Source organism: Eubalaena glacialis, chromosome 10 (genome assembly GCF_028564815.1).
Source record: "Eubalaena glacialis isolate mEubGla1 chromosome 10, mEubGla1.1.hap2.+ XY, whole genome shotgun sequence".
Taxonomy (NCBI): Eukaryota; Metazoa; Chordata; class Mammalia; order Artiodactyla; family Balaenidae; genus Eubalaena; species Eubalaena glacialis.
The window spans coordinates 73,121,646-73,360,780 of record NC_083725.1 but is presented as its reverse complement, the minus strand read 5'-3'; the positions used below and the strand labels follow the sequence as shown (position 1 = coordinate 73,360,780).

At 42.0% G+C, this 239,135-nt stretch overlaps 1 protein-coding gene across 3 annotated transcripts; it reads right to left on the bottom strand.

The window, feature by feature from the left end:
• Positions 1-3,095: 3,095 nt before the first annotated feature.
• SYT9 (synaptotagmin 9) lies at positions 3,096-210,824 on the bottom strand. Of its 3 annotated transcripts, none has more exons than XM_061202940.1 (7): positions 210,426-210,824; positions 152,932-153,283; positions 144,977-145,523; positions 73,733-73,853; positions 72,096-72,267; positions 69,838-69,967; positions 3,096-3,146 (listed from the first exon to the last, which is right to left on the bottom strand). In XM_061202940.1, exons 1-7 carry the CDS (start codon positions 210,568-210,570, stop codon positions 3,132-3,134), a joined length of 1,482 nt encoding a protein of 493 aa, XP_061058923.1. In that variant the 5' UTR covers positions 210,571-210,824; the 3' UTR covers positions 3,096-3,131. The 3 variants fall into 3 exon arrangements, with proteins under 3 accessions (XP_061058923.1, XP_061058924.1, XP_061058922.1); XM_061202941.1 differs by lacking the exon at positions 3,096-3,146 and adding an exon at positions 19,857-22,083; XM_061202939.1 differs by lacking the exon at positions 3,096-3,146 and adding an exon at positions 61,532-61,647.
• Positions 210,825-239,135: the final 28,311 nt, after the last annotated feature.

The following is a 239,135-nucleotide window of genomic DNA, read 5'->3' as shown; positions in this document are numbered from 1 at the left end:
CCTTCCATGGTTGGGTCTGGGATACTCACGGTTCTTTCTCAATCACCTACCAAAGTGGAGAAGGTTGGGGCATCTACGAGAAGTGGAAAGATCTCTGACCAGGAGTCAGAAGACCTGAGTTTGTATTTGGTCCCCGCAAGAGACACTAAAAGAACTTTCCAGTGTGGCCCTTGCCTGTCCTTGTCCCCATTAGCTGTTCCTCTCTACCTCTCTTCCAAGTGACGTTAGCCCCTAACTGTTCCTTCCCACCCTCTTGGTATCATCACAGACAATGGCTCCTCATCCTTAAGAACAGTTCCTCCTATTTCCAAGAACTATCTTTGATGACACTCAGCCCTCTGTATCTGCGGATGTGGAGGGCTAAGTGTACTAAGCCATTTTATATAAGGAGGGTGAGCATCGCAGGATTTTGGTATCTTTGGGATGAGGGGATGGGGGATGGGGCAGTGCTGGACCGAATTCCCTGCGGATATCAAGGGGCAACGGTATTCCCCAATCTAGGTGAACTTCTGCTGAGCCCTCCTCTTAAATTCTCATGAAAAATACTGCCCCACTCAGCCTCCTTCCCTGAGTGAGAATGCTCTTTTGGAAACTTTTCATGCCTGGCATTTTGGAATAAAGTGTTATGCTACAGGTGCTCTGGTTGATATATATTTTTTTCTTTTTAAATTTTATTTATTTATTTATTTGGCTGCATTGGGTCTTCGCTTCGTTGCTGCGCGCGGGCTTTCTCTAGTTGCGGCGAGCGGGGGCTACTCTTCCTTGCGGTGCGTGGACTTCTCACTGTGGTGGCTTCTCTTGTTGCGGAGCACGGGCTCTAGGCATGCAGGCTTCAGTAGTTGTGGCACACGGGCTGAGTAGTTGTGGCGCACGGGCTTAGTTGCTCCGCGGCATGTGGGATCTTCCCGGACCAGGGATACAAACCCGCGTCCCCTCCATTGGCAGGTGGATTCTTAACCACTGCGCTGCCAGGGAAGTCCTGGTTGATTTTCTTGATGAACTCCTTAAGTCCTAACTTTGAGACGGTGAACTAAGATGGATAAGATCCAGTGGAAGTGAAACTCACAATTAACTTTTAGGAGGCAGTGTTTTCTTGGGGTAATCTTTTTCTCGGTTTTCTATAGCAGGTTTACATTATTTTTACAATGAAATATACATTCAATACTAATGGCGTCTAAAGAATTATTGGAGACTCTGCAAGAACAAAGTGGGACGCCTCATTGTAGCACATGTCCTTGGGCTGTTTCCAAGGCTGCTGTTGCCCCCGTGTCTCTGGAAGGGGCTGCAGAGAGCTTGGCCTCAGAGCCCTTCAGTTCAATCCTGGCAGACGCTCCCTCTCTGCCCCACACACTCTCTTCAGTTACCTGGTTCACAGGCACAAGCCTGGTCTCTCCGCTCCAACTGCCCACACCTGCTCTTGGTTGGCAAGCTTTTACTCTTGTGACCCCAGAGGCGGCAAAGCCCGCAGCTGGTTCCCCTAACCCATTAGGATTGATGAGCCATGGGGCAGAACAGAGTGGAAACCCTCATGTTCTTGTGACCAGAAGTTTCAAAAAGGAAAGTTAAACTCATTTCGGAGATAGTCACAGCTTTGACTGACATACAGTGGCCAACGGTGGCCATCTTTATTCAGAGCAGGCTTTACGCGATGGAAAGAAAAAGATGGCTTGGTGCCCCTTAGCCTGCTGTTGGGATAAAATCATTCGCTTGGCTCTTTTGCCTTCCTTACATTTAACCTCTGGCCTTGATCACTGCTATAAGCTGGCTCATTAAGGAGGACAGTCACCAAGCCCAGTGACCCCTTTTCTCCTTTGCAAGTGCCTGACCCACCTGCTTCCCTGTCCCGGTATCCTGAGAGAGGAAACTTAAGCCCTTTGACAGCTACCACTATGTCCTCAATGTGGTTGCACCTAAGTCACTAGTCATTGATCTGTAAGCCCAGCCCCGAGTTGGTGTTTTTCCCTAAATGACCAGTCAGAACTGGACATATGAATGTCCAGCCTAATCAGCCCACCGAGGCTGATCTCATCCAGTTTTCCAGGTCCTCTTGGAATTCACTATCTTCATTACTGGTGGTCCTTTTGCTGCTGTGCCTCCATATTAACTGACCCCCTGATTTCTAGAGCCTTCTCTGCTCCCTGCACCCTCCACTTTACTGAGGGGTGCTGGCTAACTCCAGGAAAGTCTGTGAGGAGGAGACCTTGTCTTCTTAAGGAGGCAGAGGCCAACTCAACAGAATTCCATCCGGGATACTAGAATTCATCATTTGGATCTGAACAGGATGTCTGTTTTTTTCTTCTCTTCTCTTTTTTCTCCAGATTCTTCCCTTTATCTTTTATTCACCACTCCTGCCCCCAACCCCACCGCCAATAGCTCTTTGCCTTAACGTCATCCTCCAATCTTCCAACCTTTTACAACTAATTGCATTGTTTCCTGCTTGAGTGATTGGAGCGGCCTCTAATTCCCTGTCTCTTTAGATAAAACATTGGCTGCTTTTATGCCAAAAGGAAAGCGCTTTAAAATGTGACCTCAGCCAACCCCTTGTGGGGAGGAAAACATTTTTCTCTATCCTTCTAGGTTCTTCTGGCTGGTCTAAGAATTAAATCAACATGAGGCAGATTAACAAGAGAAAATCAAACAAAAATTTAAAAACACGTGTGCATGGGAGAGACCCAGGAAAACAGAGTAACTCGCCAGAATGGCTGAAGCCCTCACCTTAAATACCATCCTCAGCTAAAGACAAAAGAAGCTGTTGGGGTAGCGATTTGGGACTTCAAAGGGGAGGAAGGCAATTTACATGGAGATGGACAAGCAAGTGTTTTGTAAACAAATGTTTGCTGGGCTTTGTAGGGACACTGGGGCGCAGAGAGGGATTTTAATAAGCAGACTTTGCTAGATTCCTTTCTGTCTACACACCTAGTTCATACTTAGTTATCTATGGCCATAGCTCCCTTCCTGGAAGAGGTCCTCTATCTACATGCTTTTAGGCAATTAGGGAAAGGTTAAAGTGTCTTCCTGAGTCTTTCTGGGCCTTAAAAGCAAGCAGCCTAATGGGACTGCCCTGGTGGTCCAGTGGTCAAGACTCTGCCCTTCCACTGCAGGGGTCGCAAGTTCCATCCCTGGTTGGGGAACTAAGATCCCACAAGCTGCGCGGCATGGCCAAAAAAAAAAAAAAAAGAAATTAGCCTAAATTAATACTTATGCCAAAGAGGCAGAATCTGGGGTGGCAAATTCTGCTCCCCTACACCCTCTTAACTTAGCTCTTATCATCCCCCACGTTCATCCTCCACAAGAGCCACATCTGATTTTCCCCATACTCTCCATGAAATTTAAGACTTCAAGTCTTCCTACCACCTCCTCACCCCCACCCCGGGCACAATAACCCCCTCATTTATCTGTTTCCATGACGTGTTGAAGTCTGAATCTTGGCAGTCTGAGGGAAGGCTCATCTGGCCATGGGTGCCCTGGTGGGGAAGTGTGGGCTGCCTGCCCCTGGGGCGTCAGGGTGGAAGGAGGAGGAGAAGAAACGTAGGCCTGTCATGGGCTGAGTTGTGTCCCCCTGCAACATTCAGATGTTGAAGTCCGAGCCCATTAGTGCCTCAGATTGTGACTGTATTTGGAGATAGGGCCTTTAAAAGGGTAATGAAGTTGAACCGAAGTCATCAGTGTGGGCCCTAATCTAATCTGACCGGTGCCCTTATAAAAAGAGGAAATTTGGACCCACAAAGGGACACCAGGGGAAACACCACATGAAGACACAGTAAGAAGAAGGCCATCTGCAAGCCAAGGAGAGACTCCTAGGAAGGAAACAAACCTGTTGGCACCTTGATCTTGGACCTCTGGTCCCGGAACTGTGAGAAATAAATTCCTGTTTTTTAAGCCACCTGTCCATGGTATTTTTGTTATGGCAGCCCCAGCAAATTAATATGAGTACACACTGAGTTGCGGAAGGAAGCAATATGAGGACAGAATGGAGAGAGATTCCAATGGGGGTCTGCAGGATGCTCTCGACAAGAAGTAAATTGATAAGGGAATTTCTTGGGTGACACACTCATGATTTCCAAGTCCAGGCCTAAGTCTTGAGCTCCAAATCCTATTTCCACCTGCCAACTGGACATTTGCACTTGGATATAGAATAGACATCTCAAACTTGGGCTGTTTCTATTTATCTTTCCTACTCAAATGTAAACAAAGCAAATAGCTTTGTTATCTCAGCAAATAGCATCATTTTCTACCTACTTATAAATACAGAAACAAAGGAGTTATTCTAGACTCTTTCTCCCTCTTACCCTTATGTTTAATCAGTCAATTAATCAGTCACTAAGACCTATTAATTTTACCACCTAAATGTACATCAAGCATATATTTGATCTTCTCTTTTATCTTTTTACTGCTACTTCCTTATTTATGGCTTATTTCCCACTTTTTATTCATTTATTTAACAAGTATTTTAGGTTCCCATTGTGTTCCAATATGGACTACGCACTAGGGATACAATGATAGATAGGGTAGATATATTCCTTGCTCTACAGAGGATGTAGTCTAATAGGGAAGACAATCACATGGATTTATAATTGTAATGAATTACAATTATTTTAATCATGCAGTGATAGAAGGTAGTACTGAATGTCATGACAGCACAGAGGTGGAGTACCCTGAGCTCCATGAATCAGGGAAGACTTCCCAAAGGAGGTGACATCTTAGCTGAGACTTGGAGGATGAATAGGAATTAGCTGTATAAAATGGATAGCAGGTAGGAGAGGTGTGCAAGGCTCTAGGCAGAAGAAATAGCAAATGCAAAGACACATGAATGAGAACTTAGGGACTTGAGGAAATGATACAAGTTCTGTATGAACTTTTAGCGACTGAGTGATGGGGCTCGGAGAGTACTGTAGGTCAGGCTTCCCAGGAAACAGACTCTGAGAGCAATTTGCGTGTGTCAGGGAGAAGAAATTTCCCTCTAGGTCCTTCTGGCTGTCTTAAGAATTAAATTGACATGTGACAGATTAACAGGAGAAAATCAAACAAAAGTTTAATAACATGTATACATGGGAGAGACCCAGGAGAACAGAGTAACTCACCAAAATGACCAAAACCCTCACCTTAAATATCATTTCAGCAAAAGACAAAAGAGGATATTGGGGGTAGTGATTCTGAAACCATGCACCTCAGATTGGGACTTGAACCCACGTCTTTTAATTGAGATCGCACACCTGGTCTCAGGACTTAATGAAGCTCAGGTTCTTGATGTCTTGTCGCAGAAAGAATTCATTGAGAGACAAAGTGATAGGTAAGGAGTGGATTTATTTATTTATTTAAAGATGGCCCACACTCTGTCCACAGACAGAGTGTGGGCCATCTTAGAAGGCGAGAGGCCTCAAAATATGGGATGGTTAGTTTTTATGGGCTGGGTAATTTCATAGGCTAATGAGTGGGAGGATTATTCCAACTATTTCAGGGAAGGGGTGGAGATTTCCAGGAATTGATCCACTGTCCACTTTTTGACCTTTTACGGTTGGCCCCTCAGACCTGTCATGGCGCTGGTGGGTGTGTCATTTAGCATGCTAATGTATTACAATGAGCATATAATGAGGCTCAAGGTCCACTGGAAGTTGAATCTTCCACCATCTTGGACCTAGTTGGTCCTAACCAGTCTTTGTCATGTCCTATGGCTATGTCATTCTTTTAAAGGTGGTGCCCTGCCCCCTTCCCTCCTGTTTCAGCTTGGGACTTCAAAGGGGAGGAAGGCAATTCACATGGAGATGGAAAAGCAAATGTTTGGTAAACAAATATTTGCTGATTCATATAGAGACAGAGGGACACAGAGAGAAATTTTAACAGACTTTGCTAGGTTCCTTTCTGTCTGTCACAGCTGGTTCATACTTTGTTATCTATAGTGATGGCTCCCTTCCCGAAGGGAAGAGGTCCTCTATCTACATTCTTTTAGGCAGCTAGGGGGATGGTCAAAGTTTCTTCCTGAGTCTTGGGCCTTGATTGTTTTCAGCTCGAAATAATCCAAATGCCCAAGAGATTTTGGGGTGGGAAATTTTGCTCCCCTACAAAAGCAAGACATTTCTGGGGGTATACTCTCTGGAACAATACCTGTTGGGGGATGAATGGAGCATGAGTGAGCAAAGAGAGAAGTTCAACTGCAATGCAGTTGCAACAAAGGCCTCAACCAATCCCACAAGGAGCTCTGGAACTAGGCGGGACCTTCAGACGTGTCCAGAATGGAGGCAAAGGGACGATGCCTCGGCAGCCCTGCCTCAAGCACTCTTTGGTGGGGGCTGTTCCTGGGAAGGGAGCGTATATAACCTTGAGTGGGGCAGCTTCCTCTGGCTGAGGACATGGCCTGGAGAAGGACTCAGCTCTGAGCTGTTAGCGGCAACACCCACACAAATGAGGGAATGAGTGTCCTTATCCTGAAGGGTAGATCTGGCCAGCATGCCGCAGCACCACTTCAGTAGGATAAGCAGAGGCCAGACTTTGCCAAGTTTGCAGAACACAACAAATATTTTAGATGTTATGGTAAGAAGAATGAGAGACAATTAGAGTTTCAAGTAAATGAGTTACAGAAATAGGTCTGTGTTTCAGAGAGACGTCTCTGGAGGCCAGGTGAAGGCAACAAGACTAAATTCAAGGTGGGAGATGAGGATGCTGTTATGGTGATTCATGGAGAGATGATGAGGGCCAGAACGAAAGTAGTGTCAGCAGAGAGAGAGATAAATGGATGTCATGGTATTGTGATTGATAATAAGAAACATATATTTGGTCTTCCACCACTGTTCCTGGAGTTTTCTTTGATGAGAGCCATTAAAGTGTCTTTTGTTTTGTTAATGAGGTGCCTTTGGAAATCACCTAAGGATGGGGGCTGGTTGCCAGTGGAGCCAACCTTATGATTAAGGGGTTGAAGCTTTCGTTTCCACCCCCTGACCTGGGGGAGGGAAGAGGGGCTGGAAGTTGAGGTTAGTCACCAGTGGCCAATGGTTTAATCAATCATGCCTCTCTAATGAAGCCTCCAGAAAAACCCACAAGGAGAAAGAGTTCAGAGAGCTTCCTGGTTGATGAACACATGGAGATTCAGGAGAGGCTGCTCCCAGAGAGTATGGAAGCTCCACGCCCTTTCCCTACACCTTGCCCTATGTATCTCTTCCATCTGACTGCTCCTGAGTTATATCCTTTTACAATATACCAGTAATCTAGTAAGTAAAATGTTTCTCTGAGTTCTGTGAGCTGCTCCAGCAAGTTAATCAAACTCAAGAAGGGGACTGTGGGAACCACGGACTTATAGCCAGATGGTCAGAAGCATAGGTGACATGACAACGGGGACTGGTGATGTGGAGGCAGTCCTGTGGGACTGAGCCCCGAACCTGTGGGATCTGGTGCTACCTCCAGGTAGACAGTGTCAGAACTGAGTTAAATTGTAGGACACCCAGCTGGTAAAGGAGAATGGTGGTGTGGGGGAAAAAACATACATTGTAATTGGTGATCAGCATTGCAGACATCTTTGAGAAATATTTAGAATGTAAAATTGACAGAACTTGTTTACTGACCAAATGAGAGGTAGAGAGAGGGAGGAGTCGCGTTCATGGCCAGATTCTGCATTGTTTTCAACAGCCTCCATTCTGACCCCTTCTAGTTTTAACATTCAGACTGCAGCCAGGGGGATGGAGCCAGTTTGCAAAGCTCATTATGTAATTCCCCTGTTTCGAAGCCTTGACTGTCTGCCAATTCCTCCCCAATAAATTCCTCAGGCTCAGGGAAGGCTTTGCAAGTAAGTTAAATCTGAATGAAAATCTATAGGTGGAGTGAAAGGTAGGCCAAGGCCTAGGGGGCGAGTGAGGTACCCTCCTGATGGCCAGCAAGGCCACCTCTCAGAATTGAGCATGCCTCTTCGGGACCCAGTTTCTGCTACTCTGCTGATGTTTGCCATATGTCTCCCACTCAGCTCTTAGAGTTTAGACACACATCCTTGCTTAGGCCAACTCCTGAAAGAAAGGCTGGGCTTTCCTCTTGGGCTGGGCTCACAACTGACTCCAGAACTGGTCCCTTGTCTAAATCATGCTCACTCCCACCTGGCAGCCAGGACATACCACCTAACCGGCTCTCTGAAAGACATGTGGAAATTCACATGGATGATGTACAGACCTCAGCTCCATTACAGAGGCCCACTTAATGGGTTTTAGCATTGACCACAAATCTTATATTATTTTGAAGCGCTCAGTGCCTTCCATCTCCTAGAAAGCTGGACAAATGTGAGATAATTTCACTGTGGGTCACCATAGCCCACGTGCCTGTGAAGACTGAGTGCTTGGATACATCAGTTTTACAAGCCATGCAGTGCTGAGGACATGACCCCTCACTTCTCTATCCTTGCTGGAGAATGAGACTTTCTTCATAAACCAATTTTCAGAAAGCACAAATTTTCTTTTCACCCAGATAATTTCAAAACATTTTTTAACCTTATGTTCATGGAAATCTTCCCAACTACCTTTCAAATCTATTTACAGCCATTTATTATTTTCTTAATGACATAAGATGACATTATGAAGATTAGCTATAATGGATCTCTCAGAGATTATTAAGGTATGTTGAGGCATTTGCCTTAGTACTTAGTAGGGAAGGACAACTAGGGATTTTTAGTTCCTGGATCTGCTTTTTATATTCTCTCTCTTTCCCTTCCCCTCTTTGTCTCTGCCCAATCCTTTTTTTATTTATTTTTATTTATTTACTTTATTTTTGGCTGCATTGGGTCTTCGTTGCTGCACGCAGGCTTTCTCTAGTTGCGGCGAGCGGGGGCTACTCTTCATTGTGGTGCGCGGGCTGCTCATTGCGGTGGCTTCTCTTGTTGCAGAGCATGGGCTCTAGGCACACGGGCTTCAGTAGTTGTGGCTCGCAGGCTCTAGAGCGCAGGCTCAGTAGTTGTGGTGCACGGGCTTAGTTGCTCTGCGGCATGTGGGATCTTCCCAGACCAGGGCTCGAACCCGTGTCCCCCCAATTGGCAGGCGGATTCCCAACAACTGTGCCACCAGGGAAGTCCTCCAATCCTTTTTTTAAAAAAATGGGCTCATTCTCATGCCGGTACCCTCAAAGCATGTGAAACAGTCTGGGATTATTTAAACTCAGGCTCCCGAAATCATTTGAGGCTGCCTCCTAATCATACTCCTCAGCTGCTTTGTGTCTCCCCATCTCCTGGGCTCATGATCTGTTTCAATAACTCACCCTGCTTCTGCTCTGTAACAGCATCTAGAACTGGACTGGGGCTCATTATTTTGACCTCAATCTTCAGCACCCTTCCAGACCTCGGCTGCTGGAATCTGTCCTCCAGGTTCATGGGACTTAGCAATGGGTAAGGGGCACCCCACCCTGTGACCTCAGTAAAGTCCTTTGGGACCTGCTCAGATAGGCTAATCTTGGAAATCTCACTCTGTTCTCTCCATCTCTGAATGCAGCCCCAATATCATCTGCACCCCCCTCCAGTCTCTGCCACAAAGTTGCCCCAAGGAAACTCTGCCAGTTTTGACAGGCAGAGAAGATCAGGTAGGACTTTTCAGGGTCTGAAGCTTGTCTTGTTTCCTTAGGCTGTAAAGAACTCCCTGAATAGTGAGCATAAAATCCCAGAGGTTCTTCCACATTTCAAGGAGGAAAACATCTTCCTTTCCACCTCTGTTCCACCCCAGAGAGACAGCAAAAGATAAATCTGAACGCTTCAGCCTCCATGGTGGCTGTCCCAGGAGGACATTGCCACGATGGTCAAACCTTGAAAATTCAGACCACTTGGGGTAGGGGAGGGGCACTGAATGAAGAAGAGGCACCTGAAATACCAAATTAATTGTTAAAAAAGTCAGGGTTAGTACCTTTCAGTATGTAAGAAAACCAGAGCTAGAATCCTTAGGAGACTGGTTTTAATGCCAAAAAAGAATGGTAAGAATAGTTTATAATAAGAGTGCCAAGTGATGGCTACGTGTGTTTATTGAAGCCAATGTGCTGTGAAAATAAGAGGACATGGTCCTGCCCTCAAGGAGCTTATAATTTACAAGTCACACAGACACACATACACAATTAGAGAGCAGTATAAGAGAATCCAGTTGTGAGGATGGGGGTTGTTTGTATGTAAACGTGAGGTGCCTAGGTGACTTGAAACAGCTTCTTCCTTTCTTAAGTTCTGTCATTTTCCCCTCCATATATTAATTTTCTTGTTGATTTGCTACTCTCATCTTTTCAAATTTTTGGATTATATGGAAAGGAAGGAGGTGGAAGTGAAGCCACAGGGAGTGGCCACAGGGACTGTCATTTCAGGATGTAATAAAAAGGAACAGGCATCTTGCAGAAGGGGTTTAAATTAGATATTAAGAAGAGTGTTCTGAGACTTTTGGGGTAAGAGGTTATTGAAGAAAGTCGATATTTTTCTAGTGGATAATGAGATATTTGGGGGATCCCTTCAAACTCCTTAGAGATTTGTGTGAGACTATGGGAAGTCGGGAGAGAACCCCCGAGAAGGCCCCGTAAAGGTAACAAAAAATGACAGTCATCTGTAAATGCTTGTGATACGCCCAACCATTGCCAGCTACACCTTTAGTTACCCTCTAGCCCACACACCCTCTGCTGAGTCACCAACCTCTCCATTTATCAGTAACTTCACAGTTTGACAGGAGTGAGAAGTTCCCAAGATGCTCCCTTGACCCCATTCACCTCTTCCTACCTTCCCCCCTCACTCCTGGCCTGAGTCCGCTCAGAGCACAGGCTTCTCAGCTCTGGGCATGCTCCGCCCACCCCCCATGCTTCACTCGAAATGCCTTCCAGCCGGATTCCTCTCCAGTCTCGGGCAGTGCTGTTGTTCCCTGCCTGTCACCGGAAGCCTGGCCCCAGGGCGGACAGCTACCGACCCGGCGTCGCGTGGTGGACAGTCACAGCCTCTCTCTGCTCTTTGACATAAAAACTATGCGCACCAGAGTCCCCGGAACTCTCAAAAGCTCTCATTGTGATCACTTTGGTTTGGCTCTTGAAACCCACATGGCAGTTTCCTATGAACTGATTCTCCCTGGAGGCCAGTGTCCGGTCCTAACTGGCACCAGTCAAACGCTGGACATGGCAGGTGTGGCTGGTTGGGCTCAGGTGGCCTATTCGGAGTCTCTGTTCCTGCAGCACCTCATAACTTCATTTCTTTTTTTTTTTTTTTAATAAATTTATTTATTTATTTATATTTTTGGCTGCGTTGGGTCTTTGTTGCTGTGCGCGGGCTCTTCTCTAGTTGCGGTGAGCGGGGGCTACTCCTCACTGCGGTGTGCAGGCTTCTCCTTGCGGTGGCTTCTCTTGTTGTGGAGCACGGACTCTAGGCGCACGGGCTCAGTAGTTGTGGCACGCGGGCTCAGTAGTTGTGGCACACAGGCTTAGTTGCTCCGCGGCACGTGGGATCTTCCCAGACTGGGGCTCGAACCTGTGTCCCCCTGCATTGGCGGGCGGATTCTTAACCACTGAGCCAACAGGGAAGCCCCTGGTAACTTCATTTCTGCCAGAAGTTTCTAAAGTCTTGCTGATGTTCACTCACCTTGGGGAGGTTTGGGAGTGGAGGGTGGAGAGCTGGGGGGAGGGGACTGATTAATGGGCACCACAGATGGGATGGGATGAGTGATTTCAGGTGGTGTAAGAGAAGTGGCTGCAGCTGGAGAAGACATGCTGGCCGGGAGACGACGTCACCTGCACAGGCTCCCTCCTGAGTGGACCCCAGGGCCAGGGGCTGTCAGCATATGTGGGAAAGCTGGGTCTCACCTAGGTTCTGTGTCTTCCCCAGTGACCCTACTCTTGGTCTCTCTGCTGAGCAGGTTCCAAAGTAAGTGAGGCCTCTGGGACCTATGAACATTTAACCCTCTGGGAACAGAGCCCCAGGAAGTAAAACCAAGGGGTTACCTGCTGTCCCCAGAGAGCGCCTGCTTGGGTGGTACCAGTTCAGTGTTCCAGGTGGAAACATTGAATCAAATATTCAATGCAAATATTTGTTTGAGCCTTTTGCCACTAGAGGGCAGAGGCTTTTCCGACTGTGGGAGGGTCCTAGTCCTTTTCCTTTTTAGAGTTGAACGGGAATCTACAAAAAATATTTGAGTGGGCATCTACAAAAAGTGTCCACAGACCTCTGGCTTTTCTCCCTCCTCCTCCAATCAATTGATATTCTCAACCAGATTGACTAAACAGATAGAATGGACAGTGGTTTTGTTTTCAAAAACGTTCTTGCAGTCAGCAGAGCATCAGGCACTAGAAATCCACATCCCGAGCCAGTGCACACATGGGCCTGGTGGGTGGGCAGCGCTGGCCTGCGTGTGCTAACGCAGTTTGGAGAAGGAAGAAGAAGGAAGATATGTACCCCCAGACACCTCTGACTTGATGTTATCAGGAGCACAGGGCTGAGCCACTGGAGCTGTGGACAAATCCATGAACTTCCTGGGATCAAGATTTCTATCACAGCCTGAGGCAAGGGATTATAGGCTGTTACTTGAAGAAGTAAGCCCAGGAAGGAGCCTCTCAACATCCTGCCCCTTTCCTGCCCCTGACTATAAACAGAGCACAGACTGTCTTTTCCCCTTTTGTTCATCTCACACCTACTTCATCCAGAAGCCCTTCTTGCAGGGAGCTCTCTGCTGCTGCCCTCTTCCCTCCCTCCAGCTAAGCAGCAGGACTCTGATGAGCTCTTGGGGGTGAACTGAGAGGGTCTGGACTGGTATTTAATTCAAAATGGAATTTCCTCTACTTCGAGGGCGCCAGTTCTGGTTTTATGATGTACAGGAGACATCACCGATCATTAAAAGATTTTTCAGGAAACTCTCAAAATCAAATTCCTTTCAGATCGTTTGTTAAAAATGAAAATCCATAGAAAAAGGAACTCAGAAACAGTGAAAGGAGTGGAGAGAGAGACAATGTCCTCTGGAAACCATAAAAAAAAAGTCCTCCAGACTTAGTCTGCACTTGGGTTTCTGGGCAATAGGGGTCTGGGACTGCATGGGCCCCACCCGGGCTACATCGCTTTCCCAGTGACAGGCACATCAGTTCCTTAGACCCAGGGACACGCAGACCCCAGAGGTGGAAGGAGTACAGAATGCACGGGCCAACACTCTTCATGTGAGAAGCAGCTGGGAGCAGCTTCAGAGGCAGGAGCGGGGTCTTGGGCCCCAGCCCAGCCTGTGACTCTCTCCGCTGCGTCCTGCTGCATCTTCTTTGCTCAGCCTTCCTCAGGTTAGCAATCCAGTTAAAAACCCTACATGTGAGTGGCAGCCTTTCACCAGAAATGGCAGCCCTGACAAACCCTCCACATGATGCTGTCGTCTCTGACTTGATCCTTTCTTGAAGCTACATATCATGGCCCTGGAGAGGTGGGTGTCACCCCTAGTGACACCTTTCCTGGCTGCAGCGAAAGGCAGAATCTTACCTTATGGATGTAGAATCTTGCATAAAATGAGAGGGGAGAGCTGCCATGACTGAGGGTCACAGGAAGACCCAGAGAGCTCCTTGTTGCAAAGAAATGCACAAGCTTAGGTCTCCCAGCTCTGCATGGGCTCTGCATGGGCCCAGCTCTCCTCAGTCATTTCCCCCTGCCTAGGAGGGACACGAAGCCCCACACCAGCCTCTTCTGAGCTGCGCCTGTACAATAATTGCATTTGTGCTTGTGTGTGCCTCTGTACAGTGGCCTGGGGATACCAAGCACCATGAAGTAAAGATCAGCGAGAGGCTGGGGCAGGGCAGGAAATTCAAGGCAGAGGCTTCTTGTGGCCATGTTTCTGTTGTGGGCTTGAGCCCTTTGGGGATTGCTTCTTCCAGGAAGTCCTCTGAATCCCAGAAGAGTGGGAACCAAGTACAACCACAGGTGCACTGCTGTTCTCCCTCGGGTATGTCTGCGGTCTGTTTGTACCAGGGACTGACAAGGTCTGGGCAGGGCCCCTGAGGGCTGGAGGTTACAGGGTTGGTCAGTGGCAGAGCAGATGCTCAGCCCCACCGCAGGCAGGGCTGTCTCCAACCAGCACTTGGACTGGTTTGAGTTCCTTCTGCATCTTCTGGGGCCAGCTGGTCTCTGCCACTGCTTCTGTCTACCAGAACGAGGCAGATGTTTTATGATTAGAACCTAAAGCAGTGAGATCATGCACTAGAATAGTTTCAAGTGGTGGGTAAATTTTAGTTAATCTTCCTTCCCAGTCCTTAACCCCTGTATAATTACAGCTTCAAGCCTGAAATCTGCCTTTTCCAAACTAGTGATTTTACCTTGTCCGCTGGAGTCAAAGGTCATGAGTTCTTCCCTCATGAAGAAAAGTTTAAAAAGTTTTTAACTTTAAAAAAAAAAAGATTTATTTATTTATTTAGCTGCATCGGGTCTTAGTTGCTGCACACGGGATCTTCATTGTGGCATGCGGGATCTATTGTTGCGGCGCACGGGGCTTCTCTCTAGCTGTGGCGGATGGGCTCAGTAGTTGCAGCACATGGGTTCTCTAGTTGTGGCCCACGGGCTCCAGAGCGCGCAGGCTTAGTTGCCCCACAGCGTGTGGGATCTTATTTCCCTGACCAGGGATCGAACCCACGTCCCCTGCATTGGAAGACGGATACTTAACCACTGGACCACCAGGGAAGTCCCCTTCCTTCATTTACATAAATGCCTTTCTCCACAAGGACTTGCCCTCCATATGGAAGCATCAGAAGACCTGAAGACTGCACTGGTGTTTCCTGAGTCTGCTCTTCCAAGCCAGAAAGGGCCCCTCTGAGGGATAGTAGGTCCCACTGAGGCTTCACACATAGGAACAGTCCTTTAAGTAGGCACCTGCCAACAGCTACTTTTACATGGGCTGGGAACATTGACATAATGGAGCCATTCAACCAAATGTCAATATTTGGTCTACCAAACAGAGTAAGTGTTTGAGTAATTTACTAAACTTTTCTGGTTTTATGGGACTCTTTCAAGTCATGGATATACCCCCTTGGATTTCCTTTGAGTCCATTGTTTATGTTTTTTGAAATTCCACCTTTATGTCCCCTAAAAGTTCAAGATGAATAAACTTTAAAACGTAGGGAAAAAATGAAGCATCCGGCATTTGGGCTGGCTCTAGAGTTTCCCCCCACGCCCCTGCACGCACACACTGCGGCTGTCCTTGTTCTTATTCTGTTTGGTGACATGGATTCATTCTCCTTTGCTCTGAATTTTTTGGGAAAAAAAGAACCACCTTTCAGAGTGGGGAGAATCAAAACCAAGTGGCAGTTGCTGCCAAAGTGGCCATTCTTTCGACCCAGAAGCCCCAGAGGGTTTGTCGAAGCTGCTAAGTGGACTGTTAAGGAGAGTGTCAGCAGGCCAGGGAGTAGCTGTGAAAGGGCCAGCAGGGGTTAACAGCGCTGGTTAGGGCCGGGATCAGGCAAGCAGCTTCCTGTGGATCTCAAGTGTGGAAAACACCCGGAGGCAAAGTTTAAATGTCCTCTTGTTAATTTTCCTCAAACAAATCCAATTATTGCAAAACCTGTTAGTGCTGTTCAAGATAGTGTGATACAACTTTGCAGAGAACAAAATAAAATCGATATATATATATATATATATATATGAGAAAAATATTTACTTTGGTTGAAGTATTTTCAACCCCAGGAGTTCTGATTTGGAAAATAGCATTTAGTGTTCCTCTTTCATTTTATATGGTAAGCCGAGACACCTTATTCTCTCCAGGGAGCTTACTTAGCTCAGGACTGCCTGGGTCTTATTCTCAATGAAACATTCATATATTCACTCTTTCTATGCAGAAAACACAATTTTAAAATACTGACCATAATGTTGGGACACAATGCTGCTTGTGTAAGAAAGTCTGTAAGCCTTTCTGGATCCACCAGGCCCAATGAGCCCTCAGCAGGGTTCCCATCTGAGTTTGTAGACACACAGGCAGGGACAGCACATTTGTTTGCCTTTAAGAAAGGTACAGTTTATGGCAATGCTTTTCTTTATTGAGTCCTTATCTTGTTTGTACTTTCTAGTGCACTTTTAAGGTAAGGATCGTTGGAAAACTCTATTTTAGACTTAAAAAAATTTAATTAGTTACAAAATTTCTTGAGGAAAAATATATATTTAAAAAATCATTACTGTTTTGAGATGAAGGTAAAACTTGTTTCTGGAAGATTTATTCACCAGTTTATGTAGTCCATAAGTTCATCTCTGAGGCCGTGAATACAAATATCTTTAGGTATTTGAAGAAATGATTTTATTATTACCTGAAAGCTTTGAGTTTGGTGAATTAGAGAAATTGTCTTTACTTGAAAATTCAAATCTGGATACTGCTGCCATGCAAAAAGAATTTTATCTAAATTGTGAAAAAGTCAGTGTCTTGAAGATGATGTTTACTTGATAGGAAAAATCATCAATATTACTATGCCAAATGCTGGTTTGGAAATAGCTTTAATGCAATGGATAGTTATTGGAATAATAACTACAATAAATTTAGTATCGAGCCAAGAAGATATTAACTTGTTTTTTTTTTTTAAACTACCTTTACCACTTGGAATTACAAGTTGAATTTTCAAAAAATAAAGAAAATGGATAAAAAAATGATACCATGCATCGTAAACTATAAGATGTGGTGTTATCATCAATAATCTTCATATTGATAAATATACTTTAAAAAAAAACTGTCTGGCAATGCTCATCCATTTCCCAGGGAAATCTACCTTATGATGGAGTTTGGAGAGGCAGTAGCAATGAGTTAAGGGGACAGCCTCTGCGGCCCAGGTCCCTTTGGCCTGTTCTCCTCTTCCCTACCAGGAGGAGGTACGTGAGAATCATCAGCTGGCCTGTGGATGAGATGGGGGACCCTGATGCCACTGAGACTTAGCCAAAGTACGGGACTTCAGGGCTGGCTCTTGATCCTCTGGGGCCTTGGGGGCCATCTTCAATCTTGATTCTTAGTCCTTCCCATGCCCAGAGCTCCTGGACACAGTGAGAAGACACCAGGGAGCGAGGGGACAGAAGTGATCATACTACTGGTTTAACTTTGCAGCCCATATGCCCAGGGAGCCTAGGCAGCAAGTGACATGTAAGCCTCTTGAGTGGAAGAAGGAGGAAGTGGGTTCTGCCATAGTCATTGGAGAGCCTTGATCTGTTCTCTTGGGAGACTGAGCAAAGGGAGCTTTATATCTGACATCATCAACACTGGAGGCAGGTCCGTGACACTGACCAGAGCTTCCTTTACCTCACATCTGGGCTTAGCGGTGAGGACCAGGGCTTGTCTTCTGCAGCTCCCAGAATAACAGCCAACCCTCTTTTTTCCTATTTTTCTCAGAGTTCTCCTACAGGTCTTCTCCGGGATATTTCCTCAACTGCTGGGGCAATTTTTCTGATTATTATCTTTTCCTGAGCTTTACTATTTCACTTCTTCCATGAAGGTCAGCCTATTTGATATGAAGTTGGAGAGAAGGTAGAATAGCTTGTGCTACAATGGAAGGGCTCCACTCATATGGAACGGGCATCTCGGAGACACACTAGATTTCTCTGAACACTGCCTATGACTTTTCTCTGGCTGAGAAGGTAAGGCACCAAGCAGCGCCTTTGTGGCAGGTGTCACTGGGTCTGTGGTTAGGAAAGTGCCCACAGGTGGTTGTTAAAGGACATTGAAGGGTTATGGCCTCTTTCTGGCCCTGAGAGAGGATTGGAGGGGGAAGAGTCAGAAGACCCCATCGGTGAGAAAACCCGAGCCTCAGAGAGGTCTCACTGGCCACTGTTAGCCTCTGGCTGTGCTCCATGTAAGCAAGCAGCTCAGGGATCCTATGTGTGAGAGAGATTCTTCACAGGGATCTAGAACAGAACAGTAAAGAAACAGGTGAGGCCATCCTCTCTGGCCATTCCAAGGCCCTCCCAGGCTGGACACTCTCAATACCCCTCAGTGGCCATCAGTGAAATGGGTGGCCATGGGCAGCCACATGGCCTGCAGAATTCTCAGGATCCACATACAGCCTGCAGACACTGTTTTTGGCCATATGCACATCCATGGTTATGTCCTTTTCTCAGTTCATTAAATCACTTTCTATAACTTTGCTCTGAAAGTTCTAGCAAGGTGGCTGAGTTTGGAGGAGGCCAGGGTGGAGGGAAGAGCAGTGGACCGACCCTGACTATTCCATATGGCGGGACTGCTGCAAGAGAGGGAGGGGCAGACTGGAGAAAGCACCACGGCAACCCTAGCCATGCCAGGACCTCATGCCAGGGGACAACTGGCAGAGCTATGCTTAAACTATAGATTTGATAAAATCTCTCCCTTTTAATTAACTACAGTAATTCTCTCTGAAGCGAAGTCTTCAGAAAAGGGACAAACAACCTCTGCTTACTTACTTAGCATTTTCATTTCTAAGTATGTCCCCAAGCATGGGAATGTTTTGTTTGCACTTTTACTTTGGCAGTAAAGATTAGGGGGATAAAAAGCACTCAACTCAAGCTTTTGAGCAGTCACTAGAATGACAATTTTCCTCCAGGGTTTCTTGTGACACTGTAAGTTCTGTTTTGATCATAACTATTCACTTTTCTTCAGCTTATGCTCTATTTAAGTGTTCATGAATAACTCTTCCCCTTCTCCTCTGCCCCTTATTATTCCCCCTCACTCCACCCTCACCTGCATGTTAAGTATTGCATGTGATTTTAAAGTGACAGCTATCCAGGAAGCCTTCTGATTCAGTGACACCTCCCCCTCCACTCCCATCCCCACTATCTCCAAAGTGGCCCCGATGAGATGAGCGACACTTTCTGGTATTCCATTCTTGTGTAATACCTTCCCCTTGAATCTAGGCTGGCCCTATGACTTGCTTTTGACCAACAGTCTGTGGTGGGAATGACTCTGTGTTACTTCTGAGGTTACTTAGAAGAGCCTTGCAGCATCTACTGGGACCTCTTGCAACGTTAGCTCTGGGGGAAGCCAGCCGCTATGAAAGCAGTCTGACTGCCTTGAGACCTCCATGTTGTGAGGAAGCACAAGCTAACCACGTGGAGAGACTATGTGTAGAGAGATGCCCAATCAGCCTCCAGCTGTTCTGGTCATCCCAACAGAGGAGCCAGATGTATATTCAAAGAGTCCATCATGGATATCCTGCCCAGTTCTGTATTCAGATGATACCAGCTTCAGCTGCCATCTGATAGCAACCGTAAGACTCCAAGAGAGACCAATCACCTAAACACCGCCAACCCACAGAATCATGAGAGATAACTTGCCATTTAAACCACTAAGTTTTGTAGTGCTTTGTTATGCAGCAATAGATAATTGGAACACCCACCAGGACAGGATGGCCATGAAGATAGCAAGACATTTTCCATATCTATCTTTTGTCAGTCTTGTTGGCTTGAGAGTATGCCTTTCTTCTCTTCTATGAAATGTAGTTCTACTGATGGCCATAAGGACAAAATCATTCCATTTAGAGTCACGCTTGTTTGGGCATTTTGAAAACATCCACACTGTAGAAACCATTCATTTCCCTCCCCTACCCTATTCCTCCTCAGGTCATGCACCAGTGTACTTCCTAGGTATCACATCGCCTGCAAAATGTGCCCAGTTCACTGGCTGGGAAGATGCTTTTGCAGCAACACGCAACCAGGGCAGATCTCCTTGAAGACAAAGGCAGCAAGAGGAATGGGCTGAGAATCAGTGCCAGGTGATTGAGGGAGACAGTTGGTTTCTCCCCATCTCTTGGAACCAGTTTTCCCCAAGGTCTCTTCCAAAGATCTAACCAGGTTATATCCCTTTTCACTGCCATTTCCATTTTTTCAAGGTACTTTAATTTCCTTCTCTATCCTGGAAAAGACAATGGAGAATTATCTTCCCCCCAAGTTCAATGAAACAAGGTTGGAATTTTTCAAAAGGAACATTTACTAGGAAACTAAAGGGAAACCAAACAGAAGGCAAGAGAACAGAGGCAGAGTTACAGATGGGCTCAGGGAGTTCAAATTTATAACCAGCCTCTGGCCACGGCTGGACTGTTAGGCAAAGCTTTCCAGCACAAGCCACCTGCCTGCCTCTTTGCCTGCTGGCCCCTACAAAGCCACCTTCTGTTTCATACCAACAAGCCAGTAGCATACTCATAAGTACCCCAGGGCTGCTAGTTCTTTAGGCAGGAAGATCTTAGCCTGGGGAACAATAGGCACAGCTGCCCCAGGATCTCCTACCCAGGCTCCCAGTGCCAAGGACAAGTCAAAGTTTATTGGGATGGCTGCCGGATATCTATTGGGGCCAGTCTGATTTCTCTGGGACCATCCTCTGGGCTCATCTGCCTGCATCTAGATATAATATTTCTGCTGACTATCCTGCTGGCACTAGTCCTTCATGCTTTGGTTCTAAACACTGGTATGATGGAAGATGTCTGAATGCAGAGGAATAGGCAGAGGGACCCTTGGGCAAAGAAAGTTGAATTCTTCTCATGTCAACAGACATAGGCAGAACCTTGGGTTCCCTTTGGATCCTGGAGGTTGAAAGCCAATCAGACATGGACATGGATTAGGCAGGCTGGGGAACACATGAAGCTGGAATATTGTAACACTGCCTCATACAACCAAAGGTCTCCATCCTTTTAAGATCTGACATTAGGGTAGTTTCTTGTACTGGGTAGCTGTGGCAATAAGAACTTTCTGAAGACCTGCAATGATTGTGCTTCCACCCAGTTAGTCCCACATGGAAGTGTTAATTCAAAAGAAGATAAATGAGCTTCCCAGGAAGGTAAACTACAGTCCAACTCTGGATTCTGCTGCAAAGAGACTGTATGAAAGGGAAATGCTGTCTTGGAGAAATGGTGCAAATGTATGGATGGGACAACTTACACCTATAATGGGAGAGAGAGGGCCATTAGGTAACAACACCACCCCCAGGGCATGCTGAGGCCTTTAGTTTCATTTGTATGGAGGCAGAAGCAATGAGGATGAAGAACACAGTTGGCAGGGGGTTGGCTGATGTGGTCACAAAGGAAGCTGAGTAATGAATGTGATACCCGGGGAGAGCCCTTGACCTTCACTCCTGCAGGTATTTCCATTCCCCAAGTGCTGTGAAAGTGATGCATGTGTCCGGAAGTGAAAGGAAACCTGTCGGTGGCTGCCCAAGGCTATGCCTCTGGGCTGTTGCATATGGAAATACCCCAGAAGGCACTCAGGCCAAGAAGGCCCAAAAGTTGTGCCTTCAATCAGGGGCCAGCCGTATCATCTCTCCAAGAACTCAGCTCACTCCATGGTACTTCTGTTTCTGAGGCTGTTCCCTCAGTGGACAAATGTACCTGGGAAAGGGTATTCCAGAATGCCTATGCCATTGAGATGTATGCCTCTCTAACAGGGATGACAATGAACTTTCATTCTCATTGCCAACACCAGTTGAAAGGAAGTGGCTACTGGCTATCTTGAAAACAGTGTTGGAGATTCTGACTCCTCACATCTGGGTTTAGCAGAAGAGAGGGCCATGATCAACTGGTACTCACTGCCATGTACATGGGAGTAGGCAGTGAATTTGATGTGAACTAGACCTCTTTGTACTCGATTTTCTCCGGGGTAACAGCCTGCTTATCCTATTAGTCTCCTGGGGCTATTCCTTGCAAAGCTGGAGTACTTCTTGGGTGAAATTATTTTCTGGAGACAACTATTAGCTCAGTGGTAGTCCAGTGTGAATTAGATCTGCTGCCTATTTAGCACCTGGATAGATTTTAAAATATTCTGTCCTTCCAGGGCCTTCAAGCAAATAACATCATGTCAGAGTGACATTGCCAGGGCAGCTGCTACGACCCCATCACCAAGGGCCTTATGTTAATCATTAAGAGTCCTTTAGGTACTCTGAGTACTCTCACTGTATCAGGTGGTTTCTTCCATAGTCCAATCTCAATTCTTGGCCAGAAGAGATGTGCTTCCCCTACAGCATACCACCTTAGGCCACCTGAAGATGGCTGGACTGTTCACGTTCAGCAAACCCAATCTGGAAAGAGGGCCAGTTATTGCTGTGGTTACAGCTGAATATTTGGTCACTGGCGTCGTCTGGATGTTGTTGGATGGGAGAAGTTACTGAAGATCTTTGTAAGATGGTTGTCCTACTGTGTTCTTGGCATAAGTGGTCCTCTTACCCACAGTCATCGTTTCTGTAGGAAGAAGAAACAAAAAGAATGCTTTGGTTTTCATCCATATATATATATTTTTTCAGTTATTTTCTTTTTTTAATTGAAGTACAGTTGACTTACAATGTTGTGTTAATTTTGCTATAAAGCAAAGTGATCCAGTTATACATATATATGTATGTATGTATGTGTGTATATATATATACACATTTGTTTTTAAGTATTCTTTTCCATTATGGTTTATCATAGGATATTGAATATAGTTCTCTCTGCTGTACAGTAGTACTTTGTTGTTTATCCATTCTATACATAAAAGCTTACATCTGCTAACCTCAACCTCCCACTCCATCCTTCTCCCATCCGCCTCCCCCTTGGCAACCACCAGTCTATTCTCTATGTCCGTGATTCTGTTTCTGTTTCATAGATAGGTTCATTTGTGTCATATTTTAGATTCCACATATAAGTGATATCATATGGTATTTGTCTTTCTCTTTCTGACTTACTTCACTTAGTATGATAATCTCTAGTTGCATCCATGTTGCTGCAAATGGCATTATTTTGTTCTTTTTTATGGCTGAGTAGTATTCCGTTGTATATATGTACCACATCTTCTTTATCCATTCATCTGTTGATGGACATTTAGGTTGCTTCCATGTCGTGGCTACTGTGAATAGCACTACTATGAACATAGGGGTGCATGTATCTTTTTAAATTACAGTTTTGTCTGGATATATGCCCAGAAGTGGGATTGCTGGATCATATGGTAATTCTATTTTTAGTTCTCTGAGGAACCTCCATACTGTTTTCCACAGTGGCTGTACCAACTTACACTCCCACCAACAGTGTAGGAGGGTTCCCTTCTCTTCACACCCTCTCCAGCATCTGTCATTTGTAGACTTTTCTTTTTAAACTTTTTTAAAAAATTAATTTATTTATATTTTTAATTTTTGGCTGTGTTGGGTCTTCGTTGCTGCGCATGGGCTTTCTCTAGTTGAGGCGAGTGGGGGCTACTCTTCATTGCGGTGCGTGGCCTTCTCATTGCGGTAGCTTCTCTTGTTGCGGAGCACAGGCTCTAGGCACATGGGCTTCAGTAGTTGTGGCACGTGGGCTCAGTAGTTGTGGCTCACAGGCTCTAGAGCGCAGGCTCAGTAGTTGTGGCACACGGGCTTAGTTGCTCCGTGGCATGTGGGATCTTCCCAGACCAGGGCTCGAACCTGTGTCCCCTGCACTGGGGACACGGGTGAACCCGAATCCACCCTGCCGGTGGGTTCTTAATGACTTCGCCACCAGGGAAGTCCCATTTGTAGACTTTTTAATGATGGCCATTCTGACGGGTGTGAGGTGGTACCTCATTGTAGTTTTCATTTGCATTTCTCTAATAATTAGCAATGTTGAGCATCTTTTCATATACCTATTGGCCATCTGTATTTCTCCTTTGGAGAAATATCTATTTAGGTCTTCGGCCCATTTTTCGATTGGGTTGTTTTTGTTGTTGTTGTTGAGTTGTATAAGCTGTTTGTATATTTTGGAAATTAAGCCCTTGTCGGTTGCATCATTTGCAAATATTTTCTCCCAGCCCATAGGTTGTCTTTTTGTTTGTTGACGGTTTCCTTTGCTATGCAAAAGCTTGTAAGTTTGATTAGATCCCATTTGTTTATTTTTGTTTTTATTTCTATTGCCTTGGGAGACTGACCTAAAAAAACATTGGTATGATTTATGTTAGAGAATGTTTTGTGTATGATCTCTTCTAGGAGTTTTATGGTGTCATGTCTTATGTTTAAGTCTTCAAGCCATTTTGAGTTCAGACAATACTACAAAGCTACAGTAATCAAAACATCACAGTATTGGCACAAAAACAGACATAATGGATCAATGGAACAGAATAGAGAGCCCAGAAATAAACACACACACCTATGGTCAATTAATCATTGACAAAGGAAGCAAGAATATACAATGGGAAAAAGACAGTCTCTTCAGCAAGTGGTGGTGGGAAAGTTGGACAGCTGCATGTAAATCAATGAAGTTAGAACACACCCTCTCACCATACACAAAAATATTTCCTTTTTTTAACACTGAAGTATAGTTGATTTACAATGTTTCAAGTATATAGCAAAGTGACTCAGTTTTATATATATATATATATATATATATATATATATATATACACACACACATACACATATGTTCTTTTTCAGATTTTTTTCCATTAGAGGTTATTACAAATGAATATAGTTGAATATAGTTCCCTGTGCTAACAGTAGGTCCTTGATGTTTATTTTATATACAATAGTGTATATCTGTTAATCCCAATTTCCCAGTTTATCCCCCTACCCTTCTCCTTTGGTAACCATAAGTTTATTTTCTATGTCTGTCATCCATATATTTTTAATGGGTATCAGACAAATGCCAGGCACTGCGATAGATGCTGGGGATACAGATACCATGAGGAAGACACACATCCTGCTTTCAAAGAGCTCACAGAGGGAGAGATTACAACGTGAGAAGCTAAACAACAGAGACGTGTGTAAAATGCGTAGGAGCAAAGAGCGGGGAAGGACAAACTTCAAGGGGATTGAGGTCTACAGGGAGGATTCTGAAGATGTCTTGAGCTGGGCCATTTAGGCTGAAGGGGAGGCCATCAGGAGAGAAGGAGGGAAGGCCACTGTGGGCAGAGGAAGGAGCCTGTGCAGAGGCAGGAAAGGGTGTTGGAGGGACTGTCAGAATTTGGTGTGAGAAGTGGAGCAGGAGGAAGTAAGGCTGGGGAGGGGAGAGTGGTTCTGCGTGGTGTGACACCCCTTCCGTGCTCTCAAGCTGTGAGGGATGGGCTTTTTCACTGGAGCCCCAGACTTAGAGTAGCAGGATATCTTGTGATTCACACTCAGCCCAGCATTCAAGTTAATTAAAACTCAGGGCATCTTCCAATACAGACTAAGAGTATTAATGCTGCAGTCACAGAGAGAAAGAAAACTGGAGTCACTTCTATGGACATAGCAATAACAAAAAGCAAACATGTAAACCATGGGAGAGCTGCAAACGTTCTCAAACTGGAATGTTTGGACTGCATTTCAAAGATCAAATGTTCATGTGTGAGGCTATTAGAGAAAGTAATACAAGCCAGAGCATAATTGGTGAAGGAAAAGCCAAGTCTGACTGTGACCCTGGGCTCTGAAGTGTGTGCATGGGTGTGGGTACACCCATACCCCTGGGAGAAGAATATTCTTTTCTGGATCTAGGAGGAAAATGTGAATGGATATTTCCCTTATATTGTGATTCAAATACAACTTTCCCAGATGCTCTGGAGCACCCTCCAGCTGGCTCTGCTTCCCAACCCACCACCCACATCAGGTACTGGTTCCCAGAGCCCCTTCTGCCAGCTGTGAGACTCATACTGCAGGCCAGCTTGCCAGTCCCTGAATCCTTTCTTATCAGGAAGGCAAACCATCAACAGGCTCAGCCCCACCAATGAATGCCATGTGGTCTGGAATTAGCTGTGCTGCTACTAGCCAGTGAGGCCACATGCCACACGCCTTCAGTTTTTGATTATCTATAGTGATATGAACTTTACAAATCCTTAAAAGAACCTCTGAAGTTCTTTACTGAAGGATACAGAGATGTTAGAGAGATTAGTTTGCCCAAAGCCATGCTAAGTGTCAGAGTTGGAATTTGAACCCAAGACTTCTAACTACAAAGTTTAAGCTTCACAGTATTTACAATAGCCAAGACATGGAAGCAACCTAAATGTCCATCGACAGACGAATGGATAAAGAAGGTGTGATACACACACACACAAACACATACACACACACTGGAATACTACTCAGCCATAAAAAAGAATGAAATAATGTCATTTTCAGCACCATGGATGGACTTAGAGATTATCATACGAAGTGAATTAAGTCAGAAAGAGAAAGACAAATACCACATAATATCACTTATATGTGGAATCTAAAATATGACACAAACGAACTTATCTACGAAACAGAAGTGGACTCACAGACATAGAAAACAAAGGAAAGGGGGTGGGGGAGGGATAAACTAGGAGTTTGAGATTAGCAGATACAAACTACTTTTATAAAATAGATAACAATAAAGTCCTACTATATAGCACAGGGAACTACAGTATATTCAATATCCTGTAATAAACCATAATGGAAAAGAATATGAAAAAGAATATATATATATGTATAACTGAATCACTTTGTTGTATACCAGAAACTAGCACAACATTGTAAATCAACTATACTTAAATTTAAAAAAATTTAAAAATAAAATGAAATAAAAAGTTTAAGCTTTAGCAATTACATCATTCCTAAATGCACTGTGTAAGTTCAGTCTATATATCTGAGCTTCTGCCCTGGTTTTCTAGCCAGATGAGGTAACTTTAAGAAACCCTAGTCCAAGCTAGCAGCATGCAGCAGGTGCCATATCCCACCTACAGCTTCCTACCTTTTTATTCCATTTCTCTGGATTCCCCTGGCCAGTGGCCTGCATGTGTATCTCACTTGCCCCCTCAGCTCTATACCCCATTCTTCCCTGTTATGACCTTAGTTTCACCTCTACATTTGCATAGTCCCTCCAGACTGCTTTGGGTAGAGCTCTCCCAAAACGTCCAGCCTTAGGGACTACCTCTGTACCTGGTTTGTTATGGCCTTACCTAAGGCCTGCTTAGAGGCTGGGCTATGACCTCAGCCCATCTTTTAACAGTCCCCATACCCAGGAATACCATCTGCAGAGGCCATGCTGACAGTGGCCAAATCACAGTACAGCTCCAAACTGACCTCTATAACTGTGCTTTGCTCACTTGGTGAAGTCTCCTTACGTGCTCTTAGCTGGAATCAAGCTCAGTCCCTGGGAATACTGTGGAGCAGCCTCCTGGTCTACCCCTTCTTCACCTGGGTGAGTTTTCTGGGCCCTGATCCTGCCTGGTCCCAGCATCCTCGTTTTCCTACTCTAGACAGTGCCACTAAGGCCCCAGAATGCTTTTGGTCTGCCAGCCCACAAGATGAAGGGATTAAAGAAGTTTCAACACTTTTGGCAGAGTGGTAAGGTCACTTCTACCAGGAATCTTACAAAAAAAGCTTTTGTAAACAAATTTTCCCAGGGAAAGTCAGGTATACAAGTCAGGCATGAGAAAAGTAGTTGAGTTTTTCCAGGAGAAGGACAATTTTGAGTATGCCATGGGTGTATTGTGCTGTGGCTCAGTCCTTTTTGCCTCTCTTGTGGGAGGAAGACTTGAAAAACTCAACCAACCCCAAACAAACAAACAAAAAAATAAGCAAATTACAATCTTTCTAAATTCTTGTAACCTAATAAGCTGTTTCTCAGCCAAGATTTCTGTTAAATGAGGTATAAGGAAAGATTTTTCTGTAGTTCAGAAGAGCACTGACCCAGTAGGAGTGGTGGTGGGATGGGGTGGTGGAGACTGTGGCATCAAGGCCAGAGACAGCAGTGGTGGTTCAAGTACTGGTGGCTGTAAGGCTGCCTCGCCGGTTCCAGTGCTGGTACCTGGCCCATTTCAGGGGGCAGAAGCAGCAGCGTCCTTGTTATCAGGAAGCGCCAGGGGTTTAGATGGTATCAGGAACTTCAGTGGCATCAACAGGATGTACTGGTTACAATCTTATCTGAACAGAGGGGATTTTAAGCAAATTCAATTGTTCTGAGACATATGGATTTGATTTGAATTAAATTGAATTGAAACTAAAGATGAGAACTGTCCCAATGAAAACTGTAATGTGAAGTGACATTTCTATCACGAAAATGACAGCTGATGTGAGACAGGCCATTGAGACTGACCCCAAATTAAGAACATGAAAAGATTAAGTAGATCATTAGATAACATCTGCCTGTGAATTGGAAAATGGGTTTTGATTACAGGAAGTATCTAAGGGCTTTGAAATCAGAAGCTTGTCAAAAATTGAAGTGACTCATTACATGATTCAATCTTATTATACTTAATACTGTTAAACTTGTATTTTAAAATTTTATTTTTTAAATAAACATAAAAATCTTGGGATTCCGTTGACTGTTTATTACTTAACACAGCTCTGCAAATATATGAAGAAACATCATGCCTGGCCCGCTTAGAATCTGATTCTTCCCTTCCCAATTTCCCCAAGGAGGGCATTCTTTAGTCTTCACTTCCCCTCGCATCTTGAAGAATCAGTATGTTAAAGAAAGAAAGCAGTGTGAATGTAACTGCATTTCCAGCCAGGAGATTGGGGCAAAAGACAGAAAATGGAAGCGTCCATTTGGGTAATAACTACTATTTATTGAGCACTCAAGCACCCTGCTTTATCCTAAGAGCTTTGCAAACCTTCTCTCATTCAATACTTGCCTTGACCCTCTGTGACAGATGTTCCAATTACTTTTTTTACAGAGGTAACTGAGTCTGAGAAAGGCCAAACAACAAAGGTTGTAAATGGCAGAGCCAGGGTCTGCCATCATGCATTTATGGATCCAAATGTGTGCTCTTAGGTACTCTGCCCAGGATGGCAAATTATGGCACCTTGAATACCGATTCCATTACGGCGCCTTTCTAAGAAGGATTCTCAGTTCAGAAAAGAACTCTGAACAGTTCAGACTTCATAGGAAAGCATGTTAAGATCCATTGTCAGGTCAACCTTGAGGGGAAGGTGGTGAATGGTGACATGTGTGACATGCAGGCTGTTACTGAGAGGGGTTCATCAGAAACAAGCAAGAAGCAGGGCTATAAGTGAGGCACCGTTCATAAGATAAGAAGAGTGTTGTCATGGTTTTTCAGATGAAGGGGCAAGTTAGGGAATTGCTGAAAGGAAAAACTTATTCTACCTGATGAAGTTAAGTAGAGGATTTTTGGGTTGGTTACTCCAAGTTTACATTCAGTACATTTATTCATTAATTGGTTCAACAAGCATTTATTGAGCACCAGGCAAATGTGCTGACCACTAGAAACAAGAAGATAACCAACGCACACCCTGCTCTTGAAGAGCTCAGTTGTCAATAGATGACTAGAGAACCGAGGATAATGAGCAAGAAGAAAGAGTAAATGAGGTCTTATCAGGAAGTTTGATTGTAACTGTTAAGCAGTGTGCACATATGCATATGTGTGTGTGTGTGTGTGTGTGCACGCACAAGCACAGGCGCACATAGCTCCATCTACTCAAATCAGGGAAGGAAGAAAAAAGTTATGATAAAAAAATTGGGTAAGGGTGAAAGTTGAAAGGGTCCTAGGATATATGTGATGCACTGGATTGAGGGAAAAAAATCCCATTTTAAAAGCCTGAGGATGTCTCCCACTGACAATGCAGCTAGCAGAAGCCAACCATAAGAAGAGACTTCCTTTGTTAATGCATAGCTTTGGTGAAATCTCCCTGGGAGGCAGCCCATGCCCGGTCCCAGGTCTGTGCACAGGTATCCTACCTTTGTAATTTGGGACTCAGATCTCTCCTAATCTCAGTCACTATAGAGGACTTGAACACATAATTCTATTCGTGTTATTTGGAAAAGTAACTTTGTAATGCCAGAAAGGTATAACATACAAGAATAACAAATGAGGAAGTAATGATGCTTTTGTGTAAGTCATATTTATTTAAGTGTAATAACACAATTTTGCTTTGTTTATGCTTTGTTCATGTTTTTAAGGTAAATGCTTAATGAAATGATATAGTAGAAATTTATCAGATTTATGATTTTAGTGCATATATTTAGGAGAACTTAACTTGTTAAATTTATAGTCAATATTCAAATGCTTAGGAAAATCTAATATACTAAATTTATGAATTTGATTTTTTAGATGTTGAAATGCTCAAGGCAATTTAATCTAAATGTATAAGATTTTATTTATTACCATTATAAGAGTTAACAGTCCTTGAGAACAATTTTGTTTAACATCTACTGTGTTAGATATTTGAAGTGTTTGATATAATCACATTTTAAATTTGTGACCTTAGTTTGAAATGTTTAAGGGAAAATAGTCAATCAATTGCTTAAACCGTGCTTAAATATTAGAAGAATTTTTTGCTAGATTTATAAGGTTTTTTTCCCTTTATTTTGAAATATTTAAGAGAATTTGATTAAGTGTGAAATTAGCTTTAGAACTCTAGGGAAATTTAATCTGTCAAATTAATGAGCTAATTGAGAATTAAGCAAAGAAGTAAAAATGATCATTTAAATTTCAAAACAAAATGATTAGATTTATAATCATTATAATAGTTAACACTATGTAGGATTTAGTATGTACTGTTTTAAGCATATTACATATATTAATCTATTTACTCCTCACCACAATTCTTTGAGGTGGGTTCCATTATTATCCCCACTTTATCAATGAGGAAATTGAGGTACATAGATGTTAAATGACTGCTTTACCAAGTGCTACGGACTGAATTGTGTACCCTCCAAAATTTATCTTTGCAGATGGGGTCAGAGCAGGTAATCAGGGTTAGATGAGGTCATGAGGGTGGGGCCTTCATGATGTGATTAGTGCCCTTATAAGTTGAGACACCAGAGAGCTCTCTCTTCTTCTCTTTCTTTCTCTCTACCTACCATGTGAGGACACAGTGAGAAAGCTGCCACCTGCAATCCAGGAAGAGAGCTTTCACCAGAACCCAATCATGCTGGCACTCTGACCTCTAACTTCCAGCCTCCAGAACTGTGAGAAAATTAATTTCTGTCGTTTTAGGCCCCCAGTCTGTGGTATTTTGTTATGGCAGTCTGAGCTAAGACACCAAGTATATTAGTTTCCTAGGGCTGCCATAACAAAATACCACAAACTGGGTGGCTTAAGTCAACAGAGATTTGTTCTCTCACAGTTCTGGAAGCTAGAAGTCTGAAATCAACATTTGAGTGGGGCCATGCTCCCTCTGAAGGCTGTAAGTAAGAACTTCCCCTTGCTTCTTCCTAGCTTCTGGTGGTTACCGGCAATCCTTGGCTCCTTGGCTTATAGCTGCATCACTCCAATTCCTGTCTATTATCATGCTGCATTCTCCCTGTGTGTCCCTCTGCGTCTTCACATGGTCTTCTTATAAGGACACTAGCCATTGGATTTCAGTCCTATCATTTGGGGCCCAGTTTTTAACTTAACTACATATATCTACAAAAACTATTTCCAAATAAGGTCACATTCTGAGGTTCTAGGTAGATAGGAATTTGGGGAGGAACACTATTTAACCCAGTATCCCATGTCACCATATTCAGCACATTGATAAACCCAATGTCAGTTCTCAGTCCTCATTTTACTTGACCTATTGGCAACATCTGACAGATCTGATCATCCCTTTCTCCTGGAAACAATTGTTTTTCTCTTGTCTTTGGATAGTCTAAGTCTCTTACTACTACAATGACTTTCTCTTTCCTAGTCTCTGTTGGTTTCTCTTCTTTCCCCTACTTTTAAGTGTTGGAATGTCCCAATTTTTAGTCCTTGGGCCTCTTCTCTTCTCCATTTACATCTCAACCACATCTTTACAACTACAGTTTGACCTACCTCTGGAAATCTAGATTTCTGTATCTAACTGCCACTGATGTCTCCCTGTAGATGCATCCAACAGATGCTTCAAATGTAGTAGGTCCAACTCCTGACTGCCCCGCACAGGGGCTCCACTTGCAGTCTTCCTCAGCTCACTTCATGGCAACTCCATCTTTCCAGTTGCTCAGGCCCCAAACATCGGAACCATCCCTTCGCTTCTCTCTGTCACACCCTACATCAGGAAATCCTAATAGGTCTCCTTCCAAAATATATCCAGAATGTAACCACTTCTCGCCTCTACTGTTTCCATCTAGGTAACAGTGGCAGACTCCTAAAGGTCTCCCCACTTTCACCCTTGCCCTGATATAGTCTATTCCCAGCACAGAACCAGAGGGAACAATTGTAAGCCCAGATCATGTCATATCTCTCTTCAAAATGCTGCAATGACTTTCCTGTTCATCTCAGAGTGTGAACCAAAGTCCTTATGAAGATCTACTTGGTTCTTTGTAATTGGGCCCTGCCCACCCTGTGTACCGTCCTGATCTCACTCCTATTACTCTCCCTCTCACTCCCTCTGCAACTCCCACACTGCTCTCCTCACTGTTCCTTGTACAAACTTCCTTAAGGCCTCAGTGCTGGCTGTTCCCTCAGCTTGCATTTCCACATGGCTTGCTCACTCATCTCCTTCAAGTGTTTGCTCAAATGTTCGAATTCTCCTTGAGGCCTACCATTACCTCTATTAAAATTAACCTCCCTTTAAAAAACAACCAACCAACAAAAAAAAAACCACTACCACATTTCTGATTCTCCTTACTTTCTTGTATTTTTCGTAGTACTTATCATCTTCAATATTACATACTGTGTTCACTTACAATGTTTACTTTCTGTTTCTTTCACTAGAATATAAGCTTTACGAGGGCAAAAGTTTTTGTCTATTTCTTTCTCACAGATGTATACCCAGAGTAGTGTGGTACTCAATCAATATTTATGGGACTGATCATTACTTGGATAGAAAGGCACAATACAACAAATTATGCAGGAATGCAAAGAGGAATCTTGAAAGATTGCTGAGATAAGCAACCAGCATGGTGATTACAACCATGAATGAATTCTGAGCTTCCTGTAGGAAATAGTCATGGATCTCCCAACGTGCTTTTAAACTAAGGTGATTCTTTTGCAGAGACTTTTATGAGAACTGTCTGCACTTTTGTGTTGCCACAAATATCACCTGTGACAATGACTGGGAACTTGACTGCATTGATTTAACTCTCATGGGCGTCATCTTGCAGTTGGAGAACTGAGTGCTGGAAGGAAGGTAGAGCTCATTTAGTCCTCAAGAAAAGGGAGCTTCTTTGGCTTTCAGAGCTAGCCCCGGGTTACTTTTATATATTAATAGAACCATATGCCTGTATGTTTGAAAATATGACATGCAGAGTCTTTCTAACAAATCAGCAATCACGTTCCAAGTTGTAAGATAGAAGAAATTGGAATTCTATCCAACAAGAAATTATTCGACACTGACTTTGTGCCAGGCATTTTGCCAGGTACTGGTTATACAATGATGAATAACAGTCTCTATCCTCAAGGAGCAGTTGGATGTGCTGCAGGTGACTCATACACAGATAATATCAAGTGGCACCAAATGTTAAGTTAGGGGTGGGCACAGGGTACTAGGAGAAGAGAACTCAGACAAGAGACATTTAACTCACAGTGGGACGATCTTCAGAATGCTTCCTGAAGAAGATGACTTCAGGAATGCTTAAAAGATGAGCTGGGGGCTTCCCTGGTGGTGCAGTGGTTAAGAATCCGCCTGCCAATGCAGGGGACACGGGTTTGAGCCCTGGTCTGGGAAGATCCCACATGCCGTGGAGCGGCTAGGCCCGTGAGCCACAACTACTGAGCTTGCGCGTCTGGAGCCTGTGCTCCGCAATGGGAGAGGCCGCGACAGTGAGAGGCCCGCGCACCGCGATGAAGAGTGGCCCCCGCTCGCCGCAACCGGAGAAAGCCCTCGCACAGAAACGAAGACCCAACACAGCCATAAATAAATAAATTTAAAGTAATATGTTGATATGATGGTTGTTAAGAGTGTGGTAAAAATATTAAAAAAAAAAAAAAAAAAAAAGATGAGCTGGATCTAGCCAGGCAAGGAGGGGTGGAAAGGACAGCACACACACAAAAAGAAGTGAAAGCAGGAGTAGGAGCCATGGGGTGAATAAAAAGCATGGTGTGGATCACCAATAATTGGGCATGGCCTCAACATAATGCAAGGGAGAGATGAGGGAGGAGTCACAGAGGATTTTGAATGCCAAAATAAAGAATTTGATCTTGTTCTGGACAAAGGGCAGTTACTGAAGGATTTCAAGTACAGGAGGAACATGGTCAGATTTGTGTTTTAGGACTTGGACCCCAGAAGCAGTGTGGAGATTGGATTGGAGAGCACACAAGAGAGCAGGGAAACCAGAGCAAGTGAGCATGTGGGAGCAGCTGAAGCACCCCTCGTGCCTTGGTAGTCCCCATCACCCTGGTAGTGAAGATGGGAAGGAGATAGTGGGCTTCGGCTCCTAGGAGCTCTATTTGGCTGGTCCCCAAATAGGACTAGAGTCTTTAAGTTCAGCATTTCCTGAAAAGGGACAAATGGAGCTCTGAAAAAGAACAAAGAGCCACAAATGCCAAAGAGATCATGAATGAAGAGCCATATATATACCCCCAACTGCCAACTGACCCTAAACATTAGCACACAGTAAATGGATGCTAGATCTGTTCACCTGTGAACTTGACTTCACGATATTACCTTTATGGATGGCGGGCATTTTCTGGCTAAAGAACAAGATCCCAATGTCCTCAGGCTCTCATTTGCCTGACATTGGAGGAAGGTGCACCCAGCCTGCTGCAGGTGTGGGTACCTCGCATTTCTCCTCGGGATGCTTCCACCCACTGTAAGTAGCTGTGTGCAGGCTGCATCTGTCTTAATCCTCCCCCAGGCACGCTCACACTGACCAGTCCCCTCCTGTCTTCTGATCACCACATACTGGAGACTTATCTGTGGACCACAGAGGAAAGCCTCAATCACCACTGTAGCAAAGGTCAACAATGAGCCCAAATCAGTTAAATACAGTGAACTTAACTGATTCAGACCTCAAGGCGTTCACAGTCAAGAGAGAAGACAGATGTATTTAACAAACTATAAAGCTAGAGGCGGTAAGTGGTCAATGTGAGTCACAATCAAAGTATTAAGGGAACACTTTGTGCTAAGTGGGGTGCAGTTCACAGAAGAGGTGGCACTTAGATTGAACCCTGAGGATTATGTAGGATTTATATGGTGAGAGTGTAGAGGAACAGTATTCTAGGGCAAGGAAGCATCAGGAGAAAAGGTACAAAATAGAAAATTAATTTAGAAAACATAAATAGGTACGACTATTTACCTAAAAGCTTCCATGTAAGCTTTTGAAGGAGAAAGACTTGGTCAAACCTGGGTTCTCCTTCCTAAGATGAATGGCTTAGAATGAGAAGGAAACGACTGAGGGGCTGCTGAAATCGCTTCCACAGACCACCTGAGGGAGAGGTGACAGGCACTGGGCGACCTCCTTCTCAGGCACCTGCTGGGGCCAGTCTCACCTGACTGGGTGGTGATGCCAGGATGTGCCTGCCCTGAACCAACTCCTGATTGTGCCGGTTGGACATAGCCTCGGGGCACACAGAGCACTGAAGCCAAGGGTGTGGCCAGGTCTACCTAAACCACATGGACACAGAGGGAAGCCAGTGGATCCTCAAGGAGAATGGGGTTCTTTTACCAGAAGAGGAGAGAAGAAACACTGCGTATGAAAAACCCTAAGTGTCCACTTCAGAGCTTTTCCCGTTAAGATAACCAGGGAAAATCATGTTCCAATCTGAAGGAATCAAATCTTTGCAGCTACAAAGTTTAGCCTTATCAGAATACAACATTGAAAAACACATTTGTGGGAAAAACTCCACAGAATATAACATGACTTCTAAAATGAAAAAGAGTATTCCATTAGCTTTTAGGATTTTTTTTTAATGGGGCTTTCAGTTAATCAATTTTACTGTATACTGTTCACTGCACATCCTACTGGTTTTGAAAATTATGATTATATTGAAGCAGATGATTTAGGTGGGGGGAAGAAACAGTAGAAGCAAAACAACTGAAAGTAAATTAGCAAAAAACTTACATGACAAATCATTTGGGAATGTGAAGTTAAGGAACACTGAATTAGTGCCAGCAGGATGAAAACAAAAGAAATTTCCGGAAAGTTCTTAGGCGTTGTTTTAGTTTTGTAGTCTTCATTGAGCTGAATAATAACAGCACAGAGGGGAAAAATCTTTTAGAACCAGCAGAGCTGACCAAGCATGTGACAACCTGGTTGTGTCTGACTGATAGAGCTGTGTCTTCTTCCAAGCTGAAGATTTGCTGGGATGTGTAGGTTCCTGCAATTTTTCTTCTAGGAAGAGGGCAGGGGAAGAAAAAGAAGAGTGCACCTGGAACAGCTACAGGTTGCCCACTTCAACTTGATGATGAAGTGGTGAAGAGACAGCCTTTCCTAAGGGGGTGGAGAGAGGTCCCCATCTGGATCTAGCCCAAATAGCCTTGATTTCTATGCCCAAGAAGCAATGGCATAGAAGAACACTGTGATGTTAAAAGCTCTGTATGGAATCAGAAACATCTTAGTTTAAATCTGGATTAGTCAGCTTTTGCTGCAATAACAAACAACCCCCAAATCTTAGTTGTTTTCAAAAATAAATCTGTGGGTTGGCTACAGCTCTGCTGGGCTCAGCTGGACCTGGCTCTGGACAGGTAGAGGTCTGCTTCTGTGTCTTACTGTTCCAGGACCCAGGGAATTCCCATGACAGAGGCCAAAAGCTCAAGGGGTCAAATAAAAATATGTGATGCCTATTAAAGCCCTCACTTGGAACTGTCACCCCCACCCATAGTCTACTGGATAAAGCAAGTCACAGGGCCAAGTCCAAGTCATTGGAGTATAAGGCCCTCAGAGAGTGTGGAGAGGGCATATGACAATGGGCAGATAATGCCATCTACTTCATTATGCTAGCTCTACCACTTATTTGTCTCTCGATGTTTGATAAGTTAGTTCAGCCTCAACTTTTTTCATCTGGGGAGATAATACTGTTTACCTCACAGGGTGAGGGTTAAATTAGATGATGCATGTACAGCACTTAGCACAGTGCCCTGGATGGAGGAGATGTCACATGTAGGAAAGTTAATGTTGTCTTATTATTATTAATCTGAGGCATCAGATTATAGGTAAGGTGTGCCTGCTTGTCAGGAGCCCAGTGACCAGCACTGGGGAGAAGGTGGGACACAGGATTGGCAGGTTAGATGGGCACAGACCAGGGTAGCAGAAGAGGAGGGTGATCAGGCAGGCACGTAAGAGTTGAAGGTGGTGGGAAGGCCAGGGGCACATGAGACCCAAGGCTCATGAACATGGGGTGATGAACGCGTGGACGCACGGGTGAGAGATGGCTCAGGTCCCCTCTCAAAGAACTCTGGGAGAGCAGCTGGGTTGGGAGAGCTTGTGGCTTTATCTTCCCACCCCCGGGGCAGCCTGGTCACCCTACTTCCTCCAGGTAAGGCAGACTTGGCCCCTGAGACCAAACCTGCCCGGCCTCACTCCCTCACCTTCCACCCACACTGTCCAGTAGCCTCTCCTCTCCCTACTGCCCCCCACATCCTGTCCTGTACTTCCTCTGCCACGAATGAATCCCCCCTTTTCACCATCCCCAGTCCTCCTCTGGGGCTTTCCATCTGCTGTCCATCCTTGACCTTTATCAAAGACTCCATCCCTCTCCTCCCCTTAAGTCAATCCTGCTTCTCTCTGAAGTCACGACTCTGCCACCCTCTCCTTCGATCCCTTGAACTCCCCCTACCTCAGGGCGGGGTGGTGGCATCGTCTCTTTTGCTCCTTGATGCCTTTGCTCCTACACCTTCTTGTAATACCGCCCATCTACCCTCGACCTCTCCTCCTGCTACCACCAGGAGGAGAGGTAGCAGGAGGAGGGGTCGAGGGTAGATGGCCTCTTGGCCGCCCCCTTCATCTGTGCTGCTCCGGTTTTCCCTTCCACCCCCCAGCCCCACACTAATAACCAGGCCAGGGAGGTGTCCCACTTGGGTGCCAACACATCCCACTGTGACACCAGAGCTGGGCATATGGTGGCAGTGGCGGGTGAGGAGAGTAACGCAGATCTCTGGAAAAGCTTTAGAGATGCAGCCTCTGACTTAGTGTGCCTACTGCAGAATTATCTCGGAGGTGAGTTATTTATATAAAAGGTGAGTTATTTTGAGAGAATTCTTTGTGCTCTAAAGCAGAGGGGATTTTGCCACTTTAACAAACGATTTCAGTGAAGTCTGGAAAACGAAATCCATGCGCTACATAACATTGGAGACGGTGGGTACAGTTGGTATTTTCAGCATAGATTGAAGTGGGATGATCACAGCGTGAAACTGCAATAAGTAAAGCACAGTCGTTTCGCTGCAGCCGGCACAAGCACATGCATGGGATGCTTTCCTCTTTGGAGCGGGAGGTGTGTGCTGCTACCCTGGTCTCCACTGTGTGGCCAGTGCGGCTGGGACTAGAGCTGTGAGTGGAGAAGATAAGACCCCGTGAGGGGTCTGTGTACACACCGCTTGTCTCACAGGAGCCTTCAAAGGCAATAATGTTTCCCGCAAGCCTCGGGCTAGACCTCCACACCTGAGCACGGCTTCCTCGCACGGTAAAGGCTGTTTGCAGAAGAGATTTGAGACAGAAGCAGGTGGTTCTGAAGTTCTTTTGGAGACCATGGCCTCCTCTGCCCACTGTCCTCCCTCCCTGTTGCCTCGCCATCTCGTGCCTTCTCAGGTTGACAAGCAAAGTTACAAAATCATCTCGGAATGCGAAATATCCCAAAGTCTGCAGGACCCTGAAGCCCAGCTGTATTTCTCTCTTTGTGGACTGTTCAGACTTTTCCTAAAAGCCCTTCCAGAGCAGGAGATCCCATACTGTCGGTCAAAGCACGGGATGCTGTCTGTGAGTGTTTCCATTCACCTTTCAGTTGGGTAGAAGTTGAAACGCGTAAACTTCCAGAATCGTGCACTGAGTGTCAGTGAAGGACCCCCGGTCTGGGAGTCAGGAAAGGGGCTTGCGCACCTCATGCTGAGCACGTGGGAAGCTAGGCCCTGCCTTCTTGCCTCCCTCCTTCCCTTCATCTGTCTTTCTCTCCTTCAGCCAATTCCGAGCACCTCCTCATGAGGTGGGATCTACCCAAGGCTGTAGGGACTCAGAGACACATGAGATTCCATCCCTGCTCCCAGGGAACTCATCATCTAATCAGGAAAACAAACACAAAGTTACAACGCAGCCTTATGCGAGCTATCACGTAGGTATTTACACAGAGAGGAGGCTATGCTTGGGCTGTATCCTAAAGAAGTCTGCACCGCCGTTCTGGGGAGGTGTCCCAGGCAGATGGAACGGCACATGCAAAAGCAAAGCGACACCACAGCGCGGCGTCTCTGCATCCTAGAAGTAGCTGCGGTGGTGTGGCTGGGGCATAATATGTCGAGGGGCGGGGTGGAATCTGACTCCAGAGAGAGAGAGAGAGAGAGAGAGAGAGGAGCCCGGCTGTGAAGGGCTCTGTGTGCCCTCTAAGGAACCTGGGTTCTACCCTGCGAAAGGAAGCCAGGGAGAGTGAGAGGGAAAGACAGAATTGGGGCGGGGTGCCTGGGAGACATGAAGCTGGCAGGCAATTCCCAGATGCACTCCCCAGGGCACAGGGGAGCCGGCTGCATGTCTCCTGCTCAAAGGGGCTCTGATACTAAGTCGAGACAGGTCAGACCCCAAAATGTACCATGGTACCGCAGCGGAAAGCCTCAGCATCCGCCAGCCAGTGCTCTCGCCAGCCCTGCAGACACACATACTTCCAAGTCACCAATCCCCGCAGGCCAAAGCAAAAGGACAGCAGGATGTGTGAGCCCTTGGGCCCCAGGAGTACAGGTGATGTCACGGTCATGGCCAGGTTCTGCTGGGACCCAGGGTGGACACCGCAGGTGGTGCTGGTATGGGTGTGCCCTGTGCGTCCTTCCCTAGCTCCTCTCAAGGACTGAGCCTTTACTGCTCCCTGGATGGGCATCATTCTGTTACTCTGGAGTCATTGCAAGAGGCCCAGGGGGCTGACCAGGACCAAGGCGGCTCACAGACAGAAAGGCAGGGCAGTGACCACCTGCCCCCATGATCCAGGAAGAAGGGAGGAGAAGCCTCGTGCCTCCCACAGGGAGCTCGGGGTATCCACCCCCCACTTCTCCTTGGGGGAGTTGAGGGCCATATGGCTGGTAGGTGTCGAGGGGGAATGCCAGGGAGGGCTTTTCCTTCCCTTGTTCTGGGAATGCCAGAGTCCAGGTTCTTAAGGGACCACCCTGTGGTACCAAATGCTGAGTTTAGGAGTCAGGAAGCTGCCATGATGTCACTGGGCCTGGAGACACTGGATGGGAGGACAAGCCCCACAGCAGGCCCTTCCGGGAGGTCCCAAAGCAGGAGAATCAGGGTCTGCCTAGTGTTTCTGGCCAGCAATCCAACAGCCCTGTGGGCCTGGTTCCTACTTTAATAATAATGACAATAATAATAGTTAATATCTCTTAAGCTTACACTAGGTACTAGGCACTCTTTTAATTGCTTTACATTTACTAATTCACTTAATTCGTACAACTCTAGAAGGTAGTTGAAAAACAAGCTTCACTTTACAATCCTTCCAACAATAACGATGATCATCCATGAACATCTGGCTCTGTCACGTCACTGGCTGGGAGCCTCTCATCCTCTCATTTCCTCTGCAGCCCTGGCTCAGGGCCGGGCATGGCTGTAAGATGAGATGGGTGCCCTCCAGGCCAGTCTGGCACCTGGATGGTGCTGTGCTGGGGGCTGGTTCCCAGTCTGGGGCTGCCACATAGTTGCTGCTCGCGCAGGGGCAGAAGCCAGCCCCGGGGGCCAGTTCCATGCTGGCCGCAAGAGTTGGGCTTTTTAGCAAGCTCAGCGGCAAGAGCCCCATGCTATGGACAGGAGGGCAGGATGGCCTAAGCCCAGACACTGGCCAGGGGGCTGCTGCAGCAGTCTGGAAGAGTCGGCTCCCAAACAGGGGACTTCCCCAGCACCCTCCGGTGTAGACAGTGTCTCTGGGATCCCAGATTTAGGCACAGAGTCAGAAGAGTCAGATTTGGCCCAAGAGCCCTGCCTATTAGAGAAGTTGTCTCTCTGGTATCACGAGGCAGGGAAGCAACTGAATCCTGTGGGTCAGCAGCCCCCTGGCCCCCAACTGATGTAGAAGAACAGAAAGCAGCTTAAGACAGAAACTTGGGGCATAACTGTATCCAACTGTGAGCCCACGAAAACATCTGAGAGAGACAGAAAAGGGCCGTCAGAGGTTTGGGAGGGAAGAAGGCTTGTTCGGGGAGCTGGCAGAGCGGCGAGGTCAGGTTCCTGGAGAAGCACGGGGGCAGCAGCTGAGGGAGGGCAGGCTCAGAAAGGATAGGGTCGCAGAGCAAGGGACTCCTGAGTGGGTCACCACCGAGGTCGGTCAGGGTCGGAGGGGCAGCAGCTGTGAAGCCCAAGGCTGGCGCCACATGCTCTCAGAAGCCGCTGGGCCTCGCAGCGGCACATTTTTGGGCACTCTGGTTCTCCCTCTGCTTCTCTCCTTCCCTGGTACCCACTTGTATGCTGACTAACACCCATGATTCCAATTTCCCTAGCACCCATTAAGTGCCAGACACTGTGTTGAACACGTTACATTATTTTCTCATGTTTAAGCCTCACAACAGCTCTACTAGGCAGGGCCTAGTATTGTACCATCACAATGTTGAATAATCTGAGGCTTGGAGAGGTTCAAAGACTGGCTCAAGGACACACAGCTGGGAAGTGGGAGAGCAGAAATGTGAGCCCAGGGATCTGACTCCAGAGCCCCTGCTTCTAAATATCACAAGCTTCCAGTTCCCACAGTGAAAAGACCTCATGCCTGCCTTTGAGCTAGTGGGTGGTGGCCCAGGGCCCCTGCAAAAGTCCAGCAGGGGGGACCCTCCTGGAGGCTCTTGGCAACCAAACCAAACCAAACCAAACCCCCCTCCCTTCTGCCCCCAGGTTCCTCTAGGTCCCAGTGGTAATCCTGCTGTGCAAAATCACAGGGAGATGAAAGGCAAAAGCCTGCGGACCTCCTGCCCTCCTGCAGCAGGGCCCGGGGAGACGGCCACCAGGAGACCCGGACCTTCCCTTGGCTCTGCCTCCACGGGAGAGCATACACGTGGGCTCTGGAAATGGGGCAAGTTTTCACTTAAAACCATCTGCAAACAAACTTCAGTGCCTTCAAAATTATACATTCACAGACCATTTCTAGACTCTGGAATAGGATTAGACGGTAATGATTTAATTGATGGTTAAGTGTGTAGATAAAATGAATGTGCTGAATCCTTTCCGTAATTCTCTCTCCAAGGAGCCCCAGCAGCTGTAATTACTGTCTGAGGCTGAAATTACAAACCAGCTGTAGTTTTAAGCAAAATGTGCTGCAGCCCCTGCTGGATCTTTGAGTAAAAGTTGGTCGCTCCCAGCCCAGGGCTCACTAGGCCCTCTCAGTGAAGCACCGCCCTGGCAAAGGCTCCTCTCCCAAACCTCGGGAGCTTGTTCTCACGGTTGCTCTGTACCCCTGGCCCTCACTGCACACTGCTCTCTCTCCCCTGCTGCGGGTGATCCTTCCTCCTGCCCCTTCTTTACCGGGAAGATTCCTCAGACCAGCCAGCTCACACAGATCTACCCCTGTGGGCTGAGAGCAGGCTGAACAAAGGGGTGCCCTTAAATCTCAGCTCGGGGATGATGGCGGAGCTCTCCTTGCTCTGGAGGTTGACCCATGGGGTCACTACAACTCAGGGTCTACATCCTTTTTGCGGCCAATACACCAAATTAGATTATAAATCCACTTCTGGCTACAGTGAACCAGGAGAGCTGTCTCTATTGATCAAATGAGCCCAATCACAATTAAGTTCCTTGCAGAAGCTAAGCTCTTGTCTGGATAATTATGCAGAATTCATGTGTTCATTCAACAACCACCACAGAACTACCAGGTACGACCTATGTGCCGGGTGCTGTGCGGAGGACTGGGGACACCTTGGTGAACCCAGCAGACACAGTCCCTGCAATAATGGACTGTGGCTCTTGAACTGTCCTCGACTTGACCAGGAACCTGGCAAAGGTCCTGGCCAGCAGTTTCATACATCTGGACCTGCATCTGGAGAGGAGGTAGGTGGATAGAAGAGGCTGGGGTGGGCATGCTGCAGGTGAGGGGTGAACACAGGAGCTGCTGATTTCAGCAGAGCTCATGGGAAACAATGGGCTTGGTTCTCTGTAGCCGCGTTCATGCATTCAGCACTTTCTGAGACGCCTACTGCGTGCACAGGCTGTGCTCCTCTGTGGTTCATCTCTTCTACCCCAAGCCAGGGACCCCATACCGTATTCTTGCAGGGCTCTTACTGGGTGTGAACAAGACAGAACACAGCACCAGGTAACACTTATCAAAGCTGTCATCAAACAATCTGTCTCATGATGTACTTATGTAGACATCCTTAGCTGGACTGTAAATTCCATGGGGGATGGGATTAGCATTTTCCCTCTGTATCTCCAGTGCCTGGCAGAATGCTCACCACCTGCTCAGAAATATTTGGTTTATGAATGAAAACAAACCATCAAATGCTAGGGAGGAAGAAGACAGATGTGACCAACACATTCCACTACTTGGAGCAGGGCGGGTGTCAAAGGTCCCCATTTCCACCCCTAAAGGGGAAGCGGTGCTCAACTCCAAGGACTTTGTCAGGCGAAGGTGCAAGGCAGGGGACTTTGTGGAATGATGAGTAAATCCAGGCTTCACAGGGGTACCCTGGAATTCATTCATTCTACTCCCATTCATTCATATTCATTCATTCCCTCTCTCTCTCTCTCTCTTTCTCTCTCTGTTCATTTTTCCTCAGTAGACTGTGTGCTTGTGCAAGGCAAGCTCCACATACTTTTATTGCCAAATCCTTTGTCTACACATTGGATACTACAGAGGGGCCCTAAATAAATGCTTCAGAATGAGCACACCAGGGCTTCCCTGGTGGTGCAGTGGTTAAGAATCCACCTGCCAATGCAGGGGACACGGGTTCGAGCCCTGCTCTGGGAAGATCCCACATGCCGTGGAGCAACTAAGCCCGTGCGCCACAACTACTGAGCCTGCGCTCTAGAGCCTGCGAGCCACAACTACTGAGCCCACGTGCCACAACTACTGAAGCCCCCGCGCCTAGAGCCCTTGCTCCGCAACAAGAGAAGCCACCGCAATGAGAAGCCCGCGCGCCGCAATGAAGAGTAGCCCCAACTCGCCGCAACTAGAGAAAGCCCGCGCGCAGCAACAAAAGACCCAACTCAGCCAAAAATAAATAAATAGATAAATAGATTAAAAAAAAAAAAAAAGAAAGAATGAGCACACCAATGAAGCCATCAGAGCACTGAAGGGTCACCTGCAGTGACACAGATGGCCAGGGGAGGGCAGCAAAGGGTAGCAGAGCTGATGGCAGAGGCCCCAGGACGGGGCTATTTGCTCTTAGGAGATCACTTAGGCCCTATCACCCATGTGACTACTAGGCGAGAGCACTACGACTGGAGAAAACTGCTGACAGAAGTCCAGTAAAGTCCAGAATCATAAAGGAGGGAGGTCAGTTTGAGTGGGGAGCTACAGAGGCTGGTGGCCAGTGCTGGGGTTTGTGTGGAGATGAGCTGAGGCCAGGATCACAGGTGAAGAGTATGTGGTGTAGAGCCACAGTGTTGGCAGCACAAGCCCGTGCTGAGCATCCCTGGGAGCCTCAAACTTACCCCCGGTGTTGACTCTGGTCCTTAAGGTGACAAATGTTCTGAAAGTCAGACCTGATACCATGTTCCATCCTGGTTTGGGCTCAGGAACAGTGGGACGGAGGGCCAAGACCAGACGAGGGCTGGTTTTGTAAAGGATGCTCTCAAGGTTCCCCCGTCCCGCCGCCAGGTGTGGGAATTGGCAGAGCCCTGGGGCTTTAGAAGAAGAGCTCCTCCTCTCAGTGGATTTCCCCTGTAGCGCAGAGTGCTGATGGCGTGTGCAGAGATGTGACAGGAGGCAGGTGGAGGGCAGGCCAGTCTCCTGCCGGCCAGGATCAGCCCTCACCTGGAGAGGTTCTCAGCCGGGGCTACCGGTCTGGTAAACTCTGGTCCAGACTTGACTTGCTGCCCTGCCTATGTTGGCTTGAGCCTTTTGGAACTGGCTAGAAAATGGTTTCTTTCCAGGAGGACAGATGATGGAGTCCAGAGTTGCAGACATTGGGGGAGTGGTGGGGAGTCACAGCAGGAAGGTTAGACGGACAAGGGGATGGTCAGTCTGAAGAAGGGATTCTGTCCAGGCTGGAAAACAATGTCCTCCGAATCAGGGGAAGCCTTTGGGGCTTGGTGGATGTGACGTGGCCAGCTAACGCAGACGGTAGGACACACATCCCTTTGGGATGCTATGAATAGCAGTAGCTTTGGGAGTCCTTAGCCCAGGAGAATATGAAGAAGCACATCCTGTCCAGTATTTTTAACCAAAGCAGTTTCCTGCATGAAGCTCACAGTGTCCTAGCTGTGAAAAACCTGTGGCCTTGTATCGAGTACGCTGGTTCTTTGAAGAAGCGCAGCTTCCTAGTACAGAGAGATGAGCAGATTTCTAGGTTCAGGAGTGGGCCCCTTTAGGGAAGTGGATAAACAGGCAAATTTCACATTTCTAGAAAGTGGAAGTGCTGCAGAGGGGCAGAAGTGGTGCTGAGAGAGACCAATTAGTAAGAAAAAGGCAAGAGTGCATTTTCCTTACTGTTTCTTTTCATCTTTTGTACATGTCCATGTAAAATATCAGTAATTGTGTGTTTCTCATATTTATGGAATCTAAAAAAAAATGGTTCTAATGAACCTAGGGGCAGGACAGGAATAAAGACGCAGACGTAGAGAATGGACTTGAGGACACGGGGAGGGGGAAGGGGAAGCTGGGACAACGTGAGAGAGTGGCATGGACATATATACACTACCAAATGTAAAATAGCTAGTGGGAAGCAGCTGCATAGCACAGGGAGATCGGCTCGGTGCTTTGTGACCACCTAGAGGGGTGGGATAGGGAGGGTGGGAGGGAGACGCAAGAGGGAAGAGATATGGGGATATAGGTATACGTATAGCTGATTCACTTTGTCATACAGCAGAAACTAACACAACAATGTAAAGCGATCATACTCCAATAAAGATGTTAAAAAAAAAAATTGTGTGTTTCTGTGAGCACCTCCCTTACTGTCACCTCTGATTGCACAGTCAGAATAGCACTCTAAAGAGCTTTTCAAATATTTCAAGTCTCTCCATCAAGGCTTCCAGCAACAGAAGCCTTTATTTTTTCTTCTGAGGTTTTGAAAATCTTTATTCTAAAGCTGATGGGAGAATCTAACCATATCCAAACACCCCTTCACTGCCTCAGTCTCTCTGATGATAGAGCAGTTCTCCTAAGGGTCTCATTACTTCTACTTAGCCAAAGAGTTCTCATTTTTCTACACATTTTCTTTCTTCTTCTCCTTCACATTTTAATATACACTTTTCCTTACTGTCTACATTTATCAGAAGATGCCTGGTGAAGTACACTGTTAATGACCTACCCAGCACCCATCCCCCCTATTTCCTTCTTCCTAAGTGAACCCTGAATTCATCCAGGTTCCCACCTCTTGCCATGCACCTACCTAGGCACCTCATGAGAAGGGGATCCATCTCCAGGGCTGGACCTGTTTGGCCCACATAATCCCATTCCTTTTGCCAGTGACTGAGTTAAACTTGGCATACTTTTGACCATGACATACAAGGGGAAAGTTGGGGACTTGAGAAATTTATTCTTTGCTCCATAGCTTCAGGAAGTACATTTTCCTCTGGTTATTTTCACGTCTGGACACAATGCCTGGAAGTGCGTCCATCTTGCTGCCAACCTGAAGACGGCAGCCTGGAAAGATCCAGTGTTCCTGACCCCATGATTAGCTCCTGAATCTACCATCCCTGATCCCTATCTTACCTCTAATTCCTTAGCCAGATGATACATTTCTCATTGCTTAACCCAGTTTGTGTCAGGATTTCTGTTCTTTTAAAAAAAAAATGAAGAATAGTTGATTTACAACATTACATTAGTTTCAGGTGTACAGCATAGTAATTCAGCATTTTTACAGATTATACTCCATTAAAAGTTATTATAACAGCTGCAATTGCCTGTGCTATACAATATATCTTTGTTGTTTACCTATTTTATACACAGTAGTTTGTATTTCTGAATCCCATACCCCTAATTTACCCCTCCCCCCTTCCCTCTGCTTTTTACATCGAAAGTATTCTGATTTATCCTGCCAGCAAAGCAACTCATGAACTTGTCAGATCCTCTGTTTTCAACCAACAAAGACTTCCAGGAAATGTCTTTTCAGTGAGCTTCTCCCTCAAGATGAGATTTTATCTCTGCACTAGTGCTAGGATTTGTTTCAGGAGAAACAAATCTCTACCTGTGATACTCCCATAGTGCGGTCATTTCTGGTAAGACCCACGCATCTGTTTCTCAATGAGTCTTCTGCCTCAGATGCACAGCTTTCCAGGCAGGCACAGCACATTAGTCTGCCCATTTCTAAGTGGTCTGTTGACATGCTTGGGTGCCTGCAGACCTTGCTCTGGGTTAGTGTTTGTTCTCTGTGAGGGATGCATTGGGATACCTAAGGCCACTTACAGCTAGGCTTTTGGTCTTCCTTCCTGGGCACTGCCTGTCTTGAAACTCTTTTTTCCACATCCCATTTAATATCATTCATAGCAACTGGTCTAATGGGTTATCTGTTTTGTTGTGTTGTTTCCCTTTTCCTCCTGGTATTCATTTTTAAATCCTCCTGATGAGACTAACTCATCAATCACCAGTCCCCCGTCTGTATAAGATCTTCTGCACTCTTGGCTAAGAATGGTGTCTTCTAGTATGTTAAGCCAGGGTTCATAGCCTCAGCTAAATATCAACCTGATCTTTTTAGGTAACTGTTGATCTTCTTTGAGATGTTCCTAGGTCTTCCAGAGTCCCAAAGGGCGATGGGAAGAAGTGATGAAAATAGCCCCTGTGTTCTCAAGTCCTTCATTTTCCACCCCAAAATCATCGTGTCTGAAGATGCAACTGTTTGCTCCTAGTGGGTTGTCTCTGGCCAGGAGAAGCAGTCAGTTCGCCCAATTTCGGCTAACTCTTTGTTACACCTTATTCACCATCAGGAAGGCATCTTGCCATCAGATCTTTGGGGCCCATGCACAGCTGCTCTATGCCCCCCAACAGGGAGTCACCAACCAGGGTCTTTTAAGCTTCCCACCAAGCAGCATTCTTCACACCCACATTCTTAGGGCTTCTTCTTCATCTATGTTTCTCTTCCAGAAACTCTGGACTCCTCTCTGTGGGATAAACCTCATTTCTACTTGTGTTGTTCTGCTCATTCTAGCTTCTTTTCTATTCAGAGACATTCCCACCATTTTAAGGTTTCATCTTAAGCACAGCTAGACTGTGACAAACTAAGTGAAAACAAATAGAGTGGCCCAAATCCAACACCCACCAAATGTACTTCTGGGCAGGACAAGTCCACACGTGTCCTGGTCAGTCTTTGGGTTGCAAAAAACAGAGACTCACTCAAGGTAGCTCAATAAAAGGTTAGCTGGAGTGGTGGTGGTGATTTATTGTAAAAGCACTCACGGGGCAACAACGGAAATGGATTCTCATAGAAGTTCAAGAGCAGAAACCATGGTAAGAGAGGCCCTGTGAAGAACTGAGCAGGAGTTTTGTTCTGGGTCCAAGGGAACCCCTGGAACATCAGCATCTGAACTTCTAGATGTTGTCTCTGGTCTGCTATTAATGAGACTTCTCTGTCCTCTCCTCATTTCACCAACTGGCTTCTTAATCCTCTACTGAGTATATATTTCCATTCACTACAATTTCAGCGTACTTATAATGTAATTTTTTTCATGGCTTACCAAGACCTCTAAAGCCTCCCTTCATCTCATGGTTCCGCTGATGCCTCATTTTCTTCACATCTACCAAGTGCAGGGGTAGGATCTAATTGACCCAACCCACCTTGGGGTATCAGGCCATGTCACGTGTCACTGGACAGCCCACAGACTGGCTGCTGGGAGCACGTGCCCCGTGGCTCTTATATCACCTGTGACCAGGGTTACACTGTACAAACCACGGCGGTCAGGACGGCCTCTTCTACAGACATGGGAGTGGAGCTGTGTGTGCATGTAGGGGGGCTGAGATGGGGCAGCGCTGTGCATGGGGGTCAGATGCTTCCACAGCAGCCTTGGCAGGCAGAACCCAGCATTCTCAAGGCTACTGGAGATCAGACAGGCCCCTCTTTCTATCAGCCCGCCTTTGGCTCCATCACGGATCCCCCATCACCTCCTTTTTTCCTAGAACAGAGAAAGCTTCCCAGAAGGTTTAGGTTCATGTTCTAGGTGGAGGTCTCACACCATCATGAAACCGCAGTGACAGAGTGACCTTTCCTCCTCTTCTGTGTTGTGTGAATGTCCAGGCCTCCACTGGTCTGTATAATCTCTTCCATTCTCTCCCAGAGCTTTGTCCTCTCTATTAAGCTGGGTTTTTCGGCTGCTTCATCCCTCCAAATGTCCTGCAGTTTGTCTGATCGAAGCCAGAAGGGCACAGTGAGTGTTTGCATCCTGAGTGGTGAGGGGTGGCCTCTCGCATCAATGTTGGGCCCTTTAGGACTTCAGAATAAATGCTCAAAAACTGTCCACAGCTGGACGTGCTGGAAGTGAATGGAGGTGGGGGCTATGAATTAGAGCGGGGAGGAGACGATTTAACAGGAAGAAGCTTCTGCATCAAGGGCTGACGCTGAAATCAGAGGTGAGGTCCAAGCAGAGGTGTGGCATGTCATTCAGGCGTCAGCGGTGAGGCATGGAGGTGCACGGGATGACAAGGAGTGGGGCTCTGATCCGAGGGGTGCGGTGGCAAACTGCAGAGTACTGGGAGGAGGGGGGTTGCTGCGGACAACCTGATCAAAGTTGATAACAGAATAAGAGCAGCCTCTGGAGGCTGCAAAAAGCCCAGCAGGATCCAGGTGGAGAAAGAGGCCCTTTCAAGGCTGAGCGAGGTTGGAAGAGGGCTGAGCTGCTTCCAGGACACCGGAGAGTGCGGTACGTCTGCAGAGGAAACCTGGGGACTTAGAGATGCAGGAAGAGAGGAGGCAGGAGATCGTCTGGGCCTCGTTCTGGCCGCTGTGGGAGGTGGTAAGGGGCGCTGCATAGATGCCGGGTGTCCTGCCTCGTACGGAGAGCAGCCTCAGGCCACTCCTAACCCCACCTGGGGAGTAACATCTGCTTCCACAGGCTACAGAGGTGAGATGGAGCCAGGCTGTGCCTGAAACGGGGAGGAACATCCTGTGTGCTCGGCGAGAAAAGCTGGGAGTAGACCAGGGCCACGCATCTCCAGGTTAAAGCCCACACATCAGTCACCCCCTCTCTCTCCCCTCTCTTCCGTCTTGCCTTCCCTCTCGACCTCTACCTCAGCCTATAAAAATGCTCACATTTCTTGCTTCCGAAAAAGAAAATCCTGCTCTCAAAATCCTTCACCCTGCCAATATCACTGATGAACATAGATGCAAAAATCCTCAACAAAATACTAGCAAACAGAATCCAACAGCACATTAAAAGGATCATACACCATGATCAAGTGGGGTTTATTCCAGGAATGCAAGGATTCTTCAATATACGCAAATCAATCAACGTGATACATCATATTAACAAATTGAAGGAGAAAAACCATATGATCATCTCAATAGATGCAGAGAAAGCTTTCGACAAAATTCAACACCCATTTATGATAAAAGTCCTGCAGAAAGTAGGCATAGAGGGAACTTTCCTCAACATAATAAAGGCCGTATATGACAAACCCACAGCCAACATTGTCCTCAATGGTGAAAAACTGAAACCATTTCCACTAAGATCAGGAACAAGACAAGGTTGCCCACTCTCACCACTATTATTCAACATAGTTTTGGAAGTGTTAGCCACAGCAATCAGAGACGAAAAAGAAATAAAAGGAATCCAAATCGGAAAAGAAGAAGTAAAGCTGTCACTGTTTGGGGGTGACATGATACTATACATAGAGAATCCAAAAGATGCTACCAGAAAACTACTAGAGCTAATCAATGAATTTGGTAAAGTAGCAGGATACAAAATTAATGCACAGAAATCTCTTGCATTCCTGTATACTAATGATGAAAAATCTGAAAGTGAAATTAAGAAAACACTCCCGTTTACCATTGCAACAAAAAGAATAAAATACCTAGGAATAAACCTACCTAAGGAGACAAAAGACCTGTATGCAGAAAATTATAGGACACTGATGAAAGAAATTAAAGATGATACAAATAGATGGAGAGATCTACCATGTTCTTGGATTGGAAGAATCAACATTGTGAAAATGACTCTGCTACCCAAAGCAATCTACAGATTCAATGCAATCCCTATCAAACTACCACTGGCATTTTTCACAGAACTAGAACAAAAAATTTCACAATTTGTATGGAAACACAAAAGACCCCGAATAGCCAAAGCAATCTTGAGAACGAAAAATGGAGCTGGAGGAATCAGGCTCCCTGACTTCAGACTATATTACAAAGCTACAGTAATCAAGACAGTTTGGTACTGGCACAAAAACAGAAATATAGATCAATGGAACAGGATAGAAAGCCCAGAGATAAGCCCACGCACATATGGTCACCTTATCTTTGATAAAGGAGGCAAGCATATACAGTGGAGAAAAGACAGCCTCTTCAATAAGTGGTGCTGGGAAAATTGGACAGGTACATGTAAAAGTATGAAATTAGAACACTCCCTAACACCATACACAAAAATAAACTCAAAATGGATTAAAGACCTAAGTGTAAGGCCAGACACTATCAAACTCTTAGAGGAAAACATAGGCAGAACACTGTATGACATAAGTCACAGCAAGATCCTTTTTGACCCAGGTCCTAGAGAAATGGAAATAAAAACACAAATAAACAAATGGGACCTAATGAAACTTAAAAGCTTTTGCACAGCAAAGGAAACCATAAACGAGACCAAAAGACAACCCTCAGAATGGGAGAAAATATTTGCAAATGAAGCAACGGACAAAGGATTAATCTCCAAGATTTACAAGCAGCTCATGCAGCTCAATAACAAAAAAACAAACAACCCAATCCAAAAATGGGCAGAAGACCTAAATAGACATTTCTCCAAAGAAGAGATACAGATTGCCAACAGACACATGAAAGAATGCTCAACATCATTAATCATTAGAGAAATGCAAATCAAAACTACAATGAGGTATCATCTCACACCGGTCAGAATGGCCATCATCAAAAAATCTAGAAACAATAAATGCTGGAGAGGATGTGGAGAAAAGGGAACACTCTTGCACTGTTGGTGGGAATGTAAATTGATACAGCCACTATGGAGAACAGTATGGAGGTTCCTTAAAAAACTAAAAATAGAACTACCATATGACCCAGCAATCCCACTACTGGGCATATACCCTGAGAAAACCATAATTCAGAAAGAGTCATGTACCAAAATATTCATTGCAGCTCTGTTTACAATAGCCAGGACATGGAAGCAACCTAGGTGTCCATCATCGGATGAATGGATAAAGAAGATGTGGCACATATATACAATGGAATATTACTCAGCCATAAAAAGAAATGAAATGGAGGTGTTTGTAATGAGGTGGATGGAGTTAGAGTCTGTCATACAGAGTGAAGTAAGTCAGAAAGAGAAAAACAAATACAGTATGCTAACACATATATATGGAATCTAAGGGAAAAAAAAAAAAAAAAAAAAAAAGAGGTCATGAAGAACCTAGTGGCAAGATGGGAATAAAGACACAGACCTACTAGAGAATGGACTTGAGGATATGGGGAGGGGGAGGGGTGAGATGTGACAGGGTGAGAGAGTGTCATGGACATATATACACTACCAAATGTAAAATAGATAACTAGTGGGAAGCAGCCGCATAGCACAGGGAGATCAGCTCGGTGCTTTGTGACCACCTAGAGGGGTGGGATAGGGAGGGTGGGAGGGAGGGAGATGCAAGAGGGAAGAGATATGGCAACATATGTATATGTGTAACTGATTCACTTTGTTGTAAAGCAGAAGCTAGCACACCATTGTAAAGCAATTATACTTCAATAAAGATGTTTAAAAAAAAAAAAAAAAAAAAAAAAAATCCTTCACCCTTTTCTAGCAACGGGCCTGACCTGCCTTCCCCTTTCGGCCAGGACACTGGAAGGAGTTGTCCATATTCATTAACTCTAATTCCTCGGGCCTTGTCTGTCTCCAGTCTGGACGCCCCGCGCCCCGCCCGGCGACACCACAGCTCTGCTGAGGCTGCTGTGCTCAGGGGAAGGACACACACACAGACGGACACCCAGGGGAGCCGGCCGCGCCCGTGCGCACAGCAGGCCTGGGGGGCTCTCTCTCCTTCTCTAGAGAGCTGAGGGATCTGAAGGGGGCAGAGGAGCGGCGTCTAGTGCTCAGGAATGATTTCAAGATAGCACACAGTTTAATTTGCGGTTGATTTGAACAGATTTTGTCCCAGGCTGCTCGGTGACCTGACGTGGACCGTCTCCAGGTGACCCTGTCTCCCGTGTCTCTCTCCGGTCCTCGTTTCCCCCCACTCCTTGTTCAGAGGACACCCATCTGTCTGAGTGCGCTTTAGGACTGCTGCTCCAGAATTTTCTTTTTTCGGTCCTCACTCTCGGCCTCAGCAGGGAGAGGGCTGTAATAGGAAAAGCCCGCCCGTCTGAATCCAGGTCCCCTCTCCCCCCAGTGGGATCACAGTGGAGTCTGAGACGCGGGCCAGCAGACAAAACCTGCAACCTCCCTTAATTCAGGGAAAGCTATGCTCTGTAAAGCTTGGCACTTCCTGACATGCTCTTCCCCGAGGGATCTGGGACTTAAAATTCAGGCTAATTAGCCTTTTGTCAGCAGATTATGGGCATCGGCATTTTCATTTAAAGACCGGGTGAACCAATCTGTCTTCTTCACGTGGCCATGGGCCCAGAACAGAATTGGACTGGCTGTCAGCTCAGAGAAGGGTAGGAGCTAGGAGCAGCGTGTGCATGCGTGTGTGCACGTCTGGGGTTAAAATCACAATATATCTTCCAGAAGAGCATCTTTTGGAAGGTAATATGTGAACGGTTTGATTTGTCAAATTCTACTGTTTTTGGCACATAGTGAACCTCCTTAATCTCCCCTCTCTCCTGTCAGCTCCTTCTTCCCTGACCCTTACCCCAAACATCCTGTCCCTTCTCTGCTGTTCTGCAGCTCAGTGGATGCCAGGACCCTCCATCTGGCCAACAGAGAGGCCTGGTCATCGTCCTGAGCTCTTCCCTCCCCTGACCTCTCAGAACCCTTTGCAGAGGCATCCTTTCCCACCCGTCCCCCCTACTTCTTCCCTCTTCAGGCCTGAGCATAGCTCATCTTGACCACTCCAGCCCGTGCTCCTCCAGACGGTCAGTGTGATCCTTTTAAAATACACATTTGAGCATGCTCAGCTCTTCTCAAAAATTACCCCAAAGCTCCGTTACTGCCCCAGCAGAAAGTTCAAATTCCTTATCGTTTCCTTCCCTCTCTGGCCTCATTTCCGTCCCCTGCGTACCCTGTGTTTTGGTCATCCTGAACTCCTTGGTGTCCCAGGCACCAGCCCTTCTTTTCCACCATGCCTTTGAAGTGTTCACCTTTCTCCTTGAGGTTCCTTTTCCTCTTTGCTCAACGGGAGGATTCCTACTCATTTTCTAGAGCCTGCCCTAGTGGGTCATCATGTCTCTCTGGTCACCACCCTTCCCCAACGAGTGGTTGGGAACTTTCTTGCCTGTGCTCCCGTACAAATCCCCCACTGTCTCCCTGGAGGTGGGCCCTGCGTCCTCAGGACTTTGGACAGTACCCGGGACCCGGCAGGAGGGGGGGAGTCGATGTGGAGCCAGGTACCTCGGGGAACTCTTTCACAGCAGCGACACACACATCCAACAAGAGTCGCCATTCCTTCCTTTTGTGGCTTTACCCAACATTCTTCTTCAATTATAAACACACAGTTGGTGTCTCTGTGCCGTTTAAGCATTGTAGGCAAAGCACAGCTCCAAACCAGAAGGTTAAAATATTTGTGATAGGGCTTCCCCGGTGGCGCATTGGTTAAGAATCCGCCTGCCAATGAAGGGGACATGGGTTCGAGCCCTGGTCCGGGAAGATCCCAGATGCTGCGGAGCAACTAAGCCCGTGCGCCACAACTACTGAGCCTGCGCTCTAGAGCCCGCAAGCCACAACTACTGAGCCCGTGTGCCACAACTGCTGAAGCCCACGCGCCTAGAGCCTGTGCTCCACCATAAGAGAAGCTATCGCAGTGAGAAGCCCGCGCACCGCAACAGAGTAGCCCCCGCTCACCGCAAATAGAGAAAGCCCACGCGCAGCAACGAAGACCCAATGCAGCCAAAAATAAATTAAAAAAAAAGCAAAATATATATATATACATATTTGTGATAAAAATAATCTATTTGTGCTCATGCAAATGTGGCAACACAAACTCAGGCATGCAGCAACCTACACAGAGAAGCTCAAACCAAGGGATGGGGTTGTTTCCTGACAAAGAGATGTGATGAAAAATCTAGAATTCTGGTCTTTTGGAGAAAACGCATTCTGGATGGCCCTAAAAATGCATGCAGCTGGTTATGATTCCATATTTCCCTCTTAATACTCCCACATGGCATCAAAATTCCAGTGGCCTTTCTAAAAGTACATATCCTTTATTTCATTTTTGCAGAATGTAGATCGTGACCCATCATAGGTTTGTGAAATCAATTTAATGGTTGTGACCAGTATTCTTTTTTCTTAATGAAATACGTTTTTTTTTCTCCAAAATGCATCACATGGATGTGTATTATTTCATGAAACTTTTGTCGCAGTTTTATATGTGTGTGTGTTGTGATGTAAAATGTCCTTCTTACTGTAAATCATAGCCAAGAGCATTCGAGTCACACTGCTCTATTCCATGTATAATCAAGAACTTAATGAAATATTGTGCTACACCCTACATTCTAAGTCTCTGTGAAGCACTGGAAATCCCCAAACCCAGAGAAATGACAAACTTGGAATACCTCCCAAAAGTTATCTTTATTTGAGCATGGAAATAGCATCATCAAAAATGAGTGACTGAGGGACTTCCCTGGTGGCACAGTGGTTAAGAATCCGCCTGCCAGTGCAGGGGACACGGGTTCGAGCCCTGGTCCGGGAAGATCCCACATGCCGCGGAGCAACTAAGCCCGTACGCCACAACTACTGAGCCTGTGCTCTAGAGCCCGTGAGCCACAACTACTGAGCCCGTGTGCCACAACTACTGAAGCCCGCGAGCCTAGAGCCCATGCTCCGCAGCAGGAGAAGCCACCGCAATGAGAAGCCCTCGCACTGCAACGAAGAGCAGCCCCCGCTCACCACAACTAGAGAAAGCCCGTGCACAGCAACGAAGACCCAACGCAGCCAAAAATAAATTAATTAATTAATTAAAAAAAAAAAATGAGTGACTGAAAAGTTGGGTGGAGTTATATTTTCCCACTTATTCAATGAACACTCAGGGAGCATCCTTCATTGCCAGATATTATGCTAGGAGCTTTCATACATGTTCTATCATTTAATCACCACACCAGGTATTTAAAAGCAGATACTAGCAGCCCCATTTTATGGAGGAGGAAACTGATCCTCAGAGAGATTAGGTAATTTGCTCAAGCACAGCAGCTCTAGGAGCCAGAGCCGGCTGTCGGTTCCCCTGTCTTTAGACACTAATGCAGCACAACTGGGCTGGTCCACCAGGACGTTTAACTGGGTCACACCTTCCTCTTTAAATGAATTTGTGCTCCTCAGTTTTTGTCTGCTTCGAACACAGTAGCTCTTGCATTTATCTGTTTTATACATTCAGTTTCCAAATTAGATTTCGCTTCAGGAAAGAATTCAGGAAAAAAAAACCCAAACTCCAAAAACTGCCCAGAGCTGTGTTAAGCAATTAATTTAAGGCTTTAGGTATGCTTCAAGTTGCTAAGAACTGCCTTAAATTTGTACATCTATAGATGCATGTGAACAGCAGATTACAAATAATCTTGAACCCTGTAGGACCTTCATGGACCCTCTAGTCTGGGAGTCAGACTCAGCAAGTTCTCCTATTACAATCCAAATGCAAATCCATGTCAATCCTACTGAAGATTTCCTGGAGCTGTGAAGGTGAACTTGTCTCCTGTCAGCAAAATGGACTCTAAATCTATTTAAATGTCTTCTATTTCCCTGCTGCCCTCATTCCTCTTCTCCCCCAACACCAAACTCCTTTCCCTATGGCTGGCTGCCCTCCACCACCTCTCTCTCTCCCCCAAATCTACTCTTCCTTCAGCTTCTTCAACCACACGGAGGGCCCCTTATACAACCTCCCACCCCATCCCACTCAGCAAGCGCACCTCACTCAGAAAAACAGAGCCTTATAGACACACAGGCCACCTAATGGTCTCTGAGCATGGAGAGGTGGTGATGGTGGAGGGGGCCCAGGCGTAACTTCTAAGCCCTCCTCTCTGGATGGAAATGGGTGAAGCTCTGAGTCTGGCTCAGATATGCTTTTTCCTTCATAGCCCTGGTTCCCCATCATGCCCTGGCTCATGGAGTCCCCTTCTGGTCTTGACAGCTGACCCACTGATCTGCAATTGCTTAAGGACGCTCCTAAAGTTCAGAGCCATCCACCTCAACTACAACGCAGGGCTCAGTGCTACTGCTATCATTAATTCTGTCCCTAGTTCCTACTACCAAGGAAGTCCAAACCCAGCAGAGCGGCCCCCTGGGCTCCCATGAACTCAAACACAACCTGTAAAGACAGTGAAGGAAGCTACACTGGGCCGGGGGGCTTTAGAGAATTATTGGCTTGAAATGGTAAGAGGAACATCTGCTGGGCTGCGGAGTCCTCAAAGACTTCCACGTGATTCAAAAGTCCTTTTCTTTCCTATTATTTCCGTTCTTGCTTTCAAGCATCTCATCTGGCGGCAGCAGCTGGATCTAAAAGCTATTCCCCTTAACAAAGTGCAGATTTCTCAAGGCCTTTGCTATTAACTCTTTGGTGCCTACTGACGTGCGAGAGAAGCAGGACAAGAGGTGGAGAGGATGGTGCACTATGTGTGATAGCTTAGACTGCCGGACGCATCAGTGCGACCCATGGCGCTATCCCTGACTTCCCCTTGTTATCCTGAGAGTGTAGCATTTCTCTTACTACTTCTTTCTCGACAAGGACCCCTGGATCCTTATTCCTGATATAAGATTTAGTTCTGACAGGGTGAGAGAGTGTCATGGACATATATACACTACCAAATGTAAAATAGATAACTAGTGGGAAGCAGCTGCATAGCACAGGGAGATCAGCTCGGTGCTTTGTGACCACCTAGAGGGGTGGGATAGGGAGGGTGGGAGGGAGGGAGATGCAAGAGGGAAGAGATATGGCAACATATGTATATGTGTAACTGATTCACTTTGTTGTAAAGCAGAAGCTAGCACACCATTGTAAAGCAATTATACTTCAATAAAGATGTTTAAAAAAAAAATAAAATAAAAGTAAGATTATACTGAAAAAAAAAAAAAAAAAAAAAGATTTAGTTCTAGGTGAGCCCACATTCACATGGTACTCTGGTTCCATACTTGAAGAGCAACGGAAGGGTCACATTATTTTTAAGCAGTAGGATAAGAGCCATTAGTGCTCATACTGGGAATGGACGCTCTGCAACTTTAAATAATGTAAAATTTTTAATGCAAGATCAGATTGTCTCACCCCCAGCTACTCACCTCTGAAGACAATGTTGACTAGACCCTGCAGGCTGGAGAGGCGGAACTGCAGGCATGTGGCTGCCCTGCCAGCCTTCAGGGTCCTGTGATAACAACCTTCCACAGCCAAGGGGCCTGGGTTCTCAACGCATTCCTGGACCTTCTGTGCCAAAGTAAGTCCAATGCCCACACCCTCACCTTTCCACCAGGCTGACCCCCAGCCTGCCAACCTGAGATCCTGCTTGGATCCCACCTCAATCCTGAAAGCTTGCCATGAGGAGCTCTGCCATCGCCCTCTGGAACACAGAAGCCCACCCTGATCCCTGCCTGGCTCTTGGTTCGTTAGTTAGAGGCTGGATCTGCAGCCACAGTCATTGTCACTGGGGGGCTCCACTCACTATCTTTGGATGGAAGCTTCCAGAACTAGGATGCAAGCACCAGATGCTCAGCCTCAGTATCTTGATGACGGACTGTGTAGACCCCTCTGCAGCCAGGCCAATTCCTCCATGCCCATCTCCCCCTCATGAATAGGTGCTGCCTGTTCCCGTTCAGCTCTGCTCCCCGGTGTGGGCCCGTCTCCAGTCAACAAGGAGGGAGATGCAGATGAGCCCAAGAAAAAGCATTCTGCTTGGATCCACACCTCCATGTCCCCTTCAGAGACTTCATTAAGCATTCGTAACAGGAAGACCTGGAATGTTTACGTTATTTAATTGTCATCAATCTTAATCCCGTCGGATGGCATTTGCTGTCTTGATTGGTTTTATGACCTTTCTCTAGTAAACTTTTTCAACCTGGACACTTACTGTCAGTATGTACACTATGTAAGTAGCTCCACTCAGATCCTCAGCTACGGAGGGAAAAAAATATCGCACCTTTGTTTTCCTGCTCCTCATTCCCAACTGCTTCTCTTTCTGACAATCTGAGCACAACTCACATAGTCAGTTGATTACATTATGTAATTGCTCAATGATTTGCAAAGTTCCCCTTGCTTTTTTCAGAAAACCCCCTTTCCTTATTTTTAAGCATTACAATGATCAATGTCATCACATTTCATTCTGATTTTTATTTAAAATGGGGGTGGGATATGTAATTCTACCACTACGGATCACAGACTTTAAACATACAATTGAGCTTTAGCTTGTAAATAAAAATAAAATAAACAAGCAGAGAATTAAAGTTAATGTTAGAGGGCTTCCCTGGTGGCGCAGTGGTTGAGAATCTGCCTGCCAATGCAGGGGACACGGGTTTGAGCCCTGGTCTGGGAGGATCCCACGTGCCGCGGAGCAACGGGGCCCGTGAGCCACAACTACCGAGCCTGCGCGTCTGGAGCCTGTGCTCTGCAACAAAAGAGGCCGCGACGGTGGGAGGCCCGCGCACCGCGATGAGGAGAGGCCCCCACTCGCTGCAACTGGAGAAGGCCCACGCACAGAAACGAAGACCCAACACAGCCAAAATAAATAAATAAATAAATAAAGTGTAAAAAGTAAAAAAAAAAAAAAAAAAATAGTGCAACACTTTAAAAAAAAAAGAGTAACAAAACTCAAGTTTAAAAAAAAATTAAAAAAAAGTTAATGTTAGAGCTGCTATAATACTATTATTAAAAGACCATAGATTTTCATTTTCATTCTAAACAAATGAAATGCAGTACATGGTAGGAGAAAATCGTGTGACTGATCTTCACTCTTAAGGAAACTGTGCCTTTTTCAACCCAAGGGAGCCATCATAGATGGAGAGCTGTCCATGGGTCCTTCAAATCCACACAGGATTTGATTTTTCCTTTGGAAAAATAAGACATAAATGCAAAAGGAAAGCGGCTTTCCCCCTCACTTTATACAGTATTTGTGTCATTAAGAGCAGAGAGTCTCTCTTTTGGCCACAACTGTTTCAACACACAAGCTAATTAACCAAACACTGACAATTTGTTTCATTAGGAAAATTTTATTGAATGTCTGTCATGTGCCACTTACTTTGGTAGACATTGGACATATCACAGTGAGCAAGATGGATGAGCTGATATCATGACATCTTTGGGAATGGTTCTCTTCACTGCAAGGGAACACCAGTTGGGACAGGGGTGGGTGTTCGCCTATGTCCCGGATATTTTCTGTTTCAAGTAACAGAAATCCTACCTCGTAGTGCTTACATAACAAAGGAAATTTATATGCTTACATATTCATAAAGGCCAGAGGTAACATTATGTTCAGGAGAGGCTTGATCCAGCAACTCAACCATATGATCGAGGGTCTGAATTCTTTTTATCTCTCTATTCTGCCACCTATGGGGTTGGCCTCACCCTAACCCTGCTTCCTCTAGAGGTCCAGAAGGGCTCCAGCTGTTCCTGGCGTGTATGCTTCTTTAGTTACATCCAACAAGAAAGAGAGAGCGTCTTTGTCCAAGCATTCACACCAAACACTCTATAATACTCTCTGACTGAATCAGCTTAGATAGTACTAATCCCCATGGTTGGCTTGACTGGTTTAGCCCGGGACTAGGTCTTAGTTCCATTACTGGAGCCAAGGATGGAGCCAGGCTCCTTAGAATCCCCAAGAAGAAGTCATGGTCATCAGAAAGACATCCTGCTGTCTGTGTCGGTACCCACAGAACTAGGCAGGCTCCTTGTCAGCCCTCGTTCTGCTTTTCGTTCTTGGGGTGTGCGAACTAAAGCCATCTACCCCAACACAGCCAGCTGTCTACAGAATGCACTCCACATTAACTTGCCTTTACTATTCTATTGCCTTCATTAACATTAACTTTACTATTCCCAGAGACTCTGGCCAAGAGAGATGAAAGTTGCAGACAACATTATTGCTCATTACTGGGACTTTCCAAAAAACCATCAACTCTTCCTTAGAAAGTATCAACAGACGGTTTATACCCCAAAACTCTTTGAATCCTGGTCTCAAAATCCTCACATTGCTGTGTCCACCTAAACTATTACATCATGATCTTTACCCAACCCTAACCAAGCTTCCCCATCCCCTGAATCATCCCCCTTGCCATACTGAAAGGCCCACCTTAAACCATACTTGAAAATATCGATCAGACCCTGCCCTTCCCCTTCAATTACCAGGTAAGCAGTAAACTCAGCTTTGTCTTTTTAACAGGTTGTTCTGCTGACATTTGGCAGACAGCGTTCAACAGGCACATCTTCTGAAAGACTCATTTCCAGGAGCAGCGGCCTTCTAGACATTCTGTCCTTTGCCATTATCGGTGGAAAAATGTTGCCTGCCACATCGATAAACAAAGGATGTTGGGGAATTCCCTGGCAGTCCAGTGGTTAGGTCTCCCTTTCACTGCAGTGGCCTGGGTTCAATCCCTGGTCGGGGAACTGAGATTCTGCAAGCCACGTGGTGTGGTCAAAAAACCAAAAAACCAAAACCAACCCCCCCTGCAAAAAAAACACAAAGGATGTTGCAGCCATCAAGCCTTCCCATTACAGCCTCCCCAACACAGGATGCCCCCCATCAAACCATCCCCGACAGTGCACCATGAGGAGACTCAGGATGAGAAAGCACAGGATACTGGCCCCAGAGAGCTGAGGTGCAGATCAAAGGAACGATTTCAGTGAGCCCAGACTCTTGCATCTTCCCTTACACAGAAAAGCGCTAAATTCCTTAATTTGAGAGATGTTTGGTTTTCTTTAATTAACAGTAATCTTGATGTTCCGACTACCTGGTCTTTGTTGCAAAAACTCCTATGTATCCTGGTTCCTCCCCTGTCTCTTTGGAGCAGTCCCTCAGAGCTATCAGAGAGGCTGCGTCCCGGGCTGAAGTTCTCAGTTTTGTGAGCCCAGTAAAACATAATTCTCAACTTCTAGGTTGTGCATTTTTTTTCAGTTGACACCAGGATGCTCCACCCTTGCCTTGGACCCCTAACCCAGGAAGTACTCTCCTCCCCACAGATAATCACGAGGGAGTGTGGTTCTTTCAGAGGTTGGCATAAGCCATTCTAGTTCATTTCATCTATGGGGGAGGAACTGGCCCATCAGCCCACAGTATTAGTAGTCACATCAGAACGCCATTCTTGGAGATGAGACTGCTGAAGGCCCAAGCCCATTGTTAACCACTTTCTTATTTAATTACCATTCAAGTGTGCTGCAGGAACGCTCCAGGGCAGTGACTGCTGGGGCAGGGTCATTTGTAAGAGAGGAGAGTCAAGATGCAGTTGACTTTCTGTTTGGGCAGCAATGTTATTTTCCAACACATTGTTATTATCTTTTATACCTCTAGTGTTTACCTTAATGCTTCCGCAGTTTGTATGATTGCTATTTCTACAGACTCCTGGAAGAGTCACCGGTTTTGTACCCCAGTTGAAGATGAGAAAATGCTTAGCATCCTTTTTTTTTTTTTTTTTTCCCTAAACCAGATAATTCTACACAAGAAGGAGGACTTGTTTGGGAAATACTGAATGCTCTTGGCTTTGTTTGCTGACCATTCCCTCCACCAGCTGGAAACACAACGCCCCATTAACACTAACCATGCCTACTGGTCCAAACTGCATTCTGGCCACTTACATCAATTGGCACAGATTCTAACAAGTTTGTTACATGTTTTTCAGATCTGCAACATGTAGCACATTTCTTTGTTCTTTGCAATCAGTTTTGCTTCAGTGGCCCTGCTGGTATTTATGGATATTGGCATACTAAATCCCCCAATAAAAATAGTTTATTTTTTGAAAAAATATAATCTCAATGATAAGTCCTTTATTTTGTCCAAAAGATGCATTCCCTCTATTTTTCTCTTTTTTATCTTCACAGGTAGGCGGAGTGAATCATTACCTGATGTAAAATTGCTGCTAAAATGTTTCCCTGGTGAGAAAAGCCAACTTGTGGGCTAATGTTCTTGTCACCCCTCCTGATCAGTTCTCATTCAGGGTACAGCAGTCTGCCATTCACCGTAGGGATGTCTGTGGTTTCTGCTTCCTCTGTCTCTTATGAAAGAAGATACTGAAGCACTCTAGAACCTGGACACGCATATCATCAGCATGAGGGGGACCTTCATGATTTACTAAGGTGCCTAAGTTATTGTTCTGAATATTTCTCAAGTGCACTCGAAATGCAAAGCCACTACCATCAGCGGGCAGTTCATGAGAACCAAGGGGGAAATGGTCTCTTCTCATGTCCTTCTCCTAAATGGAGAAAAGGTGATCAAAGCTTGGAGCTTAATAAGGACCATCTCCATTTGAAGAGCCCACTGTAAATTCAGTCTTGATACCTTTTACAACTTGCTCCGAACTGACTTCTCCTTTGGACTCCTTTGAGGGGGAAATTGTGGGACTTTAGAACTAGAGGAACCCAACTGCTTTCCTTATATGTCTCCTTCATTCATTCTTTCATTCATTCCTCAAATACTAATTTAATACCTATGTAACAGGGACAGTATTTCCATTCTCTGTAAATCATGCTGTTCCATGCAAAGGAATCAATGCTATATGTTCCTACAAACTGAGGGCAAATAACACGATGATCAGATAGGTCAATGACCAGATAGTCCCTACAAAAACAAAAGTCTCCAAAGCCAGGCCTTGTCAAGAGAAAAGAGACACATCGAAATCCCAAATGTTCCCTCTACACATTGAGAGGAAACCTTGGAGATCTGAACCTAAGTCATAGTATAAAGGAAATCATGCTCTGATATAAAGTAAGGTTCCACCAGCCGGAAAGAGGAAGTAGAGAGCCTTTGGTAGGAGAGATGGGGGGCGGGGCTTGATGTGAGGTCCTGGCTTCACCCCTCAGGCTTGAAGTCTCGAGTTTCAGGTGGGTTGAGGAGGAAGCTGAAGGCAGAAATGGCCCCTGTGCCAACACGGGGCTAGAGGAACAGGTAGAAATGGCCACGTAACTTTATGGGCATGAAGAGGGTGCCTGTAATGGCACTGAGTCTCCTGCAGCTCCTGTGTGCCCCTGAATGCTTGGAAGATGTGGAAAGGAGGTGACAATATTGGCCGACAAGGTTTTGGGGGGGGGGGTCCAGTAAGTGGGGAAGTGACCTGTACCAAGGGCTGCAAAGAAAACCTCTCAGCCGAGAGGTGCTGCCAGGCCTCAGAGATCTGCAGGGCAGTCAAGAGGCGCAGCGTGGCCTGGTCAGCCTCGAGGGGGTCCCAGCAGCACACGTAGTGACGACATCATCTGATGGCCAAAGACAAGCTGGACAACACGCCCAGTCAGATGCAAGCGCACAGATCTCCCCTTGTCACCAGGGCCTTTGCGCTTCTCTCGCCTAGGCGCCAGCTTGGGAAGGAGGAAGGAGACAGAAGGCAGGTTGCAACTCCCTTGGGCTTTCCCACCCTGTGCCTAGTGCCTGCTTTTTTTTTTTCTGGTTTCAGTTTCCTTCTCTGCTGGTCTAGTCCTCACCAGGACCCAAGGCCTACACACACTCAGACTCCCTGAGGGGAACCTGATCTCCCACTTGGCTTCTTCCAGTCAACCCCTCCTCTTTCTGGGGAATCACTCCTCTTTCCTAAATCTGTTGTGAATAGCAGTTGGCCCAGAGTAAAGCCTTTGACTCCCTCACTTCAAAATCTTCTGGGAAGGGGCTTCCCTGGTGGCACAGTGGTTGAGAGTCTGCCTGCCGATGCAGGGGACACGAGTTCGAGCCCTGGTCTGGGAAGATCCCACATGCCGCGGAGCAACTAGGCCCGTGAGCCACAACTACTGAGCCTGCGCATCTGGAGCCTGTGCTCCGCAACAGGAGAGGCCGTGATAGTGAGAGGCCCGTGCACCGCGATGAAGAGTGGCCCCCGCTTGCCGCAACTGGAGAAAGCCCTCGCATAGAAACGAAGACCCAGCACAGCCATAAATAAATAAATAAATAAATAAATAAATAAATAAAAATTAAAAAAAAAAATATTCTGGGAAGCAGAAGATTGGGGTCATTTGTGTCCATTTCCCTGTCCTGCCAGGGGGACACTTCTCAGCAAGTCTACTCTCAACGCTCCTGCTGGAGTGGGACCAGGTCACATTTCCATGACCCCTGACCTCCAGCAAACTGGACCAGGGGTGGACACTTAACCCAACCTGGGTAATCTTGGGAATGTGTGGACTTTGAAGACTCCAGGTAGGCCCTGGTGGGCCCTTGATGGATAATATCTAGAGCTTGTTTAAAGGGCCTGCTAGAGTAACTCCCAGTCGAGTCTGGGTGATGACATTTGCCTTAGCTATACAGCTCTAAATCTACACCCGTAGGGCGGCAGAGGCTGGAGGATGGGGACTCTGTCTCTGCAAGGGTGTACTGTGCCACACCTGCCCCTAGTTACGCTGGGAACTGCGTAACCCGGAGTTGCAGGGGGCTTCCAGCTCTTTGAGGTGGTCCTGCAGACTGTCAGACTCACCAGGGGCACAGAGAAAATGCTGAGCTTGGAGACAGGAAGATTTGTTCACACCTGAGCACCCTTGAGCAGGACTTCGGGGTTTAGGATCTTACACCTCTGTCAATCAGGGGAATGCTGCTGACCTTCACTGTGTATTCTGATTGGAGTCTATCCCTTTTAGAAAAGTAAAAACTGACTTAACCCAATGGTGTCTGTGGTCTGCTCTTCCCATCAAACCAAGTTTACTACGTGTTAATCCAGAGGTCAGGCAGCACTTCACACGGAAGTGATGAAAACCTGGAACTATTTCTATTATTCTCCCCGGAGCTGCATGGTGGGGGCCAGCTCCACGTGCAGGGGTGGGAAAGGTGCCGGGATGTGGCCAGGCCAGCACCATCTTCTCTTGGATATATGGAGGAGAGGGCGGTGGGAGCTCTGTCAGAGCTCTGTCATCCCCTGAGGCTCCGTGGAGGGGACGCTCCTGTCCCCCGGGCCCAGGCAGCCCACTGAGGGAGTTTACACAGCTTCCCAAGCCTCTGACATCATGGAGAGAAAAGGGAGCGGCACTGGCTGACCTTTGAGTGTGCAGTGAAGCCATCCAGATTCTCTGAGAGAGAAACGGATTTCTGAACTCATTGGCTTTGAAGACTCCATCTGCCACCTGCTCTGGCAAGGTCAGGGTGTGTTGGATGCAGCCCCAAGCAGGCTGCCAGATCTCTGCAGGGCTCAGGGTTCAGTCCTAACCTGGTCCCTCAGCCCCCAGCAGCGAAGAGCTTCTGCCAGGCCAGCCTCCCTTCGTACTAAATCCTAACTACCCCATATCTTCTCTCTTCTTTCTCTCTCTCATTCATTCTTACACAAATGCTTATGTACACACACACACATCCAGAGAACTGCAACTTAATTGCTGTTTTTGTTTTACAGCAGAAAATTTAACGGTTCTTAGTGTAACAGCAACTTATCTTTAAGGCCAAGGAAGACAGGAGAAAGAACAGAACTGAAATACGTGTGTCTATATCCAGCCAAGTCACAAATGACCCCTTCTCCCAGTGGGAGGTGATGGCTCAGCAGCATGTGGGGTGTGGGATACGCCCAACCTTCCTTTTTCCCTCCGTGACCAACATTATGATGTTTCTTTGTGCGACAGTCCCATGAGGACACACAGCAATCCCTCAGAATGTGGGACATACATAGTAATGGTCATAACTGGGAATTTTACTGAGCATTTACTGGGTGCCAGCCATGGTGCTTCACATACATTAGATTGGTTAATCCTCACAATCACCCCTGTGGGATAGGCACTATTACAGCCACTTTACAGAGGAGAAAACTGAGATCCAGCAAGGGAAGAACAAGCAACTGAGTGGCAGCATGGGGACTTGAATCTAGGTCCATCCATGTCAAAACCGCTCTGCCCGCGGCCTCCTCCATCCTGACAGCTGTCAGCAAAGCACGGGCACCCCTCTGACCCTGCTTTTCATCTCATCCAGTACCACTGCCCCAATTCCGCTCATAACATGTTTATTCTTAAAAGGGAAAGTATTGCTTCTCCTCTCAGGATGGATCCGAAGTCCCAGGCATGTACTTCAAAGACACATGAAGCAACAGGGCAGGAAAAGCCTCCCTTGGTTTGCCTTCCATATAAGGGACATTTCATTTCCTTAGTTCTGCTGCAACCATTGAGAAAAGACCACTGAATTCGCCAAAGTAATTCTAGCTGCTGTAACAAATGACCCCCAAGTTTCAGTGGTTTAACTCTAAAAACATGTATCTCTCACAAAACTGTCCAACACAGATTTGCAGCAAGCCAAGTGCTCCGGGTTTAAGGCATGGCTCCCGGGCAGCCAGTCATAGGGTGGTTCCTCCTGGGCAGTGAGGGCAGCCTCACAGGCCCGCTTTCCACACGTTTCCTCCTGTAAGGTGCACGCGCCGTGCTCGGGGCCCCATGTTCACAGCCCCATCCACAGTCGCTCCCTGGCAAGGTCACTGAGACAGAAGTGCTTGTGCACACAATCAGGGCTCCCGTCTCAGCCCCACGCCACACCCCTGATCCTCACTCCTTTCCCATTTCCTGTGTCCCGAGAGGCATAGAGCCCTGACAGTCTTTGACACTTCAGGTTACAAATAAGAATGAAAGTCGGCAGTGACTTTGTAAGGGCGCAAAAAGCCTATCACAAGTGCTCTAACTCCCCCTGCTAGTGACAGGCTCTGGCAGTCCACAGAGAGACTCCTCTGAGAATTCCACCAGGAACTGAAGAAGTGATGTGCAGTGTAGCTAGCACCAGTCCCCCCCACTGTGAAGTGGTTCACAGGTTCTATGGTCTCCCATAGGGATTAATTTTGAGCCCAGGAAACAGTCTTCACTTCTACGGCCCAAGGACAGAGGTGTCCTCAAGGACCTGCAAATCAGGAGGGCCCTAGGCTCTCCTTGAGTATACCACCCAGAGGCCCTGAAGCTTAGAATCAGTCCACAGACCCTGTCCTGTTCTTCCCCTCCGGCAGGATCTCCAACAAAGAAAGACTGTCCCTTCATCCCCTGGGGCCCTCCTGCCTCTCCATGGCTGCCCTGCATGTTTACTTAGACTCTCCTGACTGTCCAGGGCAGCAGAATCCACACTGGGTGAGACTCTGGTCTTGGCCTCTCAGGATGGCTTTGCAGGGAACAGAGCTACCTGCCCTGGGAGAGTAAGAGGAAGCTCTCTGCCTGGAACCCACGCTCTCTGGTGTCCCTATTCCCAGGGGCTCAGTTCTCTTCGCTTCCCAAGAGCAGGAGGGACTAATCCTTCATGGACAAGCTCATCCAAGCGTGACACTTGCTTCCTTGGTGCCCCTGTAGCACTTGATGTAGATGATAATGCTTACGATTGTGCACTTCAGTGATTAACTTACACGCCATCCTCTCTCTTATGGTCTATAAGCTCTTCAAGGGAAGGAAAGGTTTCTTACATCTATATTTTCTCTAATACGGCATTTGACCCACAGAAATGTCACTTAGTGAATGCGATTTATTTCTGAGAGAATGAGTTAGTAAATAAAAAAGAGGGTGAGTCACTGAGTAAAGATGAATGGGGGAAGAATAAATGAAAAGGAAAGGATGGGGGGAGTGAGTGAATGAATGAGGGTGGGAGGCAGAACCATGGTCCACTGCCTCCAAGTATCCACTCTCTTCTTCTACCTTGCAACGAGAATCCTGCTTTTTCAGTTGGGCACATTGCCACCGACAAAAAGAATACACTTCCTACCCTCCCTTGCAACCATACATGTCTGTATGACTAAGTTCTGTGACTAATTTAAATGGAAGTAGCAGTGTTGCATAAGACATCAAGGAAAATCCTTTAAAAAGGAATGTGTGTGCTTTTGGCTCTTGTCTTCACCTTTCTTGGCCTGGAAGATATGTGATGGTTGGAGCTTAGCAGCCATGTTGCTCAATGAGGTGACCTCAAAACAAACAAACAAACAAACAAATACCTCACACCGGGACAAGGAAGCAGAAAGACAGAAGTCTAGATCTCTGTCAACCACAGAGCCACTTTAACAGCCTAGACAACCTTCCTAGACAACCTTCCTCTGGACCTTTTTTATGTAAGAGAGAAATAAATTTCCATTTCACTTGTTATTTTGTGGTTTGTTGACTTGGAGGTTTTTATCATATACAGTTGATACTAACCAGTTTGCCCAGAATCACAGGTTCATGCTACAGCCAGTCTCAGAATCCATGCTTCCTCTCTCCCAGTCTCAAGTTTTTTCTGATGCTAGCTGTAAGTCACTCTATGATGGCCTGGACCTCCACACTCACTCAGATCCTGCAGATGTCCTCCAAATGTCAACCCAAAGCCATAACATGAAATAAGAGAATCTTGATCTTTTTTGAAAACAATCAAAGTAACAGATGATCCCTGATCAATGTTCAAAACCTACCAGACTGGCAGGGAGCACAGACTCAATCTCAGATCGAATGCAATTCCCAACAAGCGGTCCCAGGAAATGCAACCAGGGAAACACATTGATGACCATAGACCCTGGTACACTCATATTTTTGGTGGCTCCTGCATTTCAACAGTAAAGCATTTATTCTTCTGCAAAGAGGAGCACATGGGAGTAGGGTCTTACCTCCACCAGGGAATGCCAGTGTGCAATGGGCTTGCGCGGATATGACAACATTTCACTCCAGTGGTCTCTGCCCAGCCTCTCAGCTTCATTGCCTACTTGACACACGCCGATGATCTCATTGTGACCTACACTGTGAAAATGGTGCACAATAGTTTTTTCCTTAAATTTTGGTATGTAAGAGCAGCAACTACTCAGTTAAACTGATAGAGGAATTAAGGAAGGGGTGGTCCTTTTCATTCCCTAATTTAAAACTACAGGCCAAGCTTAATAGCCACTAGGACTCGGGTTCCAATATTTCACTCGGGGCACACAGAGGAAGACCAGAATCTGGCCCTCACACAGCTCAGCTGTCGGAACACTGGCATGGCTTAGCTTGTTCGCAAGAACCTGTGTTGGAAGAACCCCCTGCTGCATGCAAAGGACGCCCCTTCTGGTTCTGGAACAAGGTTGACCTCAGGCCTCCAAATCCATGTAATGAGAAGGGGGCCATCTGAAACGAGTTTCTTGCACTAATGGCTGCTTCATTCCTGCAAGAGGGAACCAAGTACAGGTAAGGGAGAAGCTCTGAGTCTGTCAGCTGTAGCCTTGAGCTCACAAAGGGGGCAGAGTGGAGGAGGCTCCTGGGTCATCTTGCAACCCCTCTCTTTAGAGAACATGTTGTCTTTTTGTGCTCTTCCCTCCTTCCTTGCAAGCCCAGCTTTGCTTCTTTGACCCAACTTGAGTTCCCTACTGCAGAAATACTCAGCTCCTTTAATACTTAGCTAGTATTTCTGAAACATCCCTGGGTAGATCTCTGCCTTGGACCATTTCTTTTTTCCTTAACGGTTTTTGGTTAGAAGTCCTTTGCATATATCCAGAATGACATGGCCCATCCTTTAACTCTCTGGGATCCAAATTCACAGACTTCTTCTCTTTCTTTTTCCTTCCTACAAGGATGAGGGATTTTTCTCCTATTTGTGTCTAGGGAGCAAGGGGGAGACAAGGGTGGGGAAGCAGTGTGAAGGATATTGGATTCTATGCTCATTAAAATCAGTTGCATGCAGAAGCCCCATGAATTCTGCCGTGGATTTTTCCAGGCCAGATTCATGAGTTTACTGAGAATTAAATTGAAGCAGAGCTCACATAATCAGATTTGTCGATGCGGGAAACTTGGCAATAGCTTGAAAAATACTGGCCCAGCCTTCCACGGCTGGTGGGCAATGTCCCCTCCTGTGGCCCGACACTATTTGTGTTGTGTGTCATCCAGAGGAGACAAAATGAGGTCTACTGCCCAGCATGGGCTATCACACCCATGGGCAGCTGAGCCAACCCACGTGCTCCCTGGGTTGCAAGATGATTATGCTTCACCCAGGCATCTCTGGAAAGAGTGTTCAGGGCATTCAGGCTGCCTTACTGACATTTCAGGGGTCTGTGGGAAAATTTTCAGCTGCAAATAATATTGTAAGATATTAGAAGTCAGATTTTTTTTTTCTTTTTATAATTGTGCCCAGACCATGTGGGAGGTTTCCAATTAAAAACAGACTTTGCATTTCAGTCTAATGACTGGTTTAACATGTATAATTCCCTGTTGGTACTTCCTTTGCATATTAAAATGACTGTTTTTCAAATCTGTCCTTTAAATACACAATTGGCTACAATGCAGGCTATAAATATCTCTTCTGTGCTGTATTAATTAGAAAGTCGAGCATCTTATACATTTTAATGTACCCTGTCATCCATCCTGATTCTAGCATTTTCAAGGGAACATTTCTGTGTTTGCTTTCAGACTTAAGTGGATAGAAACGATCTTTATTAAACACATTGGTAGAAGAAAAAAAAAAAAAGAACGAAATTATGTATTTAGAAATGTTGATGGTCTGGCTAAAGTAATCATTCTGCTGTTTTGAGTGGAATCTTTCTGATAAAGGCCAGGTAGGATGGCCTGAGAGAAGATTAAGATCTGTGGGGTCACAGTTCTCTAAGCTGAGATTCTGGGGGATGTACAGGGATGGAGAGGGGAAGAAGTAGAGGAGGGAGGAGAATGGAGGAGGAGAAAGACAGAAGAAATGGGAGAGCTTAGAGGCACTTTGGTAATCTGACTCTACCGCATTGCTTGTAAAATGGTGACGCCTTGTCAATCAGCTCTCAGTGTGCTGCTCACCCGACTCTTCTCCTGTGGCTGCACTAAGACGCCAGCTAAGAATCCACGGCTGGCACCCCCCGTCCCCCAACCCTGGGCACAGTGGACTTGCAAGGAGAAACAGCTCTAGGCCTCTCACCGGTCATAATCCATGACCGCTACGGACAAGTAGATTTGGTCAATATTCTCGGGAGGGACGTCAAAGACTATGGCTTCGTTGTAAACAGGATTCAGAGTGTTCCTCTTGGTGGACGTTTTCCTCTTCTTCAATCGTCTGCCATCACACATCAATGAGACTTTCACGTAGGGATCTGTACAGGCCATGAGAAGCAGGGATACTGTGAGGATACATGCAGATTTAGGCCAGCAGTTTCGTCACGGCAGAGTTTCAAGGACCATGGTAGGCAGAACCCCTTTACCTGCCTGTGGACTGGAGTTGGAAGATTTTAATTAACACGATGTCTGGGCAGGGACTGGAGTTGGGATAATTAAGTCATTCATTCAGGAAAAAGCACAGGACTCTCTCCCCTCAAAATGAGTGGAATTTAAAAATAGTGTGAAAACATGTTACCGAATTAGATTAGGATTCAGGACCTGCTTGGCTGTCACAGGAAGGGAAATGCAAAGCCATTTCCAAAGCATGGGGAAACAGGCTGCAGGACCTGACTTGGAGCCACCTCGGGGAATCTTTTTCTAAAAACCAGGTCTTTAGGAAAGGGAGAAGCTAAATTCCTAGAGGACTGGGAAAACTTGGGGGGGGGGTTTCCTTCAGTGCAGGGGCCTCAAGCCCTAGAGTTGCCTGCAGTCGGGTTGCAAAGGGAGAAGCAGTTCAGCAGGGAGAGAAAGGACACAGGCTTGCTTGTGGTGCCATGCTGGGAAGGGGTGACCGGTGGCAAGGCTGGTCTCTGCTTCAGGTGGAGCTTTCCTGGTTTCACCTCACTATTCTGCTCAGTGGGGAGTCCTTCTTGCTTCACCTGCCTAACCATGTGTTGCTCTGACACCCATACACTGTCTGGGGGGACTTAGAGGGTCAGAAGGGGCCATATCTTTTTTTCTGCTTGAATAAAACACTGGCATCCAGGAAGCAAAATATATTGCATCTTTTGATTTCAGTGACCAAAAGCCAGTGAACTGGGGATTTTGCGACCGCATTTTGGGAGCCCCTGAAGAAGTGGCTTGTGAACTTGTATAAAAGGAACTGCATATCAGGGTATTTTCTGTTAGGGTTTAGAATTTAAGGCTACATGCTTGATTCACTGGAAAAACCAAACTGCATAGTTCACTGATGGACCTTTTATATAAGGATATTGGATATCAATCTTCTAAAAGCCTGAGTTGGTGATGATTGCTTGTATGTGAGGAAAGACCCAATTAGATAAGCTATATCAGCATGTGCAAACTGTAGGTCCAGTCCACAATTATGTGAAGGAGAAGACCTAAGAGAGAATAATGGTAATAATAATGAGAGCTAACACCGAGGAGCATTTAGTGTGTGCCAGGCACCGTTCTTAGGTGTCATATGTATTAACTCACTTAATCCTGTAACAACCGAAAGAGCCAGATACTATTATTGTCCTCATTTTTACAGATGGGGAATCTAAAGCCCAGAGAGATTAAGTGACTTGCCCAAGGTCACACAGCTATTAGATCTAGGACTAGGATTAAATTTAGGCAGTTTGGTTCCAAAGTCCACGCACTTTATTATTACTCTATTGGAAGCTTCATAACGTGCTACATAAGAACGTAGGAAGAAATCTGCATTTGAGATGGTCCCACCTGATGCTCCTGTTATGTCCATTGCCTTTAAATTCCTTGCTTTTATAATGGTAATGGTCAGCCTGCCAGCCGTGGGAAGATAGCAGAGGGAAAACATCAGCTCTCCAAGATCCACGTTGTCCTGTTGAGAGAGCACAAACTGAAGCATTAGAAAGTGCCTTCAGCCTGGTGCACACAGAAGCAGGGGCAGGGCAGCATTGCAAGGGACCGCACTGCTCCTTCGGCTCATCTCCCGGATGCCTGGTGCCCTTCCCCTTCACGTAATCAAGCAGATGAAGGAGAATAAATGCCTGCACCTCGGGAGCACCCTCCCTAAGGAAGCACACTCGTCTTTAAATGGCAGAGCTGTGGAGACCATCCAGGGTTCTGCCCCTCTATCCAGCTACCTGCAGCCCTGCACAGCATCACACAGGTCCCGCGGCCCCCAGCAGCCCCCAGAGCAGAAGCCCCCATAGCCTTAACTATCCCCTGCGGAGCCCGCCGTGTGGCTCCATTCATATCCCCATCACAACCACACAGAGCCCCCAGGACAAAGCTACACAAAGAGGTGCCCCACAGTGCTGGGCTGCCCCACTGGCAGCCCTAGACAGGCTCTGCACACAGCCCACCCATAGCCTTGTGCACTCTCAGACAGGTCTCCGTACAGCCCCTTGGAGACTCCCAACCCCCAGTTCCTACACAGCTTCCGCCACAGTTTTACCCACAGGCCTCACATAGCCCGCAAAGTCCTCCAGACAGTCACCGTCTATATGCATTCTTCCCCTATAGCTCCACACACCTCCCTACAGAGACGCCCCCCCACCCCAAGTTTGCTGCAATACCTCCGTACACTCCTGCAAACACTCCCCATCCCAGCACGCGCACGCGCACGAGCGCGCACACGCCCCTCCACCCACCAGAGCACCGCACGCAACCTGGTTACATGCAGCCTGTGCAGACCAGCACGTGGCTCCACTGGACCCTGCAAACACCTAGTTCCTACAGGGCTCTCGACGAAGACCCTGCAGCAGCTTGAGAGTGGCAGCCCGTGACAGCCCTGGACACCTGCCCAGCCCCTGCGCAGTCTCCAGGCAGGAAGAGATAGGTGGGGACCCAGACCCCGCAGGCCCCCGACGGCTGACCCCCCTGGCTCCCACTTTGCTGCAGCTCTTGCCTTCTCTCGATGTGTCTCTAAGAAGCCCCATTTCCTTCTGCTGGGGAAAACATCTCCTGGGGCAGTGTGCAGTCATTCAAGTAGGTCAGAAGACACAATTCTCTTTCTCCTTTTTAGCCCAGGGAAAGTATACCCAGAAAGGAAAAAAAAAAAAGCCAGTTCATTTAGTTTCAATTTCTGTGATACCTGAGGTTATCGAGCTGGGTGTGTGTGTCTAATTAATACAGTTTCATACTGACAATGCTCTGGGGAGTCCGGTTTTTGCCCTCAACATCCACAGCCTCCCCTCCCCTCCTTGATTCTCCAAGGATGCTACTATTTTTAGAAGCACCGATTCTGCTCTGTAAGGTCACCTCGCCCAACCTCCCTCCTTGACCGCTTCTGCAGGAGGATGAGGCGAAGGGAGTCTGTTTAGTCGCTAAGGCAGATGGATTGCTCTGTATCCTCGAGCTCTCCCTGCTTCATGTAAATAAATGACCTCTCCTCGCAAGCATGCCAGGCTCTTCTGGTTCCTGGAGCCCTAATATCAAGAGACCCAGGTAGCTGGGCCTTTCCCCCTGGGGTGAAGGTGTCACACGGGGCAGGTGCTGGACTGCTTTGTCCTCCCGGGTTCCCAACGGCAGGAGTAGGGTCTGCTGTTACTGAAGGATCTGACCCAGCTTCCTGCTGGTGGCGGAGGAGAAAGAGGAGCAACAGCTGTCCCCATAAGTTACCTTTTCCCCTCTATACTCCCTGGCCTATTCCTTTGCCCTTGGACCTTTCCTGTCTGCCTTAAGCAGAAAGGCCCAGACACATGTTCTTCTCAGAGGACGTTTCACTGCCCCTGGCTCAAGCCCCGTCTCCTCTCATCCTGCCCCAATAATCTTGGTTTTACAAAGTAAAACAGGAGCAACCAAAACCATGCCTAAGAAGTTTCATCATCATTTTTTCGGCATACAATTTCTGAGGGCCCACACTGCACAAGCTCTGTAGGGCTCAAGATGTGACGATGCAGTCCCTGCCCTCAAGACCAAGGCACATAACTGAATGTAATGTGTCAAGCTACTTTTGTCCTAAGTACATTTTTCCCCAACGTAAACCTCATTCATAAATATTTATATTATATTGCTGTTTGCTCACGAGTTAAAAGGGAAAAAAATTGCGCTTCAGATTTGGTTATATATTCAGAATATGAACTAGGGCAAAAGTCCACTTTCGTACTTAAAAAAAAAAACCCTGAGCAAATTAAAGAAAGGTTTATTAAGGGGAAAATGCTTGGTTTGATTTCCAAGTGTTTTAAAAATAAATCATTTAAAATTATCTAAATTATGAAAGTAAAAATGATAAAATTCAAATACAAAAGTTTTTAAGTATAATCGTAAAATATGTCCTTTTCTTATGTACATACCACCTAAGTCACTCCTTTCCCCAGAGTAACACTGTGGATAATCATGCACATTTTTCTTTTCATCCATCATCCATCCATCCATTCATTTATTCACTTATTCTTCTAACATTTGTTGTGGTTGTGGTTGCTGAACATTGCTCTCGTCCAGGTGCTGAGAGCTGTTTTTGCTGTGGTGAACAACAGGTGTGGTCCCCTGAGAAGTGATGGGCTTGCTGGGATACGGAACAGAAGTTGATGGCACCTAATGCTAACTCTGCTTTCTCCCCATCAGCTGATGCTGATTTGGGGTTAAGAATCTGTAGATCTTGATGTTTATAAACATTCCTTAATTCAGTGGTTCTCAACCAGGAGCAATTTTGCTCCCCTAGGGCACATTTGGCATTATTTTTAATTGTCACAACTGGGGAGGCAGTTGTGTTACTGACATCTAGTAGGTAGAGTCCAGGGATGCTGCTAAACATCTTACAATGCACAGGGAAGCCCCTCACTACAATGAATTATCTGGTCCAAAATGTCAATAGTGCCAAGGTTGAGAAACTGTCTTATACAGAAGTGCTTATATTGTTAGCAAAAATTTTTCCAGAATGCTGATAAAAGTCAAATATGAAAGAGTCGTGGAGTGTTTGGCTTCTTTTCCAGCTTGACAGAAATCAGATATGCAGAGGTGCCCTGGGGGGTACAAGGGGAAAGAAAATGTCATACAGAGAAATGCTTCATTTGCTCCTGCTTTGCGTGGCCAAGTTCCGTATTGTTGGCAAGATATATATGTAGGGAATTTATAGCAAGTGTGTGTGTGTGAATTCTCTACCTGCCAATCTGTAAACTCTTTCTGTGGTATGTTTGCCTGTAGTGGTCTATGATAGCTCTAGTTTTTGTGTAACTAGCGCACTTTTGCATTCCTGTTCTTGGGTTCTTCTGGTGAAGTCCTTACTAATTCCATGAAGTTCTAGAAGGGCTGCTGCAGGAATTCAGACTGACCAAAATATTCATGCCCCTGTCCATTATTGTCTGTTCAGGGATGAGTATGTAACCCAAGCAGGGAGTTTTAGAGTCTTCCCTGGGACTGAAAAAATCAATATTGAGAAAGAGAAATTTTCATTTTATTGGGGTTATTCACTGGAAAGATATGAAACTAGAATTGTTGTAAGGTTCTTGTACTGTATATACTATAAGTAGTATAATATCACTTTAAGTTAGGCTGTGTATATTAAAGACGTATACTATAAACCCAAAAGAAATGACTAAAATAATACAAGGATTTATAGTTAATAAGCCAACAAAAGAGATAAGATACATGCTTTAAAAATATTACGTTAATCCAAAAGAAGGCAGAAAAAATTGAAAAGGGAATAAGACCAGAAGAGACAAATATGATAGAAATAGAAAACAAATAGTAAGCTGGTAAATTTAAACTCAACTATTCCAATAATTACATTAAATATAAAAGATCTAAGCATCAAAATAAAAGCAAAGATTATCTAATTCAGTAAAATAGCAAGACCCAATATTATGCTCTCTACAAGACATTTAATTTAAATATAAAGATATAAGTATATGAAAAGTAAAAGAATAAAAAAAGATATGCTACACTAACACTAATAAAAAGAAATCTGCAGTGGTTAAAATAATATCACACAAAGTATAGGTAAGAGCAATGAATATTACCAGGGACAAAAAGGGTCATTTCACTATGATAAAGGGGTCAATTCATCAAAAGTACATAACAATTCTAAATATTTGTGCACTTTATAGCATACTGACAGAATACATGAAGCAAAAACTGATAGAATTGTGAGGATAAACAAGTTGTAGTCAGAGACTTGAATACTTGAACAATACTATTAACTAACTTGGCCTAAGGGCATTAAAGAAACACCCTACCACACAGCAATAGAATACACATTCTTTTCAAGTGTACCCAGAACACTGAACAAGATAGACCATATTATGGGCCACAAAACAAGTCTCGGGGCTTCCGTGGTGGCGCAGTGGTTGAGAATCTGCCTGCCAATGCAGGGGACACGGGTTCGAGCCCTGGTTTGGGAAGATCCCACATGCCGCGGAGCAACTAGGCCCGTGAGCCACAACTGCTGAGCCTGCGCGTCTGGAGCCTGTGCTCCGCAACAAGAGAGGCCGTGACAGTGAGAGGTCCGCGCACCACGATGAAGAGTGGCCCCCGCTTGCCGCAACTAGAGAAAGCCCTCGCACAGAAACGAAGACCCAACACAGCCAAAAATAAATAAATTAATTAAAAAAAAAACAAAAAAAAAACAAGTCTCAATTAAATATGAGAAGATTCAAAGTATATTTTCTGGTTGCAATGGAAATGAATTAGAAATCAATAACAAAAAGATATCTGCAAAATCTCTAAATATTTGGGAACTAAGTAACTTCTAAATAACCCATGGATCAAAAGGGAAATCAAAAGAGAAATTAGAAAGTATTTCGAACTAAACTGAAATGAAAAAACAACAAAAATTTGTGGATACAGCTAAAGCAGTACTCAGAGGGAAATTTATACCACTAAAGTGCTTATATTACACAAGGAGAAAAGTGTCAATTCACTGACCACCGCTTCCACTTCAAGAACCCAGCAAATAAAAACAAATTAAAAGCAAAATAAGCAGAAGAAAGGAAATAATAAATATTAGATAGAATAATGTAAAGATGTATATTTTAAATCATAGAGTAGCCACCTAAAGAACCAATAAGTACATGTAATCAGCCATTACTAGAGATAAACTGTAACCATAAAAATACTCAATTCAAAAAAAGGCAGGAAATAAAGAAGAAAAAAAGAAAGAAAGTACAGGTGGAACAAATAGAAAAGACATTTAAACACTACCATATTGATAATTACTTTAAATGTATATACCTGATAACTTCAATTGAAAGGACATAAATTTTCTGATAGGATCATAAAGCAAGACCCAACTACATATGCTGTCAACAGGAAATCCACTTAAAATATCATGACAGGGGACTTCCCTGGTGGTGCAGTGGTTAAGACTCCACGCTCCCAGTGCAGGGGGCCCAGGTTCAATCCTTGGTCCAGGAACTAGAGCCCACATGCATGCCACAACTAAGAGCTTGCACACCACAACTAAGGAGCCCGGGAACTGCAACTAAGGAGCCCGTCGGCCGCAACTAAGGAGCCCATGTGCCCAACTAAGGAGCTGGTGAGCTGCGACTAAGGAGCCTGCCTGCCTCAACTAAGACCCGGTGCAACCAAATAAATAAATTAACTAAAAAAAAAATCACGACAAAGATAGGTTTAAAGGAGGAAAAAATTAGGCCATGTAAACAAAGCTGGAGTGGATATATTAATATCAAGAAGATTTCAGAGCAAGGAATATTACCAGGGAGGAAGGGAATATTTCATTGACAAAGGCTAAAATCATCAAGAGGGCATAATCTTAAATGCATATGTTTCTAATAACAGAACTTCAAAATATATTAAACAAATCTGATGGAATTAAGAGGAGAAATAGGCAAACCCACAAGTGGAGTTAAGAGATTCCAACACTGCTCTATCGGTAATTCATTGAACAAGGAAGCAGAAAAGAAGTAAGGATATAAAAGACTTGAACAGTATTATTGACCAACCTGACGTAATTGATATTTACTCTACCTATTAATACTCCGTCAAACAACAGCAAAATGCACATTCTTTTCAAATATACACTAAACATTCAGCAAGATAAATCATATTCTGGGTCATTAAAAAATTCTCATTAAATCCAAAATGAATGAAACCATACAAAGCATGTTCTTTAACGATAATAAAATTAAAGTAGAATTCAGTCATAGATATCTGGAAAATCTCCAAATATTTGAAAATTAAACAATACTTTTCTAAATTACCTATAGATCAAAGAAAAAAACATAAGGGATATTAAAGATTATTTTGAACTGAATGGTAGTGGTTACATGACTATATACATGTGACAAAACTTGTACACTTAAAATTTGTTAATTTTATTGTATGTAAATTAATGGGGATTAAAAAATTCTGAAAAGACATTTTACAGAGGACTGTATTTTTGTCTTCTAGTTTTACTGTCCTGAATTCAGAGAATATGTCTTGATGGTTTTAACCACTGAAAAAATTATCCTATCCTATCCCATTCATTTGTGCTCAAATATGTCTGAAAATAATGCCTATGCTCTATTTGTAGGGGACATATTTCTATATGTCTATTAAATCAAGCTTGTTAATTTTGTATCCAAATCTTCTTCCTCTTGGCATTTATTATGATTTTGTCCTTTAAAATATGGTTTCTTCCCATTCTACTGTTTCACAGCCAAATTATTAGCAAACATTTAAACTATGGTTAAAATATTTATTTCTCTGCTCACTGCAGTTTCATAAAACCCATATCATCCCCAACTCTTAGATACATTTTTCATTTTCCTTGTGTATGTCCTTGAGTACTGTTTTTCCAGTGAGGGTTCACAGGTAGTTAAAGTAATCTTTATTATGCTCTAATTCTTTTTTTCTTTTTAAATAAATTTGTTTATTTATTTATTTATGGCTGCGTTGGGTCTTTGTTGCTATGCGCAGGCTTCCTCTAGTTGTGGCGAGCGGGGGCTACTCTTCGTTGTGGTGCGCAGGCTTCTCATTGCGGTGGCTTCTCTTGCTGCAGAGCACGGGCTCTAGGCACGTGGGTTTCAGTAGTTGTGGCACGTGGGCTCAGTAGTTGTGGCTCACAGGCTCTAGAGCGCAGGCTCAGTAGCTGTGGTGCACGGGCTTAGTTGCTCCGTGGCATGTGGTATCTTCCTGGACCAGGGCTCGAACCCATGTCCTCTGCATTGGCAGGCAGATTCTTGCCACCAGGGAAGTCCCTGTGCTCTAATTCTTAAAAGAAAGTTAGCTGGGCACAGAATTTAGGTTAAAATTACTTTACCTTAGAATCTTTTATTTTGTCAAAATATATTCTAGTACTTCATGTTCCAGCTAGGGTGTCTGATGCCATTCTTTTGTAGATTTTTTTCCCTCAAGGAGGTTTTAAGATTGTCTCTTTGTACTTTTACTTTGTACTTGTACCTTCTGAAATTTCCCCGAAAGGTACTGATATCTTGTTTTCACTGATTTTGCTTGGTCCTCAGTGATTGATGTTAATTGGAATTTTTTCTCTCTTGCTTTAATCTCTTTTTCTCCAGTGATCAGTTGATCTGTTTGTTTACTTTGGACCTTCTCTTTCATGATGTTGGTTTTCTAGGACATCCCTAATTGTCTTTATTTATAACTGAAGGGTCAAAGCAAGTCTTTTACAGCTCATCATTTTGTGAGGAGCCTCATGAGGGAGTGGAGGCAATCTCATATTTTAATCTGATATATATAACTGGACATTCTGAAGAATTATTCTTTAATACTACTTGCATGATAGTAACATCGCCAAAATTATTGAACTTTGGTTTTATAGTAGGTTACAAAAGTTAGGCAAAGAGAATCATTATCAACAGACTTTTGATACCCCAGTCTCCTCAATATTTTCTGAGTACCACTGTACTGGGGGGTCCTCAAGACCACCCTTAGGTCTGATGATTCATGAGAAGGATGCACAGGACCCAAAAAGCTGTTCTACTCATAGTTACGGTTTATTACAACAAAAGGACACAGATTTAAATCAGCAAAGAAAAAAAATTACATAGGGTGGAGTCCAGGAGAAACCAGGCATGAGTTTCCAATTGCCCTTTTCCAGTGGAGTCACACAGATAGCACTTAGTTCTCCCAGCAGTGATGTGTGACAACATATACAAAGTATCACCAACCAGGGAAGCTCACCTAAACCTTGATGCCCAAGGTTCTTACTGTGCGTGGTACGGAGTACCCACATGACTAACCTTAGCTGGTCAGTCTTTACTCCCTTCATCAGAGGGGGATCAGCATAGCCCAGAGCCCTAGGTGAACAAAAACAAGTGTCCATCATAAATCACATCATTAGCAAAAAATATTTGGTGTGGTCCAAGGTCTGTTATATAAAGAACTCCTATCAGTCAGGATATTCTAAGGGCTTAGAGGTTATCTTTCAGTCAAGGACTAGTCCTTTCTTTGGAATGTGAAGGGTTTAGGCACCCCAAGCTTGCTAAGTCAATCCTTTACTATACATACACCATGCCCTTATTTCAGCTTGCCTTTTCACACACATTTTCCTGTACTGAAAAGGGGAGAAGTGGTTGTGGTCCATACACTTGTGTACCTAACCATCACACATTCTCACACAGAGGTAAACAGCTGATGTCATAGAAGACATCCGGAAGGAGGTTAGTTAACTGCAGGGCGTGGCAGAGATGTTAGATAGGATGAGAGCTGACCATAATGCAATTAAGCTAGAACTCTGTAATAAAAAGATAATTAGAGGGTTTCTATATGTTTGGAAACTAAGAAATACACTTCCAAATAAACCATGGTTCCAAATAAAAATCACAATGAAAATTAGAAATATATTGAACTGGATGATAATAAAAATTATACATTTCAAAATATGTGGAATGCTGTGATATTGTGATTTATAATAAGAAATATATATATTTGGTTTTCTTCCCTTTTCCTGACACAGGGTTCCTGACACCCTTGTAAATTCCTAAGTGATAAGAGTACTAGGAGCATCTTTTGTTCCAGTGAGGCAACTGACGGGGTGCTCCTTGATGGCTTCTGGATGGGAACTGGTCACCAAAAAGACCAAGCCATGATTAGAAGCTTGAAATTTTCAGCACCAGCCTCCATTCTCCAGAGATGGGAGAGGGCTGGAAATGAAGTTAATAATTGACCATGCCTACATGAGAAAGCCCCCATAAAATATCAAAAGTATTTGTTCCAAAGAGCTTCCAGGTTGGTGAACACATCCATATACCAGGAAGGTGACACACCCGCAACTCCATGGAGACAGAAGCTCCTGTGCTCAGGACCCTCCCAGACCTCACCCTACGCATCTCTGTTCATCTGTATCCTTTATCACATCTTTTAATGGACTGGTAAAGCAAGTAAATGTTTCCCTGAGTTCTGTGAGCTGTTCTGGCAAATAATCGAATCCAAGGAGGAGGTCATGGGAACCTCTGATCTGTAGCCAAGTTGGACAGAAATTGTGGGTAACCTGGGGACCTGCTACTTGTGACTGGCATCTGAAGCAAGGGGCAGTGTCATGGGACTGAGTCCTTAATAAGGTAGATAGTGTCAGAATTGCAGGACACCCAGCTGGTCTCGCAGAATTGCTTGGTATAGGAATAACCCCAACATGTTTGGTGTCAGAAGTGCTGTGAGTGTGGTAGGAGTATGAGAGTAAAAGAGAAACACACAGGACCCACACAAATGCTTAAAAATCGGATTAAGGGAAAAACTTTTTAGCTTTAAACACATAACATGGAACAAAATAAGGCTGATTAACAGTGATCAAAGCATCTATCTAAAGAACTTGGAAAAAGAACAACAAATTAAACCCAAAGTAAGTAGAAGGAAGGAAATAATAAATTTAAGAGCAGAAATTAATGAAATAGAAAACAAATATATTAAAGAAAATCAACGAAGCCAAAAGTTAGCTTTGGAAAGGCTAATAAAAACTGCTAACCTTTGTTAAAACAGATAAAAAAGAGGGGGCAAGAGAGAAAAGGCAAAAATAACCATGTCATTGTTGAAATGCAACACAACTATGGATCTTTACTAAAAGCATTAAAAAGAGAATAAAAAGATTTTATAAACAACTTTACGCCCACAGATGTTAAAAATTAGACACAATGTACACGTTTTTCAAAACACAAAACATAAACTCTATATAAGAAGAATTAAAGACTCCAAATTTCTATGGCTCATTAAAAAAATTGAATCTGTAATTAAACACCTCACCATAAAGAAAATTTCTGGCTCAGTTGGGTTCACTGGTGAATTCTATTAAAGTTTTATGGAACAAATACAGCCAATATTATGCAAACACTTTTAGAGAAGAGAAAAAACACCCCAATTTATTTTTTGAAGATATATTTTGGGTACCAAAATTGGAGGCAGCCATTACAAGAAAGGCAAAATTATAGACCAATTTCACCTATGAAGTGAGATTTTTTAAAAACTGAACAAAATATTAGAAAACTGAATGCAGAAAAACATGAAAATGATAATATATTACTCGCATATGTTTTATCTCAAGTTCATAAGGTTAATTTAACATATGAAGTTTTAAAAATATAATTGCCCATAGTAACATAATAAAGAGGAAAAGTCATATAATTATCTAAGTGAATGTAGAAAAATATGATAAAAATCAAGCATCTATTTATGATAAGAGTTTTTAACAAACCAGATATGGAAGAGGAATTGGCTTATCTGATGGAGGGCCTCTAAAAACAAGGCTGCAGCATTGGTGTACGTACTGGTGAAATGTGAAAAGCTTCCCAATTAACATAAGAAATAAGACACATTACTATTTCTATTCTACACTGTACTTGAGGTCCTAGCTAGGGAAAGAAGGTATGAAAAAGAAATAAAAGGTATAAAGTTTTGACATGAAGAATTCATTCTGTCATTTATTGTTATATGATGCTCTGTGTAAAGAAATTTTAAAAAACCTGGGGAATTCCCTGGAGGTCCAGTGGTTAGGACTCTGCACTTTCACTGCCAAGGGCCTGGGTTCGATCCCTGGCTGGGGAACTAAGATCCCACAAGCCGTGCGGCGTGGCAAAAAAAAAAAAAAAGAAAAGAAAATTTTAAAACCTACAGATAAATTATTACAATTAATAAGCATGTTTCTTGATGACTGGTAGATTGATGGATATGAGATAAGTAAAAAAAATAGATTTCATTTTTATATACCAGAAAAAACAGGTTAAAAAAAAAATAGAAAAAAACCCTCACTTAAAACAGCATCAGAAAACATCAAAACCTTGGAATAAATTTACCCCAAAATGTCCACTATTTCTTTATGGAAAAAAGATAAAGCATTATTGAGTAAAGTTAAGGAAGGTCTAAATAAATGAAGAGATATACCATGTTCACAGATTGGAAGAACTCAATATTATACAGATATTCTCCAAACTGATCTACAGGCTAAATGTAATTCCAATCAGATTACAATTTGACAAACTGATTTTAAATTTAATTTGGACATGCAAAGTGCCTAGAGCAGTCAAGATTCTCTTGAAGAAGAACAAATTGGGAGATCTTACTCTACTGGATAGGAAAACTTAACTAGAATGCTACTGGACTAGTGTAGTATTTGTGCAGGGCAAATAAACCCATGGAGTTGTATAGAGAGCTCAGAAACTGACTCATGCACGTATGGACATTTGTCTTATGTACCGATTCTCTTCATTTGCCTCTCCACCCACTCCCTGCTCTATGCCCTTAAAGGCTGTCCTCTACAGAAAGAAATAAAATCTGATGTATTTATTAAGAGACTTAAACATCTGACAGAGTTTGGGACAAGTTACTGATAGGCACATGAACATACACACCCACACACAGCAAATAAAACCAAGATAATTCATCTGTTGGTTATTCATTCAACAAACATTGATGGAATGCAATTATTTGCCAGGTACTCTTCGGGGTGCTGGGAATCCATCAGCAAAACACAGGCAAAAGTCGTTTGCCATCCTAAGTGTCCATCAACAGATGAATGGATAAAGAAGATGTGGCACATATATACAATGGAATACTACTCAGCCATAAAAAGAAACGAAATTGAGTTATTTGTAGTGAGGTGGATGGACCTAGAGTCTGTCATACACAGTGAAGTAAGTCAGAAAGAGAAAAACAAATACAGTATGCTAACACATATATATGGAATCTAAGGAAAAAAAAAAAAAAAAAAAGGTCATGAAGAACCTAGGGGTAAGATGGGAATAAAGACACAGACCTACTAGAGAATGGACTTGAGGATATGGGGAGGGGGAAGGGTAAGATGTGACAAAGAGAGAGAGTGGCATGGACATATATACACCACCAAACGTAAAATAGATAGCTAGTGGGAAGCAGCTGCATAGCACAGGGAGATCAGCTCGGTGGTTTGTGACCACCTAGAGGGGTGGGATAGGGAGGGTGGGAGGGAGGGAGACGCAAGAGGGAAGAGATATGGGAACATATGTATATGTATAACTGACTCACTTTGTTACAAAGCAGAAACTAACACACCATTGTAAAGCAATTATACTACAATAAAGATGTTAAAAATAATAATAATAAGAAAAATACAGTGGTGGAGGGATGCTCTTAGCAAAAAAAAAAAAAAAAAAGTAGTTTGCCATCATGAGTCATATTTCTTATGTGTGAAGCTTGATAATGAGCAACATAAATTATATACAGATACACACACGTATATATACACATATATACATACACATAAATACACATATAATAACACATGTATAATAAAATACAGAGAAGAAAAAAGTCGAGAAAAGGGATTAAGTAGTGTTGAGGAGTTAAATAAAATGTTAAGTGGGAAGACGTCACAAGAGAGTGCCTTTTTGAGTGAGGACCTGGAGAAACAAGGTGAGAAAGCCAGTGATGCGGCTAACTGGAGGAGATTCCACGCAGACCAAGGAGCAAGTGCAGATGCCCTGAGGTGGGAGTGTACCTGCTATGTCTGCGGAAGGGCAAGGAGATAGTGAGAAAGGCAGAGAGTAACAGTGGTCAGGTCATAGAGGTTGTGAGGGACCAGATCATTCAGGTTACCAAAAGAATTGTGGCTTATGCTCTGAGTGGGAATGGAAGTCATTAAAAGGATTGAAGCAGTAAAGTAGCACAATGTGACTAACAGGATCACTCAGGCTCCTGTGTTGAGAATAGTCTGAGGGGACAAGGGCAGCAGCAGGGCCATCAGTTAGGAGATTACTGCAACGAACCTTGTGAGAGGTGATGTGGCTTGGTCCAGAGAATGCAGTGGTGAGAGGTCATCAAGTTTTGAAGATGAAACAACAGGATTTTCTAATAGATTAAATGATAGAAAGAGAGTAGTCAAGGATGATTCCAGTATATTTGGCCTGAGTTAATGAAAAGGTGGAACTGCCATTAACCCTCATTTCCAAATGGTGAGGGAGAAGGCACTGGGCTATGGGAGAGACCAAGAACTCAGTTCTGCATGCGTTTTATGTACAATCCAAATGGGGATGTCAGGTAGCCAATTAGATATGAGTATGGAGATCAGGGGGAAGAGCCAGGCTAGAGATACAAATGACCAACTCCTGGGGGAACAAAGAATGTAATCACACTACACCGTTCAGCTATAAGCTAAGTTTATGCAATAATGATATAGATATGAATAACTATCTCTACAAATTTATGATATCACTATTTTGAGAAGATGGAGGAGGATAGTGTGTGTTTGTGCAGTGCATTTATGAGCTAAATCTTCAACTTCCACAATAAAATTAAATAGAAATCTAAAACTAAAAATAAATAAAATAGATCATTGAAAAAATATAGAGGTATACTTTGAAATAAACAGTTGAAAGTATGTGCTTGGAAGAGTGGGAATTGAGGCTGGGGGTATAAAACATAAAGAGGACTTGTTATTTAAAAGCCCTGAAACCTGGACATATAGTACAACAGAGTGAAGCTGAGTTCAAGTCTTAGTGCCTCCCTGTTATTAATGCAACCTTAGATAAGCTACATAATTTCTCAGTTTCTCAGTTCTCTGCTCTCAGTTTCCTCATTTGGAAACTAGAATTAATATCTAAAGCTTAGGGCTGTTAAAAAGATTAAATGAGAAAACCTGCATCTGCAGTAAATATGAGGTGGCTATTATTACTACAATTGATTACATGTTTCTCACTCTCACTGGCCTCTGTACTCTTCCAGGGGAAGTCCCATTTATCCATCTCTCCTAGTGGCTGACACTTAGGGGTAGCTTAGTCAGTATTTCTTGAATTGATGCACAAATGAAGAGGAGGTGCAAGGGCTCTTGGACATCTGCTGGAGCCCCAGTAGCCTAGCTTCCTCGAGACTTTGGGTCAAATTTCCAGGAAGCCACCAAGCTATGGGACATTTGGTCACCACCCACCCTGATATTCCCCAGCACTACTGACTCACTGAGAAATCCTGTTCTCACAGAGACTCTTACAAAAACAAAATCCCTTGCAAGATAAAGCAGCAAGAAATCATTATTTATCAAGCGGAGAGGAAATCCCAGTTGCAGCATTTCCCTTTAGTGTCATTAATTCTCACTGTAACAATGACACTGATGGCCCAAACCTGGCCCACCTGTAACATGGGAGCTGGTAACGATTTGGTCGTTCAGTTTTCCCAGAAACTCCAACTGTATTCCTGATGCTTGCCCCAGACATGACAAAATTGGCAAAAACACCTCTTTTCAGTGACAGATCCTACCAATAATTAGCATGCACTGTTAAAGTAACTGTTGATTGCACTTTATTTATAGATATTAACATGATTAATTGCACTGGAAGTGTTCCTGGAGGATGACGCTCTCTGAGCCGGTGCTGGGGCACGAGTGAACCCCTCAGCCCTCACAGGGGACTGGGAGAGGATTGCCATCAGCTCACTCCTTTTCCTTTTCTGAATCACTCCCTCAAATGATTCTAGATCTAATTCCATAGGACTGGCCCTACATTAGAAAGTATTACTCTGACTAATGATATGCTCAGCTAGGAATGGACAGGAGAATAACATCCCATACATGTAAAGCACTTTACGGCTGACCAAAAAGATAGTGATTCACATCACTATCTTATCTGATCTTACCCAGTTCCCTGGCTTAAAATGCCACTTACGTATGGACAACTCTAACATTTATATCTTCATCCCAGCCTCTTCCCTGCATTATAAACTCATATACCCAAGTGCTTTCTTTAGATGTCTAGTTAATTGTCTAATAGGCATCTCAATCTTAGTATTTCAAAAATGGAGCTGATTTCCTTCTCCTGCCCCCAGACTTCCTACCCGTCTTTTTCATCTCAGTTTGGTAAACACATCTTCCCAGAAGCTCCCCAAATCTGGCAGTCATCAAATTTACACTCCTCTTCTCTTACCCTCCCACATCTGCAAGTCATGTTATTTTTCCCTTCAAAAATATCTAGAGTCTGTCCAATTTTCTCCATCTCTATGCTGCTACCCTATTCCAAAACACCATCACCCCTCTCATGTAACTCCTGCAGAACCATGAAGACAAAAGGAGAAGTGAGTCCATGAGTCAGGATGGCTGCTATGATATGCTCATATCATATGATGCTATATGGCTCACAGCTGCTCAAGCTGGAAGGAAGCCTCCCTGCTTGCTCACATATCTTCATGCTTCATGCCCTGCAACATGACTGAGTCTGGGATTCCCAGTCTGGACTGGTGCACTGGTGAGGACTCAGAGGACTGGTTCCACCTGTGGAGGGGACATCGTGCACGGTTCCTGACCTCCCCACATGATTGGGGCTTCCCCTCAGAGGCTTCTAAGAGTATGACCTATGGGCTGGAGAGCTCCCACACAACTCTACTACACAAGAAGCCAGCGGCTGTGTCCTAGAATGGCAAACGCAGATAGCATTGATGATAATAATAACAGAAAGAAGAGGAAATTTCCTGGCGGTCCAATGGTTAGGGCTCCGTGCTCTCACTGCTGAGGGCCCGGGTTCAATCCCTGGTCGGGGAACTAAGATGCCACAAACCGTGCAGTGCAGCAAAAACAAACAAACAACAACAACAACAACGAAAACTACAAAGAAGAACTTAATGGTAATAAGAATGATAACAGCGCAATCTGAGCAACTTCTTTGCCTTCCTGTAAAAAAGAAGTGGCTTTGGCTGGTCTGGAATGACAGGACGGCTGGTTTTACCCTGCTGAGATTTGAGCATTTCATATTTCAAAACACTACCCAACACAGCCAGGGAAGAAGTGGTGCCCTTGGCAGACACGCTCTTCTGTGACATACTCAGCCAACCATGTCTCACCGAGGGCTTTCTCGGTGCTCAGCTTTTCTTAGCGCTAGACGGTAAAGGGAAAGCTTGGCGACTGGCTTGTGCCCCATAGGAACTGACCGCCTAGGATGACAGGCAGCGCTTCACCACAGGCTGTGGCCAGGGCCTTACCAGGCAAAGAGGAAGAACACAGACCCAAGAGTAGAGGGCTGTGCCCTTTTCCTGGGAAAGTAAGTTTGCTGCTCATCTCAGAAATGGTATCAGGATTAATTATTTTAAAAGTATTGTTCCGAAGGCCCTAAAAACATCCTTGAGTCTTCATGGGTTCATTAAAAGCAGGTGATAATAGACTAACATCACTTCCTTTTTTGATTTGGGTTATTTGACTCACGTATCATGGCACTCTTGTAGGTGCAGTAAATGTGGACCTCGGCCCAGCATCTGGTAAGCTCTCTCCTCATCTCCTCATGGATGATCTGGATGAATTTAGGCTAGATGACAGTAAAACATGGCAAATTCATATCCAGTTGGACAACCATACGTAAAGGTGCTGACTATGATTCAACAACTTGGGTATTATCCAGTTCTGTGACTTTATCAATAACTTAGAAGAAGACAGAATTTGAGCATGACACAGTAGGTAGGCATAATGAGTACACTGGACTCCAGAATCAAGATCCATAAAAATCCTGACAGGTAGGTGAGATGGCTAAAGCCTAACAATATGTATTTATCAAGATCAATTATTTCAGTGCCTAAAAAGTCAATAGTGCAACCTCTGAAGTAGATGCAACCTAACACATGTGAAAGCAAAAGGCTTTATGGTTTAATCTTGTTTTGAATCAAAATGTGATATAGCTACCAGAAACTAATTTTGCTTTAGGCTGCATCAATAGAGATACAGTCTAGGGAGGGAGGTTATACACCAGCCACAGCACACCCGAAACCTGAATTCTGTTCTGGGCATCTCCATTTTAGAGATATGTTATCACCTGGAAGATGGTGAGAAGGGCGACCACCATGGGAGGGGGTCAGGATGACATGAGGAACGATGAGGAACTGTTAAGCTTTCAGGAAAAGATTCAAGAAAGATGAGATTCTTGTTAGCACATATTTGAAGTGGGGTCACATAGAAGAGGGACTAAACTTGTTCTTAATGCTTCCAAGGTTTAGAACCAGGGCCAACAAGGGGAAGACACAGGAAGACTTAGAATATTCTCCTCTATCACAGTCCACAGTCTGTTTGTCTCTGAAGGAGGCAAATTCCCTGTCTGTTCAGCTGGTGTCTCTGCTTTAGAGAGGAACGGAGTGGTTGGAAAATGTAAAGCCTTTCCCGGCCCTGACATGCTGCAGTTCCCTGATCTCAGACATCAGCTGGTAGGCAAGAGGAGACAATCAAGTTCTGGAGCAAGGCAACTGTGTTGTCAGAAGTGTGATGAAGGAGATAGGATTTGGTGGCGTGTGCAATTGTGTTTGAGGGGAAGATGTGGAGAGACTAGGAGGTCAGAAATGGTGAGGGCTGTTGACTAAAAATGCTTAATTCAGCACCTTAGGAACATGTATACTTTAAAAGGAGACACGGGAAACAGGAGGTGAATTCCAAATCTTGGTGCAACAAGCACAAGAATTTTGCGTATCAGAGTCTTGATGAGACTTCTTCTTTCTCAACACGCTGCCCTAATAAATTCTTCTAGATTCACACATGATTTTTTTCATACTCCTATTTTCCCAGGGAGCATGTCTTGTCAAAGACTGTCCTCAGTGAAAACAAAGACAGCAAATTTCAAAAGTTAAAGGGCTACAGAAAAGGCTTTAGTATTTAATTTGAAGGTAAAATAACCTACTCTGAAAAGACATTTTATAGATCCATCAATCCTTAATAGAGAAAAAAAGGAACTGGAGATTAAAATTTGTTCTTCTCTTAAGAAAAAATACCATTTGGGAATATGAGAGCACCCTTAGAAACTTGGGCATTGTGTGGTAGCTCTGGCTGCTACAATGTGTTTCACTGGCTTTCGAAGAAAAAAAACCATTAAGATGTGTTGGAAATAATTATGAATTCACCGGGGATTCTAAGCATCTTTGTCATCCTGAACATCTCCATCAAAACTAAGAATAGTTTAGGGGAGACAGGAGGATGAGATTTTCTAGGAAAGATGCCCTCTAAAGAGAAGTATAACAGTCAGTGAATTAAACCAACAAGCTCAGTGGAATGAACAATCATAAAGAAAAACACATTAATTTTATTCTACCATGGATGGAGACCTGTTCCACAGATAATCCCAGGACACAGGGCGTTTTTAACCTTATATTGGAGACAAGTGCTAGGATTCCACTTCTCTTCTGTCCACATGAACTGTTCCTCCATCCCTATTACCACTCTTAGAGCTTAGTACATGGGTCACCAAGCCATTTCATTTGACCTCCAAAATGTGTCTTGATTACAACTCTTCCTATCTGCCTTGGTCTCTGAAAGATTACTCGGGGGTAATTCTACCTCTTCCAATCCATCCTTCACATAAACACAGATCTGACCATTTTGTTTCCTTGCTTAAATCCTTTAATAGATCCCAGATGCTTTTAGGTTCAAATGTGAATCTCTTAGCATATCCTATGAAAGACAACTTCTCCAGCCGCCGTCCTGTTATTTCTCCTACCTAACATGTCCAATTCTCCAATCAGTCTGAACTAGTCTTTACTCCCTACACATACCTTACCCTTTCATTCCTTTGTGTGCTCTTTCTTCTTCCTGAGCAACTCTGCTCACTTCTCTGCTGGAAAAATGGTTTTTTTGAGTCTTTGGAGACCCAGCTTACAAGTTATCCCTTCTGTGCAGCCTTCATGTCTCTCCAACCCTGTGCTCTCTGCTCTGGCAGCCCTTTGTCCACATTTCTATTACTACATGAAATTAGAGATATTTGTTTTAGACGATGAGGTGCTGAAGGCAGGAGCTATATTTTCTTCCTTTTGGCACTTTTATCTGGGGCCCTGGCCATTTCACAGAAGAGAACCCTGGGTCAGAAAGGTTAAGTAACCTTCCCAAGGTCACACAGCTAGCTAGTGCTGGAGCCACACCCCAGGCAGGCAGCTTGACTGCAGAGCCTACAGCACTCCCAAGTGGGGAGCCCTTGCATAGCTCAAGAGAATCTTAGGGGATGGGGAAGGGGATGGTGGCCAAATTCTCTTTTTTGTGTGTGGTGGAGACTTGAGGAAGCTTGGAGTTGCTGAGCTGGGAACTACAAGCCTCCAGATCCTTCCCTTGGCCACACATTTCCACCCTCAGGGCTGACCTTCTCACACCTTTCATCAGCAGGAACTTGCTTTTGCCTTTGCAGCTAGAGGGGAAAAGAGAAAAAAAAGGAAGAGAGAAGCTACCTTGACTGAATCCTATTTAAGAACTAGGTCAAATGGAGCTTTAGCAAAAGAGGGTCTGCCTTTCTTTCACACATAAGCATTAGACCGTTTCCCTCCATGTCCACTAAAATTTTCTAATACTCTTTAGAGAAATAAGAGATTTTGTTACAATAAAGGGTAGTGTAGGTGTAATCAGGGGGCATCTCAGATGCACTTCCAATAAAAACAATAGTAATAGTCTCCCTCTCTCTCTTTCTCTAAATATTAAACGAACTAAAAATACATGTAAAGACAGAGAACAGACTTGTGGTTGCCAAGGAGGAGGGAGGGCAGGGAGAGGGATGGACGGGGAGTTTGGGGTTATTAGATGCAAACTATTACACTTAGGATGGATAAACAACAAGGTCCTACTGTATAGCAAAGGGAACTATATCCAATCTCCTGGGATAAACCATAATGGAAAAGAATATAAAAAAAGAATGTATATATGTGTATAACTGAGTCACTTTGCTGTACAGCATAAATTAGCACAACATTGTAAATCAACTATACTTCATAAAAAAAGAGTAAAAATAAATAAATAAAAATACATGGAAAACATTTAGCACAGTGTCCGAAATCTATGTGTTAACTCCTTATCTGTGTTGCTCCCATGCTTCTTAGAGCAGTGCCTGGCACGGGGTAGGTCTATAAATATTAAATGCAATGCATCAATGAATGAATAGCAGTAGTCTCTACAGGAAGGGAAAGATAGACTGATCAGGGAGAACACAGAGCAAGGACTCCTCTCCATCATCTCGACCCACACCTGAAGACGCTCTTACATCCTGATCTACAAGCTGGATGGATACAGGGCCCACACAGATACTAAAAGAATTTCTTACACATATACAATGGAATATTACTCAGCCATTAAAAAGAATGAAATAATGCCATTTGCAGCAACATGGATGGACCTAGAGATTATCATACTAAGTGAAGTAAGTCAGACAGAGAAAGACAAATATCGTATGATATCACTTACATGTGGAATCTAAAAAAAAATGATACAAATGAAATCATTTACAAAACAGAAGCAGACTCACAGACTTCGAAAACAAACTTATGGTTACCAAAGGGGAAATGTGGAGGGGAGGTGTAAATTAGGAGTTTGGGATTAACATATACACATTACTATATATAAAATCGATAATCAACAAGGACCTACTGTACAGCACAGGGAACTCTATTCAATATTCTATAATAAGCTGTACGGGAAAAGAATCTGAAAAAAGAATGGATATATATAACTGAATCACTTTGCTGTACACCTGAAACTAACACATTATAAATCAACTATACTCCAATGTAAGACAAAAAATTAAATTTAATAAAAAAGGAATTTCCTAGGCTATGGAAAGAATTACAGAGAAAAAAAGACAAATAAGATGTCCTTTTGAAAAGGTATAGCCCTTGTTGCTACAGAAAATGATCAGACACCAGCAGAGAGGTTGAACAACTTGTCCATGGTCACAAAGTTCACCAGTGTCAAGAATGGGTCTTTCCACCTCTATGTGCTTTCTCTGGCCCTAAGTCTTCATTCAAAGGTGGCAGTTTTTAGAATGTGTCAAACAATCCTATTAGAATGTCAGAACAAACCTCCCACTCCAACTCCCAGGATTCATCAGAGGGTCTGCAGCTTTCTCCTCCCAATGCTCCTTTTGAGACTCATAGGAATTTCTGGGAAGGCTAAGTCAACTGCTACAGAGAGTCTACTTCCTGGCAATGGCCCAAAGCCATTCCATGTGTTGGGATGATTTAGGTGACAAACCTGGGCACCAAGGCTGCCCTGATCATGTGAAGAATTCCCTGACTCCCTAGCGTCATGACTTACTCTATGTTGTGTAGGAATTCTCTCTTCTCTCAAAAGGCACAGTTCTCATTCACCTAGGATGAGAGCAAAGTCAGGGGAGAACCTGGGAATGTTTAAAAGAAGTCTTCCCTTTAAATTTATTCATTCACTTATTCAGTATTTGTTGAACATCTACCATGTAACAGGCACTACACTAGGTGCTCGGCATATAAGGAGGCAAAAAGGATAAGAACACTTGCGATAACAGAGTTTCCATTGTAGTTAACATTCTAGAACTCAGACAATAAACAAATTAAACAAGTAAACTATTTGGATGTTAAACAGTAAAAAGTGTCGCCAAAAAATTACAGGGAGATAGAAGGTTGTGGAAGGAAATGCAATTGTAAATAGGATGGTCAGGGAAGACCTCAGAGATGACGACATTTAAAAGAAGACCTAAAGGAAGTGAGGCAGCAGGCATAGGGGTAGCCAGGGGAAGAGGTTCCGGCAGAGAAAATGGTGCTGAGGCGGGAGGGTGTCTGAACATCAGAAAGGAGGCTCCAGTGTAGCCGGAATGGAGAAAATGTTTGGGACAGTAGTGGGAGATGAGGTCAGAGATAATGGAGGGAAGGGGTCCAAATCCTGGAGGACTCTGGCTTTTATTGTGATGACACGGGGTGTTATCAGAGGATTTGGGGCAAAAATAATAAGAATCAACCTAAAAGTCAAAGGGGTTAGTCTAGCTTTTGTGTAGAGAACTTGCTGAGGGCAAAGTAGGATCAGGATAACCAAGAAGAAGGCCATTGCAATAAACTTGCAACCTACGCCATTCAAGCTTCTGTTGTTTTCAGTTAATTTCTTAAGATTGTCTTGGATTTTTTTTTTTTTTAAAGCACTTTTATTTATTTATTTATTTATTTTTGGCTGTGTTGGGTCTTCGTTTCTGTGCGAGGGCTTTCTCTAGTTGCGGCAAGTGGGGGCCACTCTTCATCGTGGTGCGCGGGCCTCTCACTATCGTGGCCTCTGTTGTTGCGGAGCACAGGCTCCAGACGCGCAGGCTCAGTAGTTGTGGCTCACGGGCCTAGTTGCTCCGCGGCATGTGGGATCTTCCCAGACCAGGGCTCGAACCCGTGTCCCCTGCATTGGCAGGCAGATTCTCAACCACTGCGCCACCAGGGAAGCCCTGTCTTGGATTTTATAAGGTCTCCTTAATCATTAAGTATTTCGGGCGATTGGGATTGACATGTATACACTGATGTGTATAAAATTGATGACTAATAAGAACCTGCTATATAAAAAAATAAATAAAATTAAATTAAAAAATTTAAAAAAAAAAGTATTTCAATTGGTTATTGCATTAGCCACTGCTTCCACTGTAGACCTGCTTTTGCTATTCATCTAGTCAGATCCTATAACGTATGTAGGATGTTCCTTTTGTTTAGGGAGGTTCACAATAGGGGCCTAACTGAATATTCTCCCCAGAAACTCTGGGATATCAAAGCAAAAGCCTCTAGGACAATCTAGAAAAATATAAATAGAACGTTAAAAATGTTCATCAGGTAGTTGTTCCCTGAGGCCATGGGCCCCAATCACACCTGAACATAAGTATCTCCCTCCAGGGTCTCCAAAAGAGAAAAAGTGAAGGCTTCCCTAGCCTCCAGCTGCTTCCAGACATCTGGGAGACAGTCCAAGTATAAGGCTGAATTATGGGAAACTTCCCCTTCTGTAGGTCAAAAATGGAGCACTACCAGTGATTTCATGGCACAGGGTCCATGTGGGCTGAGCTTGCGGCTGCCCTAGATGCTCTCATTAAATGCCCTCCAATTTAGTACATGAGAACTCATTCCAAAATAAAATGCAAACCTCAAAACTCAGGACAGCCAAGGATGCCAACAAAGCCTATACTTGCAGCAGTGGGACTGAGAGCAGGTAAGCAGGGGGCTTGGGATCCTCTGGATCTCAGCCCTAGCCTGTGACAATAAGGGAAGGGGAGGTATGGGATGAAGGAAATTACTCAAGGGTAAAATGGATAGGGGAATGGGAATGAAAAGGTGACATATGTAAACTGATTTACTGAAAAATATACTCCAGAGGAGAAAATAATGTTAACTCTTATATTGAGTTTAGTATAATCCTGAAACCAGTATCTGGCAAAGATGCGCAAAAGAAGCAAGCACCTCCACCAAAACAGTAAAAAACAAGCGAAACTATAGGCCAGTTCTTATAAGAATATAGTTGAAAGTTTCCTGTATGATATATTGACAAATAAAATCTATCAGTATTAATAAAACACCTTTACCAAGTAGGGTTTATTCCAAGATGCATGGATGTTTCAAAATTAGTAAATCACATGAGTGGATTAAGGACGAAAAATCATGCAAACATCCCAGCAGAAAAGATATCAGATAAAATTCAACATCCATTCCTAATAAAACAATAATGTAACACTAAGAGCAGTATCATTAAATTCAAGACCAGGACAAGAATTCCTGCTGTCACTCCTATTATTCAACAGTTTGGGAAGTTCTAGCCAATGCCATAAAATAAGGAGATACATAAAAGGTAAAGTTATTACAAAAAAGGAGCAAAAATATGATTCTCCATAGAAGATATAATTGCTTAGTTGGAAATCAAAGATAACCAAGTGAATAACTACTGAAACTAATGAAACAGTTGTCTAATAAGAATGTACAAATAAAGAACTCCCACAAATCACAAATCAGGAGATAACCCAATAAAAAATGGGCAAAAAGCTGAAACAAATTTTATAGAAGAAGATATATGAAAAGCAAGAAAAGGTGCTTGGCATCTCTAGTCAAAAAGGAAAATCACAATGAAATGCCGTCCTTAGAACAGCTAAAATTAAAAGATGACAAGACTAAACACTGGCACTGGATATAAAGCAACTGGAACTCACAGGCAGTGCTAGCGGGAAGGTAAAAAATAGTACAACCACTTTGAAAAACTATTTGCATTTCTTATAAACACATATCTACCCTATGACCAAGAATTTTACTCGTAGGTATTTACCCAAAAGAAATAAAAACATATGTCCACACATAAACTTGTATAAGAATCTTCATAACAGCTATATTCATATTTGCCAAAACCAAAAGCAAACAAAGAAACACTTCCCTCCAAAACTAGAAACAACCCAAATGTCCAAAAGCAGGAAAATGGATAAATTCTGATATACTAATACAGTGTAATATTACTCAGCTACTTATATACTCCACAACATTGTTGAATATCAAAAACATTATGCTGAGCAAAAGAACCACCCCCTCCCCCCACCGCTCAACCACCACACACAAAAGTATGAACTACAAGAACAGGAAATCATGGTGATAGAAGTCAGAAATTGGCTGCTGTTAGCGGGGTGGAGGGATTGACTGGAATAGGGCATGATGGAACTTTCTGGGATGATGGAAATGTTCTATACCTTGTTTTGGATGGTGATTACATGGGTGAACACAAATTTCAAAACTCGTCAAACTGAGCACTTAAGATCTATGCATTTTATCAAATGTAAATTATATTTCAGTTTTAAAAGGCTTTTCTATATATACCAGTGAATAAAACAGATTTTAAAAATTAAAAAAAATCCCATTCTCAATGGCAGCAAAAATATAAGTACACAGGAAAAATCTTAGAAATATAATGAATCCAGATAAAGAAATTTTACAAAATTTTATTAAATGACTTTTTTTTTTTAAAGGCTGGAGTAAATGGAGTTATTCTATGTTCCCAGATGGGGATATTTAATACTGTAAAGGTGTTCATTCACACCAAAATTGTATATAAATATAAGTAAATCCCAGAGCAACATCACAATTCATTTTAAACATCATCCTTAAATGATATCAAGGTTTACTTGCAAGATTAAAATGAACGAAACAGGTACTTCCCTGGTGGCGCAGTGGTTAAGAATCCACCTGCCAATGCAGGGGACATGGGCTTGAGCCCTGGTCCAGGAAGATTCCACATGCCGTGGAGCAACTAAGCCTGTGCGCCGCAACTACTGAGCCTGCGCTCTACAGCCCACAAGCCACAACTACTGAGCCCGTGTGCCACAACTACTGAAGCCCGTGTGCCTAGAGCCCGTGCTCTGCAACAAAGAGAAGCCACCGCAATAAGAAGCCCGTGCACCGCAACGAAGAGTAGCCGCCACTTGCCGCAACTAGAGAAAGCCCACGTGCAGCAAGGAAGACCCGATGCAGCCAAAAATAAATTAATTTGAAAAAAAATGAACAAAAAACCCGATCTTTTTATCACTTATAAGAATGAGATGGGAGATTTATCTTACTAGAGGGTAAAATGTATTATTATTTTTATTTATTTATTTTTGGCTGCGTTGGGTCTTCGTTGCTGTGCACAGACTTTCTCTAGTTGCGGTGAGCAGGGGCTACTCTTGGTTGCAGTGTGTGGACCTCTTGTTGAGGTGGCTTCTCTTGTTGCGGAGAATGGGCTCTAGGTGCGCGGGCTTCAGTAGTTGTGTCACGTGGGCTCAGTAGTTGTGGCTCGCAGGCTCTAGAGCGCAGGCTCAGTAGTTGTGGTGTACGGGCTTACCTGCTCTGCGGCATGTGGGATCTTCCCGGACCGGGGCTCGAACATTGGCAGGCAGGTTCTTAACCACTGCGCCACCAGGAAAGCCCATAAAATGTATTATTAAGAGGCTGTAGTTATAATATCAGAATACTGCTACCAGAAAAGTGAAGAAGATGAATGAAAAAAAACCTACAAAAACAGGCACTTCCCTACTTTGGTACATAATTATCTCATAAAAACATACAGAATACAAATGCACAAAACTGAAAAACACACTTAGATATTATAAAGTGTTTCTATTTTCTAAGAACTAAAGATTCTATTAAAACCCCAATCACACATTACTTTAGTAGCACAATTTTAAACAGTGTGTTCCCAGCATTATCTTCCATTCACAGTAGATCCAGAATCAACAGGCTAAGTGCAAGAGAGCATCTGTTTGAGGATAACAGTGAACTGCTTTCAAGTTCTAATTATTTCCATATTCATCCCAACTTTACTACATTTTTGAGGCTTATACTTTGATTAATATCAGCACTTTTGAATTTCCCGTCTTTTGTGTGTGTGTGTGTGTATGTGTGTATGTTTGAGCAGGGTATAGGTTTTTGCTTTTTAAAAATAATTGCCTTTTTGAGACATAATTCACATCCCATAAAATTCACCTGTTTTAAGTGTGAAATTCAATGAATTTTAGTATATTTGCAGGATTTTGTAACCAGCACCAAATCTAATTTTAGGGCATCTCCATCACCCTAAAAAGAAACCTCATGCCTATTTACAATCACTCACCATTCACACCTCCAGTCCTAAAGAAGCACTCATCTACTTTGAACCTCTTTAGATTTGCCTTTTCTGGACATTCCATATTAATAGAATCATACAATACGTGCTCTTGTGTTTGGCTTCAAATTAAGGGCAAGATGAGATACAATTTCTAAACAACTATATAAATACCACTAATCAAACAAAGGTGAAAATACTACTGAAACTGACCTGTTTCACCAATGCCGCTTAAAAATAGTTTTCAAGGAGCTTCCCTGGTGGTGCAGTGGTTAAGAACCCGCCTGCCAGTGCAGGTGACATGGGTTCGAGCCCTGGTCCAGGAAGATCTCACATGCCGTGGAGTAACTAAGCCCGTGCGCCACAACTACTGAGCCTGCGCTCTAGAGCCTGTGAGCCACAGCTACTGAAGCTTGCACACCTAGAGCCCATGCTCCACAGCAAAAGAAGCCACTGCAATGAGAAGCCCACGAACCGCAACGAAGAGTAGCCCCCGCTCGCCGCAACTAGAGAAAGTCCACACACAGCAACGAAGACCCAATGCAGCCAAAAATAAATAAGTAAAATAAATTTTTTTAAACACTAAAGAAAAAAATAGTTTTCAAGTTTTATCAGCTGATGCATCAAATGTCAAATTTGGGTTGTAAAAGGTGGTTTAGTGATGTCAATGTATAAGGCTCAAATGTGCAGACAACATAAATGTTAAAAATATGAGCATTTGTTATATGACCATATTGGTAGTTTAGGAAGCGCTGGTTTATTCAGATGGGGTTGAGATAACTGAGTATTTGGGGAAAATTAGTTAAGATCACTGTCATATATGTGCATCAAATTCATTCCAAACGGATTCAAGTTTTAAAGTAGAGATTACAGTTTAGATTGTGGTCTCTGAGGTCAGATTATCTGGATTGGATTCCAGTCTCTGCTATTCACCACATGACTTTGAATACCTACTTGTGTCTCAGTTTCTTCATTTGTAAAATGAGTTACAACATCAAATGTCTCACAGGGTTTTTGTGGTGGATTAAGATAGCATATACAAAGTTCTTGGAACAGGGTCTGGCAAATGGTTAAGTACTCAGTAAATGTTAGTCTCTGACGTTGCTGTTGTTAATATAGGAGATTTTTGTAATCTCAGGAGTGAGGGTGGAGGTGGGAGGGACTTTCCAAGCATAACTCCAAAGGCAAAACCTCCAATGGAAAAACATTACATATGTGAAGACACAAACATTTAATGAGGTCGAAAAGCAAAGAAAGGCTGACACTTTTAATCTCAAACAGATCTTAAACATTACTAAGAAAAAACAAAAGTAAACTCCCATATAAAAACCAGTAAACAGAGAAACAGACAAGTCACAAAAGAAAAACAAATGGTCAATACATGCACAAAAAGATGTTTATCTTCACCAGTATCATAGGAAACACAAATCATTATGCCATAATTTGCCTATTAGATTAGAGAATGATAAAATCAAGATAACAGAAAAAATCTGTGGTATCTACATTAACTAAAACAGTAACTACAACAACTACAAAAAGCAAAAATTAATACAGGTAAGAGATCCCCTGAAAATGTCGGTAAAGAGAAAGCAATCAGAACCAGAAGGCAATGAATACTGGTGAGAATACTCTGCAAAGAAAGTTCAATGAGCTCATTCATTCATCTTTTTTTTAAAAAGTTGTTACCTACAAGATGGTAGGCATGGTACAGGGTGCTAGAGTTTGGGGTGAGCAGAGGTGAGCGAGAGCCCCCAACCCTAAAGAGTTCCAATCCACTTTGCTCAGAAGTGCGAATAAAATACAACCTACAGTTAAACATCATGCAAACATTACCAGAACACAGCATACTAGAAAGTCTTGAACATATTTTTAGGCTTGCAAACATGGAAAAAGAGAAATGTAAAAAAAATTTTTTTCATTCTTGGGTGAGAAAAATATATGAAACGTGCTTTTCTGAATAAATTAGGAGGAGAATAAAAGAGGCACTTTTTAGGCTGGAGTGTCTATTTTCCTGGCAAGTCATCTGTTCCCGTTCTCCCATCTCATCTTGAGGGTTTCTAAGGTATTTCTTTAGGTTTTTTCCTCTTCACAATTATAAAGACAAAAGCACTTATACTCCATTATCATAGCTTTCCATTTCCTTGGAAACTGAAAGGTTATTGGAGGGTAAGGGTGCCGAGAGTCCTGAGAGGAGGGAGCCTGAAGGGCGTACTCACTCGGACACCCCAGGAAGTCTTCACTGGACAGAAGGTTCAGTTTAGGACAGATTCTTTTTTCTTTCCTTTCTCCCTCTAGCATTTGCTCCCTCATCCATCTGTCACCGCTGCAGAGCTCCACAGCCATGAAGGAATCTGACCCCAAATTCTATTTTAGTCTTAGTGATGCCTTACATTTAACAGAAATAAACGTAACCACTGAAGACGACTCACCCTGCTCACGCAGGTTAGAGTTTTCAACTGGGTCACAGAGGATCTTAACTCTCTGATGAACTGTAGGAAAGCCAGTGAAAAACTGGAGGAGATAATTTTTGTCTTTACCACACTCTCCTAGCATTTCAAATTAAAGTGTCAGTGTAAACCCAAACAGATCTGTGGTTCAGTCCCAACTCTGCCATTCACTAGCTGTATGAATGTGGGCAAATTGTGTAACATTTGTTTCTACTCTGTAGACTGAGGATAACAGGATTTACTAGGTTTTTGTGACTATTAGAAATAATATATGTCCCTGACACTAGAAATTCAACAAAATGTAGCTATTATATACTAAGCATTCAGGCTACCTATTCTTTCTCAAACCTCTGACCTTTATCTTCACCTCAGTATCAGCAAATAACTTTGCTTCTTACTTCATGGAGAAAACAGGAGCTCCTACAACTTGCTAGCTGGACATCCTTACAAAGACTCCTGTATCTTTGCCCTTCTCCCACCCTGTGCTTCTCATCCTAGCAAGTGGGATGGATACTCCACCCCATTAAGGCCTCTCAGAAACGTAATGGAGGGACTTCCCTGGTGGCGCAGTGGTTAACAATCCACCTGCCAATGTAGGGGACATGGGTTTGAGCCCTGGTCCAGGAAGATCCCACATGCCACAGAGCAACTAAGCCCATGCGCCACAACTACTGAGCCTGTGCTCTAGAGCCCACGAGCCACAACTACTGAGCCCGCGTGCCACAACTACTGAAGCCCGTGTGCCTAGAGCCCGTGCTCTGCAACAAGAGAAGCCACCACAATGAGAAGCCTGTGCACGGCAACAAAGTGTAGCCCCTGCTTGCTGCAACTAGAGAAAGCCCGCGCACAGCAACAAAGACCCAACGCAGCCAAAAATAAATTAATTAATTAAAAAAAGAAACATAATGGATTATCCTCTCCAATGGATTCTACTTATCAGTGTTTAAACATTTTCTCTGAATTTTTAAATAAACATCTCCCTTGAAAACATGGTCTTTTCCCAACTACTTTCTTGTCTGGCCAAATTTTCCTGAAGGGTTGTTTAGGCAACGTGGCTCCAATTCCTAATGTCCCATTCACTCCTCAACCTGCTTCTTCCGGGCTTACACACCAGGGCTCCACCCAAACTGCTCTCAGGAGGTGCCCTCAATGTTACTAAAGACAGTGGACATTTCTCCATCTTCATCTCGACCTCTCAGAGGTGCTTGTCATAATTGACCACTCCCTCCTTGTGAAATCACTCGCTTCCCCTGGATTCCACAACGTTAGATTTTCATGCTTTTCTTCCTACTTTTTACTAGCTTTTCAGTTTCCTTCGGGAAAGCTTCTACTCCACTGGACCTTTAAATGTAAAATGTTTCCATGGTTTGGTACTAGGCATTGCTTTCTTTTCACTCTAGATCATCTAAGGTGATCCGTTCCCATGGCTCCAATATGCTTGGGCTAGCCCCACCTTTAAGTGTTTTTTATCTCTGGAATTTCTTTTTGGTTCTTTCTTAGGATTTCCATCTTTCTGCTTATACTGCCCATCTGTTCTTGCATACTATTTTATCCAGTAGAGCCTTTAGCATATTAATCACAGTTGTTTTAAATTTCTGATCTGATAATTCCAACATCCCTGCCATGTCTGGGTCTGAGGCTTGCTCTGTCTCCTCAAATTGTGTTTTTTTTTGCCTTTGGTATGCCTAATTATTCTTCTTGATAGCTGGACATGATGTACTGGGTAAAAGGAACTGCTATAAATAGACTTTTAGTAATGTGGTGCTGAGCTGTGGGGGGAGGGGAAGTGTCTCAGCCTTGTAGGGAGCTTGTGCCTCTGGACTGTGAACTTCACAAGTGTTTTTAAGTTTTTTCTCCCCTCTTTAGGTGGGAGAAGATAGCCAAAACTAATTGGAGTTGCAACAGTTAGGCTCTGATAATACCCCAGCAGGTTAGGCTCTGGTTAAATAGTTTCTCCCATCGGCAGTCCTTGTTAAGAAGAATACAGTACTCTGGTGCATTTTTTTTGTTGTTGTTTTAATTTATTTATTTTTGGCTGCATTGGGTCTTCGTTGTTGCGCGTGGGCTTTCTCTAGTTGCGGCGAGCAGGGGCTACTCTTTGTTGCGGTGCGCGGGCTTCTCACTGCGGTGGCTTCTATTGCTGTGGAGCATGGGCTCTAGGCATGTGGGCTTCAATAGTTCTGGCTCGTGGGCTCAGTAGTTGTGGCTCACAGGCTCTAGAGCGCAGGCTCAGTAGTTGTGGCGCACAGGCTTAGTTGCTCCGCAGCATGTGGGATCTTCCCGGACCAGGGCTCGAACCTGTGTCCCCTGCATTGGCAGGTGGATTCTTAACCACTGTGCCACCAGGGAAGTCCCTGGTGCATTTCAAAATGGTTCTTTTTCCCCCCTCTGCCTGCCAGAAGGAGGAAAGGATTTTTTCTCTGACATTTACTGTGTAAACCTGACTGAACTCCTCAGGTAAATCTCACAAAATTGTGGGGCTCCACTATGATTGGGTTTCCCTAGAGTTTTTAATGCTCAGAGCTGTCTACACTGAGCCTCCACCAATTCATCAGGTTTTCCTACCCTGGCACTGGTTCTAGTGATGGTTTTCACTCATAAGTCTCTACTCCAGGGAGCTGTTATTCTCTGTATTCACCTGTAGGTCTCTCCACTCTTGGGGGTTTGCCCTGTGTCCTCACGTCTCTTTCAGATTCTAAAAGAGTTGGTGATTTTTCAGTCTGTTCAGCTTTTTACTTGTTGTTAGGATGGAGTGGCAGGTTCCAAGCTCCTCACATGAAGAACCAGAAACCAGAAGTTGAAAACACGTTCTTACTAAGGAACCATGGAACAGTTATAAAAGCTGGCCACATTTAAGGTTGCAAAGGAAGTCTCAGTAAATCCAAAACAATGATATTCTTCAGATCATGTTCTCTGAGCAAAATGCAATAAGATTATAAATCAATGATAAAAAGCCAAACAAGCTCACAAATTTGGAAATTAAAAAGCATACTTCTAAATAATTCACCAGTCAAAACAGGGATAATAATGGGAACTAGAAGCTACTTAGAACTGAATGACTCATAGAATGCAACAAAAAACTACATCAAAAAGTTAGAAAAAACGTAACAGGCTAATCACACCAAAAAAGAAACACAAAACAAAAAAAAAAAGAAGAGGAAAAGGGGGAAACATCAGAAATAAAGACAAAAGAATTAACAATACAGAAGCTGATTCTTTGAAAGGCTCTGACAAATTAATTAAATCCTTGACAAAGCTGATCAAGAAAAAGGAGATAAAGAACAAATAAACAATGTTATAAATGACAAACAAGTCATAACTATTCCTATATTAAAAACTTTTAGAAATGTTAGAGAATACCAATGACCAATACCAAGAAATTTGAAAACTTAATGAAATAGAAAATTATCTAGAAAAATATAATTACCAATGTTCACATCAAGAATGCATACCTTGAAAATTATAACCATTATGTCAATCAGATCAATTATTTAACAAATAATTTTTTTAAATTAATTAATTTATTTTTATTTTTGGCTGCCTTGGGTCTTTGTTGCTGTGTGCGGGCTTTTCTCTAGTTGTGGCGAACGGGGGCTACTCTTCGCTGTGGTTCGCGGGCTTCTTATTGGGTGGCTTCTCTTGTTGCAGAGCACGGGCTCTAGGAGCGTGGGCTTCAGGAGTTGTGGCACTCGGGCTCAGTAGTTGTGGCGCATGGGCTTAGCTGCTCCGCAGCATGTGGGATCTTCCCGGACCAGGGCTCGAACCCATGTCCCCTGCACTGGCAGGCGGATTCTTAACCACTGCGCCACCAGGGAAGTCCAAATCAATTATTTAAAACCCACCTCAAGAGCCCTCTAAAACAGATAATTTGACAGGTAAATTCTACCAAATCTTCAAAGAACCAATATTCTCTATTTTATACAAATTTTTCTAGAGAAAAATTTTTCCTTTTTCCTTTTTCAAAGGAACTTTCTCCAATTTGTATTATGAAGCTAGTATAACCTTGATATGATAACTAGATATAGAGAGTACAAGAGAGGAAAAGCCAACTGGCTTTAGGAGCACAGCTGCAAAAATACTAAAGAAATTATAAGAAAGCAAAATAAAGCAACAAATGAAAAAATAATATATCATAACAAAGTAGGGTTTATCATCAGTATTCAAAGATGATTTAACATTAGACAATGTAAACTATAACCCACCACATAGCATGATGGAAATGGAAAACTGTATTATCATCATAACAGTCTCAGAAAAAAAACTTACTAAAATTTAACACTCTTTCATGAAAATTCATCTTGTTTAGCAAACTATGAATCTTTAATCTCATAAAAGGTGTTTACCAAACACTCACTGAGAACGTCATACTTAACGGTGAAATGCTAGAAGCCTTCCCTTTAAGAAGAAGACAACCTCCCTGCTCTCATTGTTTTTAAACAATATTGTACTGGAAGGGCCTAATAATGTTCTGGATAAGAAAAATGGCAATGGGCAGGAAGAGTAAAGAGAATCAAAATTGTATATTGTTAAAAATGACAATCTTAAAGAGAATCTGAAAACTAATTTAACTATAACCAAATACAAAAACTTATACTGGGTATAAGATCGGTATTCAAAAATCAACAGCATTTTTATTCACCAGCCAAAAAGCTTATAATTTTAAAAGAAGAGAACTTTCACAATGTCATCAAAAACTATATTGTACTGACATAAATGTAAAAAGGTTATTTAAAAATTTAAGGAGAACATTATTATTGAATGACAGAAAAAAATAGCACCCTATATAAAACTATAGTACTAACCTAATTACCATTTTTTATCTCTTTGCACACCATTTTTTTCTTCTTCATAGTACTTAGCACCTCCTAACATTTGCATTTTTTTATTGTCTGTTTTCCTCTACTAGAATATAAAGTCCTCAAAGCCATTACTTTTTCTGCTTTTATTCTCTGCTGTATAACACTCTCTAGAATAGTGCCTGGCACAGACTATGGCTCAATATATACTTTTTCAATGAATTAATGAACATCTAGCTCAATGGAGAAATAAATTGTCTATGGGTAGAAAAAAAATTAATATAAATATGTTAATTTTAGTCAAATTAATATGTAAATTCAATGAAATTTAAATAAAAATGTCTACATTGTTTTTCATGAAACTGGATAAGCTAGGCCTAAAATTCTTAAGGAATAGTGAAGGGCTAAAAATAGCCAATCCATGTAAGAAATAGAAGAGGAAAGTTGAGAACAGAGTTGAATGGGAGGAGACTCATACTATTGGATTCAACAATTACTAAAATAATATGGAAACTGACGAAATATAAACTATGGAACAGAAAAGAGTGCCCAGAGGAAGACCAATGTATATATGAGAACTTGTCATATGTCAAAAGTAGACTTACAAATTCATGGAGAAAGAATCGACTATTTGTAAATGGTGTTGGGACAATTCTGGTAGATTGACTGCAAAAATGGCTCCAATTCTCCACCCTCCCCTGTATATGCCCTTTGCAACATGAGGTTGTAGCTCCTCCCATAAAGAGGTGGTCTCTTTCCCCAAACCTTGAATCTGAGCAGCCTTACAAATTGATTCGGCCAATAAAATGATGCTGAAGTGCCTGTGTGTCAGTTCCAAACCTAGGCTTCAAAATGCCCCAGGCTTCCACTTTCTCTCCTACTCCTGAGCCTTTACCATGAGAACAAGTCTGGAGAATTGCGTGGAGCATAGCTAAGTACAGTTGTCCCAACAGAAGTCTCAGACATGTGAAGTGCCCAGCCAAGGTCAGCAGACAACAGACCCATGAGTGAGGCCCGTTAGGCCCAACTCAGATCAGCAGAACAACTTAGCTCGCAAGCAAAATAAATATGTCACTGAGGTTTTGTGGTTATTTGTTATTCAATATTACCGTGGCAATAGGTAATGGATATAGACATCCTTATGGAAAAAGGCAGGCTTAGGTCCCTAACTCACACACTGTACACATAAAAACAAAATCCTGATAGACCAAAGAGTTAATTGTAAAATGCAAAGCTTAAAAAGTTTTAGAAGATAATGTAGGAGGTTCTTTTATGATGACGGGGTAAGAAAAGACTTCTTAAAGCAGAGTCTAAAACTGCAGACCATTAGGAATGAAGAGAAAATTTTGAACATATTAAAATTAAAAGCTTCTGGATGACAAAAGATATAACATACAAAGTTAAAAGTTAAGCTTTAGACTGAGGGAGATAACCTGTATAATTGAAAAATGACTTATAATCAGAAAGTAAAGAAATCCCAACAATTAATGAACAAAAAAGTAAACCTAAGAGAAAAATGACCAAAGTATATGATCAGGCAAACCATAAGAAATCCTAATGGCATATATAGAAATTAATGAGATACAATTTAATACCTGTCAGATTGTCAAAATCAACCAGTTAACCAAGTTTTGAGAAATAGGTATGGATACTTAGGCCCATATATTTCTTTGGGAGTATAAACTGGCATAAATACTTGGGAAAGCAATTTAAAATATCTAATAAAATTGAATTATGTGTGTACTCCAAGCCTTAGCAATTTTATTCCTAGCAATGCCCTAAAGAGACATGTATAAGGATGTTCATCCCAGATTGTTTTTTGGTTTTTTTTTTTAGAAGAAAGTAGAATTGACCTAACTATCCATCAGTCATGAGGAATGGTTAAGCAAACTAATTTATTTACAGAACGGAATTCTAAATAACAAGTAAAGTAAATTATCTATATGTACAAGGATCAGTGTGGATAAACCTTGAGAAAATAATATTAAAAGAAAAAAAGCAAGTTACAAAAGGACATGTAAATTGTGATGCTACTCATGAAAAATTTCAGCATACATGAAGCAATATTATATTTTGCTTATGGATACAATCATAGGTACTAAAATAAAAATTTGCATGGGAAGGATATACACCAACCTCAGTGGTTATTTCAGGGGGTTGGGAGGGCTTTGACTCTGTCTGTACTGTTTTATATCTATAAAAACATTTAGAATCAAATATGACAAAATGTTACATGAGTACCTGTTATTATATTTTCTGCATTTTTCTATGTGTTAAAACACTGAGAATAAAAGACAGATGAAAAGAAAGTGGAAGGAATTGATGGCCCTAGCCATTCATCTCTCCTCACCCTAGTCTTCTGACCATTCACTCAATCTCTGCTCCCAGGGCAGAATAGCTTTAAAATAGTGCAAATTTTTCTTAGGTGGATATGGCTGGTGAAAGGTAAACGATGGCTCTTCCTGGATTATGCCCTGATTGTGCGAGGTTCCTACCAAGGTGCCTATTAGGAAAAGTAAGAGGAGTAGATTTGGGGTCTCTGGTTATCCACATATTTGAAAATTATTATATCAGGGGTTTATTTTTCATTTGCCTTACTCTCTTTAGGATCCTCTCAGAGAAGCTGGAGTCCAGTTATGATTGTTTCATGTGCATTACCTTGTTTAGGGAGACAAAGTTTAGTAATGCCAATAATTTAAAACATATTTTATTATCAAGTGTTGAAGACCAGTGTAAACTTAATATTATTTTTGTCTTATGCTGGTATCTGTATCCTGTATTTCCAAACAACCAGACATTGGCTCCCTTTTCTTAATCTCTAAATGTTAAGACAATACCAATATAGCCCTTGACAATTTCCCTAGACACCTTACAATCTCCTCTGCATAGTAGCCTGAGGCTTATTTTTAAATGCAAATAATTTCATATCACTCTCTTCCTAAAAATCCTTCAGTGGGTTTACACTGTTGTTTAGGGGGGAAAATCTCAAAAATTTCACATGGCTTGTTTTTCCATAGTGAAATGCTCTTTCCAGAACTTCTATTACCTTCTAGCCACACTTCAGCCTCAGCATAAACACTACTTCTTTGAGAAAATTTTCCCTGACCCCTCAGACCAGGCTTTGCTCTATTGCTACAAGTTATTGGGGTACCTGGTATTTCTTCTTGTACCAGTTCTCACAGTTTTAATTAAATAGCAGTTGGTGTAATTATTTGTTGAATATTCTCCTCCCTTCGTAGTTGAAACACCATGAAGGCAGAGACCCTAGGACACAGCAGCACAGGGCCTGGAATGTAGTAACTACTTAACATGGAACTGTAGAATGCATGAATGAGCATGTTTTAACATATATCAGGAAAAAAGTGAAGTAAAAATAATTATTCTCCAAATAACAGAATCTGCATGTGGACCATCAATTACTGACGATCGCAATTACTTTTAATTGGATCTGCTGTAAAAGGTGACAGTTGTCTGCAAAGGACTCATTTTATAAGGTTCCAAAAGTGGTTTTCCTCACTATCTCAAATGCTCTCAAGACAGAGGTTTAAGTGATTGAATCACAAGGGGAAAGAAGCATTAGTGGAGTATAGAGGGATAATGTGCAACAGGGCAGCCTCTACTTCTTCTTCCCTCCCTGGGGGGTTGCATTACAAGGAGTCAACGTCAGGCTGGGAGGGAGAGGAGAGAAAGAGCAGAAGAGGCAAAGCCCCCAAGCCAGGCTGGAGTTGCTTAGGCCAAACCAGGCCGGGGTTGCTTAGGCACGGCCTTGATGCTAACTGCTGATATTTACAACACTGAAGTACAAAAGTAGCCATTTCTCGCAAGGGAGGATCTGGATGCTGAATGTCAGAATTTCAAAGAAAGTATTAAAATTAAATTTCAAGAACTGGAAAGATGACTCAAGGTTGAAGATGCAGGCGGCAGACTCATTAAACATTTCAGTTTTTCTCTCTGTGCTAGAACTGCAAGTGGAACCCAGACAATTAGCCTCTAGGAATTGCTTCCTCCATCCGTTGACAGGCTCATTACCACTTGTTGACTTGAACCTCAGTGACAAATCTCAGTTCCCAGACAGGCTCAAGCACATCATCAGTTATCTCAACCTAGACCTGAGACAGTTAATGAGCATAAGAGAAACTATCACCCACTGGAATGACTGAGGTTTGATTCCCAAATGAAATCCAAGGAAGAGGCTTGCGTGTGACCAAACAGGTTCAAATAAGGAACGTTTCGTGAGCTCCTATTTGTACAGGGCCCTGGGCCAGGCTCACTATGGCAGACACAGGTCAATAAGGAAAGGAATGGGCTCTCAAGGAACTCCTGGGATAATTGGGGAGAGAAGACACAGCATGAGAGACGCAAACAACACAATTGTGAACTAGTTATGAGAATTCTGAAACTCCAATTCAAGGTCCAAGTGATCCTGGATAAGTTCTATTTAAACTTGATAGGGCTCCTTTACTCTATTTATCATTTGATCAGATGATCCTCTAAGGTCAATTCCACCAATCACACTGCCTCCTTCCCATTCTTTAACCCAGTAATGGCATATAAGAGGCATCCCAAAGCAGTAGCTGAGTATCTGTTCAATTGCCTAATAGATGGATCAGACAAAAACTGCAGAAGCATATGGAAGAAACTGGGGTACTCTATGTCAGATGGATGCTTCTATTCCTTCCGGCGAAGGGAAGGAAGGCAGGGAAGAAGTTAAGGGAAAGGTGGGTTCTGAGTTGAGGCCAGGAAGATCGACAGAAGAGACAGGAGAGGAAGAGTAAAAGGTAATTCTAACACAGCACTTTCCTAATATTTTATATTGTGGCAAACCTAGAAAGCCCTATCTGCAGTGCACCAGCTAGGTGAAGAGGTAAGGCTGGAGGTGAGAGGAGCCCACCTGGCCTCCCAGAAAGCTGAGGGAAAAACCAGTAGCCCTTAGATCAAGGGTATCTAAAGAGGGTTCATATACCCCAGAGATGTGCAATAGGGTACCTTACCCTCAAGGAGAGTAAGGAAATAAAATAACTTCTCTTTATCTTTGTTATTTTAAAAAGAAAATCAATTCATATTCAATATAAAGATGGACACAGGCAGCCTCACTCAATCCCAATCAAAAATATTTGAAATTTAGATATTTACTATCATTAGTGATTAACCATATTTGGTCTATATTGTTATTTGAAATATTTGCTAATGACAGTATAAGGCCATTATAACAAGATAGCTAAAATATATTTCAAGTATACAACATTTCATCTTTGTCTAATTAAACTTTTCATGTATGTTTTAACATATTCATTAAAATTAGTAAAACAGTACATAAATATAATTGATAAATAAGAAAATGTAAATATGTTGGTAATGCACACTCACCTTTTTTCTTTTTACTAATAGAAGTACACTGTATCTGTTTGAGTCCAAACAAAAAAGAGAAACCATCAAGTAATTCAGACAGGGCAAATTTAATATGAAGAATCATTAATTGTAACAGAGGACTGAGTAATGAGGTATTGGCTAGCAAGAAGTAAACAGAACTCTAACGAATACAGGAATAGCGGATATGAAACGCAGCCATTTCCCCTTGGGCTGAGATAGAGCACCCAAGGACAAGATCCTCCCTGCTTTTGAGGTGGAGTTCCAGACCCTGTTGGAGAGGACACAGCTGTCACTCACTGAATGACAGAAAAGTTGCATGGTACTGCACTAGCAGAACTTACTGGAAATCTACCCTCTGGAACTTGCCCGAAATCTGCCACCTAGATGCCAGAAAGAGCTGTTCAGGAGGTGTCTCACCAGAGGCACTCTGCTACAAAGTCCCCTGAGGGGTGCCGGGGGAAGCTGCTAGCCACTGAGTGCCGCTTATTGCTGTGCACTGCAGAGGCCAAGTGCTGGAGAGGGCACCTGTGCTGTGGAGCAGCTGCCCGTACTGCAGGAGTGGGGCTCTAGGGAAGCTGCAGGTGCTGCAGGAACTGGGTGCTGGAAAGCTGGCTCTCTGCAGGAGCCTGAGGACAGGACACCAGATGGAGGAAGAAAAAGCCCTTCCTCTTGCACTGTCTCTCCAGCGCCCTCTACTGACAGAGCTTAACATGCCAGATGGAAAGGAAAACTAAAGGTCCCAACTCTTCGTTTTCCAGAGCAGGCAATGAAGACTACATTTGGAGCTGAGAGGGAAACATATTTATAATCGGCACATGTAGTATAAAAAAGATTGGGGCATATAGCCCCAAAATATGTATATTTACTTACTTATTACTTATATAGAAGTAGAAAATTCTAATTATATATAATAAACATATGCAAAAAAAAAAGAGAATAACAGAGATAGAAATAGAAGTTCTAATATTTTATTTTTACACCTCAAGGTTTATTTCCTGGAAAACACATTCACAAGCCAGTCGCCACCAGCTCATCCATCCAGCAGGCTCTGGCATAGCGTGTTTGGTCGCTCATTATTTTTTCATTCCTTTCTCTTTACTCTCAGGCCTGACAGGTACACTCCTGGTGATGTTTATAACATAGAATCTTCCCAGCCCCAAGTATTCAAATACCAGCATTCTCTTTCAAGTAAGCCCACTGTTTGTCCGAGGATATTTTGCTAATAGAGCGGCCAAATGTTGACAAAACATAGCTTAGCCTCATCTCAAGTTTCTACTTCCATCTTCAGAATCAATGAGGATTCTGGAAAGTGCATCATTAATCCCATTATATCATCTTATTGAAGACACTGGTGTGCTGTTTACGAAAGGAAATGCTTTCTTGCCCCATAGAATCAACCATGACAGGCTAAGGCTCCGGGCAGGGAACAGGCAGTCTGCAGCAGCAGTCCACCCACAGCTCCCACATGGGGGGCCCGTACCGCAGGAACTGCTCCCAAAAGTAGGCCAGCATCACCATTGCATTGTGCATTTGGCGACTGCCATCACACAGGCTGCTCAAAGCCTCAGGGCCCTCATGCACTGACTGCGGGAGCTTGACCCTGGCTAGCCACATCCTTGGCCAATTAGCGCAGATGGCAGACTCTTGAAAATGTAACCACTGCCCCAAATGACACACGGTTAATACTTCACTTGTACTAAAGATCTTAGGAATTACTGAGCTATTAGTTCCTTTCCCCACCAAAGTTCATGAGAGTCAACTGATAAGAAATAGGCAATACATACCACTTTGTTTCAAAGGGCAAAAAAAAATCATTAAAAATTATTTTTTGAACCGTGGCTGTTCATATGGAAGCAGCACTTTTTAAGGTGGCCCCTTTGATCTGGATGTTTGTAAGACAAGAACATCATATCATAAAAATCACTGGTTTTATTACCAAGCTGACACTTACTCTATCCCTGATCTCATTCCATAAGTGACCATCACTCACAAACAGGATGAAGGTTAGCAATGGGGTCAGGGTTGGGTATCTGCTAAAAACAGTTATTTTACTAAAAGTAGAGTTGCTATATGATCCAGCAATCCCACTCCTGTGCATATTTCCAGACAAAACTATAATTCAAAATGATATATACACTACCAAACGTAAAATAGATAGCTAGTGGGAAGCAGCCGCATAGCACAGGGAGATCAGCTCAGTGCTTTGAGACCACCTAGAGGGGTGGGATAGGGAGGGTGGGAGGGAGGGAGACGTAAGAGGGAAGAGATATGGGAACATATGTATATGTATATCTGATTCACTTTGTTATAAAGCAGAAACTAACACACCATTGTAAAGCAATTATACTCCAATAAAGATGTTAAAAAAATAAATAAATAAAATAAAAAATGCAACAAAATGAGAAGATGCTTGATGACAGGTAGTTTGCACCAACTGCAATACACATAGGATAGCTATGCCACATAAACAGTTCATTAAAATTTGTATGAGAAAAAAAAAATGATACATGCACCCCTATGTTCATAGCAGCACTATTCACAATAGCCAAGACAAGGAAACAACCTGAATGTCCACTGACAGATGATTGGATAAAGAAGATGCGGTACATATATACAATGGAATATTACTCAGCCATAAAAAAGAGTGAAATAATATCATTTGCAACAACATGGATGGACCTAGAGATTATCATACTAAGTGAAGTCAGAAAGAGAAAGACAAATACCATATGATATCACCTATCTGTGGAATCTAAAATATGACACAAATGAACTTACCTACAAAACAGAAACAGACTCACAGACACAGAGAACAGACTTGTGGCTGCCAAGGAGAAGGGGGTGGGGGAGGGATGGAGTGGGAGTTTAGGATTAGTAAACTATTATATATAGAATGGATAAACAACAAGGTCCTACTGTACAGCACAGGGAACTGTATTCAATATCCTGGGATAAACCATGAAGGAAAACAATATTTTTAAAAATGTATGAAAACAGTTATTTTATACGCTGTCTAGAAAAGGTTGTAAAAGCTGCATGTTCATCTGCTTGTTTTTGGGCAGTGTCAAAGTGCACGCAGTACTGATTTTCTCCCTCTTGCCCCACTTGCTTATCTCCTGGAAAAACCACGCTCTCAGGCTGAGAGTTGGTAGTGGCGGCAACAGCAGAGCCAGTCATGAGACGAGGAGGTGGGGGGTGGGTGCTGAGAGGAGAGAGGACTGGAACGAAGAGGACAGAGGCAGGCCTTGGCAATAAGCCTTGAGAATAAGGAAGATGAAGGGAAGTCAGCCGGGGCCACAGGCTGCGTCCAGCGGTACGTGTCTAGGAGGCGGGAGTGGGCTGAGACAGGGAGGGGGGCTTGTGGCCTGTAGGACAGACCCTGCAGGTGGGCAGCTCAGCCGGGAGCCGACTCTGGCTGCCCTCCAACCTGGTACTCCTTAAATACCTGGCCGGTGTCTGTCGGAAGAGAGGCTGACTGTTCTGATGGGGAGAGAAAGAAGGTTGTTGGAGGCAGTGCTGGTCTTCCCTCTGTCATCCGAGTGGTCAAGCCTGAAGCCTGCACTTAGCTGGACCTGCATCTTCAGGGCACAGGGCAGGGAGTGGTCACTGCAACCTGAGTTACGCGGGAAAGTCACCGCTCTCCCTCAGGGGCTTACTAAAGTATTATTTCCAACTATATGTGATGTTCTCTTGGAGACAACAGTTGATTAATAGTTTCCTCCCCCTCAGTGTTCTGGCGTCCTTTATTGATTAGTTCTCTGGACAACTCTCTGGCCAGCCTGTCCCTTATTCAGGTTCTGATGCATCGTGTAGTCATGGAAAACTACACTGGAGGGACAGGGCGTGGTGGGCGGGTCCCAGTGGCATGAGAGACTCACAGGGCGGAGGGGACCTGTGATGAAAACACCAGAAATACTAGTAGCTCTCGTTAAGTGTGCTGGACACAAATCATGATACAAACTCACTTTTATTCCAGAGTTGATGAAGGCATTGTTCAAAGCATATTTTTGTACTAGGACAGATATTCTCAAGTGTGCCATAATGAAAAAAGCATAGGTTTCAGAACATGGGCTTTAAATAGGCTTACATTCAAACTTTGTTTCACTCCTTATTGTGTGATCTTAGGCAATGAATGAATCCCTTTCTACCTCAATTTCCTCTTCTGTAAAATGGGCATAACAGCTATTTCACTTTTGTGAAAATTAATTGGGAATCATATAAAAGCACTGAACCCAGGGTCTGGCACCTAGGAAGTGTGCATTACTCTTGAGCCCCCTTCTTCCTGCCATGGAAACTGGCTGGGACTCCAGCCCCAGGTAGGCACTCAGAGTCTGAAGGGTTCAAACCACAGTGCAGCTGTTCCTTGACTACACTGATGATTTACAAGAAAGAAAAAATTCTTTTTTAATTAAGATTCTTGTTTGGTTTTGTATTGCAAAACCCATGGGTGCACTCAGTACCCAGGAGAGAACCTTGCATAGGGATAGTGAGGGGAGTGAGAAATAGGGGAAGACAGTGATATAAAATGGGCCCACTGTGTTAGGACAGGTGTTGGTGGGGTGATGGCCCAGGTCTCTGGGAGCTGAGGGAAGCCCAGCCCTCACTTCCTGGGCCTCTTCTGAAACAAAGAGGAGCCATCCTCAGCGATATTGTCCCCATGCCCAGCAGGAGACAGCTCTGGGTGCTCAGGGTCTGGGTTCTCCTCTGCTGGTGCCCAGTCTTTTTCACATCCCGGTAGAGGGTTTTTGTTTTTCTGAACATTTTTCAAATTGTGGTAAAATATACGTTACATAAAATTTGCCATTTTAACCATTTGTAAGTGTACAATTCAATAGCATTATACATTCACAATGTTGTGTAACCATCACCACTATCCATTCCCAGAACTTCTACGTCATCCCAGCCACTAACCATTTACCAGTAACTCCCCATTTCCCCCTTTCCCAGCCCCTAGCAAACCTGCTAGAAGTTTTTAACCCCCCTGTGAAGAGAATCAGTGGCGGTGACAGCAGGCAGTGACCCACTTGAAATTTCCTATTCCAAACTCACTTCTGAATTTTGTGACTTCTTTGGAGGACACTCCCCCAAAGCTGTGGGGAGCTCAAACCACGTCAGGGTGTGTGGTCCCTCTGCCTTAGCGCCCAGCACTACCCCTCCCCATCCCACCACTGCCATGGTCATGTAATCTCCTCAGCTTGTGGAGTTCAGCTTCCCTTTCCTTCTCCAGGATCAGCCAAACCAACCTCTGCTGCTTTTCTATAACTACTACTATTGAGAAATACACAGACCAGAGCCAGGACCAGACCTGATGCCCACACCTGGGTGTGAATCTATGAAACAGCAAAAGAAAAGGCCATTTTTCAAAAGGACCAGCTCAATTCCTAAAAACCACCCATCCACAATCTGAAAATGTAGAAGGATTCTCTGCTGCATGAAAAAAAACAAAAAAAGAGGAGGTCTGATGGCTCTTCTGTCTGGAAGGGATTAAATGCTAAAAATAGCTCGAGGTATTGAGAATGCCGAGGGAGTGCGCAGCTCATGAAGCAGAGGGCAGTAAAATCTGGCATTAAAATCTGGCATTAAATGCTAACAAGATATTCGGATCTGTGAGTCACTGGACCCTCTCCCATTAAATGTAAAAGCAAGATTCTTCAACAACAGTTCAATTAAGGACATTACTGTCCAGCCCAGTATGTTAAGAAAGCATTAAATGCCCAGTAAAGGGTCCAAAACTAACTGGAATGAAGGAAATGAACTATGGATTAGATTCTCTAATGCCTCCCTGTTTTGGGTGAAGCCATGCTGATGGCCAGGTGACATTTGCAGGGCCATCTGGTGACATTTCTTTTTGGGAACAGATTTATAGGGACTGGGGAGGGTGATGGGGTTGGTTCAGAGGCCAACACAAGACTCTCAGGTGGCTTCCTGGAACCCATGTACGTCTTTGAAGGGGAGGATCCCCTATTTTCTTCTGTAAGAGTGTGGTCAAACTATAGTCATTAAACATTGTGTGACCTGACAGGGGACCCCTTCTATGCTGAAAGTGTTCCTTTTCATTCTGAAAGTATCTAGAATATGAAACCCAGGTATTAAAGAAAGTCCCTCATCAGTAAATTTTCTCTCCTCCCCCTCTCACTCTTCCAGTGTGAGAAGGGAATAAACAGAGCTAGAGACGAGTTGCTTCTTCTTAGAACTGGCTTCCTACTCTGATGCCACAGACGTAAGCCTCCACCAGCTTATGGTTTCTTCCTTCCATTTCTATGGGCATTCCAGTGCCTAGCCTTGAGCCTGACTTGCAATGTCTGTTGAAAGATCAATGCCTCCCTGGGCCTTGACCATCCCTGTATGCTCTGTTCTTGTTGAGCTGTTGATCTCTGTCTCAATATGGCAAAACTCCAACATTTCCTCTGTTCAGCTTCCCATCCCCTCAACAAGCTGCTGTCCACATCCTGCTATGAATGACTAGTGACACCCTTTCCTCCAGGCCTAAGTGGAAGCATCACATATCTGCAAACTTCCTTACTTCCCAGGGCCAGCAGCATCCTCTGTTGCAGAGACGCTGGCCCTAAGATCCTTGAAGCTGCATATGAGACTCCCCCAGCACTGGCCCTCCAAGCGTTACCCTGCTTTGATCTGAACGTTTTCGTAAGACTGTCTGAAAGTAGTATTGGCTAATTGATCAGTGCCAGCTTCTCTTTTGCACATCTTGACTGTGACCCTTTGGCCTCCAAAGGGAGAAGCCACCAGACAAGCTTCTTCTGAAGGTTGCACACTGGATGTGTGTTTGCCCAGGGCTGCCTGGCTGCCAGAGAATCCCCAGCCTCAGGAAACATGGGCAAAGGGAACCAAGCCCTGTCCAGCTGTCAAGGGACAGGGGCCCCACCACCCGCAGGGAGGGTGCTCTGAGAGACATAGCTGTGCTTTCTGCTTCTTCCCTTAAACAAAGGAAAGCAAAGAAGCAGGCCAAATCATCTCAGAACCATATAAAAATTGCACATGAAGAGCCATGGACAGAGACTATACAGGAAAGACATATCCAAACATTAACAGAGCCTGTCTATGGGCAGAGGGATTACAAGTGACTTTGTACTCAGTATTATCCACCCTTCTGTGTTTACTCAAGTTTTCTCGATAATAAAGGGAAAAGCCAACAAATTATTTTTGAAATGTAAAATAACTTTTAAAGTTTAAAATAGAACAAAGGTAAAGTGAGGCTGAGTTCAACAAGTTATATTTTGTAGTTCCTGTAAAAGCAATCATCAGACCAGTACATCCCAAAGGACCACTAACTCCTTGAGGGAAGGGGCCACTTCACACTCACTCTCAGCACACAGCTCTGTGTCTCGCTTCATGGAGAAGACAGAGTCACCAGATGGGGCTTAACGTCACTTCCTGCTTGTGTGGGGCCTCTCCTTCCTACTTGTAATGGAGGAGGAAGTATCCTATCAAAAGCTGGTCCACCAATTCTGTTCTGGATCCCATTCACTTTCATCTTCGCATGGGCTCCTGGCCACGGGGCGCCCTCTACTTCGCATCCTCTTTTTCCTTTAAGTTCCCCCACTTGACTGGCTATTACCTGTCAGCATTTAAAATGCCTGACCCCTCCCATCTTGACAAAACCCTCTCTAATTCCAATCCTTCTCCTCCCCTTTGCAGCCAAATGTGTCACAAAGCTCTTTAAATACACTGCTCCCTCCCCCACCCCCTTCCCTCTTGTCCGTCCGCTGTTCAATCTACTCCACTCTGGCTTCTGTCCTTGCCGCTGACCCCCCTTACAGGAGTCATCAAAGACTTTCATGTTGCACAATCCAATGGATTCTTTCAGGCTTTTCTTTATTGACATCAGTGCAGCTGTTGACCCACCACTCACAGTTCCCTGAAATATGCTTCTAGGGAATTCCATGATACAATATCAGTTTTCCTTTTACCTCTTTGGCTGTCCCACTTCAGGTTACTTTAAGGTTTCAGGAACTGGTCCCATGTTCTTTGCCTTCTTCACTATAGATTCTCTATTAAGCAACTTCATCAAACTCTATGATTCAAATACCATAAGCCGTATATGCTGACAATTCATAAATTCATATTTCTAACTCAGAGCCTGCTTCTGAGCTCCAGCCTAGTATATCCAACTGCTTTTGTATTTTTTGTACTTGAATATTTCACCAGAAGTGCAAACTCAATATGTTAAAAATGGAACCCATGATCTTACCTACACCAAAAAAATAAACAACCTTTTCTTCACCTAATGCTTCCTATCTCAGTAAATACCAACACCTTCCTTGAGGTTGCCTATGCTGGAAACCAAAAAATCATCTTTGACTATTTCCATTCTTCAAGTCTCACAGAAAATTAATCACTTCTGAAAATGATGGAAAAACAGGAAGTGAATTTACCCTCACATTTTAAACAACTAAAAATCTGTACAAAGTATATGATACAATGGTTTACAAGACATTGGACATCAGGCAATGAAGGTAAGAGATACCTGAATGACAGGAAACAAACAAGGTAGTCTTATGATTGCCCCAGCTCACAATCTGGAAAGAGTTTTCAAGACACAGCACAGAGGTGGGAACCCAGGCAGAGCCCAGTGGGAGCCTGAGTTGAGGAAATGGACTTGGGGTTCTGGAAAGTCCATGCCAGCTAGAGTTTACAGAGCAGAGTACCAGAGAGGAGAAAGATAAACACCGAGAGAGCTACAGAGATCTGTACTACAAAACGTTGCTGAAATAAATTAAAGAAGATGTATTAAATGGAGAGATATACACTGTGACTGGGAAGATTCAATATTTTTAAGATGTGTATTCTTTCCAAATCGATCTTATGCAACCCTGATCAAAATTCCAATAGTGTGTGTGTGTGTGTGTGTGTGTGTAAATAGATAAGCTAATCATAAAAGTCATATGGAGATTTGAAGGACCTAGAAAAACCAAAACCACTTTGAAAAAGTAGGACAAAGTTGGAACACTCATATTACCTGATTTTAGGATTTATAATAAATCTACAATAATCAAGATACTGTGGTATTGGAGTAAAGATAGACAAATAGAGCAATGGAAAAGAATAGAGTCCAGAAACAGAGCTGTATATATGATCAATTGATTTTCTTCAAAAGTGCAAAAGACAGTTAAATAGATAAAGCACAGTCTTTACAACAATGGTGCTGGAACAATTGGATACCATACGCAAAAAAAAAAAAAAAAATCCAACCCTCCAATCTGTATCTCACACTGCATATTAAAATAAATCAGAATGAATCATAGTCACAAATATAAGAGTTAAGAGTATAAAACTTCTAAAAGAAAACAGTATAAAATCATACTGTATAAATTTGGATGAGACAAAGATTTCTTTGATATGTCACTAAACGCACACTCTGTAAAAGATTAAACTGATAAAACAGACGAGCAAAATTAAGAAATTCTTCCTTTCAAAAGACAATGTTAAAAGAGAATGGAAATATACATACAAACCAAATTTTGGGAGAAAATATTTGCACATCATATATTTGGATAAAGAACTGGCATCCAAAATATAGAAAGAACACTCACAACTCAATAGTAAGAAAGCAAACAACCCAATTTAAAAATGGACAAAAGGGGACTTCCCTGGTGGCACAGTGGTTAAGAATCCATCTGCCAATGCGGGGGACACGGGTTCGAGCCCTGGTCCGGGAAGATCCCACATGCCGTGGAGCCACTAAGCCCGTGCGCCACAACTACTGAGCCTGTGCTCTAGAGCCTGCGAGCCACAGCTACTGAATCCATGTGCCATAATTACTGAAGCCTGTGCTCCTAGAGCCCGTGCTCTGCAACAAGAGAAGCCACCGCAATGAGAAGCCCACGCACCGCAACGAAGAGTAGCCCCCACTCACCGCAACTAGAGAAAGCCCAGGCGCAGTAATGAACACCCAACGCAGCCAAAAATAAATAAATAAATAATTAATTAAAAAAAAAAAATGGACAGAAGATTTGAACAGACACTTCAGCAAAGAACATAAGCAGATGCTAGATAAGCACATGAAAAGATGCTCAACATAAGTCATCAGGGAAATGCAAATTAAACCACAATGAGATTCCATTTTACACCCCTTAGAATGTCTAAAATTAAAGACTGACCTTGCCAAGTGCTGGTGAGAATGTAGGGCAACAAGAACTTTCTTCACCACTGGTGTGGATGTAAAATGGTATAACCATTTTGGTAAACAGTTTGGCAATTTCTTAAAAAGGTAAACACATATCTACCACAGGATCCAGCCATTCTACTCCTAGGTAATTATGCAAGAAAAATGAAAGCATATGCCCACACAAAGCACATGAATGTTGATAGGAGCTTTATCTGTAATAGTCCCAAACTTAAAATAACCCAAATAATCCAATAATAATAATCCAAATGAGCAATGGATAAACAAATAGTGGTATATACATACAATGGAGCAGTAATTTGCAACAAAAGGATTAAATTATTAATACACACAACATGGATGAATCTCAAACTAATTATTCTGATTGAAAAAAGCTAAACAAAATAAAGAACATACTGTACGGTTTTTATGTATATAAAATTCTAGAAAAATCCCAACTAATCTATACTGACAGAATCTAGATTAACAGTTGCCTGGGGATTGGAGGATGGATGGCAGGAAGGGGAGGTAGGGAGGGGATACAAAGGGGCATAAGACGAGTTTTGGGGGTGATAAATATATTCGATATTTTGATTGTAGTGATGTTTTCACAAATGTATACTTATGTCAAATACTGTCAAACTGTACACCTTAAACATATGCAGTTTATTGTATACCAATTATTCCTCAATAAAACTTGTTTTATTTATTTATTTATTTATTTATACCACTATTTGTTTATTTATTTATTTGTTTATTTATACCACTATTTGTTTATCCTTCCTGAGTTCTGGTCTATTTTCCATCTTGTTTCCCCAATTTTATTTATTTATTTATTTATTTATACCACTATTTGTTTATTTATTTATTTATTTATTTATACCACTATTTGTTTATCCTTCCTGAGTTCTGGTCTATTTTACATCTTGTTTCCCCAATTTTAACCACTCTGTGCTTTCTGCTCCTGGAACTGGCCAAAATTGTTTCTGTCTCAGGACCTCTGCACATGCCACTTCCTTTTGCCTAGAACTTTGCTCTCCTCCAGATCAACTCCTATCCTTCCTTTAGCCTCAGCTTCAATGTTATCTCTTCCAAGCATCCTTCTTTGATGCACCAGGCTAGGTTAGGTCTTAAAAGTAGTACTCACCTATGTCTCCTGCACAGTACCAACCACACACGTAAATAATTATCTGGGAAAATTTTTGTTTACTATCTGTCCCTTCTTCCCACATTCCCATCTCTCAGGACCTAAGACAGTAGGGACCATATGTACTCGATGCCTAGCACATTGCCTGGCACACAGTAGGTATTCAAAAACATTTGTTGAATAAATGATAGAGACAGAACTGGAACTCACTTCCTAACCCAGAACTCACTCCCTGACTTCCAGATTAGATTTTTCTCAACCCACTCATGCAATATCCATCCTTCTGTATCTGACAGCCAGTTAGACTTTTCCTATAGCTACTTAGGTCTCAAATTGGTAAGAATTAAGAAAGATAATAGAAAAAACCCAAAAAAACAAAGGAAAAGAGAAAAAGAAAAATTTTAAAAAGAAAAAAAGGAAAAAAGAGAAAGGTAATAGAGTAGAATCTTAAGTATTAAATATTTTAAAACCAAAGTATTAGACCTATAAAAGAATGGTTAGCAATGTTTAACACAACTGAATTGATAGCTCAATTGGGGTTTTAAAAATTTAGTCCTGTTCATGTTAATGATAAAATTATTCTGGAAATTACACCCCAAGATAGTTACAAAGTTAGTTAACATGACAGTTAACAAAAGACGAAACCAGATGGAAATGAGGCTAGAGGGACAGGACCTCGTAGGAAATTAAGTGAGGGCTCCTTGCTGAAAGCTGACCATTGATCCAACACTACCATGCTTTTAGCAAAGCAGTGGCCTAGATTCTCGGTGTAGCTGCGCGTGTGGGGCTAGGAGGATAAAGATTGCAAACGAGGCCATTTTCCTAAACAGCTTCCTAGGGAACAGTCTACCTTCCCTCCCCCCCTATGTTTATAGACTCCCCTTAATTAGAGCATTTCAGCATGGAAGCATAATCTAATCTGAAAGAAAATTTCCCTTGAGAGCCATCTGTCAGAATTAGACTACACTTAGCTACTGGACAGTAAGGTTGTATTGTAAATACCACAGACTACTTGGATTCTCCAAAGGCTCAAAACTCATTTTCTAAGCAAGCAAATGCCAATCCATGGGACGAGGCTTTCTGTCAGGAAACTGGGTCACTATTTTGGACAATAATGCTTCCACAGGTAGAAGACCATTAAAAGTGGTCCCAGGGGACATTCTACCTGACTAGCCTCACCTTTCTTCAGAGATGAAATTGCTGTCCTTGACAACTCTATTAAGTTCTCCTTCAGATGTTCAGGCTTGCAGATTTTTTTCATTGAACTGTGCTGTCCCCATGTATTCAGCTGTGGAGATATCTGACTATGTAAGGGGGGACCAAGTGGAGCCCACTCCAGCTCCCTGCAAAGCCAGCCTCCCTCTCAAGAGCACCCGGCTGGCTATGCAGACACCTGCCTTTGGTACCCACACAGAGGCAGCAAGCAGACATAAGCCCTTTTCCCATTGTTCTGTTGTATCACACTGCAGTCCTGCCTAGATCCCCTTTACCAGGCCGGTGCACCCAATCCTTAGCTGCTGTGAGTGTTGGCTGCCCACAGCTCATGGCTGCATCCTTCTTGAAGGAATTCTCCCCAGCTGATGGGAGCCACCTTAAATGACTGGTAAGTTATACCCTCTACCCAGGGGTGGCCTGCAGCCAATGACAAACTAGTACAGGGTTAAAAGGCAGCCCCCTTGTCTCAGGGTGGGATACCTCCATGGTACCTTTCATGTTCCACAGCTATGGGATTAGGCTCAGGACAGGCTTTAACCAAACTCCCCTCTTTTCCTATCCTGCTCCCCTTTCCTTCCTTACAGATTTCACTTGAGAGCAGTCCCCCAACAAATCACTGCACAAGAATCCTCTCAGCCTCTGCTTTTAGAGAATCCTATTAAAGACACACACTATATTAGAGCTATCTTCATTCATTCATTCTTTCACTCAAAATGCATTTAACAGCCAACCGTTAGGTTAAGGACTGAGGGTACAGTCACAGACTGCCCTGAAGGAGTATCTGTTCTAGTGGGATAAACAGACACTCACAATCAAATGTGAAAACTGCTATGAAGAGGAACAAAGAGGAAACTTTAAGAGCACACAAGGGACACCTAATCTGTTCTGGGTAGATCTAGGAAGGGCTTGCTTAATGAGGTGAGGGCTAAGCGTAGTAGGACTTCTAGGATGAATAACACTTAGTTGAACAGGGATACAAGGATTTTTCAATATCCGCAAATCAATCAATGTGATATACCACATTAACAAACTGAAGAATAAAAACCATATAAATATCTCAATAGATGCAGAAAAAGATTTTGACAAATTTCAATACCCACTTGTGATAAAAACTCTCCAGAAAATGGGCACAGAGGGAACCTACGACAACATATTGGGTTGGCCAAAAAGTTCGTTCGGGTTTTTCATATTACAGGAAAATCCCGAACGAACTTCTTGGCCAAACCAATAATAAGGGCCATATATGACAAACCCAAAGCAAACATCATTCTCAATGATGAAAAACTGAAAGCATTTCCTCTAAGATCAGGAACAAGAAAAGGATGTCCACTCTTGCCATTTTTATTCAACATAGTTTTGGAAGTCCTAACCACGGCACCAGAGAAGAAAAAGAAATAAAAGGGATCCAAATTGGAACAGAAGAAGTAAAACTGTCATTGTTTGCAGATGACATGATACCATACATAGAAAATCCTAAAGTTGCTACCAGAACACTAGTAGAGTTCATCAGTGAATTTGGTAAAGTTGCAGGATACAAAAATAATACACAGAATTCTCTTGCATTCCTATACTCTAACAATGAAAGATCAGAAAGAGAAATTAAGGAAACAATCCCATTTACCACAGCAACAAAAAGAATAAAATACCTAGGAATAAACATAGCTAAGCATGCAAAAGACCTGTAGTCAGAAAACTATGAGATACTGATGAAAGAAGTCAAAGATGATACAAAGAGATGGAGAGATATACCATGTTCTTGGATTGGAAGAATCAATATTATCAAAATGACTATACTCTCCAAAGCAATCTACAGATTCAATACAATCCCTATCAAATTACCAATGGCATTTTTCACAGAATTAGAACAAAAAATTTTACAATCTGTATGTAAACACAAAAGACCCTGAATAGCCAAAGCAATCTTGAGAAAGAAAAACGGAGCTGGACTATTTACAATAGCCAGGACATGGAAGCAACCTAAGTGTACATCGACAGATGAATGGATAAAGATGTGGCACATATATACAATGGAATGTTACTCAGCCATAAAAACAAACGAAACTGAGTTATTTGTAGTGAGGTGGATGGACCGGGAGACTGTCATACAGAGTGAAGTAAGTCAGAAAGAGAAAAATAAATACCATATGCTAACACATATATATGGAATCTAAAAAAAAAAAAAAAAAAGGTTCTGAAGAACCTAGGGGCAGGACAGGAAGAAAGATGCAGACGTAGAGAATGGACTTGAAGACATGGAGAGGGGGAATGGTAAGCTGGGACGAAGTGAGAGAGTGGCATGGACATATATACACTATCAAATGTAAAACAGATAGCTAGTGGGAAGCAGCCACATAACACAGGGAGATCAGCTCGGTGCTTTGTGTCCACGTAGAGAGGTGGGGTAGGGAGGGTGGGAGGGAGGCGCAAGAGGTAGGAGATATGGGGATATATGTATATGTATAGCTGATTCACTTTGTTATACAGCAGAAACTAACACACCATTGTAAAGCAATTATACTCCAATAAAGATGTTAAAAAATAAATAAATAAAGACAAATTACATGAAAATTTCAATAACAATAAACATAATAATAGTGGGAAAAAATGGAGGTGGAGGACTTCAGACTGTACTACAAAGCTACAGTAATCAGAACAGTATGGTACTGGCACAAAACTGGAAATATAGATCAATGGAACAGGATAGAAAGTCCAGAGATAAACCCATGCACCTATGGTCACCTAATCTATGACAAAGAGGCAAACATATACAATGGAGAAAAGACAGTCTCTTTAGTAAGTGGTGTTGGGAAAACTGGAGAGCTACATGTAAAAGAATGAAATGAGAACACTCCTTAACTGATACATTAGACTGACAAAAAATGTCAATCAAGATATGGTTGTCAGTAATGCATGATCTTTTCAAGCACATACAGCACATTTATAAAAACTGAAGTGGAAGATAACATAATGCAAATCTCAACATATATCAAATAATCTGTAAAATATAGTCCATATTATCTGATCACATTCCAATTAAGTTAGAGCACTAACATTTTTTAAAAACTATATAACGTGAAAATTTTAAGATACACTTTTCAGTAACATATAGATCAAAGATAAAGATTGTATGTGATATTACAAAACGCTTAGATCAGAATGATATGAAAATAATAAATACCAAAATTTGCTGACATACACCTAAAGCAGTACTTCAAGGGCAAGTTATAGCATCACATGCATATTTAAAGCTTCAGTTATGCAAGATTAATAATTTCTGGAGATCTACTATACAGCATTGTGCCTACAGCTAATAACACTATTTTGTATACTTAGAACTTGCCAAGAGGGTAGACCTTATGTCAATGTTCTTACCACACCAAAATAATGATAATAGTAATATTAATAGTAACAATAATAACAGAGGGGGCAGGAGGAAACTTTGGGAGGTAATAAATATGTCAATGGCTTTGATGGTGGTGATAGTTTCATGAGGGTATACTTATCCCCAAACTTATCAAGTTATATACATTAAATATGTACAGCTTCTTACATGTCAATCATAACTCAATAAGATGGTTTAAAAAAAGTTTAAAGAGACTTAAAATTACTGACCTAAAGATATAAGAAATTAGAAATAACTGAATAAACCAAAAAAATAAAAAGAGAAAAAAAATCATACAGTCAAAAAAAAAGAAGTAAAAAACAAAATTTAAATAGACTCAACAAAACTAAAAGTGGTTCTTTGAAAAGACTAATAAAATTGACAGACCTCCAATGGCACTGATCAAAGAAAAAGAGAACAGGAACAAATAGGAAAAGATCATGCATTAGTATTAGAAATGCGAAAAGGACATAACTACAGATGAGGCAGAAAGTAAAAAGATTAGAAAAGATTATGAAGAATTTCAAGTCCATATATTTAAGCCACAGATGAAATAAGCAAATTTCTAAAATAATCTGTATCACCAAAATCAATGCATAAAAAAGAGAAAACTTGTATCCTGCTATAGCCATCAAAGGAATGGAATCATTTTCCCCCAAAGTAAACACCTGACCCAGAAAGTTGTGTGGGTCAATTCTACTAAACATTGAAGGAAAAGATTATTTCAAGAGACTAGGAAGAGAGAGAATGCTCCATCACTCATTTTGATGATGAAACCAGATGAAGAGAGAACAATAAAATAAAATCAGAGGCTGATCTCACTTATGAATTTAGTTGTAAAATCTTTTAACAAAATATTAATAAACCAAACAGGTGAATACACACACACACATTCATGTATATTCATGTAGATGAGAAAACTACATCATGAACAAGTAGAATTTATCCCAGGAAAACAAGTTCTCACCAAAATCAGAAAATAAAGCAATGTAATTCATCATATTAAAAGATAAAAGATGCAAAACATACGATCATTTCAATAAACTCAGAAAAATCATATGATAAAATTCAATATCCATTCAGGTTTTCAAAGTCTATAGGTAATGTCCTACTTAATGGTGAAAATTCAAAGCATTCCTTTTAAGATCAGAACAAGCCAAGAATTATTATAGTGGCCTTTGTATTAGAAGTCCTGATAAATGTAATAAAGCCAGCAAAAAGCAGGATGTGGGGAGAAGTCAAAAGAATCAAAAAGGAAAATAGAGAAAAACAAAACTACTTATTCATGCATGGTATAACTGTCAATGTACAAAACTCAAAAGAATCTGTGGTCACCATATTAGAGTATGTAGCAATACCAAGTGTTGGAGAGAATGTAGACTAAGATGGGCTCATGTACTGCTGCTGGGATATATTGTGCAGCGTGGGGAATATGGCCAATGTTTCTTAATAACTGTAAATGGAGTGTAACCTTTAAAAACTGCATTAAAAAAGAAATATCTGTTTTTTGATCTAGCAACTCCATTCCCAGGTACATACCTTAGAGAAATTCTTGCACATATTTACCAGGAGAAATGTACAGAACATACACATATAGCCGCATTTTCTAAACTAGAAAAAAAATTAATTCAAATAACCACGGACTATAGACCAGATAAATAATCGTACACTACGCAATGAAATGCTAAAACACCCTGCCAAAAAAAAAAAAGAACTACAGTATGTAGGTGAAAGTAAGTGATTCAATACACATAATATTGAATGTAATAGTTTGCAGAAGAATACATAAAATATAATTTTTTCACATAAACTTCAAAAATAGGCAAAATTGAACGAACTATTCTTATGTGGTAAAATGACTTAAAAACAACGGAATTATAGATATGAAATTCAACATATCGATTACCTGGGCAGCAGAGTTTGGGGACAGAGGAGGGGCACACAGGACGCTTCAAAGAGACTGATAATGTTCTCTTTCTTCAGCTAAGCTCTGGACTGACAGATACACGTTTTGTTATTGTTTTTCAATCATACATATGAACCAAGCAGGACCCTGTGGGGCCTCCCCAGGGACAGACCTCCCCCCCACCATGTCCTCCTCCTCTTGTTTGTACAAAAGCTTTAGCCTGGCAGAAGGAGAAGAAGATGGCGGAAGAGTAAGACGCGGAGATCACCTTCCTTCCCACAGATACATTAGAAATACATCTACACGTGGAACTGCTCCTACAGAACACCCACTGAATGCTGGCAGAAAACGTCAGACCTCCCAAAAGGCAAGAAACTCCCCACGTACTTGGCCGTGTGGATGAAAGGCTCTTGGTGCTCCAGCCAGGCATCAGGGCTGTGCCTCTGAGGTGGGAGAGCCAACTTCAGGACACTGGTCCACAAAAGACCTCCCAGCTCCACGTAATACCAAACAGCGAAAATCTCTCAGAGATCTCCATCTCAACATCAAGACCCAGCTTCACTCAACGACCAGCAAGCTACAGTGCTGGACACCCTATGCCAAACAACTAGCAAGACAGGAACACAGCCCCATCCATTAGCAGAGAGGCTGCCTAAAATCATAAGGCCACAGACACCCCAAAATACACCACCAGACGTGGACGTGCCCACCAGAAAGATAAGATCCAGCCTCATCCACCAGAACACAGGCACTAGTTCCCTCCACCAGGAAGCCTACACAACCCACTGAACCAACCTTAGCCACTGGAGACAGATACCAAAAACAACGGGAACTACGAACCTGCAGCCTGTGAAAAGGAGACCCCAAACACAGTAAGATAAGCAAAATGAGACAACAGAAAAACACACAGCAGATGAAGGAGCAGGGTCAAAACACACCAGACCTAACAAATGGAAAAGAATTCAGAATAATGATAGTAAGGATGATCCAAAATCTTGGAAATAGAATAGACAAAATGCAAGAAACATTTAACAAGGACGTAGAAGAACTAAAGAGGAACCAAGCAACGATGAAAAACACAATAAATGAAATTAAAAATACTCTAGATGGGATCAATAGCAGAATAACTGAGGCAGAAGAACGGATAAGTGACCTGGAAGATAAAATGGTGGAAATAACTACTGCAGAGCAGGATAAAGAAAAAAGAATGAAAAGAACTGAGGACAGTCTCAGAGACCTCTGGGACAACATTAAACACACCAACATTCGAATTATAGGGGTCCCAGAAGAAGAAGAGAAAAAGAAAGGGACTGAGAAAATATTTGAAGAGATTATAGTTGAAAACTTCCCTAATATGGGAAAGGAAATAGTTAATCAAGTCCTGGAAGCACAGAGAGTCCCATACAGGATAAATCCAAGGAGAAACACGCCAAGACACATATTAATCAAACTGTCAAAAATTAAATATAAAGAAAACATATTAAAAGCAGCAAGGGAAAAACAACAAGTAACACACAAGGGCATCCCCATAAGGTTAACAGCTGATCTTTCAGCAGAAACTCTGCAAGCCAGAAGGGAGTGGCAGGATATACTTAAAGTGATGAAGGAGAAGAACCTACAACCAAGATTACTCTACCCAGCAAGGATCTCATTCAGATTTGATGGAGAAATTAAAACCTTTACAGACAAGCAAAAGCTGAGAGAGTTCAGCACCACCAAACCAGCTTTACAACAAATGCTAAAGGAACTTCTCTAGGCAAGAAACACAAGAGAAGGAAAACACCTACAATAACAAACCCAAAACATTTAAGAAAATGGGAATAGGAACATACATATCGATAATTACCTTAAATGTAAATGGATTAAATGCTCCCACCAAAAGACGCAGACTGGCTGAATGGATACAAAAACAAGACCCATATATATGCTGTCTACAAGAGACCCACTTCAGACCTAGAGACACATACAGACTGAAAGTGAGGGGATGGAAAAAGATATTCCATGCAAATGGAAATCAAAAGAAAGCTGGAGTAGCAATTCTCATATCAGACAAGATAGACTTTAAAATAAAGACTATTACAAGAGACAAAGAAGGACACTATATAATGATCAAGGGATCGATCCAAGAGGAAGGTATAAATAACAATTGTAAATATTTATGCACCCAACATAGGAGCACCTCAATACATAAGGCAAATACTAACAGCCATAAAAGGGGAAATCGACAGCAACACAATCATAGTAGGGGACTTTAACACCCCACTTTCACCAATGGACAGATCATCCAAAATGAAAATAAATAAGGAAACACAAGCTTTAAATGATACATTAAACAAGATGGACTTAACTGATATTTATAGGACATTCCACCCAAAAACAACAGAATACACATTTTTCTCAAGTGCTCATGGAACATTCTCCAGGATAGATCATATCTTGGGTCACAAATCAAGCCTTGGTAAATTTAAGAAAATTGAAATCGTATCAAGTATCTTTTCCGACCACAACGCTATGAGACTAGATATCAATTACAGGAAAAGATCTGTAAAAAATACAAACACATGGAGGCTACACAATACACTACTTAATAACGAAGTGATCACTGAAGAAATCAAAGGTGAAATCAAAAAATACCTAGAAACAAATGACAATGGAGACACGACGACCCAAAACCTATGGGACGCAGCAAAAGCAGTGCTAAGAGGGAAGTTTATAGCAATACAAGCCTACCTCAAGAAACAGGAAACATCTCGAATAAACAACCTAACCTTGCACCTGAAGCAATTAGAGAAAGAAGAACAAAAAAACCCCAAAACTAGCAGAAGGAAAGAAATCATAAAGATCAGATCAGAAATAAATGAAAAAGAAATGAAGGAAACAATAGTAAAAATCAATGAAACTAAAAGCTGGTTCTTTGAGAAGATAAACAAAATTGATAAACCATTAGCCAGACTCATCAAGAGAAAAAGGGAGAAGACTCAAATCAATAGAATTAGAAATGAAAAAGGAGAAGTAACCACTGACACTGCAGAAATACAAACGATCATGAGAGATTACTACAAGCAACTCTATGCCAATAAAATGGACAACCTGGAAGAAATGGACAGATTCTTAGAAATTCTTAGTTCCTCTTTAAGGGCTATAGACAATACTTTACCATATCCTTGAGTTGTTCTGCAGATAATAAAACCCCTACCAGGTAGAAGAAGTTATCTGCATGCTGACCACAAGCATGGAGATTCCAGACAGGTTGGAACCAGAAGGTTGATGATGTTAACTCCCAAAATACCACCCTGTTACCCCACCACCAACCAATCAGAAGAATGTCCACAAGCTGATCAGGCACCCTGCAACCCTCACCCCTAAAGTTGCCTTTAAATACACTTCCCTAAAAGCCATTGGGGAGTTCTGGCTTTTTGAGCATGAGCTGCCAGTTCTCCTTGCTTGGCCTCACACTGGGTGCCTTGCAATAAACGTTGTACTTTCCTTCACCACAAACTGGTGTCAGTAGATTGGCTTTATTGCACATGCGGCGAGTGGACCCAAGTTTGGTTCTGTAACACATATGCATTACATATACTCTTGTATGTGTCATACATTTCACTTTAAAAAGCAAATGCGGGACTTCCCTGGTGGCACAGGGGTTAAGAATCCACCTGCCAATGCAGGGGACCCGGGTTCGAGCCCTGGTCCAGGAAGATCCCACATTCCGTGGAGCAACTAAGCCCGTGTGCCACAACTACTAAGACTGCGCTCTAGAGACCACAGGCCACAACTACTGAGCCCGCGTGCCGCAACTACTGAATTCCGCATGCCGCAACTACTGAATTCCGCGCACCTAGAGCCCGTGCTCCACAACAAGAGAAGCCACCGCGATAAGAAGCCCGCGCACCGCAACGAAGAGTAGCCCCCGCGTGCCACAACTAGAGAAAGCCCGAGCGCAGCAACAAAGACCCAGTGCAGCCCAAAATAAATAAGTAAAAAAGCAAATGCATTGTCCCGGCACTTACACTACAATAAAAGCTATCAAAGTCAATCTTTCAGAGACCTGTAGTTTTATTGATCCCTTCCTTCAGATGTTCTGTTCTGCAGTTCTGCCCCTTTTCACTCCCTCTGAATAATCTAAACGTCCAGGGGATAACATGTCTGAGGGATCATGAATGGGAAAAACAGTAGGGTGGGATTCAGTGGGCTCTCATGAAGACAGCTCATTAGACCCCAGTGATGGCTGAACTCCACCCACATCCACATTATAGAAGGAACCTGGCTTCTCTGTTGTCAGCTGGAAACCAGGGCTTTCCATGGGGTTTTTCAAATTGTTGGTTCCTTAGGACCAGTCAGCCTTAGTGTTTCCAGCACTACGTGCAGTGTTACTGGAGCAGGCTCCTATCAGCTGGCACTTGTTTGCCAGAGCCAATGTGAGAACCTTTGGCCAACTCCACCTTCAGTGATATTATATCGGTAGGTTGAAATCAGCCCTTCTGCAAGTATTTACACCATGGAAACAAGCAAATGCTACAAATCAGGTCCCCCTCCTATCCCCCACCCCCAGCCAGTTGTTAACACATCTACCAGAACACCACTGAATGTGACAAAGCCATAGAATCATATGATAACAACTCAGGATTCAAGGTATAATGGAACGAAACAGGATTAAATGAATAAACTTCTTCAGTCAGGAGACCGCCTGTCCCATATTCATTCAACTGTGAAAAGCAAGCATCCTGGGTTTCCCTGAATACTTTTATCTTCCCCTGAGTGGTTCCAGGTATCCACCTATATCAGGTCTAGAAATGGCCCCAGGGCCCTGGAAGACAGAACAGGGAAATTCCTAAATCAACCACTGCAAAATACTGGACTTTGCACCCACTCACAAAGTCTAATTTTCCTGGAAATGCAAGGTTTTAAAATTCATAACATTAAAAGAAAGTCTATGCTGCTGCAAATTGTACCCTTCCCTTTTATGAACTGGGATCAATACTGGCATAGAGGGAACCCTGTGACTTCTACTGTTACCATGTGAGAACTCTGGCATCTCCTCCTACTGTTACCATGTGAGAACTCTGGCATCTCCTCCTACTGTTACCATGTGAGAACTCTGGCATCTCCTCCAAAGCAGAGTCTAGCTGAGATGATCATAGGTCCTAGAGAAAGTCTCAGAACCAGTTTCTAAGTGGGCCATGGAGAGAAATTCCTGAAGTGCTCAGTGCCTATTTGCCAGGGAGCCAGTGATGAGTGGAGTGTACTAAAACTGCCAAGAGCATAGGCACAACAGCCAACATTCACCCAGACCACTAAACTCATGCCCTCACAACTGTGACCTTCCCCCAGATACTATCTCCTCTCTTGTTGACTGATATACATCCCACAGAAATGCATTATATATTATTATTGATTGATCTGGCTTCAATAGTTGAGAGGTTTAATTAAACTATCGGTTTTACACTCAATAATTGCCTTTTTGTTCCTTCACAGGAAGGTGTGAGGATTAATTTTTATTTGACTGCTAACATTTATAAAACTCATAATCTCCTTAGAGAAATAAAGAACAAAATTTTAAAAATTAGTTAATAGATTCAGCTCCGCATAACACCCCCCCAACCAAACCAGTCCCTAGAGCCTTACCAAATTAGCCCCTCATGAGGAACTTCATTTCATTTAGCAAGTGCTTATTAATTATTATCACTTCCAGACACAATTCTAGAGGCTAAGCCCAGAGTAATGAACAAGCTGGTAAGGTCTCTGCACTCACAGAACTGTCTAATAGGGAAGAAAGAAAATTGAACAAATACCTATAAGAAAGTATAATGACACAAGAAAAAAATTTGTAACTATGTATGGTGACAGATGTTAACTAGACTTATTATGCTGATCATTTCACAATATATACAAATATAAATCATTATGTTGTACACCTGAAACTAATGTAATGTTATTTGTCAATCATACTTCAACTAAACATTTTTTAAATAAATAAAACATATACATCATTCATATAATAACAAGAATAAATAAACTTGCATTTTAAAGTCTTACATATATGAAAAAAAAAAGGCATGATGAATAATAATAGAATTACAGAGTATCAGGGACGCATATACGAGAAAAACCTATTCTAGTCCAGGGCTCATATAAGAGTTGTCCAAGGAAGGGGCATTTAAGCTGGGATCTAAAAGCTCAGTACAAGTTAACAAGGAAAAAAAGGGGAAAGGAAAGTAAACCAGCATATATGATAATTTTGAGACACCTTTTCATGAACAGACTGAAATGGCTGTTGAAAAACACTCCTAAGTTCTATTTGGCCATGATTCAGCTGTGTGACCCTGGCTGACTCTCTTAATGGCCCTCCACTTCAGTTTTATGTGCTAAATGAGGATTTTAGATTACAGGACCTCTTCAGGCTCTTTCTGGTATTCGATTGCAAGGCATTTAACATATATTATTAGTTATGTTAATAAATAATAGATACATACATAGATTATTATTTAGTTAGTACAAGTAAAAACTGCTCTTTTGAACAGGCTTTGAGCAATATACAACACAGTGTTTCAAACATAGGGTGGATATTCACAGGGTGGATGTTCCAAGTAAAAATACTAGATTACAAAATCCTTTTTAACACATAGCAGGGCTGATAGAACAAAAACGGAATTTTTCAGGGCCGGAAACAATGAGAAAGCATGAATCTACAGAGGTAAGTAAGTTGTGGAGCTGGAGTTTGAATGGAGGTAAATGTGAATCTCTGGTGGCTTAGTGCCTGAGTTTTAGAGGACTGTGGGAGAATCCTGCAAAAAGGTTGGAGTCCTAAAGACTGAGGGTCACATCCTTAAAGGATAAACAAAACAGAACTTCTGCCTAAATAAGTAGACATTGGAAATACACCCTGTCTTGGACTTAATCTAGGTAAAGCAAGAAAAAATAACCCCTTCCAGGTTCTAACCATTAACACAAGCCTGTACTTACACAGTTGGAGTTTATATCCAGCCTACTTCATTGTCCAAAAACCCTCAAGCTCAAAATTTAAAGTTATTCCATGTTGGTAGTTTGCCTAGGCACCTGGTAGAAGCAATCACAAATCATCACTGAAGGAATGCACTTTAAACTCAAAGCTTGAAAATGTCTACTGATAAAGTTCTAAGCTAGATGAGCTCACAATCACAAATAACTAAATCCAAGAGACAACAATGCATGATGAGTAAGAGTTGATGGAAATGTCAAACAAAAGAATCAGAGATGCAAAGATTATAGCTACTGGAATTATAAGCAGCAGAATATAAAAATGCCTATGTATGAAATGGTAAAAGAAATAAAAAAGAGAATTGAAAGTATGTTAAAACAAGAAGAGAGGGCTTCCCTGGTGGCGCAGTGGTTGAGAATCTGCCTGCCAATGCAGGGGACACGGGTTCAAGCCCTGGTCTGGGAAGATCCCACATGCCGCGGAGCAACTAGGCCCGTGAGCCACAATTACTGAGCCTGCGCGTCTGGAGCCTGTGCTCCGCAACAAGAGAGGCCGCGATAATGAGAGGCCTGCACACCGCGATGAAGAGTGGCCCCCACTTGCCGAAACTGGGGAAAGCCCTCGCACAGAAACGAAGACCCAACACAGCCATAAATAAATAAATAAATAAAATTTAAAAAAAAAGAAAAAAAAGAAATTTAGAAGAAAGTATGAAAAAAAAAAGAGAGAGGCTATCAAATATATATTAGGCAAATGTGAAAATGCAGCAAATAATACTTCTACAAATGGAAAGAAGTTAATGACTGAGACTTTTCCAGAACTGATAAAAGGACACAATCTCAGATTCAGGAAACCCAATAAATCTCAGTCAGGGTAAATAAAAATAAATGCCCACTTAGCAATGTTATAGTTAAACTACAAAACACTGAACAGGAAAGCAAGATCTTGAAAGCAGTAAGAAAGAAAAGAAACATTACATACAAAAGAATAAATATTAGACTAAATGTTGACTTCTCTGAAGCAATTGTAGGTCAGGAAACTATGGAATGATAGTTTTACAATCAGAGTAGCTGAGAGTTTTATGCCCCACACCCCAATTTTTATACCCAGAAAAACGAGCTAAGAACAACAGCAAAATAAAGACATATTCAGGACTATGGCTTTCAGTTGAAGGTTATTGCCAGCCTATGGATACTCCAATGAAGGCATCTAGGGGAATAAATATCCCAACCTCACTCTCCCCCCTTCCTTATTTTCTGAACTAATCAGAAGCCAGAGACTAAGGGAGCCCTTTTCAGTTTGAAGAAAAATAAACAAAAACCCCCAAAGCCTCCAGGGGCCCTGAGCAGGAACAAATGAGAGGTATCCAAAATAATTCTCCCAGATAGTTTTATAAATCAAGAATTACCTTGATTCCAAGCCAGATAAGGGCCATACAAGAAAGTAAATTACACGTATCACTCATGAGCACAAATGCAAAAAATGCTAAACAAAATAGCAAACCGAACTCAGCAACGTATAAAACAGGCAATATATCAAGGCAAGTCTGGATCATCTAAGAATATAAGATTGACTCAAAATTAGAAAAATGATCAACCTAATTGACCAAAATAGTAGGTTAAAATGAAAAAAAAAAAAAACCCACAAGCATAGTATTTGATAAAGTGAATGTTTGTGATAAAAAGGCTAAGTTAAAGGGAACCCTTGTACACTGTTGGTAGGAATGTAAATTGGTGCTGCCACTATAGAAAACAGTATGGAGGTTCCTTAAAAAACTAAAAATAGAGCTACTATATGATCCAGCAATCCCACTCCTGGGCATATGCCCAGAAAAAATGAAAACCATAATTCGAAAAGATACATGCACCCCTATGTTCACAGCAGCACTATTTACAATAGCCAAGAGATGGAAACAACCCCAGTGTCCATCAAGAGATGACTAGCTTAAGAAGATGTGGTAAACATACAATGGACTATTACTCAGCCTTAAAAAATAATGAAATATTTCCATTTGCAGCAACATGGATGGACCTAGAAAATATTATACTTAGTGAAGTCATACAGGGAAAGATAAATACTATCTGATATTACTCATATGTGGAATCTAAAAAATAATACAATTGAATCTATATACAAAATGGAAACAGACTCACAGACATAGAGAACAAACTTATGGTTACCAAAGTGGGGGCAAGTTAGGAGTATGGAATTAACAGATACAAATATTATACATAAAACAGATAAGCAACAAGGATTTACTGTATAGCACAGGGAATTATAGTCAATATCTTGTAATAACCTATAATGGAATATAATCAGAAAAAATAACTGAATCACTATGCTGTACATCTGAAGCTAACACAATATTGTTAATCAACTATACTTCAATTTAGTAAAAGGCTTAGTCAACTAGGAATAGAGGGATACATTCTTAATATGACAAGACAACCACGATACATCTGTAGCAAAATCATACTCAATGGAAATGTTAAAGACATTCCATTTAAATGGAATAAGTCAAGGATGACTAGAACCACAATTATTATTGAGCACTGTAAGGAAAATCCTAGTCTGTGCACTAAATTAAAAATAAAAGGTATACGGATTAGAAAAAACAAACAAAACTATCATAACTCACATGACTGATTATCTACAAAGAAAATTCAGAAGCATCTATAAATTATAAGTAATAAGTTTTAAAAAATTGTGAAATAGAAGATAAATATATAAAATTTAAACTGCATAACTATATAGCAACAAGAGAAAATGCAATTTTAGAAAAGATACTATTTAAAATAACAAAAAATAACATACCTAGCAATAAAACTAACAAAATACATGAAAGACATCCTCATGTAGAAAATTATAAGCCTTGAATGAAAGACTTTAAAGGAGAACTAAGTAAATGGAGACGTGCACTATGACCATGAATAGAAAGACTCAATATCAAAGAAGATGTAAAATTTCCCTTAATTTATCTATAGACTTCATAGAAGTCCAAACACCAGAAAGAAATTTTAATTTGACAATCTGATTCTAACATTTATGAGAAAAGTCAAGTATCAGCCAAGACTGAACTGAAGAAAAAGCAGGCTGGATGATTTTCTCTTCCAGATGTTAAAGCTTATCATAGACTGGTAGTAATTTACAAGTGCTATTGGTAGAGATACTCAAATAGAAAAATCGATAGAAAAGAGAATCCAGAAACAGACTCTTCATATATAGAGACTTATACAGGACAGAGCATACACTGCAGATTATTGGGAAAATATGCCAGAAAATTGGTTATCCACATAGAGAAAGAAATATGGGTGTCTTATGGACGGAATGTTTGTGCCCCTCCAAAATTCATAGGTTGAAGCCCTAACCCCCAGTGTGATGGTATTTGGGTCCTCTGGGAGGTAATTAGGTTTAAATGACATCAGGAGGGTGAGGCCCCCATGATGAGATTATTGCCCTTACAAGAAGAAGAAGAAGAGAGACCAGAGCTCTGTCTCTCCACCATGTGAGGACACATCAAGAAGGCAGCTATCTGCAAGCCAGGAAGAGGGCTCTTACTAGGAACTGAATCTGCTAGCACCTTGATCTTGGACTTCTCAGCCTCCAGAACTGTGAGAAATAAATTCCTGTTGTTTTAACCACCTAGTCTATATACTTGGTTATGGCAGCCCAAGCTAACACAGGATGCCTATATTACATTTCACAGTGTAATTGGATTCTGGGTGGACTAAAATTATAATTAGGAAAGGTGGAACTTTTAACCTTCTAATAGAAAATATAGGAAAAATATCTTTATGACATAGGGTAAGAAAGGATTTCTTGAACAAGACAGAAAGTGCTACTTACAATAGAAAATATTGATACATTTTACTACATTAAACATAAGAACCTCTATTGATCAAAAATACCATCAAGTGAGTATAAAGACAGCTATAAATGAAAAGACTATGTTTGCAATACACACAACCAACAAAGGATTGCATCTAGACTATATAAAGAACATGTATCAGTCAACAGGGAAAAGAAAACTATAGAAAAAAAAAAAACAATGAAAAAATGCTGAACAAACATTTAGCAAGAAAGGAAATGTGAATGACCAATGAACATATCAAAAGACGGTTAACTTTGGTGGCCAAGAATATACAAATCATATTTCATTTTATGTGCATGCACATGCACACATATTAAACAGTGTGGCAACTGCTAGAGTTGGTGAGACTGTGGAGCATTAGTAACTGTCATACCTCACAGTGGGAGGGTCATCTTGTACAGCCACGGTGGAAAAACGAACTCGGCATTGTCTAGAAAATATGAACACATGTGTACTTTTCCTCTATCAGGGCTACACCCTAGAGAAATTAATGCATGTGTGAACCAGGAGATGTGCATAAAAATGTTCTCTGCAGTATTATTCAGAATCATAAAAAACTAATCACAACCCAATATCATCAGTACAAGAGAACTAATTTGTGTATATAACACAATGGAATTTTATACAGTAATGAAAATACATGAACCACAGCTCCATTCACCTCTATTGCTAAATGTCAAAATCAATGTGGACTGAAAAAAAAAAGTCAAAGAAGAGCTATGAAAAGCAGAAACAGACAAAACTGAACAATACGTTGTCTTACAAATAAAATTCAGGATAGTGGTTTCCTCTTGGCAGGAATGGGCTGAGAGAATGTGACAGGGGAGGACAACCCAAGGGTCATCAGCAAAGTACTTAGTGGTAGTCTGCTCTTCAGCTGAGGGGTGGGTCATGACTACTCTTTTAATTTCCCTCATTAGTCTGTACGTGTATAGCATATACACTGTGTGACATATATGTTATATTATAAAAGTGAAACCTTGGTAAATCTCAGACTTTCATTCTCAGTCTCTGTACAAAGTCACATGCAAAAAAGCACAAACAGCCCCAAATAGCAATTTTTAAATGGAATTTTTTTTAAATGGCAGATTATGAAACAACATGTAATTCCATTCTCAGGACCTCCTTTCTCCTGCTAGCCATCCAAAGGCCTAGATCAATGCTCAGAATATTTATTGTTTGTCTGAGGAAACAACTGAGAATTTCGAGGCTTTTAGCCTTATTGGTTTTCCTCCTTGATAAATAATTTCACATTCTCCTCAACTCTGTGGAAATGCAGGATTCTCCATCAGTGGATGGAAAACTCGTAGTCACAGGAGAGTGCTACAATGGCAGTGATCTCAGGGCCAAAAGGTCTCTGCAGGCTGTCATTCTATATTCTCATCCCACGGGAAATAGCTCTAAGAGACCTGCCCACCAGGGATCAGCCTTATCCAGATTTTTATCAGCCACTGTGCACTCAGTGTTACTCTTTCCACAGTCTTTAGAAGGCAACTCACAGCAGGATCCCTGTTGAGATTTCTAATAACCACTCCAGCTATTATTTTACGGAATCCATTAGTCAAAAAATATGAAATGATGTCACACACTAGATGATATGACCAATCTCCCTCTACCAAGACTCATCACTGTTGGCCAGCAGTATCTCAGGGGACTTGGTAAGAACTCCAGTGAGACAGTTCATTCTTGAGCCATTCATCCCTTAATATCAGCAGCCTGCCCATTTTGTTTCTTTAAAGCTTCTAAAGTTGCCTCCTGATTTTGGCAATTGGGATTTGGGATACAATCCTTGCCACCCACAGCATCCATTTTTTTGGTTTACAGATATCACAATCTTTCAAGTTTGAAGAGATCTGTTCCTTCCCCAATCTCCCATATCACCTTAGTTTCATCATCTGATGTTCTCTGCACCTTTCCCAGCTCCTTCTTTTCTTTCCTCATCATTATGATAAAGGCCAGCAAAACTCCATGTTCCACTTTGCTTATTTGAGTAGCAGGACAAAGCTGGCACTGGTATCACATAGGATGTGAAGAGAAGGTGTCCCTTGGAATATGAGTCCCCAGTTCACAAAAGTGGCTGAGATGAGAGAGTATCAGTGTGGGTATTTGGTCACTGGGAAGAGATTTTGTGTGTTTTCTTCCTGAGCAGAGTGAGAGCCTTTCACTAAATGGGCTCCAAACTCAAGCTAGATCATCATCCGAGCAGAGTAAGGATTATGGTGCTTGCTGTCTTGGATTCCAAGACAGAGAAAGAGAACGATATCGCCCTCAGAAGATGAGCTAACAAAGCTGCCTGAGCGAATCTGGACAGGGAAAAGAAACAAGTGGCCTTAAAATATCAGAGTCCCCTAAGATAGCCCAATTTTCCTTTCTATTTCAGGAGCATCAATACACCTCTGCAGATAGTGAAAAGGATGCAAATGGAGTAAAAATATCACTGCTGCAATATTGTGTTTAAATGTAAACATGGATATATGGCAACACTACATAGCACTTCTGCCCTCTCTCTCGAGCTCTAAATAGGATTTGACCTTGTATAGATTAGTTTTGCCAATATTTGTAGATGTTTTCAGACTGACCTCCTTGTAACTTTGATTCTGTATTTAAAAATGTGGTGCCAACTCTTCCCAATCATTCTCACTTCTGGGATTAAAGCTGAAGATCTGATCATGGGAAATGCTGCTGAGCTGACCTGAGAACATGGCAAGGGCTTAATGCTCTCAGAGAGTAAGGCAACGGTCTCTCAGCTGCAGATAACAGTTAATAGGATGCCAGGATCCATTTAGCACAAACAACCTAAGAAAGCTCTAAAGAAAATGAGGTAAGGAGGACGGATAATATCTAATGCCCATTAGGGAATTGCTTAGAATTAGAAAGTAGAAAAGAGAGAATGTTATTAATATTGCTTTCATGAGTAATTCTCGGAAACTGCAAAATGAATATTGTGAAAGACTTGTTTTTGGAAAGGTACAAGGAGGTTTGAAGCAATAGCTCTAAGTACATTGAGATAAATTTTATACTCTGCCCCCCCCAAATAAAATAAGGTATAAGTAATCTGTTTGCATGCTGACCGAGAAGCGCCCTTCCCCCAACCAAAATGAAGAAATGTTAGACTCACATTGGTGACATATTCGATATCCTTCCAAAGGATGCACTCCCTGGGGAAATCAGCCAAGTCTAAGAAGTGATCCACCACCACTTGGCCGATTAAGTCATGGCGAGAGAACCTGTCAAAGTCATAGACAGAGAAGTGAAGCTTCCGGGCTACAAGGTCATTGTAGGGAACCGGAAACAAAAACACTTCATCAAACACAGGGTTCAGGGTCTTCCTGTGAACTTTAGTCTGGTGTTTCGTTTTCCGATCGGGAAGCAAATAGATCTTGACATAAGGATCTGAAGTCCCAGAAAAGTCCTTGGCGGGCAAATTGACAGCTTTGTGAATCTTCACTATGAGTTGCTCTAAGTCACAGTCATATTTTAAAATGAAGTTCAGCTTCCCACAGGCTTTGCTGTTACTCCTTTTCCCATCCTCATTATCCAATGACCTCTGCTTATATAACTCCGGTTTAATTCGACCAATTCCAGTCAACTGTTCCTGTTTTTGAAGCTGTTGGATATTGAAGTCTGGGTTTGACAGGTTGAGTTGTCTTCGGATTGAATTATGCCTTGAGTTAAGAGAAAGAGAGAACAAAGTTATAACCTCATTAGCTCCAGGTCTTTCAGAAACTTGTGCCTGGGATGTAGGTAGACTGATTAACACACTGTTAAAAGCTTAGATCTGTGGGCTTTTTTTTGGCCTATATTCAAAATGCTCATCAATGCAAGTAAGCTGCTCCCTAAGGCTTGAAGCTCAAAATTGAGGCCTGGCATCAGGAAATGAACTTACTAACATGTGACCTCGGAGCTTTAAAGGTTTAATGCACTTTCTAAACTGTCTAATATGCCATTAAGAAGCTTACTCAGCTGGTGGGAGGTAAAGATTTGTACAAACTGGTTTAAAAAATAAAATTATTCACCTTGATATATAGTATCATCCTGAAACTGAAATAGTTAGCTATGTGTTACCTGAAAAAGAATGGATCTTTCTCTAAATTACACAAAATTTCCTGTCACTGGCTTTTAGCCTACTAAGGCTGCACATTCTTACTGGGTCAAATCAAATCATTTCATTATGAGAACACAGTTTTTGCTCTTCTGGAAATGTATGTGACAGGATGTGTCTGCTTGTAGGGGACTCTGTTGACTCTGACAGGTGCAAGTGCCAGCTCCGTGGCTGCGCTACTGCTGAACCACATGGGTGATTAGTGATGAGGAGGAAGGGTTTTATTTCTGTAACGAACACTGAGGGTATAAAAATTAAAGGTAAGCTACTATAAATGTATATAGGGATTCAGTTAGAGAAGGTTGGAAACTGATATTTGCAAGTTAAATATTTGCTATCAGAATCTACTCTTCACCCTATAAACTTATTGGTTTGGGTTAAAAGTTTCCCTGAAATTCTCTTTGCCTTACCTTGTGTGGGTCCTCACAAACTGAGAGAAGTAGTCATTACATACAAAGTTGTCTCTAAGGTTATTTTCGTTTGTTTTTAGCTCAGAGTTCAGAGCCATTATATTGTATTTTGTGCAGCCTCTCAATAACCTTAATTAAAATAGCCTCTCTCCACCAGAAGGTGAAAGGGAACAGTCAAGCTGTCTCTGAGGGGTTGGTAAATAGTTGAAGAGGCAGAGTAAAGATCGGAGATTGTCTTCTTTTCCTTTCTTAAGACTACTTTATGAAATAAAGACATAAAAATGGGATTAATAGGCCCCGAAACGTGTTTGAAATTATTCTCCCTTGTCATACAGATGCTGTGATGCCAAATATTCCTCTTCATCCTAAAATACCCTCCTGGCTACTAATCACCCACATGGTACAACAAGAGCACAATCCCAGAGCTGTCACTTGAACCTGTCACAGCCAACAGAGTCCACACCCACCACACACATTCCCACATGTGCAAAAGCTGTGTGGTGTGAATGTTTCTCTTGTGGGATTTAAATTTCTTACAGAGAAACCCACCATCTTAAGTTTTCTCTGGATCTTTTGATTTTTCAGGGGGAGAAAGAGAGTCAGGGGAATGATGTTAGGCACCTACAACTGGTTCTCTGTACTGGTACAGCCAGGTCCGTCCCCTGCCTAGATGTTGAACCTCTGTAGTGCTAGAATAGAGCTTTAATCCTGCTCTATTGGGACCTCTGGGCAGAAAGGTCTGGCAGGGAGCAGCAAGTATCCAGCCATACGCAGAGGCCGTAAGTGGCTGGTACCAGCTCCAGTTTCCTCTGCCGTTGATTTTTCTCTCCAGGCTGGATTCAAACAAGGGCCCTACTTGAGTCTGGAGTCAGTTCCCACCTATGATGGGCCATTCTGGGTGCTAACTAGTTAGTCAGTGGTGCAATTTAAATACTAAAAGTACACCTTCAAGACCAACTAGGTGTCTTGAAGCCAACTACCTCCACTGGATCTTAAGAAAGAGGACATTACTGCAATTCAACAAATTTGAATGTGCGAAGCAAGGGGTCAGGTAGGGTGGAAGAGACAGAGAGGCAAAGCCTAGTCACTGCCTTCAAGGAAGTGCCTTGCCAGGGGTAAAGAGATAGTCATACACTGACTATAAATCAGGGCAGAGGGGGATAAGAACTGACCGGAGGTTAGGGAGAGGGAGAGAGGAAGGCCTCTGGCTAGGGAAATTGTCACGGATGAGATAGTACTTGAGCCAAGCCTACCTACTTCACCTGGCCTCATACTTCTCACCCTCCCAGCTGATGCTCTAGACCTCAATAGGGAAATTAACTAAGTTTCCCTCTTGGCTTCCAGCTCTCCAGCAGGATGGGACCTTCAGCTCTTCTGTCTCAGCAGCTTGCACCTCACACATGCCCATATCTTCCATTCCAGGCTCCATTAAGAACCAGAGCTCAGAATCTCCAGCATCCCTCCCATCGCTGGATTTCCCCTGCAACCATGGACAAGTGTACACTCTTCTACCCTCCCTCATCTCAGGCACCCCATCTCAGAGGGGAAACTTGGCCTATCCCTTCCCTGGTTCGGGGCACCAGTGTTTACAAGGCTTTGGGGGGGTCCAAAGACAGGAAAGAGAGAAGGAAATTGTGACTTCAGAACCATCACAGGTTTCTTTACAAAGTTCAAGTCACGACAGGGAAGTTTGGAAACAGGAGAAACAGGCCTTCTTGGAATCTTCCCTTGTGATGGAGAGGAGAGGGTTGGGTTGTTCTGAACCACAAACAGACAGAAGAAGGGGGAGTAGCAGATGGACAGACACAGTTAACTGACTACAAGGGCAGGAGGAAATGGGAATCTGAAGCTTTCTTGTTCTGGGATTCGGAGGCCTTTAGAGTGAGTGAGATAATGGAGATGCAGGCATCAGGCCTCGGACGGTGGAGGTGTGGGGTTAAGTGCAGCTGGATACACTGAAGCATGTCCTGCTCTCACCCTCCCCCAAGTTAAAAAGGCATGAAACCTTGGTGTCATCGTCAAATATTTTATCCCCTTACTAAAATGAGCCTATGTCCACCAACACTTTCTCTAAAGTAGCTCACATCTCATGGCTCTTTCCATTCCCACTGCTTCCAATTGAGTTCAGGTCCTCATCATCACAGGTCTGAACTGGACCCCTATATCCAGTCTTCACCCCATCCCACGCACCTTATACACTCTTGTCAGATTAATCTTCTAAAGAACAATCTGAGCACTTTAATATATGTAATTGGTGCTCTTTTGTATATTTGCCCTTTCAAGGCCAGGGCTATATCCTTTCTCCCTCTTTATTACTAGCACATAACATAGAACTTTGCACATAGCAAATGTTTAATACGTGTGTCTAGAGTAAATATATAAATGCCATGGATATAATAGTTTCTGATAATTAAATCTCAGTAGAGAAAATACATATTTACACCTGGTTTCAGGGTCTCATGGAAGTTGAGAGAGGTCTAGGCAACTTCCATTTTTGAAGCTGTCAGTTTATTAAAATCTGAAGAAATAACTAAAAGAGTAATTCAAAAAATTATGTTTTAAATGTTTACATCTAATCAATGCTCTCAACACATAAAAATATATAGCTTAATAAAACTGTGCTACTCGTAGAGTAATTGCAGCACTTAATCCTAGTGGGCCACTTACTGGAGTTGTGGCCAGTAATGGGACTCAAATTTAGAAGACTCAAATTGTCTTCTTTCAATTCTGTCAGAGTATTTCTGTGACTCTAAGGATTGCTTAATTCAGAGACAAGCTCAAAAGTCTAAATGTAAGGCTCTGATGAATGTGAGACCTGGGACAAGTGACCTTCCATTGGCTTCATACCATTATAGGCTCTACTCAGTTTATACTTTTGCGCTTTGCCACTTTTGTCAGCAGAACATGAGAAAAGTGGCCTGATACTGACGAATGTACTCTGTCAGTCATTCATGAAAAATTCCACTATGTGCCAGAGGCTGCACTAGGGGTTAGATATATAGGGAGAAGCAGAGCAGATATGGTCTTTGAACTCACAGAACTCATAGTCTAGAGGGGGGTATAGGCAATAAACAAACAATCGTAGAGTTAGAAATAGATTTTAATCCTGTGAAGAAGCGAAAGTAAGGCAACTTGTGGGAAAATAAAGAGTGGGAGGGAGTGGAGGAAAGAACACATACTTCAGATAGAGTGGTGAGGGAGACCTTTCTGAGGAGGTGACACTTTAGCAGGGATATTAAGGCTGCAAAGGAGCCTGGCATGGCAAAGGAAAAGGAAAAGCATTCCAGGCTGAGGGAATAGCATGTGTGAAGGTACCAAGGCAGGAAAAGTCAGGGATACTGAAGGAACCAAGACAGAAGCTAGTGTGGATGGAATGTGATGAGCTTTTTCGGTGAGGCCTCTTAACTGAGTCCATGTTAACAGGGTCCTCTGGGTTGGTGGCACATGGTGGCCTGGCTGGGAGGTGAGGCCGATAGCTGACAGAAGCAGACTGTGGCAGTATTACACAGGCCTTAACAGACCTGATAAGGAGTTTGTGGTGTGGAAATTGAAAGTTTTATAAAGCCGAAGTATTTTAAAGGAAATTTGAGAAGACTTAAAAAAAAAAAACAAACCAGATTGAACTTTCATCTTGGGACATGAATCAGGAAATGGATTAGATGGCCTTTCAAGGTTCCTTCTATTTTGAGGATCCAGGGATTTTCATATATTTGGAGTAGAGACCTCTAAAATGTTCTGGTATTGAAAAGTTCTAAAAAAAAAAAAAGATCCACATTCCCAGGATATTAGGTCATTATACAAAAGGGATTTCATCCAAATTGAAAGGAATGAACAGGAATTTTGGAGGGTTCTCATAGTAACTGAGCTAACCAGAAACAGAACGCAAACATGCTTGATCTTGGAAGAACAAAAGAAAGTCATCCTGACCAGAAACATTCTTAGAAGATGGAGCAAAGCTCATCTTTAGGACATTCCAAAAGGCGGTGGTGGGAGCCACACATATCCAAGCGGAAGAGGCCAGATGACAGTGGGACTTCCAATGCAAATGCCATGGCTGAAGCTGTGCCAATCGCCATGACAGTGGGGAGGCCTTAACTGGGAGTCTAAGCTTTGTATGCTCTGGGCTGAGCAGGTGCCCAGGGAACTTTGGGACAAGTGATAACAGCTGCAGGAGGGAAGCAGGAAGAAAGAAAGTGACAGCAGTGAGAAAGTAAAGATCATAATGAGAAAGAAGGGAATAGAAATAACAACTAGCAGAGCAGACTGTTTAGAGCCATCTCAGCAAAGAGTACCCTCCCTCTCCCCAAATATGGTATGAAAAATGCTACTTAAAAAAGAATGTTAAAAATGTTCTGGAGCATCAAGGAAATTTCATTCATTTTGCCCGCTTTGTCAGTAAAAAGGCTTTGTGTGTGCCATGTGTGTTTATAACACAACCCGAAAGAATTAGAAGACTACACCCTTCTTATTATGGAAAGACCATGAGTCAAAGATATGTATTTCTAGACATAACCCATAAAACTAGGTCAGCAGTAATTTAGATAAGAATGTTTGAAATGCGAAATGATGCAAATTATCAGTATTAGGTCAAATGCAGCTGGACAGAGTTTAGTTTTCTTATGGTAGTCAAATATTACCAAACTTGATTTTGGCCATCAGAAGAGAAAATTTAATTGCATGACTCCAAAACTAAAATAAGTCTAAGTGTAAAATGCATTTTACAGGGATAATTCCTTCCCTCTCTCTTTTTAGTTTTCTTTTTCCTTCTACCCAATTTCTACATATCAGTGGTGAAGATATCCTCAGTTTTTAGCTTTAAATGAAATCTATTTTTTGATATGCAGGTTACTTATACATTTTTCTAGGACAAACATTGTAATAATTATAGTGATATGATTGCTATCAATTCATTAGAATTATGGCAGAGTCCTCAGACCTATAATCTAATAAAAACACAGTACTATCACTCTGTATTGATGGAACCCAGATCAGAAAAATTAACATGCAGAGTCAAACCAGATAGGAGACAATTTCAATGGAGACCCCACCTGAAGGCCCTACTTACTGAAGTATTGAAAGGATTTTATCATGAGTCTGCACCACTGCACAAACTCCACGGCAGCATCAGACAGAGCTCCAGTTATATTTAAGTCTTAAATCTGAAGAGAAATCCTAATGATAAAATCTGAGGATTTCTTCTAAATCAAATGGCAAACAACCATCCATTTCCTCACAGAGGAATATTTTAGGTAAAGCTCTCTAATTCAGAATTGGAAATGATGCTAAAATAGGTTTCTGAAAAAATTAAATTATAAACTGTCATATTCCATCCTACTTAATGTGAATGAGCAGAGCCTCTAGGATAAACTTGATTAACATAAAAAAGGGTAAAATCTTATTTCTGTTTCTAGAGAATAAAAAAGATTAAAAAAAAAAAAATAACCCCAAACTGTGCTTGTACTTTCCAAATAACAGCACATGTTATTCCTCCAGCTATCACTCAAGCAAATATTTTCATTTTAAAGAAAGCTGCTTTCTGGGTCTCTTTTCCTGAAGTCTTCTATTGAGAGTGAATTTTTATATACAGTGATTCAGAATTGGCTGCTTAGCCTCAAATCCACCTGTATGCATCTGAGTCTTGGGAGAGGCAGGTCTCAATGATGATGATGATGATAGCAGCACTGAAAGCAAAATGGCAGCTCAGGGTGTGGAGCAGGTGCTAGATGCAGGCCTGTGCAAAGCACATGTGATGCACATGTTATCTCATTCTCAAAACCACCTATCACCGTTCCCCTCTCATAAGACGAAACAGAAACAGATGAAGGCTAAATAACGTGTCCAATATCATACTTGTAGGTAAAGCTAGTTCATTGGACCCCAGAGCCCTTGCTTTTTAATCACTGCACTATGTTATTTCTCTACTGTGCAAGAGCACAGAGCATCCAGCCCATGGAAAGAGAGCGACACCGGGCCTGGGTACTCTGGAGACCTTGCAAAGCCTGGAGATGGACAAAGACCTCCAGCCACTGGTGGACTCTACAGAGAGCCTGTGTGTGACAGCTAGGCTAGGTCAGAGGCATGGAGAATCAACGCCATAGCACTATGAGAGCAGCACGGAAGAGTGGGTAAAAACTTGGGCTCTGGTGTTGTTTGAACTGGGGTTCAAACCCTGACCTGGGTGCTTACCAATACATGACTTTGTTTCTTAATCTCCTTGACTTAAGTTTCTTCTTCTGTGAGATGAAAATGATAATAAGATCCATCTCACACAAAGTTGTGAGCGATAATAAAATAATACACATGAAGTTCTCAGATAGTCCTTGACACGGTAAGTCCTAGCAATGTTAACTATTGTTATTATGAACTAAGTACAGACTAAGCAGTGCTCAGGAACCTAACAGGAGTATAGGAAGCATCAAGCTTTCCCATATTCATGTCTCTGATACCTAATGGACATGTGACAGGTTACAGGCTCCTTGGCTAGTCAGTGCTACTGCTGCCAAGAGAAGGGAACAGGGTGGTGCTTGCCTTGCATCCAGAAAGGAAGGGGGCATTACTGACCGAGCTGATGAGGTTGGCTCTGTGACTTGGCGCTGCACACGGACGCCATGGGCACAGTTCTCCTGGTCCCCTGTCTGGGTCGAGAGGGGAATGTCAGGGGAGGTGTGGCTGATCTTCATGGAGGAGTCTGGACAAGGGGTGGGAGGGTCTAGGAAGCCCTCACTGTTCTCCTGCTCGTTGGTCTCTGTGTCCATGTAGTTAAGAGGCTCCTGATTGTTGTCTTTGCTACCAGAGAACAGGCCTCGTTCTCGCCACGGAACCCAGCAGAGTTTCCAAGACACGAAGAGAGACACGCCAAAGAGGGCGAGGCCACAGGCAGTGACCACAAGGGTCAGCAGGCTCACTGAGATATCTGCAAAGAAGCAAAGACCAAAGGTCAGTGGGATTGCTCCTCCCGTGCCCACCCACTGCACAGTGTGGGCAGGAAGACCCTCTCATCCATGCATCCGTCAGGAGTGATGGCAGAAGGCCAGGCTGGGCATGCTGCTGGGTCACCCGACTCTGAGGCAGGGACACTGAGGACTCAGATACAAGCACAGAGGATGTAACGTGCAGGCATGTTTAGAAACAAACAGCCTGCAATAGCAAGAGACAGGGTGTATTCAGGGGACCAGGAATGCCCTGCAAGTCAACTGAGACCCTGTCCCTCGGCAATACAAATCATTGATATTCTGGAAGCAGGATAGCTTCAACTGTCCTTAAAAATTCCTCTGTCATCTCAGAGAGCAGTATAATATAAATTTGGGAATTGTTTAAGTAACATCTTTTTAAAACAAGAGAAATTAGAGTGCTTTTTTCCCCCTCTTTTTGACAGGAACCTTTAAGGGTCTAAGCAAAATGAAGCTCAAGTCCTCCCAAGCCTCAAGAATACCCACCACCTGGTAGTCAGGTGCCCAGGACCCGGGGACGATGGTCATAGTTTGGGTTTCCCCAGTAGCAGAACTGAGACAAGTATTCAAGGGCAAGAGGTTTATTTAATTTAGAAGGTGAAGAAAACACACGTAGGGAAGTAGGGAAGTGATCCAGGTAGGAGAGTAGGGAAGTAATCCAGGGGAGTAAGAAAGCAGCCAGTAAGGGGGACTTTATCAAGCCAGTTACCACAGTGGGAGACCAGAGGTTAAGCTGCTAGGGAGGCTCCACACCCCAGAGACCAGGGGACTGGGTTATTTATAACATCAACCCCTTCAGTCATTGATTTGAGGGCAGCTCTCAAGGGGCATTTCTAACCTGCAGCATGGGTGGCAAAGTAAGTTCCTGTGGCCAGAAAATTCCCACATTTCAAATAAATGCAGGGCTGGTCTTGGAGGTCAGCAGGCACGTGCTCAAGTGGTAACGGAGAGGGGTTTTGGTGGGGGCAACAACATCTGCTACGTGGACCGCAGCCCCATGGCCTCAGCTAGGGTCCATGGCAGTGCAGTGTCCAGTGGCTGGGCACCCAACTCTCAGAACAAAGCCCAACCCTCTTGAGGCTTCCACTCTACCCTACAGTAGAGCCAGGGAAGCTGAGGCATCGACCTGAACTCATTCCTGGCACTGTGGTGCTATAAACTCCTCCCTTTAAAGGACACCCCTACCTGCCCTTGCTGGGCTCCATTACATCCTGGAGCCCCAAGGATTCTCCCCAGGTTCTGCCTTTACTGTCCATCATTAATACTTGTATTGCTTCAGCCTAAGTTTTCTGGCTGTCCATTACATGCCAGGGACTGTGCCAGGCTTTGGAGACACAATGGAGAACGTGATAGACACACTCCTACTTTCACAGACTCATACTCTAGTGAAGGAGAAAATTAGGACTCAGTTACTTAATAGTCACAATTTCAACGATCCACAGCACACCAACAATCCATGACATGAGGCAGTTTGCATCTCTGCTGAGGCATGCACATGAACCCCTCCTGCAAGTCACTTACTTACGGAGTCAAGCTGACCACCTACTGTCCGTGTGCTTTTCAACATGACTCTGAAGGTACTTGATCATTCTTATGAAATGATAAAACAATTTCTTCATGAAAAATTGCTCTTGACAGAAAGCCAGCTGCCAGGGCTGGTGATGGATCTAACGTATCTCCCCTATGCCTCCCAATCAATCTTTGCCCTTGTGGCGAAACAATATTATGTTTCTGTTTGGAAACATGGGGGTTCCAGCTTCAACATGGGTAACTGAGCTCAAAATCTTTGCTTATCCCACTTCTCTCCTTAAATATCACTGAAATGGGATATGCAAACTATATAACTATGGAAAACAAGGACAGGTACCTTCTATCCATCGGTGAACGAGTAATGCTGAGGAACTTCTGGGATTGTTTTAAAGGAAAAGCCAATCAGGGCTGAACACTTAACACAGGCAAATGAAGGGACACTGAGGGAAAAATAAAAATTAACAATCTCAGGTGCAGAGCAAAAAGGGCAGGGAGGGGGGACAAGGAACAGAGTCAGTGGGGGCAAAGTACAGGGCACCAGAAATCACACCTCATGGAGCCCCAACTTGAGGTGGAGGAGAGCACGGTTTGGCCACAGGCTACATGTGGCTCTGAGAGCTCACAGAGCAGGATGGAAGATTTGTTGGTGAAAACTTCCATGACAGGTGGTAGTACTGGGGGCACAGGGAAGGAGGAGGCCCCTCCCAGTTAATCAGGCTGCCACAGCAAACATCGGCCCCCACCTGCTCCAATGAGAGCGCCACAACACAGTGAAACCCCTTAATATGTTCTGTAATCCAAACAGAGGAAAAAGCCCCTCCCTACATCCTGTTAATCACTTCAGCACTGTCCTGACACAGACACCACTAGGAGAATAGCATAGGCTGGAGGAGGCATACACCAGAAAGCAGTAAGGTTTAGGAGTGTGTCGTGATAATTCCATATTATTATTTACCAAATATTCGCTCTTCCACACCATAGTGCCCCCTCCAAGGAAGGAGCATAAATCCAACCCCCTGCTGTTGGTCTTGGCCACGTGACTTGCTCCCGTCAATGAAATATGAGTAGATGTGGCCCATGCCACCTTGGACCAGAGGACTCTTGGGCTCCCACCTTCTGCTGTGAGAAGAAGAGGTCTTAAATAGGGCTGATAGTTCAGCCTGGGTGCCGTAAAGGAAGACTTGTGGCATAGGCCCAAAGTCCAGAATGAGGAGCAAACTTAAACCCGACACACGGACTGGGGCAGGGCAGAAACTGATCCACAGACCCATGAGCAAAACGTAAATAGTTGATGTTTTACTTAAGTCACCAAGGTCTCAAAGGTGGCTGTTACCATGGTAAAATGCTGACTAATAAACATGACCATATAATTTATTGTCCAAGACTAAGATACTTCTAAGAGGGAAAAAAGGCGATATCAACAATCACATCAACAAGAGACTTTACCCAGGATTGTCCAGGACTATGGGCACCCTGCATTTAGAATCCCACCTGAGCTGTGAACTCATCAGCCTGGTACAACATGGCCTCTCAGGGTTTACTTGGCGTTGGCAACATGCTAAATAAGGTAAATCCTGGGCCCACTTCTGCTAGTAACCATAGGGCCCTGACCCAGCTCAAAAACGAATCCAGCTTGTTAGCTGACTCCCAGCTCACACACCCAAAAAACACCTTGCTCCCAAGTCCAGTCATGGGGGATCCAGGAGAGCAGGGGTCTGGTCTGAGCAGGCATTCAGTGTACATCTGATGCAGCCCACCAGAGGGCCCTGTGGCCACTTCTGTGTTTACTGTGAGTTAAGGCCGTGGCCTATAAACTCCAGGAGCCGCTAGTCACATTCATAGTCATGATAAATGTTTGTACATATAGTTACTACAGAAAATGTCTGGCAAATAGCAAGAGGGCCTTTTCCTCATTCACACAAAGGGGTCATGTAGGTGAGCAGGGGGCCAGGAAGCACCTGCCAGGAGAAACCAACAATGACCCACACAGCCACACCAACCACTAAGTGTAATCGTCAGAACTTCTGCTTGCAAACAGCTCAGGGTGCCCTCTACACACTCTATTTGTACTTTTCTCTTTTTTCAGAAAGAAGTACTAGAAAGCGGCTTCAGAGTCACTAAGGCCACACATGCCACCCACCTCAGACCCACAGCCTCAGGAAAGGGAGTGGGAGAATCCACTTAGAATCACAAAATAGCTTTATTTAGAAAAGGAGTTCTTGCTTAAGTTAGGTGGTAGGTACATGGGCAATTGTTTTATTATTGATCTTTAAACTACATGTATTCTATACATATATATATACATGTGTATATTCTTTGGCATTTATGTATATTTTACAATAAAAATTGAAATAAAAACAGCACATAGCAACATCAAAATGTTATTATTCTAAAGATATTTTTCTGCAGAATAGAAAAGTGTAATTGGTCCTTCTGTCAAAGAGGCAAGAGAATAACCAGCTGGTGATTCGGGGATGAAAGGAGGCAAATGGTAACCCAGTTCTGATCCAGATCCCCAGAGGGGTTGCTGGTTGGGGGTGACAGTGCATGAAACCGTACCCAGAGCTGCCATGGAGAACATCCCTCCAGGGAAGATGTGGAGTGGGGTGCCTGATCGTCAGAACCCTTTTCTGCTGGCTACTAGCCTTCACCACAGGACATGATGTACTGTAGCACTATCCCTGGACACCAGACACAAGACACCATGACACCCCTAGACCCAGCAGACACCCAGCTGGACACCTATGATTCCAAGGGATCCCTGCAAGCCTGAAGACTTGTTCTGGAATGACAAATATTACTGCCCAAGGAGCACAAAGCTTGAGCACCTACACTGCATACGGACAGAGGAACAGTAGTTGCCCCGCTGAACTGTGAAGCAACAGGAGGAGTATAGAAACTGAAGACAACAACAACAACAAAATCATAGGACAAATGGGCCAAATCAGCAACTTGAAAGAGGCTAACCAATCAAGCTGAGTCATCAGAATAAATGGCACTTGACATAACAAATTAATGCGAGAGACAAATTAATTCCTATACTCAGTGAGATGTTTAAAACAGTGGCTAAGAGGGAGAAGCATGGTTGCAGCAGTACCCAGAATCCGACACGCCTGAGATCTGATCTGGTCTAACTAAGAAAAGGAGACTGTAGCCCTAGAATTCCACAGCCAGCCACATTATCACAAGAAGAAAGGAAAGGCATTTTCAGCTATCAGTGACTCAGAAAATATACCATTCACCTACCCTTTCCAGCAATACAAGCTATGGAAATTCTCCAAATAAATAAAAATTTATGTCAGGATAGAGAACCAAAGAAGGGAAGGGCTTTCTAGATAAGATACATACTTACATACTATGTATCACAAGAATTAGTGATAAGCAAAGAATATAGTAAAAAGTGTATTAAATCTGAATAATTGCTGGTTTTGAGGTTATGACGTTTAATGGAACTGTTAAGGAAAGAAACACTTAAAAGAGCAAAGGAATGGTAACTATACACATAAATTCCAACAATTTCAACAAAACGTGGGAGATGGAAAAAGGAAGGAAGTAAAAACAAATTAAATGGTCTACACTGTTAGCAGGGAGAGATGACAGATACTTCAACTCGATGTTGATAAGGAAATATAGGTGCAAATACATATATAAAATATTTAAGGGAGACTGTGATTCATAATGTTGCATATGCATATATATATATATTTTTTGTGTGTGAAAAATATGTATGTATATATATATATATTTTTTAAACATCTTTATTGAAGTATAATTGCTTTACAATGGTGTGTTAGCTTCTGCTTTATAACAAAGTGAATCAGTTATACATGCATATATATTTATGCATATATATCCTCTCTTTCCTGACACCCTGCCCCCATTAAATAATATGAAATAAATAAAAAGTAAAAACAATCACAAAGAAAATAGCATGGGATGATCAGCAAACAAGGTTTAAAATTTTTTTTTCTGAAAGACAGTATGTGGATGGAGCTGTGGTAGAGGATGCCACAGGCCACTCTCCCCCGCCCCCGCCGCAAAAAAATGCAGAGGGAGATACACCTGGGGGGCAGGCAACCTGGCCCACTAAATTCATACAGGCTCAGGACACAGACATTTCCAATGTCGTGGCAGCTAAGACTAAGATGTTGAGCTGAAAACGAGGGCAGTGACTGAAAATCTTCACCAAATACTGTCCAGTCTGGCTAGGGAGAAACCAAGGCGACTAGTATGAGAACTAGGGCCCAAGAGTAGAATCCTCCTTCATATTCTTGAAAAAAAATGGAATCCCTTATAATCCCCTTTAAGTAAACACTCCCTCATAGATACATAGCCTTATGGTCAGCTTTCCTACTGTCTCATTATTAAATATGACTAAATTGCAAAGAATCACCAGCCATATAGAGAAATCTTATAGCAACATTAACATATAGAAGCAAAAAAAAATGTCCCCAGAGGAAACAGAGAGAGCTCAGGAAGGAAACAGGAACTTTTAAAACATTTCATTCACAAGAAATTTCCACAATGTATTTCCATAAAATAAGGGTGGACTACTAGTAAATGGAATGGAGAATAAAATAAGACAAGCTTCGTAGGGACAAAATAGCATGATTGCTAAAACAAATAAAAAATTCAAAAGAGGGTAAAGTCAGGGAACATGTACCTGAATATGAACCAAAGATTCAGGAAACTTAGGCAAAACAAATATGAGATATACAATATGTACCCAGGAAGTCTAATATCTAAGTTTTCCAGAAGATCAGGACACAGAAAGTGAAGGTAAAAATCATCAATTAAAAAAAAATTCCCTAGAATTGAAGGACAAATTGATAGGGGTCCACCGAGCACCTATAATAAAATAACCCTACCTTAGGCCCATTATTGTGAAATATCCAAACATAAAAATCAGAGAAAAATCACAAAAGCTTAAGAGACCAAAAATAATATGAACTCAAAGACACTGGAACCATACCAGCATTGGACTTAAAAAATAGATAATGGAATAATGCCTGCAAATTTCTGAGGAAAAATTACGATCAAGTTAGAATTCAATACCCAAACACACGAACATATGTATATGTATAACTGATTCACTTTGTTATAAAGCAGAAACTAACAACAACAACAACAAAATAACCAAACACACTATCAATCAATTGTGAGGGCCAAAAAAGTCATTTTCAGACTTACAAGAAGTCAGAAAGATTACTTTCCAGGCACCTATCACAGGAAGTTATTTGAGGATGAATGTATGAGATTAAAATGAGATAGAACACTCCCTCTTGCGAAAGCACTGGAATCACAAATAACTGCTGAACAATCATCGACAGGAAGACACTGGAACTCACCAAAAAAGATACCCCACATCCAAAGACAAAGGAGAAGACACAATGAGACAGTAGCAGGGGCACAATCACATTAAAATCAAATCCCATAACTGCTGGATGGGTGACTCACAAACTGGAGAACACTTATACCACAGAAGTCCACCCACTGGAGTGAAGGTTCTGAGCCCCACGTCAGGCTTCCCAACCTGGGGGTCCGGCAACGGGAGGAGGAATTCCTAGAGAATCAGACTTTGAAGGCTAGCAGGATTTGACTGCAGGACTTTGACAGGACTGGGAGAAACAGAGACTCCACACTTGGAGGGCACACACAAAGTAGTGTATGCATCGGGACCCGGGGAAGGAGCAGTGACCCCATAGGAGACTGAACCAGACCTACCTGCTAGTGTTGGAGGGTCTCCTGCAGAGGTGGGGGGTGGCTGTGGCTCACCGTGGGGACAAAGACACTGGAAGCAGAAGTTCTGGGAAGTACTCCTTGGTGTGAGCCCTCCCAGATTCTGCCATTAGCCCCACCAAAGAGCCAAAGAGCCCAGGAAGGCTCCAGTGATGGGTCACCTTAGGCCAAACAACCAAGAGGGAGGGAACCCAGCCTTACCCATTAGCAGACAAGCAGATTAAAGTTTTACTGAGCTCTGCCCACCACAGCAACACCCAGCTCTACCCAACACCAGTAACTCCCATCAGGAAGCTTGCAAAAGCCTCTTAGATAGCCTCCACCACAGGGTAGACAGCAGAAGCAAGAAGAACTACAATTCTGCAGCCTGTGGAATGAAAACCACATTTGCAGAAAGACAGACAAAATGAAAAGGCAAAGGACTATGTACCAGATGAAGGAACAAGATAAAACTCCAGAAAAAAAAACTAAATGGAGATCGACAACCTTCCAGAAAAAGAATTCAAAATAATGATAGTGAAGATGTTCCAGTACCTCGGAAAAAGAATGGAGGAAAAGATCGAGAAGATGCAAGAAATGTATAACAAAGAACTAGAAGAATTAAAGAACAAACAAACAGAGATGAACAATACAATAACTGAAATGAAAAATACACTAGAAGGAAACAGTAGCAGAATAACTGAGGCAGAAGAATGGATAAGTGACCTGGAAGACAGAATGGTGGAATTCACTGCCACGAAACAGAATAAAGAAAAAAGAATGAAAACAAATGAAGACAGCCTAAGAGACCTCTGGGACAACATTAAACACAACAACATTTGCATTATAGGGGTCCCGGAAGGAGAAGAGAGAGAGAAAGGACCTGTGAAAATATTTGAAGAGATTATAGTCAGAAACGTCCCTAACATGGGAAAGGAAATAGCCACCCAAGTCCAGGAAGCACAGAGAGTCCCAGGCAGGATAAACCCAAGGAGAAACACACCGAGACACATAGTAATCAACTTGACAAAAATTAAAGACAAAGAAAAATTATTGAAAGCAACAAGGGAAAAACAACAAGTAACATACAAGGGAACTCCCATAAGGTTAACAGCAGAAACTCCACAAGCCAGAAAGGAGTGGCACGATATATTTAAAGTGATGAAAGGGAAGAACCTACAACCAAGATTACTCTACCCAAGAAGGATCTCATTCAGATTTGACGGAGAAATCAAAAGGTTTACAGACAAGCAAAAGCTAAGAGAATTGAGCTCCACCAAACCAGCTTTACAACAAATGCTAAAGGATCTTCCCTAAGTGGGAACACAAGAGAAGAAAAGGACCTACAAAAACAAACCCATAAGAATTAAGAAAATGGTAATAGGAACATACATATCAATAATTACCTTAAATGTGAATGGATTAAATGCTCCAACCAAAAGACACAGGCTTGCTGAATGGATACAAAAACAAGACCCATAGGTATGCTGTCTACAAGAGACCCACTTCAGACCTAGGGACACATACAGACTGAAAGTGAGGGGATGGAAAAAGATATTCCATGCAAATGGAAATCAAAAGAAAGCTGGAGTAGCAATTCTCATATCAGACAAAATAGACTTTAAAATAAAGACTATTACAAGAGACAAAGAAGGACACTACATAATGATCAAGGGATCAATCCAAGAAGAAGATATAACAATTATAAATATATGCACCCAACATAGGAGCACCTCAATACATAAGGCAACTGCTAACAGCTACAAAGAGGAAATCGACAGTAACACAATAATAGTGGGGGACTTTAACACCTCACTTACACCAATGGACAGATCATCCAGACAGAAAATTAGTAAGGAGACATAAGCTTTAAATGACACAATAGACCAGATAGATTTAATTGATATTTATAGGACATTCCATCCAAAAACAGCAGATTACACTTTCTTCTCAACTGCACACGGAACATTCTCCAGGACAAATCACATCTTGGGTCACAAATCAAGCCTTGGTGAATTTAAGAAAATTGAAATCATATCAAGCATCTTTTCCGACCACAACACTGTGAGATTAGAAATCAATTATAGGGAAAAAAACATAAAGAATACAAACACATGGAGGCTAAACAATACATTACTTAATAACCAAGAGATCACTGAAGAAATCAAAGAGGAAATCAAGAAATACCTAGAGACAAATGACAACGAAAACACAGCGAGCCAAAATCTATGGGATGCAGCAAAAGCAGTTATAAGAGGGAAGTTTATAGCAATACAATCCTACCTCAAGAAACAAGAAAAATCTCAAACAATCAAGCCTTACTCCTAAAGGAACTAGAGAAAGAAGAACAAACAAAACGCAAAGTTAGTAGAAGGAAAGAAATCATAAAGATCAGAGCAGAAATAAATGAAATAGAAACAAAGAACAATAGCAAAGATCAATAAAACTAAAAGCTGGTTCTCTGAGAAGATAAAATTGATAAGCCATTAGCCAGACTCATCAAGAAAAAGAGGGAGAGGACTCAAATGAATAAAATTAGAAATTAAAGAGGAGAAGTTACAACAGAAACTGCAGAAATACAAAGCATCGTAAGAGACTACTATAGCAACTCTATGCCAATAAAATGGACAACCTGGAAGAAATGGACAAAATCTTAGAAAGGTATAACCCTCCAAGACTGAACTAGGAAGAAATAGAAAATATGAACACACCAATCACAAGTAATGAAATTGAAACTGTGATGATTAAAAATCTTCCAACAAACAAAAGTCCAGGACCAGATGGCTTCACAGGTGAATCCTATCAAACATTTACAGAAGAGCTAGCACCCATCCTTCTCAAACTCTTCCAAAAAATTGCAGAGGAAGGAACACTCCCAAACTCATTCTACGAGGCCACTATTACCCTGATACCAAAACCAGACAGAGATACTACAAAAAAAGAAAATTACAGACCAATACCACTGATGAATACAGATGCAAATATCCTCAACAAAATACTAGCAAACAGAATCCAACAACACATTAAAAGGATCATACACCATGATCAAGTGGGATTTATCCCAGGGATCCAAGGATTCTCCAATATATGCAAATCAATCAATGTGATATACCATATTAACAAATTGAAGAATAAAAACCATATGATCATCTCAATAGATGCAGAAAAAGCTTTTGACAAAATTCAACACCCATTTATAATAACAACTCTCCAGAAAGTGGGTATAGAGGGAACCTACCTCAACATAATAAAGGCCATATACGACAAACCCACAGCAAACATCATTCTCAATGGTGAAAAACTGAAAGCATTTCCTCTAAGATCAGGAACGAGACAAGGATGTCCACTCTCGCCACTATTATTCAACATAGTTTTGGAAGTCCTAGCCATGGCAATCAGAGAAGAAAAAGAAATAAAAGGAATACAAATTGGAAAAGACGAAGTAAAACTGTCACTGTTTGCAGATGACATGACACTATACACAGAGAATCCTAAAGATGCTACCAGAAAACTACTGGAGCTAATCAATGAATTTGGTAAAGTTGCAGGATACAAAATTAATGCACAGAAATCTCTTGCATTCCTACACACTAACAACGAAAGATCAGAAAGAGAAATTAAGGCAGCAATCCTGCACCAAAAAGAATAAAATATCTAGGTATAAATCTACCTAAGGAGATAAAAGACCTGTAGTCAGAAAACTATAAGACACTGATGAAAGAAATCAAAGATGACACAAACAGATGGAGAGATATACCATGATCCTGGATTGGAAGAATCAACATTGTGAAAATGACTATACTACCCAAAGCAATCTACAGATTCAATGCAATCCCTAAGAAACTACCAACGGCATTTTTCACAGAACTAGAACAAAAAATCTTAAAGTTTGTATGGAGACACAAAAGACCCCGAATAGCCAAAGGAGTCTTGAGGGAAAAAAATGAAGCTGGAGGTATCAGACTCCCTGACTTCAGATTATACTACAAAGCTACAGTAATCAAGACAATATGGTACTGGCACAAAAACAGAAATGTAGATCAATGGAACAGGATAGAAAGCCCAGATATAAACCCACGCACCTATGGTCAACTAATCTATGACAAAGGAGGCAAGGATATACAATGGAGAAAAGACAGTCTCTTCAATAAGTGGTGCTGGGAAAACTGGACAGCTACATGTAAAAGAATGAAATGAGAACACTCCCTAACACCATACACAAAAATAAACTCAAAATGGATTAAAGACCTAAATGTAAGACCAGACACTATAAAACTCTTAGAGAAAAACATAGGAAGAACATTCTTTGACATAAATCACAGTAAGGTCTTTTTTGATCCACCTTCTACAGTAATGGAAATAAAAACAGAAATAAACAAATGGGACCTAATGAAACTTAAAAGCTTTTGCACAGCAAAGGAAACTACAAACAAGATGAAAACACAACCCTCAGAATGGGGTAAAATATTTGCAAACGAAGCAACAGACAAAGGATTAAACTCCAAAATATATAAACAGCTCATGCAGCTCAATATTAAAGAAACAAACAACCCAATCAGAAAATGGGCAGAAGACCTAAATAAACATCTCTCCAAAGAAGACATACAGATGGCCAAGAGGCACATGAAAAGCTGCTCAACATCACTAATTATTAGAGAAATGCAAATCAAAACTACAATGAGGTGTCACCTCACACTGGTTAAAATGGGCATCATTAGAAAATCTACAAACAAAAAATGCTGGAGAGGGTGTGGAGAAAAGGGAACTCTCTTGCACTGTTGGTGGGAATGTAAATTGATACAGCCACTATGGAGAATAGTATGGAGGTTCCTTAAAAAACTAAAAACAGAATTACCATATGATCCAGCAATCCCACTACTGGGCATATACCCTGAGAAAACCATAATTCAAAAAGACACATGCACCCCAATGCTCACTGCAGCACTATTTACAATAGCCAGGTCATGGAAGCAACCTAAATGCCCATCAACAGATGAATGGATAAAGAAGATGAGGTACATATATACAATGGAATATTACTCAGTCATAAAAAGGAACAAAATTGGGTCATTTGTAGAGACGTGGATGGATCTAGAGACTGTCATACAGAGTGAAGTAAGTCCAAAAGAGAAAAACAAATATCATATATTAACGTATATATGTGGAATCTAGAAAAATGGTACAGATGATCTGGTTTGCAAGGCAGAAATAGAGACACAGATGTAGAGAACAAACATATGGACACCAAGAGGGGAAAGCGGTGGGGTGGGGATGGTGGTGTGATGAATTGGGAGATTGGGGTTGACATGTATACACTGATGTGTACAAAACGGATGACTAGTAAGAACCTGCTGTATAAAAAATAAATAAAAGAAAATTCAAAAATTAAAAATAAAATAAAATAAAATGAGATAGAAGACATAGTGTACAGGGAAAATTGTACTCCTCTCAGAAGACCAGTGAAGGAAGTCCCAGCAAGAGAGCTGAGCGGCAGGCCTGGAGAGGAGCCACTGCAGCCTAGAACAGGAAGACTGCGTTCTAGAAAGGAGTCCTCCTCAGATAAAAAGGATTTGAAAAGATATAAATGACAAGATGGAGGGTTTAGTTTTTAATAACATCATCAATTGTCTTAAAATAGCGTTTAAAAAAAAGAGAGAAATTAGGAATTCCAGGAGGAAATTTTTTAAAGAAAAGGAAAAATAATCATAGTATTATTTTTCACATACACCTCGACAAAGTATACCTCTTGATTCTGCACTAAATAAAATTTTATGTTCATAATAACACAGACACCATTTATTGATTCTCAACTCTTAGCATCAAGCAATGGGTGAAGCATGGAGGACTTAAGTATAGTTGTAGAACAGAGTGGAAATGTTTTCAACTTTGACAGTTTAAAATTAATAAAAATGATGTCAAAAATTAAGAGGTAGAAAGAGGAAAGAAGCTGAAGAAAAGGTTACAGGTTGCCTTCCAAAATGAGGGTACAAGAGAAATTGTCTATAGTTGATAGATAATATCAATATATATATAGATGCATTTATAAAATTGAAATATAGTTGATTTAAAATATATTAGTTTCAGATGTACAGCATAGTTATTCAATATTTTTATAGATTGTACTCTATATATTGCTGTTTTATGCTAAAATTATTTTTACATTAAAAACCATGTGGAGATAGAGCAAACCATTTCTGTTGGGATGAAAATAGAAGGGACTTTCACTTCTGTGTTAACTTTTTACAATGAGCTAGTATTACTGAGAAAAAAATGAAAAACATTTTTGAAGCTGCTGTAGTACACGAAGTATATGTGGTTTAGCACATTCAGGTGAACTGGGGTCTGTAATCCCCAAACATTTCTGAAAACAGTCCTTATTTAATACTGCTCCTTGATTGTGAGGAACAAAAGGAATAAAAATCATGATAGTCATTATAATAGTGATAATCTCAGTTCCCCAGCACAGTTTTCCTTCCAAGTCAAACCCATAAAAGACATCCACTCCTGTCTGCTCATCTTTGTGCAGACTTTTATTAGATTTATGAACAAAATATCAACAGACTGACACAGGCTATCAGCTTTTTACTTAGCTAATACCAACTTTAAAACATATAACTCTTCACTACCATGCTCATTTCATATAAGAAAGGTTGTTTTGGGGCTTCCCTGGTGGCGCAGTGGCTGAGAATCTGCCTGCCAATGCAGGGGACACGGGTTCGAGCCCTGGTCTGGGAAGATCCCACATGCCGCGGAGCAGCTGGGCCCGTGAGCCACAATTACTGAGCCTGTGCGTCTGGAGCCTGTGCTCCGCAACAAGAGAGGCCGCGACAGTGAGAGGCCCGCACACCGCGATGAAGAGTGGCCCCCGCTTGCCGCAACTAGAGAAAGCCCTCGCACAGAAACGAAGACCCAACACGGCCATAAATAAATAAATAAATAAATAATTTTTTTTTTTTTTTTTTAAAAAGAAAGGTTGTTTTAACACCAAATGACATTCCCTTAAAATACTATATTGAGCTTTATGAATAAAACCATTACACTGTCCTTATTTTGTCAATTGCTTCAGAGTTGTGAGAACTTTGTCCCGGATAAATAAGGAAGCAAAAACTGGGAACCACTGTCCTAGTCCCCTGGATGTCAGTCCTGCCCCACTTCTACTTCTTACAGCAACAATATAGCTCAGGGCAAAACAGGAAAATAGAAGACATTTTTGATTGCCACCCCAGCCTTCCTGTCCTGAGCTCTCCCCCTTCAACTGCTCTTCCAAGCCTGTGATGTCCCAGAAGACTGGAATTTTCAAAGGGATTATGTTGGAACCTAAAGATTTGGTGTCTGTGTCAGGTCCTTTCATGGCCACAGGAAACTTACGGTGACAGCAGAGCGGAGCAGTGTGGATGCTCAGAATTAATCAAGGTGTTTCCAGGGCAGCCAAAGTAAACCTGGAATCACAATTGAGGAGGGAAGCAAAAAAGATCAGAGCTGGAAAAGTGGTGCTGAGCATTGACAGTGAGGTGGATGGGATGTAAAAAGGGAGAGGAAACTCATTGTCAGAAGATGGGATGATAGGAACTGGTTGAAAAGAATGGTGCAAAATGAAGTAAGGCCAGTGGCTCAAGATCACTGATATGTTCACTAACATATGACTTATCTTTTTGCAAAAGGATTTGAGGCAGCTTTAAAATATAATGCAGCACAGTAGGAGAAGCTTTCCAAGGAAATCAGGGACAAAGAAAAATAAAATTAAAATGAAGGTGAAGTCAGGGGGAAGGTAAATAGCCAAAATGCAAACATGAGGCTGTGTAAAGTTGCCAGAGGTGGCTGCAGAATTGGCTCCCAACATCCCACGTATCATAGAAAAGAAAGAAATATAACCAATGACATGACTCGGCATCTAAAACACTACACAATTAAGAAAATTTATGAGACAAGGAAAATCTGGACCAGAAATGTAATGCTGTTAGAGATTATTATTTACTTTTAGGTATGATAATTGTATTGTGGTTATGTTGTATAGATATGGAAACATTCAAATGATATCATGCCTGGAATTTGCTTCAAATTATAGATGAAACAAGATTGACCATGGGTTAATACTTGTTGAAACTGAATAATGAGTACATGGGGCTTATTATATTATTCTCTCTACTTTTGAATATGTTTGACAATTTCTTAACACAAAACAAAAAACAAAACATGTTTTGTTTGGGGAAAAATGTTGATTTCTGCCTTCAGTCTTAAGACATTCTTATTTAATATGTCTTGGGTGAGAGTCCCTTAATCTCCATTTTTAACAAGCAACTCAGATCTCAGATTTATCTGATGCCGATGGTCTATAGAGAACACTGACTAAACACTGACTAAACACAAGTAAACATTATATATATGAGTTCAGAACACAAGATGCTTTCCTGATCCTAAAACAATTGTGTCTTGGGGGCCTAAAAAAGACAACACTGGGAAATTTAGTGAGACAATCAGGTTATGGAGAACTTGAAGATATCACATGGTACCTTGTAGGGAAAGTGGTAATATAATTAGATAGAGGAAACAGCCAAGACCAGACAGCTCTGATGATGAGATGTTAGGTGTTTCAGGAAACTGAATCAATGTGGAAACGCTGTATTAGAATAAACCTTAAAGATCATCCAGAACTATCTATGTCAGAATTCCTTCATCAACAATCCCTTCCATGTCACCATGAGGGCTTCACTGAATACATTATTTTCTGTATTTTTTTAAACTTAAAACAATGAACATGTACTACTTTGCAATTTTAAAAGGTAATAATAACAATAATAAAATTTTTGCATTAAAAGATCACAGAACTCTGGAGTTATCCAGTGAAGGGGAACTTAGCCCCACACACACCTCAATAGCCCAGAGGGTGACCCTTATCTTGGATAAGAAGCACGTAATAGATGTTAGGCTACAATTAGATGCTTTGGTGTTTAAATGATTGAACTAAGTTGTTTGGGAGACGCGATCTTGCAGAGACCTTGCTCTAATTACACTGTAGGCACCAAAGCACAGTAGTTAGAAACACAAGTTCTAGAAACACACAGTCAAGGTCTTGCAGCCCAACATCAGTTGTGCAACATGAGATAAATCTCTCAGCATCTTGTCTTCTCAGAGGAACGTTGGGATGTTAATACTATTTACCTCTTGGAGTTGTACTGAGTGCTTAGAAAGGTACTGGCAGTCAATAAATGTAAGTTACTGTTTTTTGGTTTTTTTCATGAGGTGTCTCAGGATTCAGCCACTCCATATCTAGACTTATTCTTACTGCCAAGAAGTGGTCACCATGGTTAGTGAATAGCGAGGCTTCCCACAGCTTTATGAAATGGGCTGGTAACAAGCAAACGTTAGGCCCCAAATGGTGCTTATTGAGCTGAATTACTGAGAACAAGAGAAGCAGCTTCTGTGGAACACCTGATATTTGCTAAGGACCAAACCAGGGGTACAAAATAAATAAGACTAGACCCTGCCCTCAAGGAGCCACTAGTCCTTTTAGTAATGCTATTTACAATTCACAAAGTGCTACCGAAACCAAGAAGTGAGGGATATGTAACCCAATGTGGGGTTCAGAGAAGGCATCCCATAAAACAGGAGTGAGCCAGGTCCTCTTATAAACACTTCTCTTACACAAAGGTAAAACCCAGGTCACTTGGGCATTGGTCACTTGGTGGTCAAAAGCCTTCACCAGGAGAAGAGCAGGCCACGGCTTCTGCATATGGCCCCCATGTTGCAGAGGGCACAACTTGCTCAACTGTACATGGAGGCCCCAGTAAAGACCTGGCATGTTCCAAGGGCTCTTGGACCAGCTTTGCCACCATTTATATTTTGTGACCTTGGGTAAGTCACTGCCCCTCTATGGTCTTCCTCATCTATCATAAAGGGCCTGGGAATGGCTCTCACATTCTGTGGTTCCCATGAACTTGCCAAATGACCTTGAATTCACAGCAATGTCTGTCTAGAGCTAAAGCCATTGTAATAATTCCTATTAGTGACCACAAGCCAATGGGTGCTCTCCAACTGGAGGCTATGTTTCAGGGCCATTCTTGATTATCGTTCTTGCAGCAGACATGAGGTTCTCTAAGCTCATGGAAAAATACTGGCTCCTAGTGCAAATTGCAAGGATTAAGGAGCATTGACTTGGGCCCGCAGGAGCCATAACATTATTAAGGTACTGAGCCAAGTAAACAGAGCACTCTACGACCTTAACTCTAAGAAGCCCATGGACTGGTAAAATGAATTAAGGCATGGTAATTGGCAAATGGCATAACTGCATTTTCCTTGCAATTGACATAAAAGGAGGAGCATATTTAATAGGACTGTGTCTCTTGCCCTGTTGGGCTGCACCCCGCAGGCCTACAAGGCCTGTCCCTGCCCAGCTTCAAGACTGAAGAAAGAGCCCAGAGTCAGCAACAGAGACATCAATGGTCTAATGGATAGGGGGAGCTTACATGTCTGAAGCAAGGTCCTGGAGTGACTCCCCACCGTTTGTGGCCGAGGGCAGGACACGGCGTCAGGCTTGGCTCCAGGGGCCAGAGTGGTGGGGGGGGATTACCAGTTATAGGGAGAATTGACGTCAGGTTGGCTCATCAGTTACCAGGGAAACCAGCAGAGGGGCGTGCCTCTCACCGCCCCTTTGATAAGCTATTGGGAATGATCATTAGCTACCACCCGGGGCAAGTATGTAGGCAGGTCAGTCCTCTGAGTAGGGTGTAGGTGAAGCAGGCACTGGTCAAGCAGGGGATGTATAGACAACAGTCATCTTGAATGGTCCGACCGTACAGGCCCTCAGATCCTTTCCTCAGAAGGCTGCCCAGGTGATTCTGCCTATGTTAACGAAGCAGCTGGCCTAAAATTAGCATTGAGAGAACAGTTTCTGTTGCACCTTCTATTTGTAAAGTGCAGCCTCATCAGTGTGACCAGCGCCTCTTCACACTGCCATCACCCCTCTGCCTTAACCAGACGGAGCAGGGGCTGCTCAGGCTACGTCGTGATTGCAGCTGCAAACACTAAGAACTGGGTTTTGGTTCTTGTGTCCATAATCCCTGACCTCCCAATCCTGCTGCACCTGGGCCCCTGCTGTCTGCATAACAGGAAGGCTCAGGAACTATCCTCAGGTTTGCAACTGGGTTTCCATTCTCTACAGAAATTATTTAATTGGAAAAAAAAAATCCATGTAAGAAAATAGTTTACCACCCACTGTAGCTTCATTAGAAGTGCTTGCAAAATCTACAGTGTTTTCTGTATCATGGGATTCTGGCCTGTGCAAAGTAAGTGAAAACACTCAGATGTGCTAGTATTCTTGAGAAATAATAGAAAATCTGATGTGCAGGGTTTTAGACAATGGGGACTTTTTACCTGAAAAGAACACCATGAAACAAATCTTAAGAACATGTGGGGACCAGACACAGGCCCAAGAGGTCAGCAACCTTCCTTGGTGTGTCTGCGGGAAATGGGAGCCCAGGTCCAGCCAGCAGTGGAGGGAGATGGGAGTGGGTACCTCGGAGGCCTGGTGTCCAGCTCTATTACTTTCTGTAAGACTCTGGGCTGCCTGCAACCTCTTCTCTTTAGAAGCCATTTCTCACCTCTAAAATGGGGGGAGAAATTCCTCCCCACCTGGCTCTTTTGAAAATTAGGTGCACTTGAATCCGTATGAGTGCTTTCAAGTAGTGTTGCTTAGAATTCTTTTTAAGCCAAGCACTGCTGCATTGGCCTAAGAATTCACACTTCCCACAGGACCCCTTTCCAAACTCTTGTTAGAGTTTCCCAGGTTGGATCTGGTCTTGCTTTGATCCAATTAGTCTTTAAACCTATCATCTACCCTGTGGAACAAGATCAAAAGGTTTCTGACAACCACCTTTGTGAACCAACATTTAGAAAAAAATCTCTCAAAGCAATGTGTAATGTTAGGGTGGGAATGCTTCTTCCCATTCCTGGCTCCCCTGAAGAATGACTTTTCCCTAAATGCTCCTGGTCACTTCTCCCACCTCTTCCTGCTCCATTCAGAGGGAAGTGAGTTATTCAACCAGACAGCTCAGGGTGGCCCTACCTCTCCCTTCTACTTGATATCTGTCTGCCTGCATAGGGTATGGTGCATTTACTGGTAAGTCTGTTACTGCTCTGGACCCCAGAATTACACAGACTCAATCTCCTGTTCTTCCTCAGGCATAGCTGGACACCTGCAGGACAAGGCCTTGACCCTTACACTTATGGCCTGGCTTAGCGCAGTCCTGGGCACATGCTCTCTGTGTCTATACAGGTAAGGCCAGAGGACGGCCAGGCTTCCATCAGCATGAAGGGAATTACATGGGCAATATTTTTCTCATAGCACAATAGTTCAGTAAGAGACAGGATATATGAGGAAATGACATGGAGTCTGGGTGTAGACTTGTTTTTAAACACACGTGAGACATATAGTTATGGTTATGGCCAACATTAACCCTAGAAATATCTCTCCTGAGAAACAGTTCCAAGCCACAAGGCTACTTAAAGTCAGAACAGAAAGTGGACTCCTGGTTCAAACTCTTCCCTATTTTTTTTTTCTCTTCTCTCTGCCTTGAACCTTGGTCCATGACTAAAGACACATACTCTCTTATAACATATAACCTCTTACTAGCTTGGACTTCTATGCTTGACATCCTAATGTACCCCCAGGTCATGAACCTGCCTGTGCTAAAAGCATGATCAAGCTTAGACTATCAGCACTTGATTAAAAGCATGAGCTCTTTTGTCTCTGTATTTAACCGTCAATTTTCTAAAAATTGTGTTTTTTAAGTCAATTTCCTTTTAGTAAATATTTCATGCTGCTGAAATGAAGATGGTTTCTTTTAAAACGCTAATTTTCTTCAGTAGTCATGGATAGAAATTGGCATTTATTCCTCAACAGAATGATGAATAATACTGGTATATGACCAAGAAATGTAGTAATTGTTCTAAAGAGCATTGACAAAAAAGATAAAACCCTTTGATTTCAATACAAATTACTCTTAATTTTAACTGGAAGATACCAACTCTTCTCAGAAGCATTCTCTTTAGGACTGCCCTCTCCATGAGTCACAGAAATTCTGCCTGATGGCCGTGGACAAAGCCACAGCTATGAGCAAGCACTGATGGTTTTTCCTAAGACATTTCTGCAATCCTCACTTCTCTATAAAACAGGTAGGTTTCTTTTTTCACTTTTTTTTATTGTGGTAAAATCTACGTAATATTTATCATTTTCACCATTTTTAGGTGTACAGTTCAGTGCCCTAAGTACAATCACATTGTTATGCTGTCATCATCACTATCCATCGGTAGAACTCTGTCATCATCCCATACTGAAATTCTATCCCTATCAAACAATAACCTCCCATTCTCTTCTTCCCCAACCCCCAGCTCCTGGTAACCACTCTTCTGCTTTCTATCTCCATGATAAATCAAGTAGTTTGCCTCACCATAATGAAAGTTGGTTACAAGATAGGCTCCAAAGTACATAGAGAAGAACTGGAGATGATCACAGCCAGAAAGCACAGGAAGGCTGCTAGATGAACACTGAGAAAAGAGGAGAGTCTGGGGCACATCCCAAATGATGCTTTGAGACTGAAGTAGGGAAAGGGGCCACAAACAGGTGTTCCACTAACAATCTCCTCGTCCCCTGATCCTGGATGGAAATGTACTCTCTTGAGGATGCACAGAACTATTCCCACTTTTTTGGGACTCATCAGCATCGTGTACCACTAGGGGTCCAAGTGGCATTGCCATGGGACACTCTCTATACACCCTGGGCTTGAGATAGGAAAAGTTTTTCCCTAAAGACCAAAAATGTGAGCACTGGATACAGGAGTAAAGAAGACTCCAAACAGCAACAGTAGAGAAGGCAAGGTTCTCACACTTAAAGGGGTAGAAGAAATTGAGGCTGGATCACTAGTGGTAGATCAGGCAGAAGCCTACAGACAGAGCAGAGATTAGCAGGAAGCCAAGGCAAGGAGAACAGGGACAGCATCCGAGGAGAGAAACAGCAAAAGCAGCAAGTATGGATTAGAGGGATGACAAAAGCAGCAGGCTCAGCTGAAAGACAGCAAAGCCAAAGGAAGTGACTCATTTTATGTGGGATATTATTCTTCTCCATATCCTCCATGGGAGACTCACAGGAAAATACAAGAAGTAGAATGACAGGGGCCCTTCCTATCCCTTGGCAGGTAAAGGCTGCTGATACAGCAAGCCTACATATAAAATATGCTAAAGTAGATCCACCTAGGCCCACGAGTTGGTGATATTCAGGGAGATATTTGGGTTAATAATAAATGAAACAGAAATAAGAAGTCTTGAAACTATCGGAGAGGATGAGACATTACTATTATAAAAATTGAAGAGAATTACTAAGCAAGGGGAAGACTGATGGAGTTAGGTTTTTAACAAATGCACATTAACTCCATAGCTTCACTAAATACCAATACTAGACAGGTACATAGTCCCTCTCAACCCTTCTGCCAAAGTACTTCGGATGAAGTACCCCACAGAGCCTGGGGTTCCTCCTGGGTTTTCCCAGGGCCCTAACAGTCACATACTGATTCCCACTGTTGTGACTCTGGGAGTCTGTGTCAAAAGACCTTTGGCCAACCCTGCAGAATTAAGTCTAAGGAGCATCTCTGCCATTTGCCATGCTATCATGAGGCTTTCTTCTACTGTAAACATAGGGACTGGTATATGTCACTTGGAAGGCATGGCACATCAGAGCTTAAACAACTCCACTTTCATAAATAACTTATAAAAAATGTACAAGGAAACGGGATGAAAGCATAAGGTGTTTGATCATCTTTATAACTTACATACTACCTTGGGAATTTCTGCATGTTTCCTGCTTTATAATTTGTTAGAAACTAGAAGGGAGCCCCTTTCTCATAGCCCCAAAATGAGAAAGAAGACGTTACAATTAGGTGTCATCACTATTAATCAAGTTAGGTATAAAATAAGGGTGCAGACTATGTCAAGGTGAAGAATGTTATAAGTGAGGAGTTTGACCCCTTTCCAAGACAGGGAGTCACTCAATTACTTCTCCCATCTTTGAACAGTTAAGGATTGAGACCACAACATCAGTGAACTGAGAAGTCAGTGTGGATAATTACATTCAGTTATTACTGAATGTTATCTTGAGAAGTAAGTGAACTCTGCTGAAAACCTATTCTGACTAGTGTTTGTCACAGAGTTCTGAAGCTTCCACTTATGAACTTATAAAAAGAAACATTAAATTAATATGGGCATTGAAAGGAGAGAGAAACCCACCTGATCTTTTGCCTCAAAATTCCCCTAAAATCGGGTCTAGGGATAGCTTGTGCTATAGACTGAGTGTCTGTGTCCCCACCAAAATTCATATGTTAAATCCTAACAACACCCAATGTGATGGTATTAGGAGGTGGAGTCCTCACGAAAGGGATTAGTTCCCTTATTAAAGAGACCAAGGAGAATTCCCTCATCCCTTCACTCACATGAGAACACAGAGAGAAGGGACCTTCTATGAGGAAGTGGGCCATCCCCACACACGGAATCTGCCTGCACCTTGATCTTGAACTCCAAGCCTCCAGAACTGTGAGAAATAAATTTCTGTTGTTTGCAAGCCACCCAATCTATGGTAATTTGTTTATAGCAGCCCAAACTGACTAAGACAACTAGGTCCCTTGAGGAGCGAGTAACATAATCCAACGGCTTGAGTAAACTCATACTGTGGTGTCTTCTTGTTTCTTAATGTTCAAACTCCATAGTCAGATGAGGGGGAGGGTGTGGAAATGATGGTAAAGGGGAAAAACTATGAGAAGTGGGAGGAGAGAACAAAAGATTTACCCACACTAAAGTATTCTGTGGTAGATGTCTGCCTTCTAAGACAAAGTTGGATGTAGAGCACAGACAAAAAGCAGTAGAGAAGCTAGGAAACATAGAGGATTAATCTAGAAGGCCACCCAAAATATAAAACTGATAAAACAGAGGGCAGGAAATTCTCATAAAGATAAAATAACATTTCCCAGAGTGAAAGGACATAAGGTTTTTGATTACAGTAAATGTCTCAGGAAATGCTGGGCAAGGTGAATGAAAAAGGGCATACACCCAGACACATTGCTGTGAAATTTCAAAATCTGAAGGCTAGAGAGAGCACCATGGAGACATCTAGATGTAGGCTGCCTTCCGACTTCTTTTAAGCAATTCTATAATGCAAGAAGACCATAAAACAGTACCGTTAAAATTCCAACAGAAAATGATTTTCATTATAGAATGTATGCTCAGCCAAATCATCCATAAAAATGAGGGCAAAATAAGAGCATTTTTAGAAATGCAAGGACTGGTTATTTATATCCTATGCCCGTCTTCTGAAAAGTTTACTTGACGATGTACTCCAGCTAAATGAAAAAAAAAAATGGAATTGAAGAAAGAGAAAGTAGGGAAATGAATAAAAGTGTACCTAACTTTTAAGTGCCAGTAGTATGGGGTCCCAGGACATCAGCTCTGTGTAGGTTAGAGAATATTTCTAGATGGAAGCAGAACTCCTAGGAAGAATACCATCAAGAAGAAAGTGGGTTCCCAATATCAAATGTATGATTGAGAGACTGGGTATATTTAATAATTTAGAAATATGCTTCTCTTTGTCTACAAAATATCCTAAGTATTTTATAACAGAAAATATTATAAAATAGTCTAAGAAACACAAAATGCCATAAAAGAAAGTAACAGTCAAATATCAAACCAATTAAAATAGGACCAGATTTTGAACAATTGACAGCATTCAACTAAAGACTCTGGATACAGAAACTGAATGCTTCAGGAGGCACAAGATTAACAATATAAAACTGTGCCTCCTTTCCCGAGGGTCCAATCACACTTCATGGCTCAGTAGTTACTAATTTTTACAAAATCACAATATTGTAATAGCAATAACAATAGCTCCACCTTTGAGTGCCTAGCAAGTGCCAATGCTGTGATAAGCATCACTTACGTGCTAATTCATAAAACCCTATGATTATCACAATTTAACAGATGAGGAAACCTAGGTACAAAAAGGTAAAGCAAGTTGCTGAAGGCTATTCTTAATCACCGTACTCTAACAGTAGAAGCTAATAATACTCTTAGCTAATGTGGTGGTACCAGTTAATTGAAAAAGTCACTTAACAGAAAAAACCACCCCCCCTTATACCTGAAATATCTTATTTTAACGTAAACATTTTATTCTAACCTAAAATATTAATTTACCAATCCTTTGGTACAGGGTGAAGTTCTTTTCTTTGAATATGAGTTCTTTGATTATAGTTTTGTGTTGTCTTTCTTATATCAAAAACACCCATAATGCAGTTTGCGCTCAACTCAAGTTTGTTTAAAGTAGAATAAAAAGTTAAAGATATTTGTGAAGCAATCTGAGAATCCTTTTAGATTTTTATCATTGTTTTCAACCTTTCATAAATGCTCCTCCACTCCTAATTCAGCACCATTTAAAAAAATAAGGCCTTTACTGAGTCTTAGAAGCATTTGATTCTGTTTTCACAGGAACAAGTCTCTTTTAGTATTTATATTTCATCAGTATACATAATATTTAATTAAATTATATAATCACAATAATAAGTACAACAAGAATAAACAAGTTTTGGAACAAAAATAACTGCTTCTTTGTAAGCATTCAGCTTAATTTATGGGAGCAGGAATAAGAGGGAATAGCAGTGAATAGCCGGCTATCTGTGAGCACTCAGCCAGTAACAATATTTACTGAAATGTTTTCTAGAAGAAATTGAAAGCTCTGATAATTACAGCTAGTTAGATAACAGGAAGTTGGTTAAGAAAGCTTCAACTGTACCATAAAACACAATTTGTTGATATGTAATGTTTAGAATTAATATATAGACAAAACATGGATGACTTTATAAGTATAATACAGAATGTTATAACAGCATAAAAGCCAACCAATATCCTCATTTTACAAAGTAGACGATCCAGAGATAATGTCCAAGGTTGATACAAAAGGAAATGGAAATTTAAAAAATATTTTTAGAGTCTAAAATGTAACCAACAAAAGAACTCAAAATAACATAATGAATAAAGATTGGAGATAGGAAAATTCCTCATCTTGTTTACAAATATTGTGAAGTTCGTAAATAAAAAAAACTGAAGTACAAGTGTATTACAGTATGGAGGTAATTACCAGAAACCTAAAACTAAAAAGGATTAAATGAAAATGGTTGCCTCTGAGAGTGGACCCACAGGTAAGAAAACTTTTCTTTCTCTTTTTTTCAGTATTGTGTGATTTTTTAAAACATTGTGTATATATTACTTGGATACTTAAAAATAAAATGTGGAGATGTTAAATGAAATATAAATAAAGAAAACATACTTTATATTAGGAAGCTGAAACATCCCCAACTCTGACTAATGAGGATCATTAGGGCCCAGAAGGGGCTCTGTCTCAACTGAAACAGACGCCAAAAAACACCGAAAGCACTGGGAGGGCTTCTGCATTCCGAAATTTCCCACAGCACCGCCTATGAGCTACCCTGGGGCGGAGGACCCAGATGGCTGCCCAGGAGCCCCCGGGTCTGTGCCGGCGCACAGCGCCCCGGGAGGTGCGCACGGGAGCAAGTGTTAATTAGGCACTGCCTGTCAACCGGCACGTGAAGCTCCCTCAGGGTGCCTAGCCTGCCATCTGCCTACCTGCCTCTCTCTGTGAACTCACACTCCAATACCTACCTGGCCAAAGGGTATTTTATACAAGCCCTCCATCATGGCTCCATTTTTTTGCTCCGAACCTGAACCATGGAATCAGCTGCACATACACTAAGAGAGCTTCTCTATATGGCGACTCCGCTTGAAAAGAAAAAATAGAAAGATGGCATCAATGCTGTGAAACAGGTTTGGGGTCTCCCTCCAGCCAAGAGATTGCTTAGTTTCACTTTACTCTTTTTATATTATGCAAAAAGTTGCTTTTTCATTTTATAAATGTGTATTTTTACTACAGTATTAGGAAAGACGCTTTCTTACTCAAATTAAGAGTCAGTGGACACCATAAAAATTTTAACTTGAGGAAGTATTTGAGAGACTGTAGAAGATCTCTCATGGCTGAAATAGCAGTTGAGTTGCTGGATTACACAACCAATATCCACAGCAGGAAAGAACAATTAGCAGCTTAAAGCAATTTTGTGTTTATATTTGTTAGGTAAGCAAAGTTCTGTTTAAGAAGGTCCCTGTGCTATAATTACAAGGGTCAGTACAGAAAATATTGATAGACCCCAGGTCCCTACAGTGGGAAATTCAAACACACCTCAGGAAATGCTCTTGGAGCACAGAATGAAATGCACAATTTGCTTGTAAGCATAACAGCCAGAAAATAGGAAGAAAGAATATGATTGTGCATTGGAGGCATATTATTTACAACCTGACTATCCAAAAATTCTGTCAAAAATACAACTTTCCACAGCACTGTCAGCTTTAATAAGAATTTACAGAAGTGTGGCTCAAATCCTAGTATCTTCAAATGTGGCAGATAGCCTCAAACTTCCAGTTCCAAGAACTTACAAACTGCAAATAAATTCTATATCTGGCTTTAGGCAAATGAATAAAAAAATCTATTCTAGTGGCCACAGCCAGGCTGCTATCAGATTTTAATTACAAGCTGGTGTAGACAAAAATGGAAAAGTAAGAAACAATAATATCATAATTGTATTTGAAAGGACTTCTTGAATGGAGAGTGTCAAAGTATCAAAAACAGTTTTGCTGAAATCAGTAGGATGCAACACAAGAGAGGTAACTTTACATGTCAGAATGTCTACTGATGCAAAACACAGAGCTGGCAAAGAACATGAGTCATAAATAGTTTCCCAGACATGACAGGAGAAACCTGTTCTGTTGGATCTGACCTTATCTGTTTAGGAATTCCTCTTCACTCTGATGCCCAGGGGCAGGACACATTTGTCAGGCATGTTCCCGCTATGCTCTAGTTTAGAAGAGCTGAATTTTATGCTAATATGAAAATGTGCCTGAATATTCTATCTGTGCTCCTGTGTAAAAGCAGGGATGCATCCAGTCACATGTCTGCAAGCTCAGAAAACTTGCCCCTATTCAGTAGAGGGCTAGAGCCAGCTCACAGCAGCTCGAAAGAGCCAATTGTTAAATTTTCAGGAATTTTGATAGCTTGGTATTAAACATAGCCATTACTTTAAAATTAAATTATATAAACTTACAATTATATAAATGATATTGAAAACAAAGGTAATAAACATTCAAAAGTCACCATTTCCTACTCATTTGACTACATTTTACAATTATCTGTGCTCTCAAGGTGATTTATGTATATCGTATCTGTATGGTGCAAATAACTATTATATAATGTTGTGGTTCTGCACATCTCTTCCCAGCTCTGCATTCAGTGACATCATGCTGGTAGATTGAAAGGGGCTATGGTGGGAAAATTTACACCACAGATATTTCAAACACCACAAATCAGGGCTTGATTTATTATTTTGTTGAACTCGTCTTAAGAAAGTGGTGGAGAAATTGTCATAACACAGATTAAAAGTGTGTCATGTCTGTAGCCATTACATTGTGACTAGCACAAAAGATTGAAGATAAATTCTTCCAGAATTCTAAAAACTATTACTCAACTCAACAAAGAAGCTGCTCACATTATTGATGAATGGGTGCAGTTATGACGTGTTGCTGTTGCTTTACTTTTACCTTACTTGTTCACATAAATGAAACTATCAACCACCATGTATGTTGGAGCTATGCTAATTTGTCAATTGCAACCAAAGTTTGCTATGGATACAGAAGTCTGACAGAAATCAAGACAAACATTCTAGAAGAATCAATTGTAATGTAATCAATAAACTGTAGTGTACATTTTATTATGAATTGTATGGTGCACATCCTTTATATCAGTAAAATTTATAATAAACTTGTGTGTGTATATTTATGCATACATTTTTAACTCTGGAGAACTGGTTGTCATACAGGTAGCAGTACACCGCTGCCCTCAATTCAGGCAGCATGGAGACTAACTTTCTCAAGAAACTGTACTGAATTAAGTTTCTTCCAATATGTCTCATTGCTCTTTATATAAGATCTGGACCTGATGCAAAATTACCATTTTGTGCACAAAAGATTTGCCTCATGAGTCCTGCTTTTACAGCATAAGTGGCTGTCACCAGATGGCAACAGAGTTGGGCTTGACCCTGAGCAATTAGATATAGAGGAAGATCAGAAATTTCTGGGCCACAATCATATAAAAAATTAAACTGCATAAAAAACAACTAAATAATTCCTATATTCCTCTAACTGGGTAATGCTCTTCACAGCAGATGATCTTATCTTTAAAGCAATAGTTCTGAAATTTATGTGTGCTTGATAATTGCCAGGGAAGCTTGTTAAAAGTATAGATTCCTAGGCTGTGCCTCCAGAGATCCTGATTCTGGGTGAGGCTCAGGAATTTACATTTTAAATAAACACCCCCAGGCATCTCTGAAGGCAGGGGGCTCTGATTCAATTTGAGAAATGCAGTATTATGAGACACTTCAAACATGAACATAGTAGCTTATCTAAGTTCCCCACTCCTTTCTTAAGCAGACTCTAACTGGCCCCATCAAGCTGGCCACGAGGAGGTATCTTCCTTCCTCCCTGGCTTTTCTCTTCAACTGACAGGAACCTCACCCCGACCCTTTCACCAACTTGGTTTCTTTGTTCCCAGCGTAAAAAAGGACTTCCGTTGGTTATCATAAGCAGCCTCATGAAAAATCTTGCTGAAGTCAAGGGTGACTCTACCAATAATGGAAGCATAGGAAGTTTACTATGACTTGGTTTTAATAAGCCAACTCTGGGGCACCTTTTCTTTTCTAGGTGCTCACAAACCATCTGCTAAATTGCCTTAGGACTTTGCCAGGGATGGACACCAAGCTCACAAGCCTTGAATTTCCAGATTCCACATATCCTCCACTGTGAGGACTGGGCCACCTGCCCAGCTCTATCTGCTGGCATTGTTCCTGCCTCCATTGGATGTCTCCTGGCATCTGTTATCACTCCCTCTCCCCAGGCATGGAGATGTCTTCCTTCTTGGTTTGAACATAAATTAATACATTTCTGATCATTCTTTGGATGTTTCCGAAGAACCAATTTTTGCCATCAGCATTTCTGAAAATAACTTCATGGCATATGCCCCTTGAAAGTTCCTAGATGTGTATTTGCCTGGTCCCCTCATTTGTGTGCCCATAACCCTTTAAATTTGTGCTCATTGGCACTAATTTCCATGCTGGTGGGGTCTTCCTCCTCTTCTCCACTTTTAAGAGTCAGAATGTGAGAATCTAAAAGATCCTTTATGTTTTTCATTCCTCTTGAGCTATCTGGAATCTGACTACAGTTCAAGTCAAATATAATATCAAGTGAAATTATACGATAAAGAACCACCCTCTATAAACCAGATACCAGTATTATTGCTCTGGTTCCACTCGGAGTAAGGTGCAGCTTCAGTTTCAACCCTTAGGTCCACGTGTAGCCAGGAAGCTGCTGCGGATTCTCAGAACTCAGTAAAACAGAGTTAAACCACTGTGCAGATTCAAGAACTTAGCTCGGTTTGGGACTGGCTTTTCTCTGCCATTTAAATAAAGTGCAGCATTCCTAGTTTTTAACAAGTTTACAGCATCACTGGCACAGTGTCTTTCTTAGCGAATCTTTACATGCCACTGAATCAGAACTGTTCAACTCAAAATATTCTGGGCATGAATTCCAACAAGCTGATGATAAAGTTCTGCAACAGAAATATTTGTTTTCACATTGAAAACCCAAATCCAGTATGTACCCTGGGGGAAGGAATAGTACCTTTCAACAAAGCATACTCTAAATTCTTAAGGTATTATCCACTAAGCCATACTGCCCATGTGATTGACGCAATACATATTATAATACCAACAAAATTACTTTACTATTGCAAAAAAATGTCCTTCCATTCTTGTTTGAGAAAACCCTTCAGATTCATAAGACCCAGAAACAAATGGATGTCATCTTCCAATGGTCATTTTTTATTTTCAGTTATTATTAAGCTGATTTTTGGTTTTAAAAGGAAAACAGGGAAGGCTAGACATGGGCACTTTCTGACAAGTGTAAGGAGGATGTCCTGTAGCACAGAGCACGCAAGGAACTCCCATTTTGAAGACTACACTAATATCTTCTAGGTTTTGGAAATGCAATTCTGTGCCATAACTTGATGAAAGTGACCAGAATTCAGCCAGAAACTTGTAACTAGACAGGTTATTCATTCATTCTTTCATCTACTCAAACATTTATCAAGTACTTTTTATGCTTCAGTCACTGGTTAGATGAGGGGAATAGAAGGATGAATAGAACACAGCCCGTCCAACAAAGCATTCACCATCAAATGAAGGAGGCAGATGCAGGGACAGAAAATGTTTTAAGTGCTGGAACAGTGATAGGGAGAAGAGCACAGAGAAACCAGGTGAAAGAGACCCCAAGGAAAGTGTTAAAAGAATGATGAGTTAGAATCCCCAGGAAGAGAGGGGTCAGGAGAAGAGTCATGGTAGGCTGGAGGACAGTTTAAGTATGGAGGCAAGCAACTGCAGGGCACACCCTACTGTTAGTGTAAAGCAAGGGATGGCACATTGTGTGACTGGATTCATCTCTCATAGGTCACTACGGAGCTTGGATACGATCCTTTGGCTGCTTGGGATGCTGACGAATTTTACAAAGGAAGGCAGCAGGGTCAGATCTGATTTCTAGAAAGACCACTTTGGCTTCTGTGGAGGCTCAATTTGGGTGGTTAAGAACAGAGGCAGTCACTAGTAACTGGTAGAGAGAATTTTGTGACTCTAGAAGTACCTCTGTCAGATCCAAATTAGGGTTCCCCAAATGAAACTCTAATGGGGGGTCAGTAATACAAATAATATCCTGACAGAAAATTTAGATGGATGGATGGATGGATACACGGAAAGACATATAGATAGGTGATATGTGTGTGTGTGTGTGTGTGTGTGTGTGTGTGTATGTATGTATATATATAAAATAAAAAACAGATATCTTCTTTAAAAAAGTAGGGTCTTCCCTGGTGGCGCAGTGATGGAGAATCTGCCTGCCAATGCAGGGGACATGGGTTCGAGCCCTGGTCTGGGAAAATCCCACATGCCGCGGAGCAACTAGGCCCGTGAGCCACAACTACTGAGCCTGCGCGTCTGGAGCCTGTGCTCCACAACAAGAGAGGCCACGATATTGAGAGGCCCGCACACCACGATGAAGAGTGGCCCCCGCTTGCCGCAACTGGAGAAAGCCCTCGCACAGAAACGAAGACCCAACACAGCCAAAAATAAACAAAAAAATAAAAAAATAAAAATAAAAAAATAAATAAATAAAAAGAAAAAAGAAAAAGAACAGAGACAGGAAGCACATTAGAAACTCCAATGATACCAGAGAGAGGTTTTTTTTTTTAATTGAAGTTTAGTTAATATACTGTATTAGTTTCAGGTATACAATATAATGGTTCAATATTTTTATAGATTATACTCCATTTAAAGTTATTACAAAATAATGGCTATAATTCCCTGTGCTGTGCTATGTACCCTTGTTGCTTATCTATTTTGTACATAGTAGTCTGTACCTTTTAATTCCCTACCCCTGCTTTGCCCCTCCCCCCTTCCCTCTCCCCATTGATAGTTTGTTCTCTGTATCTGGAAGTCGGTTTCTGTTTTTTTTTTTAAATGTCTTCCTTTTTTTTTTTTTTTTTTTAATTTATTTATTTATTTATTTTTGGCTGTGTTGGGTCTTCGTTTCTGTGCGAGGGCTTTCTCTAGTTGCGGAGAGCGGGGGCCATTCTTCATCGCGGTGCGCGGGCCTCTGACTGTCGCGGCCTCTCCCGTTGCGGAGCACGGGCTCCAGACGCGCAGGCTCAGTAGCTGTGGCTCACGGGCTTAGTTGCTCCACGGCATGTGGGATCCTCCCAGACCAGGGCTCGAACCCGTGTCCCCTGCATTGGCAGGCAGACTCTCACCCACTGCGCCACCAGGGAAGCCCCTGTTTCTGTTTTTTTATATACATTCATTTGTTTGCTTTTTAGATTCCACATATAAGTGATAACATAGAGCATTTGTCTTTGTCTGACTAATTTCACTAAGCATAATACCCTCTAGGTCCATCCATGTTGCTGCAAATTTCATTCTTTTCTATGGCTGAGTAATATTCCATTGTATACTATATCTTCTTTATCCATTCATCTGTTGATGGACATTTGGGTTGCTTCCACATCTTGGCTTTTGTAAATAATGTTGCTATGAACATGGGGTGCATGTAACTTTTCGAATTAGTGTTTTCGTTTTCTTCAGATATATGCCCAGGAGTGGAATGGCTGAATCATATGGTAGTTCTATTTTTGGTTTTTTAAGGAAGCTCCATACTGTTTTCCACAGTGGCTACACCAATTAACATTCCCACCAAAAGTACACAATGATTTCCTTTTCCCAGACAGAGGTTTGAGGGCCTGAAATAAGGTGGTAAGCACAGAAATGGAGTGGAGAGACAGATCTGAGAAACAGTTATCAGAGAACACTGGCTGGAACTGGTGACTGTTGGACAAAGGGAGGCAGGGATGTGGTGACAGTGGCAGATGTTTCTGGAATTACACCCAAGTTTCTGATGTGAGTGGCTGGAGATGGGGGTGGTGTCACCCATCAAGATAAAAAGTACAGAAATCAGTCTGGGGTTGGGGGATATTTATTCATTCACTTAATATCTGGGCACCTACGATGTTCCAGAAATTGGTCCAGGTGCTATAAACATAATAGTGAACCAGACAGGTAAATAGAGCTTACATTCTTAAGGAGGGAGGCGAACACTAAACAAGCAAAAAATCTGTCATATAAATCTAGGTATGTGTCCTCCAAAGAAAAATAAAGCCAGGGGAAAAATTGGTACTTATGGGGGCTTTCTGAGAAGGTGCTGATTGAGCAGAGAGACTCATCGATGAAGAGAGTGGCGAGCCTTGTGGGAACTTGTGAAGAATATTTCACGCAAAAGAACATCAAGAGTAAAGGCCAGAAGGATGACTCCAGTTTTGGACATGTTGAATTTGAGGTGACTTTTGTCTATCCAGATGGAGATATTCAGGAGGCGGTTAAATATACAGGTCTGAAGCTCAGCAGAATCTGAGCTAGAATGTGGGTTTGGAACCATCAGCATATTTGAGGCTGGCGAATCTTGAGAGTGGAAGGGACAACTGGGTAAAAGTGCAAAAAGTGAGAAAAGCAGTGGTCAAGCTAACTAATAAAAACACACCAACATTTAAGGGGCAAGAAGAAGAACAGAAACGCATGAAGGGGAGAAAGAAGAATGAGATTCAGTGTTGCAGAATTCAAGAGAGGCAGAAGCAGTGATCACCATTTCAAAAACGGCAGCATTCCAATAGCTGAAATGTGGCCTGCTGGTATCAGCAATTAGCAGGCCACTGATGACTGTAGTTAGAGCAGCCTCAGAGGAATGGTATGTGTGGGAACTGGAGGAGAGTGGTTTGAAGAAGGTGGGAAGAAAACCCAGCAAGTGTAAGACTTCTTAGGAGAAGTGTGGCTGTGAAGAGAGAGAGGTCGTTAGGAGAGGTGATGGGCAGCAGAAAGAACATCTACAATGGCAAAGTCCAGAAGCTGGCAAGTCAGGGGACGTCAGCGGGAGCAGAGCTGGCAGGCAAGGGGCGTGCCCTGAACTGGAGCAGAGAAATAGCACCCTCTGCCAGCTGGCTTTGTGCGACCCTGCCTGGAACTAATTCCAGCCTGTGACCTGGACTTTACAAGGCCAGGATGGAGCTGTTAGATTACCAGGAATTCCTCGCTCCAGTGGATGGCAAGAACCTTCAGGAGGCTCTCCCAAATCTTTGTGAGGGACCAGGTGTAACAGGAGATGCTGTAAGCAAACAAACAATGTTTGTCAGTTGAGGGGCCTGGCCATAAAGAAGGGGTCAGGAAGCCTCTTCTAGGTTACCTGAGAAGGTGGCCTTATGTGTGACTGCTGCATCCTGTCAGAGAAAACTCCTCATTCTTCCATTTATACCACAGGACGTCGGCCCCAGAAATTCAAAGTCAGGTCCGGTTCTGTGCATCAGGTGGGATGTGAAAGGTGAAGAAAGGGAAAACACAAGTAAGTGATGAAGACGAGAGCCCAGCTGTGTGGGAAGAAACTAACCAGACAAACAAGCATCATGAAAATATGAACTTACGAGAGATATGATCAAAGATTATACAATCATGACTGGTGTACACTACAGAAACACAGATTTGGTCAACGAATCCTGAAATATCAGAATGAGAGGGCTCCACTGGAAGCAAAAGAGAAATCAAGCTTTGACTAATCAAAGGCAGCTCTTCGTAGCCCAGCAGGTAATAAACTTATCATAGGACTTTATCTCAGAGGGTTTACAAGCCAGAAATAAAAATAGACTCCATACATTTTTAGATAAATTCAGCAATAACCAAACCACAACTGTCTCTTACATGAAATTAGTTGATTTAGAGACATATCTCATCTTGGAGATTACATTTAGGCAGGACAAGACCTTACTTATCATTCACCTCTAAACCCTCATTCATACACTTCCCTTGGGATCACCATCAATCAGCCCATGTTTCTGGCCATGGAGCTCTCTTAGAATGGCACTTCTGCTTCTTGGAAAGCAGCCAACCTCCAAGTTCCTGTAAACAATTCCTATGATACCAGAGGCTGAACACTCTCTATTTTATTCTAATTGCCTTCACAGGAAATGCATACTGGGTTCTCTCCTCCACCTCAACTATGTTCTTCTTATGCTTTGATCCCTCTTAGATACACATAATTGAGCCATGATTACCCAACTCTGCACACCAAAATGTAAGGACAGGCAGAAGCACCAGAATCATGCCAGAAAACAAAAGAAAACAGTTGGGAATAACAAAGGCAATCACTTTCATAATTTCAAAGTAAGATTTGAAATTGCTTTTTTATTTCAGACCCATATTTACAACTACTACATACCTCAAACATGCATTTCTAAAACCCAGCTCGGTCTCTCTCATTCCCTCAACCTGCTCCTTCTGCATTCTGTATGACCCAGCTGCCTAAATCAGAAACCTCAGACTTCCTTTATACCTCCCTCCTATTGTTCTCCATGCCCTATGGATGCCATCATAAAATATATCACTATTACCATTAGTATAAAATTCAAAATCTTAACGAGACCCCCTACTTACCTTTCTAACTTTCTCTCTCATCGCATAAACATCCCCCACTGTAACTGCCAAATTCAACACCACCAACCCTAAACTCATTCAGGCTCCCTAAGGTCATGTGCCACTTCGCGCATTCGAGCCTCTGCATATACTTTATTAAAATCTCTTCCTCTGAATGCTGTGCTTAAACTCTCACTTCCATAACCTGTCAGAGCTTGTTTATTTCTTCTCTGGGGAAGCTGTTTTAGACACCATTCCTACCAAGTTTGAGTTAGGTACCCTTCTTGTGTGCTTCCATAACGCATCACACGTTCCCTGAATTGTAATTGTCTGTTCACAGTCGTCCCTGGGTATCCAAGAGGGATTGGTTCTATGACCCCGCTATGGACACCAAAATCCACGGATGCCCAAGTCCCTTGTATAAAATGGTGTAGTATTTGCATATAAACGATGGACATCCTCCCATACACTTTAAATCATCTCTAGATTATTTGTAATACCTAACACAATGTAAATGCTATGTAAATAGCTACTGGAGCATAGCAAATTCAAGTTTTGCTTTTTGGAAATTTCTGGAATTTAAAAAAATATATTTTCCATCCTCAGTTGGTTGAATCTGCAGATGCAGAACCCGCAGATACTGAGGGCCCACTGTATTTGTCTATATCCTCTACTAGAAGGTAATCTCCTTGAGGACAAGGACCACGTCCTTCTCCTTCATTATAACTTCAGCACCAAGCATAGCATTCGGCACATGACTGTCTCATAATGTAATAGCTAGATTACATTATGTTCTCACTTATAAACAGCAGCAGAAAAGAGCTAATAACAAGTTTGGAGGATAAAACGAATCAAAAGGGGATAAGATGAAGAAAGAGGAGAGAAAACAATAATGGAGTAGGGCACCAGAAGATGGGTGGAATACAAGAAGAGAGATTAATGGAAGAAGTAAAAGAAAGCAAAAATAAAGGATGAGCAGATTTTCTGAAACTCAGAGAAGTCTTTCCCCAGAGGAGTAATAAGAGAACTGGCATTGACTGAGCTCCAAGTGCCAGGCCCTGTCACAAATCCATCATATCATTTACACCTTAAAGTTCCCCTATAAACATCATTACCTCATTTTGAAGATAAGAAAACTGAGACACCAAGAAGTTAGGTGTCCATCCCTACATGATACAGCTGGTAAGTGGTGAAGCAGACTTTGAACTCAGTTTACATGGACTGCCCAGGATATATGCTTTTACCTGGAAGTGTTCATTTAGGAATCATTTAACTGTAGAACAGGTAGATTTGATGGTAAAAAAGGTTCTAAGCACCTAATCTTATAAATGAAGCTGTGATTTACCTTGTTATAGCTCAGCACCTGCTTTTTCTCCTTTAAATTTCTATCTTATAGCTCCTCTGAGAGCAAGCAGAATACCTGAAGTTAGTAGCAGCCAAAATCCGATGTGGAACTGAAATCGGGACTATCCATTCCTCCCCAGGCCCCCCTAGGGAAATGTGTGGCCTGCAGGGACCCAGGGCACGTTCTATACAATGGTTGTTCTAGCCCACCCTTTGCTACAGGCTCCAAATGTGGGGATGGGAATGCTGTTACCCCACCAACCAGCAGTCCCGGCCCACGCTACACAGTCCAGCACTGGCTTTTCCACGCTCTAGTAATACCCCTAAAATGTTAATTTCTGGAAATGAGTGGTTTGTAGCAGATAGAAGCCTCAGTTAGGGGAACTATCAGGACCAAAGGGAGATGTTTCCTAAATTGACACTAAAAAATGGGCTTGGAGCTAAAATATATATTGTGCTATTTTATATTAGGAAAAAAGTGTTCTGTCTTTTTCCAAACTTCTGTAACAGTAAAATAGCTTTGTCATGACAGCATTCCCAGATGCAAGGGAAAGAAGGCTATTCCTCTACTGAACAAAAGCTCACACAATGGCTATTTTGCCTCAGGTTCCTTCATTTATGTAAGTTTTCCCTTTCCAGGTAGAAGCAGCGTCCTTAAGGGCAGAGCCCTTGCAGCCTTCCCTTATCTTCCCTACTTTTTGAATTTACTAGGCTTTGTAGATTTTTATCTACAAATATTCTCCACATCTGATGACAACTAATATATTTCTTGTGCATCTAAACATCAAAGTCAATACTTTCTCATGGAAGATTTTTACAAGAAATTAATTTTAACTGATTCGACTCATCATCTAACAGTGGTTACCAAGGATACCAGATAGCCAAAATCACTTGGCTCCAATGTGCTTGTTAATCAAGAGATATTAACAGAAAGCTGTGAAGAATTATGGTTGTCTAAGTAATCTGTCCAGAAACAATGCCCCCTCCCAACGTCCCCAAGTCCTGAACTCAGACAAAAAACATTCCAGTCTATAATAACCACTAAAAACATGCAAAGCTGTCCCTAGAATTTGAAATTCTGTGATTAGTATTTGGAAAAATGACCACTAATGGTTTCACTTTAATTCATTTCCTGATGAAGCACTAAACTGAGAATGGCTACTCATTTGATCTTATCAATCTGAAAGCAGATGATTTTCACCATGGCAGTTAATTGAGCATTCAGGTAATCTAGCTGAATCTGTCCTAAATCAAATATCCCATCACTGTAAATGTATTAATACAAGGTAGCAGCTAACAGATGAGCCTAGAATGTGCCTTTGAGGAGCAAAGAATTAAAATGAAGACACACAAAACAAAAAACGCTCCCTCTTGCTAAAAGGTCAATGTGGATTTTTTTAAAGTATACATAAGATTAAACACTATCTATAATGCATTACTCTACATATAAAAAAGAACCAAAGAATTGATACCTTCTCTCCAAAAGGCACAGGCAATCAAGTTACTTACCAATAGCATATTTCTTTACACTTTAAGAATATTAATTATATGTCATCCTTTGCAACTATTTTGTCCTACTTTGTGGTTTGTTTTCACTTTGTTTATAATGCCTTTTGCAAGAGGAAAAAAAAACTGTTGCTGTTGTGTTTGTCAAAATCCGTCAACCTTGTCTTTTACAGTTGTTGACTTTGGGGTCATGCTAAGGAAGGCTTCGTCTACTAAAATATGACAGAAACTGGTAGTTGCCATCCAGTATCTATTTTTTCCTTCTTCCAAAAAAAACCCCAAAAAAACAGAACTCCTATTGTATTGAAATTACAATACATCAAGTCAAGAGACATTTCCCAACTTACTTCGTAGCTAGGCCATGTTGACTAAATTCTGATCAATGATATGAGAGCAAAAGTGTTGAGTGGCACTTCCAGAAAGGTTACTTAAAAAGAGCAGACTCAGGTTGGAGGTAGGGTCTTTTGTCATTCCCAGGAACACAAATGTGAGTGCTGGAATTCCAGCAGCCCTATTAGCCCATGAAGTGACTTTGAGTTAGAAGCCATGCACTAAAGAAGGCAAAATAGAAAGACAGAAGGAACCTGGGTCTTATGACTACCTGGAGCCTCCCAGACCTGGACAGCCTGTCTCTAGATCTCTTTGCAAAAGAGAATTTTAAAATTTACCATCTATGTTTAAGCCCCTGTTATTATTTTCTGTCCTATGTAGAGTATCCTGATTAAAAATGCCTATCCTATAATTTCTCCTAGAATTTTAATGGTTTTATTTTTTGTAAAAATTAAACCACAGGAAAATGTTTGGAAGTGGATCAGGAATATAGTGTTTTTCCCTAAGAGTTAACCAATTATTCCAACACCATTTACTGAATAATCAATTTTCTCCCCTGCTGATTTGAAATGCCACCTTTATTAGATACTACACAGCCATGCTACTTCGTTTAGTTCCATTTTGTTAATTTTTTTGTATAGTCTTTATTTCCTCTGATAAGTGGGAAGTACAGTTAACTGTAGAAAGCTGAGAGTAGAAGTAGAGCTTCAGATGAATGGGAGAAGGACAAAGAAGAGGTCAAATGCTAGGGAAGAACCATCAAGGGGCACTGAGGCCCAGCTGAGATTAGACGCTCCAGATTACAGCATAAGGATTAACAAGGTGGACTTTGCAACCAGAATGCCTGGTTCAAATTCCAGCACCGTGACTTACCAGCTGTGTGCAGTCATTCAATCACTTAATCTGTCTATAGTCCTCCTCTGTAAAATGGAGATGACACTAGAACCTACCTCAAGGTTGCTGTGTTAAGTGAGTTATTACATAAAAAGCTTAGAACAGTATCTGGCATTAAGTTCTATTATGTATTATCATTATTATTATTTATTAATAATAATACTAGTTATAATGTAACTGTTCCTGTCATCACCATCATCATTCTTAACATATTAAGATAGTGGCTTTTTTGGTTTCCTAAGGTATTATCAAGAATAATGTTGAATTCTATCCAATGCTTTTTTGGCATCACTTGAGAGGATTATGTTTGTTTGTTTCTCCAAAAACGTATTGTGAATGAGACACAATTTCCCACCCACTAGAAAGGCTATAATAAAAATGACAGATAATGACAAGTGTTGGTGAGGAAGAAATGGGAACCCTCATACACTACTGATAGGAATGTAAAATAGTGCAGCCATCTTGGAAAACAGTTTGGTGGTTCTTCAAAATGTTCAGCATAGAGTTACCATATGACCCAGCAATTCCACTTGTAGGTATACAACCAAGAGAAACGAAAACATACACTTGTGTAAAAACTTGCCCGCAAATGTTCTTAGCAGCATTTTTCATAGTATCCGCAAATTGAAAACAGTCTAAATGTCCATAAACTGATGAACAGATAAATAAAATGTGGTATATCCATATAATGGAATACTAATCAGTAATAAAAAGGAAAGAACTAATAACACATGCTACAATATGGCTGGACCTCAAAAAACAGTATGCTAAGTGAAAGGATCCAGTTACAAAAGAGATTGCTTATTATATGATTCCATTTATATGAAATGTCCAGGAAAGGCAAATTTATAGAGACAAAGTAGATTAGTGGCCTCCTGGAACTGGGATTAACAGTGAATGGACATGAGGGACCTCACTGGGGTGGTGAGACTGTTCTTAAGCTGATTTATCGTGATGCTTACACAGCTTCGTAAACTGACTAATCACCGCTTAAAGTGGGTGAATTATAGGGTATGTAAAATATACCTCAATAAAGTTTTTTTGTTTTTTTTAAATGAGGGAATGACTGGAGATAAATTGAGGAAAAGTTGTGAAGCTTGTGTTACCTATTTTGTGTAAACATGGCCAAAACTTAAAAAAATTTATAAACAACAACAAAAACAACAACTCTACTAGTGTAATAACAGCTTTACCATTCTTGTATTCTTGAAATAAACCCTGCTGGGTTGCAGTATATCATTCTTTTAATACAAAGTTGTATTTATCTTACTATTATTTAACATAGAATTGGCTATTTACGATAGCCAAGACATGGAAACAACCTAAATGTCCACCGACAGATGAATTGATAAAGAAGATGTGTTACATATATACAATGGAATACTAGGGACTCAGCCATAAAAAAGAATGGAATAATGCCATTTGCAGCAACATGGATGGACCTAGAGATTATCACACTAAGTGAAGTAAGTCAGAAAGAGAAAGACAAATATCATATAATTTAACTTATATGTGGAATCTAAAATATGATACAAATGAACTTATTTACAAAACAGAAACAGCCTCACAGACAAAGAAAACAAAGGAGAGGGGATGGGGGAGGGATAAATTAGGAGTTTGGGATTAGCGGATACAAACTCCTACATATAAAATAATAAACAACAAGGTCCTACTGTATAGCACAGGGAACTATATTCAATATCCTGTAATAAACCATAATGGAAAAGAATATGAAAAAGAATATATATATATATATATATATATATATATATATATATATAAAACTGAATCACTTCGCTGTACACCAGAAAGTAAGACACCATTGTTAATCAACTACAGTATACTTTAATAAAAAAATGAAAATACAAAAAATTTAAAGAAAAGAATCTAGTAGTATAACGGCCAATTCTGATCCTTCTCTGACATTTCCCCATGTTCTAAGCTGCATTATTAAGGGCACTATGTAATACCCACTCCTCTCCATATGCTTCCCTGGATCAAATCTGATGACTGTCCATAGCCCTAAAACATCACCTTTTACTGTAAAAGCATATGCTATAGAGCTTTTGTTTGGTGACTCTGTTCAATTTAACTTCCCAGTTCCCACGTACTGAGGCACTGGGAAGACAGCTGTGATTGAGTCACCGAAGCATAAGACAATATAAAAATTAAAAGATCAAAAAACCAATGTAATAGAAAAGAGCTGCAGTTTTAATCTTTATCGGCTGCAGAGTGGATCCTCTCAAACTGAACCTATGGGGATTAGTTTCCCCCCAGAGAAGCCCTCAGTAATCCACACATAAATGGCCTCTAAAGCAGTGTGGAGTTAGGATCAATGGATGCTTCATTTGGAAGTAAAAAAGAAACACTTCGGGGGATTTTCTAGTTCTCTTTGCAGACTCTCTCTGAAATAGATTCCATAACATGATGAATTTTAGCTCCATCAAAATTAAAGTAATCCACACAAAGCACTTCCAAAGTCCCAGAAGAAGGATGACCTATAAATTTGGGATATTATGGTGACATTAAATCTAAAGTATCAGTCACAGTGGAACAGATTAGAGAAGAGCAAACAACAGTTTTCTCATTCCCTCTGAAATAATTTGGGAAGTCTTTAGAGCTAGCTCAGCTATGCCATCATTTGACATCCATATTATTATTTTTTTTTATATTTATCATCAGTTCTCCAATTCCATTGCCATAAAACATTCCTTCAACACTTCTGCCTAGATAAATACTAAGGGTCTACTACTTCTGGTATTTTCTTTAAAATCCCCCAGCTTTGACTCTGCAGGTGCCCGACTGCACCACTACACCATCACTACCCATCCTCATCACAGACATTCCTCATGCAGGTCACTTCCCTCCATTCCTGGCCTGCTATCAACAGTACTTCTGTCTTAATTTTTGGTTAGTTCAATACTTCCCCAGCTCTGGTCTTTCTGTTCTTTTCCTTGTCTCCTTCCGTCACTTGTCCCACACTCTACCTTAGGGCCCCACTCCCATGATCACACTCTAGACCCAGTCATCCAGCAACTGTAGCCCCTCCATCTCTGTTTGGCCCCCTCCTCCTCACTGCATTCCCAGTAATCATCCTACCCCAGAGCACCTACAGTCCACTAACCCTACCACTTCTTCACTATCCTTAACACCCCATGAGTCCACTTTACTCTCCTTACTCAGATGAAATTTCAGACTCAATCATTCTAATCACTCCACTTTATACACCCTCCACTCTTTATGTGGTTTTTTAATGTGTTTTTTTAATTGAAGTATAGTTGATGTACAATATTACATAAATTACAGATGTACAATATAGTGATTCACAATTTTTAAAGGTTATACTCCATTTATAGTTATAAAATATTGACTATGTTCCCTGTGTTGTACAATATATCCTTGTGGCTTATTTTATAACAATATAGTGATTCACAATTTTTAAAGGTTATACTCCATTTATAGTTATAAAATATTGACTATGTTCCCTGTGTTGTACAATATATCCTTATGGCTTATTTTATACTTAATGGTTTGTATCTCTAAATCCCTTACCACTATATTGCCCCTCCCCCCACCCTCTCCCCCTGGTAACCACTAGTCTGTTCTCTATATCTGTGAGTCTGCTTCTTTTTTGTTATCTTCACTAGTTTGTTGTTTTTTTTAGATTCCACATATAAGCTATAACTATTTGTCTTTATCTGTTTGACTAATTTCACTAAGCATAACACCCTCTAGGTCCATCCATATTGTGGCAAATGACAAAATTTCATTCTTTTTTATGGCTGAGTAGTATCCTATTGTGTGTGTGTGTGTATATATATATATATATATAATCTATATATATATAGATTATATATATATATACACACACCACATATTCTTTATTCATTCATCTGTCGATGGACACTTAGGTTGCTTCCATATCTTGGCTACTGTAAATAACACTGCTGTAAACATTATGGTGCATATATTTTCACATTAGTGTTTTTGTTTTTTTCAGATATATACCCAGGAGTGGAATTGCTGGGTCATATGGTAGTTCTTTATTTAGTTTTTTGAGAAACCTCCATACTGTTTTCCACATCAGCTGCACCAATTTACATTCCCACCAGCAGTGTACGAGGGTTCCCTTTTCTCCACATCCTCGCCAACATTTGTCATGTGTGTCCTTTTTGATGATATCCATTCTGACAGGTGTGAGGTGATACCTCACTGTGGTTTTGATTTGCACTTCTCTGACGATGAGCGATATTGAGCAACTTTTCATGTGCCTGTTAGCCATGTGCATGTCCTCTTTGGAAAAATGTCTATTCAGGTCTTCTGCCCATTTTTTAATCAGGTTGTTTTTTGATGTTGAGTTGTATGAGCTGTTTATATATTTTGGATATTAACCCCTTATTGGTCATATCATTTGCAAATATTTTCTCCCGTTCAGTAGGCTGTCTATACACCCTCAACTCTTTTGCCACTCTTTCATTGTCATACATAAGCACGACCCTGCTCAAACACAAGCTCCTATCTCTTCATGCCTGCACAAACACAGCTGCATGTGGTGGGAGAAAACCTCACACCTATGCTGGTAGATATCACTTTAAATTCACAAGCACCAACTTCAAGTAGGCCCTTAATGTTGTCCAGCAGGCACACTCCACTTCCCTAATCCATTCCATCTCCTACCTCCCAGACCATCACTTTCTATCTTTCCTGTTTTCAAACCTTCAGCATCTTCTACCCCATCCTCACTCTCAGCTGGTTACCTTGCTTCTTCCCTTTTCACTGACAATGGAAGAGTAATCAGAGGACAATTCTATAAGACCCCCAAACCATATCTACTCACCTGGGCCCATATACTCTGCCCTGGTTCCTTGACAACAAATGAACTGTTGAAAAACCCACCGACTCAAGCACATCACTCGGGCAGTTCAATCCTCTGCATCATTTTTAACTTCTCTCCAGCATACAAACATGCAGTTATTTTCTCCTTTCTTTAGAAACCATCTTTTGAATCAATTTCTCCTCCCTTTTCCTTCAAACAAAACAAAAAAGTAGTGTATATTTTCTTTTTTCAACATCTCTTCTCTCTTTGTCTCTTGAAGAGACTGTAATCAGACTTTCACCTACTCCATTCACCCACCCCCACTCCAAAACCACTCAGTTCAAGGTCACCAATGAACTACCACGTTGCTAAATGCAATGGGCAGTCCTTGGTTCTAATCGTACTTGACCCATCAGCTGCATTTCACACAAGGGCTCACGGATTCCTCCCAGGAATACTTTCTGCACTTCCAGGCCATCACACTCCTGATTTTCCTCCCACTCTACTTAACTAATCCTTTTCAGTCTCCTTTGTTCATTCCTTCTCATCTCCCCCACCTCTAACTAGTTTTTTGACTTCTTTTATCTTAAGTCACCACTTGGTAGGCTCATCTAGTTTCTTGGCTTTAAATATCATCTTTATGCTGATGGCTCCTAAATGCATATGTGGAGACTAGACTTGGTCCTTGAACTCTAGGAGCATATCCAAATGCCCACTCAAGGATATCCCTCCAGCAAGCCTCCCCTCATTATCCTACATCATGAATTATTGTTCTCTACCAGATCATTCCCATCACCTAAGCGCTGTTATCTCTTAATTTCTTATAACTTATTATTTTTTATAAATTTTATTTATCTATTTTAATGTGATTTTTTTTTTTTTTTTGGGCTGCGTTGGGTCTTCATTGCTGCGTGCGGGCTTTCTCTAGTTGCGGTGAACGGGAGCTACTCTTTGTTGCGGCGCACGGGCTTCTCATTTCGGTGGCTTCTCTTGTTGCAGAGCATGGGCTCTAGGTGCGTGGGCTTCGGCAGCTGCAGCACGCAGGCTCAGTAGTTGTGGCACGCAGGCCCTAGAGCACATGGGCTCAGTAGTTGCAGCACGGGGGCCCTAGAGCACCCGGGCTTCAGTAGTTGTGGCTCGCGAGCTCTACAGCGCAGGCTCAGTAGTTGTGGCGCATGGACTTAGTTGCTCGGAGGCACGTGGGATCTTCCCGGACCAGGGATCGAACCCGTGTCCGCTGCATTGGCAGGCGGATTCTGAACCACGGTGCCACCAGGGCCAGGGAAGTCCTCTTATAACTTTAAATAAAAACAAAAACCCTTGATCTCACTTCCCTCACCAGTGACTACTAACTCATTTCTCTCTGCTCTTGTCTACAGAAAAACTTGAAAGAGTAGTCTATACTCACTGCCCCAGATTCCTCTCCCATCAATTTCTCTTAAGGCCCCTCCAGTCAGGCTCTTGTTCTCACCTCTCTACCAAACAGCTTGTCAACATCACGTCCAATGACCCCTACGTCATGTAACTGCTGTGGTCAGTCATCAGTGCTCATTCTACTTGACCTAATGGTAGCATTTTACACAGCTGTTTATTTCCTCTCTTTCACACACCTTCTTCTTCTTGGTTTTCAGGTCAATACTCTTGCTTGGATCTTCTGCTCTCTTTATTAGACTTCTTTTGCTGATTCCTCATTTTCTCTCCAGCCTCTTAGTGTTGGAGAGTTCCAGAACTCGGTCCTGGTACTCTTATTTCCTCTAGTCAACACCACCTTCCTAGATGATTCCTTTTAAATATCACCTCTAAGCCTACAACTCTCACATCTGTATCTCCAGTCCAGCCATCTTTCCCAAACTCCAGGCTCATATGTCCAGCTTCCTCGTCTGTTCCCCACATGACTCACTAATAAGCATTTCCAACTTAATACATCCAAAACTAAGCTCCTAATTATTCCCCTCAAACTTCTCCTCTATTCTCTTGCTCAGGCCAAAATCTTGGAGTCATTCTTGATTCCTCTGTCTTTCACACCCTACATCCATCCATCAGCAAATCCCATCAGCTCTACCTTCCAGCTACCCAGAATCTGACCACTTCTCACCACCTCCACTGCCATCACTCTGGTCCAAGCCACCATCATCTCTCACACCAGCCACCTCACTGCTCTCCCTGATTCCACCCTTCCTTTCTACAGTCTGTTTTCTATATGCCGGTGAGAGGGATCCTCTCTATTCCTAAGTTAGATATTATTACTTCTCTGCTTACAACTTTCTTAAGGCTTCCCATCTTTCTCTGAGTAAAACTGACAACGGCTTCTAGGGCCTTACAATCAGCCTGCCATCACCTCTCTGACCTCACCTACTACTTCCCTCTTCCTTGCTAACTCCACCACAGTGCCACTGCCCCTGGCTAATACCTAGATATACCAAGCATGTGCCCGCCTCAGGACCTTTACACCTGCTGTCCCGCTGCCTGGAATGCTCCTCCTCCTGATATGTGCACATCTTGCTCCCACATCTCTGACTTTTACTCATACATCCATTTCTCAGTGATGCCATTTTAATTTCCACACCTCTTCTCTTTCCATGCTTTATTTTTCTCCTTAGTGCTTATCACTAACATACGATGTAATTAGTTAATTTATTTATGTATTATTTTCCTCACGCCAACATGTAAGTCTTATAAGAGCAAGCTTTTTATGTTCTGTTTGGTTCCCTAGTGTAGGTACAATACTGTATCAAGGTACCTAGGTGTGTACAATACCTAGAACAGAGCCTTGTACATGGGAGAGGTTCAATAATGTTTGATGAGTTAGTGAATAGCATTTCTAATCATAACCTCTGCCTCCAGAGTCATCTAATTAGAAGACAAACCTGCTCACCTCAGTTTTCAGCTTAAAACCCTTCAGTGGGTCTGCAGTGCTATAACTGATGCAAACTGCAATGTCTTCAGCAGCCAGGCATATCCCCTAAATGTGATAAGAAAAGTTTACGTGTGTGGGGCAGGGCAGGTGGGGCGGATATGAAAAGTGGAAAATGTAGGACCTGCCTAAGGGCATTCAATTCAATTATTTTAAAGAACTCTACCAGCCACTTAGCAGCCCCTGTATATATTGGGTTGGCCAAAAAGTTCATTCGGGTTTCTGGTACGATGTTACGAAAAACCCAAATGAACCTTTTGGCCAACCCAATAGCATAAACCACCATCTCCACAGCGTGGCTTGGTAGGCACTAGGCAGGCTTGCCATGCTTACTCCCTCCTGGGCCCTCTAACATCAGAGAAAACAGACTGTGCATATCCTCAAACTGACTGCCATGCAACTAAACACACTGCTTTTTCATTATTAAATAAACAGGCAAGGAAGCAAGATGTCACTGTTGGCATAGTCTGAAATTATATCTGGAACCCAGATGTTTGCACCAGATGACTACACTTGCTAAAGGCAGTTTTTGCAAGTCTATGAGGTAATTACACTTGCGTTTCAAGGTGCCATGGTTGGGGATCTGAATAGGTAATCTCCCATGCAGTGATTCTGATCTGTCAGGACCTTAACTCAGCCAGGAAGAACATCGTCACCAACTTCAGCTTTTCTCCCATGAGAACCAGGAAGACTTGAGAAGTGTACTCACAGAATTTCCCCCATCCTGAAATCTCCTGGTCTACTTTGCTGAGAATGGATCCTTTGGGCTCATCGCAGTAAACTGTACTTCCTTCAAGCTTTCTGCATCAGAGTCCTCTAACCCAAGTCCTCTGTGGGACTCTGACAATGGCAGACAAGGACTTCCATGATCTGACGACCAGTGTTCACAAGAGCAGACTCACCTCTCAACATTATCAACACACCCTCCACTTACTATTGCCGAAGATCCATCCTCTCCTGTCCTAGAACGTTTGTAAATTCCTAGAATGTCCTTCCCACCCACATATCCCAGGCAAAGTGCTCTGCCCAAGAATCAGCTTCTCCAGGAATTCTCTACAGATCCACTCAAGTCAGCTAATTACTTCTCTCCTCTTTTTCTGAACTGTATTCAGTACACATCTCCCTTCCAATCTTTATTTTATTAATTGCAATTATTGTTTTATCTCAGTTCCATAGGGGCAGTAACCATGTCTAATGTATCTTTGAATCAGTGATGCCTAACCTAGTACCTGGCACTTAAGAGGCACTCAATGGATGTTTTTTGAATTCAACTTAATTATAATTAGAAGAGTGATCAGATCAGTGTAGCTATAGTAGTAAAGTGCTAGGAAGGAAGGGGAGTTGGAAAGAGGGGGGAAAAAAGGAAAAAGATTCAAGTTATATAACAGCAATTTTTTTTCATATTTCACATACATAAAGGCAGCGCTTTGCCTTGGAAAGAATGTTACAATGAATCCCTATTTCTTGACGCACTCCTAACATTATAAAAGGCAGTCTAGTGTAATGGATTGATTATAGTCAGACAACCCGAGTCCATTGACTATACAGTGCTCCTTCTCTAAGCTAATTTGACAGAATATTTATGGTCCAACTAATGCAAATTGGTAAGAAATACATTAAGATTCTCAAAAAATAAATTTGTACACGGTAGAGAATAAACACACAAAATTCACATAACAGGAATTATAAATTGGTTTAAAATATTAAAAACATTCAACACTACAAACAAAACAATGCAAGTTGAAACAACAACCAGGTAGCTACTTAAAACCTGTTACATTAGCAACCTTTTGTTCACCTTATACCACCTGATGGTAGTAGATTGACTGTTGATATGTAGCAGGGCTAACTGGCATAGATATACTGGAAAGCAGTTGGAACCCATTGGTGATAATTAACTATTAAGAAATTTTCCCAAAAGGGAGTAGGTTACTATAGATGTAAAATATTATTTATAGTAATAAAAAATCAGATGCTAGAAATACCCCAAAAGAAAGGTTAAGTAAAAAAAGATTTATGTACCTTCTGGAATATATAGTCATCACAACAATTGCACAATAATGACTGTTCATCATGGAAAATTACAATGATAATAGTAATAATGGCTAATATTTATTGAGCATTTTCTACGTGCCCGGTACTACGGTAAGTATTTCACATGCGTTATGAGATAAGTACTAATGTAGGGTTGCTAGATTTAGCAAACAAAAATATAAGATGCCCAATTCAATTTGAATTTCAGATAAACAATGGATATCTGTTGTTTATCTGAAATTCAAATTGAACTGGGCATCCTGTGTTTTATTTGGGTAATAGCACCCATTTTATTCATGAGAAAACTAAGACACAGGGATTGAATAACTTTCCAGGGTCATATAGCTAATAAGTGGTGATAAAAAGTTAAGTTTACAAAAAAGTAATATAGTAAATTTTGTTTATGAATGATTCCAGGCATACCTTGCTTTATTGTGCTTCACAGATACGGCACTTTTTTTTACAAATTGAAGGTTTGTGGCAGCCCTGCATCGAGCAAGTCTATTAGGCCATTTTTCCAACAGCACTTACTCACTTCATGTCTCTGTGTCATATTTTGATAATTCTCCCAATATTTCAAACTTTTTCATGATTATTATATTTGTTATGGTGATCAGTAATCTTTGAGGTTACTATTGCAAATAAATTATGACTCACTGAAGTCTCAGATGATGGTTAGCGTTTTTTAGCAATAAAGTATTTTTAAATTACATACTTTTTTTTTAGACATAATGCTGTCGTACACTGAAGAGACCACAGTATGGTGTAAACATAACTTTTATATACACTGGGAAAGCAAAAAATTCATGTGTCTCACTTTACTGTGGCAGTCTGGAATCAAACCTACAATATCTCCAAGGTATGCCTGTATAAATAGGTGAAACACGAGCGTGCCCATGGATCACAGATGAGGGGAAGCGTGGACAGGTGATACTACTACCACCAAATCCATTCATTGAGCAGTTACTGGAGCACTTACTCTGCACACTGTGCTGCAACAGCCTTCCCCCGTCCCGTTTTACAGATGAATAAAGTGAAGAGTTAAATATTTTGCTCAAGGTCAATAAAGCTAGTAAGGGCAGGATCAGATTCTGACTCCAAAGCTCTTGCTTATTCCACTTTGTCATCTTGATTTCCTGGGTGAGATTTTTTTTTTTTTCTTTCAAGTGCAGTTCTATCAGTGTTGGTATAAGAGTTTTGGTGTGATAAAATACATGCACAAGGACACATGAGTATTTCAAGGAGATCTGCAAAGCCAAGTCGTTGGGGTTTGCCTTGGTTTAAAGCCATACTTCAAGCCAACCCAATGCAAAACTTGAAAGAAAAAGTCGTGGTGAACATTTTCGGCTCAAATTGTGATTTCATTTAGAAAGTAATAATACATACTCCATACTTATCTTTTGGAAAGGGAGACTGCTCTCCCACTGATGCCCCCCACTAAGCTCCTCCCTTTCTCTACACACCTGAGCACATGAACTTGTTAGTTCCCTCAAGTAAGTCACTTAGGAAGGGATTATGAATTTTTCTTTTAAGCCAACCACATGAGAAAGCCCACAAGCACACACAAACACAAAAATGCCAGTATGCTTTTACAGTGAAAGCAATGCCTGTGCTCTATACATAACAGGGAATTTTAGGATGATTTCCCTTAAGTGTCAGCTTAAGTTTTCCTTGAGAGTTTAGCCCACATCAAGAAGTTTGCTTTGATTGTTTATTCTGAAAGAGGCAGCTGGCCACAGGGCTGCCTGTGATGCCTTTGCCACAATTTGCTTTTGTTTTTCCCTCTTGATAATTACCTCATGACTAAACCACTCACTGGTCCATGTAGAGGAATCCCGTGGAGATGAAAACACACTTGTTTAAATACAATATTTATGAAGAAGCCCTAAAATGTCACTGAAGTAATGCAAATTAAATCTTCACATATTGTGCATCCAATATGCCACTCATTCCTTAGAAGACTCTCTAGTTCCTGATTGCAATTAACATTAATTTTTAAAAATTAATCCCATTGTGCATAATCACACCGATGTCTATTCATAAAAATCCAGTGTTTTAAGGCTGATTTTTCACTTGACTATCTTTGAAAATCTGAATTAAGATTAAAGTTTAATCTCAATGATTATTTTGGAGATTTTTCCTTAGGAACTGTATTTAATTATTATTTTACATGTACATCTTTTTATAAGTTATTTCATTCTAAATCAATATAAGGTGACACTAGTGATGGTTCCACATTCTGGCCTTTCAATGAAATACTTTGGACATGATTTTCTCAATTTGTTCCTTTTTTCCCCCAAATTGAGTGGATATAATAGATTCTCATGATATTTTTGTAGAGCCCTTCAAATAAAAATTGGGGGTAATATTGTCAAAAGAAAGTTAAGAATCAGTTAGTTGATTTGGGTGATGACTGCACAAGGTAATAGTCAAGGCCCCCGACTTGATACCATCTTTCCTAATTTTGCAAAGAAGAAATGTGAGCTGAGCTGAGCTGAGAAGAGTTAGGTGGGTTCATCCTTCACTTATTGGCCTCAACAGTTGTCTTCCAGCTGGTGCACATTACAGCCAACAGAGGAACTTATATAAAAATATACCGATACCAGGCCCCACCCCTGGAGATTCCAATTTAATTGGTCAGGATAGAGCTCAGTCATTGGTTATTTCCTGTTTGTTTTATTTTTGTTTGTTTGTTTGTTAGAGCTCCCTAAATGTTTCTAATATGCAACCAAGGTTGAAAACCAGTCTAGAAAAAGCTTCTCCTGACTAGGGTTAACATCTACTTAGAAAGAGGGGTCATCAGTGATGTGTAAAGCTCTATTTGACACCTTGACCAAGTGAACATCCTCTAGTTCACCAGAAAATGAAGAAAAAAATCCCTAGAAATACAAAGCTGGAATGTCAATGGAAAACCAGTATCCTGAATAAAAGAATTCATGACCAAGATACCGAGCAATGTCCATCGACAGATGAAAGGATAAAGAAGATGTGAGATATATATATATATATATATATATATATAGTGGAATACCACTCAGCCATAAAAAAAGAATGAAATAATGCCCTTTGCAGCAACATGGATAGACCTAGAGAATATTATACTAACTGAAGTAAGTCAGAAAGAGAAAGACAAGTATCATATGATATCACTTCTATGTGGGATTTTTTAAAAAGATACAAATGAATTTATTTACAAAACAGAAATAGACTCACAGACACAGACATAGAAAACAAACTTATCATAACCAAAGAGGGAGGAATAAATTAGGAGTTTGGGATTAACAGATATACACTATTATATATAAAAATAGACAAACACAGGGACCTACTGTATAGCACAGGGAACTATATTCAATATCTTGTAATAACCTAGAATGGAAAATAATCTGAAAAAGAATATATAGGTGTGTGTGTGTGTGTGTATAAAACTGAATCGCTTTGCTGTACACCTAAAACTAACACAACATTGTAAATCAACTATACTTCAATTTAAAAAAGGAAAAATAAAAATACTGAGCAAAATCTGTATAACTGCATAGAATTTAACCTACACTTAGAGATTAAATCCATTATAGAAAAACAGAATAGAGAAAGGACATCTAAATGAAAAAAAAACCTAGGAAATTTTCATTGACAACAACTCCTAGATTCTTAGTATATGTGATGTGTTTACCTAGAAGCTACTTTGACTTAGGCTCAACTCTTTTTCTCAAATGGAACCCATGGCCTTGGGCTAGTTTAGCTCTCCGCACTTCAATTTATTCATATATACCAATCTCTTTTGGCAATGCTTCTCAAACGTTAATGTGCCTATGAATCACCTGAGGATCCCGTTAAGACACAGATGCACATCAGTAGGTCTGGTGCACAGTCAAACACTTTGAGCAGCAAGGTCTTAGAAGATGTTAAGAGGATTAAAGGAGATGACCTACCTAAAGCGCTTGGCACAGATGTGGTTGGCACCCTTCAGAAGAAAAGACTTACAAGGAAAATAATAAAACATGGTTAAAACCTAGAAACCATTTGATCCAATTTTCTTTTCTTTTCCAGATGTGGAAACAACAGGATGAGAAAAGTTACAATCGCTACCCCCTAATAGCCAAATGGAGAAGAGACGAATTCTTTTTTGACTGCAATAAGTATAATCGAGATCAACAAGTAGAAGTTAAATTGAGCTTTTCATTCCACGCAAGGAAAGACCTTTTAATAACTGCTGTCCTACAATCAACTGGCCCTCTTGAGGAGAGAGAGTGAAGTCCCCAGTTACACAGCATGAGCACTGACCAGTTGATAACATTAAAGAAGACTTCCATACTTCAGGTCCCTGTTGAACTAAGAGACATTGCACATCTAATATGTACAAAAAAAAAAAAACTTTAATAAAACAAAAACTTCCTTATTTTCCTCCCCACTCCAACTCTGCTCCTCCTGAAGTCTTGCCCTATGCAGTAAATGGAGTTGCTTAGGTCAAAAAGCCTTGGGTCAACCTTAACTCCTCTTCTCTCACCACTCACCTCCATTCCATGAACAAATCCTAGTGCTGTATCTTCAAACTGATGTCCACTATCCCCTTTGTCTGGATTACTAGAGTAACCTGTTAACAAGTTTCCCTGTCTTTACTCTTGAACTTCAACAGCATTTTCTCAACACAGCAGCCAGAGAGTTGCCACTTCTCTGATAAAACCCTTCTCGTTCAGAGTAAAAACCAAAGTCCTTATAATGGTTTAGAAGGCGATACATGATCTTCACCCTCCAACCATTAACCATATTTCTTGTCATTCTCTATCTTATTCACTCTGCACCAGTCACCCTTGAACTCAACTATTCCTTGCATCACATCAAGGACGCTCCTATCTCCTGACCTTTGCACTTGCTCTTCCCTCTGATGTGAAGGCTATTCGCTGAGATTCACAGGTTTATGCCAGACATTGCCAATATATGAAACAACATAATGACACCTAACAGAAGGATTCTAATTGCTCTCTACGTAAAAGTGCTCACCCTCAGCTTAAAGATCCACATTTTGCTTTCCATAGTTGGTACAGATGAAGGACTGGGTGAGGTATTCCAGTTCCAATTTATGACTTAACTTCATCAAATTCTCTCTCAATACCAAGTTAGGGAAGACTAAGGACTGTACTCCTACATCAGAGCACTGCAACTACCTGGGCAAAGAATAACCTTTCTGATGGCCCACTGATTTGTGACCCAGGCTTATCCCACCACTGAAAAAATGAACAAACATCCTAGATGCGGTATCACTCTGCTGTCCACAGGGAATTATATCTGGTTTCTCCTTTCAAAACTAAAGTTCCTCAGTTGAACTTGAGAAAACCTAGCTACCACTGGGTAGCCAGGGATGAACAATGGGCAGAAAAAGCTGAAACATGGCATTCATGTGGGTTCCTTTACAGAAAAGGAAGTCACACATTTACAGAGACGACTCTCTCTAGGGACCCACATGCCAGGGCTGCTGCTGGGCGTGGTTGTGCCGGGTCCCACTACACTGCAGCAGCGGGGCCATTCACAGCTTTGGGCAGTGCAGCTACTCCAACCACTCAGCTTTTAGGGCTCGGAAATTAAAGGCACTCTTGGCTTGGACAACCGAACAGCTTTACAGGGATGCAGACAAATGCATCTGATGTAAGAATTAATGTGGGCAAGGAGAGGAAGGAGGGAGATGAAGAGAGATGCTGGCCTGAGCTGAGCTGCCCTGGAAGAGAGGGTACACTTTGGATGTGGGCTTCAGCCGCAGTTCCTCCGACCTTGCACTCACAGTCCCCCTCCCCACGCCTGCCTGTGAACAGGCTACTTCCTGACCCAAATCAAAGCTCATGAGGGTCATGGGGCTACCTCAAAACCACTGTGCCCTAGTTTAAGAAAGCAGAGCAGTGCTTTCAGGAACTCAAAGAGCAGCACGGCATACTCTCTATCTGTGGCTATTTCTCAGCCAAGGAATCAGATGTGTCTTTTGTAAGGAGTCTTCTCTGGGATTCTTCCTCTGGGGCTTCCCAGTGCAGGGGCTGAGGAAAACTTTAGAACATGGGATCTAGCTCGAGGATTAAAAGGAGCAGAGGCACAAAATCAGCCAAAAAGCTGTGGAGTGTTAAACATGCAACTCGGTGAGAGGCCTCATCCATCTTCTCTTGTAAAGCCAAAGAGGACGGCTCATGTGCGCTAACAGTGGGAACTCCTGGCACAGTCAACAGGCAAAGAAGTGGCGCATTTCAACACTAACACTTGCTTTGGGTGAAGCAAGCTAGATTATTTCTTGTTCCTGCTGCTTAAGGACAGAACTTTCCCCAATGAGGACACCATCCTGGGCCCCCAGTTCATGAATGAAGTGCTCTTATTCCTGTCTGCAGTCTGTGCAGCACAGAAGTCCAGCAAGGAGGCACACAAAGGCTGGGCATTAAACCTCCGGGGAAATCATTTGAAATCAACAGTATCTCTTGACTTAATTCTCCACTTTGAAGTAACACATTAGTGATCATCCCATAAACTTAATTAATGTAACCACAGGCAATGGGGAGCAATAATCTTTCTTTTACAAAAAAAAAACCAAGAAAACGCCTTTGAGTAGGGAAAATCCGATATAAACTTTTATTAGATGACTTCTCTTCACCCCACAGACCCATTTTGGATATACTATCAAGGAAATGCTATTTAAGTCAGGCTCAGTGTATACCTCTTTATGAATCAAATAATTCTCTAATTTATCCTTGGGTAAATGAATTTTTATATAATGGATTGGCTTAAAATGAGGTAAATTCATCCTGGATACTTTGCATACCAACAGCTCAGTTCCAATATTTATACACAGGAATATCAGGGGAGGGGCCCTTTTCTTACCCCATCTTTAACAATCCAACCACAATATGCTTTTTTTTTAGTATTTAGGTTGAGAGTCTATTAGAGAAAATGATTCCTCATGGTGAAAAGAATCTCAAGTAAACATTTGGAAGGAATGCGTCTTCCAGTAACCAGCAGTGGATGAGAAGATGTGGGAGACCCAGGACCCTTGGGGAAAGCAAACGACTCCACTAAAACTCCCTCTTCCAACCTTAATTGGTCAAAGGCCAAAATAAATGAACTTTCCAAAGTTAGGAGCTTCGAAACTTTCACTAGGAATAACTGTAGGTGCACAAGCCATGACCCGTGAGCCCATCGACCTTCGTGTGCCCGGTGGCGGAATCTGGTTGAGCCGGGAGCCCAGGCCCAGGCCGCCTCCACGCCGAGAGACCCGGAGGGAACGGGTTCAGACCCGGCTGCCCAGGACCCGGAGCTCTCAGTCCCCGGCCCAACGTCGGCTCCCGCCCCACCCTTCTCACCCCAGACCAAGGAAAGGAAATGGGCACTCCGGGAAGAGGATGGGGAGCGCCCGGTGGGATTCAACCGCAGCCCGGGGCCGTCCCCAACTCCCAACTTCCCAGAGTTTCCTCTGGCCTCGTCCCCCTTCCCATGGCTCGCGAGACCGCCGCGGCCTCTCCTCGCCCGGAGCGCAGAGCCCGGGAAGTGGAGCTCGGAGCTCGGGAGCCGCCCCCAGGAGCCCCGGTGACAGAAGCGCAGGTGACGGGCGTGGTGCCTCCAACCCCGCGCCAGCCCACCCGGACCCGGCCTCCATGCAGCAGCCTCCGCCGGGGTCCCTGCCCGGGTCCAGCATCAGGCCACCGTGCGCTGGTTCCTGGTGCCCTCCCCTAACTCGGTGGTCACCCGCCCTCCTCCCTCCAGTCCGCGTCGTTCTCCTGCCTCAGGCCCCGGTGCGGCCCCTACTCCCAGCCCGGGGCCCTCCGGTCGCGCCCGGCAGCGGCGGCGATACTCACCTGGGTCGCGGAGCCGGGGTCTGGCGCGGTCCCGCAGGTGGTAGATGAAATCCTGGCAGCTGTCGTGCTCCAGGGCCCCGCGGGCACAGAGCTCGGCCAGCAGCTGCAGCGCCTGGTGACAGAGCGCGTCCCTGGCCCCGGGCATCGCCCCCCCGCATCCTCGGACCGAACCCGGCAGGCGGGCGCGGGAGACAACCCTCCGCCTGCCAGCTCAGAGCCGCCGCCTCCGGGCCGTCCGCGCTCGCCGCCAGGGACCCGCCGAGAAACGGCCCGAGCCCAAGCCCCAGCCCCAGCCGGCCCGGCCTCCCACCGGTTGCATGCAGCTCTTGGCCAGCCGGTCAGTCGGGTTTTCTTTCTCTCCCGCCCTGCCCCTCCGTCCCTCCCCCGGCACGGAGGAGAGGCGGTGCCGCACAGCCCAAAGCGCCTCTCTCCTAGCGCTCCGCCCGCCCCTCGTGGCCGCCGCGGGGCGGGGCGGGGCGGGTCAGGGGTGCGCGCCAAGGGGTAGGATCCCGGCGGCCCCTGCCTGGGCGCCGGCGGGGGAAGGGGGGCGCTCGCGGGCTCCTAGAGGAGCGCGGGACTCGGCTCGGGACCTCGTGCTCAGAGCGACCGCGCCCAGGTTTAGAGAGTGTGTGCGGGTGCGCGCCCCGTCCCGATGCAAACCCACACCCTCTCCCACCGCCCCTCGCCGCGGGAGTCCAAAACATGTTCTTGGGTGCGTTGAGCGAAACGTGCAGTCTGAACCACACCCGCCAGATCTGGAGAACCGAGTCCCGGCTTTGAACTTGAAAAGCGCAGTCGGGGCATAAGCCATGGGCCTAAAGATGCTACACGCCCAAATGCGGGTTCTGGGGCCGAGATTCTCCAACAAAGGAAAAATTTCTCAACCGCAGGGCCTTTTCGACCACCTTGGTGATTTGGAAAAGGTGGAGACTCTCAGATCAGAACTAAGGTCAAATAAATGGCTCCTGAGAAAGACGCTGGGACTTACCTGGAGCTTCGTAGACCCTGGCTAGTCTTCCAAGCAACTGATTGGAAATCTGAGGATGGCCAATGATTCTCCAGCATCCACCAAGGAAGAGTATCACAGAATCTGGGATGTTTGGAAGGGAACACAGGGCACCTCTCATACATCCACCTCTTCAGCCTTGCAGGCAATAAGCCTAGAGATAACCAGGGAATACTGAGCTCGTGTGTGTGTGTGTGTGTGTGTGTGTGTGTGTGTGTGTGTGTGTGTGCGCGCGCGCGCACTGTGCCACAGATCTTTTAGCTATATAATCTCATTTAATTCCCTCGATAGCCCAACAAGGTCTGTATGACTATTATGCTCATTTTACCAATGACAAACCTGAGACTCAGGAAAGTAGCACCTGCCCAAGTTCATAGGTGGGGAGGCAGGGAACCTTGATTTTTTTTTTTTTTTTTTTTTGTCTTTACTTAACACTAGTGTCCTGCTCTAAAACAGAGTAGAATCTGTACAACTGACACTTTTAGCCGTAAGGCTGTGCTGTTGCTAGGGATATCTCGTAGCAAATCATATTGTGCAGAAAGGTAGTTCAGAATGCCATAGAGTGTTCACCCAACAGACAAGCTTTAGAATACTGCTGTACACAGCCCTGGGGCCTCAAGGACCTTACATTAGAATAGCAGAGAAAATGCAGAATTGTAAAGGTAAACCTAACTTCAGAGAGTTGTGAAAAGGCAAGTAGGCTCTCTGCCCTAGGAAAACTAGGAGGGAAAATAAATTCACAGAGAGAGAGAGCCTTCGGAGGAGGTAGAGCAGAAGCTGGTCTTTTTTTTTTTAAACATCTTTATTGGAGTATATTTGCTTACAATGTTGTGTTAGTTTCTGCTGTATAACAAAGTGAATCAGCTATATGTATACATATATCCCCATATCCCCTCCCTCTTGCGTCTCCCTCCCACCCTCCCTATCCCACTGCTCTAGGTGGTCACAAGGCACCAAGCTGATCCCTCTGTGCCATGCAGCTGAGAAGCTGGTCTTTGAAAGGAGGGAACTCTTAGAGAAGTAGGGGAGAGAGTGTGGATGCTAGGGCTGGTGTAGTAATGGTGAGGAGGAGCAAATTTGAAAAACATTTCAGGTGTGAACTGACAAGACTGCAACTAATGGAATGAGAAAGAATGAAAGCCATAGAAGTTCCAAAAACTGACCTGGGTTATACGTGGTGAGCCCCTGATGAAACTTAGAATTGCAAGCCCAGAGTTTTAGGACAGTTTTATTTTATTTAGGAGAGTTTTATTTTAACCAACAAAATGTGTGGAAGTGATATTCCAGTATCGGAATGGTGATTGGCAGGGACGTGGGGAAAGGAATCCTGGCACACTGTTGGTGGGAATGTAAATTGATGCAGCAACTATGGAACTATGGATGTTCCTCAAAAAATTAGAAATAGAACTACCGTATGATCCAGCTATCCCACTTCTGGGTATTTATCTGAAGGAAATGAAATCACTAACTTGAAGAAATATCTGCACCCCCATGTCCACTGTAGCATATTCAAAATAGCCAAGACATGGAAACAAACTAGGTATCCATGAATGGATGAATGGATAGAGAAAATATTGTGTATATATATATATATATATATATATATATATATATATACACACACACACACAGACACACACTCATACACAATGGAATATTATTCAACCTTGAAGAAAATCCTTCTTGATTTTCTATGTTTCTATGATCCTCATAGAAACAGAGTAGAATGATGGTTGCTAGGGGTTAGGGATGGGTAAAATGGGGACATGTAGGTCAAAGGGTACAAATTCTGTTATAAAGATCCAATGTACACATGTTGACTGTACTGAGAGTAACTCTTAAACGTTCTCACCACAAAAAAATAAAGTTTAATAAAAAGTTAAAAGGTGATGGATGTGTTAATTAACTTGATCTTGACCTTGGTAATCATTTCAAGATGCATATGTATATCAAATCATCATGTACACTTTAAATATATACAATTTTATCTTTATTCCTCAATAAAGCTGGAAAAATAGAAGTCCCATAAGTCTTTCATGCCATTCTTAGACCATATCGTCACTCCTACTCCCAAGACCTAGATTCTGTACTTGGGAAGTGGTTTGGGATTCCTAATGGCAGAACTTCCTATTAATTGGCACTTTGTTTGATTCAGTTCCTTGCCAGGTAGTTGCCTTTAGCAAAAGAAAATAAGATTCAACTGGCATGACTTATTCTTAGTGAGCCCATGCTCTCTCCCAGCAATTACTCCCGTGAAATACTCACAAACCTCCTGCTTAATTATCCCAAACAGGGATTCATCCTCACACTTGCTCTAGAGCTGAAGTATAATTCACTTAGACCAAGAGATAAACTGGGTTCATGTTCCATAACAACCGCTCTCTCATCTTGGGCATCAGTCTCCTGTGAGCTTGGTCCTTCCCTGTTTGTAGTTTTTCTTGAGAGATGAAATGAAAGCAAATTTGGATTGTGTAACTCCACGTTGTCCACGTGTCTGCTATCATTGCACCAAGAAGCGGGTTGTTCTGCTTTATCTTTATTCTTCCTTCCTAGGCTGTGTGGGTTCCTTTCCAGTTTTATGGTTGCCAATTACAAAGTTCTAATTCCAATTTCTTTGACTTTAAAGAAAGTAGAGATTTATTAGCTTTACTATTTAACAGATACACCATAAAAGGATATACTGAATGGAACAGAAGGTTATGATCCAGGTCAGAGAACCTGGCACTCCTCTGCTTCTTAGTAGATACTCACGGTTCTCCATTTGTTCATCTTTTCAGAACGAGGCCAGAGGACAGAGCAGAGGTCAGATTTGCGCTAACTGAGAGAAACTTGGACCTCAGGACCTTCCCTCACCAAATAACTTTTTAAAAAATACATTTTGCATCCCTGGAGCTGCCTTTCAAAGTGGCTGATGTTGTTCACCCTGGACAGGTCTGGGAAACAGCTGGAGTCACTCTGGACGCTGGAAAGAGAGAAGATGATGGAGTCCAAAATTGGCTAGACTGTGTCACAGTGGTCATGGAATGTCCAACTAGCTAAAGAAGTGCCAGAAGAAAAGATTCCAAATAACCCACACCTTTCCTTATCTTCCACAGCAAGCTTCCTTCCCTCCTCAGTGCCGAAAATGGTGAAGAGCAGGTTGACCTGCACTCAGGTGCCTGTTTATTAAGAGAAGAGGTGGATGTGAATATTCATGGGTAACCATATTAAGGTATTAAGCATTTAGAGTTTCAACAATCCCTTTCATTATCTTTGCTTAGCAACAAATAGCTTTGACAAAAATCTCTGCGTATACACACACACAGAAACACAGAGACAGAGAAGCATCCATTTTATTGCCTCTAGCCTTATTCAGAAGATCATAAGAAGACCACATATTTTTCTCAGCCCTCACTCTGTCCAAAGAACCAGGCTTCAGGTTATTGGCTAAAGAGTTTAGTACTAAATCACATTTAATTAACCAGTCAATTCATCAAATGTCCATTTTTTATTCAAATGTCTATTGAGGGATCACTTAATGCAAGAGTTTTTTTGATACAACTTCTGGGTTGAATATTATATTTCCATATTGAAGCTTTCTTCTTCTATCTTGCATTCATTATTCAAAACTTCACCCTTTTAGTACTGCTTATACTTTGAGTTATCCCCATTGCAAATTTTCTTGACTTTTCTCTCCCACCTCTAACCTATCTGCCCCTAATTTTCTTCTTCTCATTTTCTTTCCGTAAATCCATTCTGCAAAGCTTTTATCAGGAAGCAAAGTAGACTTTGGAATTCTAGAGGTCTGTTTGAAAGTTATCATTATAATTATCATATTCCTATTATTTTTACTATAGTTTTTTGAGCTCATGCTATGTGCCAGACACTCTTAAAAATGCTCTATATAGATGAGCTCATATAATCTACCTAACAACCCTATGAGGAGAGTACTGTTATTAACTATCCCCACTTTTCAACTGAGGTAGCATAAGCACCAAAATAAAGGAGCCTTCCTAAGGTCACACAGCTAATCAGTGGTAGTGATGGGCCATGTCACTCCTGAGCCCTGCCCTCAACATTGCCCTCCTCTGCAGGTGGTTTCAGTGGGTCCAGGTGACAGCACAGAGTCCATGTGCTGAAGCTGAATGGCCCAAGTGGCCAAAAGAGCAGCGCTGGCACTGTGCTTTCACCAACTCTGGCGGATGCAATCAGATCTACACCTTGATTTTGTTTCCTGCATATAAGGATGGGTAGGTCTGATCAATCTACATTACATCCCATGTGGTCTTTCCAGACTGGCCTTTATAGCCAACATTTCTTGGGTACTTGCTCTGTACTACATAGTGTCTGCTGTGCTTTATGTGTTTGTTTTGACTGAATCAACCATTTGAAATAGATATTGTTATTATCATCCTGACTTTTAGATGGGAACACAAACTCTGAGGCCTAAGTCACATGCCCAAGGTCACAGAGCTAGCAAATGATGGAATCAAGATTCAAATCCACATTATGGAGACTCCAAAAACTGATATTTACCTCTCACACAATATGCCTCCCCATGAATTTCATATCAGAATTGCCTGGCAGGATTTTTCAAGTTTTATATACATTCTTAGAGCTGCTTATGATCCCGCTGGATGACTGCAGGAAAACCAAATCCACACTCTAAAATGAATTATATAAGTTAACTAAATTTGAAGAGATTATAGTTGAAAACTTCCCTAACATGGGAAAGGAAATAGCCACCCAAGTCCAGGAAGTGCAGCGAGTCCCATACAGGATAAACCCAAGGAGAAACATGCCAAGACACATAGTAATCAAATTGGCAAAAATTAAAGACAAAGAAAAATTATTGAAAGCAGCAAGGGAAAAACGACAAATAACATACAAGGGAACTCCCATAAGGTTAACAGCTGATTTCTCAGCAGAAACTCTACAAGCCAGAAGGGAGTGGCATGATATACTTAAAGTGATGGAAGGGAAGAAGCTACAACCAAGATTACTCTACCTGGCAAGGATCTCATTCAGATTTGATGGAGAAATCAAAAGTTTTACAGACAAGCAAAAGCTAAGAGAATTCAGCACCACCAAACCAGCTCTACAACAAATGCTGAAGGAACGTCTCTAAGTGGGAAACACAAGAGAAGAAAAGGACCTACAAAAACAAACCCAAAACAATTATGAAAATGGTCATAGGAACATACATATCGATAATTACCTTAAACGTGAATGGATTAAATGCTCCAACCAAAAAAAACCAGGCTCGCTGAATGGATACAAAAACAAGACCCATCTATATGCTGTCTACAAGAGACCCACTTCAGACCTAGGGACAAATACAGACTGAAAGTGAGGGGATGGAAAAAGATTCCATGCAAATGGAAATCAAAATAAAGCTGGAGTAGCAATACTCATATCAGATAAAATAGACTTTAAAATAAAGAATGTTACAAGAGACAAGGAAGAACACTACATAATGATCAAGGGATCAATCCAAGAAGAACATATAACAATTATAAATATACATGCACCCAACATAGGAGCACCTCAATACATAAGGCAACTGCTAACAGCTGTAAAAGAGGAAATCAACAGTAACACAATAATACTGGGGGACTTTAACACCTCACTTACACCAATGGACAGATCATCCAAAATGAAAATAAATAAGGAAACACAAGCATTAAATGACACAATAGACCAGATAGATTTAGTTGATACTTATAGGACATTCCATCGAAAAACAGCAGATTACACTTTCTTCTCAAGTGCGCACGGAACATTCTCCAGGATAGATCACATCTTGGGTCACAAATCAAGCCTCAGTAAATTTAAGAAAATTGAAATCATATCCAGCATCTTTTCTGACCACAACACTATGAGATAAGAAATGAATTACAGGGGAAAAAACGTAAAAAACACAAACACATGGAGGCTAAACAATACGTTACTCAATAACCAAGAGATCACTGAAGAAATCAAAGAGGAAATCAAAAAATACCAAGAGACAAATGACAATGAAAACGTGACGATCCAAAACCTATGGGATGCAGCAAAAGCAGTTCTAAGAGGGAAGTTTATAGCTATACAAGCCTACCTAAAGAAACAAGAAAAGTCTCAAGTAAACAATCTAACCTTACACCTAAAGGAACTAGAGAAAGAGGAACAAACAAAACCCAAAGTTAGCAGAAGGAAAGAAATCATAAAGATAATAGCAGAAATAAATGAAATAGAAACAAAGAAAACAATAGCAAAGATCAATAAAACTAAAAGCTGGTTCTTTGAGAAGATAAACAAAATTGATAAACCATTAGCCAGACTCATCAAGAAAAAGAGGGAGAGGACTCAAATGAATAAAATTAGAAATGAAAAAGGAGAAGTTACAACAGACACCGCAGAAACACAAAGCATCCTAAGAGACTACTACAAGCAACTCTATGCCAATAAAATGGACAACCTGGAAGAAATGGACAAATTCTTAGAAAGGTATAACCTTCCAAGACTGAACCAGGAAGAAACAGAAAATATGAACAGACCAATCACAAGTAAGGAAATTGAAACTGTGATTAAAAATCTTCCAACAAACAAAAGTCCAGGACCAGATGGCTTCACAGGTGAATGCTATCAAACATTTAGAGAAGAGCTAACACCCATCCTTCTCAAACTCTTCCAAGAAATTGCAGAGGAAGGAACACTCCCAAACTCATTCTATGAGGCCCCCATCACCCTGATACCAAAACCAGACAAAGATACTACAAAAAAAGAAAATTACAGACCAATATCACTGATGAATATAGATGCAAAAATCCTCAACAAAATACTAGCAAACAGAATCCAACAACACATTAAAAGGATCATACACCATGATCAAGTGGGATTTATCCCAAGGATGCAAGGATTCTTCAATATATGCAAATCAATCAATGTGATACACCATATTAACAAATTGAAGAGTAAAAACCATATGATCATCTCAATAGATGCAGAAAAAGCTTTTGACAAAATTCAACACCCATTTATGATAAAAACTCTCCAGAAAGTGGGCATAGAGGGAACCTACCTCAACATAATAAAGGCCATATATGACAAACCCACAGCAAACATTATTCTCAATGGTGAAAAACTGAAAGCATTTCCTCTAAGATCAGGAACAAGACAAGGATGTCCACTCTCACCACTATTATTCAACACAGTTTTGGAAGTCCTAGCCACGGCAATCAGAGAAGAAAAAGAAATAAAAGGAATACAAATTGGAAAAGAAGAAGTAAAACTGTCACTGTTTGCAGATGACATGATACTATACACAGAGAATCCTAAAAATGTCACCAGAAAACTACTAGAGCTAATCAATGAATTCGGTAAAGTTGCAGGATACAAAATTAATGCACAGAAATCTCTTGCATTCCTATACACTAATGATGAAAAATCTGAAAGATAAATTAAGGAAACACTACCATTTACCACTGCAACAATAGGAATAAAATACCTAGGAATAAACCTACCTAGGGAGACAAAAGACCTGTATGCAGATAACTATAAGACACTGATGAAAGAAATTAAAGATGATACCAACAGATGGAGAGATATACCATGTTCTTGGATTGGAAGAATCAATATTGTGAAAATGACTATACTACCCAAAGCAATCTACAGATTCAATGCAATCCCTATCAAATTACCAATGGCATTTTTTACGGAATTAGAACAAAAAATCATAAAATTTGTATGGAGACACAAAAGACCCCGAATAGCCAAAGCAGTCTTGAGGGAAAAAAACGGAGCGGGAGGAATCAGACTCCCTGACTTCAGACTACTACAAAGCTACAGTAATCAAGACAATATGGTACTGGCACAAAAACAGAAACACAGATCAATGGAACAAGATAGAAAGCCCAGAGATAAACCCACGCACCTATGGTCAACTAATCTATGACAAAGGAAGCAAGGATATACAATGGAGAAAAGACAGTCTCTTCAGTAAGTGGTGCTGGGAAAACTAGACAGCTACATGTAAAAGAATGAAATTACAACACTCCCTAACACCATACACAAAAATAAACTCAAAATGGGTTCGAGACCTAAATGTAAGACCAGACACTATAAAACTCTTAGAGGAAAACATAGGCAGAACACTCTTTGACATAAATCACAGCAAGATCTTTTTTGATCCACCCCCTAGAGTAATGGAAATAAAAACAAAAATAAACAAATGGGACCTAATGAAACTTCAAAGCTTTTGCACAGCAAAGGAAACCATAAACAAGACGAAAAGACAACCCTCAGAATGGGAGAAAATATTTGCAAACGAATCAATGGACAAAGGATTAATCTCCAAAATATATAAACAGCTCATGCAGCTCAATATTAAAGAAACAAACAACCCAATCCAAAAATGGGCAGAAGACCTAAATAGACATTTCTCCAAAGAAGACATACAGATGGCCAAGAAGCACATGAAAAGCTGCTCAACATCACCAATTATTAGAGAAATGCAAATCAAAACTACAATGAGGTATCACCTCACACCAGTTAGAATGGGCATCATCAGAAAATCTACAAACAAAAAATGCTGGAGAGGGTGTGGAGAAAAGGGAACCCTCTTGCACTGTTGGTGGGAATGTAAATTGATACAGCCACTATGGAGAACAGTATGGAGGTTCCTTAAAAAACTAAAAATAGAATTACCATATGATCCAGCAATCCCACTACTGGGCATATACCCTGAGAAAACCATAATTCAAAAAGACGCATGCACCCCAATGTTCACTGCAGCACTATTTACAATAGCCAGGTCATGGAAGCAACCTAAATGCCCATCGACAGACGAATGGATAAAGAAGTTGTGGTACATATATACAGTGGAATATTACTCAGCCATAAATAGGAACGAAATTGGGTCATTTGTTGAGACGTGGATGGATCTAGAGACTGTCATACAGAGTGAAGTAAGTCAGAAAGAGAAAGACAAATATCGTGTATTAACGCATGTATGTGGAACCTAGAAAAATGATACAGCTGAACCGGTTTGCAGGGCAGAAGTTGAGACACAGATGTAGAGAACAAACGTATGGACACCAAGCGGGGAAAGCCGCGGGGGGGTGGGATGAATTGGGCGATTGGGATTGACATGTATACACTGATGTGTATAAAATTGATGACTAACAAGAACCTGCTGTATATAAAAAAAATTAAATTAAATTTAAAAATTTAAAAAAAAAGAATTGATTAAAGCCCAGGTGATTACATCATAAACTACAAGCAAAACACCCTGTGCTCCTATTATTCTGCTAACCCAGTCCCACCTGAGTAAGAAATCAGAGCTCCCACTGTAGTCTGGATCCTCTCCACTGATCTCCTGGTCTGCATTCTTTTCCTACTTCTGCACTTTGGCCATTCGTGGAGGAATTAGAATTGCCTTCCTCCAACACAGAGACCTCAACTTCTCTGTCTGCAACTCACCAGAGTTGAGATTCTGCAGAAAGAGTTTCCACTAACTGGACATAAGTTTTCCTCCCATTCAATAACTGCAAAATAATAACTGCTTTAAGGATACTGCCTCAATAAAATAGTAAGAGGTGGTCTTGTTTATTTTTTCAAATTTTAAAATGTTCGGGGTATTAACAGATACATTCAATGCTTGTTTTGTGGGTTTATTTTTTTAGCCCTTTACCATGCCATTTATGAGGGAAATATCTTGCATATATTATTCAAGAAAGAAAAAGGAGACAAGTTTTCCGAAGTGTTTTTTCCTCCTAATTATGTTCCTATTTTCCTTCAATCTCCAGTGATTTTTAGGCTCAATTAGGAGTGAAACTCACTTAAATTTGTTATATGAAACTTCAAACACACAAGCACGTTAAAATGCAGAAGGTGGTTGTTACGTTCAAACACAGACATCTGGGGATGGAGTGGGAGAGTGGGAGAGGAATCGGAACAGGAGAGGCTGGAGGACAACTTGAATCATCTCCTGAACTCTGAGTTCCATCTTGGTTTTCTTTCCCCCAGGCTACTCAATTTCATTCTTCTTTACTGACATCTCCTCTTCTACCTGGCCTCTAGCCGTTCTACCTGGCCTGAGCTTGGTTCTTGGGCCTCTACTTTCTTGCTGTACTTTCCCCGAAGTCATTTCATTTCGTTGTAGGGTTTTAAATTCTTCCTATACACTGATGACTCTCAAGTTCAGATCTCCACCCCGATTTCCCTCTTAGCTCCAAACTCATACGTGAAACTGTCTACTTGGTAACCATTTAAATGTGTAACTCCATCCTCACCTGTTTCTTCCCAACCTTCCTCATTTAGGTAAATTATGCATTTAAATGCTCAGGTATAAACTAATGCATCGTTCCCTTTATCTCTTCCCAAAGCTCTCCTTCCTAATTCAATACATCAGCAAATCTTTTTGCTTTTAGACATGTAATATATCCCAATCTGCTTTCTCCTCTCTGTTCCCACTCCATTACCCTAATATAAACCACTGTTATCTCCTGCCTGGACACTGTAATAACCTCCTATAGCAGACTGTTGCTTGTTTACCCAGAATCTCTGAATCTCTAGGAGAGCCCTAATGTTTTTTATGTAGCCACCTTCTTCCTCCTGGCCAGGAGCTTCAAGGGAGTCTGGCTCCATCCCCAGATCCCAGAGGTAGGACCTAATGAATCCCAGGCAATAGCGGTAATACCATTCTCCTTACCAGTGACTGCTTTAGGAAGGAGCACCTGATCAAATAATGGCCAATGAGATATGAAGGAAAGTTTATGGAGGGTTCCTGAGTAAGGTTCCTCACTCTTGCAAAGGGATACAAGGAAAACAGAGCCTCCTTCTACCTCTGGACATTGTCGTGTCTAATCTGATGCCTGGAACTGTCACAGCCAAATTGCAGCCAGCCAGAGAGGATGGAACACACACACTGACAGAAGGGCACAGCCTCTAGAGATCTAGTAAAGTGGATCCAGAGTCTTGATGGCATGCCTCTGCAGCCTTCTTGTTACAGGAGGGAGCTCATTTCCACATTATTTAAGCCACTCGGAGGCAGTGTTTTCTTAATTTCAAAGGCTTCTGTGTCAGTCTGAGTTCCTAGTTGCCAAAAACACAGCTCACTAGAGGGTTTAAACAAAATGTGTGAAAGAATGTCCTGGAGTGAAGCAGGTTTGGAATCCGGGAACACAACCCAGGTTACATCAGCAGACAGCTCCAAGGGACACCCTACCACTCCCGCCACCACTGGGGGCCGGCAGCGCAGTCCACAGTGATAGAGGCTGGGCGTGAGATTTACCACGAGCAACTTACTTCTGCCTCCTCTGGGAGCTGAATCTCCCTCCACCACCTTTCCCATAGTCAGTTCTCCCTCTTCATGTCATCAGTCACTGAATTGAAGTTTCAGTCAGATGGGTCAGATTGGCAAAGCTCAGGCCACTTGCCTTCCCCCTAAGTGCAAGGGAAGCAAATAAAGAGAGTTTCTGGCTTCCACCTTGGGGTGGAGGGCTCAAAAGGGGGATGCATTAGTTATCTACTGCAGTGTAACAGATTAGCCCAAAACTTAGCAACTTAAAACAACAGGCGTTTGTTATTTCACAGTTTCTGAGCTCAGGAACCTGAGGGCAACTTAGCTGGGTGGTTGTGGTTTAAGGTCTTTCATGAGATTGCAGTCAGTTGTTGGCCAGGGCTGCATCATTTGAAGGCTTGACTGGGGCTGCTTTCAAGAAGGGTTACTGGTTGGCTATTGGCTGGAAGTCTCAGTTCCTTGCCATGTGGGCCTCTCCACAGGGATACCTGGGTACTCTCAAGACATGGCAGCTGGCTACCCCACAGTGAATGATCCAAGAGAGATAGAGGCCAAGACATAAGCCACATTCTTTTACAACCTAATCTTAGAAGTGACTTCTGTCATGTTCTGTTACTTACACAAACTAAACCTTGGTACAGTGTGGGAGGGGATGACACAAGGGTGTGAAAACTAGGATTTGGGGATCATTGGAGGACATCTCAGAGGCTGGTTACCACAGTGGGAAACTCTCATAACAAAGAGTGTATAAAAGAAGCTGGATGGACAGAAAACATGAAAAATATTTTTTAGAGCAGTGCTTTCCAATCTTGTTCACATCGTGTCGCATGGAAAATGATGCTATTTATTCAGGTTAATGGATGGGTCTATTTGTAGACAGAACAAGCCTGTGGCTTTGGCCAGCCCTGTCCTCTCCTGGTTACACTGAGGACTGAAGGGATCAGTATCTTCTACACCTATGACCTGTCTATGTGCAAAAACATCCTAACTGATGCACTTCCTAAGCAGTCTTCCTTCTTCAGATCTTGCCTCCTACAACCCTTTCTCCTCAGACTAGTTACAGCGATCTTTTAATTCATGAGTTAAATCAAATTGATTCACTGTTTAAACCTCAAATGGCTTCCAGTTGCCCTGGAAATTAAACCCAACTCCTCTGTGTGATCTATAGTGTGTAACTGAGCTTCCCTCTACCTTTCTGACACCATCTCGAATTAGTCTCCCCCTTGCTCAGTTTGCCTCTGTCACATTGTTCTCTTTCTGTCCCCCAAAACAATCAGTTTGTTCTCAACTCAGTGATGTTTCACTTGCTCTTTCCTCTACCTTAGACATACCTCCTCAGCTGGCCCCTTCCTTTTCTTCACATTTTAGTCTAATCAACATCTTCTTAGAGAAACCTTCCATATTGACCCTATTTAAATGTTCTATTTCACATTAATCTATTTCCTTCATATCACTCTCACTATCAGAAACGTTCATTCTTTCAAACCACAAATACTTATTGAACATCTAGTATGTGCCAGATACTGTTTTGGGCACCCAGGATCTGTTTGCTTGTTTTTTGCTTATTCCCATCCCCCATTCCCCATGGGGGTAGTAACCTTGTCTGTCATCGCTGAGAATCCAGCATCCAAGACAGTGCATGACACTTGGAAGTGTCCAGTGAATATTTGTTGAATGAAAAAAGGTAGATAACAAAGAGCAACGCTCAGGTCCAGATGGGCCAGGTTACTCATGAGAGCACAGGTCAGCAGCTTGGCAAACACTTAAGAACCAGTGTCATATGAATCATGTGAATCAGGAGCTCAGAATCCAAGTGAGCAGTCTGGATCTGGATACACACAGGACAGGGAGTAAGACTGTGAAAACCAGAAGCAAGATCGGAGGAACTCATTCATGGAAACAAAGGTAAGCTTCCCTCTGTCGTCATCTCATGTACTGTCAGTCTTATCAGTGCAGACCCCAGCCAGCAAAGTGCAATGACAGCTGTTGAATAGTTTCCCCCCAAAATTCATGTCTACCTGGAGCCTCAAAAATGTGACCTTATTTGGAAACAAGGTCTTTGCAGATGTAATTAGTTGAGAGCTAGAAAGGAAGCCATCCTGGATTTAGGGTGGGCTCCTTCTAAGAAGAGGAGAGAACACAGAGACAGATATAGAGAAGACAGAGGCAGAGACTGGAGGGCTGCACCTATAAGCCAGGGAATTGCCAGGAGCTACCAGAAGCTACGTAAAGGCAGGAAGGATCCTTCCCTAGCACTTCCAGAAAGAGTGTGACCCTGCTGACAACTTGATTTTGGACTTCCAGCCTCCAGAATTGTGAGAGAATAAATTTCTGTTGTTTTAAGCTGCCAAGGTTGTGGCAATTTGTTATAGCAGCCCAAGGAAAATAGTACAACTGCTGTTATTTTTTTTTTCTGAGCATGAAGTAAGTGTTCAATAATTCAGCCAGGCAAGTTTGTAGCCAACTATTTGCCCAGAATTTGGCACAGAGTGGATTATTTTTCAATATTCTTATTGAAATCAATGTTCAATGATTGGGTGACTTGGTATAAGTTCAAAAAACCCTTAGGAGAAACATATCAAAACCTTTCAATGATTCTGTCTCTGAATATGAAGAGTCAAAAGCACCTGAGGAACCTGACCTTTTCCTGCTGGCTGAAATGAAAATGCATTACCTTTGTCTGTAAAATTATACAAGAGCTGAGGTCAAAATAGATAAGAAAACAGAAGGGCTTGGAAACATGTCTGTAATTTTTATGACAAGGTTGAAATATTTTACCTTGAGTTTGTATCCAGCATTTAGTTCTTTACTACCTGTGCTGCTTCCTTGTGTAATGAATGGAGCCCTGGGCGAAGAGCAAAATCACCCAGACTATTTCAGATCACTTTAGGCCAATGAATTGCGCACCTCCTGGATAATGATGACTGTGTCAGTCACTGTGAGCTCTGGAAATGTATAAGATCAGGTTCCTACCTTGTGGGATCTCACAGTCCTGGATTCGGGACAGACAGGTGGTACCTGGTTAAAACACAGGGCCATGTTAAAGTTTTTCACAGAATTACAAAATAATGCAAAAGGATGGAGAGGGAATTCTATCAAGAAGCATTTGTCTATTATCTGGTTATGTGGCCACAAGAAAGTGACCCTGTGAATATCAGCGACCCACTGCCAAAATAAACATGTTTGACAAGACAAGGTCTTTTTGGGCATCGACAGTATAACATTGATCTTGGATTAGTCTGCTTCCTGTGTGTTAGTCTCATCTTCCCTACTAGACTATGATGGGGTACGACTTGTGTCTCAATCACCTCTCTCTCCCAGTGCCTAGGCCACAGTAGGCATCAGTTAAGCGCATGTTGACTGGTTGATGACTGAACTTCATCTTTCTCTCCTATTCTTATATCTCAGAATCAGGTAGAATTCCTTGCCTCAAATTGACAAGACTTCAAACAACTGAATTTAAAGATAAAGATTAAATACCTGCCGGGAACTATTCCTGGCCTAGCACTGTACCCTCACGAATCCTGCCAAAGGGATTGAGAAGGGCTGTGTCTCAGTTTTACTTTGATAGTAATCTATCAAAAAGCTCCCTTTTCTGAACTGATATAAGCCCCTCACCTCTCCATGGTTCTCTCTGACTCATCACCTTGGACCATGACCACCACGTGCATGTATGTGTGAACATGTCTTGAAGATGTGAGTATTTATAGGAGAGCAGAGTGTGTGTGCACACACAAATACACAATGTAAGAGAGTAAATGTGAAATGTAGTAGCATGTGCTGTGCACACAAGTGTGGGCTTATGTGTGTTGATTAGTCCAGTGAAAGGAAGGGAGTTCTTTATGCCCTGCAGAATTCCCAGCCCAACCTCAAACCAGAGGTCTTCCTCCAAGTTAGCAGTTTATCCCAGAAAACAAGCCCAGGGTGGGGCTGGGGAAGGTCTCATGCCTCTTGCTTATCAGCACTTGGGCCTCCATCCCTATTCTTGGGGGGAGGATTCCATTCACTGTGAAGCTTGAAATAAAGATGATCATGGAAAAGCTACCAGTCTCAGGGTTTTGTCTGTCTGTTTGTTTGTTTTTAGAGTATTAAAAAAATAGCAAGCAAGCAAGCTTGGTTTTCTCTGTCGAATAAATGATGTTCTGTTAGAAGAACTGTTGTCTGGAAAGTTTTTTTCCACAGACAGTTATTTTCAGTTTATGACCTGCTCTGCTCCCAGAGGGGCAAGAGAATAAATCATTTGTTTTCCAAAAGAAAAGACAGAACCATAAAATAGAAAAAAAGGACCAATAAGCTGATTTTTTCCCCCAGCTTAAGCCATACTTGTCTGAGTGAATATGTGTGAATTAAGGCCCAACAGGGCTAAGGTGGAAGCAGGTCCAAGTCCAGGCCTCCAGAGACTACCTTATGAGTATTAATATTAATCTGGGATTTTCAGGGAAGGTGAAACAGCTTTATGTCACACCACTAACACTGTTTCTGGGTCAGGCTGACTCCTGAGGCAAAGGAACTTCTCTGTACTGGGGAAGTTTAAGGTTTCTTTTCCTGTCCACCAATACCCCTACTCTTTCCCAGCATTTGCTATTCTATGACAAAACTAATGGCTAAATAGAGCAAGCCCATTTGTGGAGCTGTTGCTGTTCTAAGCACTTTATAAGGAATAACTCATTGAATCCTCAAAATAATGTTATCAGGTAAGTACTGTTATGATCTCCATCTTAAAAGTAAGGAGGCTGAAGCCTGGAGAAATTAAGTCACTTGCCTGAGTTGACACAGCCAGTAAGTAGGAGAGCTGGCATTCGAGCCCAGGCAGTCTAGAACCTAGAGCTTGTTTTACAAACTGCAAAACCACATCATATGACTGACCAGGCCCCTGTTGCAGGCAGGTTCTAGAAATAGACTTGTAATGTGAATATTATATAAAATCACAGTTTAAAAACAGAATAGAATATTGCAATTATGTATCTGAAGATTGATTAATTTTTAGGATTATCACATGACAAATATAAGAATGGAAAACCTTGAGAGTACCTTGTAACAGCCTATGGCTATAATAAAAAATGTACTGATCAGAGCAAGGAGGCTTCAGTGCTTTCTGTCTCTACTTCTTTATACTATCAACTTGATATCTCTGGATACATTGTTCCACCATCTGTCTACATATGCCCTCAGTTATGTAGAATCCTGGGAACTGAATTCCCTGAAAGCATGCAGAAAGAGACTTACTAATGAGGAGACTGTTGTGTGGGGTAGGAGTGGGGAGAGGTACAAGGACACTGGCTCTTCTGCAGCCATTGGTAGGTGAAAGCCCTGGACACACTAGGCATTCTCCTTACTTAAGTCCCGCTCTGTACTCTGGTTAGTGGCTTTACTTGGGATCTACTGGATTTTTGACCAATATTCCTATGTAACCTTACTTTTTCATGAGGTGTCATTGGAAGGGGAGGAAAGACAAGTCAGGGTTGTCTCACTAGGCTCCACCTAAGCCTTTGTCTCTTCTACAACAGATTTACATTTATATCTTAAGAATCCAGTGGAATCATGGAAATGGATGGTTTGCTATAATATCCTGTGGCATGTTGCTCGATATGATGGTTCATCCTTGAACATATCATTGTATTTCCTATACTCTGACTTGATTAAACATTTGATTCCATGCAGAATCCCAAATCAGTCTTCACCCAAATTTATCAACTATCTGTGACACACACTTGATTATTTTTCCAACTGAATTAATTATCTGTTTTTGCATAACAAATTACCCCAAAACTCAGCAACTTAAAACAACATACATTTACTCTCTCACAGTCTCTGTGGGTCAGGAATCCAGGTGTTATTTAGCTGGGTTCTGGCTCAAGATTTCTCTTGGTTGTAGTCAAGCCATAAATCAGGGCTTTGTTCTCATCTGAAGGTTTGACTGGGGGAGAATTCCCTTCCAAGCTCACTCATGTGGTTGTTTGCATACTTCAGTTCCTTGAAGGCTGTTGAACTGAGAGCCCTAGTTTCTTGTTGGTGATTAGCTGGAGACCTCCCTCAATTCCTTGCCATGTGGGTCTCTCCATTGGGCAACTCACAACATGGCAGCCTGTTTTCCTCAGGGTGAGTAAGACAGAATGGCTAAAATGAAATCCACAGTTCTTTTATAACCTAATCTTGGATGTGACATTCCATCACCTCTGCTGCATTTTACTTGCTATAAGTGAATCACTAAATCTAGCCCACCATCAAGGGGAGGGATTTACACAAAGGCATGAGTATCAGGAGGTGGGGGTCACTGGGGCCCTCCTAGAGTCTGTTCACCATACATCTTAGGACAGGGTCATTCCAACCATGAGAATTATTTATAGTCAAGCATTTGTAAGCTAGTGCTCCCCAAATTCTCCATCTTTTGAGTCCTACCCCTTTCATAGTATCGAAATAAGATGGTTCAAGCAGCCATCTCAATACTGTACGTCTACCTCTGCCACTGGTATAACCCATTAGATTTCCATGGAGGGCTTATGTTTGGATGAGTCCATCCTGACTCCTACTTCCTCATCATAGCCTGCTCCTGATAGGTTTTCTTCACTTTGGGGTCTGCAATGGACTCTACCCACAAAGTACCATGAACACTAGGTTATTTTATATAACAGATTTCTACTTAAGTTTTAGAGTTAATAGAAGGCAATTATAGTCAATAAAGAAAACACCCTCTGGACCTTCAAGATGGCGGAGGAGTAAGACAGGGAGATCACCTTCCTCCCCACAAATACATCAGAAATACATCTACATGTGGAACAACTCCTACAGAACACCTACTGAACGCTGGCCAAAGACCTCAGACTTCCCAAAAGGCAAGAAAATCCCCACGTACCTGGGTAGGGCAAAAGAAAAAAGAAAAAACAGAGACAAAAGAATAGGGACAGGACCTGCACCTCTGGGAGGGAGTTGTGAAGGAGGAAAAGTTTCCACACACTAGGAAGACCCTTCATTTGTGGAGACAGGGGGTGGGCAGGGGTGGAAGCTTTGGAGCCACGGAGGAGAGCGCAGCAACAGGGGTGCAGAGGGCACAGCGGAGATATTCCCACACAGAGGATGGGTGCTGACCAGCACTCACCAGCCTGAGAAGCTTGTCTGCTCACCCACCAGGGCAGGTGAGGGCTGGAAGCTGAGGCTCAGGCTTTGGAGGTCAGATCCCAGGGAGAGGACTGGGGTGGGCTGTGTGAACACAGCCTGAAGAGGGCTAGTGCGCCACAGCTAGCCAGGAGGGAGTCCGGGAAAAAGTCTGAAACTGCCTAAGAGGCGAGAGACCATTGTTTCAGGGTGCATGAGGAGAGGGAATTCCTTCCCTGCCTGCCCACAGAAGGCAGAGCACCACCTAAACGAGCTTCTAGAGATGGGCGCGAGCCACGGTTATCAGCTCAGACCCCAGAGACAGGCATGAAATGCTAACACTGCTGCTGCAGCTACCAAGAATCCTGTGTGCAAGCACAGATCACTATCCACACCCCACCCCGGGAGCCTGTGCAGCCCGCCACTGCCAGGGTCCTGTGATCCAGGGACAAGTTCCCCAGGAGAACACACCGTGCGCCTCAGGCTGTTGCAATGTCATGCTGGTCTCTGCCGCTGCAGGCTCGCCCCGCATTCCAATTATAACTACCGTACCTCTCCCTCCCCCTGGCATGAGTGAGCCAGAGCCCCCTAATCAGCCGCTGCTTTAACTCTGTCCTGTCTGGATGGGAACAGATGCCTGAGGACAACCTACACACAGAGGTGGGGCCAAAACCAAAGCTGAACCCCAGGAGCTGTGAGAACAAAGAAGAGAAAGGGAAATTTCTCTAGGCAGCCTCAGGAGCAGTGGATTAAATCCCCACAATCAACTTGATGTACCCTGCATCTGTGGAATACCTGAATAGAAAATGAATCATCCCAAAATTGAGGTGGTGGACTTCGGGAACAACTGTAGACTTGGGGTTTGCTGTCTGTGACTGATTTGTTTCTGATTTTTATGTTTATCTTAGTACAGTTTTTAGTGCTTGTTATCATTGGTGGATTTGTTTATTGGTATAGTTGCTCTCTTCTTTTTTTATTATTATTATTTAAAAATTTTTTTATTTTAATAATTTTTTTAAATTATTATTATTTTTTTCTTTCTTTTTTTCTCCCTTTTCTTCTGAGCCATGTGGCTGACAGGCTCTTGGTGCTCTGGCCTGGTGTCAGGCCTGAGCCTCTGAGGTGGGAGAGCCGAGTTCAGGACATTGGACCACCAGAAACCTCCCGGCCTCACGTGTTATCAATCAGCGAGAGCTCCCCCAGGGATCTCCATCTCAACACTAAGACCCTGCTCCATCCAACAGCCAGCAAGCTCCAGTGCTGGATGCCCCATGCCAATCAACTAGCAAGACAGGATAAAGAAGATGTGGCACATATATACAATGGAATATTACTCAGCCATAAAAAGAAACAAAATTGAGTTATTTGTAGTGAGGTGGATGGACCTAGAGTCTGTCATACAGAGTGAAGTGAGTCAGAAAGAGAAAAACAAATACTGTATGCTAACATATATATGTGGAATCTAAAAAAATGGTCATGAAGAACCTAGGGGCAGGATGGGAATAAAGATGCAGACCTACTAGAGAATGGACTTGAGGACACAGGGAGGGGGAAGGGTAAGCTGGGACAAAGAGAGAGAGTGGCATGTACATATGTAAACCAACCAAATGTAAAACCAAATGTAAAACCGATAGTTAGTGGGAACCAAATGTAAAACCGATAGTTAGTGGGAAGCAGCCACATAGCACAGGGAGATCAGCTTGGTGCTTTGTGACCACCTAGAGGGGTGGGATAGGGAGGGTGGGAGGGAGAGAGATGCAAGAGGGAAGAGATATGGGGATATATGTATATGTATAGCTGATTCACTTTGTTATAAAGCAGAAACTAACACACCACTGTAAAGCAATTATACTCCAATAAAGATGTTAAAAAAAATAAAATAAAATGTAAAAAAAACAAAACAAAACTAGCAAGACAGGAACACAAACCCACCCATTAGCAGAGAGGCTGCCTAAAATCATATTAAGTTCACAGACTCCCCAAAACACACCAGCAGATGCAGTGCTGCCCACCAGAAAGACAAGATCCAGCCTCATCCACCAGAACACAGGTACCAGTCCCCTTCACCAGGAAGCCTACAGAAGCCACTGAACCAACCTCACCCACTGGGGGCAGACACCAAAAACAATGAGAACCACGAACGTACAGCCTGCGAAAAGGAGACCCCAAACAAAGTAAGTTAAACAAAATGAGAAGACAGAGAAATACGCAGCAGATGAAGGAGCAAGGTAAAAACCCACCAGACCAAACAAATGAAGAGGAAATAGGCAGTCTACCTGAAAAAGAATTCAGAGTAATGTTAGTAGAGATGATCCAAAATCTTGGAAACAGAATGGAGAAAATATAAGAAACGTTTAACAAGGACATAGAAGAACTAAAGAGCAAACAAACAATGATGAACAACACAATAACTGAAATTAAAAAGTCTTTAGAAGGAGTCAATAGCACAATAACTGAGGCAGAAGAATGGATAAGTGGCCTGGAAGATAAAATAGTGGAAATAACTGCCGCAGAGCAGAATAAAGAAAAAAGAATGAAAAGAACTGAGGACGGTCTCAGAGACCTCTGGGACAACATTAAACGCAAAACCTTCGAATTATAAGGGTCCCAGAAGAAGAGAAAAAGAAACGGTCTGAGAAAATATTTGAAGAGATTATAGTTGAAAACTTTCCTAACATTGGAAAGGAAATAGTCAATCAAGTCCAGGAAGCACAGAGAGTCCCATACAGGATAAATCCAAGGAGAAACATGCCAAGACACATATTAATCAAACGATCAAAAATTAAATACAAAGAAAAAATATTAAAAGCAGCAAGGGAAAAGTAACAAATAACATACAAGGGAATCCCCATAAGGTTAACAGCTAATCTTTCAGCAGAAACTCTGCAAGCCAGAAGGGAGTGGCAGGACATATTTAAAGTGATGAAAGGGAAGAACATACAACCAAGATTACTCTACCCAGCAAGGATCTCATTCAGATTTGACGGAGAGATTAAAACCCTTACAGACAAGCAAAAGCTAAGAGAATTCAGCACCACCAAACCAGCTCTACAACAAATGCTAAAGGAACTTCTCTAAGTGGGAAACACAAGAGAAGAAAAGGACCTAGAAAAACAAACCCAAAACAATTAAGAAAATGGTCATAGGAACATACATATCGATAATTACCTCAAATGTAAATGGATTAAATGCTCCAACCAAAAGACATAGACTGGCTGAATGAATTACAAAAACAAGACCCGTATATATGCTGTCTACATATAGCTGATTCACTTTGTTATACAGCAGAAACTAACACAACATTGTAAAGCAATTATACTCCAATAAAGATGTTAAAGAGAAAAAAGAAAACACCCTCAAATTTAATAGAAGACATCACTGTTCCTAGAAATATATTGGCCATTATCCCTCTTTAGGAATTCCTCATTGGCTGGGAATCTCTGTACTACCTTAACCTCCTGACATGTTGCTGGTGCACTTTTCCCTCTCCAGCTTTGTCATATATCTCCCTATTTCTTCCTAATCTTCTGGAAACTCAAAATTTCTTCTTTGTTTGTTTACTTTGGGATCCTTGTGCTTGGTGGGACCATCTTAATCCACCTCTGAGATTTTAGTAATGTTGACTCTCGAATGAGAAGGGGTTGAAGCTTCCATCCATCTTCTATGGTGGCTTCATGGGCACTATGTAAAATTTTCCACTTTCCACTCAAAGACCAGATATGTCTACACACCTAGGGACATTGAAAAAAGGCAGCTTTGGCAAAGACACAAAAACACCTATTGTCCCTTTTCCTCAGGATGACAGGTGTCTACTCCTCTAAAATTTATACAATCAGGAAGGGTTATTCAAGTAGTAAGTAAGTCAAGAAAATTTGTTTCAATGTGAATTTCTGTGTCCAGCTAGACAAAGAAGCAAATGCCAGCTTCTATTCCAAAATATTTTTAAAGTTCTCTTTCAGGCGTTGTTACAAGAGTGCAATCTCAATTCAGAAAGAAGAAAATCTATATCTCTATAAATATATAAAACAAATCTAGAAGAAAAATACAAGCAACCGTTAGTGTAGTTACATCTGAGGAGTGAGGTTATTTTGAAGGAGTTCTGTGGGAGGGGGAATAGAAGGACTAAGTAGTAAGAGGGATTTTTACTTTATATAGTACATATGTATGTATGTTTTTAAAAAATCAAATGTATTATTTTTGTCATTGTATTTAAAATTTAAGAATAAAGCATCCTGGCATTAAAGAAAAATAAAGTTGTAGACAAAGAAACAAATGTCAGCTTTACAATATTCCTCAGCAATGCTCAGTACCAGAAAATAATGGAATGTATATTATAATTTTGATGGAAAAAAATGTATAAGAGAAAAATTTTGTCTTCAGCTATTTTTCCATTCCTGATGGTAACAGAAAGATATCCTCCAATATTCAAAGGCTCAGCAAGTATACCATGCTCATACTCATATGGAAAAAAATGTGTTATGTGTGATGTATGTACTTCTATGTTTTATTCCAGCTGCTCAGGTAAAGACTGAATGTAAAGAATCAAAGAAGTGTAATTCAAGTATAAAATGATTGAAGAAGAATGTAAATATCAGTAAAACAGAGAATTCATTAATCCATTCAACAAATATTTATTGAATACCAATTGTGTATCAGGCACGCTTCTAAGGTCTTAGATGCATCATCAGCAAATAAAACAAAGACCTCTGTTAAAATAAAAGACCCAGAATTACCAAAGCAATCCTGAGGAAAAAGAACAAAGCAGGAGGTATAACTCTTCCAGACTTCAGACAATACTACGAAGCTACAGCAAGCAAAACATCCTGGTATTGGCACAAAAACAGACACATGGATCAATGGAACAGAATAGAGAACCCAGAAATAAACCCACACACCGACGGTCAATTAATCTTTGACAAAGGAGGCAAGAATATACAATGGAGAAAAGACAGTCTCTTCAGCAAGTGGTGTTGGGAAAGTTGGAGAGCCGCATGTAAATCAATGAAATTAGAATACACTCTCACACCATACACAAAAATAAAGCCAAAATGGCTTAAAGACTTAAATATAAGACATGACACCATCAAACTACTAGAAGAGAACACAGGCAAAGCATTCTCTGACATAAATAGTACCAATGTTTTCTTAGGTCAGTCTCCCAAGGCAATAGAAATAAAAGCAAAAATAAACAAATGGGACCTAATCAAACTTATAAGCTTTTGTACGGCAAATGAAATTATAAACAAAATGAAAAGACAACCTACGGACTAGGAGAAAATATTTGCAAACAATGAGACCAACAAGGGCTTACTTTCCAAAATATATAAATAGCTCATACAACTCAGTGACAAAAAAACTAAACCCAATCAAAAAATGGGCAGAAGACATTTCTCCAAAGAAGACATACAGATGGCCAACAGGCACATGAAAAGATGCTCAACGTAGCTACAATGAGGTACCACCTCACACTGGTCAGAATGGCCATCACTAAAAAGTCTACAAATAACAAATGCTGGAGAGGGTGTGGAAAGAAGGTGGGAATGTAAGTTGGTGCAGCCACTACGGAAAACAGTATGGAGGTTCCTCAAAAAATTAAAAACAGAGCTACCATATGATCCTGAAATCCCACTCCTGGGCATGTATCCAGAGAAAACTCTAATTTGAAAAAATATATGCACCCCAATGTTCATTACAGCACTATTCACAATAGCCAAGACGTGGAAACAACCTAAATGTCCATCAACAGATGAATGGATAAAGAAGATTTGAACATATATATAATGGAATATAAGTCAGCCATAAAAAAAATGAAATAATGCCATTTGCAGCAACATGGATGCACCTAGAGATTATCATACTAAGTGAAGTCAGTCAGAAAGAGAAAGAGTAATACCATGTGATATCACTTATATGTGGAATCTAAAATATGACACAAATGAACTTATCTACAAAACAGAAACAGACTCAGAGACATAGAGAACAGACTTGCAGTTGCCAAGGGGGAGGGGGGAGGGGGGATGGGAGACAGATGGAGTGGGAGTTTGGGGTTAGCAGATGCAAACTATTATATATAGAATGGATAAACAGAAAGGTCTTACTGTATAGCACAGGGAACTATATCCAGTATCCTGTGACAGATCATAATGGAAAAGAAACTAAAAAAGATTGTGTATGTATATATATATATATATATATATATACTATATATCTAACTGAATAAATATATATATATGTAACTGAATCACTTTCCTGTACAGCAGAAATTAACACAACATTGTAGATCAATGTAGATCTAATATATTTCAATCAGAAAAAACAAAAAAAACCAAAACCACAACAAAACAAAAAACAAAACAAGGACCTCTGCTCTTATAGAACTTTCATTTTAGTTACATAATATGCTAGCTGGTCCCATTAAAAAAAAAAAGATTCCTGGTAAGAGGCACCTAGAGTATGGGGAAGGTGGGTCCTGGTTACCATTTCCACAATGACACTTCAGAGATAAATGTAAAAATCTTAAATAAACCAATGAAAATAATATAGTAGTATACTAGAAAAATAATATTCCCAGAATAGTGTGCAGTTTTTAATCTTAGAATGTAAGATTCACTTATTAATAGTAAATTTATTAATATTGTCCATTAGTAATAGGTCAAAGGGGAAAAGCAACATAATTGTTCCTGCAGGTACTATAAAATTATCCCACAAAATTTAATATCTATTCCTCAGAAAAGTCTTAGAAAATAAGCAAGGGAGGAAATTCCCTTAACATTTGAATGAATAACAAAATCTAGAGGCAACATTCTGAAGGCTGCAACATCAGAAATATATATATATATATATATATATATATATATATATATTTACATTCAGGAAAAAAAATTACCTTTAATGTCTTCATTATTATTTAACACTACTTAGTAAATTTGCAAAACAATAATAAAGTTAACAGAAATAAGCTACAATTATTAAAGTAAGGAGAAAAATATTTTACAAATTATTGGTTTGTTGATCTAGAAGTCCCAAGAAATTTTAACAAAAATCATTCAAACTAATTAGAAAAGTTGGGAAAATGTCCAGATGCAAAGATAAACATAAAATATGACTAGTTGCTTCTTTTCACCAGCAGTAATCTAGACAAATTATAATGGTGAAATTATTTTATTCTGTCATCAAAAATAATTAGGAAAATTTATAAATAACTCTAATAAGAAATCAGTGAAAAACAATTTAGAGAATTGCATGTTATCTATATGAAGAGAATTAGAAAATATATGGAGAGATATAATAGGAGAATAAATGGAGAGCTATACCATGTTCCTGAATGAGAATACTAAATATTATAAAGGTAATTATTTAATTCTTTTCAAATAATTTAAAGTTTTAATGTGATTCCAATACAATTTTTCTCCAGTTCTTCTAAGTTTTACTTGACAAAGTGATAATATAGCTCATTTTTTAAAGTATATAGTTTTGAATACTACAAAAGTTCCAGAAAGATAAAATAAAATGAGACGGAAAGAGCAATGATGAGAGATTTGTTTTACAAGATAATAAAGCCTACAATAAGCCTTCAGTTATCAAGATGCTGTGTATCTATGGCAAGAAGTGACAGTTTGATCAATGGAGAATGTAAGAATTACATTCTTATGTAAGAATTTAATATATAGTTAAATTTCCATCATAAATCAGTACATAAAAGGAAGAGTATTCAATAAATGATGCTGGAACAATTGGTGAGGTATCTGGGGAAAAATAAAGCTAGATTGAAATGACTTAGTGATGTGCTTAAAATTAAGACAAAATAAAACTAAACCAAAGTGAACTAAACTAAGCTAGAATAAACTGTAAATGAGCATTTTGTAAACCCTAGGAAGAGGAAACATTTTCTAAGAATGAAAGACATAGAAGAAATCACAAAGCAAAAAGCAAACAAAAAACAGTGGATTTAATTACTTTAAAAATCTAAAATTTGTTTCTTGTAAGTTAGCATAAAATAGAATTAAAATAAATTTGACAACCTGGGAAATTGTTTGCAGACAGACTTAGTCTTCTTGACAGATGAATGGATAAAGATGTGGTAATATATACACAATGGAATATTACTCAGCCATTAAAAAGAATGAAATAATGTCATTTGCAGCAACATGGATGGACCCAGAGATTATCATACTAAGTGAAGTAAGTCAGAAAGAGAAAGAGTAATACCATGTGATATCACTTATATGTGGAATCTAAAATATGACACAAATGAACATATCTACGAAACAAAAACAGACTCACAGATAGAGAGAACAGACTTGTGGATGCCAAGGGGGAGGAGAGGTGGGGAAGGAAAGGATCCTGTTTGGAAAATAATTTTGGAAAAGTATACCAAAATAGTTAAATATTACCGTCCTTTGACTAAAAAGTAACCTTATTAATTGGAATTTATGTTTTTAAAATAGAAGCTATTTAAAATTAGTTTAGGGGGTAAGGGGGTGGGATGAATTGGGAGATTGGGATTGACATATATACACTACTATATATAAAATAGATAACTAATGGGAACCTACTGTACAGCACAGGGAACTCTACTCAGTGCTCTGTGGTGACCTTAATGGGAAGGAAATCTAAAAAAGAGTGGATACCTGTATGTGTATACCTGATGCACTTTGCTGTACAGCAGAAACTAACACAACATTGTAAAGCAACTATACTCCAATAAAAATTAATAAAAAAATAAAAAATAAACAAAAACAAAATAAATAAAAATAAAAATTAATAAAAAGAAATAAATAAAAAATAAAAATAAATAAAAACAGCTTATCTAACAATAGGGAAGAGTCATTACATATTGATAGGTAATAATAATATATTTTTAGCAATTATAAATCATATTCTCAAAGAAATTGATAACATTGAAAAATATTCACAATGCAAATGAAAAATTAGAATGAAAAATTGCTTACAAAGCATAATCATAAATTTGTGTATATCTATGCACACACACACATGCAAATACTAACACGTGCATACATAAAAATGACTATGGGAAAATATTCAAAACAATTTTATCTTTATGGTGGATTATGACTGTATTTCTCTTATTCTCTATTTTTTTTTGCAATTTTGAAAATACTACATTTTTATGAGAATATTATATATTTTTTCTTCCAGTTTTACTAGATATAATTGACACACAGCACTGTATAAGTTTAGGGTGTACAGCATAATGATTTGACTTATATACATCATAATAAAATGGTTACTACAAGCTTAGTGAATATCCATCATCTCATATAGATACAAAATAAAATGAAAAAAAACATGTTTTCCTTGTGAAGGGAACTCTTAGGGTTTACTCTCTTGA

Coding starts and splice junctions, on each gene's coding strand:
- SYT9 (XM_061202939.1), bottom strand. CDS start 210,570: ATGCCCGGGGCCAGGGACGCGCTCTGTCACCAGGCGCTGCAGCTGCTG. Junction 153,284..210,425: donor ACCCCGGCTCCGCGACCCAG/GTGAGTATCGCC, acceptor GCTTCTTTGCAG/ATATCTCAGTGAGCCTGCTG. Junction 61,648..69,837: donor ACTGGCATTCCCTGGTGGAG/GTAAGACCCTAC, acceptor TCGATGTGGCAG/GCAACATTTTTCCACCGATA.